General features: G+C 51.1%; 13 protein-coding genes across 32 annotated transcripts in view; 5 read left to right on the forward strand and 8 right to left on the reverse strand.

Annotated features, from left to right (window-relative positions):
- The window catches only part of LOC101827717 (testis-specific serine kinase substrate), a 28,064-nt gene extending 18,321 nt beyond the window's left edge, over window positions 1–9,743 (forward strand). For 3 of the 6 annotated variants that reach the window (XM_040736203.1, XM_040736202.1, XM_040736198.1), the window contains exons 3-11: window positions 2,324–2,419; window positions 2,596–2,679; window positions 3,698–3,781; window positions 4,386–4,672; window positions 5,547–5,741; window positions 6,173–6,358; window positions 8,149–8,284; window positions 9,283–9,407; window positions 9,558–9,743. In XM_040736203.1, coding sequence (XP_040592137.1) covers window positions 2,324–2,419; window positions 2,596–2,679; window positions 3,698–3,781; window positions 4,386–4,672; window positions 5,547–5,741; window positions 6,173–6,358; window positions 8,149–8,284; window positions 9,283–9,407; window positions 9,558–9,711 — 1,347 coding nt within the window. In that variant the 3' untranslated portion in view covers window positions 9,712–9,743. Of the gene's footprint in view, window positions 1–2,323; window positions 2,420–2,595; window positions 2,680–3,697; window positions 3,782–4,385; window positions 4,673–5,546; window positions 5,742–6,172; window positions 6,359–8,148; window positions 8,285–9,239; window positions 9,408–9,557 lie in introns of all 6 variants that reach the window. The other 3 variants (XM_040736201.1, XM_040736199.1, XM_040736200.1) reach the window with 3 other exon arrangements.
- A 36,407-nt stretch (window positions 9,744–46,150) lies between these two features.
- Window positions 46,151–70,118, forward strand: LOC121136197 (testis-specific serine kinase substrate-like). Its single transcript, XM_040736099.1, is given in 12 exon segments — window positions 46,151–46,347; window positions 46,646–46,868; window positions 55,283–55,378; window positions 55,555–55,638; window positions 56,657–56,740; window positions 57,345–57,631; window positions 58,314–58,499; window positions 66,475–66,648; window positions 68,483–68,618; window positions 69,608–69,732; window positions 69,932–70,019; window positions 70,021–70,118. Coding segments are annotated over 12 exon segments (1,722 nt in total). The 5' UTR covers window positions 46,151–46,177; the 3' UTR covers window positions 70,090–70,118.
- Window positions 70,119–71,390: 1,272 nt separating this feature from the next.
- Cpt1c (carnitine palmitoyltransferase 1C) lies at window positions 71,391–84,524 on the reverse strand. Its single transcript, XM_040736098.1, is given in 21 exon segments — window positions 71,391–71,693; window positions 71,934–72,026; window positions 72,141–72,254; window positions 72,678–72,830; window positions 73,385–73,519; window positions 73,985–74,149; window positions 74,635–74,751; window positions 75,502–75,607; window positions 76,242–76,424; window positions 77,117–77,312; window positions 78,438–78,522; window positions 78,621–78,728; window positions 78,906–78,983; window positions 79,958–80,095; window positions 80,173–80,274; window positions 80,850–81,021; window positions 82,735–82,841; window positions 82,843–82,875; window positions 83,498–83,649; window positions 83,880–83,942; window positions 84,317–84,524. Coding segments are annotated over 19 exon segments (2,406 nt in total). The 5' UTR covers window positions 83,636–83,649; window positions 83,880–83,942; window positions 84,317–84,524; the 3' UTR covers window positions 71,391–71,510.
- Window positions 84,525–84,855: 331 nt separating this feature from the next.
- On the reverse strand, window positions 84,856–95,389 carry Prmt1 (protein arginine methyltransferase 1). 3 transcript variants are annotated; one of them, XM_005084744.4, is made up of 11 exons: window positions 95,246–95,340; window positions 93,109–93,162; window positions 92,536–92,637; window positions 91,027–91,182; window positions 90,862–90,925; window positions 89,258–89,400; window positions 88,784–88,871; window positions 88,578–88,693; window positions 86,819–86,969; window positions 86,288–86,409; window positions 84,856–85,864 (listed from the first exon to the last, which is right to left on the reverse strand). In XM_005084744.4, the coding sequence occupies exons 1-11, from the start codon at window positions 95,279–95,281 to the stop codon at window positions 85,781–85,783; spliced, it is 1,116 nt and encodes a 371-aa protein (XP_005084801.1). In that variant the 5' UTR covers window positions 95,282–95,340; the 3' UTR covers window positions 84,856–85,780. The 3 variants fall into 3 exon arrangements, with proteins under 3 accessions (XP_005084801.1, XP_005084802.1, XP_021091407.1); XM_005084745.4 differs by lacking the exon at window positions 93,109–93,162 and having other exon boundaries at window positions 95,246–95,389; XM_021235748.1 differs by lacking the exons at window positions 93,109–93,162; window positions 95,246–95,340 and adding an exon at window positions 92,818–92,920.
- A 3,179-nt stretch (window positions 95,390–98,568) lies between these two features.
- Bcl2l12 (BCL2 like 12) lies at window positions 98,569–104,097 on the reverse strand. Of its 2 annotated transcripts, XM_005084743.4 has the most exons (8): window positions 103,971–104,097; window positions 103,708–103,889; window positions 103,116–103,230; window positions 102,808–102,950; window positions 101,757–101,843; window positions 101,583–101,674; window positions 100,163–100,450; window positions 98,569–98,764 (listed from the first exon to the last, which is right to left on the reverse strand). In XM_005084743.4, the coding sequence occupies exons 3-8, from the start codon at window positions 103,220–103,222 to the stop codon at window positions 98,714–98,716; spliced, it is 768 nt and encodes a 255-aa protein (XP_005084800.1). In that variant the 5' UTR covers window positions 103,223–103,230; window positions 103,708–103,889; window positions 103,971–104,097; the 3' UTR covers window positions 98,569–98,713. The 2 variants fall into 2 exon arrangements, with proteins under 2 accessions (XP_005084800.1, XP_040592025.1); XM_040736091.1 differs by lacking the exon at window positions 100,163–100,450.
- Window positions 104,098–104,544: 447 nt separating this feature from the next.
- Window positions 104,545–108,416, forward strand: Irf3 (interferon regulatory factor 3). Of its 2 annotated transcripts, none has more exons than XM_013124260.3 (7): window positions 104,545–105,060; window positions 105,800–105,971; window positions 106,061–106,131; window positions 106,265–106,439; window positions 106,538–106,918; window positions 107,723–107,838; window positions 108,190–108,416. In XM_013124260.3, exons 1-7 carry the CDS (start codon window positions 104,803–104,805, stop codon window positions 108,370–108,372), a joined length of 1,356 nt encoding a protein of 451 aa, XP_012979714.2. In that variant the 5' UTR covers window positions 104,545–104,802; the 3' UTR covers window positions 108,373–108,416. The 2 variants fall into 2 exon arrangements, with proteins under 2 accessions (XP_012979714.2, XP_012979713.3); XM_013124259.3 differs by having other exon boundaries at window positions 106,064–106,131.
- A 470-nt stretch (window positions 108,417–108,886) lies between these two features.
- Window positions 108,887–120,460, reverse strand: Scaf1 (SR-related CTD associated factor 1). Of its 7 annotated transcripts, none has more exons than XM_005084740.4 (12): window positions 120,084–120,345; window positions 118,446–118,576; window positions 117,789–117,902; window positions 117,524–117,581; window positions 116,984–117,081; window positions 116,613–116,713; window positions 116,412–116,527; window positions 111,557–114,211; window positions 111,082–111,164; window positions 110,647–110,865; window positions 109,405–109,533; window positions 108,887–109,295 (listed from the first exon to the last, which is right to left on the reverse strand). In XM_005084740.4, exons 3-12 carry the CDS (start codon window positions 117,894–117,896, stop codon window positions 109,104–109,106), a joined length of 3,759 nt encoding a protein of 1,252 aa, XP_005084797.2. In that variant the 5' UTR covers window positions 117,897–117,902; window positions 118,446–118,576; window positions 120,084–120,345; the 3' UTR covers window positions 108,887–109,103. The 7 variants fall into 7 exon arrangements, with proteins under 7 accessions (XP_005084797.2, XP_012979698.2, XP_005084796.2 ...); XM_013124244.3 differs by lacking the exon at window positions 120,084–120,345 and adding an exon at window positions 119,754–120,071; XM_005084739.4 differs by lacking the exons at window positions 118,446–118,576; window positions 120,084–120,345 and adding an exon at window positions 120,371–120,460.
- A 1,783-nt stretch (window positions 120,461–122,243) lies between these two features.
- Rras (RAS related) lies at window positions 122,244–126,053 on the forward strand. Its single transcript, XM_005084738.4, has 6 exons — window positions 122,244–122,419; window positions 124,512–124,599; window positions 124,706–124,808; window positions 124,892–125,000; window positions 125,511–125,629; window positions 125,703–126,053. The coding sequence occupies exons 1-6, from the start codon at window positions 122,267–122,269 to the stop codon at window positions 125,785–125,787; spliced, it is 657 nt and encodes a 218-aa protein (XP_005084795.1). The 5' UTR covers window positions 122,244–122,266; the 3' UTR covers window positions 125,788–126,053.
- A 3,749-nt stretch (window positions 126,054–129,802) lies between these two features.
- On the reverse strand, window positions 129,803–155,382 carry Prr12 (proline rich 12). The gene is given in 17 exon segments (XM_040736213.1): window positions 129,803–130,692; window positions 130,865–130,960; window positions 131,042–131,188; window positions 133,452–133,549; window positions 133,822–133,947; window positions 136,829–137,310; window positions 137,566–137,699; window positions 137,852–137,968; window positions 145,892–146,334; window positions 147,681–147,726; window positions 147,729–148,349; window positions 149,011–151,479; window positions 151,481–151,975; window positions 151,977–152,287; window positions 152,371–152,532; window positions 153,355–153,467; window positions 154,847–155,382. Coding segments are annotated over 17 exon segments (6,093 nt in total). The 5' UTR covers window positions 154,933–155,382; the 3' UTR covers window positions 129,803–130,545.
- Window positions 155,383–155,742: 360 nt separating this feature from the next.
- Window positions 155,743–163,726, reverse strand: Prrg2 (proline rich and Gla domain 2). 3 transcript variants are annotated; one of them, XM_021235780.2, is made up of 8 exons: window positions 163,647–163,726; window positions 162,892–162,937; window positions 162,195–162,280; window positions 161,774–161,955; window positions 161,544–161,583; window positions 158,155–158,299; window positions 156,670–156,798; window positions 155,743–156,357 (listed from the first exon to the last, which is right to left on the reverse strand). In XM_021235780.2, exons 3-8 carry the CDS (start codon window positions 162,277–162,279, stop codon window positions 156,339–156,341), a joined length of 600 nt encoding a protein of 199 aa, XP_021091439.1. In that variant the 5' UTR covers window position 162,280; window positions 162,892–162,937; window positions 163,647–163,726; the 3' UTR covers window positions 155,743–156,338. The 3 variants fall into 3 exon arrangements, with proteins under 3 accessions (XP_021091439.1, XP_012979602.3, XP_005084792.1); XM_013124148.3 differs by having other exon boundaries at window positions 162,195–162,381; window positions 163,647–163,725; XM_005084735.4 differs by lacking the exon at window positions 163,647–163,726 and having other exon boundaries at window positions 162,892–163,063.
- Window positions 163,727–163,744: 18 nt separating this feature from the next.
- LOC101842775 (nitric oxide synthase interacting protein) lies at window positions 163,745–174,009 on the forward strand. Its single transcript, XM_040736214.1, has 9 exons — window positions 163,745–163,837; window positions 169,923–169,993; window positions 170,252–170,357; window positions 171,211–171,292; window positions 172,382–172,541; window positions 172,623–172,741; window positions 172,830–173,017; window positions 173,096–173,204; window positions 173,906–174,009. Exons 2-9 carry the CDS (start codon window positions 169,924–169,926, stop codon window positions 173,975–173,977), a joined length of 906 nt encoding a protein of 301 aa, XP_040592148.1. The 5' UTR covers window positions 163,745–163,837; window position 169,923; the 3' UTR covers window positions 173,978–174,009.
- A 5,596-nt stretch (window positions 174,010–179,605) lies between these two features.
- On the reverse strand, window positions 179,606–186,751 carry Rcn3 (reticulocalbin 3). 2 transcript variants are annotated; one of them, XM_005084734.4, is made up of 7 exons: window positions 186,594–186,751; window positions 185,978–186,224; window positions 184,021–184,223; window positions 183,382–183,554; window positions 181,845–181,905; window positions 180,572–180,771; window positions 179,606–180,035 (listed from the first exon to the last, which is right to left on the reverse strand). In XM_005084734.4, exons 2-7 carry the CDS (start codon window positions 186,217–186,219, stop codon window positions 179,928–179,930), a joined length of 987 nt encoding a protein of 328 aa, XP_005084791.1. In that variant the 5' UTR covers window positions 186,220–186,224; window positions 186,594–186,751; the 3' UTR covers window positions 179,606–179,927. The 2 variants fall into 2 exon arrangements, with proteins under 2 accessions (XP_005084791.1, XP_012979588.1); XM_013124134.3 differs by having other exon boundaries at window positions 186,585–186,704.
- A 587-nt stretch (window positions 186,752–187,338) lies between these two features.
- On the reverse strand, window positions 187,339–196,749 carry Fcgrt (Fc fragment of IgG receptor and transporter). 2 transcript variants are annotated; one of them, XM_013124272.3, is made up of 7 exons: window positions 196,588–196,749; window positions 195,925–196,196; window positions 195,211–195,477; window positions 194,789–195,064; window positions 188,682–188,951; window positions 187,829–187,945; window positions 187,339–187,643 (listed from the first exon to the last, which is right to left on the reverse strand). In XM_013124272.3, exons 2-7 carry the CDS (start codon window positions 195,989–195,991, stop codon window positions 187,534–187,536), a joined length of 1,107 nt encoding a protein of 368 aa, XP_012979726.1. In that variant the 5' UTR covers window positions 195,992–196,196; window positions 196,588–196,749; the 3' UTR covers window positions 187,339–187,533. The 2 variants fall into 2 exon arrangements, with proteins under 2 accessions (XP_012979726.1, XP_005084790.1); XM_005084733.4 differs by having other exon boundaries at window positions 195,925–196,005; window positions 196,588–196,747.
- Window positions 196,750–217,666: the final 20,917 nt, after the last annotated feature.

A 217,666-nucleotide genomic window follows, 5' to 3' on the forward strand; every position in this document is an offset into this window, starting at 1 on the left:
CATATGACCAACCCTTCTATCATAGCAATCTATCCTTACTCCCCATTTGGTGGGAAGGGAAACTGAGGCAGGCTCCAGATGGAATCGTGCTCCACATGTACAGCACAGGGGTAGATGGGGCAGTTGCTCACCTGTCTCTCATCCTCTCTCTCCTCCAAGGATCCTGAGTACCCCTTCCCTAGTTTTCACCCATTCCATTTGAGCCAGTCATTAGTCATATCTGTATTACACAGGTAGGGAAACCGAGGCACGGCCAGCTGAGATGCCCTCCCCCCGAGATCACACAGGAAGCAAAAGGAGCTGACCATGAATGTGCTAAGTCCCAGAGCAGTACCTTGCTGAGCCTTCTGAGTCTTCAGTGCACAAAGACATTTTTCGTATTATCTAATGCTTGGGAGCAAGTTGTCTTGACACTTAGTAGAGCCCACCTGGGAGTGGCTAAGGTGGCTCAGGGATGGGGTGAGGGTCCAGGCAATCGCAGCCAGGGCTGGGGTGAGAGCATGGTTGGCGTTTCATCCATTAGATGTAGGGTGCAGTCAGCTCTTCTTTGAGGACTATAGTGGTCTGATGGGATGAAGATGCTCAAGGCCGTATTCATCTGATAGCTTGATGATAGTTGGAAGATGGCTCACCAAGATATTGCCCCCTGTGGGAGCCTCAAGCTCATTCTGACATTTAGCTGGAGGTCTATGCTCTTGTGCACACGACCTTCTCCACACAGTGACCAAAAGCAGAGTAAACACATCCCCACTTTCATGACATGGCAGCCAGCATTCCTCAGAGCATCATCTCCCAAGTGCCGGGGTAACAAGTGTGCCAGCATAAAATCCTCAATTTACAGAGTGCAGGAGAGTGACTCAAACTGTTTCTGGTTCACTTCATTCCTTTTATGGAAGTGTGGAATTTTAGAATTCATCCTCTGCCATTTTGCTGATAATCTTTATGTTCATTCATTTAATTTCTTTGAGACTTGCATCTCTCTATTTAACCATCCTGTCTGTCCTGGAACTCTCTCTGTACCAGCCTGACCTCAAACTCAGAAATACACTTGCCTCAACTACTGAGTGCTGGGATTAAAGGTGTGCATTGCCAACACTGCCCAGCTAAGATTGTCCTAAAAAAGTAAAGAGAGCTGGGCACAGTGCTCTTGGCAGTGATCCCAAAGCATAGGAAGGTGAGGCTGGAACGTCTCCAGGATTTTGAAAGAGGTAAGAATAAAAATGAGGCGAGAAAAAGAGACTGAGGAAGGGGAGGAAGAGGAAGGTAGAGGAACCCATGCCTGTCCCGGAAACATATTACTCAATGTCCACCCATCGATATTGGGTAGCTTGGCCACATGATCTCAGCCAGCAGCACGGGAGCTCTGTAAGTCTTCATCCTCAACGGAGAAGAAATAAGAATGTAAGTGGCAGTGGTCATATAACAAATTTGACTGCTGCAGGAAAAGACAAAAAAAAAAAAACAAAAAAAAAAGTTTTCACAGGGTAAAAGTTATTGCCTCACCTGGTAACAGCTGGTAAGAGCTAAGGATGGAAAGCCAGGCATGGTGACACATGCCTAATCCTAGCACTCATTAAGCATCCACAGGCCAATCTCTGTGAGTTCCAGACCAGTCATAGCTACATACTGAGACACTGTCTCAAAAACATAACAAAACTGATCATGTTGGCCAGAGGTGCTAAGTAGGTTGAAGAGGCTCTTGGGAAAGAGATCTCAGTCTCTATTTGATAATCCACAAAGATGTTGATGTTATCCTCCATAGAGTGGGAAAGCTGAAAGGAGGGGGGATTTTTTGGTTTTTCCATACAGTTTCTCTGTATTGTTTTGGAGGCTGTCCTGGAACTCACTCTGTAGACCAGGCTGGCCTTGAACTCAGAGATCCGCCTGCCTCTGCCTCCCAGTGCTGGGATTAAAGGCCTGTGCCACCACCTCCCAGCAGGAGGGCTTTTATGGATACACATTTGTGGCTGGAACCCAGGATCTTGATCATGTAGGCAAGTGCTCTACTGAGTCACACCCCAGCACTGCTCTGGGGCATTCTAGGCAGAGGCTCTACCAATGAGCTCTACCCCAAGCCCCCAACTGGGGGATTTTAGGCATTTGCCTCAAAGTTTCAAACTGTCCTCCCTACTTACTTTCCCCAGAACACCATGAAGAATACTAGTCTACATTTGGCTTTACCAAACAAGGAAACTAAATCCAAGGGTGCCAGCTTTTGTCCAAAGCCACATGCCCTTCCCGAGCAAAACCAAGCTGGAAGCAAGCCTGCTAGCTCTGGAATTTTCTTGGTGTTGAACTGTACACGTCTCCCACTCTTTTGCAGAGTGGGGTCAACAGTGGGTTGGTGCGTGCCAAAGACTCCATCACCAGCTTGAAGGAAAAGACTACGAGGGTTAATCAGCACGTTCAGACTCTGCAGGTATGACACTTGAGGCTCCCTGTGCCCCTCGACCGGCCTCTTCCTCCAGAGCTAAGTTCGCGCCTTGGAGCCTTCTTTCACCATAGTGCAAGCCCAGGGCCCCAACAGGCTAAGACCCTGCGCCCCATAAGCTTTCCCACTGCCTCTGTGTAACTCCGCCTCCCTTCCACATCCAGAGCGAGTGCTCTGTGCTGAGTGAGAACCTGGAAAGAAGGCGGCAGGAGGCAGAAGAGTTGGAGGGCTACTGCAGTCAGCTGAAGGTGAGCCGCTGTGGGAGGAGGGGCTGGGGAGGAAGTGGCCAGAGGAGCAGGAGCAGGAGGGCTTCGGGTGGCGAAGTTGGGAGAGTGCTTGCCTAGCATCAGGAGGCCCCAGGTTGAATCCTAGCATGGCACTGAGCTGAGTGTGGTAGCATCTGGACGCTGGACTCTGGGAGCTATATAACGAGTGGGAGGCCAGAGGATCGCGGTCCCGGGTGGGTGATGGACCGTGGGGAGACGGAGAGACAGAGACCTGTAGACGTGAGTCACACTGAAAGTTTTATTGAGGGGGAGGTAAGAAGATAAGGGAAAGAGACACAGAGACAGGACAGAAGAGAAGGGGTGGGGGACAGGAAAAGTCCTGTCTGCCCTCCAGAGAAACAGCAGGAGTGGTGGGCAGGGCTCTTTCTTTTAAGGGGCCCTGTGCACCTGCATGCAGACTAGCAGTCATGGAACCCTGGGCTGACCAGGGTACTGCCTGAGTGGATTCTGCCAGGTGACAGAGGAAGGCCGGCATAATGCCTGGATCCTTACAAGGGGTACACGAGAACCTCTCATGGCTACCGAAAAGAGTCACTGTCTTCTGATTCCACGGGCACTGCTTACATACATGCATACGTAACACCTTTACACATCATGGTTTTCCTTTTTGGGTTTCTGGAGACAGGGTTTCTCTGTGTAGCCCTGACTGTCCTGGAACTCACTCTGTAGACCAGGCTGGCCTCCAAACTCAGAGATCTGCCTGCCTCTGCCTCCTGAGTGCTGGAATTAACGGCGTGCACCACCATTGCCTGGCTCATAAGAAATATGTTTAAAATCTTTTAGATGTAAAAGAAAAGGAGCGCAGAGTAGTAGTGGGATGGCTGAAGGAGTAGCACGGGACGGGTATGGCGAGAGGGGAAGCCTGGCTGGGAAGCAGGAGCATCCTCCACGGGGCAGGCGCTAAGCAAACAAGCAGGCTGAAGGTGGGGGGCAGAACCGGAATGGGAAGGGGGGCCCCTGCCCTGATGGTCTGACCCAGGAGAACTGCCGCAAGGTGGCGCGCTCAGTGGAAGATGCTGAAATGAAAACCAGCGTCCTGAAGCAGAACTCCGCCTTGCTGGAGGTAAGAGAGTGAGTGTGTGTGGAGCGGTCCCGAGCTAGTGCGAGGTTTGGGTAGAGCCTAGGGATGGGGTTGGAGAAACTGTGGAGGGCAGGGACAAGTGTGTAGAGCTTGCAGAGCCTCCAGGAGCGGAGGAGGATCGGGCCTGACTGTGGAGGTTGGAGGTCGCGCTGGAGGGACCCATGGGGGAGCCACAGGGGGTTTGGTGGGAGGGACCAGAGTGGAGCCTGAGGAAGCTGAGTTTGGCAGCGTGGAGCCCAAAGCCCCTGGGTGGAGGTGAGGGGCCGTCTAGGGTGAAAACGTGCCAGCTTACTTTCCAGCGAAACGCCGAGAAAGCTTGTGGTGGTCCCTGAGATGCACGGGCTGGTTGTTGACAGGCAGAGCAAGAGAGGGGGCGGAGGCGGGTTGCAGCCTCAGGAACAGCTAGCGGGTGTAGAGTAAACGGTATCTCCTACCCTAATGACAGCTGTGAGGCTAGTTGGACGGCAAGCATGCTTCCCAGTTTCCTCTTCCCACACTACTTTGCAGTCTCGGGGATCCCCGGGGTGCAGGTGGCTGAGGGTGACAAGGTGCTGGACGCCCTGAGTCATTGCCGTCCCCTGCCCAGGAGAAGCTAAGATACCTCCAGCAGCAACTGCAGGATGAGACGCCGCGGAGGCAGGAGGCCGAGCTGCAGGAGCTGGAGCAAAAGCTGGAGGCCGGCCTCTCCCGGCACGGCCTGAGCCCTGCCACTCCCAACCAGGGCTGCTCCGGCCCACCCGGCAGCCCCGAGGAATCCCCGCGGCCACGAGGCCTGGCCTCCGGTGGCTGGGGCGCGACACTCCGCGCAGGAGAGGGTCCTTCGCTGACAGAGCAGGAGTTGCAGAAGGTCTCCACCAGCCTGGAGGAGCTGAGGTGGGCGGGGACTGGAGGAGGTGGGTGGACCGGGTCTCAGGAGGAGCAAAGGGCGGGGCCTCCGCGGAGGGTGGGTGGGCGGGGTTTGGGTGAGAGTGGGTGGGACCGGAGGCTTCGGAGGGGCTGTGGTAGGTGAGGGAGGATTAGAAGAGCTTGAGTGGGAGGGACTTGGAGGCTGAGGTGGGCGGGCCCGAGAGGAGCTCGGTGAGTGGGTACGAAGGCAGAACTTGGAAGAGGATTTGGGTGGTGGCATCGGTGCCTCGGGCTAACAAGGCACACACAAGACAAGGAAAAAGGCGGGGCAGTGTGGCACACACCTTCCATCCCAGCGCTGGCAGGCAGAGGCTGGAGGATCTCTGTGAGTTCGATGCCAGCGGGGCCTACATAGAGAGTTCCAGTACAATCAGAGACTTTTAAAATCAGAGTGCAAAGCTAGTCACAGGAGCTAGCCTTAGAGGCCAGGCAGCAGTGACTCACACCTTTAATCCCAGCACTCAGGAGACAGAGGCAGAGGGATCTCTGTTATTTCAAGGCCACCCTGAGTTACATGAAATTATTCCAGTCTAAAAGAGGAACAGGTCACACAAAGGTGATCCCAGCACTCGGGATCCCACGCCTTTAATCCCAGCTCTAGAGAGAAATGTGAGGTGGGAGCTGAGTAGGTCTGAGAAGCAGTGCAGTTGGGACCAATCAGACCTTTAGGTCTGAGCATTAGTAGAGGTGAGAACTCTCTAGTGGCTGGTTACTTTGCTTCTCTTATCTTCGGGAAAAATGTATTTGTTATATCATGAAAAAAGTATCACTACAAAATGAGGTCGACGGGGTGTGCATGGTCAAATCTCTACCCACCGTTTCTCCCTTTCTGATTCCTCAGGAGGGAGGTGTCCTCCCTGGCAGCCAGGCGGCATCAGGAGGAGGGGGCACTGCAGGAGGCCCTGAGGTTGCTAGGTGGCCTGGGTGGCCGGCTGGATGGCTTCCTGGGCCAGTGGGAGTGGGCACAGCGGGAACAGGCACAGTCTGCACGGGGCTTGCAGGAGCTGCGAGGACGGGCAGATGAGCTGTGTACAATGTAAGGGCTGAGCCGGCCTTGGAGGGGACATGGGGGTCCAGGGGAGAGTGGAATGACCCGAGGGTAGATAGTAGAGGAAAAAGATTGGCCAATCTGCTGGGGTCAAGTGACCATACCAAGAGGTAGAACTTGTCTAGAAGCCCCAGTAAGGGGTGGAGGTGTGGCTCAGTGGTAGAGCTCCTGCCTAAAATATCCCAACTACAGATTAAGGGGGTTGCCTCGGGGTAGAATCCCTGCTTGTGATCCACCAGTAAGGAGTGACCGCATGGCTCAGCAGTAGTATATTAGCCAGCAGAAGCCCTGGCTCCTGTCCCTGGTGGATACGGGGACCCCCATCAGAGCAGAGGACAGGCAGGTGTACAGCACTGGAAGGTGGACTGGCTGATGTTGGCTGTCACAAGCTACCCACATGGCTTGCTCTCGCATCTCAGGGTGGAGAGGTCAGCAGTGTCTGTGGCTTCTCTGAAGAGCGAACTGGAGGCCCTGGGCCCAGTGAAGCCGATTCTGGAGGAGCTGGGGCGGCAACTTCAGAACACTCGAAGGGGAGCTGACCACGTCTTGAATTTGGATAGGTCTGTCCAAAGCACCTGTGCCCGCTGTGCCAGGTATGGGGAGAGGTAAAGCTTGCACTGTGGGTCACAGATAGGATGGCTCATTGTCATTGTGAGAGATGTGTTTCTATGGATTGCAGACTGAGACTCATGTTGCATTGTGGGAACAACTTTTGTCCCACATGGTAAAAATTGGCTTCTTGTGGAAAGCAGGGATTGGGTGCATTGACATTTGAGACATGGTACATTGTGGGAAGTTTGGCATGTCAGGAGGGTGGGTTCTCAGTGACCTGCAACATTACACTAGGGGTACTGAGGGAGAGCTCAGGAAGGGAATGTCTGCCTTGCAAACAGTCGGGAGGAGCCCTGCAACAGCCAGTCTAGTTGAATCGAGGAGCTGCAGGTTCAGAGACCCTGTCTTTAAAAGTAAGGTAGAGAGCTAGAGTACAGTTAAGAGCATTGGCTGCTCTCCCACAGGTCCTGAGTTCAAGCCCGGCATTGACATGGGAGCTCACTACCATCTATAATTGTAGGCACGAGGGATCTGACACTGTAGACAAAACAACCATATGCATAAATAAACAAATCTTGATCCCAGCAGTCACAGGCAGAGGCAGGAGGATTGCTGTGTATTTCGGGCCAGGTTGGTCTGGTCTACACCGCAAATTCCAGGGCATCCAGGGCTCCATAGGGAGACCCTACTTTTAAAAAGAAAAAGGGAAAGACTGTGACCAGAGAGGTGACTGAGTGGATAAAAGTGTTTGTTCTGGCAGCCATACTCACCACCTGTGCATCCCACTGTGGGAGCAGAGAACCCGCTCACCATGGTTGTCCTCTATCCTCCACCCTGCGTACCCACACACACCCATACAATAATTAAGATTAACGGGAGGCGGCAGGAGAAGTGGTTCAGGGGTTAAGAGCATTGGGTACTGTTGCAAACGACCCAGGTTCCATTCCCAGCCCCACAGCATGGCTCACAAACATCCAGGAGATCCAGCACCCTCTTCTGGCCTCTGTAGCACCTGTCTGTACACATGTGGCCTGCAGGCACACCTACACAACAACAAACTCTTAAAATACGGTGCTGGAGAGATGATTCCGATGATTAAGAGCCCACACTGCTGTTTCAGAGGACCCGAGTTCAATTCTCAGCATCCACACAAGTTGACTCACAATCACCTAGAACTCTGTCTCTGGTGGGAAACCAATTCCACTGGCCTCCTTGGACACACACACACACACACACACACACACACACACACACACACACGCAAATGCAGAGGTTAAAATAGTGCAGATAAAATAAAGGAATGAGGAAGACATTCCTTGTCCATTGCCCTTTCACCCACACATGCACACACAAATATGTGAGACCCCCATTGTGCTTTGGAAAGCAGGTAGTGGGTTTCCAGTACATCTTATGGTCAGGTTAAACTTGTACACTTTAGATAATGTCTGGTAGATTGCACGAGGGTCCTAAAGAAACAAGGCCTGGCTTGGTGCTTTATGTCTTTTTTTTCCAAGACAGGGTTTCTCTATATAACAGCTCTGTAGACCAGTCTGGCCTCAGACTCACAGTGATCCACCTGCCTCTGCCTCCTCAGTGCCGGGCACTGGGATTAAAGGCCTGTGCTACCCTTGCTTGGCTGTGGTTCATGTCTTTAATCCCAGCACTCGGGAAGCAGAGGCAAGTAGATCTCTGTGAGTCCCAGGCCAGCCTGGGCTACAGAGTGAGTTCCAGGACAGCCAGGGCTATGTAGAAAGACCCTGACTCAACAAAGAAAAACTAAAAAGCCATGACCAGATGGAGCCTAGTCCAGGGCCTCCTCCATCTGGTGACTGTCCCTCCGCAGCCAGGGGCAGCAGTTGTCCACGGAGTCCCTGCAGCAGCTGCTGGAACGTGCGCTGACCCCGCTGGTGGATGAGGTGAAGCAAAAAGGCCTGGCCCCTGCCTGCCCCAGCTGCCAGAGGCTACACAAGAAGATTCTGGTACCAGGGACCATGGGTTGCCATGACCCCAGTTACTTTTGTGTTTGGCAGGGTGTGGGCAGCCCTGGCTCAGGAGTCCTGCTGGCCTGTGGCAGGGACTTCCTAGGAAGCCTGTATGTGAGCAGCAGGTCTTGTCCTCTGTGCAGGCAGGAGGACAAAGAGTTTGGTGGCTGCTGAGTTACAGCCCAGTCACTCTGCTACCTAGGGTCACAGACACTGGCCCAAAGCATATTAATGTACTGGGGCTGGATTATCATGGGATATAAGGGCTTTAATCCCATGGACGTGGGCCTGATTTTCTGTAGCCCTTCAGGGAAGTCAATGGACTCAGAGGTACCCTTGATGCCACACGGGAGGACCCACTTACACAAGTCACAGCTCTGTAGCTGTTAGAACTTGAGGGACATAGAGAGGGACTACATGTTGGCCTGTGGGATGATGGGATAAAAATTATAGTGAGCATCTGTAGGAATACATGGGAAGTCATGGCCTGGTGCATTGTGGGATACAGAGGTTAGTGCATGATGGGATACTGGCCTAAGGGATGATGGGATATGAATTGCAGTGAGCTGCAGCCCCAGTACAAAGAAAGTCACAGGGCATGGTGAATTGTGGGATATAGAAAACTATAATGCTAGGGTACTTTCCTGTGACAGAGGCTGGCATCACAAATACAGGGTCCTGGAATTAAGGGATGTAGTGGGCACCATGCACTTCTGGGATCCACACAGTACAGGTCAATTCATAGGCATCAGGGTCACAGAGCTTCAGATGTGACTCAGCTTGCTGGGATATAGTTCAGTGCATTAGGGACACTCACAGGCTTCCTGAGAGGTGCAGTTGGGGACACCAGTGAATTGTGGGATACCTGGGGTAATCCCCAAGGTCAAGGCCTGATAGGTTACTTTGGGTGGTATGTGGGCTCCATGCGACCCAGCTCCCCCTCCACCCCTAGCCCAGTCCAGCAAGCCCAGCGGCACCTACACTCCTCTCCCCAGGAGCTGGAGCGCCAGGCCTTGGCCAAACAGGTCAGGGCAGAGGCCCTGAGCTCCACCCTTCGGCTGGCCCAAGACGAAGCCGTTCGGGTCAAGAACCTACTGCTGACGGACAGGATGAAGCCGGAGTGAGGATAGAGGCAGAGGGCATGGGCCAAGGGCATGGGAGGAGGGTGAGGTCTCCAGAAGGGATCCTGGTCCTCCTGCTCTTGCCCCTCACCCATCCTGGTCCCCAGCTGGGCCCCCCAGGCCTGACCCCCAGCTGACTGTCATTGCAGGGAGAAGGTGGCCACTTTGGACTATAAGCATTTGAAGATGTGTACCCTCCATGACCAGCTCAGCCACCTGCCACTTGAGGGGTCCATGAGGGCTATGGGAGGCGGAAGCACTGGAGGGGCTCCCCCTAAACGCGGGGGCCCAGGCTCTGAATAATAAATGGCCTCTCACGCTGGCATGAATTCTGACTGAGTTGTCAGGTGTGGATGCTTTGAGAAGGGTGTTTCCATGGGATGAGGGGTAGCCTGAGCTACATAGTGACACCCGATCTCAAAACGCAACAGGGAAGGGATACAACTCAAATTGTAGAGCACTTGCTGAGTTCTCTAGATGATCTGGATCCATCTGGACCACCCAGGATGCAGGTGCACACTTGTCAACAACAGACCATCTACACAGAAAATTCCAATCCAGCCTGTGTTATAGAACACCCTATCTCAAAAGAACAAAGAAGGGGCTGGAGAGATGGCTCAGTGGTTAAGAGCACTTAACTTCTCTTGCTAAGAACCTGAGTTCATTTTCAAGTACCCTTATGGTGGTTCAGGTAAAAGAATCTATCATAATTGTTGACCATTTATCCCCAATCCTGAAAGTCACACAGCAGTTAGTTGGGGAGATATGGATATTCCTGTGGTGGCTACCTGGTCCTTATGACATCAGGGGTCCTGCTCAGCCAATGGAGGAGGGTAGAGTAATTGAGATTATATTGTGGGAGTACAATAAATTCCTATTTGCAGGTAAATGAAATTCAATGCCTTAAAATAACCTCTCAAGTGTAGGCATCCATAGTCAGGACTACCCAAGATTTATCATAACAAGTTTTATATGCTTCATGCTTCTGGCTTTAGAGGACAGGAGATTAATGCTACTAGTTCTACAAACCTACCATTCTTTGAGAAGCAGGTTACCAACAAGGGACCTGACTGGTTACATTGGCAACTCTGTAAGTGTTATTGACCTCAAGTGCTAATTAATATCTCCAAGGAGATATAATCAGTATTAGAAATAGAGAGCAAGGTGATCTTGATTGATTCCATGGTCGGTGGGGACAGACGTGCCAAGCAGACAGAGCTTACATGGAAAGGAAGTTTTATTGGGAAGGGAGTGGGGGAAGAGCAAGGGGATAAAGAAGAAAGAGGGACAGGGAAAAGCGGGGGGGGGGGACATAACAGACAGGGATCTATCTGACTCCTCAGGGAGATGGTGGGAAAAGAGACAGAGCAGGTGGGTGGAGTTTGCCTCTTAAAGGGCCAGGCTATGTACAACTGCCATGTACACAGGGCTGAGAGGCAGGGCCAGGTTCGCCTGGATTACAATAAAGTGGAGTCTTTATGGCTCCCCTCAAGGAATACATTCTCACTGAGAGTTAAGAAGAAAACAGTTTAAATGGAACTGTGGAAATAAGTGCTTCTGTTAATGAACCTATCAGCGGGCTGCCTGGACAGTCACCCAAGGTTCTTCTACAACATTGGGGCATCTATTTTGGCCTACTATGGGAGGCCACAGTGACTCCATTCCATCTTGAATTAAGGTCAGAGATTTCAATTTTATTCTTGCTTCTCAAGGCCAAATAACAGGATGTTTTTGATTTAGGGCCTGGTTACTAGATGTTTTGAAAATTAAGGAGGTAATTATGCTTGTTTATTTCTTGTATCATATAAAGAAGTCTTTTGCCCTCCCCTTTTGCTTTGGGTATAAAGGGATTATGAGAAATTTCTGAGATCTTCATCATGTATTACAGAAGTATCATTATGTTAGGTGTTAAACCACCAGAATTAACTTATGATGGAGGAAACTTACCTTGAAAGGTCTGCAAGAAATACAGACTCCAGAATATCTTTTATTTTTTCCGCCTGTAATTTTAAATGTACTAATTGCATTCTTTCTCTAGCCTGTATATGTGTGGTGTATCTCATAAATACATTCCCGGTCTCCTGGACACATACATCTGTGGGAAGTCAGGAGGATGACTTCTCATTTGGTTGTGTAATTTTGATATACAGAATATATACTAGGTGCCTTGAATTTTTGAAAAAGCCCTAGAGAAAGGAATCCCTTCTCCCTGAAAGTCTTCTCAGAAGAGTGTGTGTGTGTGTGTGTGTGTGTGTGTGTTGTGAATATAACGGAGGTAGAATTGAAATGTTTTGACCAGAGGGAGAACTGTATAATGCAACATGATAAAAATATCCTGAATTGTATCAATATACAAAATATCTTAAACATGTGTAAAAGCATGCATACATAGATATATATTATAGATATATTTGTGTACAAAACATTGTAAACAAAAAGACCTTACACAATATGAAAAATATAATATACAAATTATCTGGGAAAGGAATACAAACTTTATACATAAGTTACCTCATATGAGAATCTATAACCATTATGTAAGTTGTCTGCAGCTATGCTAATCTATCTGTATCCCATCCTAACCATACCTTTCCCATCCATGCCCTGAACTTATCTAAAAGAGATACTTGAGTCTGGGTGTCACCTTCCATACCCAATCCATAACAACTAAAACCAGCCCTATGCAGGTGAATATTATCCCTTAAAGCCAACAGTAGGGAGAGGGGGTGTTGTATTCTTAGACTTATTTCTTGATGAAATTGGACACTGATAACTTCATGGGATCCTGTAGAAAAAAATTTAGAGCAACAAAAGTCTTGAGAGGACAAGCTGTAACATTTTTAGCTAGTCTCCGTATGGCGGGAGATGCTTGACTGGAGTTCTTTTTTTTTTTTTTTTTTTTGGTTTTTTCGAGACAGGGTTTCTCTGTGGCTTTGGAGGCTGTCCTGGAACACCCTTGGTAGTCCAGGCTGGTCTCGAACTCACAGAGATCCGCCTGCCTCTGCCTCCCGAGTGCTGGGATTAAAGGTGTGCGCCACCAACGCCCGCTTTGACTGGAGTTCTTATCTGAAGCTCTGGCCAGGGTGTAATAAGAAGGTGCACAGTTTCAGCTAGCTAGTCTGGAGTAGTCTAGAACAATAGAGTCTCAAACCGGTTCTGGGGTGGTGTTTGTCAGTTCAAAGTCATCAAGTTGGATCAAGTGGAATCGATGAAATGGTGTCTCATCCTCTTTCCAGAGAGTTCAAAGATTGAGGTTAGGAAATGTTATTGTTCCTTGTGGAAAACTTAAACATTAATAATCAACACAGAAATTTCAACTTTTATAGATATGGGTACTGGGAAAGACAACAATAAGTATGAAAATAAATATGAGGGAAATTAGGCTTTTAGAGAGAGAACGGAGTTTAGACAAATGACAGTCCCTAGATTTTGTTTTCTTCTGTCTTACACCAATTGGCTTCTTGATATAAGACAGAAACTCTGAATTTTATTTTAACAATGTGCTTGGATTTAGAGGAGGAAGCCAAATCCAACTCCAAAACCAGTATTGGTTTACATGAATTGGGACTAAAAGAGTACTAGAAAGTAAAGAGAAGTAGATTTTTTGTATGGAAATAGTTTACCAGAATTAGATTTTGGTACCATAAGTCAGATTCTTCTTTGTTTGATGGTTCTTTCTGGATAGCTGTCTTTTCTTTAGGTACCTACACATTTAGTGTTTTTTTTTTTTTTGGCTTTTTGAAGATGGGTGTTTTCTGTCTTCCTGTAAAGACAAAAACAAAACACTCCCCTTACCTTTGAGAGGTCTCCATGCAACTCGTGGGAAATACCCGGTGGATGACCTATGATTTCTCCTCATCAAGAGATTTCTCCTGAGGCTGGGCGTTGGTGGCATATGCCTTTAATCAAAGCACTCGGGAGGCAGAGGCAGGCAGATCTCTGGGAGTTCAAAGCCAGCCTGGTCTACAGAGCAAGCTCCAGGACAGTAGGACAGTCTCTAAAACAATACAGAGAAACCCTGTCTCGAAAAACCAAAAAAAATTTTTTTTGAGATTTCTCCTGTTTAGATCAGATCTTGATCAACTTTGATGGCATCCAAAGATTTTCTTCTCCTGTAGAAACAACGGCAAAATCCCTACCCCAACGTAACACATATCCTGGTTTCCATATTGATGTCAATACATCCTTGAAGTGCAGCGGTTTATTTAGAAGTTTTTGTTCTATTGTCCGGTGTCTTTTTGCTGCTGTTTTTCCTTTCTCATTGGCATTAAGAAAGTTTAATGTTAGTAATATGTGTTTGGGGGGAACTTTGTTCCCCCTGCCTGTTTAATAGAACATTTCCTTTAAAGTGCAATTAGATCTCTCAACTACTATTTGTCCTGTAGGATTTTGTGGTATACCAGTTATATGCTTTATAATATTTAAAATCTGTTCCAATTTGCTGGAGACATATGCTGGAACATTGTCATTTTTTATTTGTGCAGGTATACCCATAATGGCCATTACCTCTAATAGGTGTGTGATAACAGAATCAGCCTTTTCAGAACCCATAGAAACCTTGAAAATGTGTTTATTGTATGGTGCACATATTTTAATTTTCCAAATTTTACAAAGTGAAACACAACAGGAGGTGTTACTTCCTGAATGTAACACCAGTAGCACGACACTAAGATCGACAATTAATAAATGGGACCTCCTGAAACTGAGAACCTTTTAAGGCAAAGTAAGTACATAGTCAACAAAACAAAATGGCAGCCCACAGAATGGGAAAAGATATTCACCAATGCCACATCTGACAGAGGGCTGATTTCCAAAATATACAAAGAACTCAAGAAGCAAGTCTCCAAAACACCAGATAATCCAATTAAAAAGTGGGGTACAGGACTAAATAGAGAATTCTCAATAGAGGAGTCTAAAAAGGCTGAGAGGCACATAAGAATATCCTTAGCCATCAGGGAAATGCAAATCAAAACAACTCTGAGATACCATCTTATTCCTGTCAGAATGGCTAAAATAAAAAACAATGACAGTTTATTCTGGAGAGGATGTGGAGAAAGGGGAACACTCCTCCACTGCTGGTGGGAGTGCAAACTCATACAGCCACTTTGGAAATCCGTATGACGGTTCCTCAGGAAAATGGGAATCAATCTACCACAAGATCCAGCCAAATTTCATTTTTATATATACCTTTGGGATTACTGCCTGCTGGTAATGGAGTTTGGTTTTAGAATGAACAAGTAGGACATTTCTTTACTGTATCCTTGACTTGTTGCCAAGTGATTGAAAAAATCCCTTTTTAAATCTTTGTTATTCACATGGTATTTTTATGAAAATCTGAGGCTTCTAGCATACTTCCTATTAATAAACAATCAATCTCATCATTGCCTTGTACTAAAGGACCTGGCAGACCCATATGGGATCTGATGTGTGACATATATATGGTGAGTCCTATTCCTGATTGTTTCTTGTAATTGTATAAACAATGAAGTTAATTCTGTATCAGGAACAAATTCGTCAGTCTCAATGTATAAAATGACTGTACCCCATTTTTCAATTGTATTATTTTGTAGTTTGATTTCTAGTTTCTTGAGTTCTTTGTATATTTTGGAGATTAGCCCTCTGTCAGATGTGGGGTTGGTGAAGATCTTTTCCCATTCTGTAGGGAGCCATTTTGGCTTGTTGACAGTGTTCTTAGCTTTACAGAAGCTTCTCAGTTTCAGGAGGTCCCACTTATTAATTGTTGTTCTCAGAGTCTGTGCTACTGGTGTTCTATTTAGGAAGTGGTCTCCTGTGCCTATGTGTTCAAGTGTATTTCCTATTTTCTCTTCTATGAGGTTAAGTATGGATGGGTTTATATTGAGGTGTTGATTCATTTTGACTTGAGTTTTGTGCTTGGGGATAGATATGGATCTATTTGCACTCTTCTACATGTTGACAGCCAATTATACCAGCAACATTTGTTGAACATGTTTTCTTTTTAACATTTTATATTTTTATCTTCTTTGTAAAAAATTAGGTGTTCATAGATGTGTGGGTTGATATCGGGGTCTTTGATTAAATTCCATTGGTCCTCTCATCTGTTTTTATGCCAATACCAAGCTATTTTCATTACTATAGATCTATGGAGCTTGAAGTCTGGGATGGTGATGCCCCAGATGATCCTTTATGTACAGGATAGTTTTGGCTATCCTGGGTTTTTTGTTTTTCCATATGAAGTTGAGTATTGATCTTTCAAGGTCTGTGAAAAATTGTGCAGGGATTTTGATGGGAATTGCATTTAAAATGTAGATTACTTTTGGTAGGATTGCCGTTTTTACTATGTTGATCTTACCTATCTAAGAGCATGGGAGATCTTTCCATTTTCTGATATCTTCTTTAATTTCTTTCTTTAAAAACTTGAAGTTCTTGTCATATAGGTGTTTCACTTGTTTGGTTAGAGTTACCCCAAGATATTTTATGTTATTTGTGGCTATTGTGAAGGGTGATGTTTGTCTGACTTCCTTCTCAGCCCATTTGTCATCTCTATATAGGAGGGCTACTGATTTTTTTGAATTAATCTTGTATCCTGCTATATTACTGAATGTGCTTATCCGCTTTAGAAGTTCTCTGGTAGAGTTTTGGAGGTCACTTATGTATACTATCTTTTGTATACTATCATATCATCAGCAAATAGTGACAGTTTGACTTCTTCAATTTTATCCCTTTGATCTCTTTTTGTTGTCTTATTGCTATAGCTAGAATTTCAAGCACTATATTGAATAGATATGGAGAGTGGACAGCCTTGTTTTGTTCCTGGTTTCAGTGGGACTGCTTTGAGTTTCTCTCCATTTAGTTTGGTGTTGGCTCTTGGGTTATTGCCTTTATTATGTTTCGGTATGTTCCTTGTATCCCTATCTGTCTAAGACCTTTTCATTAAGGGGTGTTGAATTTTTTTCTGGTTTGAGATGTATTTAATTAAAACTGCAATTCTACATGTTATTTCCACAGTCCAGTAATTTACTTTAAATTGGAGTATTTCAAATTCCACAAACAAAGCTGAAGAACAACAATATTTTTTTGAATTCTGTCTTCTGTACACTCAGTGATCTAAAACACCAATATCCAACATACACAAACCTCAGGGAAGGGTTAGTAATTACATACATGTGGAATCATGGTGCTCTTTGTTCCTGAATAGAGTGGTCCCACAGAAGAAGCACAGGATACAGCACAACATGAGGGCACCTGGTACACATGAAGTGAGCAAAACACACTAGCGTTTTCTATATGTGCAATGGGGAAACCTGCATAGGTTAAAGGGCCTTTGATGCTCTTTTAAAAATCAGGCAAGTTGTCTGTACGCATTTTTCAAACAGTTTGGAGAGTGCCGTGATCCAATGCAGAATATGCTGATTATTGCTGTCTTTGTTGGCAATGACAGTCTCACATGGTCACATGCCAATATTTTCACTTTAGCTTTTCTTTGAATAAAAGATTTAAAAGCATTTAGACAATACATACTGAAATCTGTTTACATGCACTAAATTTAAGAGACTCAATATTAGAGTTTCTTTAAATACTATAGGGTGCAAATCAGGTTCTTCACAATAGATTGAATAGTAAGCAGGGGGAAGAAAAAAGGGGTGGTGAATTTTGTCAAAGGCTTTTTCATCGTCTAGTGAGATGGTCATGTGGTTTTTTTTGTTCAGTTTGTTTATATGGTAGATTACTTTGATTTTTGTATGTTGAACCATCCCTGCATCTCTGGGATGAATCATACTTGGTCATGGTGGATGATTTTTCTGATTTGTTCTTTAATTCAGTTTGCCAATATTTTATTATTTTTGCATCGATGTTCATGAGGGAAATTGGTCTGTAATTCTCTTTCTTAGTTGTGTCCTTGTGGGGTTTGGGTATCAGTGTAATTGTAGCCTCATAAAAAGAGTTTGGCAATATTCCTTCTGTTTCTATTGTGTGGAATAATTTGAGGAGTATTTGTTGTAGAGAGTAGCGTTCCCCGTCATCTGCCTGGGCCCTGCCACAGTTGCAGTCCCCAAATAACACACAGGACACTATATTAATTATGAAGCTGTTGGCTGTTTGCTTGTTTCTTACTGGCTATCTCTGACTTAAGTACTTAACCCATAATTGTTCATCTAAATATTGCTCTTACTGGAGAAAAGGGTCCAGACCTCTTAATCCTGTGGCAGGCTACATTGTTGTCTGCCTGTGTCTCTCTTTCCCAGAATCCTCCTCAACTCCTAGTCCCACCTATCTTGCTTCCCTATTGGCCAACAGTGCTTTATTGACATATACACAGGATTTCCCCATCAATTGGTATTAGATCTTTGAATTTCTGGTAGAATTCTGCACTGAATTCATCTAGGTCTGGGTGTTTTTTGGTTGGGAAACCATTGATAACTGTCTCTATTTCCTTAGAGGTTATAGGTGTATTTAAGTAGTTTATCTGTTCTTGATTTAATTTTGGTATGTGGTACTTATCTAGAAAATTGTCCATCTCCTTAAAGTTTTCCAATTTTATGGAGTACAGGTTTTCAAAATATGACCTGATGATTCTCTGGATTTCCTCAGTGTCTGTTTTTATGTCCCACTTTTCATTTCTGATTTGGTTAATTTTGATATTCTCTCTCTGCCTTTTGGTTAGTTTGGATAAAGGGTTGCATACTTTGTTGAATTTCTCAAATAACCAACTCTTTGTCTCATTGATCCTTTGTTTCTATTTTATTGATTTCAGCCCTTAATTTGACTCTTCCTTGCCATCTACTCCTTCTGGTGAGCTTGCTTCTTTTTGTTCTTGTGATTTCAGTTGTTCTGTTAATTCTCTAGTGTGGGATTTTTCCAGCCTTTATGTAGGCATTTAGTGCTATGAACTTTCCTCTCAGCACTGCTTTCATTGTGCCCTATAAGTTAGGGTATGTCATGAGGTCATTTTCATTAAATTTTAGGAACTCTTTTATCTCTTTCTTGGTCCAGTGTTTCAGTTGATCATTGTTCAATTTTTATGTGTTCATGGGCTGAAATTAATGTTGCTGTTAAATTCTAATTTTAAGCTGTGGTGTGATGGGGAAAGTCCTTCTGTGTATATGTTGTCCTATTGGTTGATTAACAAAGCACTGTTGGCTAATAGGGAAGCAAGATAGGTGGGACTAGGAGTCACAGAGTGTTGGGGAAGTCCTGTGTCAATAAAGCACTTATTCAGGTTTCTGAGTTTTGTCATGATCCCCATGGCATGAACAGCGTCCCCTTCCAGCACAAAGCAGTTTGGAATGAGCGACGTCCTAATTCCCATCTTGTTTATAAATCTTTGTTTTCATTTAAATGGGTTGTTTATAATTGGTTAATGATCACAGCCGATCTCTTTTTAATGGTAAAAAGGGGAATTATGGTATGGGTATTGTTTTTCATTTATTGATACAAATTCAAGGTCAATTTTGTGATGTGTATATTTCTCCTCTTGATTAAGTATTGTGCTTATACTGATCTTTTAAAATGTAATGCCTTTAATCCCAGCACTTGGGAGGCAGAGGCAGGCAGATCTCTGTGAGTTCGAGGCCATCCTGGTCTACAAAGCAAGTTCCAAGAGAGCCTCCAAAACAATACAGAGAAACCCTGTCTTGAAAAAACCAAAAATAAATAAATAAAATAAAACGTAATGCATAATTGAATACAGACTATAATTACTTATAATAGAATTTACAGTTACGTAAGTTAGGTTTTCTAGATATACAGAAATATATTTGAGATAGATAGTCTTCAAACCTTTCAAAGACCTTCAGAAAATGACATTTAAAATGGGTTAGGGTTTTTCTTGACAATGAGAAATGTCTGCTCCTGGCAGCACCCATCGAAGAAACTTGTTATGGGGTTTGCTTTCAACATGGCAAGATTAGCCATTTGGGCAAGAAACTGCTCTTGCCTGTACTGCTTGACTGATGTTGTATAATCTGGACATGCAGGACCCACAGGAAAGTGACTGCTGAACTCAGTCTTACAGGGTTCCTGCTTCATGGAAGAGTCTAGGAGACTTTCTGCAGGACACAGAAAAATGACTAACAGACTGCCAATGCAGATGGACAGTTTGAAATTTCCTGCTTTGCTGAGAAGTGTTCCAGACACATTGTGGCCTGTTGGGATGAAGACAGATGCCCCAATGTTACAGCGGAACTTCGGGTGATTGTCCAGGCAGTAAGGTGTCTCTGTCAATCCTAGTGTTTATATATTATCCTTCTGTGGTCTTTGATGGAGTTGAAGACAGATAGTTATAATTATAGTTTTCCTTAGTTATGATAAAAGATAAGCTACATATAGAACTTTGGACTCACAAGAATGAGATAGATGATATTTTCTTTAAATCTTGCTAAATGTTGATAGACAAAATATTGTAACTATGTTCTTACTTGATAACTGTTCTTTTATATATAATTTGACTGTGTTAAAGTTAAGACCTTTCTTTTTGTTTAAACAGAAAGGAGGAGATGTTGGGGAAGTCCCATGTCAATAAAGCACTGTTGAGCCAATAGGAATCTAGATAGGTGGGACTAGGAATCCAGGAGAACTCTGGGAAGGAGAAAACACAGAGAGTCAAGATGTAACGCCATGGGGTAGGAAGCCCGGAAACCTCTCCGGTAAGAGAAATACATAGATTAACAATTATGGGGTAATTACTTAAGTCAGAGCTAGCCAGTAAGAAACAAGCAAGGCCAACAGCTTCATAATTAATATAGCCTCCTGTGTGTTTATTTGGGACTGATGCGGCTCTGGAGCCAGGCTGGCAGGAAGGCTTCTCTCAAGGAAAAAGCTTCTCTTTACAACAGAGGATTCTGGGAAATGTAGTCAAGAGTAAAGAATTGACATGTGATCCCCGGGAAGAGAGGACATGTCAGGGTGCCATCCTAGGAAAGATAAGTCTTATAGAAATATATATTAGTAGTCATGGGGTAATACTTCAGACAGAACTAGCCAATGAGAAGCCCTGGACATTGACTGACAGCATTGTAACTAATAGAGTCTCTGTGTGTTATTTTGGGGTTAAAGCGGCAATGGGACCCAGGCCAGAATCCCAAAACAGTGGTAATCTGATAGGGGAAAGGGGTTTAACAATTTTTTTTTGTATCTGTTGAAGTTTGCTTTGCTGCTGAATATGTGGTAAGTTTTTGAGAAGGTTCCATGAGGTGCTGAAAAGAAAGTATATTCTTTTGCGTTTGAGTGGAGTGTTCTATATATGTCTGTTAAGTCCATTTGAGTCATAACCTCTGTTAGTTCCCTTATTTCTCTGTTAAGCATCTGTCTGGCAGATTTTTCCAGTGGTGAGAGTGGGGTGTTGAAGTTTCCCACTATTAATGTGTGGGGCTTGATTTGGTTTTTTTTGTTTGTTTGTTTGTTTGGTTGGTTGGTTGGTTGGTTTTTCGAGACAGGGTTTCTCTGTGGCTTTGGAGGCTGTGCTGGAACTCGCTTGGTAGTCCAGGCTGGTCTCGAACTTACAGAGATCCGCCTGCCTCTGCCTCCCGAGTGCTGGGATTAAAGGCGTGCGCCACCAACACCCAGCTGTGGGGCTTGATTTGTGATTTAAGCTTTAGTAATGCTTCTTTTACAAATGTAGGACCCTTGTGTTTGGGGCATAAATGTTCAGAATTGAGATTTCCTCTTGATGGATTTTTCCTGTGATGAATATGAATGCCCTTCTTTATCTTTTTTGATTGATTTTAGATTAAAGCCTGTTTTGTAGATATTAGGATAGATACACCAGCTTGTTTCTTACGTCCATTTGATTGGAAATTTTTCCCAACCCTTTACTATGAGGTAATGTCTGTCTGTGAGCTTGAGGTGTGTTTCTTGTATGCAGCAGAAGGATGGATTCTATTTTTATATTCAATCTGTTAGCCTGTGTCTTTTTGTAGGTGAATTGAGAGCACTTACGCCAATGGATATTGAGGAGTGACTGCTCATTCCTGTTATTTTTTGTTGGTTGTGATGACATTGGGTGTTCAATTCCCTTCTCTGTGATTTGCAGCTTTAGGCTCATCTATTTCCTGTGTTCTTGTGGATAGGTGATTTCCTTGGGTTGGCATTTTCCTTCTAGTACTTTCTGTAGGGCTGGGTTTGTGGACAGGTATTGTTTAAATTTGGTTTTATCATGGAATATCTTGTTTTCTCCATCTATGGTTACTGAAAGCTTTGCTGGGTAAAGTAGTCTAGGCTGGCATCCGTGGTCCCTTAGTGTCTGCATAACCTCTGACCAGGACCTTCTGGCTTTCATTGTTTCTGCTGAGAAGTCAGGTGTAATTCTATAGGTCTGCCTTTATATGTTACCTGGTCTTTCTCCTTTGCAGCTCTTAATATTCTTTCTTTATTCTGTATGTTTATTGTTTTATTATGTAACGAGGGAACTTTTTTTTGGTTCAGTCTATTTGGTGTTCTGTAAGCCTCTTGTATTTTCACAGGCATGTCCTCCTTTAAGTTGGGGAAGTTTTCTTTCTTTCTTTTTTCTTTTTATTCTTTTTCTTTTTTCCTTTTTTTTTGGTTTTTAGAGACAGGGTTTCTCTGTATTGCTTTGGAGGCTGTCCTGGAACTTGCTCTGTAGACCAGGCTGGCCTCGAACTCACAGAGATCCTCCTGCCTTTGCCTCCCGAGTGCTGGGACTAAAGGCGTGCACCACCAATGCACGGCTTGGGGAAGTTTTCTTCTATGATTTTTTTTTGGTTTTTCGAGACAGGCTTTCTCTGTGGCTTTGGAGGCTGTTCTGGAACTAGCTCTTGTAGACCAGGATGGTCTCGAACTCAGAGATCCGACTGCCTCTGCCTCTTGAGATTAAAGGCGTGCACCACCAACACCAGTTTTTCTTCTATGGTTTTGTTGGGTATATTTTCTGTGCCTTTGAGTTGGACTTCTTGTCCTTCTTCTGTCCCTGTTATTCTTAGGTTTGGTCTTTTCATGGTGTCCCAGATTTCCTGCATGTTTTGTGTCAAAAATTTGCTGGATTTAAAATTTTCTTTGACCGATGAATCTATTTCCTCCAAGTTATCTTCAATGCCTGAAATTCTGTCTTCCATCTCTTGTATTCTGTTTATGCTTGCATTTGTGGTTTCTTATCATTTACTCAGATTTTCCTTTTCCAGAATTCCCTTGGTTTGTGTTTTCTTTATTGCCTCTATTTCAGATTCCGTATCTTGAATCATTTCCTCACTTGTTTGATTGCTTTTTCCTGGTTTTCCTTACGTGATTTGTTGATATCTTCCAACTTTTTGTTTGTCTTTTCCTCCATTTCTTTAAGATAAATTTTCATTTCCTCTTCAAGGGCCTCAAGCATCCTCCTAAAGTTATTTTTAAGTCCTTTTCTTCTGCTTCATCTGTGTTGGGATGTTCAGGCCTTGCTGTTGTAGCTCCGCTAGCTTCCAGTGGTGCTCATTGCTCTTTAGATTGTTGAGCGTGTTCTTACCTTGTGGTCTGTGCTTCTCTTCCTCTAACTGGTATACGTGGAGCTTGTGCTTTAGGGGTTCTCCCTTTCTCTTACTGGTAGAGTTGGGCACTGAGGAGCTGTTGACTGCTCTTTCAGGCACAAATAGAGCAGAGCTTCCAGTGAACGCTCCTCCTGGTGGAAGTGGGCCCAATGCTCAGGTGGTCACTCCTTGAGCTACAGGTGGGGCTACAGCTGCTGTGGACGCTCCTCCCATTGGAGGTGAGGATGGGGCTGATTTGCTGAGGTAGCAGGGTATCTCAGACCGAGAAATGGCAGTGCCTGCTGGCTGCAACACAAGTAATCTTTCCAAGAGGAACTTTTTGCAAGAGGTTCTTGAAGCTACTGCTGAAAAGTGCTGCTGCTCCTTCCCCAGGTGATCACTCCACATGCCTGGGGCTGAGGCTGGGGCCTTCCTCTGACACTGCTCCAGGCCTGAAGCTCAGGCCTTTCTCTGACACTGCTTCCAGGCTGGGATTTGGGCCTCTCACTGATGCTGCTCAGGGCCTGTAACTCGAGCCTAATTCCTGGGTCTGAGGCCGGGATCTCCCTCTGACACTGCTTCTGGTTCTGATGCTGCTCTAACACTGGGAACATCGGAAATCTTTGCACATCCCCCCCCCCCCAGCTGCTTCTCTAACACAAGCTTGCAGGGGGTTGCGTGACTGAGTGTCTGCCATGTTTCAGGAGGTCTCTGCACCATAGAAGATCCCCTTGGTGGATCTAATCGAACCACTACAGTAGGAAGAGGAGTGTGTGTGTGTGTGTGTGTGTGTGTGTGTGTGTGTGTAATATTGTTGAAATCTTGGTCCTTGCTAAATTAATTTGGGAAGCTTCAACCATTGTACAACTAGGTTCCCAAGAATTACAGATATTTTCACCCACATTTCTTATATCTGCTAGTCAGACATAGATTTTTGTTGTGCCCACTCAGAGAGGACCCCAAGGCTCCAAGCAGCTTGACGACACCGAATGCAAGTACAAGAAGGTCTGTTTATTTCCAGAAAACCAGCAAGCTGGGGCTCAACTCTGTCAGGAGAGTAGAAGCCCCGAGCTGCAAAAGCAAGGCACTTTTAAAGAAAAAAAGAATGGGAGGAGGGAGTCCCCGGTCTGCAAGTCCCAGTCTGCAGTGTTCCCATGGTTACAGAGATTACTTAGCACACCAAAGGTTATCAGAAAGAAGAGGCCTTGAGAAGAAGGGAGGAAGAGTCCTGAGGCTGCAAGTCTCAGTAGCGTTCCCATAGTTACGGAGATTACTTAGCACAGTAAGTCTTTATAAATAGTTAACAGCACACCAACTTTTCATACAAAGTGATCATAAGACAAAGGCCTTGAGAAGACAATGACTGCCTTTGGTTAGGTAGAATTAACTGGCACACCTGTGCTCTGGGATTCCATGGCCAGAGCACATCCTACGATGCTGTTACAGCTGCTTGTGGGTCTGAGCTTCTGATCATGTAACCCCTCACGTAGTTGGGGACTTTTATTCTCCTATTACGTTTCATCACTAGATTCTTCCCTAGTCTCTGGGTATTGTTTTCTCCATCCATTTTCCTCAGTGGCCCAGAACACATCCATTTTGATCTTCAAACACTTCATAGACCTGCAGAATATGGCATTTACATTTTTTAATATTAGTACCACATTGACATGAGACACAATTGCTCCTGACAACAGCAAACTATTCCCAAGAATATGTTGGGCACCTCTGTCACTCCTTCTCCTCAGCTAATGGCCTCTTGGGCAAAGAACTGCTCCCGCCTTGACCCCTGACTTTGGACATGCTGTCCTACTATGCTTCCAGGAAATAAAAACTTAAAACACTGCTGAACCTTGTCAAGTCAGGGTAAGACAGCCTTTCTACCTCCCTGCCTCTGTGTTGGTCAGTCAGATACTCCAGGCCTTAGCCAGAGCTAAGCTAAGCTAGCCACAGCTGCCCCTACGCTGCTGTAAGACTCTGGGTGACTGTCCAGGCAGCCTGCTGTCTCTGTCTTCACTGCACCTTTGGAAGTTGCTCGCCTGCACTTCCTGCCTACCCTAGTATTGTTATCTGCCTTCTCTGATGAGATTGAAGATTAGACAGTCACAATTATTGTTCTCTCTTCCTAGATTTATTAGATACAAGACTCAAACTTTCCAGCTTAGTTAACCTATAGCAATCTCTGCTGTGCCTTTACCCTGGGACTGGATATGTCGTTCTTACCATCTGTTTTGTTGCTGCACTGGTGATACGTCTTAGGTGTGTTTGTTCCTACTTTTCCTTCTCCTAGAGCACACTTGATATTTGCTGTCTTTGATATTTGTCTTTTGCATCAAGACTAAGTCTTTTTCTTTAAACTAAAAGGGGAATTGCAGTGAGAGACCTACCAGATGCTGTTGAGAGCCACCTGCCCCGCCATCCACCTGGGCCCTGCCACAGTTGCAGTCCCCAAATAATACACAAGACACTGTATTAATTATGAAGCTGTTGGCCGTTTTCTTGGTTTCTTACTGGCTATCTCTGACTTAAGTATTTACTCCATAATTGTTAATCTAAGTATTTCTCTTACCTGAGAAAGGGTCCGGACTTCTTACCCCTATGGCGGTTACATTGTAACTCCCTGTGTTTCTCCTTCCCAGAGTCTTCCTCAACTCCTAGTCCCACTTATCTTGCTTCCCTATTGGCCAACAGTGCTTTATTCAACAACCAATAAGAGACAGATTTCAGAATGACATCTCCCATTGAGATGGACCTATGGTGCTGACCATGCCTGTTTGAGCATAGTCACAGGTGCATATAGGAATGTGTAGTATGTGGTCTGGGATCCTGGACAGGTTTGCTCTCTCTTGGTTCTGGTTGAGTCATGGAGAGCAGCAGGGCATGGATCCTCGGAGCTGGAAGTTGTGGGTTATTGGTTTCTCATGTAAATGACTTCTCCCCAAATAAAATTAACCTATATCTATCTTTCGTAGTCTCATGTATCTTAATCTGTACATCCACAGATCAAAATATAGAATTCTCAACAGAACAATCTCAAATGGCAGAAAGACACTTAAGGAAATGCTCAGCATCCTTAGTCATCAGGGAAATGCAAATCAAAACCACTCTGAGATTCCATCTTACACCAATCAGAATGGCTGAAACACCAATGACAGCTCATGCTAGAAAAGATGTGGTGAAAGGGGAACACTTCTCCATTGCTGGTGGGAGTGCAAACTTGTGCAGCCATTATGTAAATCAGTATGGAGATTTCTCAGAAAATTAGGGATCAACCTACCTCAAGACCCTGCAATACCACTGTTTGGCTTATACCCAAAGGAGGTACATTCACACCACAAGGACATTTGCTCAACTATGTTCATAGCAACATTATTTGTAATAGCCAGATCTTGTAAACAGCCTAGATGCCTCTCAATTGAAGAATGGATGAAGAAAATGTGGTATATTTACACAATGGAGTACTAATCAGCAGTAAGAAACAATGACAACCTAAAATTCGCAGGCAAATAGACAGAGCTAGAAAAAAATCCTGAGTGAGGTAACCCAAAACCAGAAAGACAAATATAGTATGTACTCACTCATAAGTGGATACCAGACAGAAAACAAAAGATACCTAGCCTATACTCCATAACCCCAAAGAAGCTAGAACCCTCTTCCAGAAACAGATGGAAGCAGATGCAGAAATCCACAACTAACCAATGGGCCAAGCTCCTGGAGTACAATCAAAGTGAGGGAGGAGCAGTAATAATAGTAAAGGAGACAAGACCATGATGGCTAAACCCACAGAATCAGCTGACCCGAGCTAGTGAGAGATCACTGACTCAGGTCTGACAAATGGGAAATCTGTATAAGACCAAACAATTCCCTTAATATAGGTGACAATGGTGTGACTGGGACAATATATGAGGCCACTGGCAGTGGGTCCAAGACAACACTAATGCACAAACTGACTTAGGGGAGTTCCTTCTATATGGAGAGATACCTTGCCCAGCCTAGACATAGGGGTGTGGGGGTGGACAGGTGGCTTGGTCCTGCTTCAATTAGATGATGGGACAGACTTAGTAGACTTGAAAGACCTCGGCATCAAAGCACCGGGCACTGAACCGAACCCTCTGCCCAAGAACCTGGGCCAGACCACTGGCTACAAATGCAAGAGGTGATTTATTGAGTACACAGGCGCCTGTGGATGCTACTGCAACTCGGGTGCAGAGCATACCGGGCTTGCAGGGAGCACAATATTTATAGAGTTTTAATGGTTACATAAGTATTAGCATAGCAACAGGCATTTCATTGGCTCATCTTGGGGGCAGGGGTAGTTCCCACGGACTAAGTTTCCTGGTATTACCTCATGAAAGACCCTGGCACGCTTCAGCAATTATTATCCGGGTCCCATGACTGCTCTGGTGACCACAGATCCTGTTTGACATCCTGCCAGCTGGGTGAGGCACCTGGTCTGGGTTTTTTCATTAGGGAACGGCCTGGCCTTGCTTTTCTTTTCCTAGGGGGTCCTGGATAGGGGTCTTTCAGACTTCCTATGGGAGGCCTTACCCTATCCGTGGAGCAGATGGGAGGAGGGGAGAGAAGAAGGAGTGGGAGGAAAGGAGGTAGGGGGGCACTGGGATTGGAATGTAAAAAACAAAAAATAGAGTAGCTGGGTGTGCTAGCACACGCCTTTAATCCCAGCACTAGGAATGCAGAGGCAGGCAGATCTCTATGATTTCAAGGCCAGCCTGGTATACAGAGTGAGTTCAAGGGCAGCCAAAGTTACACAGAGAAACCCTCTCTCAAAAAATAAAAGTAAAAGGCTAATAAAAAAGCTGTGTAAAGATGGACAATACACAGAGAGTCTGGATACTGTATGTTATTGTGTTGTCTTTAAATTGATTATTGAAGAAAGAGCTACAGCTACTAAAAGACATTTGATTATAAATACTGCTGGGATAATCCAACTTATATATTTTAAAAACATCTTAAATTCTAAATTTAAGTCTAAGAACATGTTAATTTGGAAAAAAAGATTTTGTTTTTGTTTCCACAGAAAATGAAAAGCTGTGGGTTCCTTCCAAAGTAATATGGTTTGATCAAGCAAGACGCCCTGAAGCAGTAGCCCAGGTGATCCACCATCCGAAATGGCTGAAACAGTGCAGCCTCAGATTGCTACCGCCAAGATTTGGTCACGTTTCTGGGTTTTCTCAGGATCCCCATGGTATTGACAGTGCCTCTAAACAGCAGGAAGCTGTTTGGAGAGAATGATGCCCAAATTCTCAAATATTGCTTATAAATATTTGTTTTCATTTAAATGAAATGGGGTTGTTTATAATAGTTGATGATCACAGCCAATCTATTTTTAAAGCAAAAAGGGGGAATATGATGATGGGGAAGTCCTGTGTATATGTCAATAAAGCACTGTTGGCCAATAGGGAAGCAAGATAAGTGGGACTAGGAGTCCAGGAGGACTCTGGGTAGGAGAAACACAGAGAGTCATCATGTAGCCTGCCAGAGAAGTAAGATGTTCGTCCGGTAAGAGAAATACTTAGATGGGTTAAATACTTAAGTCAGAGCTAGCCAGTAAGAAACAAGCAAGGCCAGCAGTTTCATAATTAATACAGCATCTTGTGTGTTATTTGGGGACTACAACGCGGCAGAGCCCAGGCGACTGGTGGGGAAAAACCAAAGTGGCTGGCAAGGAAAAGGCTTCTCTCTACAATATGATATAGAAATGAATATTTCATATTGGTATGGATTTTGGTTTATTGATACAAATTTAAGGTTGATTTGTTATAGGTATATTTCTCATCTTGTTTAGATATTGTGTTTATACAGGTCAGTTAAAAATGTAATGTATAATTAAATACAGATAGTAACCTATTATAGTCAGAACTTTTATTTATGTTAGTTAGATTTTCTAGATATACAGAGATACATTACAAATGGATAGATATTCTTCTAACCTTTCAAAAACCTAAAGAATATGGCATTTAAAATGGTTTATTAGAGTTTTTGATGACAATGAGACACAACTGCTCCTGGCAACACCAATTACATCAGAGAGGAAGATGGGCATGGAAGAAACTAGATATGGAGTTGCTTTCATTATGGCAAGATAGCCATTTGGGCAAGAAACAGCTCTTGCCTTGACTATTTGATTTTATGCTGTCCAAACTGGACATACAGGACCCACAGGAAAGTGACTGTTGAACTTGAAAAAAACAATATGGAACAGTCCTTCAGGGTTCCTGATTCAAGTAAGAGACTGCCAGACATTCAGCAGGACACAGAGGAAAATGACTGACAAACTACCAATACAGGTGGGACAGTTTGAAATTTCCTGCTTCTCTGAGAAGTCTGACAGACACAGTGTGTCCTATGGGCTGAAGAAGGATACCCCAATGTTACAGAGGAACTTTGGATGACTGTCCAGGCAGTGAGATGTCTCTGTCAGTTCTAGAGTTTATATATTATCCTTCTGAAGTCTTTGATGGAGTTGACGACAGATAGTTATGGTTATGGATTCATTAGTTATGTTGAAAGATAAGTTACATGTAAGATTTTAGACTCACAAAGATAGGATAGAAGATAGAATATTCTCTTTAAAATTTGCCAAATGTTAATGGACTAAATATTATTAACTATAGTTCTCACTTGATAGTTTTGTTATATGTAACTTTACTGTTAAAGTTAAAACGCTTCTTTTTATTTAGACAGAAAAGAAGAGATGACGGGGTGGGGTGTTCTTCTGTATATGTTTCTTGTTGGGGAAGTCTTCTGTCAATAAAGCACTGTTGGGCCAATAGGAATCTAGATAGGTGGGACTAGGAGTCCAGGAGAATTCTGGGAAGAAGAAACACAAGAGAGTCAAGATGTAATGCAATGGGGTAGGAAGCCCGGAAACTTCTCTGGTAAGAGATATACTTAGATTAACAATTATGGGGTAATTACTTAAGTCAGAGCTATCCAGTAAGAAACAGGCAAGGCCAACAGCTTCATAATTAATATAGCCTCCTGTGTGTTTATTTGGGACTGATGCGGCTCTGGAACCAGGCTGGTGGGAAGGCTTCTCTCAAGAAAAAGCTTCTCTTTACATAATGGTGTCAGAAGTGGGATTGAATTTCCACGCAAAACAACAAAAGCTTTAAAGGAATTTTAGAAACAGAAGAACAGAGAGAAGCACAGAATTTTGGTAGCAGCATTTTCTCAGGTGGGCTCTGTTTTGCTAGGAATAAGCCAAGATTCACGCGCTCGCTTACAGGAGCCTTCCTGACTCTGCATTAAAAAAAAAACCAGCAAGGTTCTTTTAAGAGGCTCTGCTAACGATTGAAAAGTGTTTACGTACAGCTGGAAGTGGCAGTGACCACATCTCTGAGCCGGCAGCTTTTGCTGGATGTCAGACTGAGACAGTAAGCTGGAATCACGCTTACGCCCGCCATCTTGGAAACTGCAGTTTAAACAGCCGCGGTTTTAACAGATAAGACACATGGCCAGAAAAACGTAAAGATTTACAGTAAAGTCAGACTTGGATGAACAAAACCTCTGAAGGTTTACAGTGTGTTTAAAAATATACATAGGATTGAGAGAGTAAAAGAAAAACGAAAATAAAATAGAGAAGCTGGCTTTGGTGGCGCACGCCGGTAGAATTTGCTGCAGAGGCAGAGGCAGGCAGATTTCCAAAGAGAAACCCTGTCTCAGAGAAAAATAAATAAAAGTAAAAGAAATAAAGTAATAATAGATAAATAAATAAGCCATGTAAAGATGGAAAATACAAAGAGAGTCTGGATACTGTATGCTATTGTGTTTTCAGTTTTTTGATTGCTCAGGAAGGAACAACTGCTAAAGTACACTTGATTATAAATGCTGCTAATTAATTCAACTTATATCTTTTGAAAATGCCTTGACTTCAAAATTTAAGTATAAGGATATGTTACTTCGAAAAGGAGTTTTTATCTATGTTTCTACAGAAAATGAAAATCTGAGGATTCCTTCCAGGCTTCTGTGGTTTGACGAACCAAGACCCCCGGAAGCAATGGACCAGGTGTTCCAACAACTGAAACAGCTAAGATGATGCAGCTTTACAGACCCTGAAAATAAGGACTTATAGAGGTTTCTGAGTTTTGTCATGATCCCCATGGTATGAACAGTGCCCCCTTCCAGCATGAAGCAGTTTGGAATGAGCGACGTCCTAATTCCCATCTTGTTTATAAACCTTTGTTTTCATTTAAATGAGATTGTTTATAATTGGTTAATGGTCACAACCAATCTCTTTTTAATGGTAAAAAGGGGAATTATGGTATGGGTATTGTTTTTCATCTATTGATACAAATTCAAGGTCAATTTTGTGATATGTATATTTCTCTCTTGATTAAGTATTGTGCTTATACTGATCTTTTAAAATGTAATGCATAATTAAATACAGATTATAGATAGTTACTTATAATAGTCAGAACTATAGTTAGATAAGTTAGGTTTTCTAGATATATAGAGATGTATTTGAGATAGATAAACAGTCTTCAAACCTCTCAAAGACCTTCAGAAAATGGCATTTAAAACGGTTTAGGGTTTTTCTTGACAATGAGAAATGTCTGCTCCTGGCAGCACCAATTACGTCTGAGAGGAAGATGGGCATCGAAGAAACTTGTTATGGAGTTTGCTTTCAACATGGCAAGATTAGCCATTTGGGCAAGAAACTGCTCTTGCCTGTACTGCTTGACTGTTGTTGTATAATCTGGACATGCAGGATCCACAGGAAATTGACTGCTGAACTCAGTCTTACAGGGTTCCTGCTTCATTGGAAGAGTCTACGAGACTTTCTGCAGGACACAGAGAAATGACTGACAGACTGCCAATGCAGATGGACAGTTTGAAATTTCCTGCTTTGCTGAGAAGTGTTCCAGACACATTGTGGCCTATGGGCTGAAGATGGATGCCCCAGTGTTACAGAGGAACTTCGGGTGACTGTCCAGGCAGTAAGATGTCTCTGTCAATCCTAGTGTTTATATATTATCCTTCTGTGGTCTTTGATGGAGTTGAAGACAGATAGTTATAATTATAGTTTTCCTTAGTTATGATAAAAGATAAGCTACATATAGAACTTTGGACTCACAAGGATGGGATAGATGATATTTTCTCTAAATCTTGCTATAATATTGTAACTATGTTCTTATTTGATAACTGCTCTGTTATATACAATTTGACTGTGTTAAAGTTAAGACCTTTCTTTTTGTCTAAACAGAAAAGAGATGTTGGGGAAGTCTTCTGTCAATAAAGCACTGTTGGGCCAATAGGAATCTAGATAGGTGGGACTAGGAGTCCAGGAGAATTCTGGGAAGAAGAAACACAAGAGAGTCAAGATGTAATGCCATGGGGTAGGAAGCCCGGAAACTTCTCCAGTAAGAAATATACTTAGATTAACAATTATGGGGTAATTACTTAAGTCAGAGCTAGCCAGTAAGAAACAAGCAAGGCCAACAGCTTCATAATTAATATAGCCTCCTGTGTGTTTATTTGGGACTGATGCGGCTCTGGAACCAGGCTGGCGGGACGGTTTCTCTCAAGGAAAAGGTTTCTCTTTACAGTTTCTCTTATTGGTTGGTGAATAAAACACGGACTGTCGAGTAGAGGCAGGAAGATAGGTGGGGCTAGGAGATGAAGGGAATTCTGGGGAGAGGGGCAGAGAGGCCAAGAGACGCCACGCTGCCGAAGGCGTAGCATGTTGGATTACGGGTAAACCAGCCTCGAGGCTATACATAGATTAATAGAAATGGGTTAATAATTAAGACAGAGCCAGCCAATAAGAAGTCCCAGCTGTGAGCCAAGAGTTTATGAATTAATATAGCATCTGTATGTCTGTTTGGGGCTGAAGCAGCTGTGGGACCAGGCTAGAAAGAAATTTCAGCCACACAAAACCATAGGAAGTCTACGTGCTTCCTACATAACACACTCAAATAGCTGTGCTATGACAAAAATGGGCCGTTAATGTTGTTGCATCTTCCCCAGTCTGAGTGTGGAACATTTGTTTAGTACAAAAAAGGCCAAATATGTTGGTAGAAAACCAAGTGTGATCAGTGTTCCTTTTATTAAACAAGCTGATTGATTATTTCAAAATCATGATTAGTGGGTGATTGTTTTGTGCCAAAATGATAATAATTTTCCAAAGTCTCTATTGTTGCAATTTGCCCAAATACATTCCTTTATACTTCCTAAAGTTATAATGAAGGATCCAGTAAAGATGCTGTGCTCTTTCTTTCTGATGGTTCCTCCAATGAAAGGGCTGCTTGTTATTATAGTAAAGGTTATGTAGTATAAACAGCTCCAGACTCAGCTCAGATAGGAGGGTTATGAGCTATGATATAGTTCATTTCATTTGTATACTGCAGCGCCAGCTCCAGGGTATCAGGAAAAGAGAGACAAGACGTCCACTTGTTTGTTCTAAGAGAATGCATGTGTTGCCTTTATTGCCAGGAGAGTGTCTATGTGTGTGTCTTCATTGCAAGTGCTAAGAGGTCTCTCCCTTGTAGGAGGGAGGAGCTTTATATACATGTTTACAGCACAGTGGAAAAACCCCAGGTAGAAGAGAGCATGTTTTCCTCCTGCTAGATGTTGATGTCAGAGGGTCAAGGCCAGGGCAGTAAGCCAGGACTAGAAAACAGAAAGCACTTGGACTGGAAAACAAGTTGCACTTGTAGGCTGACCAGCAACTCACAGAGACCCCATGGGGTTGGGGCCCAACAGTATACTGACAGTCATTATGTTTTTAGAGACCTCCAAGCTACAGAGACTGTTCCCTGCACTGGAGCTACTAATGGTCAGGTTAGGATGCTGTTTTAGCAAATACAAGATGCCATTCATCAAAGAAAGCTGCCATGCTTTGTGTGTCATATTCGAACTCGTTCCAACCTCCCAGGCCCTCCGGCTGATAGTAATTTGTCAGCTGATAAATTAACACAAACGGTCACCTTGTCCCGGTAGAACTGGCTTAGCAGTCACGTGCCCTTCACCAGCAGAACAGCAGAGGCTTAAGACAAGAGCTTGGCCTCCCCAGCGGGGTTGCTCAGAGACTGTTAAGCACTGTGATGTTTGCCTGCAGTGTTATTCTGTGCCTTAGGGGTGAATCCTCGAAGCCTGCTTCCTAACCATTTATGGCAAATAGATGTTATTCGTATTGCAGAATTTGACAAGATAAAATATGTGCCCACGACAGTCCAAAGCTATTCAGGGTTGTCAATGGCCACTGCAAAATTGGGGAAACCACCAAACATGATAGCTCATTGCTTAAAATATTTTTCATAATTGATTCTGAAAATTTTTAAAATGAATTGGGATATATTAGTAAAGAATTTCAGTAATTTTGTTCCTAATGGAAAATGGAGCATAAAACAGGTATTCCTTATAATCCTCAAGGACAAGGTATTGCTGAAGGAGCCCATGGCCATCTCAAGATGCAGTTTAAAAAAAAAAAACTAAAAGGGGAGTGTTGGGGAAGTCCTGTTATATCCTCAGTCACTATATGATGTATTAAATCATGCCCTCTTGGTTTTAAATTTTGTGAATGTGGATGCCCATGAGCAATCTTCTGTGGATAGATTTTGGAATGATGGCACTCAAGCAACTTTTGCTCAAATGAAATGGATGGAACCGTGCACCGGATTATGGAAGGGCATCGACCCTGTTTTAATTTGGAAGACATGCTTGCGTTTTTTCACAGGAAGAAAATGAAGCTCGATCGCTGCCTGAGCACTTGGTGCAGTGTGTGGAACAGAGGAGTGCCAGCCCTGATGATATTGGGGCTGCTGGTGCTCCCCCAGAGGAGTTGGAGTGAGATTTGGTGAACCTGTGTTCCTGATCCTCTGATATTACATCTGAAGTCTGGGAAGGGAAGGAGATTATAGTGATGATTGGTGGTTCCCAGCTTCTTGATAGACCTGCTGCACAAATGTCCCAGAACTCTGTGAGTTTTCATTATTCTGGTTCCAGCTGTGGAATGCCTATTTGTTTTTCCAAAAATGAATCTGTGATTGAGAGTTTGGCTGTTTATCTGCACTATATCTTGGGATGCAGAAGTAACCTTAGCCAGGATAGGGCTCATTTGCTGTTGAAATAGAAGGCCCGGAGAGCAGGTGCCTCAAAGATCTCCACTCTGTGGGAAGAATTGAACACTCTTATGGAGGTGATGTGTGGCTAAGGAGTGGGATAAAGGTTTCACTGCTGGTATTCGGTACTCGGGAACTGGAACAACTCAAACGTATCTTTGGAAGTTTGAGTTGCATTGGATTTTAGGAGAAGGAAAGTAAAGGTTCAGAATTATAGAGTTACTCATTCCTCACCCACCACAAAAACATTTTCTTGTCCCATGATTGGATCAAGGTTATGAGAATAAGAATGTAAGCAATTATGTGTCCATTGTCAATAATCATACTAGAATTACGTAGTAACCTGTTGGTGCTTGTAACCCTCTTCTGTTCACAAGGAAAGTGTTTATGGACAGAAAAAAGATTAAAGCTCATCTGACATGAATTTGCCATGATGCTTAGGAGTCTTCAGATTCAATGATTTAAAAAAGCAGATCTGGATTTTGATGCAGCTAAAATTGCTGGAGATGTCCTGATGACGGCCATACCATCTTGGTCATCTTTTACTCCTTTATTGGGAAGTATTGCAGTCATAGGAGCACATGTGTTGCTTAGCATTATCTGCTTTCGTGTGCTTATCAAGTTTCTTCTGAACTCTCCATGGAAAGTTGGCTCGGAGGTACATGGCATCAAGCTACGCACATCCCCTTAGCCCTTTTTTTGTTTTTGTTTTTGTTTTTGTTTTTCGAGACAGGGTTTCTCTGTATTGTTTTGGAGGCTGTCCTGGAACTCGCTATGTAGATCAGGCTGGTCTCAGACTCACAGAGATCTGCCTGCCTCTGCCTCCTGAGTGCTGGGATTAAAGGCATGTGCCACCAACACCCAGCCTCCTCGACCCTTTATAAACAGAGGCTGGTAGTCAAACACAGGTAAAATGCTTTTGCCTCCAGTCAACATAAGACAAGCACGCTTGGTAGAATGTGTATGCCAATGACAGATAAGTCTGGAAGGCTGAAAAAAGAAACTAACACAGCATAGTCCTCTGTCCTGTGGCAGAAGCAAAGGCATTAATAAAATAATTTAAAAGGGGGCGATTTGTGGGAGCCCACAGTGACTCCATTCTATCTTGACTTACGGTCAGAGAGTTCAAACACATCCTTGCTCCTCAAGGCCAAATAACAGGATGTCTGAACAAAGGTGTGGCTACTTGATGTCTTGGTTTTCAAGACCAAATAATAGGATGTTTGACTTAGGTCATGGTTACTAGATGTTTTGATAAGCAAGGAGGTAGTTATGTCTGTTTGTCTCTTGAATCATGGTAAGGAAGTCTTTTGCACTCCCTTTTTGCTTTGGGTATAAAAGGAGTATGGGAAATTAATTCAAGGCATCTACCATATTCACTGAGAGCTCTACCAGCTCTATCTTCTGTCTTTTGTCTATTTCTTTTCGCCACCCTCACTCTCCGTGTCAGACACTCGACAGGTCGGCTGGTCCTGACAGCCTACAAGTCTATCATGTATCACAGACTTTTCTGTGAAGCAGTATGTTCTGAAAGGATGCCCTGCTTTGTCTTGGCAAGGTTTGGCAGTCATTTCTTTTGTGTCCTGCTTGGATAGCATACTGTCAGCAGTTGAGGCAGGGGCACTTTCTAACTTTTTTCACAAAGAAGGTAAACTCCATGTGGAGTTTCTTCCATGCCCATCATCTTCTCCGAAGTAGATTGGTGCTGCCAGGAGCAGACATGTCTCATTGACATAAAAAAAGAAAAACCAATGTTATTAAAACATCTTAAATACCATATTCTATAGATCTCTAATTTTGAAGATGACCTATCTAACTAAAATATATATGTTTGACCTTGAAAACATACCTAGTACAACTGTTCAATTTTAATAGGTGACTAATTGCTAACCTGCACATCTTTATCCTAAATAATTGGTAATAATAACTTTCAAGGGCTAAAAACTTGCATTATATTGTTAAATGAGTTGCATAGATACAATACCTTGACCATTATTAGAAATGTATCTACAGTATGTTCTAACAAAAATAATCTTAAATTTGTATCAATATACTAAAATCCATACCAATGTAAGATATTTAAGACTAATAGTTCCTTTTTTGGCTTAAAGGTAGAGTCAGTAATTTACCTTTTTATCCTATTTCTGTTGTAGCATGAGTTCTACAATAATAATAAAAACCTGGAGTCAGATATAGGGGTAAATGCTAAAAGATCAAAGAGACAAAGGAGAAAGCCAGAGACACACCTTATCTTCTCAACTTCCCAGCCAAAAAGAGGCCAAGCACCTGTCTCCTCCCAACTTCTATTCCTCTCTCCCCCCAGTCATATCACTTCCTGTCTGTCTGTACAGACCTCCAGACCTCTATGGTTAGCTAGTGTCTAGCTCCATCCTCTGATCTTCAGACAGGCTTTATTTGTTAGAGCACAAACAAAATATCACCACATTCTATATTCCCCTCTTTTTCTTTTCAGAGCATATTCAATAATCTGCCCTTATATCCTATCATATCTATATCCCCCTGAAGTGAGAATTTACAAAAAGTATATTAACCAATTTATTAACTGGCACAATAGAAAGGCAAACTTGTGAATACTGACAAAGCAGAGGCTACTACTGATCTCACCACCACTGATCCTGCATTGCCACTCTGCCAAGCACAAGTCAGAGCAAAAGAGTGAGATTACCCCCTTCTTTCCTTTAAAGACAAACAAGAATCACCACTTCTATCGGTCAGATAACCCATGGATGGAGCAATTACCCACTACACTTCCCACTTTTGTGTAAATAAGAAGGTTCTAAAACAGCTATACACAATAAGAACAATTATCCAGGAGGTGGTGGCACACGCCTTTATTCCCAGAACTCAGGAGGAAGAAAACAGCAAATCACTGTGAGTTCGATACCAACCTGGTCTACAAAGCAAGTTTCCAGGACAGCCTCCAAAGCTACAGAGAAACCCAGTCTCAAAATCTAAAACAAACAAACAAAAAACAACGCACAAGTATCAAGTATTGTCCAGGAGAAAGAGTAATAACATACACAAAAACAAAACTGCAGTCAGGCTTTGGTGGTGCACAACTTTAATCCCAACCCTTGGGAGGCAGAGGTAGGCAGATCTCCGTGAGTTCAAAGCCAGCCTGGTCTACAGGGTCAGATACAGGACAGCCATGGTAGTTACACAGAGAAACCCTGCCTTGAAAAAAAAACAAACAAAAAGGAAAAAGAGAACTACAACCAACAATAACAACATCAAGCAAGAAACGCACATTAATGTCCAGGTACAGGTAACTGGCAAATACAGATTGTTCCACCCCAAGGGGCTTTGCTTTCATAGACTTGCTTCTTGCTGTCTCTATGGGATCCTGTAAAAAAAAATAAAGCAATGGTTAAGTCTCAAGGGGACTAGCTGTAACATTCACAGCCACTCTGAGTATCAGCTGCGGCTTATCTGAGGTCCTGGCTAGCATGTTGTAAGAAGGTGGACCATCTCAGTGAGCCAATTTGGAATTGCCTAGAGCAGTTTGTGGTTCAAAGCCAATCTGAGAGTGGTGTTTATAGGCTCAATGACATCATTATGAATCAGGTAGAATGGTTGTGGGGCCCCATCTTCCTTCTGAAGACTTCCAAAATTGCTGTTAGAATTTATTGTTCACTGTGGAAAACTTAAAAATTATTATCAAAATGGAAAGTTAAAATTTTAGATACATATATATCCAAAGAAAGGTACCAAAAAGATGAAAATAATTATGAAGAGAAATAAAATTTGGGGGAGATAATAGAGTTTTGACAGCAATAGTCCCTAAAATTTTTTGCTTTTCTTCTGTTCCACACAAGGTGATTCTTCTGATGAGACAGAAACTCTGAATTTTTCTTTTAACAACTTTCTTGGATTTAGAGAAGGAGAGAGCCCTGATCCAACTCCAAAATCAGCTTTGATTTTCAATTGAGTCAGGACTACAGCTTTTCTGAGAAGTAGACATATAGATGTTTAGGCACCACAGATCAGATTTTTCTTTGCTTGTGATTTTTTTCTGCATAGTTTTTCTTTCTCCTTTAGATGTCTAGATGTCCAAGGTCTTTTGATTTATCTAATATGGGTGTTTCTATTCTCCTGTAAAGACAAAACAGAACCCTGCCCTGAACCTTATTTGATGACTTTTCCTTAGTTTGTAGGATTGTCACATTGGTAGATGAGCTATCACCTCTGCTTATGAGAGGGTTCTCCTGTTCAAATGGAATCTTAAATAATCTCGATGGTCTCTATAGCTTTTCTTCTCCTGTGGAAACAAAAGCAAAACCCCTTCCCCAGCAGAGCTCATATCCTTTGAGGTACACAGGCTGATTAACGCGGAGGTTTCTGTCTATTGTCTAATGTCCCTCTGCAGGCATTTTTCCTTTCTCATTAGCATTAAGGATATCCAAGATTAATAAGGCATTATGTAATCTGTCTCTGGGAAGGCCTTGGTTCCCCCTACCTGCTTATAAGGCTTTTCTTTTAGAGTGTGACTGGATCTTTCAATAGCTGCTTATCCTGTAGTATTGTGTGGTATACCTGTAATATGTTTTACATTATAATATGCAAAAAAACTTTCATTTTACAAGAGACACATGCTGGATCATTGCCAGTCTTAATTTTTGCAGGTATACCCATAACAGCCATTACTTCTAATAGGTGTGTAATTACAGAATCTGCCTTTTCAGAGCTCAGAGAAGTTGCCCATTGAAATCCTGAAAATGTGTCTATCGAATAGTGTACATATTTTAATTTTCCAAAATCTGCAAAATGCAACATATCCATTTGTCAAATTTCATTTCTATGCATACCTTTAGGGTTGCTTCCTGTAAGTAAAGGAGTTTGGTTATAGAAGGAACAAGTAGGACATATTTTTACAATTTCCTTGGATTGTTGCCAAGTGATGGAAATCCTTTATTTTAAGCCTCTGTTATTGACATGGTATTTTTTTTATAAAATTTTGAGGCCTCGGCTGGGCGTTGGTGGTGCACGCCTTTAATCCCAGCACTCGGGAGGCAGAGGTAGGTGGATCTCTGTGAGTTCGAGGCCAGCCTGGTCTACCGATCGAGTTCCAGGACAGCCTCCAAAACAATGCAGAGAAACCCTGTCTTGAAAAAACCAAAAAAAAATTTTTTTGAGGCCTGCAGCATTCTTCCTACTAAGAACCAATCTATTTCATCATTACCTTGTGCTAGAGGGTCTGGGAGACCCATATGGGATCTGTTGTGTGTTATATATATATGGAATGATTCCTATTTCTGATTATCTCTTGCAACTGAATAAATAAAGTAAATTCTGTATCATCTGGTATAAACTCAGCAGTTCCAATATGCAAAACAACTCTTTCTGAATATTGCAAATCTGTAACTAGGTTCTGTAAAATCCACTAATACCTTGAGAATAGTATATATTTCAGACTTCTGGATAGAAGCATAAGGACTTTCAGCCACTCTACTTAAGTTTTCTGATTTTTAACCTGTCTTTTCTGATTTATTTGCATCAGTATAGAATGTAGGAACTCCAGATATTGGTGCTTCACTTGTGAGGAAGGATCCAGTTAGTTTTTTGTTGTTGTTTTGGTTTTTTTTTCAAGACAGGGTTTCTCTGTATTGTTTTGGAGCCTGTCCTGGAACTCACTCTGTAGACCAGGCTAGCCTCGAACTCACAGAGATCCACCTGCCTCTGCCTCCCAAGTGCTGGGATTAAAATCGTGTGCCACCAACGCCTGGCTTCAGTTAGTTCTCTTTAAAATTTGAATTCTCTTGCTTTTGGGATATTTGTTCTTAATCTCGCCCAAAAAATTCACTTCAAGCTCTTTACCAGGATTCACTTTCTATCCATAATTTGTCAGTCTCATCACTAGTAAACGATACAATTTCTGATGGGTCTATTCCCGCTAATTGATGAAGTCTCAATTTTCCTTTTAGAATTAACTCAGATATCTTTTCTACATAAGTTTTTAAATTTTTTATTTGGTTTATATGGCGAAAAGATCCATTTTACCAGCCAGCCTGATCTACAGAGCGAGTTCCAGGACAGGTTCCAAAACAATACAGAGAAACCCTGTCTGGAAAAAAAAAAGATCCATTCTAAGATAATATCTTCCATCTGCATTAATACCCCTGTAGGACAATGCTTAGAGGGTAAAATAACAGAATGCAATCAAGCTTTGGATCCAAACAATCCACATGTGCATCTCTAATTTTGTTTCCACCAAAGCCAATTCTCTCCCAGCTTCAGCTGATAGTTCTCTTGGACTGTGTAGTCCTTGTCACTATATAAGGTTTTAAATTACTCAGTACATTTTTTTTGGTTTTACGAGACAGGGTTTCTCTGTATTGTTTTGGAGGCTGTCGGTCCAGCCCGGCCTTGAATTCACAGAGATCCGCCTGCCTCTGCCTCCCGAGTGCTGGGATTAAAGGCGTGCGCCACCACCGCCCAGCCTCAGTACATTTTTTTCTATTCCAATAGTGGGTTTTAGATAAGAAATGTCTACTTTCAATCTTTGAAAATCATTAAGAGTCTACAATCAATCTCTCCTAATTTACACCTCTTATGGTCTAATTTTCTGTAGACCTATTTTATGTCATTAATAATTTATAAAATCTCCTCTTTGTATTTTTTTCAGGAGCAATATGTAATCCCCAACAAGGCAAAATTTTCCTTACTTCTTCAAACATTCTTTCCAAAATACATTTGAATCAGCTAGTCCATATAATGATAAACTATAGATTGAGAAAATTATTTATGTATTATTTCCAGCAGCTGTTGTACAAAATATTGGCACAGGGTGAGGTTATTTAACATTTCCTTCCATTGATATCTCTTAGCAGTCTGAGAAGTATTGTAAGTAGGCACAGTGAAGGCAAAATTTTCTGTCTTTTTCTTGTAGAGGTATAATGAGGAAACAATCTTTTAAATAAATAACTACAATAGGCCATCTGGGTAATAGAGAAGGCAAAGGAATTCCAGACTATAGAGAGACCATTGGCTGAGTCACCTTAATAACATCCTCTTAAATCTGTAACCACTCTCTATTTTCCTCATTTTTTAAATAACAAATACTTGAGAATTCCAAGGACTGGTTGGTTCTTCAATATTCTGAGCACTTAGCTGCTCCTGTACCAGCTGTTCTAAGGCCTGCAGTTTCTCTGATGTTAAAGGTCATTGCTTAACCCATACAGTTTTGTTTGTCAACCATTTTAAAGCTAAGAGTGTTAGTGCCTTTGGAAGATCAGCAATTGTTGTGCCCTGTTCTTGTACAACCTGAATGGTTGGTGGTTGTTCTTTATAATACTTTCTAGTTTTTTCCCAACAAACATACATTAATTTATGGTTTGTTTCTAAGACTAGAGGAATGTTAATCTGAGTATTCCTTTACTGTAACATATCACTTCTCCATAAATTCATTGCTATGTTAGTTAACCACAATGGCTCTGTCCTTCTGCCCTATACATTTGACTCATCTTGAGGTGAGATAAACTTACAATACCCAAAAGCTGAACATTTACCTCCTGAAGGGGACAATTTGGATACCAAAATTCTGGTGCAATTATTGCTACATCTTCACCTGTGTCTACAAGACCTTCAATGATAATGTCTTTGTTTTTGTTTTTCTTTTTTTCTTTTTTTGTGGGGTTTGTTTTCTTTTGTTTTGTTTTTCTATTTCAATCAGGGTTTCTCTGTGTAGCAGCCCTGGCTGCCCTGGAACTCACTCTGTAGACCAGGCTGGTTTCAAACTCATAGAGATCCAACTGCCTCTGCCTCCTGAGTGCTGGGATTAAAGGTGTGTGTATCACCACCACAAGGCTTATTTGTATTTTTAATTTTTGTCTTTGTTCATTTATAGAAGTTTGACAAAATGTTTGCTTTATGGTTTCTCCTGAATTTTTTGTTGTTCCCTCTACTGTAGCTGATCTATCATCCAGAGCAGTATGGTTTCTTACAATAGGCATTAGGTTCTTTAATTGCTCTGAGAATGAGTGTCCTCCATGATGACAGGAAACAACTGAACTGAATTTGGCATGGGGGCCTCTGAGAGGCCCCTCAAGGTGTTTTCCTGATGGCAAAGGTTTACCTTAACTCTCCCTTAATGACCTACATTCATTAGTCCAGTGTTTCCCTTCCACATCTTCTGCATGATCCAGAAAGTGGGGGCATTGTTTGAATTATGCTTAGAAAAAACATTCTTTCTAGGAATGCCCTGTTTACAATTCTTCTTAAGTGACCTTGTTTGCCACAACTGAGGCACTTAACATTTCAATTTTTCTTCAGACCTCTGGAAATCACCTCTTTTACCAAAGCAGCATCATGATCAAGAGATTCAATATTGACTGTATCTCAGATCCATTCCTCCAAGGGTGCTGATCTTCTCTTTAATGGCATAATTATACTTTTGCATTTTCAAAAGCCAGAGATTCAATTATTATTTGTCTAACTTCTAAATTTGGTATCATTCTATTTACTGCTGAAGTCAATCTTTGAAAGAAATCAGTGAAGGTTTCCTTTGTGCCCTGTATAACTTTAATAAATGATTCAATTTTCTCACCTGCTTCTCCAATCCTGTCCCAGGCATTCAAAGCTGCTGCACAGCATAAAGTCAGGGTGTGGTCACCACATAGAGATTGCCTTTCTGTAGCAGCACAGAAGAAGCTGCTCCTGGGAGATTTCCACATCTCTAGCCCTGCTTCATTATCCAATGGTCTCAGCCTCATCTTCCCACCAGGTCCTCCACTGTAACTGGGGAACAGGCTAAAAATGCTATAACCAAGTCTTTTCATTCTTGAGGGATAATTCTATTACAAACAGACCACAGGTTTAACATCTGCTTCACAAAAGGTAAATGCATACCATATTAGACTATTGTTTCCTTGAAACTCCTTAATTCTAACATTTTCACAGGAGTCCATTAACTCCTGCACAACCTTGGGGATGTCCATCCCTTGGCAGTTGTTCCTGTAACATGACTGGATAAATTAAAGTTGGTTGTTTGAAAACCTTAGGCTGTTATTCTCTACACTTATGATGCAATGCTGAAATTGGTTCACCTTAAATTCCTTGGTCTGAAGCTGGGCATTGGTGGCACACACCATTAATCCCAGCACTAAGGAGGCAGAGGCAGGCAGATCTCTGTGAGTTTGAGGCCAGCCTGGTCTACAGAGCAAGCACCAAGACAGGCTCCAAAGCTACATAGAGGAACCCTGTCTCAAAACACAATGAACAACAACAAAGAATTCCCAATTGTGTCACCGAATCTGCCGACGATGAAGGTGGAGCATCAGGCTGTACAGCACATCTGACCGCGGAGCACCAGCGGTGAGCAGCCTGGCTGAGGACAGCTGCTAGTGGGTAGTCACTAGCAGAGTGGCAACCTGAGGAGAAGGGGTCTAGGGGGACCCGGCAACCCACGGGGACGAGGGAGCCAGCTGTCTGGAAAACACACACGGGATGCTGTGGAGGAAGCATGTGTGGTAGAAACTGCCCGAGCACAGAGCCCGCCTGCCTAGGGTGGGTAAGTGCTGTGGCATTTGGAGCCCAGGGCCTATGGAATTTGCTGGTAGCAGAAGAGTCCTATAGAGGCTGTGACTGGAAAATCCCAAGCTCACTCAGATGCTTGGAAAAGAAAAGAAAACCTAGCTGGCAGGACAGTGACTACAGTGGGAGCCCCCCCCCACACACACACGTGGATCAACGCTGGGTACCACAGGCAGTTTTGTGAAATTGTGCCTTAGAGTTGGACGACTATTGTTGCACATATTCTAATTGGCCTTAATAATGAAAACCCAAACTCAGATATAGGGTTAATGCTGAGAGAGCAAAGAGACAGAAGAGTGAGACACAGTCAACTCTTACCTTGGTAACTCCTCAGCCAAAAAAGGGCTGAGGTCCTGTCTCTGCCCAGTCTTCTGACTTCCTGTCTGTCTATACAGACCTCCAGACCTCTATGGTAAAGTACTGTAGCTCCACAGTCTGAGCAACAGGCAAGCCTTCTTTGTTAGAGTACAAACATGCATCACAGAGAAGAATTAAATTCATTTTTGCAGGCACTGGGTCATTCCATTCAGGAACACTGTAGTTTGCAGGCACTGGATTATGCTATCTGGGGACTGACTGTGTGGTTTAGCTACAACAAAATTCCCTTGGAAAGTAGTAAAGTACCTAATAACCTTTCCAGTAAGAATGAATTCTTTCTGGAGATGGTGGCCACACCTTTCATCCTAGTGCTCAGGAGGCAGAGGATGTGGATGGCTGAGTTTCAGGCCAGCCTTGTCTACAAAGCCAGTTCCATGACAGTCAGTGCTACTCAAAAAGAAACCCTGTATTGTGCCAGGCTGTGGGGGCAGGGACACTCCAGAGGCAGAGGCAAGTGACTCTTTGTGAGTTCAAGGCCAGAAGAGTGAATTCAAGGACTACAGAGTGAATTCTAGGACAACCAAGGCTGTTACACAGAGAAACCCTGTCTTGAAATAAAAAATGAAATAAAGTAAAGAAGAGCCAGGGCTTTTCACCGTGGAGCCATCTCTCCAGTCCCCTAGATTCTTTGTTTTTTCTAGACACGGTTTCTCACTGTAACAGGCCTGGGTGTTTTGGAACTCTCTTTGTAGACCAGGCTGGCCCCAAACTCACAGAGACCTGCCTGCCTCTGCCTACTGAGTGCTGGGATTAAAGGCGTGGGCCACCAACGCCTGGCTTGGGGTCTTCTTTAGCAGGTAAAATTCACACACAGTACGAAGCCTGTGTGTGAATCCCCAAACACATTTGAGAAGTTGTGACATTAGGCCACGACTTCTCTGGACTCTCACTGTGGCACTTTCAATGCTGGCATCTTCTTGTTTGGGTGCTTCTCTTCCCAACTCTGGGTCCAGACAGCCAAAGAACACCAAGTCCCCCAGGGAAGGATTAGAAACGATCCTGTTATGTCTCTCAGGTCTCAGGCAGGGAGGCTTGAAGCAAGATGGCTGACCTGGTCCGGATCCCAGAGCCGGCTGCGGGGTCAGGGCCCAGGCCCCTGTATGCTCTGGACTGCAAAGAGGGAGCTGTAGAAGCAGAACCAGGGCCGGGCTAGTCCACTGAGGTCTGCAGGGACCACCCGAGCCAGCAGCTGTGCTCCCTCACGCCCCTCCCCGTGACCCAGTGGTTAGGCCCTTTGTGACCCAGGCCAGCAGCTGGGGGCCCCTGAGAGCCAGGGGGCGGGCAGAGTAGATGGTGAGTCTGCCCCTGGGAGCGGCCCCCCGCGCCATGGCAAGCGTGGTGGTGAAGACAATCTGGCAGTCCAAAGAGATCCATGAGGCAGGAGACCCACCTGAGGGGGTCGAGAGCCGCGCCCAGCTGGTCCCCGAGGCTCCCGGGGGGGTGACCAGCCCTATCAAGGGGATCACGAAGAAAAAGAAGGCCGTGTCCTTCCATGGGTGGGTTTCCTGCACCCTGCTGGTCACAGGCCTAGTGCCTGTCACAACACTGCCTGCAGCAGAGCATGGAGGGCAAGGAGGGGCGAGCAAGAGGGTATGACACCAGGAGGAGAAGGCAGTGGGTTGCAGGGAGCATCGGGAGGGGCGAGGAGTGACGGGAGAAGGCAGGCGGGCACCGGGGCTGGGCAGTGAGCCAGCAGGAGGTCCGGGGGCCTCAAGAGGGTTCAGGTGCTGTGTTGAGGATATCAGGCCCAGCCCTCCGGCACCCCATCCCCACCATCTCCTGGGTCACCTGCAGGGTGGAGCCCCGGATGTCCCACCAGCCGGTGCACTGGTGCCTGAACCTCAAGCGGTCCTCAGCCTGCACCAACGTGTCCTTGCTCAACCTGGCTGCTATGGAGCCCGACTCCTCAGGCACAGACTCCACCACTGAGGACAGTGGTCCACTGGCACTGCCAGGGCCACCTGCTTCCCCTACCACACCCTGGGCTCCAGAGGACCCTGACATCACAGAACTACTGGTGAGCGGCTGGTGTGGGGAGGGCCTGGATCTCCTCCACGGAGGCAGGCAGATCCAAGGAGGGGGCTGATGTAGATTGGAACAAGAAGACAGGCCTCAACCACATCAGGAAGTCTCCTGGGGTAGGAGTACACATAGCTCAGTGGGAGAAGCCCTTGATTAGCAAGTACTAGGCCCTGGGGTTCTTCCTAAGCAACGCAAGGAATACACTGGGCCGCGCCCCCGCCCCTCACAGGGGGATTCTAGGCAGAGCTGTGCCACGGAGCCACACCCGAGCACCTGTACTTTTTGAGACAGGGTCTTACTCCTTGGTCCTATCTGGCCTTGAACCGGAATTCCTCCTGCCTTCCATGTAGCTGGGATGAGCAGCCTGAGCCCACACACACAGCTTTCAGTAAATATTCCCCTGAAAGCCCAAGATGTCAGGAGCAGGGGACAGAGACACGAGGCCAAGCTGTCACCCTCAGCTTGTCACCTCAACAACCTTTGTTATTGATACTGATTTTTGAGACAGAGTCTCACTGTAGCCCTGACTGACTGGAACTCACAGACATCCTCCTTCCTCTACCATTTGTCAGAATTAAAGACACGCAACCCCACACCCAGACTGAGGCATCATCTTACTCTCCCAGGGAGCCTGGACTCAGACCTGCAGTGGGATGGACTCGCTCCACCCAGTGCCTAACTAACTGGCTCTGGTGCAGAGCCTGGAGCGGGATGCCTCCCACCAGAACTAGCTGACCATGAATGTGCTAAGTCCCAGAGCAGCACCTTACTGAGCCTTCTGAGTCTTCAGTGCACAAAGACATTTTGTGTATTGTAGAGAGATGCCTTTTCCTTCCCCACCAGTTGCCTGGGGTCTGCCACGTTGTAGTCCCCAAATAACACACAAGACGCTGTATTAATTATGAAGCTGTTGGCCTTGCTTGTTTCTTACTGGCTAGATCTGACTTAAGTATTATCCCATAATTGTTAATCTAAGTATTTCTCTTACCAGAGAAGTTTCCGGGCTTCTTATCCCTATGGCTGTTACATCTTGACTCCCTGTGTTTATCCTACCCAGAGTCCTCCTGGGCTCCTAGTCCCACCTATCTTGCTTCCCTATTGGCCAACAGTGCTTCATTGACATATACACAGGACTTACCCAACATCTCCTCTTTTCTGTCTAAACAAAAAGAAAGGTCTTAACTTTAACATAGTCAAATTATACACAACAGAACAGCTATCAAGCAAGAACATAGTTACAACATTTTGTCTATCAACATTCAGCAAGATTTAAAGAAAATATCATCTATCCCATCTTTGTGAGTTCAAAGTTCTATATGTAGCTTATTTTTATCATAACTAAGGAAAACTATAATTATAACTATCTGCCTTCAACTCTATCAAAGACTACAGAAGAATATGTATAAACACTAGGATTGACAGAAACATCTTACTGCCTGGACAGTCACCCGAAGTTCCTCTGTAATGTTGGGGCATCCATCTTCAGCCCACAGGCCACAATGTGTCCAGAAGATTTCTCAGCAAAGCAGGAAATTTCAAACTGTCCATCTGCATTGGCAGTCTGTCAGTCATTTTTCTGTGTCCTGCAGAAAGTCTCGTAGACTCTTCTATGAATCAGTTCCTGAAGGACTGTTTATGTTCAGCAGTCACTTTCCTGTGGGTCCTGCATATCCTGTTTATACAGCAACAGTCAAGTAGTCTAGGCAAGAGCAGTTTCTTGCCCAAATGGCTAATCTTGCCATGTTGAAAGCAAACTCCATATTGAGTCTCTTCGATGCCCATCTTCCTCTCAGAGGTAATTGGTGCTGCCAGGAGCAGACATTTCTCTTTGTCAAGAAAAACCCTAAACCATTTTAAATGCCATTTTTGAAAGGTTTGAAGACTGTCTATCTATCTCAAATATATCTCTGTATATCTAGAAAACCTAACCTAACTATAAGATCTGACTATTATAAGTAACTATCTATATTCTGTATTTAATTATGCATTATGTTTTCAAAGATCAGTATAAGCACAATACTTAATCAAGAGGAGAAATATACATATCATAAAATTGACCTTGAATTTGTATCAATAAATGAAAAACCATAACAATACAAAGTACTCATTTCCATACCATAATCCCCTTTTTCCTTTAAAAAGAGATTGGTTGTGATCATTAACCAATTATAAGCAACCCCATTCAAATGAAAACAAAGATTTATAAACAATATGGGAATTTGGACATCGCTCATTCCAAACTGCTTCCTGCTGGAAGGGGGTGCTGTTTATACCATGGGGATCATGACAAAACTCAGAAACCTGTATAAGTCCTTATTTTCGGGGTCTGTAAAGCTGCATCATCTTAGCTGTTTCAGTTGTTGGAACACCTGGTCCATTGCTTCCGGGGGTCTTGGTTCATCAAACCACAGAAGCCTGGAAGGAATCCTCAGCTTTTCATTTTCTGTAGAAACATAAACAAAAACTTCTTTTCCAAGTAATATATCCTTACACTTAAATTTTGAAGTCAAGGCATTTTCAAAAGATATAAGTTGAATTAATTCAGCAGCATTTATAATCAAGTGTACTTTAGCAGTTGTTCCTTCCTGAGCAATCAAAAAACTGAACTCTCTGTGTATTTTCCATTTTTTTTTTTTTTTGGTTTTTCGAGACAGGGTTTCTCTGTGGCTTTGGAGGCTGTCCTGGAACTAGCTCTTGTAGACCAGGCTGGCCTCGAACTCACAGAGATCCACCTGCCTCTGCCTCCCAAGTGCTGGGATTAAAGGCGTGCGCCACCAACGCCCGGCTGTATTTTCCATCTTTATGTGGCTTATTTATTTATCTATTATTACTGTATTTCTTTTACTTTGATTCATTTATTTTTGTCTGAGACAGGGTTTCTCTTTGGAAATCCGACTGCCTCTGCCTCTGGAGCAATTCCTACCGGCGTGTGCCACCACAGCCAGCGTCTCTATTTATTTACCACTATGTAGTTTCTTTTTCTCTCTCAATTCTACATATATTTTTAAACACACTATAAACCTTTAGAAGTTTTTCTTCATCCAAGTCTGACTTAACTGTAAATCTTTATGTTTTTCTGGCCACGTATCTTATCTGTTAAAACTGGGGCTGTTTAAACTGAAGTTTTTCCAAGATGGCGGGCGTAAGCGTGACTCCAGCTCACTGTCTCAGTCTATGCTGAGATCCAGCAAAAGCTGTGGGCTTGGAGATGTGGTCATTGCCACTTCCAGCTGTGTGTACAACTTTTCAATTGTTAGCAGAGTCTTAAAGGAACCTTTCTGGGTTTTTGTTGTTGTTTTTGTTTTTGCTTATGCTTAGTCAGGAAGACTCCCTTAAGTGAACCTCATGAGTCTCTGCTTGTCTCTAGCAAAACAGAGCCTACCTGAGAAAAATGCTGCTACCAAGAACCCATGCTTTTCTCCATTCTTTTGTTTCTAAAATTCCTTTAAATCTTTTGTCGTTTACGTGGAAATTCAATCCGTTCTTACACCAGCGTATTATCTAGTGCTTGGGAGCAAGTTGTCTTGACACTTAATAGAGCCCACCAGGGAGTGGCTAAGGTGGAAGGTGGCTCAGGGCTGGGGTGAGAGCATGGCTGGCGTTTCATCCAGGAGTCAATCTTCCCACTGGGATGAAGGTGCTGTACACTGTAAGAGGCTGTCTCTGTCCCCCCAGCTGACATCCTGAAATGACGTGGAGACTTCTTATTGAATATGGAATCTTGGCCTTAGCTGAGACTTGTGCTCTCATAACTTAATCACAGTGACATTATCTTTACACAGTGTAATCACATATCTAGTAACATTTTCCTTTTGCTACATAAGAACAATTGTCAGATAAGAATTACATTTACAATGTCCAGTCCATTTGTGTTTGGCAACTTTGGAGAAAGTACTCTATTATCTATGGTATCTTGATGAGTTCAAAGTTTTATACCTAAGCTTTTTATTTATTTTTTTATTTTTGTTTTTTTTTTCCAGACAGGGTTTCTCTGTATTATTTTGGGGGCTGTTCTGGAACTCACTCTGTAGACCAGGCTAGCCTCAAATTCACAGAGATCTGCCTGCCTCTGCCTCCCATGTGCTGGAATTAAAGGTATGTGCCACCATGCCCAGCATAAACCACTTTTTAAATATAACTTGTATTATGAACCCAAAACTATGTTTTTAGGCCTCAAAACATTTTCTTTAGATAAGCAATTTAAGCTTTTTGGGGGGGGCGGTTTTCAAGGCAGGGTTTCTCTGTGACTTTGGAGGCTGTCCTGGAACTAGCTCTTGTAGACCAGGCTGGTCTCGAACTCTCGGAGATCTGCCTGCCTCTGCCTCCTAAATGCGGGGATTAAAGGCGTGGACCACCACAATGCAGCTGCAATTTAAGCTTTTTTGTCTCTCAACCTTATATGCTTTATACCTCTTTTCTGATGTTGTTTCCTAGATTTGACAACAAGCAAAAAATATATGGTCTTCAATTCCATCAGAGACCTGAGAAGGCTGTAATATTATCCAAGTAAACAGGAAGTGCAGAGCAAACAACTTCCAAAACTACAGGAATGACAGAAACATCTGGCTGCCTAGACAGACACCCAAGTATCTCTGCAATGTTGGGGCACCCATCTTTGGCCTACAAGCCTAGGATATCTGACAGATTTTCCCATAAAGCAGGAATTTTGAAGGACTGTCCCACCTTGTCTTGGCAAATTTCAGTAGTCACTTACTTTTGTGTCCTGCTTGTCCAATTTGGAGAGCATGCTGTCATTAGTTGAGATAAGGGCAGTTTCTTGCCCAAATGGCTAGCTTTTCCATATTGAAAGCAAACTCCATATGGATTTTCTTTGATGCCCATCATCTTTTATGAAGTATGCTGGTGCTGCCAGGAGTAGACATGTTTCACTCTTATGAAAAGCCTTATGTTATTAAAACATTATAAATGTCATATTCTGTAGATTTTTGAAGTGTTTGAAGACCATGTATCTATTTAGAATATGTTTGTTTAACCTTGAAAACATATGTAACATGACTAGAAGTTTGTCATAGATGACTCACTACTTACCTGCATTTCTTTATTATCCTAAATAACTTTCAATCACTAAAACTTTACATTTTAAATGAACTTCATAGATACAATACCTTAAATAAGAGTAAAAACATATATACAATATAACAAAATAACCTTAAATTTGTACCAATATATAAAATTTATACCAACATAAACCATTTAAGACTAGTTAGTAGTTGGTTTTTCCATTTTTCATTTTTTGATTTTATTTTACATTCCCACCACAGTTCTCCCTCCCACCCTAACCTGCTACCACTGTAGTTGTTTATTTTGAAATTAGATTCAATAATCTACCCTTTTTATCTTATATTCCCCATTTTTCTTTTTTTATGATTTATTTATTATGTATACAGTGTTCTGTCTGCACGACAGAAGAGGGCACCAGATCTCATTACAGATGGTTGTGAGCCACCATGTGGGTCCTGGGAAGTGAACTCAGGGCCTCTGGATGAGCAGCATTTTTCTTTGCCAACTGATATCTCTGAATCTAATCATCTTTGCTCAGCCTTTTTTTGACTGTTGCCAATACCAACTTGTAACCAACACCACCCGTCAATCAAATGACCAAAAACCATCCATCCCACTTCTTTTTTTTTTTTTTTTTTTTTTTTTTTTTTTGGTTTTTCGAGACAGGGTTTCTCTGTGGCTTTGGAGGCTGTCCTGGAACTCGCTCTGTAGACCAGGCTGGCCTCGAACTCACAAAGATCCTCCTGCCTCTGCCTCCCGAGTGCTGGGATTAAAGGCGTGCGCCACCAACGCCCGGCCCATCCCACTTCTTGAGTACATGGGTACCATGCTCTCTAGACTGTTTCCTGTTGTCTGGGATGAGGTCATCTCTGGGAAACACTGGGCGAGCTGGCTGTATCATTTGTTCTCCAGTCTCTGTGTGATGGGAAGTTGCAGGGCTTATCTGAAATCCTGGATGGAGTAGTGTATGTGGCTTGACCCTCTCAGCTGTGAAATTGTGCTGGATGAAGAATTTTGAGGCAGCATTTTGATAGCATGGATCATCTGGCCTCCCCCAGTCAAATCTAATCCCAACTAACTTTGAAGGAATCTGTAGTTTTCCATTTCCAGTGAAAACAAAAGCACAATCTCTTCCCCAATACAACACATTTTTCAACTTCCTTTCTGGAGCCAAGACATCTATAAAGTATTTAGGCTGCTTTTATTTTTTTTGGGGGGGGGTTTCGAGACAGGATTTCTCTGTATTGTTTTGGAGGCTGTACTGGAACTAGCTCTTGTAGACCAGGCTGGCCTCAAACTCACAGAGATCCGCCTGCCTCTGCCTCCCAAGTGCTGGGATTAAAGGCGTGCACCACCAATGCCCGGCTTTAGGCTGCTTTAATTCAGCAGTTCTTCCATAATACAATGTCTCTCATCAGCTGCCATTGCTCATCAGCATTCAAAAAATTCAAGTCAACAAAGCATCATACAGGATCCAGATGTCCTGTGTGTTTCCCATCCTTATATGGCTATTTCTTTTTATATTAACTTACTCTCTTTTCGTTTTACTATTATTTTTAAACTTTTTTTTCTATGACTGTCTATACCCATTTCTTTTTCTTCAACATCTAAGTACATTATTAAAGTATAATGTACCTTTTAAGAGGGTTTCTGTATCTGCACCTGGCTTTACTAAGCACCTACAGTTTTCTCTTATTGCATGAGACAAATCTTAAACTGCTGTGTAAGCCACCACCATGACTCCCCTTAGCACATGGTACTGGTGGCATTGCCCTGGCACACGGCACAAACAGCAACCAGCCACTGCACCTCTGTATGCCAAGCACTGGCCCTCCTGCGAGACTGCAGGACTAGGAAGCCACATCTGGCTTACCTTCCTCAGTCCCTATGGCTGGATATCCAACTCCAGGTTGGATGCCATATGGAACAAGTCTTTCTCTGTCCCATACAGCTCCCAAATCGCAACATGCAGACTTGTTATTGCTTTTGAAAGATCAGTCTTATAATTTAAATTAACCTATTTCTATTCATCTACATGCTGCCACGTGACCAGGGCTTTCACCTCTCCCCCTGCATGTCCTGCTTCCTCTATGCCTGGCTGATATCTCCACTTTCCTTCTTCTCAGAGCTCTCTCTGTCTGCAAGTCCTGCAAACCTCCTGCCTAGCTATTGGCCATTTAGCTTTTTAATTAAACCAATCACAGTGGCATTTCTTTATACAGTGTAACCAAATATCTTGCAACAGTACACATTGGATGAAGGAATGTAGGATGCAGTCAACTTTTCTTTGAGGACTATAGTGGTCTGATGGGATGAAGATGCAGTCAATACTGTGTTTAGGGCTGCATTCTTCTGATATTTTGACTATGGTTGGAAGATGACTCACCAAGACATTGCGGCCCCCCCCCCCCGCCCCCCATGGTGCCTCAAACCCATTCTGACCTTTAGCTAGAGACCTGTGCTCCTGGCCGCATGACCTACTTCTTCATACACAATGATCAAAAGCAGAGTGAACACATTCTCATGTTCACTACCTGGCATCCAGCATTCTTCAGAGCATCATCTCCCAAGTGCCGGGATAACAAGTGTGCCACCAAAACTGGGCCATAGAATCCTCATTTTACAGAGTGCAGGAGAGTGACTCAAACTGTTTCTGGGTCACTTCATTTTTTTATGGAAGTGTGGAATTTTAGAATTCATCTGCCACTTTGTTGATAATCTTTATTTTTATTTGTTTGCTTTTTTTTTTTTTACGAGACAGGGTTTCTCTGTATTGTTTTGGAGGCTATCAGTCCAGCCCGGCCTCGAACTCACAGAGATCCGCCTGCCTCTGCCTCCCGAGTGCTGGGATTAAAGGCAGGCGCCACCACCACCCCGCTTAGTTTGCTTTTTGAAACAGGGTTTCTGTATGTAACAGTCCTGACTGTCCTGAAACTCTCTCTGTAGACTAGGCTGGCTTTAGACACAGCCTGAATCTCACTACCAAGTCCTGGGATTAAAGGGGTGTGCCACCACTGCCCAGCTTAGATTGTCTTAAAGAGTAAAGAGCACTGGGGTACGTGCTCAAACACTGAGTCACACCCCAGCACTGCTCTGGGGCATTCTAGGCAGAGGCTCTACCAATGAGCTCTACCCCAAGCCCCCAACTGGGGGATTTTAGGCATTTGCCTCAAAGTTTCAAACTGTCCTCCCTACTTACTTTCCCCAGAACACCATGAAGAATACTAGTCTACATTTGGCTTTACCAAACAAGGAAACTAAATCCAAGGGTGCCAGCTTTTGTCCAAAGCCACATGCCCTTCCCGAGCAAAACCAAGCTGGAAGCAAGCCTGCTAGCTCTGGAATTTTCTTGGTGTTGAACTGTACACGTCTCCCACTCTTTTGCAGAGTGGGGTCAACAGTGGGTTGGTGCGTGCCAAAGACTCCATCACCAGCTTGAAGGAAAAGACTACGAGGGTTAATCAGCACGTTCAGACTCTGCAGGTATGACACTTGAGGCTCCCTGTGCCCCTCGACCGGCCTCTTCCTCCAGAGCTAAGTTCGCGCCTTGGAGCCTTCTTTCACCATAGTGCAAGCCCAGGGCCCCAACAGGCTAAGACCCTGCGCCCCATAAGCTTTCCCACTGCCTCTGTGTAACTCCGCCTCCCTTCCACATCCAGAGCGAGTGCTCTGTGCTGAGTGAGAACCTGGAAAGAAGGCGGCAGGAGGCAGAAGAGTTGGAGGGCTACTGCAGTCAGCTGAAGGTGAGCCGCTGTGGGAGGAGGGGCTGGGGAGGAAGTGGCCAGAGGAGCAGGAGCAGGAGGGCTTCGGGTGGCGAAGTTGGGAGAGTGCTTGCCTAGCATCAGGAGGCCCCAGGTTGAATCCTAGCATGGCACTGAGCTGAGTGTGGTAGCATCTGGACGCTGGACTCTGGGAGCTATATAACGAGTGGGAGGCCAGAGGATCGCGGTCCCGGGTGGGTGATGGACCGTGGGGAGACGGAGAGACAGAGACCTGTAGACGTGAGTCACACTGAAAGTTTTATTGAGGGGGAGGTAAGAAGATAAGGGAAAGAGACACAGAGACAGGACAGAAGAGAAGGGGTGGGGGACAGGAAAAGTCCTGTCTGCCCTCCAGAGAAACAGCAGGAGTGGTGGGCAGGGCTCTTTCTTTTAAGGGGCCCTGTGCACCTGCATGCAGACTAGCAGTCATGGAACCCTGGGCTGACCAGGGTACTGCCTGAGTGGATTCTGCCAGGTGACAGAGGAAGGCCGGCATAATGCCTGGATCCTTACAAGGGGTACACGAGAACCTCTCATGGCTACCGAAAAGAGTCACTGTCTTCTGATTCCACGGGCACTGCTTACATACATGCATACGTAACACCTTTACACATCATGGTTTTCCTTTTTGGGTTTCTGGAGACAGGGTTTCTCTGTGTAGCCCTGACTGTCCTGGAACTCACTCTGTAGACCAGGCTGGCCTCCAAACTCAGAGATCTGCCTGCCTCTGCCTCCTGAGTGCTGGAATTAACGGCGTGCACCACCATTGCCTGGCTCATAAGAAATATGTTTAAAATCTTTTAGATGTAAAAGAAAAGGAGCGCAGAGTAGTAGTGGGATGGCTGAAGGAGTAGCACGGGACGGGTATGGCGAGAGGGGAAGCCTGGCTGGGAAGCAGGAGCATCCTCCACGGGGCAGGCGCTAAGCAAACAAGCAGGCTGAAGGTGGGGGGCAGAACCGGAATGGGAAGGGGGGCCCCTGCCCTGATGGTCTGACCCAGGAGAACTGCCGCAAGGTGGCGCGCTCAGTGGAAGATGCTGAAATGAAAACCAGCGTCCTGAAGCAGAACTCCGCCTTGCTGGAGGTAAGAGAGTGAGTGTGTGTGGAGCGGTCCCGAGCTAGTGCGAGGTTTGGGTAGAGCCTAGGGATGGGGTTGGAGAAACTGTGGAGGGCAGGGACAAGTGTGTAGAGCTTGCAGAGCCTCCAGGAGCGGAGGAGGATCGGGCCTGACTGTGGAGGTTGGAGGTCGCGCTGGAGGGACCCATGGGGGAGCCACAGGGGGTTTGGTGGGAGGGACCAGAGTGGAGCCTGAGGAAGCTGAGTTTGGCAGCGTGGAGCCCAAAGCCCCTGGGTGGAGGTGAGGGGCCGTCTAGGGTGAAAACGTGCCAGCTTACTTTCCAGCGAAACGCCGAGAAAGCTTGTGGTGGTCCCTGAGATGCACGGGCTGGTTGTTGACAGGCAGAGCAAGAGAGGGGGCGGAGGCGGGTTGCAGCCTCAGGAACAGCTAGCGGGTGTAGAGTAAACGGTATCTCCTACCCTAATGACAGCTGTGAGGCTAGTTGGACGGCAAGCATGCTTCCCAGTTTCCTCTTCCCACACTACTTTGCAGTCTCGGGGATCCCCGGGGTGCAGGTGGCTGAGGGTGACAAGGTGCTGGACGCCCTGAGTCATTGCCGTCCCCTGCCCAGGAGAAGCTAAGATACCTCCAGCAGCAACTGCAGGATGAGACGCCGCGGAGGCAGGAGGCCGAGCTGCAGGAGCTGGAGCAAAAGCTGGAGGCCGGCCTCTCCCGGCACGGCCTGAGCCCTGCCACTCCCAACCAGGGCTGCTCCGGCCCACCCGGCAGCCCCGAGGAATCCCCGCGGCCACGAGGCCTGGCCTCCGGTGGCTGGGGCGCGACACTCCGCGCAGGAGAGGGTCCTTCGCTGACAGAGCAGGAGTTGCAGAAGGTCTCCACCAGCCTGGAGGAGCTGAGGTGGGCGGGGACTGGAGGAGGTGGGTGGACCGGGTCTCAGGAGGAGCAAAGGGCGGGGCCTCCGCGGAGGGTGGGTGGGCGGGGTTTGGGTGAGAGTGGGTGGGACCGGAGGCTTCGGAGGGGCTGTGGTAGGTGAGGGAGGATTAGAAGAGCTTGAGTGGGAGGGACTTGGAGGCTGAGGTGGGCGGGCCCGAGAGGAGCTCGGTGAGTGGGTACGAAGGCAGAACTTGGAAGAGGATTTGGGTGGTGGCATCGGTGCCTGGGGCTAACAAGGCACACACAAGACAAGGAAAAAGGCGGGGCAGTGTGGCACACACCTTCCATCCCAGCGCTGGCAGGCAGAGGCTGGAGGATCTCTGTGAGTTCGATGCCAGCGGGGCCTACATAGAGAGTTCCAGTACAACCGGGACTACAATGAGGGACCTTGTATCAAAAACAAAAGCAAAAGGCCGGGTGGTTGTGGCACACACCTTTGATCCCAACACTTAGGAGGCAGACCAGGTTGGTCTCTGTGAGTTCGAGGCCAGAATGGTTTACAAAACAAGTTCCAGGACAGCCAGGGCGACACAGAAAAACCCTGTCTAAAAAGAAAGAAAGGAATTTGGTGAGTCTATTTGGGGTGAGGTCGACGGGGTGTGCATGCCAAATCTCTACCCACCCTTCTCCCTTTCTGATTCCTCAGGAGGGAGGTGTCCTCCCTGGCAGCCCAGCGGCATGAGGAGGAGGGGGCACTGCAGGACGCCCTGAAGTTGCTGGGTGGCCGGCTGGATGGCTTCCTGGGCCAGTGGGAGTGGGCACAGCGAGAACAGGCACAGTCTGCACGGGGCTTGCAGGAGCTGCGAGGACGGGCAGATGAGCTGTGTACAATGTAAGGGCTGAGCCGGCCTTGGAGGGGACATGGGGGTCCAGGAGAGAGTGGAATGACCCGAGGGTAGATAGTAGAGGAAAAAGATTGGCCAATCTGCTGGGGTCAAGTGACCATACCAAGAGGTAGAACTTGTCTAGAAGCCCCAGTAAGGGGTGGAGGTGTGGCTCAGTGGTAGAGCTCCTGCCTAAAATATCCCAACTACAGATTAAGTGTCACGTCTGCTGCGCGGCCTGTGTCCGAGAACGTGCGGAGGGTGTCGGGTATTGATAACACAGAGACTCGTTCAATGATATAAAGAGAACTTTAAACAGGCTCCAAAAAGGTTCAAGAAAACCTCCTAAGAAAAGCTCCCACCAGAGAAGCTTCTGCTCTCTCCTCTCCCCTGGCTGGTTCTGCTCTGACACCAGAGGTGGATGTGTGTGGGTTTTTGAAGGTGCGGTTAGTCTCTGGACAAGGTCGAGGTCAGGGCGGTTTCCGTGGGAAGGCCTTTCCCAGGAACTTATTGTATCGTTTTTAGTAAACATGTTTTTACTAAACATTGTCTTACAGCTGCCTACTCCCAGGCAGAAGGGGAAGTGGGTCTCTGCTCAAGGTCTGGTGTTCCCACAATTCACCCCTTTTTATTTTCAAATGAGGCACTCCTGGCTTAGGTCAAGTAGGGTCACCCTCCCTTTCCCGTCTTTGGGGGACCTTGAACCCCTGTTTTAGGTGGGAGGGGTCTTCCCCACAGGTTGTCCGTCATCGGAGATACCCCAATCTTAAATCATCTGTAACCAACCTTCATGGCTATCGGGATTGCCATGGGCTAAGCTAAGCAATACTTGGTTACAGATCTCTTGCCTCTGGAACAAGGCACGTTTGAGCTCGGCATAAAGCCAGAATGCCTACCGCCACTGCCACCATTTCCAGGACCCCCATTGACATAGCGCCTCTCCATTACCATACCCATCACCAGATCTGGGCCATAACATTCTACCAGCCTTCATCTGTTACAAGGGTAACCCGCATGTGATTTACATTTACAATTTGATAAAGTTTCCAATCGTTTTAAGATCTGCTCAGGAAAGCATTTAGAAAGTGCACTTGCACAGATACATTGGGCACAATCATTGATGTTACACATGTAGCATTATGAAAAATATGAACAATAGTTGTCACATTAGGACAAGTTGCATTTCTCCAGAAAAATACACTGGCCTAGGCGCGATTTCAGAAACAGGAACCACCAAGTTTGATATTTCAAGTGACCATGTCCTGTTCAAATACTGAAAAGAGGCTTTTGCCACTCATAGTCCATACCAATGTCCAAATGCTTTAAATGGGTCCTTTTTTCTCTGTTGGCTTCACGATGAAAACTCATGGGTCTGGAAGGTTGATGCAGCAGGTCTGTTGAGAAACTGGAAATCTCAAACCAACTGTTTTCTTTCTTTCTTGGGCTGTAGATTCGATGACATCAAGGGTCAGGAACACTGATTTAGGAGATCTCACTCAAACTGGCTTAGGTAGGCTCCCATGGTCTCAGGTCCAGTTTTTCTCTGCTCCATGCATCTCACTAAATGGTCTGACAGTTGCCGAAGCTTTATTCTTTTCCTGCAAGAAAACACAAACATGCCCTCGACCCCAAATTAGGGTCTTCTTCACTGTCTAGTGTATGGATGTCTCCATTTGACCTGAGCAATGGTTGCTCAAGTTCCATCATGCCAGAATCTGTCTGAAGCTCACTGGCATTCACATTATAACATTTTTAAATGAGGAGTGTATTATTTGATGAGTCATGTGGGGACTGGGAACATTATTCCCCCTTTTTTATTTTCTAAAAAAAGGTTTTTTTGAACTGTTGAAGCTGGACCATAACAGTAGAAGGATTTGTTTACCCTCTTTGGTTGACTATCTAGGTAAATTGGGATTACTACTTAGATTATTTGTAGATGCCCATTAAAAAGGACATATCCATTAAATATTTCCCAAAAACTTCTGAAAATCACTCAAAGATTGTAAACTATACTGTGTCCAAATAACTTTTGAAAATTATTTGAAGTCTGTGAGCAGTCTTTCCCAATCTAACCTGTAGAGCTCTCACTAGCTGACAAGGCCTCGTTTGCATCTTAAATTTTTCTGTTAAAACATTAACAGACTGGCTGGATGTTCCTTTTGGCTATATTTAAAGCAATCTAGGTAGCTTCTTAACTATTTTTGAAGGGATTTAAGTATCCTTTTAATCATATTAGCAGTTCACACTCACACATTCACAATCACATTTCATACATACCGGTGTGGCCACACCATACATTCAGAACATACATGCATCTTTCAGTCATCCTTTTTCCCTAGGTCATGATTAGTCTGTTGCAATGAAGCTTCCTTAATTGAAATCTATGTAAAAGAACAACTCCAGCCAATCCTTGAACTAAAAGGGTTAAAAAGTCCTGTATGTTCTTTATCATTCCTCCATTTGAGCTACAGTCATGGGGTACAGCCGTACCTACTCCTTGTAACTCTGTAGATGCAAGGTGGAGAGGCCAGGTTTTTGGCCAAAAGTTTTTAGAGATTACTCACAAAATAGAACTTAAATGTAAACAAAATTTTCCATTCCATATACCTTTGTCTTTGTCTTTTTCTTTAATTAATACCAGTACCAATTTTTTTTTTGAGTCAGGGTTTCTCTGTATTGTTTGGAGGCTGTCCTGGGACTTGCATAAAGGTGTGTTGGGATTAAAAGCATATGCCGCTGGGAATCTCTTGGATTCCCCTACTTCCTGACCCTGGTATCAGGCTTAGGAGGGGGGAAACTCAGAATGTCTAGTTTCTGACTTTTTAATCTCATTGGCAGCAGCCGCTTCCAATGTATTATTGGTGTTATAAAATGGATGAACAGGGAGCTGGAATGACTAACTTGTATTAACGTGGGGGGGGAATCCTCACCAACGCCCATATTTCCCTTACCTGAGTGTTCAGCAATGGTTGGATCATCTTTAGCATGGTGAGCATTACTAGTATCCGGAGTAGTATTGGGGTCGACATGCCTGATGCACCGTTCGGGGACCCAAATGGGCTTCTCACTTCCTGGAGGGAAAACACAAACAGCCCCTCGGACCCTAGCTAGTAGGGGAGTGGGTGGCTGCCATTTTCCTGTAATCAAATCCTTCCATCTGACCCATCCCAAGGACTGGGAGGGTTTGTTCCAATGTCTCTCCATAGCAGACAAATTATTATGGTCTATGGTCAAAAAATTTAAAATGTAAAGTATGGTGGATAACTGAATATTGGGGGAGGTAACATACTCCCCCTTTTTTATTTTCTTAAAATACTGTTTGAGAGTGGCATGGGTGCGCTCCACAATAGCCTGTCCCGTGGGGTTGTGAGGAATACCAAAAGAATGGACAATGTGATGTTCCCTGCATAAGGCAGCAAAGCGATTGCTGGCATAGGCAGGGCCATTGTCCGTTTTTAGGGCATCTGGAACACCCATGTAGGCAAAGGCCTGCAGGCAATGAGAAATAACATCTTTAATCTTCTCTCCTGAGTGGAGAGAGGCAAAAATCAGTTTAGAATACGTATCCACCGAGACATGCATGTATTTTAATTTCCCTGCCTGTGGCAGGTGAGTGACATCCATTTGCCAGAGATGGTTGGCCCTGAGGCCCCGGGGATTTACCCCCTCATTGGGAGAATTATGATAAGGGGCACAATCAGGGCACTGAGAGGTAATCTGTATAGCTATGGATAAGGGGCACCCAGTGTGAAATTTAATGGAGCGGGCATTTAGATGATACCTCTCATGGAGCTGGTGGGCCAGCTGCTCCTGAGTAAATAAGACCCTAGGGCGGGTCAAGGAGTCAGCAATTTCATTGCCCTGGGCAAGGGGTCCTGGAAGGTTAGTATGTGCACGAATAAATCCCACATAAGCAGGGTGGATGCGCTGCCAAATAAGATGTTGGAGCTGAACTAATAAGGAACGAACCTGGGAGGTTGGAAGAACATATGGAGAAGTTTCTAAAGGTCTAACAATGTTGGCAACATAAACACTATCAGTATATAAATTAAAGGGCTCTCCCTCAAACATTTGGAAAGCCATCAAGCATGCAAACAACTCGGCGGCTTGTGCTGACATCTGTCCTGTGGGTACCCTCTTCTGCACCTGAGAAGAAACCACCACCGCGAAACCCTTGGAGGAGCCGTCTGTAAAGACTGGGCGAGCTCCAACTAGAGGGTTCTCCTTTAAAATCTTGGGAAAGATCACAGGGTGTTGTTTGAAAAAAGACATCAAGGGGCTGTTGGGATATTGGTTATCAAACTGTGCGCCTGTAGATGTAATAAACAGGGTCCACCCATCATGGAAGATCTGTAGATGTTCCACCTCCTCCTTACCATAAGGAAGGATAATTTTATCAGGACTCTTTCCAAAGGTTTGAATGCTAAACTTGTGTGCCTTCCACAACAATTGTAAAATGAGATCATAGTAAGGGGTCACTACCTTCTTAGGGGAGGCTGACAAATGTACCCAATAAATAGGACCAGTCTGCCAAAACACGGCAGTGGGCGAAAAGCTAGATGAAAGTACAACCAGAACAAGGGGCTGCCCATAATCTATACGCCGAAGGTGGGCTTGCTCTATACTTCTTAACAACAATTGTAGGGCTTCCCTGGCCTCTGGGGTAATCTGTCTAGGGGAAGTTGGAGCAGGGTCCCCAGGAAGAATATCATAAAGCGCTTTAAGAGCCCCTGTTTTAATAGAAAGAGAAGGGCGAAACCATTGCACCTCTCCCAAGAATCTCTGCCAATCATGAAGTGTTTTTAAATTTGAACAATCGATTTGGAGTCTTTGTGGCCGGAGGCCAGTTTGTTGAATTTGATGACCCAAATAAGTATAAGGGGGTCTCTTTTGGATCTTTTCAGGAGCCAAAATAAATCCTTGGGCCTCCAGAAGCTCCTGTAGCTCTGCAAAGGCTATGTAACATTGTCTTTCTTCGGCCGTGGCCAAAAGAATATCATCCATGTAGTGGATAATGTAAAGATCAGGGAACTTACGTCTGAGGGGATCTAAACAGGCAGCTACATAAATCTGGCATATAGTTGGACTATTAGCCATCCCTTGGGGGAGCACCACCCATTGGAAGCGAAGGGCAGGCTCCTTAAAGTTAATCGCAGGAAGGCTAAATGCAAACCGAGGACTATCTTGAGAATGCAAGGGAATAGAAAAGAAGCAATCCTTCAAGTCAATGACAATCAAATGCCAGTCTTTAGGAATGGCCACAGGCACGGGCAAGCCAGGCTGCAGAGCCCCCATAGGCTGCATGGTCGCATTCACGGCCCTCAAATCTTGTAGTAACCTCCATTTCCCTGAAGATTTTTTTATTACAAATATAGGGGTATTCCAAGGGGACGTGGAAGGAACCAAATGACCTGCCTCCAATTGTTCTTGAACTAGCTGGTGAGCCGCCCTTAGTTTCTCCGCTGGTAAGGGCCACTGTTCCACCCATACCGGATCATCTGATAGCCATGTGATGGGTATGGGGGCTGGCGGCGCAACAGTGACCCTCATCAAAAATGGCCAAAACCCTTCCTATCCCCTGGGGCCCTGGTCTCCAAAGGGAGGGATGCCACAGGGCAAACCTCTCCCTGTTCTAATTTACCTAGTTCCCTCCCCGGGCTCCAGCCCCTCCCTTGCATCATCTGGGGGCCCCTGCTTTTGGACTTGGGTGCCTGGGTGGTGAGGACCACTCCCATTTCTTGCATGAGGTCCCGTCCCCAAAGGTTAACAGGGAGGCCAGGCAAAACATATGGCTGGAAAAGCCCTGTGTGGCCTTCAGAGTCTTGCCACTTTAACATTCTGAGGCTTTTTTGGGGCACAGCCTGTCCTATTCCCTGGAGGGTCACTGTCCCTTCCTCTTTCGGCCAGGTGGGGGGCCAGAATTTATCTGAGAGGACAGAGAAATCTGCCCCAGAATCTAAGACGCCCCTAAAGGACTTGCCTTCTATCTTTAATGTAAGCTGGGGGCGGTTCTCCATGGTGGCTACCCAAAATGCTGCCGGGCCGGTACTTCCAAAACCTTGGTTGCCCCTTTTCTCTTTAATTTTTCTAGCCTCACAAGGAGCTGTAGGGAGAAGGAGTATCTGAGCAATCCGTTCTCCTGCAGGGATGGCAACAACCCCACTGCCCACTGATGTCATTATTTTAATCTCCCCCTCACTATCCTGGTCTATAACACCGGGGTGTACCTGGATGCCTCGAAGAATAGTACTGGACCGTCCCAAAAGTAGTCCGACCGTGCCTGGGGGCAATGGCCCATGCACCCCAGTAGGGAGGGCCTGGATCCCCATTTCCGGTGTTAGGATTGCCCGGGCAGAGGGAGCGAGGTCCAATCCTGCACTCCCCCGAGGTGGCTCTAAGGAGGTCTGAGATATGAAGGGGTTGCTCTGGGGGAGAAAATGAGTCCTGCCACTGCCCAGAGCAGGGGTCATTGCCCCGTACACATTGGTTTTGGGGCCCTGGGGCGGGGCCCTCCTCCCGTTTCCCTGATTATTATTAGCAGAAAGGAAATTTCCCTCCCTGTCAGTCTTTCCTTAATTAAAATCTTTTTTAGTTCTTTTTTAAGGGCCGCGATCTCAGCAAGTAACCGTTCCTTTTCAGACTGTGACGAGTCTGAGTCTGAGCTACTTCCATTTTCTAGGTCTGATAGAGAAGGATATAACCGATTCTGACCGGAGTCCTTCTTTTTTGGGTCGTGCCCGGAGATCTCTACCCATTTTTTTGTTGTTACTAAGAGACTCCTCCTCATCCTCACTAACAATGGAGCCTCTAGTTTCAATCACAGTCTCTTCATCATCACTCTCTGCCCCTGAACTCAAGGAGGCTTGAGTCTCAGTCTCTTGTAACTCTAAAAAAGCCTCTTTTGTGTCCTGAACTACCTGGCGGTGACAAACCTTATCTGTCAAAAGTGCTCCCCTCACTAATCTCCATAAGGAGAATGTCGTAGGGGGCAAGGACTCAGATCCCTCTTTTCGTAAAAGTCTATGAAGATCACGGCGAACCTCCTCCCAATCTGGAATATTTAAGCTTCCCCCAGTAATGAACCATGGACTGGCTCGTTCGATCGATTTTAGAAAGCCTTCTAGGGTTTTAGACTTGACTGCAGTCCCATGTTCTTTAAGTAACTTTTTTAGTTGATACTGCAATGATTCTAGCTTCCCGGAACTATTCCCCATAGTTTCTTAACCCCGTCCACTTACCTCGCTTTCACGATCTCAGTGGGACCTCCAATTGTCACGTCTGCTGCGCGGCCTGTGTCCGAGAACGTGCGGAGGGTGTCGGGTATTGATAACACAGAGACTCGTTCAATGATATAAAGAGAACTTTAAACAGGCTCCAAAAAGGTTCAAGAAAACCTCCTAAGAAAAGCTCCCACCAGAGAAGCTTCTGCTCTCTCCTCTCCCCTGGCTGGTTCTGCTCTGACACCAGAGGTGGATGTGTGTGGGTTTTTGAAGGTGCGGTTAGTCTCTGGACAAGGTCGAGGTCAGGGCGGTTTCCGTGGGAAGGCCTTTCCCAGGAACTTATTGTATCGTTTTTAGTAAACATGTTTTTACTGAACATTGTCTTACAGCTGCCTACTCCCAGGCAGAAGGGGAAGTGGCCAGGAACTTATTGTATCGTTTTTAGTAAACATGTTTTTACTAAACATTGTCTTACAGCTGCCTACTCCCAGGCAGAAGGGGAAGTGGGTCTCTGCTCAAGGTCTGGTGTTCCCACAATTAAGGGGGTTGCCTCGGGGTAGAATCCCTGCTTGTGATCCACCAGTAAGGAGTGACCGCATGGCTCAGCAGTAGTATATTAGCCAGCAGAAGCCCTGGCTCCTGTCCCTGGTGGATACGGGGACCCCCATCAGAGCAGAGGATAGGCAGGTGTACAGCACTGGAAGGTGGACTGGCTGATGTTGGCTGTCACAAGCTACCCACATGGCTTGCTCTCGCATCTCAGGGTGGAGAGGTCAGCAGTGTCTGTGGCTTCTCTGAAGAGCGAACTGGAGGCCCTGGGCCCAGTGAAGCCGATTCTGGAGGAGCTGGGGCGGCAACTTCAGAACACTCGAAGGGGAGGTGACCACGTCTTGAATTTGGATAGGTCTGCCCAAGGCACCTGTGCCCGCTGTGCCAGGTATGGGGAGAGGTAAAGCTTGCACTGTGGGTCACAGATAGGATGGCTCATTGTCATTGTGAGAGATGTGTTTCTATGGATTGCAGACTGAGACTCATGTTGCATTGTGGGAACAACTTTTGTCCCACATGGTAAAAATTGGCTTCTTGTGGAAAGCAGGGATTGGGTGCATTGACATTTGAGACATGGTACATTGTGGGAAGTTTGGCATGTCAGGAGGGTGGGTTCTCAGTGACCTGCAACATTACACTAGGGGTACTGAGGGAGAGCTCAGGAAGGGAATGTCTGCCTTGCAAACAGTCGGGAGGAGCCCTGCAACAGCTAGTCTAGTTGAATCGAGGAGCTGCAGGTTCAGAGACCCTGTCTTTAAAAGTAAGGTAGAGAGCTAGAGTACAGTTAAGAGCATTGGCTGCTCTCCCACAGGTCCTGAGTTCAAGCCCCGGCATTGACATGGGAGCTCACTACGATCTATAATTGTAGACACGTGGGATCTGACACCCTCTTCTGGTATGCAGACCTACATGTAGACAAAACAACCATATGCATAAACAAACAAATCTTGATCCTAGCAGTCACAGGCAGAGGCAGGAGGATTGCTGTGTGTTTCAGGCCAGGCTGGTATACACCGCAAATTCCAGGGCAACCAGGGCTCCATAGATAGACCCTACTTTTAAAAAGAAAAAGGGAAAGACTGTGACCAGAGAGGTGACTGAGTGGATAAAAGTGTTTGTTCTGGCAACCATACTCACCACCTGTGCATCCCACTGTGGGAGCAGAGAACCCGCTCACCATGGTTGTCCTCTATCCTCCGCCCTGCGTACCCACACACACCCATACAATAATTAAGATTAATGGGAGGCGGCAGGAGAAGTGGTTCAGGGGTTAAGAGCATTGGGTACTGTTGCAAACGACCCAGGTTCCATTCCCAGCCCCACAGCATGGCTCACAAACATCCAGGAGATCCAGCACCCTCTTCTGGCCTCTGTAGCACCTGTCTGTACACATGTGGCCTGCAGGCACACCTACACAACAATAAACTCTTAAAATACGGTGCTGAAGAGATGATTCCGATGATTAAGAGCCCACACTGCTGTTTCAGAGGACCCGAGTTCAATTCTCAGCATCCACACAAGTTGACTCACAATCACCTAGAACTCTGTCTCTGGTGGGAAACCAATTCCACTGGCCTCCTTGGACACACACACACACACACACACACACACACACACACACACACACACACACACACGAAAATGCAGAGGTTAAAATAGTGAAGATAAAATAAAGGAATGAGGAAGACATTCCTTGTCCATTGCCCTTTGACCCACACACGCACACACAAAATATGTGAGACCCCCATTGTGCTTTGGAAAACAGGTAGTGGGTTTCCAGTACATCTTATGGTCAGGTTAAACTTGTACACTTTAGATAATGTCTGGTAGATTGCACGAGGGTCCTAAAGAAACAAGGCCTGGCTTGGTGCTTTATGTCTTTTTTTTCCAAGACAGGGTTTCTCTATATAACAGCTCTGTAGACCAGTCTGGCCTCAGACTCACAGTGATCCACCTGCCTCTGCCTCCTCAGTGCCGGGCACTGGGATTAAAGGCCTGTGCTACCCTTGCTTGGCTGGTGGTTCATGTCTTTAATCCCAGCACTCGGGAAGCAGAGGCAAGTAGATCTCTGTGAGTCCCAGGCCAGCCTGGGCTACAGAGTGAGTTCCAGGACAGCCAGGGCTATGTAGAAAGACCCTGACTCAACAAAGAAAAACTAAAAAGCCATGACCAGATGGAGCCTAGTCCAGGGCCTCCTCCATCTGGTGACTGTCCCTCCGCAGCCAGGGGCAGCAGTTGTCCACGGAGTCCCTGCAGCAGCTGCTGGAACGTGCGCTGACCCCGCTGGTGGATGAGGTGAAGCAAAAAGGCTTGGCCCCTGCCTGCCCCAGCTGCCAGAGGCTACACAAGAAGATTCTGGTACCAGGGACCATGGGTTGCCATGACCCCAGTTACTTTTGTGTTTGGCAGGGTGTGGGCAGCCCTGGCTCAGGAGTCCTGCTGGCCTGTGGCAGGGACTTCCTAGGAAGCCTGTATGTGAGCAGCAGGTCTTGTCCTCTGTGCAGGCAGGAGGACAAAGAGTTTGGTGGCTGCTGAGTTACAGCCCAGTCACTCTGCTACCTAGGGTCACAGACACTGGCCCAAAGCATATTAATGTACTGGGGCTGGATTATCATGGGATATAAGGGCTTTAATCCCATGGACGTGGGCCTGATTTTCTGTAGCCCTTCAGGGAAGTCAATGGACTCAGAGGTACCCTTGATGCCACACGGGAGGACCCACTTACACAAGTCACAGCTCTGTAGCTGTTAGAACTTGAGGGACATAGAGAGGGACTACATGTTGGCCTGTGGGATGATGGGATAAAAATTATAGTGAGCATCTGTAGGAATACATGGGAAGTCATGGCCTGGTGCATTGTGGGATACAGAGGTTAGTGCATGATGGGATACTGGCCTAAGGGATGATGGGATATGAATTGCAGTGAGCTGCAGCCCCAGTACAAAGAAAGTCACAGGGCATGGTGAATTGTGGGATATAGAAAACTATAATGCTAGGGTACTTTCCTGTGACAGAGGCTGGCATCACAAATACAGGGTCCTGGAATTAAGGGATGTAGTGGGCACCATGCACTTCTGGGATCCACACAGTACAGGTCAATTCATAGGCATCAGGGTCACAGAGCTTCAGATGTGACTCAGCTTGCTGGGACATAGTTCAGTGCATTAGGGGTACTCACAGGCTTCCTGAGAGGTGCAGTTGGGGATACCAGTGAATTGTGGGATACCTGGGGTAATCCCCAAGGTCAAGGCCTGATAGGTTATTTTGGGTGGTATGTGGGCTCCATGCGACCCAGCTCCCCCTCCACCCCTAGCCCAGTCCAGCAAGCCCTACAGTCCTCTCCCCAGGAGCTGGAGCTCCAGGACTTGGCCAAACAGGTCAGTGCAGAGGCCCTGAGCTCCACCCTCCGGCTGGCCCAAGACGAAGCCGTTCGGGTCAAGAACCTACTGCTGATGGACAGGATGAAGCCGGAGTGAGGGCAGGTCAAGAACCTACTGCTGACGGACAGGATGAAGCCGGAGTGAGGATAGAGGCAGAGGGCATGGGCCAAGGGCATGGGAGGAGGGTGAGGTCTCCAGAAGGGGCCCTGGTCCTCCTGCTCTTGCCCCTCACCCATCCTGGTCCCCAGCTGGGCCTCCCCAGGCCTGACCCCCAGCTGACTGTCATTGCAGGGAGAAGGTGGCCACTTTGGACTATAAGCATTTGAAGATGTGTACCCTCCATGACCAGCTCAGCCACCTGCCACTTGAGGGGTCAATGAGGGCTATGGGGGGGAGGAAGCACTGGAGGGGCTCCCCCTAAACGAGGGGGCCCAGGCTCTGAGCAATAAATGGCCTCTCACGTTGGCATGAATTCTGACTGAGTTGTCAGGTGTGGATGCTTTGAGAAGGGTGTTTCCATGGGATGAGGGGTAGCCTGAGCTACATAGTGACACCCGATCTCAAAAGAAACAGGAAGGGATACAGCTCAAATTGTAGAGCACTTGCTGAGTTCTCTTGAAAATCTGGATCCATCTGGACCACCCAGGATGCAGGTGCACACCTGGCAACAACAGACCATCTACACAGAAAATTCCAGTGCAGCCTGTGTTACTGAACACCCTATCTCAAAAGAACAAAGAAGGGGCTGGAGAGATGGCTCAGTGGTTAAGAGCATTTAACTTCTCTTGCTAAGAACCTGAGTTCATTTTCAATCACCCGTCTCTGGTTCACAATGATCTGTAATTCCTGTTTCACAAAATCTGTTGCCCTCTTCTGGCCTCTGCTGGCACTGCATTGCACAGTGTATGTAATACTGACACAGATAAAACATTTTAAAAAGAGAGGACTGGTGCATGCCTTTAGTCCCAGCACAGCCAAGGCTATACAGAGAAACCCTGTCTCAAAACAAACAAAGCAGATAGGGAAGAAGCAAACAAAAAGAACAAACAGGAAGAGAGAAGAGGCGGAGGCGGAGGGGGCTGTATGAGAGTGCCCTGGGGTTTTGCTGGCCCTCAGTCCCTCATGTCCTAGGACAGCCTCTCACCCCATTTTTGCAACTAAGGCTGAGGCATTAGATGGAGCGTCAAGCCGAGCTACTGCTTTTGGTTTGGTTTTGCTTTGCTTTGAGACATTGTTTCTCTGTGTAGCTCTGGCTGTCCTGGAACTCACTCTGTACACCAGGATGCCCTCAGACTCGCCAGTGATCCCCTGCCTTTGCTTCCTGAGTGCTGGGATTAAAGGTGTGAGCACCCCCGGCCATGACACTGGGCCTCAATTGATTTCAGCAGTGGGACGCAGTGACACCTGCCATCTCAGCAGCAGGGGTCCAGAGTCGAAGCCCACCCTCTGCCACAGTAAGCGCCAGAGGCCCCTGCCTGGACTCCACGACACTGTCTCAAGCCCTTCTCCTCCCAGAAAGGAGCTGCTCTTCAGACCTTATGTGGAGAAGTTCTAATGCACCTTTGGGGCTGGGTGGCAGCCGCTGGACTCATGGTGTATAGAGTTGATTGAGCCGGTCTGGCCAGGGAGTTTGGCGTAGAGCCTGCTCAGGTGGTGGTGTGGTTTTGGTGAAGGTGAGCACAACTGGGAATCAAAGTTGTGGTGGAACAGGTGCCCAGCGCTCCCCACCCCTGCACAAGAGCACAGTGGATGCCGCACCCAACTCAAGTGTCTTTATTAGCAGGTGGGCGCGGGGATCCCTGGTGACCCTGTGTGCCAGCGCAGCCCTGGGAACAGAGCTTCCCGAGGGAGACCAGCTCCCTACTGAGGCTCAAAAGTTGGTGGAGGCTGTGGGGACCCTGGGGTCCACAGTCTTACTGGAGAGAGAGCCACGTCTATATCCTGAGCTTTCCCCGAGTCGCCTGAAGCGGCACTTGAGAGGCTGCCCGGCCTGGAACAGGGAGGCTACATCCAACAGCGCATCCTCAATGTGCTGCCCCAGCCGGTGTGAGTCCTGTGGAGAACCAGAGGGGAGCTAGGGAGGACTGGGAGAGCTGAAGGGGTAGCTACAACAATGGACCCCGGAGTGCTGGGGGAGAAGGCTGGGGCCTAGACCCTAGACCCCTGTACTGATGGTGGAGGCTACAGCCTTGATGTTGAGGTCTGACAGAGGAGGCTAGCCCAGGGACCCTGGGGTGTGAATGGCTCAATCCCAGATTTAGGGAGGGGTATGGAAGGCATTCATTCATCTCACTGTTTTTGTGCTGGATTTCTTGCTGGAGATGTGGAAGGTGACCATGTTTTCCCCCATGAAGATATAGGAGACGCCGTACCCATGGTCGTTAGCCTGGAGTGGGGAGAGTGAAGCCAGCCAGTAGGCCAGCCCCTCCTCCACACCCACAGGCAGGAATCCCATCCCTCTGGCCCTGGCTGCCCAGCGGCCGGACCACAGTCCACTCACAGGCCCAAATCCACCGCCAGAGGAAACGTAATCCGGATAATTGCGGACGTCAAACAGGTGCATCTGCTGCACGGGGATCTGGCTGGTGGACAGCGGCCACTGCTGCGACTGGACCTGAGGGGAACAGCGGTCACGTGAGCGGAAAAGACTCCCTTGGCTCCACTGCAAGCCAGGCCTCCTCCTATGCTGATTCCTCCAAAGTCAGTGGCTGTGCTCTGACCGCGCCCTCTTCCCCCTAAGCATGCCCCTTCTCCTGGCCCCACCCCGCCCTTTCTACTGGGCTTTCTCCTCTGTCCCTTTCTTTATCGTGCTGGGGATTGACCCCATGACCTCTAGCCGCTAGGCAGGGGCTCTACCATTGAGTCAAACTCCAGCCCCTCACTGGGGAATTCTAGGCAGGGGCTCTACCACTGATCCACACCCCAGCCCCACAGTGGGGGATTCTGGACTGGTGCTCTACTGTAGAACCCACTCGCCTCTCAGCCCCCTCCCACCCCCTCCCTTCTGCCATCCCCAATTCTCCTGAGCACCCCTAACCTGTGTCAGGAAGGGCGACTGCATGTGGAGGAGTCGAGAGGTGACGTAGAGTGCGAAGAGGTGCCGGTCAATCCCCTGCCCACACATCGCTGCCTTCAGCAGAGCCTGGTGCCTGTCCACGGCCACCCGGAACAGGGCAAGGCACTGCTGGTCCTGGGTCCCCCAGGGCAGTCACAGGTCATGGAAAGACAGGGTGTGGGCTTAGTGACCTGGATCATACTGGGCCTCAAGCCAACTTCCAAGATGCCTACAAGGCGGGGATATCTACCCCACTTTACAGAGAGGAAATGGGTTCAGAGAGTACAAGTGACTTGTCCAGGGTCACACAGCCAGGTATAACGGTATGTGCCTGACTTCAGGACCCTTAGGTCCTCCAGTGAGCCTCAGGGTCTCATGGCTGAGGGTTTGGGACAGGTGGAGAGAGGCGTGGTGAAGACAGAGGCCATGGTCACATGACTTCAGACTTCACAGAGGCTAAAGTGAGGAGAACAAGAGAGTGGAAACGGTTCTCTGCCAAGTGTTCCCCTAGTACTGTGCACCAGCCCGTTATAGCCCGAGCACACACCGTCTGTCACCATTGCCTCCGGCAGGGGTTTCTGAAGACTGACGGAGCAGATTTGTCCCTTGTTGTGGGTGCCCCTCCCACAGGCGTCCGCCATCGCCACTGTGCACACAAATTGGCGGAGGCCTGTGAGGCCCACACTCACTGTCTTCTCCTTGTCTTCCATGGCTCTCACAAAGTGGCAGGCCTCTCTAGTGCAACACCTCACTGTCTCCGTCCTGCCTTCCAGGAAGAGTCGCGTCATGGCTGACTCGTAAGTCAGGCAGAACTGACCCCTGTCCTGGGGAAAAGCAGAAGAACCTGTCAGCTGGCCTCGAAGGTCTGAACAGCTTTGACCCACCTCTGTCCTGACCTCCAGCCAACCTCCCTGTGCTTAAAACTATGTGGAGGAATCAAGATGACAGGCCTACAACAAGATGGCTGCTGACCCACACAGGATGAAGGTTCCGGAAGATGATTTACAGCGAGATGGTCAACCTACAGCAAATGGCTCACTGACCAGTCTTGGGAGCGCTTGCCTTAGTCTAGCTCGGAAGGTAGAGGCAAGTGGATCTCTGTGAGTTTGAGGTCAGCAAGGGTCACACAGTGAGACCCTGCCCCGCACCCCCTCAAAAGGTTGATCCAAAACACAATGAGTGACCCATAAGATGGATTAACAGATGACCCATAATGACAAAACCAAAGACAAGAGACAAGAGGTGGCTGGAGAGAGGGACTGGAGAAGGCACCGTGGGTCCCAACCGACCCGGAAGTGGGCCAGCTGCAGGGCCAGCTGGATGAAACTGTCTGAAGAGACATCGCAGCATTTGATGAAGCTCTTGCCGAAGCGGGAAAAGGGGAAGACGTGGCAGTCGACGTCGTCAGATAAGGCCCTGGCTCCCCTCAGCGCCAGAGAGATGGTCGGATGGATCTGCCGGGGAAGAAGGGCTGAGGGGTTTACTAGGGCTGAGATAGAGCTGGGCAAGGGTCTGCAAGGGAAGACGGAGATGTGGCCAGGTGGGGTGGGACAGAGAGAAACAAGAGGCTAAGACAGGGCGAGAGCCCCTGGGTGGAGTAGGGCACAACCGGGGTGGCGGAGGACAGAGATAGCCGAGCTTGAATAGGTTTGAGGGGACCGGGCTCGCTGTTGGGTTTGGAGTCTGAAGTTCTGGTGGCGCTATGGTTGTGGGGACAGGCCCGCTTGGGAGAGAAGGAATAGACCCAAGTAAGAGATAGGATGCGGCTGGGATTGAAGATGGGATGGGGTGGGGACAGCTGAAGCTCTGGGGTGAGGTTAGGGTTGGGGTAGGTGGACTCAAGGCAGTGGGTGTGTCTGCTGTGATATGACAGCTGAGACTGGGCATAAATTCGGGTGAAGGCTGGGGACTCACAGGGGAGATCAGAGCCCAATCTCACCTGTTCTGGAAGGTCCCACTGCAGGCGCCAGGGCCGGGGCAGAGCAGGGTCAGGCTGTCCCTTACAGTGGCCATCTGCTGCATACCCCAACCGGAAGCACTCTGTGGCCAGGGTAAACTGTGGGTAAAACTGCCAGTTATCCCCCTCTGGCCTGAGGCCACTGTGGAGAGAGGGAGCTGAAGAGGGCCCAGCGTGGGGAGGAGGGCTTCTCTAAGCCAGTGCTGTGGGATGCTTAGGTTTGCAGATGAGCATCTACCTGCTGTTCGGCCCTCTGGGTTCACATTTCTACCTCTCTCAGCTGCTTATAAAGATGGGGGACCAGCAGACCTTCTGTTTCATTCTGAAACAGCGTCTAACGTAGCCCAGGCTGGCCTGAGATTTAGTGTGGAACTGAGGATGACCCTGAGCTTCGGATCCTCCTGCCTCTACTGTTGGAAGGGCAGGCATGTACCACCACCATCTTATGTGCAGCTGGGGATGGAACCCAGGGCTGCAGGAGCGGTCGGGCAGCTGAGCCCAAAGCCAGTTTTGTTCCGTCTTGCAGCAAGACTGGCGCAGCCTAAAGAGCCTCCTGCTTTCCAAGTGATTGGATTACAAATGTGTGCTACAACACCTTGTGTGTGCATGTGTGTTTCGCTGTCTTTGCATGTGCATGGGTGAGCAGTGTCACATGTCTATGATCACACTGTCACTGTGCCTTCCTGCTGTGTGACCCTGGAAATTCACTTCCCTTCTCTGAGCACCAGTGACCCAGTCACCCCAGGCAGGACCCACTTCTTAGCTGGGTTTTTCTCTGCCCGTCTGAGCCCGGGTCTCTATTCCAAGGTCTTCAGGGTTTGTCTTTGGAACCCAGCCTTAGGAACGCACCTCCCACATATGTCCTGAGACAGGGCAATCAGCCCAGGAGTGTTCCACGCTGAGGCCCAGCTTCCCATTGGAGAAGACGATAAGGGTGAAGGATTTGTCAAACCAGCTGCAAAAAAAAAAAAAAAAAAAAAAAATTCAGATGGGTCACCAAGAGGCAGGGCAGGAGGACAATGTGGGCACCTCTGGAACTTATGTTGTGTGGGGATGTGCTTCAGGGTGCAGATGAGGCAGAGGAATCAGCAGGGTGCCGGCTCTGGGGGCCTCTAAGAGGGCTCCAGTCTCTAGAGGTGACTGCAAGTAGTCTCCACATGGATGTAAAATTCAGGGAATTTTTTTTTTTTTTGCTTTGTTGTTTTTGTTATTCTAGGAACTCAGCTCTGTTTGAGGCACTGGAGAGGCGAGGAACAGACCCATAATCTCGGATCTATTTTTATGGTTAAATAATCCTCTATCATGGGACCACACTCCATTAACTGACCACAGCTCAATGGAGAAGTTGATCTTGACCAGTAACTAGCAACAACTAGAACTGTTACACAGAGAAACCCTGTTTCAAAAAAGCAAAAGAGTCTGGGGTCTTGAGTAGATGGGTTCTCTGGGCAAGAGGTCTCCTTGTTCTACTGAACTGAGTTTGGGGTTACCAGATGTCCGTGGATCTGGATTCAGCTGCTGAGGTGTGGAGGAGGCCCGAGGTCTATACTGGAGTGGGGGTGGGGGGGGGGATTGATTGACAGACTTACCGGTCATGGCCTCGGCCAGCCAGCAGAGCATGAGCATAGGCATCCAGGGAAGCTGCAGGGTCCTCCCTGGTCAGTCCCGCGGGCTCAGAATCCAGGGACACAAAGAAGGCAGCCCCTTCCACAGCCTCCAGGGCAGTGGCAGCATGGGTCTTCACCGACTCCCGAACCTGGGCCCACATACTCCTGTCCAAGTGGGATGGGCCTGAGCCCAGCTGGCCCTCTCCCCTGCCCAGCCTGCTCCCCGGAGCCCAGCCTGCCCCCCGGAGCCCAGCCTGCCCCCCGGAGCCCAGCCTGCCCCCAGGAGTCCAGCCTGCCCCACGGAGCCCAGCCTGCCCCACGGAGCCCAGCCTGCCCCACGGAGCCCAGCCTGCTCCCAGGAGCCCAGCCTGCCCCCCGGAGCCCAGCCTGCTCCCAGGAGTCCAGCCTGCCCCCCGGAGCCCAGCCTGCCCCCCGGAGCCCAGCCTGCTCCCAGGAGTCCAGCCTGCCCCACGGAGCCCAGCCTGCCCCACGGAGCCCAGCCTGCCCCCCGGAGCCCAGCCTGCTCCCAAGAGTCCAGCCTGCCCCACGGAGCCCAGCCTGCCCCACGGAGCCCAGACTACCCCACGGAGCCCAGCCTGCCCCCCGGAGCCCAGCCTGCCCCCCGGAGCCCAGCCTGCTCCCAGGAGTCCAGCCTGCCCCACGGAGCCCAGCCTGCCCCACGGAGCCCAGCCTGCCCCACGGAGCCCAGCCTGCCCCCCGGAGCCCAGCCTGCTCCCAGGAGCCCAGACTGCCCCACGGAGCCCAGCCTGCCCCACGGAGCCCAGCCTGCCCCACGGAGCCCAGCCTGCTCCCTGGAGCTCAGTGCATCCCTGTAACCTCGGGCCACCGGCTCTCACCTTGGAGCAGCAGTCAGAGCGGCTAGATGTTCCTCAAGGGGACAGGCTGGGGAGGGGTCATCCAGGATCTCCTGGAACTGCTGCTCTAGGGCCCGTGGGGATAGCAGGCCATTGGAAGAGTGGGTCTGTAAACGGAAGAACCGGCCCCGGTGGAAGACAGCCACATGCTGGCTGTCTTGGAGGTGACGGAGATAGTCTGGAGGAGTATGGGCAGAACACAAGGAGGGAAGAGGCTACAGCATAAGACACCCACTTACTAATCATGTTCTCTGTCCCTTGGGCTATGCTCTTGTTATTTTTGACAGTTGTATAGTATTCCATAGTCCGGGTGTAACCCTGCTTAGCTTCAAATTTGATATGTAGCGGAGGATGACTTTGAATCTTGATTCTCATGCCTCTACCTTCCTGGTGCTGGGGTGACAGGCCTGCCACACCTCATTCATTTGGTGTTTGGAATGGAACCAAGGGCCTCCTGTGTGCTAGGCAAGAATTCTGCTAAGGGGCTGGAGAGACAGCTCAGTGGGTAAGGATACTTTCTGTGTTTCCAGAGGATCCAGTGATTCCCAGCACCCAGATGCTGCTCACAACCATCTGCAACTCCAGCCCCAGGTCTGACGTCATCTTTTGATCTCAACAGGCACGGCACACCCACGGCACACCCACGGCACACCCACGGCACACATGCATGCACAGCACTCATACACATAAAATAAAATGTAAAGAAGAGGAGAGCTCGGGCTGGAGAGAGGCTCAGCAGTTAAGAGGGCTGCTCTTCCAGAGGTCCTGAGTTCAATTCCCAGCAACCACAAGGTGGCTCACAGCCATCTATAATGAGATCTGGTGCCTTTTCCTGGACTGTAGGAATACATTCAGGCTGAACACTATGCATTAAATAAATAAATCTTTACCAGGCAGTGGTGGCACGCACCTTTAATCCCAGTACTCATGAGGCAGAGGCAGGTGGATCTCTGTGATTTTGAGGCCAGCCTGGTCTACAGAGTGAGTTCTAGGACAGCCAGGCTGTTACATAGAGAAACTTGTATATATATATATATATTTCTTTAAAAAAAAACTCTACAGAAAGACTTTCTTCTGCCTTGTCCCCACACTAGACTATTTTGAACTCTATACCTCCCCAGGTCAATAGGATTCCATCTTACAGCTGAAGAAACTAAGGCCTGATCAGAGAGGACAATGATTTGCCTGATGCCACACAAATCATTCCAGTCAGGACGGAGAGCCCCACAGGCTGACTAAAGCCTTGCTCTCAGCCAAAGCCACTGTCTCAGAAGGCACGAGACTGGGCGGGGCTTATCCTCACCTTTTTCCACTCCTGGAACCCGTGTGGTGTTGAATATCTTCTCGAACTGGGCAGAGCACAAGGGTCGCATTCCCATCAGCAGCGTCTGCGGGAGGCCGAGGGCTCCTGAGCCGGGCCCTGTGTGCGGCCCTGAGCCGCGGCCCCCGCCCTGAGCCGCCGCCCCCAGCCCAGGGATCGGCTTACCGGTGGGATCTCCTGCCGGTTCAGAAGGTGGCGGTACAGGAGGAGGGCGTGGACCGCATTGCCTGCACGTGCTGCCTGCAGTGGTGTGGGCGTGACATACAGGAAGTCCTGGTGGCAAAGGGAGGGACACAAATACACTGAGGCCATGCTTGTCCCTGGTAGGGGCTCTGACCAAGCAGATGGGATGGCGGCTCCAGACAGCGTTCTGGACTTTATCATATCACGCATGGGTCACCAAGGCCACAAGGCAAGCCCCTGCCGCCCACTGCCCCATCCCCTCCTCACCATCAGGTAGTAGGTGCTGTTGACCATCAGCGAGCCCCGGGAGCGCAGGTACACAAACTCTTCCCACCAGTCACTCACCTGGGAGGATAATCAGAGATGCTCAGCCAGGGTGGCTGAGACCTTGTGGGGGAGGGGTGGTGTCACCAGGGAGCCCACCACAGACTTCCCTGTGTCACACGGCAGAAGGCATCTCAGTGGAGCCATTGGTTATGCTTAGCAACAAGCAATAACCTATGTGTCCATAGATGGATTGGTTAGTTGTGGAATATTATACACCCATTAAACAGAACAAGGGAACGGGCAATAACTCAGCTGGCAAGTGCTTGTTTTCAAACAAGTCTCAGGACCCACATAAAAGCCAGGTGCAGCACTGAGATTACAGCTTCACTTGTAATCTTAGTGCGGGGGACGAAGAGACAGGAGAACTGCTGGGTACCCGCTGGCCAGACACCCTCGCCCAATCAGCAAGCCCCACGTCTCAGAAAGGGGCCCTGTTTCAAAGAACAAGATGGAGCTGGGAGCTGGATCAGCACTTAAGAGCACTGACTGCTCTTGTAGAGGACCCGGGTTTGGTTCCCAGCGCTCACAGAGTAGCTTACAACTGCATATAACTCCAGCTCTAGGGGATTAGATCTGCCACCCTTGTCTGGCCTCTGTAGATACTGGATACATGTAACACACCCAGGCATACAGACATGCACACACTCGTACACATAAAAACAGACTTAGCTGGGCATGGTGACACGTCTTTTATCCCAGCACTTAGGAGGCAGAGGCAGGCAGATCTCTGAGTTCAAGGCCGACTTATCCTAGAGAGAGTTCTAGGATAGCCAGGGCTGCACAGAGAAACCCTGTCAGAGTGGGGGAGAGGGGACTTAGAGCGTAGGCGGGGCTTAAGTGCCGTCAAAGGGGCGGGATACTGAGCAAGAGCTAGGACTTACTGGAATTTCATTATCCCACAAATCAAAAGCAGGCTGGAGCAGGCCAGTCACTTGGACAAGGCAATCGCAAGCCAATCACCACAGGGGCCGGGCTGTGCCCCCAGAACTCACGTAGTTGGAAGCACACCATGACTTGAGGTGCAAGTAGAGCTGCAGCCGTGGTGCCTGCAGCTTCAAAAAGTCGCTCGCCAGAGCCGAAGTGCGGTCGAAAGCGTCGTCTTCAAGCACCGGACGCACCGACTCCAGGTACTGCAGGCAGAGGCGGAGCAGAGCGTCAGAGCCCCGCCGCCCCCATCCCGGGACCGCCCCACCCGGGACACGCCCACCTTTCGTATGGTCTCTTGTGCTGTGGGCACCGGCTGCCGCGGGAGCGCACGTTGGAAGCTGAACAGCCTTGGGTGCCTCCCGGAGAAGATTCGAACAAGTGCCTGAGGTCAGAGGAGAGGACCAAGTCGGGGGAGAGAGCAGGAAGGACGAAGATGGTGCGGGGAGAGGGGAAGGATGAGAGAGAGGCTGTGCGGCAGAGACGACGAAGATGATGGAGAGGGGGAATGGAGAGATGGAGAAGAATGAGGGAGGATAAGATTATGGATGAGGGAGGGAAAGGGAGGATGGAGATGATGACGGGAGAGAGGTAGAGACAGTGAAGAACAGGTTGAGAGGACTGAGGCGACGGAGAGAGGGAGGGGGAGATGATGTGGATCGAGACCACAGATGATGTGCGGAGGGAGAGATGACAGAGGTGAGGGAGAGGAAACCAAGACCCACAGGGAAAGAGAGGGACAGAGAGAGGAACACAGACCCAAAGACAAGACATGGACAGAGGAGAGGCCGGGTGGAGAAAGAGAGAGACAGAGACAGAGAGACAGAGAGAGACAGAGACAGAGAGACAGAGAGAGACAGAGACAGAGACAGAGAGACAGACAGACAGAGAGAGACAGAGACAGAGACCCAGAAAGAGGGACAGCAGTGTGTATCTGGAAGTCCAGATCCTCTCACATACCAGCCAGGTCTTTGTGGGTGAAGACATAGTACCATGAGGTTCCAGAAGCCAGCCATGGTGGGACAGAAGCAGCCTTAGAGCCACATGAAGTGTGAAGACCAGGGCCCCCCACAGACACGAGGCAAACAGTGCTGCTGCCAGGAGCCCCCGGAGCTGATAGTGCTGTCCCCCCCTGAGAGAGATGAATAGAAAGTGGAGTCCCTGAGGCTGTGCAGTGGGCTGCAGCTGCAGGATGGGCTGGAAACAACCACATTTGACACACACGTTGATCTCATGAAGTGGGTGTCCTTCTGGTGCCCATGACCACCCTTATGGAAGCACCAAGGTTCTAAAATAATCACTTTCCTGGGAGCAGGTGCACACCATAGTCCAGTGCTTGTCCAGCATGCAAACACCCTGGGTTCAATTCACACATAAACTGGGTGTGGTTGTACAACGTTAAAATCCCAGCACTGGCTGGGGGGGGGCTCACACCTTTAATCCCAGTACCTGGGAGGCAGAGGCAGGCGGACCTCTGTGACTTCCAGTGCTGGGATTAAAGCAATGAGCCACCTCACCTGCCCCCTGATAAAGTTTCAGGTCTGACTATGTGATAAGAGATAGAAAGCCTTTAATCCCAACACTCGGGAGGCAGAGGCAGGTGGATCTCTGTGAGTTCGAGACCAGCCTGGTCCACAGAGTGAGTTCCAGGATAGCTTCCAAAACAATACAGAGAAACCCTGTCTTGAAAAACCAACAAAGAGAGAGAGAGAGAGAGAGAGAGAGTGAGTGAGAGAGAGAGAGAGAGAGAGAGAGAGAGAGAGAGAGAGAGAGAGAGAGAAAGCCTGATGTGGTAGTCTTGGGAGGTGGAGACAGGGAGATTGGAGGTCAGCCTACTCTATATATTGAGTTCCAGGACAGTTAGGACTATAGAGACAAACCTTGTCTCAAAAACAACAACCAAAACAAACAAACAAAATTGGACTGAAGAGACAACTCCACCGTTTAAAGCACTTGTAGGAGACACGGGTTAGATTCCCAGCTCAACAATTTGACTCTAGTTCTGGGGGATCCAATACCCTCTTTAGGCCTCCTCTGGCGCTGTACACATGTAGTGCATAGACAGACATACATGCAGTCAAAACACACATACAAGCCGGGCGTCGGTGCCGCACACCTTTAATCCCAGCACTCGGGAGGCAGAGGCAGGCGGATCTCTGTGAGTTCGAGACCAGCCTGGACTACCAAGCGAGTTCCAGGACAGCCTCCAAAGCCACAGAGAAACCCTGTCTCAAAAAACCAAAAAAAACAAAAACAAAAAAACCCCACACACATACAAATAAACTGTTTAAGATAGCTGGGAAGTGGCAGTGCACAGCTTTAATCCCAGCACCCAGGATGCAGAGACAGGTGGATTTCTGTGTGTTCAAGGGCCAGCCTGGTCTACATAGGGAATTCCAGGACAATCTCTACATAAACGTCTTTACACAGATAAACCCTGTCTCAAAAAAGAAATAGGTAAGTAAAAGTATGAAATGAAAGAGAGGGAGCCCTCCTGTTTGTTTGTTTTTATTTTTGGCTGTACCTCTATTAAAGTAAGCTCCAGCCAAGCGGTGGTGGCACATGCCTTTAATCCCAGCACTCGGGAGGCAGAGGCAGGTGGATCTCTGTGAGTTCGAGGCAGGGCTGGACCAACAGCCTCCAAAACAATACAGATAAACCCTGTCTCGTAAAACCAAAAAAAAAAAAAAAAGTAAGCTCCAGAAATTACATTTTTTGTTGTTGTTGTTGTTTTTCTAGACAAGGTTTCTCTGTAGCTTTGGAGCCTGTCCTGGAACTCACACTATAGACCATACTGTTCTTGGTGAGGTTTAGGGCGGTGACAGGTGTGGAGGAGGGTCCTTACCAGTCTGGAAGCAACTCTTTAATCTTCTCCATCAGTCCTAGAGAAGGGTCCAGCTGGAGGAAACAGGCAAGCTGGATTGCACTGAAGAGGAAAAGCCAGCTAAGGGGGGCTTGCAGGGACCATACCAGTAAGAAAGTCATTCTGTGGTGAGAAAAGGACATCGTCAGTCATATATTTCCTCTGAGGACATGCTCTATATCACTCTCAGTGGCTTATAGGGTCCCAGATGTGAGCAGAACTCAGGATCCCCTTTATTGAATGTATCAGTAAGGAGCTGGGGGAATGGTTTAGGGGTAGAGCCTTTGCCTAGAATCCCCAGGTAAGGGGGTTGGGGCTGGCTAGGATAGAGCCTATTCCTAGAATCTACCATGAGGATCTGGAGCATGGTAGGGCACTTTCCTAGAATCTACCAGTGAGGGACTGAAGGCATTATTTACTCAAGCTGGTCTAGATTGTTCAAGACCCTGGGTCCCGACCCTCAACACCAACAAATAAATAGAAAAATAAAATCAAGATAAGGAGACTTGAGTTCTAGAAGTTGTTGGGGGAGAAGTTGTGGGGGAGAAGTTGTGTGTGTTGGGGGAGAATTCTGGGGCGAGTGAAGAGCTGAGCAGGGGAGGCCAACGGGTGGGACAGAGCATCCCAGGTGAAGGCACACATAGCTAATAGTGGCCTGGGACTGGACATCCTGATCTTCAGAAGTGGGCTTCAGAAACCCCGGAAGCAGGTACTAGATCCCCAGAACGGAAGTAGCCCTTCTCACCCAGACACGCCAGAGATGCCTCTTCCAGGAGCGCAGACCAGAGAGGTAAATCTCCTGCCACACGGGGGAGGAGAGCTCTGCTGCCCCATCGGAGCTCAGTGGAGAAAGCAAGCTGGAGGCCTGCAGTGCCTCAGCCATGCTCCCTGGGGTCCCTGGGAGGGAGATGGAGTCATTCCCCCGGACCTCGGTGCCCACTCCCTCAGACCCAGGGTGCAGACTTGGGCTTCTGCTCTCAGGCCTTGGGAGGCTCCGGATGCAGGCCCTTAGGAGTCTAGACCCCCCTCTCCTTCAGACCCAGCGGTCCAACCCCCAGTGCCCTCTCTCAGATCCTACCCCTTCTTCCCCACAGCAGGCCACAGACTCCACACTCTTCCCAAAGCACCTGAGGGGTATTGCAGTTCACAGCGGGAGGGTTAGAGGGCTTGGGGCATTCAGTTGCGGACCTCTGTGGAGCGGGGTGGAGAACAAGCTGTCTCGCTGAGAATTCAGTGCTCAGTATTTGGAGTGGGGGAGGGAAACTGATCTAGGATTAGTTGTGAGGCTTCAAATAAAACATACTAGTTTTTAGACCTATAGGGAAATGAGTATCTGCCGACGACGGTGGCAATGTTCAATTCCCATTGCAAGGCGGAGGCATGGGGGATCCTTTTCACTATGGGGTCTGGAGAGGGATGGGAGAGGAAGCACCCTACTGCGCATGCTCGGCAGCGAGAGATGCTGGTGATGAGTGAACGGAGTCCAGGACAATTGATGGAGAGTCCCGCTAGCTTACCCCAATACAAGGCCCACAGCCCCTCTTGAGCCCTGCCCTGTACTTACGCTGTTCAGAGGTCAGCAACTGAGGCTCCTGGGTTCAATCGCATGGATACCTCCTTCCTCCCAGCTTCCCACACACACACATATATATATCCAGTCCCTGTGTAATGAGTCCACGACCTGATTAACCGTCTTCGGCTGTCACTTGTCACCTTAAAGCCCACATCCACCTTGCGTGCACCTAACTGGATGTTCAGGTCCCGGATTTTATCCCCGCCCCCTGATCCCTCCGCGTTGTGTTCCTGCCCCTTTCCAATCCCTCCGCGTTCTCTCCCCGCCCCCTTGAAGTTCCAGCGTCCAACCCCCCACCCCAAGCCCGGTGTTTGTTCAAAGGACCAGATCAGCCTTGGCTCTGTGCGAGCTCAGAGCCCTCTTGTAGAGGCAGCCGAATGGCCGCATATCCGCTGCAGTCCATCTTAGATGCTTGTGGCCAGGATGATCCGCGAGAACGGTCCACAGTAGGTATAGGGACTAGGAGGCATAATGGGTGCCACTAGGAGTGGACTCAACACGGCAGGCACAAGACAAGCGAGCAAACGACACACGTGTTAGTCCGGCTTTATTCCACGCTGGATGTTCGTTCATACTGTCCATAATGGATCTGGTGGGCCCTTGGGTCTACCCCAGCACAGAGACAAACCTGTCACCCAGCAAGAAAGGTGCTACCCAAGCCGCTTTGCTGCAGGTGGGGCGCTGTGGGGGTCCTAGGGAACCTTTCCCCTAGGAGAGTACCCCTTGGAGGGAGGGTCAAACCCAGAGGAGCTCCAGGGCTTGAAATAGCAGGCCTCAGGAACCTAGCGTGAGCAGTAGGCACAGGCAGGGAGCCAGACCAGACTGCTTTCCCAGGGCATCCTAGAGCCCAGGCCTGCTAAGGAGCTTTGGCTTTAGTTACCCAGCCCCATTTGGCCTTGCCACATAGGATCCAGATTCAATTCCTGCCTGTTGCCAGCCCAGGGTGACCGAGCTTCCAGAAACACTAGTGGGTCAAGATACTATCTCTATACTCCTGAGAACATGAGGGTGAACCAGCTCACTTAGAAACAGCACAGGAAGGGGAGGACAAGCTCTGGGCTGGAGAGGCAGACGTGGCTGACTGGAAGCCACGGCAAGATTCTCCTGCTGAGGGCGGCCCTGAACCTCAGCTACAGGGAGGAAGTCAGGTACCACAAGTGCAGGGAGGGAGGCTGAAGGCTGGGCCCAGGACAGTGAAAAGGAAGTTATGGGAATCCAGAGTGGGCGTAGCCAGGAATCCTAGCCCCAAGAACAATGGAAGTTCTCCAGGAAGTGACAAGCTACCCAGTTACCCCAGTCCCCAGGGCAAGAAGTGGACCGGTCAGCTGAGGATTTATTGGCGCAAACGCAACCATATAAAAACATAAGTTATGAAAAACACAGTCACGATGTACCCTCCCATCCCCAAAGCCCATCCCAAGCCCCCTTTCTGCAGGAGGCCAGCCTGGCGCCTCCTCAGCGCATCCGGTAGTCAGTGGAGCACGAGAGCTCACATAGCTGGCCCTTGAAGTCCAGGTCAATGGTGAAGTCCAAGTCGCGCTAAAAGGAAAGGTGAAGAAAGACAGGGCTCAGCTGTGGCGTCAGGCCGAGGATGAAGTTAAGTGTGCTGGCAACTTCCAGCCACTCCATACCTGCACCAGCCTTCACCCTACCATGTCTCCCAGCCAGTCTAAGGCAGTTTCTGCACCAAGTGGTAAGTGCTATTGGTTTACTCTCCCAGAGTGCCACCGCTGTCTCCAGCCCACTGCAAGCTTCCCTAAACCCCTTCCATCCATGGAACAAGGCTGGGCTGCTGTGTGTTCCCAACATCACCTTGCTTTCTGATAACCTAAGTGGCTCCATCTTTGTCAGAGGGCACTGAGGGTTATCACTGAACCCAGCAGCCATGCTGGGGCTTCCTGTACCACCCAAGATGACACCGCTCAGCACACCCCCACGTGTTTCCTCTCCTCCAAGCCTCACATTGTTTTTGGCGTTGGGCCTCATGCCAATGGTGCCAAAGATCTCCTCGCCAGTCTTCACTGTTAGGTAGTCCTCCATGTAGAACACAGTCTGCTTCCAGTGTGTGTATGGGGACTCAGGACCTGGAAGGTGGGCATGGTCAATCCCAGCCTCTGTCCGGGTGTTGCCCACACTAAACTATGACCAGCCAGTGGCCCCACAAGATCCCGCCTGTGTTTACAAAGCTACACTTGACCAGCCACTGACAGCAGAACCAGGTTGGAACCGGTTCTCAGTGCCCCATAGCCCCTCACAGGGAATTAATTCTAGGCAGGGGCTCGAACGCTCCATTTCCAACTGTCTTTTCTGAGATAGGGTATCACCGACCAGCCTGTGCAGGTTGACCTTAAACCTGACAGTTTTCTGCCCTAGTTCCCAAGTAACTCTGTAACAGCCATAAGCCCTAAAGGTTCGTCCTCTACTATTCAACACTGAGAAACTTCAATGATGTCCATTGGCCCTGGCCCTGGTCCAGCCCCACACGGCCCTCACTGGTAGAAAAGCCGGTCCTCTTGTGGCATCGGGTGAACTCAATGTTGAAGTAGGCCACCAACGCATGCACGTAGTCATTCCTCTTCACTTGCAGGCAGAAGGGGGAGGTGAAGGTCAGGTCCTCTACCTTGACTGTATAAATGTCCACCTCCTGCAAATTGGTAAGTCCAGTTCTCAGAACCCATCTCCACCTGAGAACTACTGCATGTCAGGACCCCTCCCATCACACCAAGTAAGGCGCCCAGCAAACTCCACCCATTCCCGAAAGTCTCCTTGCAGCCCAGGTTGGCCCTCAAAAAAATTATTTCTTAAAAAAAAGATTTATTTATGTGTGCTAGAGCTGGCTCAGTGGTTGAGAGTACTACTTGCTCTTCCAGAGGACCTGGGTTCAAATCCCAGCACATACTTGACAGCTCCCAATTGCCTTTAACTCCTGTTCCAGATATGATGCCCCCTTCTAACCTCCACAGGCAACAGGCACAACATACATGGGACAAAACATACACATTAAAACACATATATTAGCCGGGCGTTGGTGGCACACGCCTTTAATCCCAGCACTCGGGAGGCAGAGGCAGGCGGATCTCTCTGTGAGTTCAAGACCAGCCTGGTCTACAAAAGCTAGTTCCAGGACAGCCTCCAAAGCCACAGAGAAACACTGCCTCAAAAAAAACAAAACAACAACAACAACAAAAACATATATATAAGCTGGGTGGTGGTGGTGGCATACGTCTTTAATCCCAGCACTCAGAAGGCAGATACAAGAGGATCTCTGTGAGTTCAAGAGTCTACAGAGTTCCAGGGCAGGCTCCAAAGCTACAGAGAAAACCTGCCTCGAAAAAACAAAACAGCTGGAGAGATGGCTCAGAGGTTAAGAGCACTGACTGCTCTTCAGCGGTCCTAAGTTCAATTCCCAGCAACCACATGGTGGCTCACAGCCATTTGTAATGAGATCTGGCGCCCTCTTGTGGTTTGTAGGCATACATGCAGACAGAACACTGTATACTTAATAAATCTTTAAAAACAAACAAACGGGGCTGGAGAGATGGCTCAGAGGTTAAGAGCACTGGCTGCTCTTCTAGAGGTCCTGAGTTCAATTCTCAGCAACCACATGGCGGCTCACAACCATCTGTAGTGAGATCTGGTGCCCTCTTCTGGCCTGCAGGCATACATGGGGTGCTGTATACATAATAAATAAAATCTTTAAAAAAAGTAATAAAAACAAACAAACAAACCCACATTATTATATAGAGTTATGCGTGTGTGCCTGCCTGATTCATGGAACTATATCCATGCAGATGCCCGGAGGCTAGAGGATGTTGGACCCTGGGATTGGGAACTGCCTCTGAATGAGCAGCATGTACTTTTAACCCTGAGTCACCAATGTCTCCAGTCCCACGCTTGATCCTCAGGTCACAGGCAGGCAACAAATTAAATGAGAAAAACCCAAACAACCAAGACAAGTAGGGAGCCCCCAGCAGCTCAACCTCTAAAAGGCAGCACTCTCCAGCAGCCCTGCCTGTCTACAGCTGAGCTTTCAGGGGCTGGGCTTCAGAGATCCTTGCACTCCAAACACCAGGCAGGGCTGGCTTCCTCACATCCCAGCCAGCTTCCAGCATTTGCCTGTCTGGGGCTGGTTCTGCTTCAGTGCACTGGGCCTGCCTTGTCCTTGCTATCTATCCTGGAACTCAGCACCAGATGTGGACCAGACCATCTAATGGATAGGTGAGGAACCTGGAATGCTGACTCTGGGAGTTACCTTTATGAGGCAGGCGTTAGTGACCAGCTGCTTCGGATCCACCACATCCACCAAGGGCTCTTTGATGGCCACGTCTTTGATGCAGGACATATCAAAACCATATACATTCTCCCACCCTGGGTACAGATGGGGGTCAGATGAGCTGTGCAGCCCAGATCATGCATTCACCACCCACTCTGCCCTCCCCCTCTACAGCCCCAACTCACAGTGGATCTTGTAGTCTTTATACTGTCGGTCCTCAATGGCTGTCACATAAAGGGTGGCCCGGTCTGGGAAGATGAGGCCATCGGGTGCCTGAGGGAGGAATTAGCTGAGAGCAAGAGCCTAACACTACCTGAGCAGACCCAACTGTCCACCCCACTGTACTCCCTGGCTATCACCCACCAGAGACCCCTTAGCTTTCTGTATCTAACCCTCATCCTTGAGTCTGGCTCCTACTCAAGCCCAGGCTGTCTTACAGTTCTTAGGATCCTGGAGACAGTCCAAAGTGAAAGACACCCACCCCACATGTACAGAGTCCTCCAAGTCCTGTCATCTCCTGGCTGCTACTATACGGCAGACCCCTTTCTGACGCAAGACGTCCACACTGGCCTCCTGGAGGTCAGCTTCTCCTCAGGACCCGGTGGCACCCTGCTCTACCCTGTGAGCCTGGGGGCAGCCCTGTGGGGACCCCGCCTCACCAGCCACTTGTCACGGGCATGCAGCACGGTGTTGAGCATGGACTCGTAGAAGAGGCAGTAGCCCATCCACTCGCTGATGATGATGTCCACTTTCTCCACAGGCAGCTCCACGTCCTCCACCTTGCCCTTGACGATGGTCACCACTGCAGACACACAGCACGGTGAGCAGCGTCCCCGGCTCTCTTGAAAAATGGTCTCACTGTGTAGCTCTGGCTGCCTGAAACTCTTCTATACAGACCAGACTGGCCTCAAACCCAGAAACCTGCCTCCTCAGCCTCCCGAGCACTGGAATTAAAGGGCTATAAAACTGGACCCACATAAAACCAAAAACCCTGGACCCAGCTCAAGCCAGAGGCGCCGCAGCAGCGGCCTCATGCTGGTTTGTGGGGCTGGGAGGGGCTCTCTTAAGAGCCCAGGGTTAATATTCTCCAGGTCGGGGCTTCCGCTCCTAACAACCCTCAGAACAAGCAGTGAGTAAGTATGTCAGACCTTTCAAACGAGGGCTCAGTGCTCGCCACCAAGCGGATGACCCGAGTTCTATCCCTAGGACCCACAGGGTAGAATGAGCGAGTAGACTTCCACTAACTGTCCTTTGACCTCCACACAGACCCACACCCCAATAAATTAAATAGTGTTAGAAAAAAAAACCCAACTAACTATACAGCTAGCCGGGCCTGGTGACACAGGCCTGTCACCCCATCTTCGTAGGAAGCTAAGACTCCAGAACTGAAATTTCAAAATTCATAGAGTATACTAATGAACTTATCTTACAAGTATGTGACGACATTCCATGGAAACTTTGCTTCAGTCTCCAGGGCAAGGAGGCAGGCATGGGTGGATGCGGCCTATTGGGCTCTGGGTGACAGTGCCTACTTAAGGTAGTATGTGGCTGGTTGGCAATGGCGCACACCTTTAATCCCAGCATGTGAGAGGCAGAGGCAGGTGGATCTGTGAGTTCAAGGATAGCCTGTCTACAGAGTGAGTTCTAGGACAGCCTGGGCTACAGAGTGAGATCCTGACTCAAAGACAAAACACCAAACACACACACACCCCCATAAACACTTAACCACATCAAAAACTAGTTTGGTGTGAAATGCCGTGCCAGAGATAAATGTCTAAGTAGATTAAAGACCTCCAACAGACAGGCTTAAATAAATGTATCCATTTGTATATGAGCAAGGCCTTTAAAGGAGCCAGGTGTCCAACCCTCAGGTGGGAAAATGCGGAGCTGCAGACTTGTAGCAAGTGTCCCCTGCACACCCAACCGTGCAGTGTGGAGGAAGCTGTGGACACACTGGCACCAGGCATGGCATTCTCAGGAAGGCAGTGTCAGTCACGGCCAGAGTGGACTGCCGAGGCAGAGCTCACAGCCCCAGACGTGACAACTCAAAAGCAGGGTGGCAGAGTTCCTGCCTTGCATGCGGATCGCCTAAGTTTAATCCTGACACTCCCCAAACAGCCCCCCAAAACCCGAAAGCACCAGGGCCAACAGACCCCAAACACAAAGGAGCCACCAGCTGCCCACTGTGGCCTCTAATGCTTCACTGAGGCGTCCAAGAAGCTGGCTGCAGCGTCGTCCCCTTTGCCCTTCCCCTACTTCTCACCGTGGTCCAACTTGTTGGCTTTCACAATCTTCACGGCATAATCAGATATGCTGGAACACTCAATCTGGGGCAGAAGAAAGAAGGGCGGAATCCAATGCTTCCTCTCCCACCCTCTCCAGCCTCCATCCAGCCCACCCCCGGCAGGCCCCTTTCCGAAAGACTTACCCCAATGACCTTACGGGCCCCTGCCTTGGCTGCAAACATGCAGAGGATGCCAGTGCCTGAACCCACGTCCAGCACCACCTTGTCTTTGAAGAGGTGCCGATTGTGAAACATAGAGTTGCGGTATGTAAGGGTACGCACCTCATCCTTGAGCATCTCCTACGCATGAAGACAGAGGACCGGAATGATGAACACAGAGAAACCACCACACCCATGGTGAAGAAGGTCAGTGCTCAGACCCCTCAGTTTCCCTCCCTTCGTCAAGCTCCTATTTAGAGGACACGCATACTGGCCAGGTTTATCAGTGCCACCCAAGACCCAGAGATGAATCAGGAGGCTGAGGCAGGAAGACTCTGGCTTTAAGGCCAGCCTAGAACACCAAAAGGCATGACAGTATTGGCCTGTCAGGCAGGAGGAGCAAAAGCGAGGACAGGCTTAGACAAGTTAACACAGAGAGTAAGCAGACACAGGTGAGCAGCAAGGAGGTCGCATAGCACATGTAAGAGGTCAACTCTCGTGTCACCTTGCAGGCTCCAGCTGCCTTCTTTTTTGACATGGTGTCTGAGACCTGGTAGCTGATCAGGTTAGCTAGCCTTCCAGTGAGCCCCAGGAACAGCATGTCTCTGTCCTACCCCCAGAGCAAGCACACACTACTATGCTTGCTGTTCTAGAACTTATCGTGCACGCAGAACATGGAGGCCACAGGACAATTTTCCCCACGTATTCTGAGTTCTAAGGATCAAGTTTAGGCCGTCAGGCTTGTGTGCCAAGCACGTCTACCACAGAACCATCTTGCCAGCCTATGCCTGACTTTGGGGATTAAACTCTGCAACTCACACTTGCATGGCAAGACCTTTATAACTGAGGTTTGTCCCCAAAAGTTAATTTTGTCTTATGCATATCTTCCATTTCTTCCCTTTATGATGGTGGGGATGGAGGCCAGGTCCAGCATATGCTACACAACTGCTCTACCCTTACTGCTTAGCCACACTCCACGGGGAGGAGCTTTTTTTTGAGACAGGGTTTCTCTGTAGCTTTGGAGGCTGTCCTGGAACTCACTTTGTACCCCAGGCTGGCCTCGAACTCACAGAAATCCGCCTGCCTCTGCCTCCCGAGTGCTGGGATTAATGGCGTGCGCCACCAACGCCCGGCTTGGGGGAGGAGCTTTTTAAAAGGCCCTTGGAAAAGATGAGGATTCCTTAGAATGCCATTTCGGTTGACTGAACCCTGGGTCTCCATCAAAAGGGTGGGGGAAACCTAGTGTGGCATGAGCTGTGGGCTAATTCCCACCGCCAATCACCAGAGGGCGCCAGACACCGGCAAGGCCTGACCTCATCCTGAGGTCTGAGGCACGCAGGCGCAGCACTCCCGTCCCAGACAGAAGACTGGGCTAACCCACCTCCAAGGCGGTGGACCTGGGAAGGGTAGCAGTGCCCTCGTGGGGACAGTCACCTCCTGTCCCACCTGCCAGCCATTCAGGATGCTCTGGATTCAGGGGAAGTCTTCACTCACCTCATGGATGCCAAAGTGGGCATAGGAGTCAAAGTAGTAGTCTTTGGATGTCATGTCCTCAGCATTGGGCTTCTCACTGCTTTCTGCTTGAGCACAGGAAACCTGAGAGGAGGGAGTAGCAAAAGGGTCACAGGTGGGTCATCTGAGCCTCCTCAACCTGCAAGAAGGCCCTCCTCAGAATGGGACAACCCTCCAGCCCCTCCAGCATCTTCCTTGCCCAGGCACTGTTTCCACTTCCAGGACCCACCCGAGCACCGTCCAGGGAGCAGACGCCTCGCCTACCATCTCTCTAGGCTCTATGCCCGTCTCTAGCTCAGCCCACAGCTGGGGAGGAAGGGGAGGGAGGGCAGAGAGGGCAGACACATGGAAAGCCAGGGGAGGAGGGCTGGAGATGGAGTTAAGGAAGCAGCCATGGTTCTGGGGGAGCCAGGAAGAGGTCTGTCTATGTGTTTAGGGGCACAGAGGAATCAGCTTTGGAGCAAGAGGATGATGAGACCTCCTGGGGAGCCAGGTGTGTATCATGTGCTTATGGGAGTGGGCTGGGTGGGTGGGGTTTCACAAAAGGATATTTACTTCTTCAAGAGGCGGCTGGAGGCTCATCCCATTAGCCAAGGTGGCTACAAAATTCTAGGAGAGAGTAACAGGGAAAAAGGGTTAGCTATGGGGTGGTGGGGAGGCCTTTGGGGCAGTGAGTGTTTTGTAGGCTGGCTTTTCCTGGGCATGGGAGTGGTGTAAGCAGGAGCAAGCAATGAGGCTGCAGTTGGGTGAGAAAGGTAGAAAGGGGGGGGGGGGGAGGGGCCTCCTGTCCCAGCTGCTGGCTGAGGAGATGATGGTGGCTGGCCCCATGCTGTCCCTCTATGGTCAGACAACTGGCCACATACACCTACCCTGTCTAGGCCAGAGGACCCAACGCCTGCCAGGGCACATGGGCACTGCCAGCTGCCGCTCCCCTTCACTACCTAATCCCCTAGACTTGGTGACACTTCCTGACAGGCACACCACACTCAAGTGCCAGGCATGAGTAAACCGGAGAGGGCTGACAGGTAAGCGGTGCTGGGCACCTGTGTGCCCCATCTCAATCCTGCCTCCTGGTCAAAGAGGATTCCATTAGAAGATGTGGCGTACCACCACAGCACAGCCAGTATACCACCCCCAACGCCACCGGGGGGAGGAACACGAGGGTCAAGCCTGCCCCCTGAAGGGTGTGCCCCCAGGGCTACAACACATGCCCCTGAAGCCCCTCCTTGCACACCCCACCTGAAAACAGCCCTCTTTTTTCCCTGTCCAGAAGTGCCAGGCCCTGGGTCACTTCAGTGACACTGCAGGCTAACTGATCCCATGGCAAGTGTCCCAGCAACTGACCTTCCTCTCCAGAGAACTTGAAGAGGTACGGCCACCATCAGATGATAGCCCATCAATGACTGCTGTCTAAGGCCAGAGAGGCCATGATCTACCATGCTCTCAGCCCCCCACAGCAGTGGGGGGAGTCCCCATGACGACCTCTCTTTTTCAGTAGTACAGATACCAGCAGGTAAACAACAGACTGAAGAGGGTTAGTTCTGTTTCTGGCTTTTTTTTTTTTTTTTTTTGAGACAGGGTTTCTCTGTGTAGCTTTGAAGCCTGTCCTGGAACTCGCTCTAATAAGCCAGGCTGGCCTTGAACTCACAGAGATCCGCCTGTCTCTGCCTCCCGAGTGCTGGGATTAAAGGCGCGTACCATGGCCTGGATGACTGACTGAAGAGGGATTTGAAATCTGAGACTAGGACCTGATTTACAGGCCTAGTAGAGGACTCTTTCACAAGAGCTACTCCGGGAGGCTTAAGGAAGGATGGCAAGTTCAAGGCCAGCCTGGGCAACAGGGTGAATTCAAGGCCAGACCCACTGTGCATCAAAGGAAGTAAAAAGTGGACTGACTACACCTCAGGGGTGGAAACACTCAACTACAAACAAATAAGCCAGATGCTAGAATTAGATTCTGGGGGGGACCCTAAAAAAGGGATCGGGTGGGGGTTACGGCCGCTTGGTCCGTGTACCTATAGAGCCATCCACCCGAGGGCGCTTCCATGAGGCGGTGGGCTTTCGGCCACGCCCCATGAAAAAAGAGCCCCTTTCACAAGCCCATACTGACCACGAGGGGGTGCCCGGTGCCGGATCCGGGTCTCCTCGGTAGAGATGCCCCACCATCCTCTAACAGAGAGGTCACAGGTCTCTGCCCATCCCCCCCAACCGCACAAGGGTAACTCAGAGTGGAGGCAAGTGAGGCGCGGGGGTGATGCTCTCAGGTCAAGCCCCACGAGGCTGCACGGATGTCCACAGCCCAGCCTGGGTGAGCGGATGGCACGGCGCAGGTGGCACCCCCAGGACCCCGGGAGTGCAGCCCAGGTCATCGGGCCGGGGGCGGGGCCTTTGTCCCGCACGTGGAACCCGCGGGGCCCCTCGAGTGGCACACCCCTCCCCACGCTGCGCGACCACGTGCGGCCCGGCTGGACGCGCCCCCGGCCCGCGACCACGTGCGACGGCCCTCGACTCGACTGCGAGCTCCGAGAGCCCCATGAGCTGGGGTCACCCTCGTCACGATCGAACACGTCCCCCGATGCTGACCTACGCGAGGCCCAGCGCACCCAAGGCCCCGTCTCCACAGTCCAGGCCGTGGGTGATCCGTCGCCCGCCCCCCCTCCACCCCCCGGGCCTAAAGAGCCCAGCTACTCACCTCCATGATGCAGTTCGCGGCCTCGGCTGCCGCCATCTTCACCCGAGTCCTCCGGCCTCCGAGACCCCCCCCTTTCTTCTCTCTCCCCCCCGACCGGGGACCGCCTTTTACCAGAGGGTCTACCGCCCGGCCCCCGAGACCCCGCCATACGTTTTCATTGGCTGCTACAGACGTCAATCTAAAAGCCATTGGGTGGTATGCACGTCCGTCAAAATTCAAGTGCCCGCCCCTCCTAGCGTTCAAAGGACCATCCCCTCCTGTCGGCTAGGAAGGGAACAACTGTCTGTCTATCTTAGCCAGCTCATATGATGATTGGATAATATCCCACCAAGTCTTCCCGCCTCCTTCCGGCCAGCTCCGCCTCGAAGCTTCCCGGCGGGCTCCGCGCTAAGCGGATGTCGAGGAACTCCGCTGTCGATCATTAAGATGGTCCGCCTCTCCGTCGTCGCTATTAGCTGAGCAAAAGGTGACGTTGCATGGCTCTTATTCCATTCCCTACGAGTGACTGGTCAGGAACAACAGGGGCCATTGGCCCACAAGGAGGCAGGCCGGCTTTGCACAGCAGCGATTGGCTCCCGGGAATGTCAGTCATCAACGTTGGGGGGGGTCTCGGGACTGGAAAGCCTTCAGGAGGAACTCGGGCGCGTGGGCGCGCTGTGGGGAAATCCGAGTCGCCGGGAGCAGATGTGGTCGCGTTCTGGTCTGGGGTCCTGAAACTTGTCAGGAGTCGTGGTGAGCGTCAGTGCGATGAGCCCTACCCCTGCACTGGACTGTGCCAAGTTCTGAAGCCCTGTGGCCTCCTAGTCCTTTGCAGAAACACCCGACTATCTACCTTTGTTTGGCCAACTCCTACCGGCAGTCACCGGCAATTTGGACGCCATCTCTCTCCTCCAGGAAGTTTCCCTGGACCTGCAGAAAGTTACTTACTCCTTGCCTGAGGATAGATGCCCATTGCTGGGTTTATGCGCCTTTTGTCCCACCAGTACTTGGCCCAAGCACAGGATCCTTTAAATTCCCAAATGTGCCTCCAATCCAGGCCTCCTCAAAAAGTATCCATGCGTGCACATCTGCCATGCTTCCTCCCGACTCCTGACACTTGTTTAGTGTGTATGTGCATGCGTGTGTGTCAAGCACCGTGTGCTTCAGACCCTTAACACTTAAGATATCTGATGTGACCTGTTTTTTTTAGGCAGAGTCTCACGGTGTAGCCTTAGGCCTGCAACTGTCACGTAGATGAGCCTGCCTTTGTCTCCCAAGTGCAGGGATTTAAGGCGTGCGTAAAATTCTCCCAGCCAATATGATTTTTCTTTTCTTTTCTTTTTTTTCTTTTTTCGAGACAGAGTTTCTCTGTGTAGCCCTGGCTGTCCTGGAACTCGGGGATCCTCCTGCCTCTGCCTCCCTAGCGCTGAGGTTAAAAGCGTGCGCCACCATCGCCCGGTTCAGTATGTTTTCTTGACTCCGGCCGGCCTATCCTACTTCGTCCCCCATCTCAACATCCCCAGGACCTTTCCCTCTGTCTTGTCAATCCCCGAGCCTTCTCTCCAGCCCTGGGGCTCCTACCTGCCAGTCCCTACACTCACCTCTGCCTATGGCCTTTTGGGGCTCCCAGCACCCCCAGGACAGTACCTCAACCCCGCAACCACCTCCATTCACAGTTCCCTCCTAGTTACCTGGGCTCTGGCCGCCCTCAAGCTTCCATGCCTTTTCACATGCTGCCCCCTCTTTGGGGATTGAACTTGCTTTTCTATCAGGACGAGAGATTTTATCTACAGCTAGTGAATGCAGGGCATTCTGACTTCTACCCAGCCACTCTGACAAGAGCTTTTAATAACCTAACACAGGGAATCTCTGCAACCCATTCAGATGGCTGCTATTATAGATTTTTTTGTTTGTTTTTCGAGACAGGGTTTCTCTATAGTTTTGGATGCTGTCCTGGAGCTAGCTCTGCAGAACAGACTGAACTTGAACTCACAAGAGACCCACCTACCTCTGCCTTCTGAGTGCTGGGATTAAAGGAGTGCATCGTAGTTTTTTTGTTTTGTTTTTTGGGTTTTTTGTTTTGTTTTGTTTTGTTTTTTGGTTTTTCGAGACAGGGTTTCTCTGTATTGTTTTTTGGACCATGTCCTGCAACTCGCTCGAACTCACAGAGATCCACCTGCCTCTGCCTCCCAAGTGCTGGGATCAAAGGCGTGCGCCACCACCGCCCGGCTGCATCGTAGTATTTTTAAAGTTTATTTAATTTGGATTTTGTTTTTATGCGCACAAGTATTGTAGAGATCAGAGGTTGTAGTAAAAATGCCTTCCTAGATTGCTCTGTACTTTGAATTTTTCATTGTTTTTTGAGACAGGGCTTCTCTGTGGTCCTGGCTGTCGTGGAACTCACTCTGTAGACCAGGCTGGCCTTGAACTCAGGTCCACCTGACTCTGTCTCATGAATGCTGGGCTTTGTACTTTGAATTTTCAGACCTGGCCTGGAACTCATAGAGATCCCCTTGCCTCTGCATGTCAAGTGCTAGGATTAAAGAAGCTGCTATACCAGGTACCACCTTATTATTTTTGGTATTTTTAATCACCTTATTTTTTGGGAAAAGGCCTCAGTAAATCTGGAGCCTACCAATCAGCAAGCTGCAGAGATCCTGTTTCTGACCTTTGAGTGCTGGGATGACTGATGTCTTTGTGTCTAGCTTTTCATTGGGGGCTGGGAATTGAGAGCAGGCCTTTATGCATAGGCAGCAAACATACTATACTGATAGATCCATTGCTTTAGCCCCAATTTTGGGTTTTGTTTTTTGCGGGTTTTTTTGTTTGGTGGTTTTTTTTGGGGGGGTTCCAAGACAGGGTTTCTCTATGTTTCTCTATGTAGTTTTGGAGCATGTCCTGGAACTTGCTCTGTAGACTCTGGCCTCAAACTCAGAGATCTGCCTGCTTCTGCCTCCCGAGTGCTGGGATTAAAGGCGTGGGCCACCACTGCCCGACTCACCAACTTTTTTTTTTTAAGACAGGATTTTTCGATGTAGCCCCAGCTGTCCTGGAACTCACTCTGTAGACCAGGTCTGCCTGCAACTCAGAGATCTGCCTGCCTCTGCCTCCTGAGTGCTAACACTAAAGGAGTGAGTCACCACACAGGGTATAAATCCCAGCACTCAGGAATCACGAGTTACAGAAAAACCAGGGCCAGAGAGACCCTGTCTTAAAAAAAAAAAAAAAAAAGGTAGACTGTAATAAAGGCCCCAACCGTGACCTCTCATCTCCAGGAGTACTCCATCCAGTCTACTCAAATGCACATGTACACACAAGTCAACTCACACTCAAACACTTTACTCTTTTAGTAAACAACAAAGCTTTTAATATGGAGACATTTCTAAACAACCTTTTTGGCAAAAAAAGTGGCGTGGCAGCCACCATCCCAGAGCCCTGAGAGGAAGTATGTGTCAGCAGAACCTGCGTTTGTGGGTTCAGAGGAGGCAGTCAGTCCAAGGGTAAGTTCAGGTCCACAGGTGAGATGGCCAGGATGCCTGCCTGCGGGGGACAAAGAGCCCATGACACCGCTGCTGTGACACAAAGACAGGGGCCGAAAGACAGTGACCCCGTGGGAAGGACAGAGCCCTGCACTTAGGCAACTCAGTGGCTGGACGTTCTGAGCTGGGCTTATTCTCTGCAAGACCTGTCCTTTAACTCCATGACATCGCTGTCCAGCCTCTGGTGCCCCATGTGCTCCCGTCACCTGTGGTAACAGAAGCAGGTATGCCAGCTTCTTGGATGAGTCCACACGTACATCCTTCTCCACATTCTGCTCCAGCTGTAGTCTGGATCCTCCCATCACTCCCTTCCTCCCTATCCCAGGGAATGAGGAAGAGCCCTACAAATGCTCACAACAGCATCTTTGGCCTGGTGCCCACATTCAGCCTTGAGGGAACCTCCAGCCTCATCAACCAATGAAATCCAGAGTCCTTCCTGCTGAGACTGGCACCCATCTCCAGGACTCTCCAGGTCCATCCACAAGGCTAGATGGAGCTATGCACAGACAATCCATATCCACAGCGTGATCAAGGCCCTCCCACGGCTGTGTATCTAGACCACACTTTTTCTCTCCTTCTGATGTGCTTTTTGTTGTTGTTGTTGTTGTTTTTTGTTTTTTAAGACAGGGTTTCTCTGTGCCTTTGGAGCCTGCCCTGGAACTAGCTCTTGTAGACCAGGCTGGTCTGGAACTCACAGAGATCCACCTGCCTCTGCCTCCCGAGTGCTGGGATCAAAGGTGTGCGCCACCACCGCCCGGCTGATGTGTTTTATCCTAACTCTCACTTGTTAATACTTTGAGACAAGATCTCATTAAGTTGCCTAGGCTAACCTTGAACCTACTCTGTAGATGTCTTTAAACCTGAATGTTCTTGCCTCAGCCTCTTTGGTGCCTGTACCACCAGGTACCATCACTGTTCCCTTACTCCCCTACCTACAGGGGTCACCATAGAGCACTAGCAGGTCTGCAATTCCCCGTGTACCTTAGGCTGCTCTTGACCTCATAGAAATCTACCTGCCTCTGAGTCCTGGGATTAAAAGTATGGTGTCTTGCCAAGTAGATTTGTTTCTGTTTTGTGTATAAAATAGTAAAAAGTCCAGGGAAGACCTCACCGGGCTGATAACCAACATAGGAAGCAGAGGTCCGTGGGATCAGGGTCAGTAGATAAGCACCACACGCATCCATCCTCCACTACACAATCACCCTAAAAAGATGAGGGGCCTGGGGAGCTGTGGGAGCTATTCTCACAACTGCTGGATCAAGCACGGTGGGCACACAGCACGTGCTCAGTAGGCACGTGGGAGGAATGGAAGAGCTGGGAGTTCTGGAAGGAAACCTAAGCTGTCCCCCATCAGATGGCAGTGGGGTAAACTGAAGCCTGACAGGTGTGTGCAACTTACCCAGCCCCCATGGGCCTGGATCCAGGGCGCAAAGCTGTGTACATGCTCCACACTGAGGCCGGCCAAGGTACCCCCCAGCCCAGCCACACGCCGGCTCAGCTCCATGGCCAGAGCCAGGCGGGCCAGTGGTTCCGGGGATGGTGGTGGGGGTGCTGGGCATGGCAGCGAGGGGCTTGCACAGTTTGGGGAGGAGCTGACTTCCCGGCTGGAGAAGAGTTCCACGAGGCGGGCAAAAGAGCCTGCGGACAGTCGAGCCAGTCTACGGTGCAGAGCCGGGTCAGAAGCTAGCTGAGGGGTGGAGGGGCGGTGTCAGTTACTGCCCCCCCTCAGCAACCACCCCGAGGGGCACAGCTTCCAAGCATCAAGTCTTGCCCACCCAACTAGCCTCTATGGCCTTAGTCAATGGGCTCCCAGGAATGGGGTCTAGACTCTGAGCCAAGTATAATTCTGAGTTCTAAACAGTAAATTCTCCTGTAATTAGGATTAATAACAGTCCCTGAAGCCAAGCCAGGAGTGGTGGCACACACCTTTGATCCCAGCACTCGGGAGGCAGAGTCAGGCAGATCTCTGAGTTCAAGGCCAGCCTGGTCTACTGAGAGTTCTACGACAGCCAGTGCTACACAGAGAAACCCTGTATGGAGAAAGAAAAAAAAAAGTCACTGAAGCCATTTATTGAAACCTTGTTTTCTACCCAGATAATGGCTGTTATAGTTTGTCCAGATTTCAGGAAACTCAGAAGCTATACCCACCTCTAGTGGCATTTTCTCCATATTCTAAGATGTGTCCTTTGTAGTCAATCGGGGTTCTTTTGTTTGTGAGACAGTACTTCATTATGTAGCCCTAGGTGGCCTGAAGCTACAGACCAATCTTGAATTCACAGAGATCCACCTGCCTCTGCCTCCCAACTGCTGAGATTAAAGGTATGCATTCATGTCCCATCTTGTCACCCAGGTAGCTGGGCTGCCCCGCTAACTTTGGACTAGTGGCAATCCTCCTGCCTCACATTCCCAGAGTGCTGGGCGGAAAGCTGTGTGTCACCATGTTGACTGTAATCAAAGTTTACACACCTGCTCAGTCAGTCTCTTACCTGCCTCATGCGTCTGTTTGTTTGCTGTTCTGTGCTTTTGAGTGTGTTACTAGGGGAGGGTAATGGAGAACAGAGTTAAGGACCTCAGCTTGCTAGGCAAGGGCTCCACACTGAGCAATCGCTAAAGCCTCTGTGGGTTTTGTTAACTAGATCCCCTTGCATGCTGATGGTCCATGAAGGGCACTGGTTTCAAGTCTTACTGTGGAGAAGCTCCAAAGCTCCTGTAAAGATGATGCGGTGTTCACTGGAGCACCTCACTGTCCACCAATTCCTGTTTCTGCACTACCCCACAACTGTCCTCTCCAAGGTGTGGCGCACAGGCCCATCGGTCACCTTTTGGTTGATGACTTCTGCCTCCTCCTCCAGCAAGGCTACCAGCCTCCTTAGCAGGGCTTCCTTTTCATTGGATGGGGGACCCTGGAACTCTGGGGGCAGAAAAGAACTGACTAAGGAAGGGCCCGGCTTCACTCCCATCTCCGCAGTCTCCAGGGCTTCTCTGCTACCTACCTGGGCTGGGCGGAGACCTCAGCTGCTCTTGGACCAACTGTTCCAGACGCTGGGCAACCAGGGCGTAGAAGTCTGAAGGAGCTGGGCCTGTAGTGCCAACAGAACAGGGCACTATAGATTCTCCTCCAAGCATCTTACAGACAGGAACAACTTCCATTTCACACAGGGGTAAACCGAGGTCATGACAGAATTTGTAAAAAAATGTCAAAATCCTCAGCCTTTCTACTTCATTTCGCCCTCAAATTAAACTGAGAATATTCAACCTGAACTTTGGAGATTATTTCATCCAATAAGGGCAAACACGGAGCACCCCTGCCATGACCGCCTTCCGCAGTCCAGGTCACAGCAACTGACCAGGCTCAGCCCTGCAGCGCACTTTCTCCTGAGGTGAGCCTTCTAACCAGGTGTGCTCCTCCAAAACTATTTCTTAATTTGAAGGGCATGGTTGTCCCGCCTGCATGTGTGTGTGTGCCACGTGGGTGTGAGCAGCCCATGAAGGCTAGAAAAGCCCATCAGAGGCTGAACGACCCAGCAGTTAAGAGCCCTGGCTGTCCTTCCAGCAGACCTGGTTCAATTCCCACCACCTACATGGTGGCCCCAAGTTTCTGTAACTCCAGATCCATGGAATTCAACACTCTTCGTGGTGGCGCAGGCCTTTAATCCCAGCACTCAGGAGACAGAGGCAGGTGGATCTCTGTAAATTCGAGGCCACCCTGGTCTACAGAGTGAGTTCCAGGACAACCAAACCTACAGAGAAACCCTGTCTCAGGAACAAACAAACAAACAAGAAACAAAAACAAAAATGAGATCTAAGCTGGGGCTCTAATGATGCATGCCTGTGATTCCAGTATGAGGTAGGCTGATGAGGGGGGCTCCACAAGTGTGACATGTCTCAACACTGCCTAGAAAGAAATCTAACAGAGGAGGGGCAATAGTTATGGCTTGTGCTAAAACGGAGCGGTGTTCACCTTGTAACAGGTACTGTCTGGATTTTTCTAACCAAAGCTCCTAGCCGTTTAAGTTTCACAGGTGACCTGGCTAAATCTCTTACCAGGCTGCGAGCCATAGCAGGGGCGTAGGGGAAGGAAGCTGGGCCGAGAGGACTCCAGGGGAGGGGCTCCTCTCCCCAGGGGACAAGGGAGGCATCTTCGGAGGCGGCTCAGGAAATCTGTTGGCTCCTCTTGGGCAGGGCTCCTGGGGACAAGAACCTCGGAGTGACCCCATGGAAGATCACTCTTGAAACTCGAGATAGGAATATGGGGTCAGATCTGAAAGGAGGAGACAGGCCGGGGCCAGTACCAAGACTCGGGAAGACCTTCCAGTCACAAGCTGGCCCTGGGCGAGTGGCAACTCACTCACCTGGGTGGAGTTGGGACAGGGGACCCAGCAGCTTCACCGCGCCTAAGGAAGGCAGCCAGAACCCTCAGTGTGTCCTCACGGAGCCCCAGCTCTTCAGAGCCGGCCATGGAGGCACCTGAGGGAGAAAACAGAGGATGAACCCAAGTGTGGAGATAAGCTCAAACTTCCGAGTCTGAACGAAGAGCAGGACACGGGAGACAGAAGGTTGGTCAGTGGGACACTTGATTCCGTCGAGGAAAAGGGGGCTGGAAAGAGAAGGGTTTTAAGACAGGAGGCAGCTGAGTGCTTAAACTTCTACATTCAGGAGAAGGAATGGGGTTTGGAACTCCCAGCCCTGAATGCCGAAAGACGCACTCCTCCAGGTATTTAAGTCCTTAGAGAACTACCGATCCTAGTACGCTCTGCGGTACACATTGGCCCGATTTCCCCGCTTTTTCGCCGAGCAGTCTGCTGGGAGATGTAGTTCCAACTACCTCCGGCGGGCGCCAGAGACCCGGGTGCTCGGACGTCAGAGAGGCAGGACTGACTGCGGCCGCTCACGCAACTGTTCCCTTCCCTTTCTGTTCTAGTCCCTTCCTGGCACCCCGCTCACCTGGTTCGGGATTCTGCTCTAGTCGCGCCGGCGCCGGCTTTCACGCTTTCACTCAATTTCGACAAACTTTTCTTCGGAAATTCAACTTTCCCGCGCCTGCGCACTGGGCCGCCCTGGTAACCGCCCCAACGTTGAAGGGGCGTGGAATGCAGTCTCATTTGCATATGGCGTTCCCAGCATGCCTGTGGGCGGAAGGCCAAAAAAGGGCATTGAGAGAGTTGGGTGGCGCCCAGAAGTACCCTTTCGGCTTTTGCGTTTCTTACCCAAATTATGAGAAAATTATTTCTGTCGCAAAATATCATCAGAAAAGAAAGTCCCAGCGCCCGGAGGCTTAGCTGACAGAAGGGGAAGGGCGCGTGGCTGCGAGACTCACAACTACCGGCGCCCCACGAGCGCGCGATTCCTCCCCGGTAGGTAACGCGGAAGAGTCGGGAGGGTGGCGGCCTCGGGGCGCAGGATGGGGCAGCCCTGACGCGCAGGAGCTCGGCTACCGAAAACCAGAAGGGCCGCGCGTTGAAGGCCTCAGTCTCAGCACTTGCTGCAAGTTCGAGGCCAGTCGGTGCTCCCGAGTGAGTGCCAGGCCAAGCTGGACCACGGGATGAGCTCCATACCAGCCTGGGATACGTGAGTTGAAGACCACCCGGCTCCTGAATAAGTTTGAGGCTACCTTTGTTTACAGTGAAATTCGAGGCCAGCTTGAGCCACACAGTGATTCCCAGGCCAACCTGAGTTGCATAGTATAGTGAGTTGAAGACCAGCCTATGCTACATACTAAGAACCTGTCTCAAAACATCCATAAAAAAGAGGCGACTGCACTTGGGGACACTTGAGAGAATACTCTGGAAATAAGCCAGGGGTTTCAGTGCAAGGGAACTGTGGGTAAGGGAGCACTCCCGGTCTTGGAAAGACTAGGGAAAGAGGGCTCCCCTAGAAGCGGGGTTCCTGCGTTGGATAATAGAAGGGGTTTACATTTATAAAAGAGAAGGAAATGACGGGTAGGTGTAGAGCTTCTAGCGAAGACGCTAGGGTAGGAAGGGCGGTCACATTGGGTATGAAAGGGTGGGAAGCAGCTTCCCGTTTGTACCCCACGAAAGCATGGGTGAAAGATTTGCGCTGTGGCGGGTCAGGGAGTGCGTTTGCCCCTTGACACGCAGACTTAGGAACTTCCCTGTGTGCGCAGGCCCGAGCATGGGAACCCCGAAACCGCGGATCTTGCCCTGGCTGGTGTCGCAGCTCGACCTGGGGCAGCTGAAAGGCGTGGCCTGGCTGGATGAGACCCGCACTCGGTTCCGGATCCCTTGGAAGCATGGCCTGCGGCAGGATGCTCAGATGGCTGACTTTGGCATCTTCCAGGTGCTGGGGGCCAAAGGCTTTGGAAGACTTTGGAGAGGCGTTCCTGGGCGTGGCTAGGCAGGGGCGGGGTCTTGCTAATGAAGGTGGATGGGACTGGAGGGATAGACAGGAACTGATTGACAGATTCCAAGACTAGAACCCGGAAATTAAGTTTGGGTTGCTTAAGGACAGTCTATAGCAGTGGTTCTCAACCTGTGGGCGACCCTTCCACAGGGTCACTGTCAGCTATTTGCATTACGACTCCTAAGAGTAGCAAGCTAGTTATTATTTTATGGCTGGGGTCAGCACAGCATGAACTGTATTAACAGGTGGCAGTGTTAAGAAAGGTGAGAATGACTGCTGCCGAGGATGGGAGATCGTTGGGGGTGGGCTATCGATTTTAGAACCCTTAACCCTTAAGGTCTGAGAATGCTTTATGGATGGGGTCATTAACTTAGCGTGGACTAGGCAGTATTAGAGGTGAGACTGGTCCCCAGAGGGTGTCCTGGGGAAGGCGTGAAGGCTGACATGGTGGCCTGTAATCTCAGCACTCTGGAGGCATCAGCAGGAGCCCAACTTTGGTGCAGTGTGTGAGAAACCCTGTTTCAAAACCAAAAGGATGAGAATGGAAGGCCTAGGGACCAGTGAATGTGAGACCTTGGGTCTGAAACCACACGATGCACCGTGGTGGGAGGTGTCAGGACCTCAGGGCAGAGTCTAAGTCATCTCCCTTCCTATCCTGGAATCACTGGTGTGTCAGGCCTGGGCCGAAGCCAGTGGTGCCTACACCCCCGGGAAGGATAAGCCAGACCTGTCAACCTGGAAGAGGAACTTCCGGTCAGCCCTGAACCGGAAAGAAGTGTTGCGATTAGCTGATGACAGGAGCAAGGACCCTTTTGACCCTCATAAAGTGTATGAGTTTGTGACTCCAGGTGCGTGCGCCAGGCTGGCTTGGGGTCACAAAGACCTTGGGATCAGGAGGGTCTCTGGCCTTCATTCTTCTCACCCTTTCTCTGGACAGCAGCAAGAGACTTTGTACATCTGGACACCTCTCCTGATACCAATGGCAAAAGCAGTCTATCTGATCCCCAGGTGAGGAGGGGCTGGTCCTGTGCCCCGTCCGTCCTCCCCACCCCCACCCTGGGCCTCACTCATCACCAGTCTGCTGCCCTCTTGAGCCGGCTGAGGCTGTTAACCAGGCTCTAGCTGCTCTTACTTCCTCCAGGAAGACCTCTTGGATTTACTGGATGACTTGGTCTTGGGACCCCTCCCAGATGAGGGGTCCTCAGGCCAGGCTATTGCTCCTGATCACTCTCAACTACTGCTAAGCGCCAGTTTGGACAGCGTTCCAAGGCCGGCTCTCCAGGACAACCCGCTGAGGCAGCTGCTAGCTGAGGAACGTGAGTGCTGGCTGTGGGGTAGGAAGGGCTGCGGCAGGGGCAGCAGTGCAGCCCTCAGCCTGGTCCTCGTCGTCTCTCCCCTTTCATGCCCCTCTCAGAATGGGAGTTCGAAGTGACCGCTTTCTATCGAGGCCGCCAGGTCTTCCAGCAGACACTCTTTTGCCCAGGGGGCCTGCGGCTGGTGGGCACCGCAGCCGATAACAGGACTCTGCCCGGGCAGCCAGTCACCCTGCCAGACCCTGAGGAGTTTCTGGCAGACAGGCTCGCGAGGGAGTATGTGAGGCATGTACTCAAGGGCCTGGGCAAGGGGCTGGCACTGTGGAGGTCAGGGCAGTGTCTCTGGGCCCAGCGTCTGGGCCACTCCCATTCCTTCTGGGCTCTGGGTGAGGAGCTGCTTCCAGACAGTGGGCGAGGGCCTGATGGAGAGGTCCCCAAGGACAAGGATGGAGAAGTGTTCGACCTTGGGCCCTTTGTGGCAGGTGAGTACCCTAGGGGAATTGATAGACCATGGTGGTTGATTGAACTCAAAGTCTTGATACTCTGCTCTGTGACAGGGGACAGGCCTGTACCACCAGGGGCACAGGCTGCTGTAACTGTTGAACCTAATGTAGTACAGGCACCGTAAGATGCCGTGGCAACCATATTGTAGTAAATACAGAAATGGTGATGGGGCTGAGGACTTGGCTCAGTGGTAGTGCCCCTGGAAAACTACAGGAAAAGTAAGTCTCTAGCAGTTTTGTGGAATGATGAGTCAGCATCTGCCATGGGACAAGCCCATGTTGAGAGTCCATAAAAGCCAAGTGCTGATGGAGAATTTCAAAGCTATGTTGGGAAAGCGTCTCCCTCTGTATGTAGTCCAGGCCTCCTTAGTGTTGGGATGCCAGTTGTGAGCAGGTACCCAGTGTGACGTTGCACTTACATTAAATACTTCAGTTTTCTGAGGCACAGTCTCATTGTGGCTTCTGCTGGCCTTGAACACATCCCTCCTGCCACATGCTCAAAGGCTGGCATGACTGTCAATTTAGAGAACCACAGCAAGGCCTGAGGAATTGAAGTCACCCTGACAGCCTCACTTCCCTGGGCTCCTAGGAACACCTTCCTCCTCACTGCTGAGCCTCTGGGTGGAGTGGGCTGCTGAAGGAAGGAGGGGATATGGCAGGGACTTGTCCACATAGGCAGTGCCCGTGGTGGTGGAGAACATCGCCAGGGAAGACAGTAAGTTGAGTGTACGGAAAGGGTAGAGGGTCATCCCTTCTTCTCTGACCTGACTCCTGGGTTCCCAGATCTGATTGCCTTCATGGAAGGAAGTGGACACTCCCCACGCTACACTCTGTGGTTCTGTGTGGGGGAGTCGTGGCCCCAGGACCAGCCGTGGGTCAAGAGGCTTGTGATGGTCAAGGTGCCAGCTGTCTTGTGCTTCTGGGGCTGGGAGGGTCCATTTGTGGAGGAACCTGCAGCAGCCAGGGGCTAAAACTCCCAGAAACCCCCTACCCACCACCAAGAAACAGCAGCCCCAAGAGGACTCTTAGAGCCACTGTTCCCCATCCTCCACAGGGCCTGTCTGACACTAGCCCCTGTAGCTGCAAGTCTTTGCAGCCTTTAAAGTGTACAGCTCCCAGGAGCCCCATTGGTTATGGTGAGGGGTGGGGGAAACAAAAGCTCCTAGCAGCCCTAGGCCAAGTGAAGGTCCACCCTGTGCCATGCTGGGGGCTCGCAGCTGATTGGAGATTTACCCTTCCTGCCCCGGTAGGTTGTTCCCACATGTCTTAAGGAGCTGTTAGAGATGGCCCGGGAAGGGGGAGCCTCCTCCCTGAGAACTGTGGACTTGCACATCTCCAACAGCCAGCCTGTCTCCCTCACTTCTGACCAGTACAAGGCCTACCTCCAGGACTTGGTGGAGGACATGGACTTCCAGGCCACTGGAGACACCTAAGCCCTGCTTAGCTGCCATCAATAAAGCAGTTTATGCCACCACCACATGTCTGTCTGGTGTTACACTGTGTCCAAGCTGGTGACGATGGCACAGGGGTCTGTTTGCCGTGTGCAGATGAGTTTAGGTGCTGGGTGAGTGAGGTACAGCATGGCTGCCAGCTCTTGACCTCTCTCCAAGGTCCTGGAGAGGGCATCACAAAGGAAGCAAGAGACAGGACAGGACCAGGCTGCACGTCATCCCTTCATGGGTGGCAGCTAAAAGCCACTGTGGGGTGACTGGGTGGCCTCAGTTTCCTTTTAGGGTCATGGGCTGTCACTGCAGCCTCACAGAGCTGCTGACTAGAGGCACTCAATGCGGTCAGCTCCAATGTACATTAGACAGCCCTGGGTCATGTTGCCCCCCACAACCTTTTCCTCCTGAAAGGAAACGAGCATCTTATGAAGACAGACTCTCTGTAGCCCTGGCTGTCCTTGAACTGAGATCGGGCTGCTTAAGTGTGCACCACTACACCACCTACATCTCATGAAATCTTTAATGAAGTTGGAGGACATGACAGAAGGGCTGAGGCCTTGGGCGTAGGCTAAGGGGCCAGGATAACGGGTAGGACGGGGCTGGGTGGGGGCTCTCCTCTTCCTCACAACGACCCCATCATCCCACTGGGGGGGGTAGTGGGGAAGCGGAGCCATAAATATGTCCAGAGTCTCAGAGGCGCAGGAACAGGGTATGAAGTGTCAGAGAGGGGGCAGGGGAAGGCCTGGGCCACCCTTGTCTGGGGGCCCTGGCTCCTTGGGTGGCCGAGGGGGTCCTGGGGGTTCCCCCGGCTTGCGCCCATGCTTGCGGAAGTAGCGGTAGCGCTGGACGTAGGCCCTCACCAGGTTGCCCACCTTGACAGGGTTGATCTCCCCGCTTTTGCTGTGGCAGATCTGTGGAGCCAGGGACAGCTGAGTTCCTGCCAGCCCAGGGCACCCTCCACCCTGACTCTGACTGGGCCTACCCTGGACCCCTCTCCTGGACCCAGGTCCCCATCCCCACCTTGTGGACAGCCTTCCTCAGGATGTCCTTGTACTCCTCCTTGGTGATGTCTTTCTTCTGGTAGTATGGCTTGATGGCCAACTTCACCTCTTCCACTGCCCGCTCCTGTGTGTGCAGCTTCTTCAGATACTGGTGGGGCGAGACAAGGACAGTGAAGGCCAGGCAAGCGAGGGGAACCTGCAGTGCCCTCAGCCGGCCTGCCCTGTGCTTCCCTTCCTGCAGTTACCCTAGGCCACGTTCTGGGCCACCCTGGCCTAGCCAGGCCCAGCAGCCTGCTGGGAGACAAAGCCAGTCAAACAATACTGCTCCTTTCAGGCGGTGCTGGGACTGAACAGGGCTTGGGAAGGCTGGTGTTTTACCACCCCGCCCCAGCTTGCTTTCTAGGTAGTGTCTCTAGGCTGCCCACCCGTGCCTCAGCCTCAGGCAGTGTGCCCACACACAGCTGGTCACAGTTCTTCCTAAGCAGACCTTACAGGCCTATTCTGATTGTAGACCTGAAGTGGCAGGGATGCCCACCGTGGCTGTGTGGTCAAGCCCAGGTGTGTCTGGCTGCTAAGGTAGACAGCATGGGGGGTGGGGGGGCACGAGATTCTCACGTAACACAGAAGAGGGGCTGCTTGCTACACTATACCACACACTTGCCAAGAGACGATACAACAGCACAAAACAGTCCTAGAGGCCTGGCTGGCGTGGCATGGGCAAGTTCACAAGCCAGGGGCTAGGTGAGCTGAGGCCCTGTTTCCACAGCCTGCTCCACAGCCAGTGTTAGGCCCAGCAGTGGGCAGCGCCCGCAGTGGTGTCAGGGCCGTGGCCAGGTAGACCACCTAGATAGGATGTAAAGGACGCAGCCTGAAACCATTCCTCCTCTGTGCCTGCAGAGTCCTCATGAGCCAGGGGTGGCTCGTCACCATCCCCCGTGCCTCGCAGTCGTCACAAACACTAGGGCTGCAGGCCTGATACCTATGACCAGCTCGACCCTCACTGCTTGATTTTTCTTCAAAAATCCGACGTCTCCCAGTTACGTAACAGTGGGGAGCAACATTAAAGGTGGTTTTATAGGCACATACATACATCTACAAACTACATGCTTCTCACTCTATACATGTCAGTTCCTTTCATCTGAGCTGAGGATGCAGCCCAGTGCTTCCTGCAGCCCAGGCAGGCTCTCCTGCTGGGCGGCATCTCTACTCTGGTCTGTTGTGACTGCCCAGCATCCTGCCCCATGCACCTGGCCCATCTCACCTTGTCGGTGTCCCCGCGCCCCTCTGAGCTGCTGCTGCCCTCTCTCTTGTCAGACGCAGGGGCCAGCCCAGTGGGAGTGGGAGGGGTAGAGCCGCAGCCCCCCATGGGGAGGCTGCCAGGAAGCAGGTAGCTGGAAGGGCCTGGGGGAAGGCCCAGAGAAGTGGGCACAGGAGCTGGGGTCACCCCCAGAGCGGAGGGTGGCTTCCGATGGCTGAGGATCTGTGAGGAGAGAGTATGATGAGCCAAGGAAGGCGGAAGGGAAGAGGGGACTTTGTACCCCTCTGTTCCCTCAAATTTCCCAATGTTAGAGAGTAATAGTCTCCTCTTCTGGCCAATACCTTGCCCTAAGGCCTGCTGGGAGTTGTAGTTCCTCTCCTACCCCGAGGCAATGGACAAAAGAAGGGGCTGTGGGGACTCTTCCCCATGGGAGCCCACCTGGTTGGTGGCCTGGATCAGCTCCTGGGCCTTTGCTCGGCTGGCCAGGTTGGCCTCTTCCATCTTGAACAGCAGTGCAGTCACTGCAATGGACAGAGGTGTCACAATCAGTGCAGGCATCAACATGGGTAGCAAACCTCACCTAACCCCAATGCTGCCAGGTCCCTCACTTGATCCCAGGACTATAAAACCTCAGCTCCAAACAGAAAAAAGTGCCTTCTCTACCGAGAATCACCGCAGACCCCCAGTGTTCTTATGACTCATCAGGGACAAGGACTAAAATGTGATGCGGAGTAACATCTGCTTCCTAACCCCCCCAAGTCCCAGCCCCCACCTAGGAGGAAGGCAGCACTGCTCACCCTCCGTCCTGTGCTTCCCACATGTCCAAGACTGACTCTGCCCTACATCTACCCAACCCCATCTACCCCTCCCTCCCTTCCCTGCCATCTCCCTCTCCCCACTCCAGAAGACTCACAGGCCAGGACACCACTGGTAGTGCAGTCCACACCAGCAGGCAGGTTCCAGGGCATGGGTGGGGGTAGCGTGGGCAGCTGGGAGACCCTAGCAGCTGGCCCGTCCTCGGCGCCAGAGTCTCCAGCTGTAGACCCTGCACTGGGAGCAGTACTTGGGGCAGCTGCGGCGGTGCTGGTGGCTGTGGTAGTAGCAGGCTGCTGCTCCTCCTCCTCTTCCTCCTCCTCCTCCTCCTCCTCCTCTGCCCCGACCCGGACCCCAGTGTCCTCAGCGGCTTCCTCTGGCAGGAAGGAGACCTCAGGAGTCTTGCAGCTGCTGTCCACAGTCTGGGAGTCCGGGGTGAGCGCGGGTGGCGGTGGCGCCACCTTAGGTGGTGGAGTACTGGGGGCCTTGGTGGTCCGCTCCTCCCCAGACCATGATGTTTCCTCTGTCCCCTTGGCGCTGGCTGCCTGGCTGCAGCTGTCAGCCTTGGACTTCTTCAGAGAACCAGGCCCAGCGCTGGCCGTGCTACTGCCTCCACTGCGGATCTTCTTCCGGGTCTTCGACGGCTTGGTCTTTCCCTTGGTCCCCTTGGCTTTCTTGGCCCCGGCCTTGGCCTTGGCCTTGGTCTTTTTGGGCTTGGCGCTGCCCGGGGCCACCTTAGCCACCTCTGCAGGAGCCCGCTCATCTGGCTTGAGGAATGGCGAGCGGCTCTCACGGTCTCGGCTGAATTTGACCCCGATGGAGCCCAGGCCTGAAGACGAGGAATCCTTGGCAGGGGTGGTACTGCTGACACCCTCTCGGATGAGCACTGCCACCTTGGACTGCAGTTTCACTTTGCGGGAGGAGCAGGACGACGATGAGGACGAGGAGCCGCTGCTTAGCGGGGCCTTGGGCAGTGACCCCGAGCCAGGTGCCGAGTCCTTAGGTGGCCGCGTCTTCTTGGATGACCGATCCCTGTCTCGGCCCCGGTCCCCCCCTTCAAGGGCCTTCCGTCGAGACCCTTTCTCCCTTGAAGACGAGGATGAGGATGCAGCCCCTGAGCGCCTCCGGTCCTTGTCGCTCTTGCCACCCCGCTCATCTGCACTCAGACCCTCAGAGTCATACAGAACCTCCCGCTTAGGGGACACGGCCGGTGCTGGTGAAGGTGCTCGCGGCTCTGCCTTGTCTGGCCGGCCCACCGTGATGGTCCGCTTGATGGCAAACAGGTCATGGTCCGTGAGGTCCTGGATAGAGGGCGGCACGGCCCCGCGGCGCCGGCTGTCGCGGTCAGACCCTGAGGGTGGCACAGCTACGGGCAACTTCTCCACATCCCCAGCGCGCTTCTCGGCCCGCGAGCGCGATCGCTTCTTCTTCTTCTTGCCACCCTCGCGGCGCTTGCCTCGGTGCCGCTCACGCCGCGAGGATGATGAGGACGATGCGGCCGGGGGTGGTGAGGCTGAGCGCCGCCGTCGCCTGCGCTTCTCCCGGGAGCGGGAGCGGTGGCCCCCACGTCTGCGATCAGCGCTGCGGGAGCGAGACCGGCGACGGGAGCGGGAGCGGGAGCGACGGCGGGCAGCACTGTGTGAACTAAGCTTGCGCTCACGCGAGCGGTGCTTCTTGGCATCCCAGGAGGGCGAGTCGGGTGGAGCCGGGTCCCCGCTGCGCTGCCGTTCTCGTCGTGCCTTCTTGCGTGCAGGCGGTGGGCCGGGAGAAGCAGAGCGCTGGCGGTAGCGCTCACGTCGCTGCGTTAGGATTTTGCGGCGCAGGTCCAGGCCGCCCCAGCGTGCATCTGCAGCCGGAGGTGCGGGTGGCTCACCCAGGTCCACCTGCAGTGCGCCCTCACCATCAGAGTCAGCATGCAGGGACAAGAAGTCGTCGCCCTCGGGGGCACGAGGCGCAGAGGCTGCGGGCGCAGCAGGAGTGGCCACTGAAGCAAGGGTGGCTACTGAGGCTGGAGGCTGACGAGGGCGCCCAGCCCGGAACAGTGACACTGCAACCCTGGGTTCCTCCTCGGGCTGCACAATCTCGCCCTCCTCGATCTCGGGATCAGTCGGGGGCAGTGGTGGCAGCGGCAGCGCTGGTCTACCAGCTGTCACTACTTCCACCGACACCTTGCCCTCAAGACAAGCCTCAACCTCAGGTCCCACCACAAACACCCTGCGGCGTGGAGCCCCTTCGACCCTCGTGGAATCTGCCTGCGGTGGTGTCCCAGGGGCTCCCAGCGTCTGCGGGGGTGGGGGCTCCGGGCGGGGGCTGTCATCACCTGGGAAGTCCTGGCTCAAGCTATTGTCATCGTAGATGCCCGCCAGGGTCTCTGAGATGCGGCTGATGCTCTGTGACAGGCCCTCCTCCTCTTCCTCCTCCTCTTCCTCCTCCTCTGGTGAGGGGCTCCCCGCAGATGAGCTAGGGTTGGAGCCTGTGGGCTCGAAGGGGTCATATTTTTGCTCAGGGGCTGGCGGCGGGGAGTAGGCCTCATCGGTGGGGTGGAAGGGGTCATAGATGTCGAATCGCGGGGCAGGCAGGGCTGGAGGGGGTGGAGGAGGAGGAGGGGGAGATGGGGAAGAAGAGGATGGGGAAGGGGAAGGCGAGGATGAGGCAGAGGAAGGAGCAGGGGGAGGGGCAGGCCCTCCATCCCCTGTGCCCAAGGTGAGGAGGTGACGGGCACAGGCAGGTCGAGAAGCGTGAGACTGTGGAGAAACTGCAAAGAACAGGGTAGACAGTCAGTCAGTACCACCCTGCCGCTCTCTTCCGGTGGAGAGGCCTGTAGACAGGCCAGTGCAACTGCTGCCCTCCCCCACCCTGACCCTCCTCCACCCTTGAGCACACCAGAAAACAATGGAAGTAGAACGGGCTGGGGTGGTAAAGGGGTTACATGTATTTATACCATACATTAAGGAGTTGGGGTGCTATTCAGTGAAGTTAGGGACTGGGGTACGCAGTGGCAGAGCCCTGGCCTAGCATTTGTGAGGTCACCTGACACAGGAGAAAAATGATCCTAGAATCCACACCTGAGCCCCGAAGGTGCAACGGCTTAATCTCCCATACCACAAGTTGGCCCTAAAGCCCAAAATCTGCCTTGACCAATAGCAGTGATGTCCCCACGGGACAGAAGAGCTAATGGCCTCCTACATGAGGTGAACCTGCTAGACCATGAAACAGCAGACCAGAGCCCTGGCAAGACAAGAGTCCTTCCAAGCTTTTGCCTCCAACCTGCACCCAAGGGCTAAGAAACAAGAGCCACCAACCCACAGGGACATCAGGGAGTGCTTGCCCCCTCTCACAGGACAGGCTCTGCATGTCTCCTTAGTTTGCCCCTAACACCCACTGCACCAAGGAACGCAGCCTAGACTCAGACGATGTATCTAAGCATGGGAACAGCGAAGATAGTACTACTTCCTCATAGAGACCCAGGTCACAACACTCTAGCCACATGACCACAGGCCCCCTAACTCAACCTGTCTTTGGATTCCTTCTGCGCATACAGAGTCTGGCCAGGTGGTGGTGGCGGCGGCACATGCCTTTAGTCCCAGCACTTAGGAAGCAGAGGCAGATGGATCTCCATGAATTTGAGGCCAGTCTGGTCTACAGAGTGAGCTCCAAGACAGACTCCAAAGCTACAGAGAGAAACCCTGTCTGAAAAACCAAAAAACTAAACTAAAAAGAACCACAAGCAGTGCAAAGCCACAGCCCTAAACCCAGAAGCTGAAGCAGGAGTGCCTGAACTCAGAGTCTGTGGGCAGCTGAACAACATAAAAGGCCCCATTTCCAAGTTTTAAGTGACAATGGTGGTGCAATCCCAGCACCAAGGTAAGACAAGCGCCAGGCCAGCCTGACCGACAGTCAAAGACCCCATCTCAAAAGATTCCAGTCCCCATGAGAACAACTGGCCCACAGATAGCCCAGGCAGGGGCCACCTGTCTGTGTCAACAGGTTGTGTTGGCAAGCTCAGCCTCTGGAGTTGTCACACAGGTTAGCCCCGCGCTCTGGGCTCCAATATTCTCTTCTCTCCGCCTACCAACTATGGAGTTGCAGATGAGGCCACACTCACAGCTCCACACCCCCAGGCTCTAGAGTAGACTTAAAGCCCTTCTGTTGGCCTCTATGGGGGCTATGGGAACACACACTCCTGTGCCCAATGGGTAAGTGGACTCACAACTGAAAAGGGACAAAGGGACTGTGACCTGCCTCAGTGGGGTCACAAGCCGTACTCTTTAAGGCACTGGGACTGACGGCTGCCAAAGACCCAACCTGAGCACAGCCTTTCTCTCTGCTGTACTTTTAAAAGCACACAGAGGGAGGTTAGCCTGCTGGTGCTGATATCACCAGCAAACAAAAACAAAGGCCACGGTGGAGCCTGAGTCAGGACCCAAGCTCAGGTGCTTAGGGAACGCCAGTACCACAGGCGCTGATGGACTCTGAGGTCGCTGGGCACCTACCAGGAGCACAATGGGAGGCAGACTCTGTCCTACACAACCACAGCACAGAGACAAAATGTCTGCTCTTCCACTCAGACTCAAGCCAGACCCACCAAGGAGCTAACGAGGATCCCCTTCCTAGGAGATGAATCCCCAACTCAAAGGCACTCCCAGTCAGCTCATCATCCGGTCCCAGCATGCTCGATGCTCCTGCACGACTCCACTACGCTTTCTTTCCACGGGTATATATATGCACTAGCTCGTATCTATTCTTCTTCACTAGCTCAGATCTAACATCTCACCCATCCTTACCATCTTCCCTACAAATTGCTTAAGTGAGCCTAGGGCTTATCTTGGTGGCAGATTGCCTGCTGAGCATGTGTAAGACCCCAAAGTCCAGTACCTAGCACCATTAACAGACATAAAACTAGTTGATTTCCACACTTCAAGACCACCTACCCGGCACAGTGCAGCCCCACGTACCCGTTTTTCCTGTCCTCCAGGCCCTGAGGCGGGGCAGAAGGCTGGGCACAGGTAGAGGCATGGGGTCCCTGTCACCGATTCGGACCTCAGCCACCAGCTCAAGCATGTCCTCACTTCTGCAAAGCAGAGAAAATGGTAAACCCCAGCAGTGCCACAGCCCAAGGTTAGAGTGAGCCCCACCTTTAGCGGCCAGATTCTTACTCGCCAGGTCGCAGGTCCAGGCGGCTGGGGACCCAGGTATCCGGTGGATCCAGTATGTTCACCAGCCCCACAAGAAGGCTGTCTGCAGCTGTGTCCAATACCTGGAAGGGGCCGTGTTGGGCTCTGTTCTGTTAACAGTCACACTGAAACCTTCCCAGTTCTAGCCTCTCAGGAACCCACCAACTTCCCCCAAGGACATTTAGGGATCCAACCAACTGAACCTTTAATGGTCTCTGGCAGCAGTTTAGTCTGGGATCTGGTCCCCAGATTCCCATTACTGCCCACTAGGTTTCCCCCAGACCCAGGGATATAGATCCCCAGTTCCTTTGTCCTGCAGGCCCTAGGATGAGGTCCACAGACACCTTACTCACCGTGGCTGTATCAGCACCCCCTGACTCCTGTGAGCGAGGTTCTGATCGTGGGCTCCGGCAGCAGCGCCTCCATCGAAGACCACGACACCGAGAGCCATCTGGAAAGACATTGAAGTAAGGCGAGACTCACTGTGAGGCTGTGCAGAGCACAAGGCCAGAACTGGGCCTAGTATTTGCTGCAGTGTATCTACCTCCTCCCAATTAGGGCGGGACCCTGAGCTCCCCGGCCCAATCTAGGGTGAGCCTGCACCCATTGGATTGCTCCAAGAGATGTCTCAGCTTGACCTTTGAGTCCTAGCTAGCCCAAGGTCTAGATGTCTCATCTCCCACAAGAGTCCTACCACCCTGCTCCCAACCTTTCATCAGTCCTGAAGCCACACTGGGTCTCATGGCACCATTCCCTTATGCGGCAGGTCTGCTGGTCCCCTGCCAACGAGGCCTTCCTCTAGCCAAACCCAGTCCCTGGACACTCCTGACCCTGACTCAGAAAGAAGGAAGATACCAAACCCGGAGGAGTAAGAGCCTGAAAGGACCTCGTACCTTTTTCATTTGGCAGGTCCCCCTGCAAGGAGCTTCCCACAGCCTGCTGAATGGCCCGCTGGGAAAGGAGGGAAAAATTAAGAATCAGGGGTATCAGATAAGAGACTTCTGTAACCTGTTTGGAAGGTATGTCCCAGGCACCCCACAGCCAGACCACAGGCTGAGGCCACATAGTGCCCCACTTCTTCCAGGTTCCAGACCCTCAGTCCCTACACCAAGAAATGGGAATCTAGGTCCCCAGGCCCCGCTGCCCCAGCTGTCTTACCAGGATAAAGGCAGAAGGAGAAAGGGCTGAATCTCTGTCAGGTGGACCATCTCCCCGGTCCTCTCCCGACTCCTCCGCTTTACCTCGAGACTCATCTTCCTCCTCCATGGTCACCTGGGTTGAGGGCGACAGTTTGGAGTGGAGGCTGAGGGAGAGGGTGCAGAGGTGAACAAGCCTCAAGGTGCGCTGCCTCCACCAACCCTGATGACCCTGTACTTGGCCCCACGCGGACCTGCAGGGACTAAAGTCATTCTCATCCTTCTGAATTTCAGCTGCCTCCCCTGTCAATGGGAGGACTCTCTGCCCCCTGCTCTGACATGTGGCCCTCCACTGCCCAGTACCTAGTCAAAACTCATTCCCCAACCCAATCAGGTAGCTGCAAACTCAACCATGACTTTGGGTCTCATGATTTTAGGAGTGTGCTTCAGACCTTCCTCACAGTGAGGAATACGCCAACCTGCTCAGTGGTGCTCTGTAACAGGTGCTATAGCTTCACACAGCATCCATCACCCTCCACAGTGAGGAACAAAGAGTCTTATTTATAGGCATGAATACAACCTTGACAGTATGCTCTACACAGCCACCACACTGCTTTTAAACAGAAATGCCAAGTTTCAGAAAGACATGCTGTCCTCCCAGCCCCATTGGGACACTTGCCTATCACCCAGCTGCCTGTCCTGTGGAAGCATGGCCAAAGCCTCGGTGATGTCACGGGACTTTTGAGCTTTGAGTGCCCAGTCAGATGGTTCAAAGAGCATCCTTCAGACTGGTGGATGTCTTGATTGAGGCTTCAGAAAATATGAACATCACAGCTGTAAGCCTCCCCACAGCTGTCAAACCTGCAACTCTGAACACACCTAATCTTGGGAATTCCTAGAAGCTCTGGGCTCCCTAAACCAGTGTGCTTATCTGAAAATGGCAAAATAGTAGCATCTATCACATTCATTTGCACATACAAATGGCTGGATACACAATACACAAGCAATAATTGTATCATTAGCCCTCAGACCAGGTTTCCCCTTTTGTCTCAGTCGGCTTCCCTGGCTGTGCATCTGCAAGGAAAAGGCCTAAGACCTGGTCCCAGTCCTACTTGGAAACTATGCCCAGGCCTCCACATTCAGCCAGCCTCTCAGCTGCAGCTGCCCAAATCTTCAGCTTCTTCCCTAATTCCCACAGTCTCACCCTACTCTGACAGCCCCTCTATCATATCCAAGGATCTCTAAGCTAAATCAGGACCCTTGTACCGGGTAACAACAGTTCCCAGCTCTGGCACTGCTCCCCAGAGTTGTCTAGGACACAAATGCTATCCAGAGCAGTGACTGTCACAAGAAACTGTATCAAAAGCACCTGGTTGCAGACTTGGAGATTCCCAAAACCACAGACATTATAAGGCTCTGCAAACCATGGGAGATCCCTCAATTACAGGGCTCTGGGAGCAATTTTGTGATTCACAAATAGCTCATTACACAAAGTACATAAAACATAGTGGAAAATATTTCCCAAGTTTTAAAAGGAAACATCAGTTTACAGGACTGGAGTAATACTAGTACAATGCCTATGTTGGCATGTACTGAATCTCATCCAACAATGTATTTCCTCCTGTCTATCAAGGTCAAGTTGCAGAGCACTGCACTAGGTGAGTCCAGACAGGTCTACAGACCCTCAGGCCTCCAGGGACTGATTCCAACTCCTCAGCACTAGGACAACACCGGTTCTTTTTGTTGTTTTTTAAAGCCGTTTTTAAAAATTACTTTCTGAAAGGCAAGTACATTTGAGCTGGGTAAAATACCCAGCACTTTCTGTTGTATTTTTATTCTCCACACGTTTATCTAGCCCCCAAATCACTTGAATTTGCTACAAGACACAATCACATCAAAATCACCTGGATGATTCCAGTGCCTTCTAAGTGCCCCACCCCATCCCACCCTGGTCTCCGAGTCACTCCATATCAAACACTCTCCAGACCTTGGAGACCCATTTATGCCTCTGGGTACATCACAACGCTTGCCTCCCTCTCCCTGGGTGGGAAAACATCTCTTTCTTCCAGGTGGCCCTCAGCACTTCCTAGTCCTTGAAGAGAGCTTCCAGGCCTCATAAATTGTCCCAGATCCACGTAGATGAGCCAAATGCAGAGACCAGGACAGGCAGACGCTTCCCAGGCCTATAAGGCATACCCCAGCGATCTAGGCGGCTCTGCAGACCCCTTCACTCTTGGGACACTCATCAAGAGCTCAAAATGGCCCCAAAAGCCTCTCAACAGCCCCCAGCCTATAGTCGCACGTAAAAACCATCTACCACGCCTGCAGACACGTCCGGGCTCAGCAATGCGATGGAAGGCTGACATAGGCGCGGTCCAGACCCTATGGACGTCCCCTGGCACCCACGGGCGCGTCCCGGGCCCTAAGAAGGCCCCACACTCCGCGACTGCCTTGGCCGCCGCTCCCGGATCCGAGGCTGCCACGTTATGATCTCCAGGCCCTGTGGCGTACGGGCGACACTCGGAGACGACTAGCGACCCGACACCGCCCCGCCCACCCCGCTAGGCCCGAGCCCCGCGGCCCGGACCGCCGCCGCCATCTTACCCCGCCGCTCGGGCTGCGGCTCCGGCCCCGGCGCGGGGCGGGGCGGACTGGGGCGGGGCTCGCGATCTGAGCCGCGGGGGCGGGGCCAAATTGCCGCCGAGCTTGCTGGGATTTCAAGTACCCAGCTGGGTTTCCTGAAGGCCGGCAGGACGGAGGGCGGACTCGGTTTCCCAGAAATCAACGCGTCGCATGGTGGCGGGGTGCGCGCGCCGTATGCCGGGAGACGTAGTCCGCGAGTCCCCTCCGTCACGCGGGGACAGTGTCGGGGTGAAAGGTGAAGTGGGCGGGGCTGCTGGAGCGCGCGGTAAGGCCCTCCACAGTGCCCTGCGTGCGCGGGGAAAGGGCGGCGGATCAGGAAGTGATGTAAAAAAGGCGCTCCGCTGTTGAGATCCATGGGAATTGAAGTTCAATTGAGTGGAACTAGAAGCTACCCGGCCCATTTTCTGAATGAGACCCTTCTCTCTTTTTTTTCCCCCCCTCGAAATCCTAAGGAGGCTTCTTGAGACTGGCCAGGAACTTGCTGCAGACTGTCAGCCTGCCTGTGCTTCCCCAGTGCTGGGGCTACCGGCGTCCGTCACCGTGCCCAGTTTAAATTACTCATCTTAGGGATGCTGGAGATTGAATTTAGACCCTCACTCATGCTGGGCAGCGCTCGATTACTGAGCATTACCTACAACTCTCTTTTTCTTTTTTATTCTGAGACAGCTCATTCTAAGATGTCCAAGACAGCCTTGAATTTACATTAATCTCCACTACACCAGACCAGAGCGTCCTTACTCAGGCAGTAAGGTCCGAAATCTGAGTCCTCTGACTCAGAACAGAAAAGTGAAGACTCCCGTCCCTCCTCCCTGAGACCCGTTCCTGAGGTCCCTCCTGCAAGCGCATCAGTAGCGTGCCTTGTATTACACAAACTCCTCCGCAAACCTTCCCTCGCGCACTCATGCCCTCGAGCCCAGAATTCTGAGTCCCCAGACTCTATCCTCTGGCCCCAAGAGTTCAGGCTCTCAGCTTCCCCAATACCTAATCTAATAGTAAGGAGCCCCTCCCGAAGCCCTGTTCTCCCTAGGACCCCGTAATCAAAGTCACCAACTCAGTGCACTCGTAGGAACCAGGTGCCTGAGTCATCAGCTGCCTCCTCCAAACCCCACAGGTCCTGGCTGCAGAGCCTTCTGGCCCCGGACTTCCCGAGTAGGATGCGCTGGCTCATGGATGAGGAATGTGGTGATCTCACAGCCCGTCCCTGCCCCGTTACCCTGCTGCCCCCTCCGGGGCCCCAGCTTCCCTCCCAGACTATCTTCCGTTTGGCTGGGACATGGGGAACCGGAAGCCTGGGTCCCCTGTCGAGGCAAGACTCCAGCTTCGAGACCAACGCCGGGGCAGAGAGCTGGCGGCCATCCCAGGAAGGAGGCGGGGCTTCTTTCCGAGACCTGTGCTTCCTAAAAGCGCCCTATATATGGCACTGAACCCACGAACCCCACCTACCAGAAATACCCAGGGGTGGTCCTTAGGATAACTACTGCCTCTTGTGTCTTCATTTGCATATACCCGCCCTGAGAGAACTTTTCTCCCTAAGTTGGGACTTTATTAACATAGCTCCTCCCAAAGGTGGGCTGTCTGAAAGGAGCGCGTGGCTGGGCTACGGGTGGGCACGGATCCATATTAGCATATCCCCGCCCCTCTCGGAATTCCCCTCTTTGCAAACTTGTTTCCCCTACTCTTATTATTAGTACAGCTCCTCCCTTTCCCTGGCCTCGCCTCCTCCTCAAGCATCCGCAGACGCGCGTCCCACAGTCCGGAGCTCATGTTTATGCAGTCTTTATTAGCATAACTCACCCCTTGGTTTCTCTTGACTCCCCCCCCCCAGGCGGTAGCGGCGGCGGCGGCAGCGGTGGCGACATGAGCAGCGGGGCGGCGTCCGGGACTGGGCGGGGGCGGCCCAGGGGCGGGGGGCCGGGACCCAGGGACCCCCCGCCCGGCGAGACTCACAAGCTGGTGGTCGTGGGCGGCGGCGGCGTGGGCAAGAGCGCGCTGACCATCCAGTTCATCCAGGTAGTGGGCCCTCACCGGGGAGGGTGTCCCCAAGATCCAGATTGGAGCCCTTTGGGGGTTCCTTGAAACTTTTACTTCTCCCAGAGCCATCACTGAGACTCTTTTAAGAGGGTCTCTAATCCTAAAATATCTCTGCAGACTTCGACTCAAAATGCCCAGGGCCTCCACCCCCTTCGTGCGGTGGAGCCTTCTCCTAATACGTCCCCAGGCAGATCACCCTCCCTGAGGTACCTGAGAGTCCTTGTCCCAGCGGTACCTCCTGGGAGTACCCTAAATTCTAAATAATTGCTCCATTCAAATCCTAAGCGCGAGGCCCCGACACCTGAACCTGGTCTGCCAGACGTGCCAGCGCGTTCACCTCTTACCACCCAAGAGCCCCGCTGGCCCAAGCAGCTGTGCTCTGTACTTTTGACAGTAGCTGGAGCCCTCGTCCCTCTATTCAGGGACCATTCCCCAGACTTTGGAGATTTTTGTCCAGACCTTGGTTCTAGATAGGACCCTGTAATCCCTACTTGAAGATGATTTCCCCTCAGACTTTAGGAAGATTCTGCCATTCTAGGAAACAACCTTATTCTGCTAAATGCAGACCCTCACCCTCCCACCCTACCCCCAAGGAAAATCTACCATTTCTCCACTCTAAGCTCTTCACTCCAACTCCCTGCCCTCACCTCTGGAACCCTGGGTAGCTCCCAGGTCATCTCCAGATTAAAAAAGAAAGAAACCTGAGGTTTTCCACAACCTCCAAAGCTACCTGGAAGATTCTAGGACCCATAAATGCACTGCTACATCATACCCTCCAAAAATGCGACAGGCTGTGTTCACCTTAGAGCATGTAATGCTTGGTATAGTCTCCCCCACGTAAACCAAGCCTCATCCCGCCAGGCTCTGCTGCTTCACCCCTCCCAGCCCTCAGCAAACACCCTCTAGAGAGGAAGCCACCAAGTTCTGAAAATCCAGCCCAGCCCCGGAAACCTCCACCCAGTTCCCACGGGGAGCACGCCCCCCCCCCAACACCATCCCCACACTGGTCAGGGCAGCACTAGGAAGGTGAGACCCACTTGCCGCAGGAGAGGCTCCTGGGTGACAGACACACACACACACACACACACACACACACACACACACACACACACACAGGGAGCCTCCAGCAATGCCTGTGAGAAGCCTGCAGCGGGAAGGAGAGCCCAAATTTGAGCCCTTGGCACCCAGGGCCAAACTGGGAGCTGGCCAGAGGTCTGGCTGGAGGCAGTAGGACCCAGGCAGGAAGGGAGGGGCAGGTTGAGGGTGGGGCAGCCTCTCCTAAGCAGGATTGGAACCTAGACCTTCCCCAGGGAGGAGACACTGGCTGCTCACACAGAAGGGAGTGAGGAGGGAAGAAAGATGGGGGAGGAAGGGAAGAAAGAGAGAGAGGCAGACAGGCAGCTGCTTCGGTCAACAAGAGCTCCCAGAAGCTGATCAGTGACTGTCACCAGGCCAAGCGTTAAGTGTTGAGAAGAGAATTCCTGCAAATCAAACACTGTCATCCTTCCTCCAGATGGGGAAACTGAGACTCAGGGACGGTGATTTGCTTGGAGTGACTTTGCAGCTGGGAGTAATCATGCCAAAGGAGGGTGCTTTATACTGAAGAAAGCAGAAACTCTGAGAGAGAACAGGGGGATTGGTGACAGACCCCAGGACCTGGGGACAGTCAGTCCGAAAGATGGACTCAGAGCAGCCAGAGAGGCAGGGCAGAGACTCAGAGAGATGGAGAGCGAAGGAGATGGGGCAGACAGACCGAGATAGAGACAGAACACGGACAGCAGTGGGGGGGAGACAGGTACATTGAGACAAGGGAGGGGTGGACCCAGAGAAAGGAGGAGGAGAAGAGTTCAAGAAAGAAAGATATAGACGCAGGAGGAGACAGGGAGAGAGATTCTGAGACCCAGAAAAGGAAAGAGACCCAGAGAGAGGGGGGGGGGCAGGACAGAGACTGGGGGGATGATCTAGAGGCAGGGCTCTCTCTCTCTCTCTCTCTCTCTCTCACACACACACACACACACACACAACACACAGAAAAATGCTTTGGTGACAGTGACCTCTCTCTGTCCCCCAGTCCTACTTCGTGTCTGACTACGACCCTACCATTGAGGATTCCTACACAAAGATCTGCACTGTGGATGGCATCCCTGCACGGCTGGACAGTGAGAATGGCTGGGCTTGGATGGGAGGCGGATAGCCGGGCTGAGAGGACCTGTGAGCATCGGCAGGACAGCCTAGGACCCACGTATTCCTCTCCCTGTCTCACAGTCCTGGACACTGCCGGTCAAGAGGAATTTGGTGCCATGCGGGAGCAGTACATGCGTGCTGGCAACGGCTTCCTGCTGGTGTTTGCGATTAATGACAGGCAGAGGTGAGGGGAGCGCTGGTGGACTTGGCTGAGCACACCACAGGCTCCTCCCAGAGGCTGCCTCACACCACTGGCTTCTCTTGCAGTTTCAATGAGGTAGGCAAGCTCTTCACTCAGATCCTCAGAGTCAAGGACCGCGACGATTTCCCCATTGTGCTGGTTGGGAACAAGGCAGATCTGGAGACACAGCGCCAGGTTTGAGATGCCCCCTTCCCCGAGGACCCGTTTGGACCTGGGAGGCTCCTGCGGGGAAATCTCTCCTACTCTGGGCCCCTCCACAGCCACAGCTTTCACATAGATGCCACTCACGGGTGGAATCATCTGAGCCACGCCCCCAGCCACTCACTGGGAGATTCTAGGCAGGGGCTCTACCCCAAGTTACTCCCTTAGCACTCACTGGGAGATTCTAGGTGGAGGTTCCGCGGTCGCCCTTGCGATAATCCTTTGCTACTGTTCCATAGCTGATGTGCGCTTCCCTTCCCCGATCAAGAAAGCCCTTACTTCTTGCCTGCCCGCCTCTTAGCGACCAAAAACCTCTTCATCATCTTCCCGATGTCTCGCTTAGAAAGCTTCAACCCTCCAGTCTCCTCTTCTTGGGTCTTTCTAGAACGTTCCACCGTGAGCCTGCCCAGGTTCTGCACTAGAGCACGCCTTGCTTCTGTCAGCCTCCCCTCCCCAACTCCTCCCTTCCCCGGCTTCTTCCAGGTTCTCCGATCCGAAGCGTCCTCCTTCAGCGCTTCCCACCACATGGCTTACTTTGAGGCCTCGGCCAAATTGCGTCTGAATGTGGACGAGGTGTTCGAGCAGCTGGTCCGGACTGTCCGGTAAGCACAGGGCCCCTTCTTGCCCCCCTGGTCCGCAGCCCCCCATCCCATACTTACACACTGCTTCCCACAGGAAATTCCAGGAGCAAGAACTCCCTCCTAGCCCACCCAGTGCTCCCAGGCAGAAGGGCAGGGGCTGCCCCTGCGTCCTGCTGTAGCCAGATAGCTCCAAGCGACCAGCACCAGCTCTCTTGGGACCAGCTGCCCACGTTTGTGCGGACTGAGGCTTAGCTGGGCCTCAGTCTCCTCTGGATTCCTGCAGGACACACTACACCCCTGCCTTCTCTTTCCGGCCGCCCGGGGCTACCACCGAGTGCCTTCTTCAATACTGCCTTTCCCACCCAAGCCCCTGGTGGAATCAGGAGGTCCTTGTCACTGCTGTATATAAGTCCGTCTTTCAGAAAAATAAATATCACTGCCTACATCTGGAGATGCCTTTTTTTTTTTTTCCGAGACAGGGTTTCTCTGTGGCTTTGGAGGCTGTCCTGGAACTCGCTTGGTAGTCCAGGCTGGTCTCGAACTCACAGAGATCCGCCTGCCTCTGCCTCCCAAGTGCTGGGATTAAAGGCGTGCGCCACCAACGCCCGGCTGGAGATGCCTTTTACTGAGTGTGTGGGGTAGTTGCTGGAGATGGACCTGGAGTCTCATGTCTGCCAAGCAAGGGCCCAACCTCTGAGCTCCATCTACAGCCCAGATTTGTTTTATGAGACAAGGTTTCTCTGTGTAGCCCTGGCTGTCCTGGAACTCACTCTGTAGACCAGGCTGGCCTCCAACTCAGAGATCCACCTGCCTCTGCTTCCTGAGTGCTGGGATTAAAGGCGTGCACCACCATGCCCTGCTCTATTTATTTTCTAAATGACAGTAGTAATCTGGCTAGATGACCAAGCATGACTTCCTGAGTTCAAATCCCAGAACCCATAAGGTAGGGGAAAAAAAGAATGAACCAGCTCCCGTGACTGCTCCAGGTCTCTACATGAATGAGTGTGCACCGGACGGTTTTATATCGACTTGGCACAGCCAAAGTCACCGAAAGAAATCCCAACTGAGAAAAGCCTCCCAAAGACTCTGCTGTAGGCAAGCCTGCACTGCATTTTCTTAATTAATGATTGATGGAGTGGTCAACTGTCACCCTCCATGGCCTCTGCATCAGCTCCTGCCTCCAGGTTCCTGCCCTGCCTAAGTTCCTGTCCTTCAGTGATGAACAGCGGTGTCTAAAAAAGAAAAAACTTCAAGAGCTCAACAGTCACTCATGACTAGCACTGAAATCTAACAGGCAAAGCAAATATACGATCCCTATGGCTGCAGGGAAACGCTATTCTAGAAAGCTCCAAGGCTTTAGAGACACACTACCACAACCCATCAGGCTCCCACCTCACTATCCATGCCAACACAGTTTGCTTAGAAGGGGAAAGGACAGATGACCAGAGTGGCATCTGGGTCCAGGAAACATCATCTTTGTATACATAGACCCATGCCGGGACCTGTCAATCCTGCCACACCTTGTGACATCCTGGAAGGTACCAGATACAAACTTTCCAACTCCATCTGCTTTTTTCAGCTTTATTGAGACAAGGTCTCACTTAGCCCAGGCTGGCCCTAAACTCCTCATCCTACCTCCACTCCCCGACTGCTGGGGCTACAGGTGTGAGCCAGCATGTCTGGCTTGATTATCCATCTTTGAACCCCAGCGTCTGCCTCCCGTGCTGAACACAGGCTTTCACCCAACCCCATCGCCAAACACATTGGCTCTGAGCATCTCTGGGCCTAATTCTAGAACACCTCTCACACCCACTGCAGGCTCCGCCTCCTGATCCCGGGTAGACTGTGGCCTTGCCTCGCCCCTGGCAAATCCCATCCAGAACAGCAATCTAGCATTCGTGTGCAAGTTGTCTGCTCTGTAGTGCTGCTTCTCTGAGAGGATGCAGGCTACGGAAGGCCCTCACATAACCATGTGTAGTCCAGGCTGGCTATTCAGTATCAACAGCCATGACCACTGTTCTCTGTCCTGCCCCAGACAGCTGGTTAGCAGTGTCCCTTTGCGCTTTCCCTGACGGAGAGCCCTTGGCCTGTGTGCAGCCTTCTGCCCTGGGATTGGGCAAGGCTACGAACACGCAGCAGCATGTTCACTTCCCAGCCCAAGAAGGGGTTGCCCCTTTTGAGAGGAAGAACCCCTAGTGGGGGGGGGCAGCCTTTTCGTCCTTTCCCAAAGTTTCCAAGTCTTTGGAGCCCCACTGGGGGCGCACTGCTCTTGCCAGCAAAGGGTCTGTGTCCCAGCAGACATTTCCCATAACAGAGTTGGTCAGGAATTAGTTCCACCTTAAGGTAGGGTGGAGATCTTGGCCTGGACACACTGGCTCTTGGAAGACCAAAACGCATACTGAGGTGACAGGTTCCTGCTTGCCCCCAGAAGAAAGCTCAAGAACATACATGACAACTGGCAGGCCATTTTTGGAAGGCTCCAGACCACTGCCATTCTGAAGCCTCTGAGAGTCAGAAGCTGGCACAGGCTGGCTGGCTTATTTCCAGGCACGTGTTTGTGCCTGTGGTAGGGTTCCTGCCCTTCCAGGCTCTGGCAATGATCTTGTTTTGGGTTTTTGCCCTCAATCTCCAAATCTTCCTCCCTCAGGCACCCCAGCACACCAGGCTAGTCTCCCAGTTTCGATGTGTGTGCACATACTGACTGGCCTGCCTCAATTAGAGGCAGCTGAGGCTCGCTTAGGACGCTAGGTTTTACCCAAAAGGCAACGCAACCCTTCTACTCTGGAGGGACAGTCTTTTTAGGTCAAACTTTTGTTCTAGAACTCAGAGCTGGACAGTGGCTCTGACCATGGGTATATCCAGCTTCTGTGTGCAGAGACAATTCATAATCTAGAACAGGCCACAGTTCATGGACCACTCTCAAACCTCACCAGAAAGCTAACTCTATTGTTAGCATTCCAATTTCAGCGCCCTTCCCCCACACCAGTGTGGGGCAGGGGAAATCCAGATCCTCCTACACTCTACCACTGAAACACAGCCTAGCTCCTCACTGGGGGATTCTAGGCAGTAGCTCTACCAGAAAGACCTGACCCCATCCCTTTCAGTCTGCCCTTGGGTTTCCATGGTAACTCCTCTAGGGATTACATATGTAAGCCATCATGCCCAGCATCTATGTAACTTGATTTGCCTCACCAACATGAGACAATTCCTGCAAGCTCTTGGAAGGCTGCAGAGACACTTTGGACAGTGAACAACTCAGTGTCATAGGAGCTGACATTCATTATGGTTCAGACTCCCCATCAACTGGGAGCTCCACACCAACTCGGCCATCTCAAGTACTTCCAGGTCACTTATCCCCAGAATCTGACAATTGTGGAGACCCTCAACTCTGTAATAAAAATTGCTACCCAGTTCCTGACACCTGTTCTCCATGAATCAACCTGAAGAATCCATTTATTCTTTAAAGAGAAATTTAAGCAGCTGGGGTGGCACAGGGCTGTAATACTGGCACTTGGCATTAGGACCAGCACTGGAAGTTTACTGTCAGTCACAGCTACTTGGTGAGTTTCAGGAGACCAGAGAGTGGGGTCAACTGTCTTCTGGGTAAGTCACCCACTGTGGGCTCTGGGTGGCAAACAGGTATTCTGCAAGAGCAGCAAACTCCAGCTCAAGGCTTTCGAGGAAGTCTGAGACAATGACAATGGCAGATGGCTTCCTCTTTGTCAGCCACCATAAGAATGCTCAATGAGTTCCATGGAAACATCACATGGTGAGTAACTGAGGCCTCCGGCCCATGGCCTAGGGGATCCCGCAGCCATAATCCCCAGGGCAGCTTGGCAGAGGACATCTGCAGTGGCCCCTTAGGGACAGACCCCTGTCCACACACCTGCCCCCATCTTTGATCTAGACAAAGCATAACAAAATTCATGCTTGCATGAGATCATTAAATTTCAGGGTCACCCAGCCTAGACTACCAAGCGAGTTCCAGGACAGCCTCCAAAGCCACAGAGAAACCCTGTCTTGAAAAACCAAAAAACCAAAAAAAAAAAAATAATAATAATAAATTTCAGGGTCACACACACACTAACCCTAGGCTGTCTACCTGACTGGCTTCATTAAAGTCTCTTGGCCAACCCTTGCTCCCACTGCCCAGGCCCACCCCACCGCCGCAGACAGAGCACTCCAACCTGCTGGTAAAGTGTTGCTGTTGGGTTTCGTTTGGCTGGTTCTGTGTACACAGTGTATACAAGGTGAGTTGTACAGCGCCCAAGAGCAAGAGGTCAGGGAGAGGCGGGGACAGGGCAGAAAGGAGCAGGGATGGGACAGGGAAGGCATTAAAAAATAGAACCACATTGAGAAGACAAAGGGAGGCGGGGCTGGGGGGGACAGAAGCTGTAGAAAAGGAACGGGAGGGGCAGGGCAAGGGGACGTCTCACCCTCCCTCTCCACTCCTCCCCCACCTTAGGTATGTACAATAAATAAGATTAAAAATAATTAACAAGATGTTTGGCCCCTCCCACCCAACACCACACGCCCTTGGGGAGCAGCCTTTAGCAAAGATGTTGGCCTGGAGGAGGAAGCTTGGGAGGGGAGGGTCTCCCATTCTCTCAAGTTGCCCCCCCAACCATACATAGAATTTTCCTATACATTATGTACACGGTGGAGGGGCAGGAGTGATGGCTGTGTCGGGAGGGCTGGGCCAGGGGCCAGGGCAAGTGTTACTAAATAGACATTTATACATATATATAAATAATTTCTCTGTACACGAATGGGGGTGGGTGTAAGAGGGGCGGAGGGGAGGGCTGTGTGGTTACACCCTGGCTGAGGACGACCCCTTCCCTCCTGGCAGCGAGGGAGCACAGGAGTCGGCTCCGGAGGACAGTTCTGTCAGCCGTCAGTTCTTGGAGGAGGCGTCCTCCTCGCCAGGTAGGGTGCGGTCACCCGCAGCGGCTGTGGGCCTGTGCTTGGGCCAGCAGGTCACTGAATGCGTCGAACAGCTGCTCCAGCCACGGCTGGTTCCGCATACACTGCTGGACCACTTCCTCCTGTCCCAGGTCCTCGGCGCCACCCTCGATGGCTAGGGTCTGTGGGGGCAAAGGTGAAGAAACAGCTAGGGAGGGGACGGGAGAGGAAGCCAGAGAGGATGGGACCAGGGCCTGAGACGGAGGGGGACCAGGGCCTGAGACGGAGGGGGCACCACTGGCGTCTAGACCACCAGTCCAGGGGAGGAGGGCCAGGGACCGGGCCAGCGCTCACCTGGTCTCGGCAGCGCAGGAAGGTGTGGTACTTATAATGGTGCAGAGAGTGATAGAGGGTGTAGTACCCTGACTTCTCCAGCTCCACCTTGAATTCCTGCAGACAGATGAGCAGACACTCAGATTCTCTGGCCGGCACCGCCCCACACAGGGTCACCCTTCCTGGGTCAAGTCCTACCTGGGCCCGCACGACACTTCTCTTGAGCTTGCTGAGTGTCTTGCGGTTATAGGGCTCCCCTGCAGGCCGCAGCCGCACGGCCCCCTCCTCGGGGGAACCTTCTCCGGTCTGCTCCACCTGCAGCTGTGGGAACGTGTGCAGGGCATCCTATGGAAAGCCAAAGGGTCAGTGGCCACCTCCCGGGACTCACACACCACCCAACTCAGCACTCAGATCCGTGGACCACGAGGGAGGGGCCTCGCTGGCACCCACACGTCTATTTTGTCTCCTAAGCCTGGCTGTCCTGCCCTTACGGTTCTAGCGTGACCTCAAACCTCACAAGTACCACTACCCACCACTCCGTAAGACCCCAAATTATGTACTCTATTGCAGACAACCCAGGTTCAGTTCCCAACACTCAGATGGAATGGCACAAATACAGGGGATCTTTTACTCTCCAGGGAATCAAAGAATCAAACACACACACACACACCAATAAATAAGATTTAAAAAACAAATTGGGAGCCGGGCGGTGGTGGTGCACGCCTTTAATCCCAGCACTCGGGAGGCAGAGGCAGGTAGATCTCTGTGAGTTCGAGGCCAGGCTAGACCGACAGCCTCAAAAACAATACAGAGAAACCCTCTCTCGTAAAACCAAAAACAAAACAAACAAACAAACAAAAAAAAAAAACCAAATTGGTGGCTGGAGAGATGCGTCAAAGGTGGCAGGTTTGGTTCCCAGCATCTACAGGGTGACTTACAACCACCTGTAATTTCAGTTCCAAGTGATCTGCTACCCTCTTCTGGCCTCCTCAAGGGCACTGCACACACCTGGTGCACATACACACATGGAGGTGAAACACTCATATACACAAAACCTATCTAAAATTGTACACTATAATTCAGTGCCAGCCTGACCTGTCCCAGAACTGTGCAAACCAGCTGAACATCCGATCCAGGAGTAGTGGAGGCAGACTCCTACCAATTCTAGAGTTTTCAGTATATAGCCCCAGCTGGCCTTGAACACAAAGAGATTCACTGGCCTCTTCCTTATGAGTACTGGGATTGCAGGACTGTGACACTACACAGTTAATTTTTTTTTTTTTTTTTTTTTTTTGGTTTTTCGAGACAGGGTTTCTCTGTGGCTTTGGAGGCTGTCCTGGAACTAGCTCTTGTAGACCAGGCTGGCCTCGAACTCACAGAGATCCGCCTGCCTCTTCCATCCCGAGTGCTGGGATTAAAGGCGTGCGCCACCAACGCCCGGCCACAGTTACTTTTTTTTTTTCTTTTTTTTCTTTTTTTCTTTTCCATTTTAAATTTAGATAAGAAACAAGGTTGCTTCACAAGTCAGTACGAGGTCCCTCTCCCTTTCCCTCCCCTCCTCCCGTGCCCTCTCCCCCACAGTTACTTTTTATCTTGTAACATGACCCCATTAAGTTGCCCAACATGGCTTCCAGTTTCGATTCTCCTGCCTCAGCCTACAAAATAGCTGGGTGACAGGTATGTGCAGGTGGATCTCTATGAGTTCAAGGCCAGCCTGGTCTGTCTCATAAAAACCAAAGCAAGCCAAGCCACAAAAGAATGTATTAACCAGAATCCTTAAGCTCAGACTAAATTTTTAAAAATACATTAGTATTTTTCCTGCATGTATGTCTGTGTGAGAGTGTTGACTTCCCTGGAACGGGAGTTACAGACAGTTTGATTTGCCATGTGGGTGCTGGGAATTGAACCCAGGTCCTCTGGAAGAGCAGTCAGTGCTCTTAATTGCTGAGCCATCTTGCCAGCCCCCAGACTAAAATTTTTACTCTACCTTTTCCAAGTTTGACTAACATTTTGTCAGGCATCTCCAACACAAACCTAATATTCTATCCCAGAATTCTCAATGACAATCTAAAAGCCATCCCAAATAATCCAAATAGGACTAATCTCTTCCAGACCCCAACTAGCCTCGTATGTCTACAGCCTGAATAGTGTCAGGCGTGCGCCTTGTATGGGTAAAGCAGTTTTGGGGACGGAACACAAGGCCTCATGCATGCTACCAGCAGAGCCCCAGCCCCGGCCCCAGCGGGGAGGACTAGAATCCTGAGCACCATGTCAGCAGTGTACCTCAGGATTCTCAAGGTGGCCCTGGGATGTTCCTTCCAGCATGAGGGCCACTCCAGAGGGGAATGACAGGCAGGAATGAGCACTGGGACTCCAGAGTCCAGGCTCATGTGGACAGGAGCCAGGCGATAGGCCACCAGACACAAGCGTCAGTCACAGCCCTGCTCTTCCCTCTGGGCAGCCCGAGAAGCCCGAGACCTTTCATCTCCCAGCCAAGCCCAGGACAGCAATGACCCTCCCCGTCAAGGGAAGGTAACGAAGGAACTCAAGTGGCTGACACCCACACCTGATCTGGGCCCTGTGCTAGCCCACTCAGGCCCCCAAGCACCTGCAGCGCCGGGCTCAGTGACAGCCGCTTCAGGACTTTTTTCTTGTGCTCATTGAGGAGGCCATCAATCTTCCGCATGGGTGGAAGGTACAGTTCATCTGTAAGGGCAGGAGTGTCAGAAGATAGCCCAATCACAGGGGAAAAGAGGTGATGGTCCCCAGATGCCCTTCTCCCTGAGACTACTGAGTCCCAACTTACCTCTGCAAGGATTAAGTGCCCAGGGTTTAACCCCAGACCCAACCATAGGCCTAGCCTTCCTCCCCAGGCCCCAGACATTCTCCCAGGCCCATCCCTCAGCTTCAGGAAACAGTACCCACCCACAACTCCATCCCTCCTCTGAGGTCCAGCCTTCCTCCCTGGTGCAGCTCACCATGCGTGTCTTCCAGGGCCTGGATCATGTCTGGGTCCAGGGCTGTGCTCACTAGCATCTCCACATAGCTTCGGTACATCTCCCGCATGGCCCGTGTCTTCAGCAAACGTCCTGGAACTGCCCGCTCTGGGGAAAGATGGGGCAGACTTATCCCTAAGGCTACTGTGCAACACACACTGCTTTCAATGGCAAGGACCCATCGTGCAGACCCCAGTTGAAAGGGTACTGGCAAGACCCTGTTACAGATGCCTTCATGACTGAGCTCGGGGAAAAAGTGCCTTGGCCTGTCCAATCTGGAATGGCACAAGAACACGGAGTGACAAGAACAATCATTTGGGGCCAGTAAACTGGGCCTAATTCAGTGTGGCTCCATCGAAACCCACAGAAACAAAGTTGGTTACCAAAACGCCGAGTAAGGACAGAGATCAGCTGAGGGTGGCGGCACACATCTTTATTTCCACCCAGGAAGCAGAGGCAGGTGGATCGCTGAGTTCGAGGCCAGCCTGGTCTACAGCGTGAGACCAGGAAAAAAGCACGGAGACGAGGACTGGGTGGGATGGAGCTGAGCTGGTAGATAGAATGCCTGTGTAGTGTACAAAGCCCTGGGCTCCGTCTCCAGCACCAAGTAAACTGGGCATGATGATGTGACGCCAGCTCTGAAACGCTAAGGTGGAGGCAGGAGGATCAAAAACTCAGGGGCCAGCCAGCCGGTCGTTGGTGGCGAATGTCTTTAATCCCAGCACTCGGGAGGCAGAGGCAGGTGGATCTCTGTGAGTTCCAGGCCAGCCTGGTCCACAGAGTGAGTTCCAGGATAGCTTCCAAAACAATACAGAGAAACCCTGTTTTGAAAAAACAATAAATAAATAAATAATTTACACTGGTAGCCGGGCATTGAGGCACACGCCTTTAATCCCAGCACTCGGGAGGCAGAGGCAGGCGGATCTCTGTCAGTTTGAATTCCAAGAGAGCCTGGGATGCTACAGAAAGAAACCCTGTCTCAAAAAAGAAAAACCAAAACCAAAAGCAAAACCCTAACCCTACACTGAGGCCCGAGATGGCTCAGCGGTTAGAAGGGCCAACTGTTCTCCACAAGTCCCCCCACCCGCATGGCCAGAGCTTCTGGCCTCCACCACACCAGGTCTACCCATGGCGCACGCTGTGGGATAATCTTTTTTTTTTTTTAAGATTTATTTATTTAGAATACAACGTCCTGCCTCCATGTACACATCAGAAGAGGGTACCAGATCTCATTACAGATGGTTGTGAGCCACCATGTGGTTGGTGGGAATTGAACTCATGACCTCTGGAAGAGCAGTCAGTGCTCTTAACCTCTGAGCCATCTCTCCAGCCCCAAGGGATAATCTTTTTGTCCACTGTGAAGATGTGTCAGTGTTACTGATTTAAATAAAAGCTAAACGGCCAATAGCTAGGCAGGATTGTCGTGGCAGAGAGAATGCTGGGAAGAAGGACAGAGACGCCAGGGTAGCCAGCCAGAGGTGAAACATATCAGACACACAAAACCGGATAGAGGTGGTACCTAGACCACAGATTGAAAGATAACATACGGGCTAATTTAAGTTACAGGACTAGTTAAAAACAAGCCTAAACTACCTATCTACAGAGCTGCTTGGTGGGACAGGAAAATATCCCTACAGGTACATGACATACATGTAAAACACAAACACACACAATAAATGTACGTTTCCTAGCACCTTTGCAAGTGGATGTGGTATGTGAGCCATTTCCAACCAAACAGGATATGAAACACAGCGTGTGTCTCATCCAAACCCAGCGGGCAAGGGCTATTGTTGTTCTAGAGACTAGAAGACTCGGTGTGGACAGCCGACAACCGTCCTGTCCCTTATGGGTGTCACCATGCTGAGCATCAGGGACACAGTAGTGTGTCCAGCCAGCACAGAGCCCTTGTGGTGCCAATTCCCTGGAAGATTCTTTTTCAAGCTGTTCCCATTATGGGACCAATTCCAAATGTGAGGTCATGGGGAAACAAAAGGTCAGGCCTTTCTCGGGGTCACCCAAGGAGTCAGAAGAAATACTATCATCCCTGGGCCCCAGGATGGAGGCTGGTCCCTCACCTGTCCCAGGCCTAAGGAAGGGGCCTGTGGTGAACCCAAACACCCATCGCTCAACATACATTGGCTATGTTGGCTTTGCTGGGCCGAGTGAGCACCAGGACAGGTGCCTGCCCCCCATCTGTATGTGGTGTTTTACGTTTTGTTTATTGACGCATTCTGTAACTCATTTATTCTGCAGCACAGAAGATCCAAATAGTGAGTTACACCTCAGCCTTATTTTTATTTTGGAAATGTCCTGATGGTTTTTTGTTCTGTTTTGTTATTGTCGTCCCCCCTCCCTGAGACAGGGTTTCTCTGTGTAGCCCTGGCTGTCCTGGAACTCGCTCTATACACCAGGCTGGCCTTGACCTCAGAGAGATCCTGCCTCTGCCTCTGAGTACTGGGATTAAAGGTGTGGGCCACCACAGACCAGCTTGATACAGTATTCTTTTTTTTTGTTTTGTTTTGTTTTTTTTGTTTTTCCGAGACAGGGTTTCTCTGTGGCTTTGGAACCTGTCCTGGAACTCGATCTGTAGACCAGGCTGGTCTTGAACTTACAGAGATCCGCCTGCCTCTGCCTCCCGAGTACTGGGATTAAAGGCGTGCGCCACCAACGCCCGGCTTGATACAGTATTCTTATGTAGCCCTGGGTGGCTGGCCTGTGCAGCAGACCTGGCTTCTAGAGAGTTAGTGTCTCTCTTAGGAATACCCTGAAAATTAAGCAATTATGTACCAAGGTCTTAGCAGGCAGATGCCATTACATAGGAAAGTGACTGTGACTGTTAACTGTTAGCTTCTGTCACTACCGGGGAGCTCCCTTTGTCCTCATTTTGTGGAGTCTAGTCACAGGCCACAGACTGACACTCACCCTGCCCCCTCCTGAAGGCCAGTGTTCCCTTCCTAGGTGACCCCCTACCTGCAGCTGCCGAACTTACCGTCCTCGCTGGGAGCACCAGGGGAGGACTCTGAGTCTGATGAGCTTCCCCCGGGCCCGCCGCCTGCTGAGGTGTTACTCGCAGCCTCTTTCAGCCACTTCTTCCTCTTCTTGGGAGGGGGCTCTGCCTTCACCTTCGTGGGTCTAGCTTTGGGCAGCCGGGAGGTGGTGGACTGTCCTGTGGCCAGGCTCCGGTCAGTCCTCATCTGCCGCCCACTGGTGGCCCGTTCACTCCGTAAAGGCCGATCACCACCACGGGTTACCCTCTCCTTCTCCTTCTCCTTCTCCTTCTCCACAGGCCGGGGTGGGGATGGCTTCTCTGGGGCAGGGGTCTCCAGCACGGCAGGCTCAGGTGTCAGTTCTGGAGGTTTCTCTGACGTCACCTTCTCAGGGGTCTCAGGCTTAGGAGGTGGGGCTGGGGCCTTAGATGGGGGAGCGGAGCTGCCTCCCGCAGAGCTAGGGCCCTTGGTCTGCCCAGACCGTCTGGGAAAGGACAGAAGAGACTGCTGTCAGCAGGTTAATGATTCTCACTCTTGGGCCCCTGAGATGTATCCCATAATGCTCACAGATGCTGTTCACGCTTTCCTCTCTGAGTCTCTCTGGGCCTCCCTCTGGGTCTCTGCTGCCTGCCTCTCTGGGTTTGTCACCTCCCACTATGGGTCTCTCTCCTCCCAGCTTGGCTCCTGGCTCTAGTCCCTTCACTGAAAAGCTCCATCTTCTGTGCGTCCCTGTCCGTACCTGACTGGCAACGGGGGCCGGTGCCAGGGTTTCCGAGCGCACACCCTCACATAGTCCTTCTTGTTGACATTCTCCAAGAACTTCACATAGAGGCGCTGGTACCGGTGTTTCGCGTCCCCAAAATAACCCAAATACTGTGGAGAGACCAAAGCCTGTGAGAACCAGCCTGCTTTTCCAACCCACCTCTGTACACGGGGGTTTCCACCCTGGCCTGGGCCACTCCAGAGAGGGAACCCAGTACTGAACACTCCACCCCCAAAGTCTGCACCCCAACCCAAAGGCTTACGTTACTGGTGGCACAGAACTGCCTCTGGCCGTCCTTGATCTCTGGAGTGAACTTCTGCAGAAGGGCCTTCTGGACGCGCCAGATGGGTGGAGGCTCGCGGCCAGTCTGTAGTGCCAGCTGAGGAGGAGGAGCACAGGGAGGCCTACAAGGTTACCCTCATCCCTGCCCTGCTGGCCTGTCTCCACAGAGAAAAACGCAAAGTGGGAGAGGCATGGTCGCTCACACCTCTAATCCCAGCACTCAAGAAACTGAGGCAGGAGGATTGCCACAAGTGTAAGCGAGCCTAAGCTATATCGCCAGGCTGCCGCCACAACAACAAAACCAAGACCCATCTGCAAGCATTGCTCTCGTGACGGTCTCGTTATGGCCTCAGCCCAGGATGACGTCTGATCCCACGTATTCCTAGTGACTGGTTAACATGGTCCTGGGGCTGAACCCAGAACCTTGTGTGTGCTGAGGCACCGCTGATCCCCCCCAGGCTCTCACTGATGAGGGCTACACTTCCAGCCATCTAAGACATGGTCTCGCCGGGCGTTGGTGGCGCACGCCTTTAATCCCAACACTTGGGAGGCAGAGGCAGGTGGATCTCTGTGAGTTCGAGGCCAGCCTGGTCTACAAGAGCTAGTTCCAGGACAGCCTCCAAAGCCACAGAGAAACCCTGTCTCAAAAAACCAAAAAAAAAAAAAAAAAAAAAAAAGACATGGTCTCGTTAACTTGACATCCTCCTGGTCCCCTCCACAGTATCTTGGAGGGGCTGCACAACCTGGCCCAGCCACCTGCTGACTCTTGAGCAGGCTTAATTTGCTTAAGCCACCGTGTTGTGTTTTAACTTACTGTTATTTACGTAAGGTAAGATCTGAACACCCAGCCACCATTAGTGATACATGAATACTTGCTAGTCCCAGGAGCACAGCCGCAGAGACTCACAACCATGGTCGTCTCCTACACCAGCACCCCTGCCTCACATCCGTCTGTGCCTCCTACTCAGCACACTGTTACAACACCTTCTCTGCACTCACAAGCCTGAGCTAAGAGTCATAAAAAAATGGAGTGTGTGTAAGCAAACTGCACAGGCATTATCTAGCATGCAGGCCTCAATATTGGAACTGGTACTCACAGCAGACATCACTAGTAGACCCCAGATCTCACTACTTCTGAATACAAAGCTAAAAGGTAAACATGACTAATCAGTAACTTGTGACAATATAAACAGAAAATCTATGGGACTAGGTTAAGAGACAAAAGTTGGGGTTGGAGAGGTTCATTGGTTAAGAGAGCACACTGTTCTTCTAGAGACCCAGGTTAAGTTCCCAGCACACAGCAGATGTGTCGCAAGTCCTGAACTAACTTGAGCTGGCATTCGAGGACCCACACACAGACAATGTACACACTTACAAACACATACACACAAATAAGAATAAGGTAAAACGAATCTTTAAAGAGGCCCCTTCTTTTGGCGGCATGGCCTGAAGGAGCCATCTAGAAGCAGGAAGAAGCCTTTACCAGAAACCAAATCTGCTGACCTTGGACTCCCAGTCTCCAGAGCTGTGAGCAAGACATTTGTCCATAAGCCACCCAATTTAGTACAGCAGTCTGAGGAGACAGTGACAACCACAAGGTATTCAAAACACAGGTAGCAAGACAGACACACAAACAGACAGAATGGGGTATGGGCATGATGGTGTGGGCCAATCTCCCCTGCTCATTAGGAGACTGAGCAGGAGGACAGCGATCAGAGCCAGGCAGACACTATCTCAAGGAGCAAAGAGTTCCGGGGAAACAGCTGAATGGCGGGGCCCCCGCCTAGCACCCCCGTAAGGGGATGGGATAAGGCTCAGCAACAGGGCACCTCCCTACCGCATTTTCTTCCCTGGGTTCCATCCCTAGGCTCAGGAAACAACAACAAAAAGGAGTCTGGCTCATGCCAAGACCATATAGGTATGAGCCATGTCCTCAAGCTGCCAGATGAAGGCCTCTGACACCCTCCACCCCCAGGGTTATAGCACTGGGATCCCACTGCACGGGCTTTACGCCTGGCATCACATGCAGGGGACCACAGAGGACATAAATTCAGGCACAAACACTCAATGGTCCAGAGAAGCCATGTGTGGTACTGCATGCTGGCAAGCCCAGCATTTTGGGAGTCTGAGGCAGAAGACTGCTCTGAGGTAGAGGCCAGCCTGGGTTACAGATTGAGACCCAGAAGTGCTTCCTCAAAGAGATGACATCTAAATGGGTACCGGGAGAGTGCATGACGGGGCAAGCCAGCCATGGTGAAATATGAACATAGAGATGTGGCTATTGCATTCAAAGACTACAGATGAGGTTATCAAAAAGAATTCAGACGATAACTGCAATTGATTAGTCGTGTCTGCCTTTTAACTTTGTACTCAGAAGTAGCAAGATCTGGGATCTATTGGTAATGTCTACTTTGAGTACCAGCACAACATGGGTATTGGCATGCCAAGTGATGACTATGCAGCCTTAGCCTGGTGAAATCTGGTTCCACACACTCATTTTCTTGATTCTTGAATCACCCCTGCGCATGTAAAGAAGGGGTTCTAACAACTTGCGGAATTGAAAGCAGAGAGGGTCTTGACTAAAGTGCCACACAGAGATAAAGCAGGGGTCAGGTACCCTGAACCCCAGTCTTTTCTTCCAAGCTCCCACTCCTCCTTCTCTGTGACGCCACAGGCTACGTCAGAGGCCCCCAACAGATAAGTCTATTTCAGACCACATTCTGCTCAGCTCCAAAATACTCCCTGGAGCACAAACACATTTTTCTTTTATTTACTTATTTTTATTACATATACAGTGTTCTGTCTGCATATTTGCCTGCAGGCCTGAAGAGGGCACCAAATCTCATTACAGATGGTTGTGAGCCACCATGTGGCTGCTGGGAATTGAACTCAGGACCTCTGGAAGAGCAGTCAGTGCTCTTAACCTCTGAGCCATCTCTCCAGCCCCCAAAAAGACATTTAGCCTGACAGGGAACCAATAACCTTGTCCTCTCCCTTAGCCCAAACCTCGCCCTACAGGCGTCAAACCTCTCAAAGTCTGCAGCCGTGTCACAGACTTTCCAAGTCTGTGGGTTTTCTTGCCTAACCAGTGTGAACACAAAACTCACTGTTCTGGTTCTGAAGAGACCTCCAGGAAGTCCTGCTGGGGCTCCTCATCGGGCACCAATACTCTTTGTATCTGCCCCTCTGCTCTTTTCCCAACTGGGCATTTGGTGTCCCTCCAAAACACCTTTCCTACTCTTCATTATTGATTTTTATTACTAAGCGTCTGTCTGTGGGTATGTGAACTCAAGTGTAGTACCTGCGACGGCCAGAAGAGGGCACGACATCTGGGAGGGGGGCAGAAGTATCCATGGTTTTAAGGAATACAACGTGGGTGTGGGGACCTGAACTCAGGTCCTCTCCAAGAGCAGTAAGCGCTCGCTCTAAACCACTAAGCCATCTCTGCAGCTTCCTATTTTCGTTCTTCAGGGATAAACCCAGACATCACACCCTTGCATCCCCCACTCTATCTGTAAGGTCGTAATTCCAGGCTCTCTTCTTGTCAACTGTTCACCAGCCACGCCTAGTGACTGACTGGGCAGCTGCCCATCTCATGGACCCCATACTGAGGACAATCACTAGCTTCCGTCTTGCAGCAAAGGACGACTGGGACCAAGATCATCTCTCCTAAGAATGTGACCTGTGATAGACTAAGCCATGTGCTACCATTAGTGGCAGGAATTTGAGCAGGTGAGCTACCCACACCCATGTATGCTATTTAACAAAAAGGTTAGCTGGGCCCAGTGGTCTGGAACCCTCTACATAGACCAGTCCAGTCTTCAACTTGTGGTAATCTTGCCTCAGGCTCCCAAGGGCAGGGATTATAGGATGAGCCACCATGCCTGGATAGGTAGGAAAATCTCTTGTGTGCCAGAGTTCAAGGCCCCTCAGAGCAACAGAGCAAAATCGTACGACAAAACAAAATCAAACAGGAAGCAGCCATGGACAGCAGCAACAAGCACTCGGCTCTGCAGGCCTGAAATTTACCCCTGAAACTACGTCTTCAAGAGCAGCCTTGAAGCCCAAAGCCTCCAGGCTGGCCTCCGTCCCAGCCTGCACTCCTGGTCCACTCCAGCATTTCCTCAAACTTGTCACACTTCTCACAAGGGGCCTTGCATTGGCCATTCCTCGAGGATGACTCTCAACCTCCCACAGAACTGAGTAAGATGGCATCATTTCCCTTTTACAAACAAAGACACTGCAGCAGCCAATGACCAATCCTCCACCATCCACTTTGGAAGCCAGCTATACACATAGCTTCACTTTGTAGACCAGGCTGGCCTCAAACTCAGAGAGCTGCTTGCCTCTGCCTCCTCAGTGCTGAAATTAAAGGCACACGCCACCATGCCTGGCTTTGACTTAAATAAAATACATTCAAATGGCTAATTTCACCTGAATCTCCCCCTACCCAACCCCCCAAGACAAAGGTTTTCTCTTTGTAGCCCTGGCTGTTCTGGAACTTGCTCTGTAGACCAGGCTGACCTCAAACTCACAGAGATCCACTTGCCTCTGCCTTCCCAGTGCTAGGAATAAAGATGTGTGCCACCACCACCCAGCTCATCTGAATTTTTTGTTTGTTTGTTTTTTTGTTTTTCGAGACAGGGTTTCTCTGTGTTGTTTTGGAGCCTGTCCTGGAACTCACTCGGTAGACCAGGCTGGTCTCGAACTCACAGTGATCCGCCTGTCTCTGCCTCCCGAGTGCTGGGATTAAAGGCGTGCGCCACCAACGCCCGGATTCATCTGAATTTTTATACTTGTGGAGATGAGAAAGTTTAAAATGTCATACATAGGCATCTGGGATGCAGCTCAGCAGTAGAGTTCCTGCTTAGAATCATCATGAAGGTCCCAGAAATGGAGCTCAAGCCATCAGATTTTGGGACAGGTGCCTTTAACTAACGAACCATCTCACTGGGTCTAATTTATAAAATTAACTAATAAATATAAATCCATTTGTGTGTATACACATACATGCACCATGGTATAAGTATGGAGGTTGGAAGACAACTCCTGGGAATCTATTTTCTCCTTCTACCTTTTGAGTCCTAGGGATCAAACTCTGGTCCTCAACTGCCTGGCCAGCAAGCCCCCAGGGATGCACCTGTCTCTACCTGCTTACCTCTTAAACACTGGGATTACAAGCAGGTACCACCAGGGAGCTTGTGGATGGAGCTCAATAAAGTCCCCATGTTTACATGGAACTTAACAAATGACCATTTCCATAGCTTTTCTTTTATTTGAGATAAAATCTCATGGAGCCCCTGCTGGCCTCAAATCTGTTTGTTATATAGTTGAGGATGACCTCGACCTCTGACCTCACTGGCTCCACTTCCCAAGTGCTGGGATTACAGGCTCACACCACCATGCATGGCCCACCTCTGCCTCCCGAGTGCTGGGATTAAAGGCATGCACCACCACCACCCGGCCTGTATTTTACTGAGTATTTACTCAGCCTTGTAGTAAAAGTCAGCCCAAGATCCCAGCAACAGTGCCAACATTCCCAGCACCTTTTGTGTGTGGGTTGCAGAGACCAGGATAGGCCAGGTCACGTGAGCATTAACACACTACATCAGCTGTGACTGAGAATATTGAGGCTAAGGGTGACAACGTGACAGCCTAGCTCCTAGGCAGGTACAATGAAGTCTAGCAAACGGGGTGCAGGAGAAACCCTGTGTGCTCCCCTCCAGGAGGCCCTGACACCAACAAGAGGTGTTCCTCTGGGCTCTGTGCCCCCTGCCATCGCTCATACTTGCGAATTATTTTAAGCATCTGAGTCCTCACCTGGCCTCTCCCTGTCCCACACCAGCTGGGAAACAGTATCGGATGGATGGTCCTGGCTCCTGTCCCAGCCCCAGTCAGTGGATGGGCCCACTGGCTTTCTTGGTCTGTAAGATGGGGCTACTGAAGACACTGCCTGCAGCCCTGTTCACCAGGATCAGGAAACGCACAACAGGAGAACTGTGGAAAGCTTGCAAAATCTGCCCAGATCACTCCCAAGTGTAACCGGTGAGACCTTACCTGTAGCAAGTGCCCTTATAAAATGACCCATTGCCCCAGCCCCAACTCCTAGTACAAAAACAAAACAAAAACTAAAATTGTTAGATCACAGAGATTCTTATAACAGTTTCTGCCTTTGTCATGAATTCAACCCAATACCCATGTGAACTGCAGAAAGAACCAGCCGAGATTTGATGCAATCCAATGTGCACAACAGTAACGCGTAATCCCACCAACACAGAACAGCTTCTCCATGCCAACAACAGAGACGGCAGCCAGCTGAGCACCAGCTCTGCTTCCTGGGAACAGCCGACATGCCCTACCATGCCCAGACCCAGACAGATGCTTGACCAACACGTTACCACTGAACCGCACCCTTAGCCCCTCACTGGGGGATTCTAGGCAAGCATTCTATTGCTGGACCGTGCCTTCAGGATCTGCTTACTCCTGATTCAGCCAGATATGCCTATGAGCCAAACATCCTAGAGGCCACCCAATCTTTTTGGAAGCAGGCTGGGCCAGAGTTGGTTAATATTATTTTCTGTTTCCAGTTTCACTCTGCCACTGGATGTGAAAAACACCCACAGATGATATGCTGCTGATAAATCTTTATTTACAAAACTGGAAGTTGGGCATTGTTGCGCATGCAGAAGCAGGTGGATAACCAGGGCTCTGTAGAGTCCCTGCCATAAAGAAAACCAAACAAAAAGACAAAACTGAACTGTGGCCAAGCATGCTGGTATACACCCCCAGTACTGTAGTCATGAAGCTGGAACAGTTTGAGGTCAGCCTGACCTATCCAGTGAGCTATAGACCAGGCAGAGCTCAAAGCGAGACCCTGTCTCTGGGATGGTTTCTATCCATAGACAGCTATACTTCCACTGAGCTATAGTCCCAGCCTTTTTGTATTTAATTCTTCACTATGTTTTCCAGCTGTAGACAGGAAGGTCTTGGACCCCCAGAGAAGCTGGGATGGCAGTTCTACATCAAGAATTTAAAACTCAACACTGGACAGGCATGGTGTCATAGGCCTTTAATCCCAGCACTCGGGAGGCAGAGGCAGGCGGATCTCTGTGAGTTCGAGGTCAGCCTGGTCTACATAGTGAGTTCCAGGACAGCCAGGACTATTATACAGATAAACCCTGTCTCGGAAGGAAAAAAGTTTAACTCAGCCTGACACACGGAGCATCCCTAGGGAAATTGCTGTTATACTACCTGTAAGCTACACATGCCTGCCTTAGGTTGATGTCAAATATGTAAATGGAAAAGAAAATGCTCTGGTTGAAAATCCCCAAGAATAGAAGTACCAAGTGATGAATTTTGAATCCTAAATTCCACAATACTGACCTGTCAGGCCCACTGCTATATTAGTGGCATGAAGGTTCATAGGAGGAAATAAATGACTGGCCCTATAAATCTGGTCAAGAGCCCATGGCTTGAGAAGTCATATGGTCCTGGGGCCTGGGGAGGCAGACACCACTGTCATTCTGCTTTGTCACACAGACTTCTAAATATGTATGAATAACCAGTTTGTTGCTTCTCTCAACCTTGGCCAGAGAACCCTCTTTCTGCAGTGGGCAGAAGCCAATGCAGAGACTCAGACCCAGTCAAAGCCCTGAGAAGTGACTAAGAACACAGCCTTAAACACTACATCCATGTCAACCCCACAGAGGCTCAGAGAGCGTGATCGGGGCAGAATACATCCATGCCAACCCCACAGAGGCTCAGAGAGCGTGATCGGGGCAGAATACATCCATGTCAACCCCACAGAGGCTCAGAGAGCGTCATCCGGGGCAGATTGAATGAAAGCAAGTGTCCTAACCCATCACTTCCATTAGCCAAGTCAGACTACGGACCCAGAAGCATCCTAGCAAGCCCACCCACGACACTGGCGCCTGCACTCTCATCCAGACTGGCCTGTCACTCATCAGCGGCTCAATCAGCGATGTCAGACACTTAGGCTGTGAACGATGCTGAGACTCACCTTGAGGGAGGGGATGTCCTCCGCGCGAATGACAAACTCATCCCGCTCCCGGAAGATGCCCTCACCGCCGCTCTCCCCTGCCTCCTCATCTGTCTCCCCACACACAGCTGCTGTCTCCTGCTTCTTGGCAAGGTGCAGAGGCCGGGCATCCGGAGGTTCGGGGTCCTCTGGGGATGGGGCAGCAGGTTCCTCTGGAGGGGCAACTGGTGGAACAGCTGTGGGTGCTGGGGGGGGTGGTGGAGGTGGCGAGGGCAACGCTGGTGGAGGCGGTGGCTGTGGTGGAGGAGGTGAGCTAGCCACAGGAGTCACCAGCGGGGTAGGCGAGGGCAAGGCCGGGACTGAGGGTGGGGGTGGGGGTGGGGGTGGGGGCGGGGGCGGGGCAGGCTGAGGTGTTGGGGCAGGAGGCGGGGTGGGTGGGGGCTTCTCCTCCAGCAGAGGGGGCTCTGAGAATGAGAGAGAAAGAGAGAGAGAGATCAGATATGTGCTCTGCTCTGCTCTGGGTTTCCCCTGTATAGCCCAGGCTGGTCTTCACCTCAAATGCTAGTTAGAATGACAGTCATGTTCCACTGTGCCCGGCTCTAATACATGTCCTTGTGCCCCTAACTGCCACTTAACCCCCAGCACATCAACAAGCATCCTTAGATGTCACTAAAGGCCGACAGCAGAGGCAGGAGACGCTTCATGAAACCACCACTGACTGTAGCTTTAGCAACTTCACAGAGTTCCTACAGCCCTTGTCAATCCTGGGCCGTCTCTCCAAGCCCTTGAAGCCCTTGTCTGACTCTTAATTCTATATCCTGATGTCTCCTATCTCTGAATTATCCCTTCTGTGACTCTCGAGTCCTCGTTCCCTCCAAGAACATTCCCCACCTTAAACAAGCCCCTCCCATGCCTCCCCTAACTGCTGTCACAGATTTCTAATGCCATCCACATCTGCCTAATTCCTGTGTGTATGGATGCGTTCAGGTGTACCAGATCCTCTGGAGCTGGATTACAGGCTGTTGGATGTGGATGCTGGGAATCAAACCTGGGTCCTCCAGAAGAGCAGTCAGCATTCTCATCCACCAAGCCACCCCTGCAAGCCCCCGATTACTTTCTCATAGTGCTAAGGACAGAACCCAGGGTTTTCACTCATTAGGAAAACACATGTGTCCCTTCCCTGGTGGATTCTTGGCAGGAGCTCTACCCCTGACCACACCCAGGCCTCACTGTTGACTACTCAGAGAACTTCTGAGGCTCATATTCCTTAACAGTTCCCACATTACCTGTTCCGATCACACACTTATACCCTATTCTATCTCCAGTATCTTGGGGTCCAATACCAGGCCCTGGGATTCTTGTAGCACTTCTGAGCTCACTGAGAAAAGGTGTGGTGGCGCACGCCTGTAATCCAAGTACTTCGGAGGCAGAGGCAGGCGGATCTCTGTGAGTTCAAGGCCAGCCTGGGCTACACAGAGAAGCCCTGTCTCGAAAAATCAAGAAAAAAAAGTTCCAGCCAGGAGAAGGTGGTGCACACATTTAATCCCAGCACTCTAGAGGCAGAGACAGGTCAGCCTCGTCTACAGAGTGAGTTCCAGGACAGCCAAGGATACACAGAGAAACCCTGTCACAAAAAAAAAAAAAAAAAAAAGGAAAAAGAAAGAACTAAAAAGATGTTCCTTCTCAGAAAGATTTTTGGTTTTTTGTTTTGTTTTTTTTGTCCCTCAGGAAATCACCTTCGCCATGTGTGAGAAACCCTTGTAACGTGAAACCTCGCTGTCTGCGATCACTTCATCCCCTGAGAACTCACCAGGCGTGCCATTGCTGTTGGTGCTGGGCAGGCTTGGGAGGGGGGGGGTGGACCTGAGACCGGAGGTCCAGCCCCTAAGGGTGGCTCCTCCGGGGCAGAAGTGTCCTTAGGCCCCGAGAGCGGTGGGTCATCCAGGGCGGAGATGGCCGAGGAGATGCTCTCCTGCAGGTCTCGGTTCTTGGCCACAGAGTCCTCCTCGTCGGAGGAGAAAGAGGGCAGCGTCTCCAGGTTGCGCTTCAGCTCTTCATCGAGCCGCTTGCAGGGCGAGGGGCAGCCCAGCCCCAGCCCCTCGCTCTCCGCAGCCTCCAACGCGCCCCCCAGGCCGAAAGGGCCAGAAGATGCAGCGTGCGGCACGCTGGGTGCGGTGGGTGGAGGGGGCTGCAGGCCTCGGGTGGGCACGGAGGCTGGCACGCTTTTAGGGGGGCTTAGCGGAGGTGTCAGGCCGGCTTGGTAGAGTGGTGGGTGCCGCTTGCCCGACTTGAGAAAGTCGAGGAAAGAGGCCATGAAGCCTGACTTCATCTCCGGCTGCTTCTCCTCTACCTCCTTGATCTTGGCCTCAATTTTCTCCCGGGTCAGGTTGGAATCCAGGTTATTGTGGTCTGCACCTGAGACTGCATCGTTGGAAGGCGCTCCCAGACCCTCACCAGCCTTGGGCACAGACAGCTTGATCTAGACATGGGGATAGCAAAGAATCAAGGTCCAGGGGCCCAAGCCCCAGGCCTCCGCCCTCTGATCCAGGGTCCACATTTTACCCTGCAAGTCTCTGACACCCCGGAGTTCCATAGCCCACCTCACTTTAGACCAAGTCCAACTCCTTCAACCAGGCTGTGGAGACCTGGAGTTCAATCCAATTGACCTTAGTTAAACGGTAGGAGGCCAGGCCAACACTTCCTTCCAGTACCCAGACCTTCCATAATATTCAGGCACACAGAATCTGAATGCCCAGCCCATCCTTCCATGGACAAGACTTTAGAACCTGGGTCCAGTCGGATGGTGGTGGGGCACACCTTCAATCCCAGCACTCAGGAGGCAGAGGTAGCCAGATCTCTGTGATTTCAAGCCAGCCTGGTCTACAGAGTGACTTCCAGGACAGCCAGAGCTACACAGAGACCCTCTCTCAAACCCTACCCCAAAGGGGGGAAAAGGAGCTCTAACACACTGTCTTCCTATGAGATGACAATATTCTATCTCCTGGAGACACCAGAATTCCATCCAGGTAACTGTCTAGTGCTTTTTAATGAGGTAACCACAACTCCAAGGCCTAGAGCACCCTGCCACCTTCAATCTCAGACGGTCCAGCCCAACCCTTCCAAGACCCAGTCCCCCTCACCTTAAGTGGTTTCAGGGGCTCCAACCGAGTACTTCCCATTTCCTCAGCCTTCCTGCCTCTGCCCCTTCCCCGGCCCCGAGGTTTCTTGGCCCCATCAGTGGTTATAGAGGCCGAGGCTGGACCTGCAATGGCAGGACCCTCCAATGGACGAATCCGGGGTCTCCCCCGGGGTCGGGGAGGACCGTCACGCTTTGCCTTGGTGGGCTTGCGGCCTCGGCGCCGAGGGCCATCAGGTCCAGGGTTGGGTGGGCAAAAGTCGATATCACCCAGCGGCGAAAGGGCTGGTCGGGAGCGGCAACTAGACACCAGATCGGGCAGGCGTCTCGGATTTAGGCGGATGTCAGCGGGCACGTCGGCTTTGTCCTCATCCGCCTCAAACTCGTACTCCTGCGCGTACAGCTTCTTGGGTGTCTGGAAGGGAGGGTCTCGACGCCGTAGCAGGTGGAATGAGGACGTCTTCAGCAGCTTCTTTGGCTTGGTTGAGCAGAAGATGGGTGAGGTGAGGCCACCCTTGGGCTCGGAGACAGGGGGTGGTGGCGGCGGTGGCGGCGGCGGGGGCGGCGGCGCTGACTGGTGAGGCCCACTCTGGATCAGGCCCAGTGGCTCTGCATTGACTGTGGAGGGGAGCTCGGGGGGTTTGTTGGGATCCAGACCCAGGCCTGGAGTCTCTGGCCCAGCTCCAGATGCCCGGGCTCCACAGTAGGGTCCATAAGGGTCGTACGCAGTGGGGCCGGGGGGTGGGCCGGCCCCCGCCTTGGGGTCTCCATCATCTTCAGTCTGCCCAGCCTTGCCATAGTCATCAGCTGCCCCCCCACCAAACATCTCCTCCATGGTGGGGAAAAAGCTCCGCTCTTCATCTTGGAGCAACGAGTCAGGGAAGCAGATAGACGTGAGGGGCACAAACCGTGGCGCCTTGGTCCCTTGAGGGCTGGGGCTTCGGTAGGCACCTGCAGGATCCTTGCCCTCCGAGTTAGGTGGCCCCACACCAGTGTCCCCAGGCCCAGGGGGCAATGGTTCCAGAGCCCCGAGCAGTTCTTGCATGGCTCCAGGAGGCTCTAGGCTCTCCTCCGGTCGTAAACGCGGACTTGGGGCTGTGGGTTCCAGGCGAAGGTGGGCTTCGAGCTGCAGAGGCATGGGCGGCGGCGGCGGCTGGGGAGCCCCATCCCGGGTGGCCGGCTCAAGGAGGTGGACACCAACTTTGGGGGCGCTGGGTGAGGGGCTGGGGGCGTGGCTGAGCACGGAAGGAAGCAGCTGAGGGGGAGGCGGAGGCAGCACCATCGGCAGGTCGGGACCTCCAGCCTCCAAGAGGAGGCCATGGGGTGTGGGCGGCGCTGGCTGGGCGGCGGGCGGTGGCGGGGGTGGGCTCTTCTGCAGGAAGGCTCCCAGCTCCTTGGCGCCTGCTCCGTAGTGAACAACCGAGGTGGCTAGTCCCTCAGGGGTTTCGCCACCCCGCTCTTGCCCCTTCTTCTTCTCCTTCATCCGCCCCAGGCCCAGCTGCAGTGCAGCCGTGGCACCCTCATCCAGACTGGCGCTGGTCCGGATGACACTTTGCAGGTGGTACCTCTGGGGATCTTCCTTGGCCAGTTCATACGGTGTACCCGGCGGTCCTCCAGCTCCACCACTGCCCCCAAGTCCCTTAGAGGCATCAGCCGGCCCGTCCTCGCCCACCAAGCCACCTGCCCCTGAGGTCCGAGGTGGGCTGGGTTCCTGAAGCAGGTGCTGAATCAGAAACTCTTCATCTTCTGTGCGCTCGGTGGTAGCACCGCCAGGGCCAGCAAGCAGCTCCGAGCCGTCTCCTTTCCCCTTGTAGCCACCGGCTCCAGCTGCATAGCTGTTGGCTCCAGGGGGGGCCAGGAATGGAGCTGAAGCTAAGACCGAGCTTAAGTATTTGCCAGGGGCTCCTGGAGAGCCAACACCAGGAGGGCGGCCAGTAGCAGGCGGTGACTGGAGGGGTCGGATGATATGAGACGGGCTAGCCTCTCCACCGCCTCCCAGAGAACTGGGTCCCCAGCCACCTCCATGGCCTGAGAGAGCTGGAGAGTGCCCAGTGCTGTAGCTGAGGGAGGGGCTGGCTGTGGGGAGTCCCTGCGAATGGGCAGCTGGCCCAGGGTAAGGCTCACCCTGTACTCCATAGAGCTGGCCCTGAAGCTGGTCTGGGGAGTAACTCTGACAGGTAGCTAGGCCAGGAGGTGGGGGGCCGCTGGGGGGCTGCGGGGGCCCACCAGAATAGCCAGGGCCTTTGCTTAAGTCCTGAGCTTGACCCCCTCCAAACCCTTGCCCATAGGCCTGGGGTCCCAGAAGCCCTTGGGGCTGACCAGGAGAATAGGCCTGGCCCCCAGCCCCTCCAGCCCCAGAGGCTTTTCCAGCAGCATAAGCAGCCGGTCCACCCAGGCTCTGACATTTGGGTGTGGCAGTAGATCTCGGTGGTGGAGGCCTGGTGGCACCCCCTGTGGCTGGCCCGTAACCCCCCCTTACTTGTCTTGTAACCAGGGGACTGGATGATAGGGCGGTAGCCACCACCCCCCGCCCCACCTCCCCCAGCAGTCTCCGGACCTGTGGCCCGGCCAGCTGCTCCAGCTGTGGCTCCACTGGGCCCCCCCTTGCTAGGCTCCCCAGCACCTGGAGAAGGCTCCCCACCTCCCAGAGGGCTGCAAGCCAAGCTGGCCCGGTGGCCCATGGAGGGATAACTACCTCCGCAGCTCAGGTAATGCTGCAGGGAATGGGCTGGGGGTGGGGGGGGTGGGGGCTGGGCACTGGCCGGCCGCTGGTAATGTTTGATGACCGTGTCCTGTCGGGGCAGGGCCCGCTCAGGTGGCGGACCCGGGGCAGCACCCGAGAAGTTGTAGAGCTGAGGGGAGGATGGTTCAGCAGCGGTGGCAGCAGAAGAAGAAGCCAGCAAATTGAACTGAGTTGGGAGGTGGCGGGGAGGCGGAGGTGGATCTGGGGGACCAGGACGGTAAGGGGGGAGTCTGAGCAGGGCCGAGGCCGGCAGGCCCCAAGACACCACCCCCTGCCAGGCGCTCAAAACCCAACGAAGAGGGCACTGTGGGAGCCTGTGAGGGCTTCAGGTGGAGCACATCGTGGGGAGACAGGAGCCCGTTGGCAGGAGGACTGAATGGTGGATCCTGGAGGCTGAGAGATGAGGGCACTGGGAAGGGGCGGCTGCCAAAGGAAGCCGGGTGCTGGTAGGCAGACAGGGCAGAGGAAGACGGGAAGGTGCTGGAGCCCGGGAGAGCACCAGAGATGAAGAGCTCCGTGGGGCCTGGCGTGTGCATGGCTGGGGTGAAGAACACCACAGTCAGGGTGGGTGGGCCACAGACAGCCCTTCTCCAACCCTCCGGGGACTAGCGCTGGACTTACCTGTTTGCCAGGAAGGGCTTCGGAACTGGGAGAGGAGAGAGGAGGCGGAGGGGCCGGGCTGGGGGCCCCGGGACTCCAGGGCCGAGATGAGGTTCATGACGGAGGCGTCAGGCCCTGCTGAGCCAGCGTGGTGGAGGCCAGTGTCAAAAAGTCCAGAGAGGCCTGGCAAGACACAGGAGGCCAGGTCAGCCAGGCCGGGTAGGGGCTGGGGTCAGAGGGGAAGGGCAAGCCCCAAGCCAAGTGCAGTACTAAGAACGGCTGAAGAGCAGACAAGCCAATGGGCACTGCGTTCAATTCAGTCCCCAAAGAGGCTGAGGCAGGAGGATCAGACCTTCAAAGGCAACCTGAGTAACTTAGTGAGGCCCTGTCTCAAAATTAAAACGGAAGGGAGGAACGGAGGGAGGGAAGGACGGAGGGTTCGATTCCCAGCACCACAGAAGTAGCCACAAAAAGCCAAGAGGTAGAAAACAGGGAAACAGCCAACCAGGAGAGCCAGGGGCCAAACAGGACTGGTTTAAAAAAAATCGGAGAGACGGGAGCCAATCAAAGGTGTGGGCGGTAAGGCCACAGTGATGGTGGACGAGGTTACGCTAAGGAAAAAGGGGGCGGGCCAAAGAATTGGAGCCAATAGGGAGGGGAAAAGGAGCCAGGGGCCAAGGGAATCAGACAAACTCCCAGGGAAAGAAAGGCCGGGGATGAGCTGCAAAGAGGAGGAAAGGCCTGGAAGAGAAGGTGGGATTTGGGGGCCCCGGTGGGTGGCAGCCAATAGGAGTGGAAGGGGCGGACCCAAAAGGGGCCTGACGAATCCGGTATAAAACGAAGCACGGACCAGCAGCTTCAGAGGTAACCAATCAGAGGAGAAGTGGCCAAAAAAGAGGGCCAGGACCAAGGGCAAGGCCAATTAGCAGGGGCGGAACTTTCAGCAACCAATCAGGTGTCTTGGAGGGCGGACCGCCCCAGCCCTCCAGGATGGGGGCCCCGTACCTGCCGGATGGTGGTTGGTGGCATAGCTTTGTAGTGGGTGGGGGGCCGCGTAGGCCTGGCGGTGCAAGATGTCGGTTTCTGGGTGCGAGGTCCGGGAGCTGCCGTAAACCAAGCTGAGAGCAAGGGAGAGATGTCAGAATCGCCTCTCAAGCTGTCCTCGGAGAAGAGGGCTGGGGGGCCCTTGAATGGAGGTGTTCCTCCAAGGACCCCTGAGATAGCACACCAGGGAATCCAGCTGCTCCATGGGGGAGCACAAAAACGCCCCTACTCTGGAACTCTTGGGAGTCCCACACACAGGCACGCAGGGACAGAGGAAGTCGGGGAAGAGTCCTGTCCTGGAACCCTCCCCCCGAACCCTGCAGGGACACATGGCCACCCCAGGCCCCGCTGGAACAGCACAGACCCTGTCTTAGGGAAAGGGTTCAACCAAGCCAGAAGCAGGAGGCAGCTTGCGTCCCAAATGGCAAGGGGAGAAGGTGGCGAGGGGACAGGACCCAGGGAAAGTCCCAGGTACAAGTACTGACATGAATTCGGTACATCCCCAGGGGGCGGAGGCAGAGCCAGGTGCGTGTGCATGCAGGAGTTTAATTCACAAGTGGAGAAGAAAAGGTCCTGAGTTGTTAAGTCCCACTCGAAAAATTTGTCCACGCTGGGGAAACCCAAGTGTTGAGGGGGAGGGGCTGAAGGGCAGGTGAGGCGTGAGGACCAGCAACACAAATTAGACTGCGAGAGGCAGGTTCACAAGTGAACGTGCCGCTAGCCACGCGTGAAAAGGCCCACGCTCGCTCGCACACGCAAACACAAACGAGGAAAAGATCCTACTGTACCCCTACGAGGGTCCAAATCCGCGGCCCCGGACCAGAGGGCAAACAGTGCACCATCAACCAGGATCCTCAGCTTTGAGGAATGTGGGGAGCAAAAGGGGGCGTGTCCCCAATCCCAGGACCCCCCCAACACAAGAAACCAGTTTAAGAAGGGGGCGGGGCCCCGTGCCCACTCTGCGCGCGGAATTTCTTGGAGGGGGGAGGGCTCGAGTGGCCCAGCCTCACGCAGCCCCGGAACAATAGGACCTGGGAGGGGGTGTGCGCCCCCCAGGTCTGCAAGCTAATTCTCCTTTCCTCCCACCTTCGCAGTTGCACAGCCAGGGGCGCCCAGGGGGAGGGGTCAGCAAGCCGGGAATCCAAAAATGGGGGGCAAGTGCAGGCCTTCCACTGCCAGTCCTTCCCATCTTCCCAAGGCCTTCCAAGGTTCGAATTTGTTTTTGCGCCTTGCCTGCCTCGTTTCTCTTTTGCAAGCCGGAGCTGGCTTTGGCGGAGTTTGCAATTTGCAAACTGGGGCGGCGGCGTTGTTACAAACCCAAAGAAGGCCGCTCCCTTGCAAAAGCCGGAGGGGGAGTTGGCGGTGCACGCGTCGCCGGGCGGGCCCCAGGCCCAGGCCCGACAGGAACCCCCCATCTCTTGGCCCGTTTCTCCAGGTCCCCTCAGCTTCTTACCTAGCTTTCGCTGACCTCTCGTAACTCCATCCCGCCCCGGCGCCGAGCGGGTCCCCGAAGCCGGCGCTGGGGTAGTTCCTGTCCATGAATTGGCCGCGGTGGAAATTGGGGGGAGGGGGAGGGAGGGGGAAGGAGGGGCGCGCGCGCGCTCTCCTCCGCCGCCGCTCCCTCCGCTGCTTTTTTCCTCCCTTTCTCTCTTTTTTTTTTCTTTGCGGCCACCGAAGGCCCGGGAAGGCCCCGGGCGGGGGAGGGAGGGGACAGGGACGGAGGGGCGGGCAAAGGAGGGGTGCAGCCGCTGAGCCAAGGAGGGGGGTTCCCCCTGGAGGAGGGAAAGGGGGGAGGAGGGACCCCGCTGTCTCCGCCTTTGCCCCGACGCTTGCAAGAGAGAAGGGGGACGCGCGCTCGAGAGGGGGCGTCCCGGACGGCCCCGGAGTGGGTGCAGGCGTTGGGTGCTCGCTCTTTCGCCGCCGCCGCCGCCGCCTCCTCCTCCTCTGCGCTCACGGTGCAGCCATCTTTGCACAAGGCGGCTGGGGGAGGGGGGAGGGGAAGGGGGGCGGGCGGCGGGGTGTCTGGCTGCGCTCCGCTTCCTCCCACAATCCCGTGCAAATGCAAAAAGAGAGAGAGAGAGAGAGAGAGAGAGAGAGAGAGAGAGAGAGAGAGAGAGAGAGAGAGAGAGAGAGAGAGAGAGAACGAGGAGAACACTAGCGGAGCCCGAGAGAGAGAGAGAGAGAGAGAGAGAGAGAGAGAGAGAGAGAGAGAGAGAGAGAGAGAGAGAGAGAGAGAGAGAGAGAATAAGAGCGGGCGAGCGCAGGAGAGAGCTCACTAGCGGAGCCTGGGGGTGTAGGGCACAGCGCCTGTACCAGCTCCACCGCGCGCAGATGCGCCCAGGAACGGGATTCAGTTCGTTTTCATTTTTATTTTTCATGAATTGTTTCAATTCTTGTGTGGGGGGCTTTCTTTCTTTTTAAATTTCTTCCTTTTCCAAAGGTTTTTTTTTTTAGGTAGATAGCAGCTCAACTCCATTTCCCGGGGTGCAACACAAGCGTGACACCCCTTTTCCAGGACACAGCAAAAGTGCCTTCCACCTTTATGCTGGATCACGAACCGCCCATGTGCAGACTGGGGAAATACTCGAGGGCGGGCGTGTGCACGGGCCTGGCTCCCTCCGTGTACGCTCCCCGCGACACGGTGGGGCGACAGTCGAGTCACGTCTTGTCCGAGTTTCCAAAGGAGCCTGCCCACTCCGAGGAAGGGCCGCGGCTCTGGAGAGGTGGGGAAGAGACAGGGGCACGGACTCGGCAGCAGGATTGTCAGGGGCATGCGTGTATCCGTGCGCGGCGGAAACACGTGTGTCATGGTAGACCGCGGGTCCGACGACCCTGACTCCCCCGTGCACACATTGAAGCCGGGCAGTCGAAGAGGCCCAGCGACTTCCGGAATCCGCCGTGTATCGGGGGCACAGTTCGGGCAGCCCGCGCTCTGGAGCAGGTCTTCAGTGAGGCCTCCGGAGGCTACCGGGGTGGGGGTGGGGAGTGCACAGTGCAGAGTCAAACAAGCCCCCTCCACAAAGACCACACCGACCCGCCCTTGGTGCCTCAGCCAATCCTGAATCCTGTATGCACAAGCCCCACCTTCCTGAAAAGCTGCACTCTTGCAAGGCTGGTCCACGCCCCTACAGACAATTGCGTAGGGCCCGCCCTGCCCTGCAAGACCCGCCCCTTTTAGACATCCCAAAACACCAAGACCCGCCCTTGGGGACACGCCCCTCCCATGGGTAGCCTTCCTCCGCACCGCATTCCCCAGGCAGAAGCCCCACCCAGTACCTGGAGTAAGGGGGCGGAGGGGCATCATGCACCCCAGAGGCTGCTAGCGCCTGCTCGTAGGTGGGGAGGCCTGGAGGTAAGGGTGGAGACAAGGGCGTCGGGGGGCTCAGGGGACTGATGAGTCCGGTCCTAGAGACAGAAAGAGGGGTTAGTATAAAACGTCCATTGGAGTTAAAATCTCTGACTGCTCTTGTTGAGGACCCACATGGCTACTCACAACCATCTGTAAGTCCCAGGGGATCCGACGCCCTGTTGTGACCTCGCATTGCTCCAGGTATATATATGGTGTGTGTATATATATATATGATATATATATATCATATATATATATACATATATATGAATGTATATACATGCATGCAAAACACCCATACACATAAAATACATCTTTACAAGAAATAAATAAAAAGAAACTTCATTGACCAAGGGCTGACTGAGGGTGAGAGGGGACAGGAAAGTGCTTCGAAGGACATGAAAATGAGCCCCGAATGTACACTCTCATCCACAGAAACACTGGGTGGGCAGACACAGGAACAGACAAGACAAAGTTCAGCAGGTCCACACACACAGCAACATTTAGTTCCTAAGTTTCCCGAATCCACTCTTTTAGGCATGGTCTCCCACAACTTAACAATCCTGCCTAGCATCCCAAGCATTGGGACTGCATGTGTGAGCCACTATGCCCAAATCCATTAAACCTTATTTTTATATTTAAAATACAGTTATGTGTTCTCTGAGTGTGTGTGTGTACACACACAAATGATGGTCAGAGGACAATTGGGGAGTGTTTTCTCCTTACACCATGTGGGTCCTTGGACTAGGACTCAGGTGCTCACATTGGGGGACACCCAGGACCCAGGGTATCCTGTGTCCCAGCCCAGGGAGAGAGAGAGAGACAGAGAGAGAGAGAGAGAATAAGAGAATAATGGATCCCACTGCTGATCTACACCTTCACTTCTCTTTTTACATTTTATTTGGGAAAGGTTCTCCTTAAGTTACCCAGGCTAGCTTTGAACTCACACTGCAGTGAAGAGATCTTCAGGATTTTGAGATCCTCCTGCCACTACCCCCTGGGTGCTGGGACGACAGGATGAAGCACCATGACACCCAGACGCCCTGTGAGACTCTGCCGATGTGAAAGACACACCCAGACAACTCACAGATCACACACACGCGGGCTGTGACCTGTACCCACGGAAAAGACTGTACCCCAGACAGCTATAGAGCACAGGCTACACGGTGACAGTGATGATGTCACTGAACCTGGCACTCAAAAGACTGAGAGGTATCAACTTCACAAAGAACTAGCTCACGCTGAACAGACAGGCGGGAATGACCACCACTCACTCTCCACAGGCCTGTGCTCCAGACTCTTCAGCACTGCTCTCTCGCCTCAGACTTGAGCCCTTCTCAGGTCCAGCCTCTTCCCGCCCAGTTTCCTGACAATTCATCTCGCACATCCCCTCCTCCGGGAAGACCCCTTACTCTTGCTGACAGGACTCCTGGACTCTGAGGCGGCGCCGTCGTCGGTAATGCAGATACCAAAAGGCTCCCAAGCCAGCCAAAACGATGATCAGGATCCCAGAGGTCAGTCCTACCGCCAGGCCTGCCACATCTACTCGTCCACGACCTGTGGGTAGAGGGTACCAGCCATCCAGGGGCTACCACCTCCTCCAACATCTCAATTGCTTTCCCTGAGGGCGTGTGCTAAGGAGCAAGGCAGATGTGGTGAGGAGAGCGCTGCAGCCCACACCTCTAAACCCAGCGCTCGGGAGGCAGAGGCAGGCGGGTCTCTGTGAGTTCAAGGCCAGCCTGGCCTACAGAGCGAGTTCCAGGACAGCCAAGGCTACACAGTGAAACCCTGTCTCAAAGACAAAATAAAATAAATAAATAAAGCAAGGCAGATAGATCTGAGACTCCCTCCCTTTCTGCTCCTGTGGCCTCAAGCAACAAACACTATGGCTTTCTCAGAGTCTCTGTTTCCTGCTATGCAGAATGGGGACCTGAGCCCTACCAGGAGCTCATGAAAACTCACTCATTAAGAGCTGAGCAGGGGGTGATGGCCCTGTCATCTCAGCTACTTGGGCGTCTGAGACTGAGGGACAGCATGTTGGAAGTCTGACAGTGAATTCAAGGTCAGCCTGGACAAGTTCCTGAGACACTGTCACAAAACAAATAAAAAGAGAATTGCATTTGGGACATAGCACACTGTAGGGCAGCTGGGAAGTGTACTTAAGGCCCTGGTTCATCCCCACCACTGGAGAGCGGAGGAAGATAGTTCCCTGCAAACACACTGATGTGTCCCTTCTACTTAAACTGAATCGTGTTAGTGTAGCACAAGAGGAAGGGCCATTCCATAGAAGAGCTTCAGCATTTACAAGGACAGCAATGAAATATGGAGGTGTTGACTAGCATGAACATGAGCCTAAGGTGCAGACCCCTTCAACAAACTAAGGGAGCTAAAGGAGACTTCGGCATCCCTGCCCTCAATGTGATTGTTTGCTTTAGGCTCTTTTTATTTTTAAATAATTTTATGTATATTTTTAAATATTTTTTTGTCCTGCTAGAGATTGAACACCTAGGGTTTTTGCTTTGCTTGGTTTGTTTGGTTTGTTTTTTTTGAGACAAGGTTTCTGTGTGTAACAGCCCTGCTGTCCTGTAGACCAGGTGGCCTTGAGCTCACAGAGCTCCGCCTGCCTCTGCCTCCCTGAGTGCTGGGATTAAAGGCGTGTGCCCCCACCGCCTGGTTGGACTTGTAGCTTTTTTAAAAAGGTTCATTTTACATTATGTACATGTGCAACACATTCATGTCTCGTGCTATGAGAGGTCACAAGAGGGTGATGGGTCCCTGGAACTGGAGTTGATGACCATTATGTAGGTGCTGGAACCTGAACAATCTCTCCAGCCTCCTACCGATTTCCTAAATAACCCATTTTATTTGCATTTGTGTGTATGTGTGGGGAAGGTAGGTGCACAGAGGTCAAAGGAAGACACTGGACCCTCCGGGTCTGCTAGAGTTCATCACCGGTAGTGACAGCATCTAACTAGGGTCCTAGGAACCAAACTCCAGTACTCTGCAAAAGCAACAAGAACTCTTAAGTGCTGGGCCATCTCTGTAGCCCTTACCACTGATTAAATAGGTGGGTGATTGCGTGCGCGCGCGTGTGTGTGTGTGTGTGTGTGTGTGTGTGTGTGTGTGTGTGTGTGTGTGTGTGTGGTGGCCACAGTTCAACCTTGGATATTTTCCCCCAAAAGTCATACTTTGTTTTTTTTGGGGGGGGGGGTTGGTTTTTTTTTTTTGGTTTTTCGAGACAGGGTTTCTCTGTGGCTTTGGAGGCTGTCCTGGAACTAGCTCTTGTAGACCAGGCTGGCCTCGAACTCACAGAGATCCGCCTGCCTCTGCCTCCCAAGTGCTGGGCTTAAAGGCGTGAGCCACCAACACCCAGCCCTTTGTTATTTTTTTTAAATGTAATTATCTACATGCGTGAGTCTGTGTGCACGTAGGTGTTGTCAGAGGACAACTCCCATAAGTCACTTCTGTCACTCTACCCTGTGGTATCCAGAGACTGAACTCAGAACTGGGCTTGGTGATAAGCACACTCACCTGCTGAGCAGTCTCACTGCGGTGCCTTGTTTTTTTTGTTTGTTTTTTTTTTTTTTTTTGAGAAAGGTTCTCTCACTAGGTGGGGGCTCAGAGACGTAGACAGGCTGGTTGTCCAGGCAGCCCCATGGACCCTCCTGTGTCTCTTCTCACACAGTGGGATTACAGAGGTACACCAGCAAGCCCAGCTTCCTCTAGATCCTGGGGATCAAACTGGCAATCAGTTTACCAACTGGTCCACCTCTCCAGCCATTGATTTTATTTTATTGAGACAGATTTTGAGGCTGGCCTCAAACTTGATATGTAACAGAGGCTGGCCTTGTACTCACAATCTGCTTCAACCTCTGAAGTAGCTGGGATTACAAGTCCAAGGCCAGGTCAAGGGCCATCAAATCTGGCTACCACCCATCTCCACCTCCAGCCTTGTTTTTTAGCTTGCAGTGAGAAGATGGTGCTCCAAAGTCTGGCAGATTTCAGGTGATCCAAGGAGCCACTAGGCCTTGCTAGGATTGTAGAAAAGCAGCTATTTCCCCTAGCAACTGGTTCCACTGTGAGTACTCCAGTACAGACCTAGGAGCCTGTTGCTAAGGTGCATCCACCCCTAGCAACCAGGCCACGAGGGGGTGGGGCAGCTGGTGCCCAGAGGGGGGTCCTCCAGCTGGGCAGGAGGCCCTGGTCCTCCAGCTAGGTACGGTTGCTAGGGAGAAGGCCTCCTTAGCAACCAGGCAGGCTGTGGCGGCATGGGGCTTTGGGGGAGGGGAAGGCAGCCAGGTAATGCTTGTGGCTTCCTCTGTCTGGCCTGGCCAGGGCCCTGTTGCTAAGGAGCAGCCCCCCTTAGCAACAAGGCTCAAGCCAAGATGAGGGTTTCAGAACTCAGAGGAGGGGGCTGGTGTAGGCAAACTGGACAGGTGAGAATGGCCAGACTTCAGGCCCTAGCTCTGTTGCTAGGGTACAGCCCCACTAGTAACCAAGATGCTTGCAGGGGGCTGGGGCTCTGGGTCTACAGGAGGTCCCAGGTGAGTTTGTCCCCATGACAATAACCTTTCCTTCCATCTGCCCACCCACATGCCCCCTGCTGGGGACTTGGGCCCTCCTATGGATGTGAATGCAGTTGTCACCTGTGCTGGATTCCTCAGACAAGGGTCATAATGAAACAGGGCAGCATGGGATTTGAGGGGAGGTGGTCCCCGTATGTGTGGAGGGGCTTTGGGTGAAACTCTAGGGTTAAGGGCTGATTCCCCACCGTGGAGCAAGAGGGCTGAGTACCACTCACCTCCCTTGCCATTGTAGGCATAGTTTTCCCAGAAGCGCTCCTAGAAGGATTGGAGAGGAAGGGAAGAGAAGCAACTAAACATGGAACACCCCCCACCCCCACCCCCAGTCCACCCTGATAACTGAACCCCCAGGGAGGTAAGAGGGAGGCCAAGGTCCGATGCCGACTCTCCTTAACACCTGGAGAAGGCAGGGGGGAGCCCTAATGTCAGGGTCCTCTGAGGCCCTTACCGTCATTGTGTTGTCCTCAAAGTACTCCCGGGCCTCCTCCCAGGAGCACCTCTCCTCCAGACACTCCCGCTCCAGGTTCCCAGGAGTCACCAACTCCAGGTCCCAGTGGTTAGCCCGAGGAACCCGCCTGTGGCCAACTAGAAAACTCTGGGCCTCCAGGGGATCCAGGAAGATGTCAGGAACTAAGGGCATCAGGGTCAAAACAGAGAGTCCTTAGAACTGAAGACAAAGAAGATAAAGAGCTGTGCAGTTCTGTGGTGTGAGTAAGGAGGATTGGGAACGAGGGAGGAAAATCAGAGTATGAAAATCTATTTCTGAGCAAGGAGGGTCGGGCCTGGGCTTGTGGGTCTGAGGGAGAAGGGCTGGGGCCCGGGGAAGGCAGAAATTAAACCTCTGCCAGGCTCTTCCCCCAAACACTCACCTTGGTTTTGCTCTCCATGAGGTAAGGTGTCCAGGCAGGTGGCCAGTCCCATGTAGACTAAGAGCAGAGAAGGATGGCCCCTCATACTGTGTGCAGATGACAAATGCCTCAGCAGCAGAGGTGGCAGGCAAGGACCCCCTGCCTGGACTCTGCAGTCAGCGAACAAGACGAAAGCCCGCGCTGGACACTGTGGGTCCGGATCAACTCATGTTAATTTTCAAAACCATCTGATTACCCCTGCCATTCTATGGATGAGGAAACTGCGTCACTGGGTGGTAAAGTCACTTGCCAGTTGTACCCGGAGCTCAGCGATGACAGGGCCCTCCCAATGATGAGCACAAAGTTGGTGTGCTCTCATTTATACCTCTGCTGTTTCCGCAGCACCCATCCCAGGTCTAACACGACAGTAAGCATTTAGACAGGTTCATCTTCAGTCCTGATCCCTTCCAACCCGGCAGATTCCATTCCAAGTCAACCTCCCTCTGCCCATTGCCTCACCCACCCTCAGAGATAAGAGATTACAGGGCAGACCAGATCCTAAGTTTCGAGGTTCGAAGGCTTGAGGGGACAGGGGGTCCTGGACGCCAGGGCCTAGGGGTTTAGACTTCCAAGTTTCTAGATCCCAATGGTGTGGCGAGTCAGGACACCAAAGCGTGCCCCACCCCCCCAAGTTTCTTTGAGAGCATTACTCACTTACCTGCCCAGACCTGGGAGTCCTGCCTCTCTTCTTTAATGAAGACCCCCTAGGTCAACAGGAACCAGTTGTGAAAAGGGGTAAGGGAGAGGGGAGGGGGGGGGAGGAGGAGGGGTGCTTCAATTCAGTAACTAGGCCGGATCCCGGCTTCTGACAGGGGGCGGGGCTACTGATTACCTACTCTGGGAGGGACTCAGGTAAGGGACAAAGTATTTAAAGGAACCAACCTTAGGACCAAGGGCTTGGGGACACAGCCTCACATAGAGGCAAGACTTCCTTTCCTACGCTATAGAGGGATCTAGGGGGCTTTATCAGAGCCTCCTCCTCGCTCCTTTCCCAACCCGGGTCTCTGCCTACAAACAGTTTGCTTGGCGGCCAGGAAAATAAATCTTGGGTCTCTAGAGATCTACAAACTGGTGGGAACCGAATGATTTGGATCCTAGAATAACTGGGCGGTTCCACAGTAAATCCGTTTTCTGAAAGTGACTTGAACAGCTTGGCCTCGTTACCTTTTGACTATTGCTCTTTCTACAATATGTGCAAAGAAGAGTTCTCACTTAATCTTCTCTTAAGATGCAAGGGAAATTTTTGGTATATATTTGGGAAAGTGGGTATCAGAATCTCTGGGCGAGGGAGTTAGTTCTTAAACTCAGACTGAAGAGGCTCAAAGCAACTGACCCACTCTGCCTAGTACGGGCTAAGCGGTCTCCTATATTTAAGCCACTTTCGCTTTGCGGAACCTTCGAGTTGTTACTCACGTTTCCGGGGGGCTGGAAGAGAAGAAGAAAGGATTTACCAAGCCAGGCAAAGCGCCTCCGCAACTAGGGGCAGTATTATTTCCGGTTTCTACTACCAGCGGAAGTGGGAGGAGTGGAGTGGAAAAAAACAGTAGTCTTTTCCGGTTCAGGGCACAGACGACGCAACGACCGGTCGGATAACCGTTTCTGAGGTGAGCTGCAGGCGGTGTGGGCCGCGTCGCCAAGATCCCTTGTTGTGGGTGGGATATTTGTAGTTCCGAGGGACACAGGATAAGGTTTCGCACCCCGACTTTCTGCCAGTCATTAACAGCGTTCTGGACTCTCTGAGTTGGAAGCTGAACTACATCTCCCAGCATGCCCTGCAATGTGTCGCCCTCATCCTGGCCGCTCTTAGAAAATGTAGTTCCTCAGTGGAAAAGGGGTCGGTCCCAGTGCAGGGAGGAACGTGGGACTCCCTGGATTAGTGAGAGTTAAGACAGGATTCCTCAATCCGCTTCAGTTTTCCAGACAATGGTGAGGACGGCGACGAGCAGTAGTGGATTAGGCCCCAGAAGGATCCTTGAAACAAGTGAATTATTTTACTTGAGACAGAATCTCACTTCGTAGCCCTGGCTGTCCCAGAACTCACTCTGTAGACCAGGCTGGCCTCAAACTCAGAGATCCGCCTGCCTCTGCCTCCCGAGTGCTGGGATTAAAGGCGTGCGCAACCAACGCCCGGCTCGATTGTTTCATTTTTTTGAGACAGGGTTGCATGCAGTCCAGGATGGCATCAAATTTCACTATATACCTCTGTAGGGAGATTAAGATTCATTTAAAATGGGCATGGTGTGTGAGAGTGAGTGTGTGTGAGAGAGTGTGTGTGTGAGTGTGTGTGTTAGGTATCAAACCCAGCTCCTTTGGAAGAGCAGCCAGTCCTCTCAGCCACCGCACCATCTTCTTGTGCCTCTTGACTTGTTTGTTTTGAGATGGGATAGCCCTGTACTGAAATTACAAGCAATCAGTCACCACTCCTAGCTCATGTTCTTATTTTCAGTGAGCTTTATTGGGCTATAATTTCACATAATACATACTTTGCCCACTTAAACAATTTAGTGGTTTGTAGTATGTTCACAGAGTTGTACAGACATCACCACTAACAATTTTAGAGTGTGCTCTCTGGGCGTGGTAGCACACACCTGTAATCCCTCCGGTTCCAGGGCATCTAATTCCCTCTTCTGGCCTCCGAGGATGCCAGGCAGGAACCTGCTACAGAGGCATACTCACTCTGGCGGAGGCAGCAGTGTCAGAGGTTCAAGGGCATCTTCAGGCTGCATAGAGCGCCAGAGGCCAAGCTGGGCCAAATGAGATCCCAAAGACCCTGCCCCACATTCGTGGCCCCTTCCTCTGTTTTCACCACCCCCAGCCCTTGGCAGCCTCTACACTGAATTTGCCTAATCTGCACATTTCTTCTGAATGCAGTCATACAGTGTGTGGGCTTTTGTGGCTGGCTTCTCTCACTCAGCATGTGTTTCTAGGTCCCTCCATGTTATATCTGGATACCCTGTTTGCAGATGGATAGTATTTTATGTTTTTGTTTTTGTTGTTGTTTTTTTTTTTTTTTTCCGATACAGAGTTTCTCTGTATTGTTTTGGAGGTTGTCCTGAAACTCGATCTGTAGACCAGGCTGGCCTCGAACTCACAGGGATCCGCCTGCCTCTGCCTCCCAAGTCCTGGGATTCTATGTTGATTTTTTTAATGATTGATTGATTTTTGCCTACTTGTATGTCTGTGTGAGGGTGCCAGGTCCCCTGGAACTGGAGTTACAAACAGTTATAAGCTGCTGTGTGGGTGCTGGGAATTGAACCCAGGTCCTCTGGAATAGCAGCCAGTGCTCTTAACCTCTGAGCCATCTCTGCAGACCACTACTCTCACTTCCTAAGTGTTGAGTGGTTACACATGGTTGTGAACTGCTTCTTCATTATGATTTTTATTTTAAGTGTGTGTGTTTGTGTGTGTGTGTGTAGTGTGTAGTGCTGAGGATGAAATCCAGATGTGTGTACTTTGGTGCTCACAGAGGTCAGAAGAAAGCATTGGATTCCTGGAGCTGGGGTTACAGTGCTGGGATTAAAGGTGTGTGCCACCAACGCCTGGCTGTTTGGTTTTGTTTTTTAGCTTTCACACTTCTGGGGGCTGGAGAGATGTCTCAATTTTAAGGGTATTTGTTGCTTTTGCAGGGAACTCAGGTTTGGTTCCCAACATCCACCTAGCAGTTTGCAATCATCTGTAACTCGAATCCCCCAGGGGATCAGATACCTCCAAAGACACCAGACACACACAAGTAATGCACAGACACATATGCCGGCTAAGTTTTTAGCTGTGTGGTGGTAACACACACCTTTAATCCCAGCACTTAGGAGGCAGAGACAGGTAGATCTCTGAGGCCAGCCTGATGTACAGAGAGAGTTCCAGGACAGCTAGGGCTACACAGAGAAACTGTCTCAAACCCCCCCCATCCCCAAAAGAAGAAAGAAAAATGCCCCTTGGGCCTGGAGAGATGGCTCAGCGGTAAGAGGGCCAAGATTTGGTTCCCAGTGCTCCCCTCCCCCATGTCAGGCAGCTGTAATTTCAGCTGCAGGGGACTGGCATCCTCTTCTAGTCCCTGGGCACCTTAAAATGTGTGGCAGAACATACACACAGACATACACAGAAAGAAAACTAAAATCTTTAGAAGGGATGCCCCCCTTTATAGCTGTTCTCCTATTTAAAGAGGGAGTGTTTCACCAACCTAGCAGAATCCTCTGCTCATGGCCAAGAAATGCCAGGCAGCCAGTGCCAAATACTGCTCAGGGCCAAGGCAGTCGGCGGCTAAGAATAAAGCAGGGATTTGCCCAGAAGGTCGACAGGAGCAGAAGCCGAGGGCACTGGGAAGTGGGTGTGGGCGAGTAGGCCGCAGGTGCTAGCGATGGGGGCTGGGAAGACAGAGGAGGCCTGGCCGGTGGTCCCAGGGCCAGGATGCTCGCCCGTCTTCAGAGCAGGCCTGCTTGTTTGCAGTGCCCTGAGTGCAGGCCTTCATGCTGGCTGGACTAACGTTCTTAACCATGAGCTGCATTCATAGCATCTTCCCAGTAGCCTAAGCTGTCCTCTTTAGCCCAGGCTGGCCTTGTTGTTGATAAACTTTTTATTGTGTTTTATTATTTATGTGTGTGCACACGCATGCTTGCATGCAGTGCAGCTGCCAGAGGACAGGTTTTGGGAGTCTCTTCTCTGCTTCTACTGGGATATTGGGAAGAAACTCAGGTCATAAGGCATTTTTACCATTGAACCACCCCATGGCCTACGCTTGCACACTCTTGACTAAGCTTGCCCTTGGAACACGCTGAATGCAGAGATTCAAGACATCTTTCTAGCCGGGCGGCTGTGGCGCACGCCTTTAATCCCAGCACTCAGGAGACAGAGGCAGGCAGATCTCTGAGTTCGAGGCCAGCCTGGTCTACAAAGAGAATTCCAGGACAGCCAGGGCTACACAGAGGAACCCTGTCTCAGAAAAAATGAAAAGCAATAAATAAATAAAATAAAGAAGACACCTTTCTAGAACGAGGGAAATGCGGTGGATCCCAACTAGGATGGCCTTGGGGCTGAATAGGTGGCTGATGGGTTAAGGGCACTCCTGTTCTTCTAGGCGACCCTCATTCGGTTCCCAGCACGGAAGTCAGGCAGCTCACAGTAGCCGGTAACTGTAGGACTCTTCTGAGGGATCACCCTCTTCTGCCCTGTTGGCATCTTCATGGACGTGTTTACACACACATAAGTCTCCCACGCCTGCTTGCCAGGCTGGTTTCTTGTAACTGACACTGTCTGTGGAGGCATGACACACCCACTCTCCACAGGCCCGCCATTGCCTCCAGGAGACTTTTTCATATTGCCATGATGTCAGGCAACACAAATGCTTAGAATTTCAGAATTAGGCCAGCACTCAGGAGGCAGAGGCAGGGATCTCTGTGAGTTCCAGGCCAGCCTGGTCTAACAGTGAGTTCCAGGCTAGCCTGGTCTAACAGTGAGTTCCAGGACAGCCAGAACTACATAGTGAGACCTTGCTTCAAAGGGGAAAGAAAAACAAGAGTTTGGAATTAACCTCTCTTACACCTTTTGTTTTCATCTCCAGCTCTTGTTTTAGGGTTTGTTGTTGATTCTGGATTTATTTGTTGGTTGGTCGGTTCTTGTGTGTGACCGGTGCATGCCATTCAGGTCATGAGGTTATGTCCAGGTGGTCAGAGAACAACTTTCACAAATCTGTTCTCAGACGGTGGTGGTAGTGCTCACCCTTTAATTGTAGCTATTGGGAGGCAGCAGGAAATATCTGTTGTCAAGGCCAGCCTGGTCTACAGAGCGAGTTCTGGGGCAGCCCAGGCTACACAGAGAAACCCTGTCTCAACCCTCCCCCACTAATACAAAGAAAAAAAGGCATCTGTTCTCTCCTCCACCATGTGGGTCCCTGGTCTGGAACTTGGTATTAGGCTTTGTGGTGAGCCTCTACTCCCTGAGCCACTTCCCGCCATTGTGTCTGTTTTGAGACAGTTTCACAGCACAGTCCTGGCTGGCCAAAAACTCTAGGTAAACATTTATGTTATGTGTATGAGTGTTTTTTGTGTTTGTTTTGGCTTGGTTTTTTTGAGACAGGGTTTCTCTGTATTGCTTTGGAGCCTGTCCTGGAACTCGCTCTGTAGACCAGCCTGGCCTCAAAATCACAGAGATCCGCCTGCCTCTGCCTCCCGAGTGCTGGGGTTAAAGGCGTACACCACCAACACACGTCGAGTATGAGTTTTGCTGGCACAAATATGTGTTCTTGATGTCTCTGGAGGTCAGAAGAGGTCATTGGATCCTATGGAATTAAAGTTACAGACGGTTGTGAACCACCATGTTGGTGCTGGGAGCTGAATCCAGCTCTTCTGAAAAAGCAACACGTGTGGGGTTGAAGAGATGGCTCCGTGCTTATGAGCACTGGCTCTTTTCAGAGGATCCAGGTCAGTTCCCAACAGGGGAATCCGCGTGGCAGGGGATCTGACCCCCCTCTTCTGGCTTCCTCGGGCACACATCACGGACATACATGCAGGCAAAGCTGTAGCCCCAGCTGGTCTTGAACCCACCATGCAGGCCCATGTGGAGCTGTAGTCTTTTATTGGACTGTCTTCTCTATAGGGACAGCATTTCTCAGCTGGAGGTGGCTGGCTCAGTTGGGTCTTTCTTGGTGACAGGTGCAGGAAACTGCGGTGAAGGTATGAGGAGAAACTCTAACTAGTTCCAAGGGATCTTACCCCTCCTCTGGCCTCTGCAGGCACCAGGCACACGTGTGGCACACAGATATACACATAGCAAGTCACTCACATACATAAAAAGTAAGTCTGTAATACAAAAGATTTTCTCTTGAAAGAAATTTATTCTCGGGCTGGAGAGATGGCTCAGAGGTTAAGAGCACTGGCTGCTCTTCCAGAGGTCCTGAGTTCAATTCCCAGCAGCCACATGGTGGCTCACAACCATCTGTAATGAGATCTGGTGCCCTCTTGTGGCTGCAGTCATACATGGAGGCAGGATGTTGTATTCATAATAAATAAAAAAATTAAAGAAAAGAAATTTATTCTCCCAGCACTCGGGAAGCAGAGGCAGGCGGATCTCTGTGAGTTCCAGACCAGCCTGGTCTACAGAGGGCGAGTTCCAGGACAGGCTCCAAAATAATACAGAGAAACCCTGCCTCGGTGAAAAGAAAAATTTATTCAAGAGCTAGGCTTGAGCTGGGCGGTGGTGGCGCACGCCTTTAATCCCAGCACTTGGGAGGCAGAAGCAGGCGGATCTCTGTGAGTTGGAGGCCAGCCTGGTCTACAAAGTGAGTTCTAGGACAACCAAGACTATTACGCAGAGAAACCTTGTTTCAAAAATAAAACAACCCTCCCCCCAAAAAAGTCAAAGTTTCAGTTGTATCAGAAGTGTATCTTTTTCTGTTTTGTTTTTCAAGATGAGGTTCTCCAATGGGTGGTGGTGGTGCACACCTTTAATCCCAGCACTCAGAGAGCAGAGGCAGGTGGAGTTTGAGGCCAGCCTGGTGTGGAGTGAGGTACTATCTCAAACATAAAAGGAAGTGGCCGGTGGGTGCTGCCTGGTTTTCCCTCCTCCCTGCACCAGACAGGAGTACTACTGCGGCTGAAGACTGACTTAGGCTACTTGAACAGGCTCCTGGGGCCAGCTGCTGTTGTCCCCCCTTTCTGAGTCCTGGGGTCACCTCAGCTCCGCCCCTTTGTTGTGCAGGATGACTCGGCACGGCAAGAACTGCACGGCAGGGGCTGTCTACACCTACCACGAGAAGAAGAAGGACACAGGTGCCGTCTTGGGGAGCCGCTGCCACCTCTGGTTCCCCTGTGTACTAAGGATGGTACCATAGGCGGTTCCTTGTCCTCTCAGCCATTCCCAGACACCACCTTTGAGTGGTTCCCACCCCAGCAGAGGGGGGCCCGCCATGAGCCTCTTCACCCTGCCCATCTGGCCATGTCTTTCCAGCTTCCACTCAGCCCCCACGCTTCCTTGGGCATTTGGTGAAAGGCGTGTCCCCAAACGTCACCACCTTTCTCTGTCCCCAGCGGCCTCGGGCTATGGCACCCAGAACATTCGGCTGAGCCGGGACGCTGTGAAGGACTTCGACTGCTGCTGTCTCTCGCTGCAGCCCTGTCACGACCCCGTGGTGACGTGAGTGGGAGGGCGGCGGGGCAGCTGGTGTGTGTGCGCGCGTGTGAGTGTGAGAGTGTTGTGAGAGAGTGTTTGCGTGAGTGTGAGAGTGTGTGTGCGTGTATGTGAGAGTGTGTGCACACGTGTGTATGAGTGTGAGTGTGAGAGAGTGTGTGAGTGTGAGAGAGTGTTTGCGTGTGCGTGTGTGTGTGTGTGTGTGTGTGTGTGTGTGTGTGTGTGTAGCAGTCACTCAGCCTCTCAGAGCACAGCTCTGCGGGGACAGGCAGCTGCTTCTCCGCCATAGGTGGGAGTGCCTGGCCCCCAGCTGGGGCTGGGTTTAGCAGGTAGAGCGCTTTCCTAGTCTGCAGCAAGCTCTGGGTTCACTGCCAGCGTCACAGAAAACCAGGCATGGTGCACACCCGTTACCCCAGCACTCAGGCAATGCAGACAGGAGGACCAGGCTTCAAGGCAAGCTCAGCTACATAGCAGTATGAAGCTAACTTGAGCTGCAGAACACCATGTCCCAAAATCAGATTAGGAGAAATGCAGCCAGGCGGTGGTGGGGCACGCCTTTAATCCCAGCACTCGGGAGGTAGAGGCAGGTGGATCTCTGTGAGTTCGAGGCCAGCCTGGTCTACAGAGTGAGTTCCAGGATAGCCTCCAAAGCCACAGAGAAACCCTGTCTCGAAAAACCAAAAAAAAAAAAAAATCAGATTAGAAATGGACTGAAGTGAGTCCTGTGGAAGCGGTCACTAAGGATGCTTAGCGGTACCCAGGGTGGGGAGTGAACGGATAGAGAAGTGAGGAGATGGGATGAAGCCCTGCCCTGCCCTGCGCTGAGCCCAGGTCCATGCTCTCCTCATCCCGTCTGCAGCCCCGATGGCTACCTGTATGAACGGGAGGCGATCCTGGAGTACATCCTGCACCAGAAGAAAGAGATTGCCCGGCAGATGAAGGTGATGAGAGCCGAGGAGAAGGGGGGTCAGTGGGGCGGTTTTTGATCCCAGCTCCTTTCTCCAGGGGCCTTCACTGATGCCGGCTTCTGGGGTCCACCCTGCTGGTCTGCTCCAGGAGCCTATGCGCCCAGTGGGCCCCACACCTGCTGTGTCTGTAAAGCTGTGTGTGTGTGTGTGTGTGTGTGACGTCAGAGGGCACCGTGGAGACACACATAAGCTTTCTCTAGGTGCTTACTGTCACCATCCCTCCAAGGGCAGCATCCTAGGTGTCCTTTATTCCTGTGTGGGGTGCACTGTCTGCCCCCTTCCTTCGCAGCTTGGCTGTCTGGTGCTCAGGACACACTGAGGGGTTGTTTTGGTTTCTTTTGGGGCTAGGGATGGAGCCCGGGGCCTCACAGGCCAAGCGTTTGCAGTCCTACCCTGCTTGCCCTCTCTGGCCTCAGCACGTCCTCCCCAGCCTCCATGCCCTCCCCACAGCCCAGCGACTAGCAGCCTCTCCCTCATCATGGTGCCCCTGTTGGAGGCCTTCATGGACTCAAGCATGGTTACTGTTGACACCTTACCTATTCTGGTCACACAGGACAAAGCACACTGTTCTGCTTGTGGACTTCTAGTCAAGCCCCTTGTGGCAGGACAGGGCCTTCCCTGGCCATCTGGCATGCTTTATTGAGCACTTAGTGTGTGCCTATCCGATTCTAAGCACTTTAGAAACATCTCCGTGTGACTGCAGTTGTGACTCTTGGCTGTAGAGTGCTTGCTTAGTGTGCTTGAACCCTAGGTCCCACCCCCAACGGGTGTACCCAGATGTGGTACATGACTTGATTGGTGGAAGATCAGGAGTTCAAGGTCACCCTTAGTTCCGAGCCAGCCTGGGCTACATGAGCCCCTGTCTCCCCTTGAGTAGGCCCTTTCAGCAGAAGGACTGTGAGCCCCACACTGTGTGAGTAAGAAACCAGGGATGCAGAAATAAATTCCAGGGCCACCTTAGCAGGTGCGCACAAAAGCGTCCGTTGTGGCCAGCACTGCCGGCACAGCTCAGCACCTCATCCACCTGCTGCTCGGTGCTGAGCCAGGCATCTCTCCCGCCAGGCCTACGAGAAGCAGCGAGGAGCCCGGAGGGAAGAGCAGAAGCAACTTCAAAGAGCTGCAGCACAGGACCAAGTTCGAGGCTTCCTGGAGAAGGAGGCAGCCATCGTGAGCCGGCCCCTCAACCCCTTCATGCCTAAGGCCACCCCCTTGCCCAGCACAGGTGACATGGGGCCACCTGCCCTTGGCCAGGGATCTGGGGGAGTCTTCCCGAGTCGTGTACCCCAGCTTCTCCCTCCCACAGATGGTGAGCAGCCAGGGCCCAGTTCGGGTCCCCCTGGCAAGGACAAGGACAAAGCACTGCCCAGCTTCTGGATTCCCTCACTGACACCTGAGGCAAAGGCCACCAAGCTGGAAAAACCAGTGAGCTCCCAGTGTCCCAGCCTACTGCCCTTACGCCCCTTACATGGTGACCCTGCCCCTCCCTTACTGACCCTGCCTCTGCCCGCAGTCCCGCACCGTGACCTGCCCAATGTCTGGGAAGCCACTACGCATGTCAGACCTGACGCCAGTACGCTTCACGCAGCTGGACGACTCCGTGGACCGAGTGGGGCTCATCACTCGCAGCGAGCGCTATGTGTGTGCGGTGACCCGAGACAGCCTGAGCAATGCCACACCGTGTGCAGTGCTGAGACCCTCGTGAGTAGGGTTGGGGAGAAGAGCCGGGAGGGACCCTGAGGTGCCACAGGGCCGACCTCTGTGCTGTCTCCACCCCAGCGGGGCTGTGGTCACTCTGGAGTGCGTCGAGAAACTGATCCGGAAGGACATGGTAGACCCCGTGAATGGCGATACACTGACAGAGCGAGACATCATCGTGCTACAGCGGGTGAGCTACCAGTGCCCCATCCCAGCCTGCACTGCAGATTGCACCGCCCCACCCCGACAGCGACCCCCCACACCCTTGGTTCCCTCCTCACACACCCTTGGTTCCTCACACACTCTTGGTTCCCTCCTCACACACTCTTGGTTCCTCACACACCCTTGGTTCCCTCCTCACACACTCTTGGTTCCCTCCTCACACACTCTTGGTTCCCTCCTCACACACTCTTGGTTCCTCACACACCCTTGGTTCCCTCCTCACACACTCTTGGTTCCCTCCTCACACACTCTTGGTTCCCTCCTCACACACTCTTGGTTCCTCACACACCCTTGGTTCCCTCCTCACACACTCTTGGTTCCTCACACACCCTTGGTTCCTCACACACCCTTGGTTCCCTCCTCACACACTCTTGGCTCCTCACACACTCTTGGTTCCTCACACACTCTGGGTTCCTCACACACTCTTGGTTCCCCGCAGCACCTTGTGGTTTTCTTTCTACTGCTCCACCACTTCTCCTGGTCATTCTCCCATCCTGGGACTCCTCCCCTTTTGTCAAAGACCCCCCCCAGCAGTCTCTCCCGTGCCACGGGTCCCCTCCATCCCCTGCCCTGTGACTTACACTTCCCTACCCCACATAGCAACCACTACTGTGTCCTGAGGCCCAGCCCCTCAGACTCCTTCAGCTTGCTCTTCTCCCTCCTCTCTAGGGCGGCACAGGCTTTGCAGGCTCAGGAGTGAAGCTACAGGCAGAAATGTCCCGGCCAGTGATGCAGGCCTGAGCCATGACCTAATAAACCTCCCTGTGAATGGACTGTGTCTGGAGCCTCACTGTAGGCAGGAGCTTGGAAAAGAGTGCACTCCTGGAAGCTGACTCAGTCACTTTTGACTATGCAGGAGCCCTGGCGACAGGAGCCTGGCAAGCTAGTCTCCTCCAGCCTCAGTCAGGATCTGGGAGAGGGCACTCTGCCCAGAAAGTGCGGGGTTCAGGGCATAACACACTCCCAGGCTACTACCCAAAGAAACCCCTAGACATGGACCTGCCCGCCATGTGCCCTTAGGGATTCTCTGTAGACCGGGCACACTGGCGCACAGTGTCATATACAGTCCCGCCCTCACCTCTTCCCCTGGAGAACATCTCTCAAGAACTCCAATTTCGGGGCTGGAGAGATGGCTCAGAGGTTAAGAGCACTGGCTGCTCTTCCAAAGGTCCTGAGTTCAATTCCCAGCAACCACATGGTGGCTCACAACCATCTGTAATGAGACCTGGTGCCCTCTTTGGGCCTGCAGACATAAATGCAGGCAGAATATGTTAAATAAATAAATCTTTAAAAAAAAAAAAAGAACTCCAATTTCTAGCTGCGGGGTGGTGGCACACACCTTTAATCCCAGCACTCAGGAAGCAGAGGCAGGCGGATCTCTGAGTTAAAGGCCAGGCTGGTCTATAGAGCGAGTTCCAGGACATCTGGGACTACACAGAAAAACCCTGTCTCGAAAAACCAAAAAGAAGAATCCCAACTCCCCCGAGTATGTGCAGCTTACCTGCACCTCCCTCAACCCCCTAAACTTGTTCAAAAGTGACACAGACCACCCACACCTCCAGCTCCAAGCAAAACTTAAGGCTTCCTTTTTCCTGTTCTTTCTGTATTGGGAAGGGCACACACTAGGCAAGTATTCAAGAGTTCCTCTCTTTTCATTAAAAAACAAAATTTGGTTATGTGTATCTGTGGGAATTTGTACATGTGAGTACAATGCCTACACAAGCAAGACCCCCTGGGCTGGAGTGACAGGCGGTTTTACACAGTCTAGTTTAGACTGGAACCAAACTCTGGTCCTCTGCAAAGAACAGTGAGTGCCCTTAGCTACTGAGCCATGTGCAGCCCCAAGTGTGTCATCCCATGGAAAGCAGCATTCCATGCTTTCACCCCAACACTCGGGTGCTACATAAGACTGGCTCATGGGAGGCAGAGGCAGGCCTGGTCTACAGAGCTAGCTCAAGAAAGGCCACACAGAGAACCCTTGTCTGGGAAAAAACAAAAGACCAGCTCAAAGTAAGAAAACATACATATTTGAATCCTTAAATCTGGGCATTGGTGGCACACGCCTTTAATCCCAGCTCTCGGGAGGCAGAGGCAGGCGGATCTCTGTGAGTTCGAGGCCAGACTGGTCTACAGAGCGAGTGCCAGGACAGCCTCCAAAGCTACAGCGAGAAACCCAGTCTCGAAAAACCAAAAAACATCTGGGTGAAGTCTTGGTGGGAAAAACACTGGCTGTGCAGTGTTGATGAATGCAGTAAGAGGTTTTTCAGTATGTGGCATCTTGTATACTTAAACATAAAATATTCCCGGCATGTTGTATGTGCCTGTAATCTTGATCCTTCTGCCTTCACTGCCAGCATCCCACATTACCAGAGTGCACCAGGACACCTGGATCTTCTCTGTGAGCAGAATCACTGCTTTGTGTGTTATTTTGATAGGATACGGTCAACAAAACAACCTTCCAAAAATCTGGAGGGCCTGTTGGCCAGTAAATCTGTGTCTAAGTGTAACCACTAGAGGGCAGAATGCCACCACTATTCTGAAAATGGGATTTGCATTCCAGCCTGCCTGGAAACGAGGCAAAGATAAACTGGATAGAAACAGAGTGGCTGGACTAGGAAAATGGCTCAGGCGTTAAGAGGCACTCGGGAGGCAGAGGCAGGCGGATCTCTGTGAGTTCGAGGTCTACAGAGAGAGTTCCAGGACAGCCTCCAAAATAATACAGAGAAACCCTGTCTCGAGTGCAGAGGTCTGAGTTTGGATCCCTGGGGCTTGCTGGTCAGCTACACTGTCCTGTCCCATGTTCAGCGAAAGACCTCTTACAAGTAGTGCACACCGCGTCCAACATGACACCCAGCATTGTCCTCTGGCCCTCACATACAATATAGACAAAGCAACCGGGGAGTTTCCCATATACTGCTTTTAGCTTGGGTCAGGGTCAAGCCTTGCCAAGAGAGACTGCCAAATGCCAATGGAGATCCAAGCCAGGCTGTGTACCCTCGTCCCAGAGTTCAGATTCAAGGCCAGCGCATGGAGTTTATTCCAAGAAGCCCACCAGGGCCGTAAAGCCTCAGCTAAGACCTGGGAGGAAGAACTGACTGCAGGTTGAGTTGCATCAAGTCCGTTAGCATAGAGAAAAGCAATGCGGGCTGGGGAGAAGAGCATCGCTGCTCTCCGGCGACCCACAGCGTCACAGCCATCTTTAACTCCACGCCCACTTCCGGCTCCGGAGGATACTGCACGCCTGCGGTGCATGGACATATGCAGGCCAAACATGTACACATAATTCTGTAAATTTAAAGAAAAATAGTTTTCTTCTGAAAACAGACTTCTGAAGAATTAAATTGACAGCTACTCCTGTCTATCTAAGATGGAGTAATCTCCCAGTGAAGAACTGGGGTGTCCTTAGAGGGCAGAGAACCTGGGTGCTAACCCTGGTACCCCCGACTCAATGCTATAATAAAACCCACTACATTGTTTGATAACTTTAAAAGTTAACAAGGACAGCAACAACAAAACCTCTGAAACCCCTATGGTGAAGAGCGGGCGCAGGAGGTCTGTGCTTCCGTGCACACGCAAAAGGTTTAATAAACGAGATAAACTGCTTTTGAGTTATACTTTGCATAAGCGGACAAAAGTTCTGCGGGCAGCTGGGTTTTATTTATTTATTTTTATTATTCATTTTACATACCAACGGCAGTTCCCCCTCTCCCTTCCCCCAGCCCATCCCACATCTACTCCTCAGGAAGGGTAGGAGTTCAGGACCAAGCCCCTCCTCCCAGCATCGTGGCTGAGCAAGGCATCCCACCATATGGACTGGACTCCAAAAAGCCCAGCTGGTCTCTTTTCCCCCCACAGGCTGAACCCCACTGAGAAGCAGCCACCCAGGCCAAGAGCACGTGACTTTCCCAGCCCTTGGGTGCGTCTGGCTCATTGCCAGTACTGGCCAGCAGGGGGCGCGCAAGCCATTCAGTTCTTGCTAAGTAATTGTTCTGGAATACACAGCCTGAGGCAAAGCCAATGAGATTTCCACCATGCACTTGGGCACTCTGAGGTCCCTTAATTCGGGCTGTGCATCGAAGCCCTTGTGATGCCACTACTTTTTCTGCAGATGAGTGCTGTAGATGTTTTACAGTTTGGAGCCTTTAAGGAAGGCACTGGTAAAGCCGGGCGTTGGTGGCGCACGCCTTTAATCCCAGCACTCGGGAGGCAGAGGCAGACGGATCTCTGTGAGTTCGAGGCCAGCCTGGTCTACAGATCGAGTGCCAGGACAGCCTCCAAAACAATGCAGAGAAACCCTGTCTCGAAAAACCAAAAAAAAAAAAAAAAAGGAAGGCACTGGTAGCCGAGCAGTGGCGGCGTGTGCCTTTAATCCCAGCACTTGGGAGGCAGAGGCAGACAGATCTCTGTGAGTTCGAGGTCATCCTGGAACTGGATTTACATAAACAGAACTAAGGTGCCCTGTAGTTGCCGGGAATTGAACCCTGGTTCTTTGGGAATACTCTTAACCCCCTGCCATCTCTCCAGGAAGAAAAATTGTAAATGAGAAACAGCCTCCATCATAGCACTGGTCTATGGACAAGTATGTGAAGCATTTTCTTGTTTAATGTGGAGGACTCAACCCATTGTGGCATATGGCCTGGGTGCTGTAAGTAGACAGGCAGAGCAAGCCAGGGGAGCTAGTGAGGAGTGCTCCTCAAGCCAGTGAGTGGTGCTCCTCCACCACTTCTGCCCCCATTCCTGCCTTGGTTTCCTACCCCGACTTAATGATGAGCTGTGATCTGAAATAAACACTTTCTTCCACAAGTTTTTGTTTCTTCTTTCTGAGACAGGGTTTCTCTGTGTTGTCCTGACTGTCCTGGAACTCACTCTGTAGACCAGGCTGGTCTCTGCCTCCCAACTGCTGGGATTAAAGGCTTGCATCACCATGATGGGGTTCCCAAGTTTCTTTTGCTCATTAATACTTGTTTATTTAGCTTTTTCAAGATTAGGTTTCTCTGTGTAGCCCTGGCTGTCCTGGAACTCGCTCTGTAGACCAGGCTGGCCTCAGACTCACAGAGATCCGCCTGCCTCTGCCTCCCGAGTGCTGGGGTTAAAGGTGTGTGCCACCACTGCCTGACCCCCTTTAAATTAAAATGTACTATGTTAGAAGCACTTCAGGTACCTTGATCTTTTAAAGCCAAACCTGTACTTTCTAAAATCTAAAGATTTACGGAATTGGCCTGTGTCCCTAACAAGGGAACCTTCTGGGGTTCTCAGAAGAGAAACCACAAAGGTAGAATATAGGAACTCCATGACCCAGAAAGCTTGTCCAAGCTCAGCCAACCCTAACCATCACCTAGACAATGGCCGTTAGCCCACCCATTCCTCTCCCTCCTGAACTTTTTACCTTGCCAGTATCCTGCTCTGTGTGCTTAAACCATACCCTACTACGTGCACACCTGGTGCGCAACGCCACCCCCTCACCCCCTCCCGTTCTCCTGCTCTACCAAGTACATTAACTGCTGAGGAAAATAAAAATTGCCACTTGATCAGATCCTTGTCTTGTGGCCCTTCTTTCGTGTCTCTTGTCCCCATCCCCGGTCTTAGGTCTCTTGCTCCAGGTTGACGTCCTGTGGGTTGGGACAATACTACATATTCCCATTCCCCCTCCAACCCTATGTATGTATGTATGCATGTATGTATGTATTTTCCAATGGGATCTTATTCTGTAGCCCAGGCTGGGCATGACCTCCCAGGAATCCTGCTGCCCCCGACTTTGGGGTGCTGGCATTACAAGCATGCGTCACTCTCTGTGTAGCTCACTGTAACTGACACCAGGCCCTCTCCACCTTTGGCCCCTTCCTGACGATTCCATTATCAGAGCACGGCTAGCTCTTCACCTCCTCAGGGTGTCTGAGGACTGAGGCTGTTTCTCTCACTGTGGTTTTGAGTTTCCCCACCACTCTGCAGCACTTAAAGGGCAGGACTTCCTGCCTGGCTTTCCTCTGTGGCCTCCAGGCTGCTGGCTTTATTCTCAGCTCTGGGAACGCCCTCAAATTTCCACTAACACCCATATCACATGTCCCAATGCCCTAGACCAGTGGGTCTCCTAATGCCGCAACTGTTTAGTACAGTGCGTGTTGGAGGGGCCCCCAACCGTAAAGTTATTTTGTTTGTACTTCATAACTGTAATTTTGCTAGTGTATCATGCTGTAAATAGGATATGCAGGATATCTGATATTTGACCCCCGTGAGAGGGTGACTTGATCCCAAAGGGGTTGAGACCCCTTTACCTTCCTGCAGGCCTCAGCAGCCAGTTCCCAGCATGCTCCTCCGTGAGGGGCACAGCATCATCTGCCCCGGCCCCACAGAAACAGTCACACCAGAGAACCCCAGCAATGGCTTTTATGGTTCCCAGGCGGTGGGCAGTACAGGCCAGCCTTGTGACTGAGGCTGGGGTTGGGGTTGGGCCAGGGTGAGGCCCAGGTCTGTGCTGGGAGATGGTACCGGTGGCTGTCACTCCAGTGCCTGAGTGTCCTGGGCAGGTTGGAGGCCCCAGGGTGAGGGCAGGGGTCTCAGGGAGAGGTGACTGAGTGTGTCCCCTGAGAGCCCAAGAACTGGGGACACCAGAGCTGAGTCTGTGCCCTGGGGGGAGGGAGGGGCTGTCTGAAGTGGCTCCTCAGTTGCCCCCGTGGAGTCATGGGGTCACAGGTCAGAGTTCATCATGGTGCCTTGTCAGATCTTCACCGTAATTGGTGGCCTGGCTACCCACAAACATATTCCAGTTGCTTAGGATCTCATCTTTGCTCAGACGGCCATCCTGGGGGCAAAAGGTCAGCAGGAGGCAGGGTCAGCAGGAGGCAGGGTCAGCAGGAGGCAGGTTCCCCAGGGGCCAGGGTCAGCAGGAGGCAGGGTCAGCAGGGGGCAGGGTCCCCAGGAGGCAGGGTCCCCAGGGGCCAGGGTCAGCAGGAGGCAGGGTCCGCAGGGGGCAGGGTCCCCAGGAGGCAGGGGCAGGGTCAGCAGGAGGCAGGGTCCCCAGGAGGCAGGGTCCCCAGGGGGCAGGGTCCCCAGGGGCCAGGGTCAGCAGGAGGCAGGGTCCCCAGGGGGCAGGGTCCCCAGGGGGCAGGGTCCCCAGGGGGCAGGGTCCCCAGGGGGCAGGGTCCGCAGGGGGCAGGGTCCCCAGGAGGCAGGGGCAGGGTCAGCAGGAGGCAGGGTCCCCAGGGGGCAGGGTCAGCAGGAGGCAGGGTCCCCAGGAGGCAGGGTCCCCAGGGGGCAGGGTCCCCAGGGGGCAGGGTCCGCACGGGGCAACACCCGGTCCTGGCTCCCCTTCTGAGTTCCCGCAGGGGCCAAGCTCACCTTGTCTGTGTCACTCTCGTGCAGCAGGTGGTTGGCCTCCACCAGGGGCTGGTCCTGGGATGGGGGCAGCACCCAGTAACCGACTTCACTACTGTCCAGCCGCCCATCCTTGTTCAGATCCCGGAAGTCCCGGAACTGCTGTCGCTCTGTCTGTACCCAGGCAGGCTCCTCCTCCCCAGGCTCCTCAGAGTACAGGTCCGCTGCCGGGATGGGAAAAGAGTAGGCAGGTAAGGTTGGGGCAGCCCTGGAGACTGGGAGACCTTCATCCTGCATCCCAGCCGCCGTATTCCTTGATATCTCCCCTCTATCCCACCCCCACCCGCACCTTCTACCTGTCAAATTTGTTTAGGAGGTAAAACACATGATTTACGAAGATTTAGAAAGAAAAACAGAAAATAAAGCATCCATTCCTTACAAATGACATGATATTTAAGTAAAAAACGTCTTCTTGCATATTTGTTGCTTAAAACACTTCCCATGTAAACCTTTGAAACGCAGACCTCCATGTAAGGGGTCTGAAGACGAGGCTCAGTTGGCAGAGTGCCAGTTTAGCAGCTCAGCATCCGGGGTTCCGTGCCTAGCACTGGACACATGGGGCAGGGCTCTGCATGCCTGTGACCCCAGCGCTGTGAAGGCGGGGACACACGGACAGGGGTCTTCGCTTCACCGCAAGTTCAAGGCCAGTCAGAGTCACAGAAGACCCTAGCTCAAAACAGACAGACAGACAGATAGACACAGACAGACTGACAGACAGACACAGACAGACAGATAGACACAGACAGACAGACAGACACAGATAGACAGACCGACAGACAGACACAGACAGACAGACCGACAGACAGACAGACACAAGTAGACTGACAGACAGACAGACAGACACAGATAGACAGATAGACCGACCGACAGACAGACAGACTGACTGACTGATAGATTAAGTAACACTATCTGGAATGAAACAGCTTGATGCCTAGGACATTACTGCAGCAGAGGGCATAGTAAAGTGTTCGGGTTGAAACACTTAAAGGGCTCCAAACAGGACAACTGCAGACACGATGTTTTTTTTTACAGAGACAAGACAAATCTTGAGGCTTTGTGAAAACCCTTGGTTGTCCCCAAAAGGGCCTTAGTCACTGGTGCCCAAAGAATACTTCCCGGGCCAGCCATGCAGTAGTTCTGCATACAAAGAGAATTTGATGCAAGCCCCATAAGGCATGTGGGCCATTGCTCTCCTTGGTGCCAGATGACAGGAACCAGGCGGGAACAGGCTGCTCACCGATGTACTCCTCCACCTGGACGTAGCCATCTTTGTTTTTGTCAAGGTCCTCCAGGGTCTCCTGGGGAGAGGCATTGGGATGGAGGGTCAGTGTGCCTGCATCTGAGCAGCCCCCACAGGGAGAATCTGAAGGTGACAGGAACGCACATGTGTCCAGTGGAAGGCAGCCAGGGAGCCTTTGTGTCCAACCTTGCTGGCTTTGTTTCTCTTGTTTTATGAGCTAGGCTCTCACTGTGTAGCTCTGGCTGGCCAAACTTGCTTTGTAGACCAGGCTGGCTTTGAACTCTGCCTCCGGAGGGCTGGGATTAAAGACATGCACCACCATGCCTGACTCATGAATTATGCATTTTTAAAGATTTAAAATGTTTTATATGTATGGATGTTTTGCCCGCATGTCTGTGTACCATGTGCATGCAGTACCCCCAAGGCCAAAAAGGACATGAGGCCCTTGCAGAGCTGGGGTTACAGACACTGGTGCTGAAGATGAACCCCAATGTTCTACACGAACAGCAAGCGCTCTTAGCCACTTCTTCATGGATCAGGGCTGTTTTGTTTTGTTTTTTGGTTTTATCGAGATAGGGTTTCTTTGTGTTGCTTTGGAGGCTGTCCTGGAATTCCCTCTGTAGAACAGTCTGGCCTCGAACTCATAGAGATCCGCCTGCCTCTGCCTCCTGAGCTCTGGGATTAAAGGCGTGCGCCACCAACGCCCGTCCTGTTTCCCACTTTTACATTCAAACGCATCCAGTAGAAGATGAAGCACCTAAACACTGCGGGTGTGGCTCAGCTGTAAAGCCCCTACCCAGAATCCCCCAGTGAAGGCCTGGGGGTGTGGCTCAGAAGTACAGGGCTTGATATTCATGACCCTGGGTTCTATCAACTGCACTACAAAACAACTTCAGGACCTAGGAAGACAGTGTAGTTGGTAAACTATAACGCCACACATGAGCTGGATTACTCAAAAAACACATGTGATGGGCCTGGTGATACACACTTATAAACGCAGGGCTAACAAGGCGTGACGTCACTTGCCTTTAATCCCAGCATACAGGAGGCCAGCCTGGTCTACAGAGCGAGTTCCAGGACAGCCAGGGCAACACAGAGAAACCCTGTCTCAAAACAAAACAAAACAAAAGTACTGGCTGGTCCTACAGAGGGCCTGGGTTCAGTTGCCAGCACCCACAGTGGGCCGCTTACAACCAACCATCTGTAACTCCAGGTCCAGGTGGTCCAGCGCCCTCTTCTGGCCTCCACAGCACCTGAATGCAAAATGTTCCTTCCTGGCATCTGAGACTTACTTAAATTACAGGGTGTTGTAAGTGCATGTCAAATAAACTATGTTGTCCCGGGGCCCTGACACAATTGGGGTTCACCTGAGGCTCAGGCCAGGGAGAGCACAAGGTCTGATAAGGGGGTGCCAGGCACTGGATGCAGAGGAGACGGGGAGAGGCTGCTGTCCCCACATCTGTGTTGGCGGCCGTGTGGAAGATGAGGGGACGTAGGACAGGGTTAGGAAGCAGGCTGTCTGCAGTCTACTCACAGCGACCACGATGTCCCGCATGTGAGGGAACTCCTCGGGGTGCAGATAGGCCGTCAGCTCTTCCCGGGTAGCCATGGAGTCCCCATCCTGGTCGGCCACCCGGAATCGCCGCTCATCCCGAGCCAGCATCTTCTTATAGGTCTCAGCATCCTCTACGTCGTGAAATTCCTCCCCTGGGAAGGACAGAGGTGGGGAGACACATGGTCACAGAGGTCAGGCCTGTCTGGAAAAACAAAGCAAACAAACAAGAAAGAAAAAAGAAAGCGGGCTGAACAAGCTACGGAGCAGCTCCCTCCATGGCGACCGCATCAGCTCCTGCCTCAGGTCCCTACCCTCCCCCCCAGGGAGGGACTGCGCTGTGGAAGCCGAGGCCAAGTGACCCCTCTCCTCCCCAGCTTGATGTTCCATCATTGCAACAGTAACACTAAGACGCCAGAGCTGCATGGAGAGACTGTCTCAAAAAGAAACGGAGATGCGGGTCAGGACAACATCGCACAGACGGTCGGTGTTTCTCATCAGGGATGTGTCTGTCACACAGGAGGGGTCTCAGAAGGAAGAGCAAGCGAGATCAGAAATGGAGAAGTGTCAGAGATAAAGTCCTAAGAGAGAGGTCAAAGGACAAACGTGAGGTGGGCATACCGGGCTCGTAGTGGCCATAGGTGGCATTGCGCAGCTCCTCCCAGCCCACGCGCCCGTCGCCGTCCGTGTCGTAGGTGAACCAGGCAGCGCTCACCGAGTCACGGATGTGCCGCTGTTGCGTGTGAGCGATCCATGAACGGAGCTCAGCCAAGGACACCCAGCCGTCGCTGTCTCCAGCAAGATCCATGCGGTCCACGATCCGCCTGCGAGGGGGACAAGGGTCATTCCCTGGCCCTGCCCAAGGAGGCCCCCAACCCTAAAGCAGAGATGCAGTCAATCTCAATCCTGACCCCGCCCACCTAGGCCCCTTCCTTTCTGGCAGAGACACTCTTGTGTCTACATAAGCACAAAACGTGGGGACTTAGGTGATGGCTCGGTTGGTTAGAGCTATGGCTGCTCTTGTTGACCTGGGATTTGAGTCCCTTGAACCTCACAGGGCAGGTCACAAGCATCGGTAACTCAGGGTCCAGGGGCTCCATCGCCCTCTTCTGGCCTCTGTGAGCACCAGACGTGTTCATGGTGCACGTACACGCAGGAAAAACACCCAGTCACACACTAATATGAGTAAATCTTTTTTAAATTTTAAAAAAGGGTAGGGTGTGGTAATGCACACCTTTAATCCCGGCAGGAGAATCTCTGTGAGTTCGAGGTCAGCCTAGTCTCCAGGACAGCCAGGACTATGTAAGAGAGACTCGGTCTCAAAAGAAAACAAAAACAACAACAAAAACAAAAAAAAAAAAAAAGAAAGAAAGAAAAGAAATTTTGTTTTTGTTTTTCTGTTTCTCAGGACAGGATTTCTCTGTGTAGCTCTGGCTGTCCGGGCACTCGCTCTGTAGACCAGGCTGGTCCTGAACTCGCTGAGATGCACCTGCCTCTGCCTCCCGAGTGCTGCGATTAAAACTGTGCTCCAGCCAGGATCAGGAGGCTGTCACTGACAGATCTCCGAACCCCAGGTCTTTGCCCGCCCTGACTCCATTCCTCAGAGACCCGGCCATGCACAACTGGAAAGGCGACCAGATGAACTGAGAGACACATTTAATCTCGGCACCCAGCCCATCCAAACGCCCCCCTTTGTTTAGCCCTTCCCCTATAGGAAGTGCTCGAGATGTGGATTAGCACCTGGCTCAAACCAAAGGCACACCCTCTACTCTAGCCCCGCCCCCAAACTCTGCACAGACACCAACCCTAAGTGGATTGCGTTGAAGTGGGAACAGTGAGTCTGGCATCTTAACTGCACCCGGGTCTCTGTTAACCTTGAAGCTCCGCCTCTTGCCACCTCAGGGCCGCCCCTCTGTCAGGCTCGGCCTGACAGCTCTGCCGTTTCCCTGAATGGGCAGATCAATTTTGGGTCCTCCCTCTCCAGCTCAGCCCTGCAACCCAGATTAAAACTACAACCTGTTAGCCCGGCGTGGTGGCGCACGCCTTTAAGGCCAGCTCTTGGGATGCAGAAGCAGGCCAATCTCTGCATTCTAGACCAGTCTGGTCCACAAAATGAGTTCCAGGCCAGCTGGTGTTACACAGTGAGTTTCTATCTCAAAGCAGTAAAAACAAGAATGGTAATTTTAAAGCACACGTGCAGGCAGTGGCCTGCTTGTCTCCAGGGCCGTGCTACAAGTGTCCTCCACATAGAAATGGCCAGTCTCCTCCGCAGGGAGTCTCGGACTCCGTCCCTCTCAGTTGAATCTGAATTCTGAGCTTGGGATCCTTCTCAAATTTCATTTCTTCAGTCTCTATGGAGAGTTTTTGGTGACCGGTTTGGAGGAAAGTCCAGACAGAGGCATAGAGTGGGCTGGAGGCACAGGGGTGCTGGCGACTCAGGTCCCCCTCAGCCTCAGGGTTAACTCTGCCTTTTCCCAGGGGGCGAGTACCACAGTTCTGTCCAGTCTCCTGCCTCGACCTCTCCAGTGAGTTCAGTTCTGTCCCACCGCCCACCTCTGCCCGGCTCCCGGCATCCTACCCGAGTCGGGCCTGGCTTTCCTCCGGGCTGAGTTGGTCAAATTCCTTGGCCACGTCTCGTCCCAGGAACGCCTCGTGGTCGTACTGGAAATTCCCGTGGGCGTCATCGTGCGGGGCCTCGCTCAGGGGGGCTCCCTGATGCACCCTACCATGGCCATGGGGTCCGGCGTCGGGGGATGGCTTCCCCAGGGCCCACCACCTCAGCAGCAGGAGAAGCAACGGAAGCGACCACCGCCACATCATCGGTCCTTGGGGAGAGGACCAGGGGTCAGAGGATCTCACGGGGAAAGAACCGGACCAGAAACAACGTGGAGAGAACCTCAAAGCGAGGGGTTGCCTAAGGCATGGCACCTACAAGCAGGCTACAAAGTCTGGGGCTCAGGAAAAGGCGGCAGAAAGCATAGGGAGTCTGGAGGTAAAGCCGACTAGGGGGTAGAACCCGAGCCCCAGCGGGGAAGGGGGTGTTTCAGTTGCAGACGTGGCACGCTCCGCGCGCAGTTCAGGGAATGGTGGTGGCTGAGAGCATCATGCAGGGTCCTGTGTGTGGCTCCCAGCCTTGCCCGGACCCCCACCAGAAACCCCCTCCCTGGCTAGCTCCCCACCCTTACTCCCGTTACCAGGCCTGGGTTCGCGCCCCGCGATGAACTCGCTTTCACGCAAAGATGCCCAGGCTGGCGCGGCGCCAGTCAAGCTCCGCCCCTGGCAGCCCAGAAGCCCCCGCCCTCTAACCAATAGCGGCGCAGGAGGGACTCAGGGGCGGCGTCAATGAGCGCCCAGAGCGTCCCGGGAGCCCCTCGCCACGTCCACAAGGCCGAGCGCCAGCCTGGAAGGCGTGGTAGGCGATAAGGCAGTTTTGAACTACAACTCCCAGCAGGCTTATGGGCAACCTTCTCTGCTACCTCCAGAGGCTCTGGCCCCAGAGGATTAGGGGAAATGTATTACTTTAACCAATTTTTTTCTATTTCTCAGATTGGTTTAAGGAGGAGGCAGGGGTTGGTGGTTCATGCCTTTTTATTCCAATACTTGGAAGGCAGAAGCAGGCGGATCTCTATGAGTTCGTTGCTAGCCTGGTATGCCATAGCGAGTTCCAGGGACAGCTAGATTGGACAGAGATGCTATCTCACAAAAAAAAAAAAAGAAAGAAAGAAAAAAAAAAAGAGGAGAAAGAACAAGAGTTGAATTCCTTGAAATGCCTGGCACAGTGCAGGTATGAATCATATACATTTATGACTAAAAACACACAACTCAGCTTATAAAATGGGCAGGCTCTACCACGGCAACCGAGAGGAGTCTAAGATCTTTCCCAGTCTCCTTCCGTTGTTCCCGCTGCCTGAAACTTGACAATAACAGTGCACACACAGATTTGGGCCCAAATTTATGTGGAGATGGAAAAGAGCCATGTACATTAGGAAGGGAAACTGAGGCAGTACACAAAAGGGGGTGTCCACAGGGAGGACATCCGGCCCAGGGCTCCCTCAGGAGGCTCAGAGACGCCAGGAGTTCAGGAGGTCACACAGCACCAAATGCTGCAATGGGTATTGGCGGCCTGAGTTGGCATCAGGAAGTGGCTGGAATGGTGTTTGCACCCTGAGGGTCAGCCTCAGGGGGCAAGTTGCCACCGGGTAGCAGGTCACCTGAGTCATCGCCGCTGAGGGAGAGCCATGGGGCTAAGAGAGAGGAACAGAGGTCAGCATCTGTAGCCAAGGTCTCACCGCCCCACACACCATGGGGGCCGCTCTGGTCTCTGTCCCCAGCTCTTTCTCCAAGGTGGCCAGGGCCTCTCTGTCGCCTCCCTCCCCTCTTTCTCTCTGGGTCTCTGCGCCCCCACCGCCCCTCCCCGTCTGGCACACACCTGGCAGTCCGCTGCGCATCCTGTGCCACAGCAGCACGCCCCCTGCAGCAGCCACTAAGACCACCAAGAAGCCAAGAATGATTCCGACCACAGGCACCGAAGATCTGGCTGGAGCATCTGCACGGGGAAGAAAGCAGCTGAGGAGCCCCACTGGGAGGGTGGCGTGTGCAGACACTGGACACAGGAACTAGCCACACTGGTGCTTGGAGAAGCAGCTCAGCTGGTAAGAGCGCTTGCTGCTCTTCCAGGAGACCAGAGTGCGATCCCAGTACCATATCCAGGGCCAGGAGACCCGACCCTGACCCTCTAAAACACATCTTAGTGTGCTAAGATGGCTCAGTGAGTACAGGCATTCGTCTTTGCTACAAAGACTAACGACCCGAGCTTGATCCCTGTGACAGACATGGCGGAAGGGGAAAACTAACTCCCATGAGTTGTCCTGTAATCTCCACAAGTATGCCACGGCGAGCACACCTCTACTTTCCCCTCCCATATAGAGAATGTGGGGAAATTAAATATATATGCCCGGGCTGGAATTACATGGGTCTGCCACCGCCGCCACCGCCACCGCCGCCCAGATATATATATATATATATTAAAGAACAATAGCCATACTGCAAGGACATAGCTATGAGCAGGCTGTGTGAGAACCCGACTGAGGAAGGAGAGGCACCAAGCAAATGGGGTTCAGCCGAAGCAAGGACTCTCAGAGGCAAAGTGAGCGGTCAGAAGCTATGGACACCAGCAACAGCAAGACAGAAGATGGTTGCATCAGGAGGACTGGCCACAGGGGTTAACAGGGTCAGCAGCCAGGAGCCGCAAGAAGACACGGAGGCTGGAGGAGCAGCCTCACCTAGGTCCACAGTGAGAGGCTGTTGTAGCCCCTTGTGCTCCACCTGGCACTGGTAATGGTGTTCATCTCCTCTTCTGACCTCCAACAATGACGAGGCGTAGAAAGAGCCGTCACCGTTGGGACCAAAGCTGCTGTTCCCAGAGCCTGCGGCCAGCCCACTCCGCAGGAACCGAAGCTTCAGCTCAGGGGGGTAGAAGGAGAAAGCAGCACAGGTCAGCAGGGAGGAGCCAGAGTTGCCAGGACGGGCCTTCAAGCGCATGGAGGGTGGCTCTGTGGGGACACGGGGGGGGCAGTTAAGCCTGGCTGTGACCCCCTCCCAAGGCTCAGTGTGAAACTGGCGATGGACAGACACCGCTTCCCCATATCAGCACTGTGCTGACCCAGGGGCTTCCCAGAGTGACAGACACCCAACCCTGCTACCCTAGAAGGTCCCCTGCTGAGCCCACCAAAACAGCTCCTTTACCCCCACCCCTGATTCTGGCGTGTGTGCGTGTGCACGTGTGCACATGTGTCACGGCTGAGGTCCACAGCAGGTGTCTTCCTCTACAGTTCTTTGCCTTTTTCCATTCATGCGTCACTCTGTGTAAGGGTGTTTTGGGCATGTGTGTCTCTGCACCATCTGCATGCAGTGCCCACAGAGGCCAGAATCGAACATTAGGTCCCCTAGACCTGGAGTTACAGATGGCTGTGAGCTGCCCTGTGGGTGCTGGGGACCAAATTCAGGTATGCTGTAAGAATAGCAAGTGGCCAGGCGTTGGTGGCGCACGCCTTTAATCCCAGCACTCGGGAGGCAGAGGCAGGCGGATCTCTGTGAGTTCGAGGCCAGCCTGGTCTACAAAGTGAGTTCCAGGACAGCCTCCAAAATAATACAGAGAAACCCTGTCTCGAAAAAAAACAAAAACAAAAACAACAACAAAAAAAGAATAGCAAGTGATCTTGACCACTTAGCCATCTTCCCCCCATTTACTCTCTGTCTCTCTCTGTCTCTCTGTCTCTCTCTCTCTCTCTCTCTCTCTCACACACACACACACACACACTAAACCTGGGGTTCCCCCTTTGGCTACACTAGCTGCAGGTGAGACCCTGTGATCCTGTCTCCACCAGACCCCTCTCAGCAGGTACAGACTTGCAGTAGTAAATCCAGCCTCTGCAAGTGTGCCGGGGCTCAGAACCCAGGTCTTCATGCACACCAAGCATCTCCCCAGGCACATTTGTCTGTGTGAGACTGAATTTCACTGTAGCCCAGACTGACCTTGACCTCACTGTGCAGATGAGGGTGACTTCAAATTCCTGATCTTCCTTCTGCCACTTCCTTAGTGCTAAGAGATGGCAGGCACGTGCCACCACGCCTGGTTTATGGGGTGCTGGGGATGAAGCCCAGGGCTTCACACATGTCAGGCAAGCCCTGAACCAACTGAGCCCCACCCCCATCTGCACATTCCTAAATGGAAAAAAGCTGCACACTCTCTAGTGCTATGCCTGTTCTAGGCCCTGGGAGCACATTGACGATGTGCCTGTCCTTGCATGCCACGCCAGCAATGCAAGTGCCCCAGGAACTAAGACAGGAAAACCGTGAGTTCCAAATGCGTTGGACACTGTCTCAGGCGGGTCTCTGTGGGCACCAGACCAGCCTGGTCTACATAGCAAGTACCAGGACAGTCAAGGCTACATAGAGAAACCCTGCTCAAAAAAACAAACAAAAGAGACCCATGGTGAATAAATAAATAAATTGCAGCTGGGATGTGGCCCAGTTTGCAGAGTGCTGACATTCATGAAGTTCTGGGTTCAGTCACCAGCTCACTGGCCTGGTGTGCACCTGTAATCTCAGCGCTCCATAGGTGGAGGGTGGAGGATCAGGAGTTCAGGGTTATCTTTGGCTACATAAGAAGTTTGAAGCCAGCCTGGGCTATACAAGGCCTGAATCACCAGCAATGAAACCCTAAACAAAGGACAAACCCATGGGGATCTGGGGACCCAGCAGGGCTGTGCTGGGCAGAGGCGGTTCCTCCATCCGGGGTGGAACAGTTAGGGTCCTCAGCTGCAGGTACTCAGCAGAAAATAAGCTGACAATTTCTTAGGAAGAGGAAGCCAGGCAGCTTCCCCGAAAGAGGGGCCTCGTGGCAGCTGGTAAGAGCTGGGGCACCCTGGGCTCGGCCACAGAGACCGGACCTCGGTCAGCACTTCTGTGTCCTGGCCAGTGGTTACTATTGTTTTCTATGAGGATGACTTCCTGTGGGTGGTGCTGAGGGACCTGTGTTTCTCTGGTTTTCCAGTGCTGATCCTGAGGGTTCAGCCGCTAGTGTCAGCCCAGCCGGGGCTTTTGCTTAACAGAAAAAAGGAAGCACCCTAACCGCCGTAGACACCAAGCGGCACGGCCAAGCCTGTGAGCCTGGCACCCACAGAATGAGTTCAAAGCTAGCCTGCGAAACCTAGTGTGACCCCCAATCTCAAAATAAAAAGTCAAAGCAGGACCACTGAGGGATGGCTTAGCAGCTAAGAGCATTTGCTGCTCTGTCTACAGAGCTTAGTTCAGCTCCCAGTGGGTGACTCATAACCCCCCGTAACTTCAGCTGCAGATCTGATCTCTCCTCTTCTGGCATCTGTGGTCAAATGCACAACACACACACACACACACACACACACACACACACACACACACATAAATTAGTAATGAACATCTGGTAAGTGACTCAGTGGGTAAAGGCACTTGCAAACAAGCCTGAAGACCTGAGTTCTAACCCCAGAACCTACATGGCACAAGGAGAGATCCGACCTCCAAGGTTCCCATGCTATGGGATGAGTGTGCACACCCACACCCACACACACACACACAAATAAATGTAACCACAGAAATATTTTTGAGTAAAAGGAGGCCAGAAGCATGCTCAGTGGTAGAGCCTAGATCCTCCAATGAGGATGGCTCTGTGGTAGAGCCCCTGCCTGCCTTGTAAGTATGGAAGGAAGGGAACAGTAACACAACCTTACACCTGGTAACAGAAGTCTGTTATGGAAAAACAGAATCACATACAGATAGAAAGTATCAAGTGTAGCCAGCACCTGCAGAAACTGGAACCCTCCTTGTCAAGGGACGTGTGAACAGTTCAGCTACAAGGTATCGTAGTTTCATTTAGTTGTAGCTGGCTCAGAGATAGACCTGGCCTGCCTCGGGAGTGTATGTAACCACCACACTAAGATGTCATGGAGTTTCCTGCTGGAGAAAAGACTCAGCAGGCAAAAGTAGGGGCTGCTCTTCCAGGGAACTTGGGTTCAATTCCCCTAACCCATAACCATCTCTAACTCCGATTCCAGGGATGTGATCCCCTCTTCTGGCCTATGTGAGCACTGCATGTACATGCTACACAGACATACATGGAGGCACAACACCCACACACAAAATAAAAGTAATCATTCCTTTTTTCTAAAATGAACCCAACTGTCTTGTGGGCACTTATCCAGAAATTGAAATCTAGATCCCATAAAAATGCTAGTCCCGCCGGGCAGTGGTGGCGCACGCCTTTAATCCCAGCACTCGGGAGGCAGAGGCAGGCGGATCTCTGTGAGTTCGAGGCCGGGCTGGACTGACAGCCTCCGAAACAATACAGAGAAACTCTGTCTCATAAAAACCAAAAAAAAAAAAAAAAATGCTAGTCCTTATTCTCCATTGTGGAATCTGTCAAAACAGCCAAAGTACAAAAACAACCTAACACCCAACAGCAGATGAGTGAAGACGGTAGGACCAGTCCCACAAAGGACTACAATCCAGCCGTAATTCCTCACACTGGGGCGATGGCTCAGCAGGTAAGTGTTTGCTGCACAGGCACGAGAACCCAAGTTCAAGTCCTCAGCACTCTGCAAAGACGCAGACATGCACCTGGCCCTGAGGGCAGAGGCCGGGGAAACAGGGCCCCGGGGCTGCTGGGCGCCAGTGCAGCTCCAGGTTCAGTGGTAGAGTCTATGTCAAAGAACAAGATGGAGTGTGATAGAGGACGCCCACTGTCCTGCTCTGGTCTCTGTGCATGTGGACAGGTGACACCCCCATACATGTGCACACCACACACACACAGACATAGACAAAATCATTAATAGGTAAGTATAAGTCTAAGAGATGTTTTATAAACTTAAAAGATAGCCAGGCAGTGGTGGTGCACACCTTTAATCCCAGCACTCCGGAGGCAGAGACAGGTGGATCTCTGTGAGTTCGAGACCAGCCTGGTCTACAGAGTGAGTTCCAGGACCTCCAGGGTTACATTGAGAAACCCTGTCTGGAGAAAAGCAAAACAAAACCAAAAGATGGGAGACAGGCATGGCTCAGTGGCAGAGTTCTTGCCCAGCACGAGAAAGGGTCTGACCTCAATCCCAGAAGGAGTCAATGAATCGAGGGGCAGAATAAAAAGCAAAAGGGGCTGGGGCTGGAGCCACGGCTCGGGGTCAAGAGTATTTGCTGCTCTTCCAGAGGACCCGGGTTCAGTTCCAAGCACCCACAGAGGGCACACCAGAGCTATGTGTAACTCCAGCTCCAGGGGTATAATGTCTCTCCTGGCCCTGATGAGCAGCTGTGCTCATCTGTGCACAGACACACAGGTACACAAATAAAACTATTTTATTTTTACTATGTGCACATGTATGTGTGTGTACCTCAGTGCAGGTGGCCATGGAGGCCACTGGCATCAAAGCCCCCTGGCACTGGAGTTATGGACAGCTGTGGGCTGCCTGATGTGGGTTCTGGGAACTGAACTCAGGTCCTCTGCAAGATCACTATGTGCTCTTAATTACTGAGCTGTGTCCAGCTCTAAAATTTGTCTTTCAGAAAAAGGTGGAAAGCCCTCAGAACAACACCTGAGGCTGTGTATCTGGCCTCCATGCTCAGGAGCACACACACTCAAATCCAGACACGGTAAAACTTTGGCGGAAAAACAAAACTTCACATCCAATTTGTTAGGAAGGAAAGCAAGAGAGAAGGGACCTGTATGTAGAACATAAGCTGTAAAACCCCCAAATACACTGAAAGACTATGTCATTTGAGGTTGAGAATGACCTCCAAGACATACTAACAAAAGCACAGAGCTCAAGAGAGAAAAGTGATGAATGAAAACGTTCCACTTTCCAGGGGCCGGGAGAGATGGATCAGGGTTAAGAACACCGACTGATCTTCAGAGGACCTGGGTTCAATTCCCAGCTCCTCATGGCAGCTCACAACCATCCGTAATGGGATCTCATTACGCAGACAGAGGACTCATACACAAAATATATAAACCTTTAAAAAAAGAAAAAAAGCCAGGTGGTGGTGGTGGAGCACACCTTTGATCCCAGCACTTGGGAGGCAGAGGCTGGCAGATCTCTGAGTTTGGGGCCAGTCTGGTCTACAAGAGCTAGTTTCAGGACAGCCTCCAAAAAAGGAAGGAAGAAAGAAAGAAAGAAAGAAAGAAAGAAAGAAAGAAAGAAAGAAGGAATTCCACTTTTTTTGAAGATATCTTTAAATGAATAAAAGAAAAATGGGTGAGGAAGCATGTTTGAAACACTTATTTGATAACGGGCTTGGTCCACAATATATAAAGAACTCTCAGAAGTTAACAAGAAGAAAAAGATATGGAAAACCCTAGCTTGGGAGGCTGAGATCAAAAGGATAAATTCAAGGTTACCTGGTCTAGATTATGAGATTATCTAAATATAACAACAACAACAACAACGAAAGAAAGAAGAGAAAGAGAGAGAGGGAGGAAGGGCGGGAGGGAGGGAGAGGAAGGAAGGAAGGAAGAAAGAAAGAAAGAAAGAAAGAAAGAAAGAAAGAAAGAAAGAACAGCTGGGCATGGTGGCACACTCCTTGAGTCCCAGCATTCAGGAGGTAGAGGCTGGCAGGTCATTGTGAGTTTAAGGCCAGCCAGGACTACAAACAATTAGCTGGGTGTGGCAACATGCCTCTGTCAACCCAGAACTTGGAAGGAGACAGGAGGATCAAGAATTCAAGATCATTCACCACTACATAGCGTTGGCTGGGTTAAGTGAGACCTCATCTTAAACAGGTCCACTGGACTGCGTGGGAATGTACACAGGGGAATGCTGGGAGAGTCTCAAGCATGGCTAAGAGGAGGGGCTGGAGATGGGCTCACCCTTCCACTCCAGGTACTGAAGGCCCCTCTCCAGGTGGCCTAGCAGCCGCTCAGGGCAGGAAGTCAGCAAGAACTCGCTCTCCTTCTTGGCCACCTCAGGCAGCTTCATCCACAGATTACCAACGAGCTCCGTCTCAGGCCACTCCCCACTCCAGTTGCCAATGCTTGGGTTGAACTCCATAAAGGTCTCGCCATTGAGGGCGAACACAGCCGTGGGTAATGAAGAATTGTTGGGGTTCAGTTCACAGCCCAGCAGGCCCTGTAGTGTGAAGTCACCTAGACGCCAACACACAGGGGAGCGCACTGAGGACTAGGGCAGCCTTGCTGTCTCCTCCTCCCTCAGACCTAGGGCCCCAGCCTCCTTCCCCAGCCCAGGAGTGCAGAACCACTTTCCCTCCTCAGCCCTAGGCTGCTGCACACACCTTCCTGCCCACTAATCTGGGTTTCCAGGGCTCCGAGGGCCTTCAGGAAGAGCTCCTGTTTGCTTCTGAGGTCCACGGTCTCCTTCTCCCAGTACCAGGACACTTGGTTTTCCCACACCCAAGCCCCGCAGGGCTGAGCCTCCTGGCGCAGACTATCATAACTCAGGTACTGCTGAGGGCCCAGCCAACCCGTGGCCCAGAAGGAGGGACTGCCCTTGGATGGGTTGGACACAGCCGTGAGGTGGTACAGCAGTGGGGGACGGGTATCTGTGAAGAGAAAAGGGGAGAGTCGGTGAGGCCTGGCCTGCACCCCACGGAGATGCACAGTGGAAACCTGACCTCAGGCTAAGGGGCAGTGAGACCCAGAAAGGGAGGGGCAGATATCCTGAGACCGCCAAGTGTGTTTGACTCAGAAGCTGAGAAAAATGTCCACAGTGGAATTTCCAGGAGAGCCAGGACAGCACGAAAAGCTGTTTTGTCAGATCCCCCCACCCTCTTGTTTTTCTGACACAGGGTTTCTCTTTGTAGCCCCTGGAACTCCGCTCTGTAGACCAGACTGGCCTCGAACTCACAGAGACCCGCCTGCCTCTGCCTCCCGAGTGCTGGGGTTAAAGGCGGCGCTGCCGCTGCCACCCCTGGCTTACTGTCTCTTTTCCGCTCTCTGGCTCCTTTTCCTGTCCCCTCTGCTTACTCCAGATCCAGGTGGCCTCTTACCTGCACCCCAGGTCCGAGGCAGGAGGACCAGCAAGAGGCTGAGGACCCAGGGCTGGGGCATCCCCATCCTGACTGGGCAACCTGAAGCAGGAGGGACACGTGACTCCTCTGGCCCTTGCCCTGCTGATTCTTCACAAGGTCCCTGTGAACTCCGCCTAGACCGGGACGCCGGGTGGTGGGATGGGGACCCAGTCCAAGGTGACAGGAGTGCCCTGCTCCTGTGTGAACTTTCACCTCCTCATTTGATCCACTTTAGTTAATTAATGACAGAACTAGACGGACCAAAATTTGTCTCAGACTTCTGTTATTTCCTCTTCTCCTCCCTCAGACCCAAGACTAAGCTTTACCCTCCTTCCTCATTCCCAGAGACTCAGACCTCAGCCCCCTCCCACAGACTCAGGAGTCCAGTCCCATGAATTCCTCCCTCAGACCCAAAAGTCTAGGCCCAGCCTTGCTCCCTCAGACTCGAGTGCCCAAGTTCCTGCTCTCCTCCCTCAGAGCCAGCCCATTCTCTCTCCCTCCGGAGTCCAGGCCACAACCTCCTCCCTCAAACCCAGGGGTCCAGCCTCCTCCCTCAGACCCAGGGGCCAGCCCTCCTCCCTCAGACCCAGGAGTCCAGGCACAGCCTCCTCCCTCAGACCCTGGGGTGCTGGCCCATCAAACCTAGGAACCCAGGCCTTGGCCTCCTCCTCCGACCCTCCGCCTGGGCCTGTGTTGTTCACAGGAGCCTGCTTCCCTCTTTGCCTGTAACTTGCAGATCTCTGCCTGGAGCCCCTGGTTCTTTTCTTACATCCTGTCTGTACACAGAACTGTGGAACTCTGAGGACATCCAACTCCACCCCCTAGCTGCTAGGCACGCCCCTGGGCCTCTGCCCAGCCTTTCTTGAACGTCCTGTGGTATTTGGTTGGAAGCCTCCTGGGATGATAGTCAGTTTGGCCTGCCTCCCAGAGCAGCTTCCATGTTTAGTCATCCTGAGGGTTTTCATAGACTTGCGGCCCTGAAGAGTCCTGTACCGTGCATGTTGCTTTAAGACACCCCAGGACTTGTAGGCTGGGGGTGTGGCTCAGTCACTGAGAGCTTGTCTAACACTACAGCCCTCCTCCAGCTAGCTGTAAGCCTGCTCTGATTTCTCCTATGTGACCCCAATACTCGAGTGAGGCAGCCCAACCCCGCCGCATACCCTCTCTGTGCGAACCTTCTCTAAAGCCCTGTCTCCCACCCTGCTGCCCACACAAGATCTTGTCAGGACACACACACAGAAATATGGACACTGCAGGTAGGTAGGTTGACAGGTATACAGACAGTAAAGTAGAAGGAAGATTGGTGCAGCCCATGCTCCTAATTCCAGCATTCAGGTGGGGGAGTCAGGGAGGCCAGAAGTTCAAAGCCAACCTGGGCTGCATACTAAGAGTATGGTATAGACAGGTGAGAGGGAGGCTGAGGAGCCGTGGTTGACGGTGGGTCCACAGACGGCAGGCCAAAGAGACAGGCAGAGCAGGTGTGCTGGCGAAGGCCGGGAGCCCAAGCACTGGACAGAGAGTCTGTGCAGTCGGAGAGATGACTCCCCAGTTAAAAGCACGTCCCTGCTCCTGCAGAGGACCTGAATTTGATTCCCAGCACCCACATGCCAGCTCACAACTGCCTGTAACTCCAGTTCTGGGCAATCTGACAACTTCTGATCTCCCTAAACACCAGGCCAGAATGTGGTACATTTACACACATGCAGGCATAAATAAAATAAATACATCTAAAAAAATTCTTGTTAAGGGATAATAGAAAGTCAGCCAGAGCTGAGCATGGTGGCACACACCTTACTTCCAGCACTCGGGAGGCAGAGGAGGTGGATCTCTGTGAGTTCAAGACCAGCCTGGTCTACAGAGGGAGTTCCAGGACAGCTGGGACAGGACAGAGAAACCCTGTCTCAACCCCTCCCTCAAAAAAAAACCCAGTTCCCAGCATCCACGTGGATGTTCACAACCACCTGTAATTCCAGCTACCAGGGTCTGATGCCTTCCCCCGGCCTCTGAGGTCACTGTACTCACATGCACAGACACACAAAGAATCATCCGAAAACACGTAACTAAAAAACAAAAACACAGGCATGGTGGCGCACGCCTTTAATCCCAGCACTTGAGAGGCAGAGGCAGGCGGAGCTCTGTGAGTTCCGGGCCAGCCTGGTCTACAGAGCGAGTTCCAGGACACTTCAAAAAAAAAAAAAAAGAAAAAAGAAAGAAACAAGCCAAGCTAAGGCTGGGAACTCATAACTAAGAATAAGCCTCCATGTGTGATTTACTTGGGAACTGGGTGGTGGGCCTCTTAAAAAGGCCAAAAGAGTAAAACACAAACAATACTGAGACCTTGTGTCAATTTTTTTTTTTAAAGAGGTCAACGGCAGCAACAAAAACCACATAATGTCTGGGGCTTTGGTTCACTGAATGGAGTTCTTCCCTAGCATGCAAAATTTCCTGGGCTCCATATCTAGCGTAATATAAACCAGGCCGGGTGAAGCATGCTGGAAGTGGAGGCCTGAGGATCAGGAGTTCAAGGTCATCCTCAACTACATAGTGAAGTCAGGCTGGCTAGAAAGGGTTCAGTAGGAGGGAGGGAGGGAGGGAGGGAGGGAGGGAGGGAGGGAGGGAGGGAGGGAGGGAGGGAGGGAGGGAGGGAGGGAGGGAGGGAGGGAGGGAGGGAAGATTGACAGGGAAATGCTCACGAGAAGTCAGCATCTATAGTCTCCAGACAGCAGAGAGTCAAGAGTCACGTGCAGCTAACAGCGTTGGCTGTGCTGCTGTGACAGTGGGGACAATACCCTTCTATGTAGACAGAATATTAACACAGCAACCAGCTATGCAGTGGCCACCAGCAAGCTCTGGCATTTTCTTTCCTCACATGAAAACCCAAAACTTTCAGAAAATCTTGCAAATAAGCCCAGAACCTTTGTTCACAGTGAAGAGTTGTCTCCACTCCCTTGTGCAATCTTACAGTCTCGAGTTTACCTCGTCAGCTGCCGTCCTCCCCAGAGTCCTTCCGGAAACCTCTATGATTTCACTTACTAAGAAGAAGGGGATGGCTCTTAAAAAACATAGAAACTTACTTTCAGAAACCCCCAAAACCGCCGGGCGGTGGTGGCGCACGCCTTTAATCCCAGCACTCGGGAGGCAGAGGCAGGCGGATCTCTGTGAGTTTGAGACCAGCCTGGTGTACAAGAGCAAGTTCCAGGACAGCAGGGCTACACAGAGAAACTCTGTCTGACATATCCCAAAATCCCTTTCTGTAGTGCAGTCAAGAATCTCGGCCTTGGGAGCTGGAGAGATGGCTCAGAGGTTAAGAGCCCTGGCTGCAATTCCAGAGGTCCTGAGTTCAATTCCCAGCAACTACACCGTGACTCACAATCATCTGCAGTGAGATCTGGTGCCCTCTTCTGGCCTGCAGGCATTCATGCAGGCAGAACACTGTATACATAGTAAATAAATAAGTCTAAAAAAGAATCTCCCTTCACCTGAGAGGAAGTCTCTCTGAAAAGACTCAGGCTGGGAGACTGCAGTGGTCAAGTACCCTTGTTCTGGAAGAGGACTTGGGTTCTGTTCCAAGAACCCACAGGGCAGCTCCCAACCATCTGTAACTCCAGTTCTAGAAGGTCAGATGCCCTCGTTGAGCACCAGGGATGTATGTGTTGCACACACATACACGCATGCAGTCAAATCACTCATACACAAAAATAACAGCACTTTTGTAAAAAGGGTAGCCCAGTCTGGTAGTGCACACCTTTAGTCTCACCACTCAGGAAGCAGAGGCCAGCCTGAGCTAAATAGTGAGACCAAGTCTAAAAAAGAAAAGCAAGGAAATGGGGTATGTCATTCTGAATGCTGTGAATATGTTTCTCTCTCTCTCTCTCTCTGTCTCTGTCTCTCTCTCTCTCTTTTTCCCAGACAGGGTTTATCTGTATTGTTTTGGAGGCTATCCTGGAACTAGCTCTTATAGATCTTTATAGATCAGGCTGGCCTCGAACTCACAGAGATCCGCCTGCCTCTGCCTCCCGAGTGCTGGGATTAAATGCATGTGCCACCAACGCCTGGCTGGAATATGTTTTTCTTACTGGTTGATAAATAAAGCTGTTTTGTCCAATTATCAAGCGGGATGTAGCCAGGCAGGAAGTACAGGCGGGGCTACCAGACTAGGAGAATTCTGGGAGAGGAACCCAGAGAGTGAGTTGTGAGAGAGATGCCAAGGAAGAAAGAGACTTGGGCATTCTCTGGTAAACCAACACAAGGTTTGTTACTTGTGTTTGTGCTCTGGAAAATTTATTTAATGATGCAAAGATGTAACTGATTAAATAAAATTCACCTGTGGTTAGGAGATTGAGTCAGCAACTAGCTGACAGGAAGTGGTAGGGAGGAACCAGGTGGAGAAGGGTTTAAAAGGAGGGTCAAGGAGCCGCATGAGGACTTCTAGAGAGAGTCAGGAAGGATGGAGGTGAGCTACTTGCTATTCAGCCTCTCTGAGGAGCAGAATTCCACCTCAACCTTTGAATCTTGAGTTCTTTAGAGGGACAGAGATTTAGGTAAGTTCCTTTGGTAGTCATGAAAGAGTCAGGACAAGAACGGCCAAGATTATACAGAAACTGCTTTCAAAAAACAAATAAAGTAATAATTTTAAGATGTTTTAAAGGTTTTTTGTTTTTTTAGATCACCCCTCCAGGCAGGGTGTTTCTGCTGTCCTGCTGTGGCTTCCCCTCAGTTATCTAATAAACTCTGCCACCGCCTTCTGCTGTCTTGGCAAATTCACCGCCTGTCAGTGCTGTCCCTGGAGTGGCATTTTGGTGACCTGTATGGGGACTTCTCTTTTTCTATCTCTTGGCCACTTCTTCCTAGGGTGCCTGAGGTCATTGAGTGTACAGAGTCTACTCACTCCCTAGAGTGACCCCAGGGTGGCCAGGCTGCTACCCTGGGCTGCTGTCGCCTCAGGGGTACAAGCAGGCTGAGGAGTTCTTTCAGCCCCTTGTGAAGAGCCTCACATCATAGTTGCAGCGCTGACAGACCCTCTCTGAAGGACACTGGTGATAGCTCATTGTTGTAGCCTGCAAGCGTAAGAGGACACTTTTCTTTCAACTCATCCTTGGTGTGGTGTGGCAACTCCACTAGAGAAAACTGTCTTTTTTTTTTTTTTTTTTTTTTTTTGAGGCAGGGTTTCTCTGTGGCTTTGGAGGCTGTCCTGGAACTAGCTCTTGTAGTCCAGGCTGGTCTCGAACTCACAGAGATCCACCTGCCTCTGCCTCCCAAGTGCTGGGATTAAAGGCGTGCGCCACCAACGCCCGGCTGAAAACTGTCTTTTCTCTCCTATTACTTTTTGTTGTGTTTTGATTTGAGAAAGGTTCCCATGTAGCCCAGGCTACGCCTGAACCTTTACCTCCTGAGTGCTGGTGTTATAGAGAATACCAGTTTGCTTACTATTGCTGCGATAAATGCCACTACCCAAACCCTGGGGAGGAAAGGGTTAGTCTCATCTTTCACATCCCTTCATGACGGGAAGTCAGGACAGGAACTCAAGCACGAACTTGGAGGCAGGAGCTGACGCCGAAACCAGGACAGCTGCTTACTGGCTGGCTCAGCCTACTTTCTGATGTAATTTAGCAGGTGGGCTGGGTCTCCTACATCAATCAAAACTCAAGATGTCCCCACAGACTTGCTCACAGGCAGATGCGATGGAGACATCGTCTCACTTGAGGTGCTGTCTCCCCAGATGACAGCAGCATGTGTGGAGAACTAAAGCCACAACCGCCACGCCCATTTTATGTGGCATTTGCCAGGTGAGCGATGGGCCAGCTGGTCTCGATCCCCAGATCTCCTCTCTCTTCCTGGCCCAGCACTTCCTTTCAGCCCCAGGGCACGAGGGGACAGCCATGGGCACTGTCCTGCTCTTCCCAAACAGGTCCCCCAGCACCTTTTCGTGACCTGTTTGTGGCCGGTTCTAGTTTATTAGTCTCGATTATCGATCACTGCAGCCCAAGGAACTGAGGTCATTTGGTACTTAGCTTCTCCTCCACCAGGCTGGAGGGCATCATTCTTAGGGTATGCCCAGTCTAAGGCACAGCTCAGTCAAGTCAGTGCTGCGAGCCTGGGTCTCACCCCTGGAGTCAGGGAAAGTCTATGACGTCTAGAAATACTCTTCCCTGGAGCTGCATCTTCAGTGAGGCCTGGTGAGTCTCTTCTGACTCACCCTTCAGACTTTAACACAAAGTCAGGGCCTGGTTCAGTCTCCGTGAGCCCCTATGAGCCCCGTTAGTTGTTTCTGTGGGTTTTCTAATGATGTCCTTGACCTCCCTTTCTTCAGCAGGATTCCCTGAGCTCGTTCTAATGTTTGGCTGTGGGTCTGCATCTGTTTCCATCAGTTGCTGGATGAAGCCTCTCTGATGACAACCTGTAATTCATATTAAACCTCGGAGTCGGTTATTTGGGACCAGGTGGTCGGGACAGAAAACGTCTGTTTACATATGGCGCCCGATGCTGTGGAATAACCCTCTTGTACACTGCTAAGATTTGTCACTCAAACTGGTTTAATAAAACGCTGGTTGACTTGTAGCCCGGCAGAAAGAAGAGGCGGGACAACCAAATCAAGGATGATGGGAAGGAGGAGGGCTGAGTCGGGAGTCACCAGCCAGATGCAGAGAGAGCAGGAGATGAACATGCCGTACTAATAAGGGTACTACGACTGCCGCACAGTGGTGGTGCATGCCTTGGAACCCAGCACTCGGGAGGCAGAGGCAGGCAGATCTTTGTGAGTTCGAGGCCAGCCCGGTCTACAAGAGCTCCAGGACAGCCTCCAAAACAATACAGAGAAACCCGGCCTTGAAAAACCAAAAAATATAAATAAAATAAAATAAAGGTACCACCACATGGCAGAGTGTAAATAAGGAATATTGGTTAACTTAAAATGTAAGAGCTAGCCGGGCAGTGGTGGCGCACACAGAGGCAGGCAGATCACTGTGAGTTTGAGGCCAGTCTGGTCTACAAAGGGAGTTCCAGCACAGCCAATGCTGCACAGAGAAACCCTGTCCTATAAAAAGAAAAAAGAAAAAGCTAGTTAATAACAAGCCTCAGCTATTGGCTGAGCATTTGAAAGGTCAGAACCCCAGACCCTCTAGCCTCCTGGAGCCTAGGGCCAAAACTGAACACAAAGGAACTCCAGACCCTACCATTCCTGGAAACTCTGTTTTGCCACAAAGAAACTTCAGGGAAGACCAAAAACTTCCCCTGTAGTCTCCAGAAAACTATTGGTATCTATGTACAACAGGCCACCTGCAAGTAACAGATAAAAGCCATAGAAACCACAGAATGTTCCCTCCTAGTATCAACCAATGAAAATAATTGGTACACGGATATTACATGCCAATAAGATTTTGAAAATTTTCCCTAATTGTTCCCAAATGTAAGCCAATCAGGAACCGACCCATACCTCTTCCCTCCCGCTGATGTAACACTGCAGGTTTTTTTCCTTTAAAAATCCTAGCAGAGCCTGGTGTTGGTGGCGCATGCCTTTAATCCCAGCACTCGGGAGGCAGAGGCAGGCGGATCTCTGGGAGTTCGAGGCCAGCCTGGTCTACAGAGTGAGTTCCATGACAGCCTCCAAAACAATACAGAGAAACCCTGTATTGAAAAACAAAAAAACAAACAAACAAAAATCCTAGCAGTAGGGCTGGACAGATGGCTCAGCAGTTAAGAGCACTGGCTGCTCTTCCAGAGGACCTGGGTTCAGTTCCCAGCACCCACATGGCAGCTCACAACTGTCTGAAACTCTAGTTCCAGGGGATCTGATACCTTCACACCAATGCACATAAAATAAAGTTTAATGAATTTAAAAAAATCCTAGTGGTAGACAAGGAACTCACCTGCTCTGGAGGCGATAAACCTTGTGCATTTGCATCGGTGAGTCTGTCTCTGATGGTGGTTTTTGGGGATCTTCAGGACTTGGGCACGACACATTTATAAATAGTACTAAGTCTCTGTGTGGTGATTTGGAAGCAGCTGCCAGGTTGGGGAGCAGGAGGTCAGGACAGAAACACTTGCCTTTACACACTGTTGTTGTCTGCTTTGGGGACACGTTCCTCCTACTGGATCGCCTTGTCCAGTCTTACTAGAAGAGGAGGTGCCTGGTCTCAGTGCAACTTGATGCACCATGGCTGGATGATATCATGGGAGGCCCACCTGTATCTGAAGAGAAACTGAGGAAGAGGAATGGATGGGAGAGGCAGGGAGAGGGGAGATGTGGTGGGAGGGACTAGGGGAAGAGGAGGTTGTATTTTAATTTTTGTGTATTGGTGTTTTGCCTGCATGTATGTCTGTGTGAGGATGACAGGTCCCCTGGAACTGGAGTTACAGACAGTTGTGAGCTGCCATGTGGGTGCTGGGAATTGAACCCAGGTTCTCTGGAAGAGCAGGCAGTTTTCTTAACTGCTGAATCATCTCTCCATTTCAAAATGAATAAATACTAAAAAAAAAATCAGGGTGTGGAAATAGCCATTAAAGAATAAGGTTCATAACCAGAGAGTCAAGAGTTTGACTCACAGAACCCAAAGTTCATCTCCCCAGTCTAAAAGGAAAATGAGATAACAGTCATGACAGTACACACATTTAACACCAGGACTCAGGGGGCAGAAGCAGTCACCATCTTTGTTAGTTTGAGGTCAACATGGTCTGTAGAAAGAGCTGTAGGCTGTCCTGGGCTACAAAGTGAGACCCTATCTCCTGGAAATTGTTCTCTGCCCTACACACACACACACACACACACGCACACGCACACGCACACGCACACACACACACACGCAATTTCCAGGAGTAAGGTGTCTTCTGCTGGCTCCAGGACTGAACTGAGGCCATAGGGTTTATGCTGCCTCCAGTTTTACTCACTAGGCCATTTCCTTGACCTCCAAGAGCTTACTTGCTCATTTATTAAATTTTTCTTTGTAATTGTTAGTGTGTTTGTGAAACGTGTGTACAAGGACACGTGTCACGGCAAATGTGTGACCATCAGAGGACAGCTTCACGGAATTGCTTCTTTCTTCCCTCAGCGTCCCAGGGATGAACTCAGCTCAGGGGCCATGAGAAGAAACTTCACCTGTTCCCTTTACTCTACTAATATCTATTACCTACCTACCATCTGTCCATCTAGCTATCATTTTTGAGGAGGTATCACCGTGCAGCCTGGATGGCTTGGAGCTCTCAATGTAGGCCAGTCTGGCCTGACAATTCTCAGCGAGTGGCCTGATTCTGCCTCTTGCACTGGGATTGAAGGAGTGCACTGTCACACCTGGCCAGATCTCACTCTTTCAGAGAGTATCTTTCCACTACACAAGGTGGCCGGGGAGGAATCTTCCAATGGGTCCCCTTCTATACAGGCTTTCTTGGACCACCAGCCCCCATGATATGGAGACTTAATATTATGAATGCTCAGCCTTATGCTTGGTCCACTGGTTCTTTTCTGTTTGTTTTGTTTTGAGATAGGGTCTCTGTGTATTTTTGGAGGCTGTCCTGGCACTTTTTCTGTAGACCAGGTTGGCCTCAAACTCAGAAAGAGATCTGCCTGTCTCTGCCTCCAAAATGCTGGGATTAAAGGCGTGTGCCGCTGCCACCGCCTGGCTTCCCACTAGCTCTTTTTTTTTTTTTTTTTTTTTTTTTGGTTTTTACGAGACAGGGTTTCTCTGTATTGTTTTGGAGGCTGTCGGTCCAGCCTGGCCTCGAACTCACAGAGATCCTCCTGCCTCTGCCTCCCGAGTGCTGGGATTAAAGGTGTGCGCCACCACCGCCCAGCCCCACTAGCTCTTATAACTTCCTTTAACCTGTTTCTCTTCATCTACTTTTCTCCTTGGGGATGTTTGCCTTTCTTTCCTGCTGAGTGTTCTACTTTCCTGCTTCTCCGGTGTCTAGCTGGTTGGTGCCTCCCTCTATTTCTCCCTAAACCTAGATTCACCCTCCCGCTGCTTCTCTCTGCCAGCCCCACCCATCCCTTCCCTGCCTAACTATTGACTGTTCAGCTTTTTTTTTTTTTTTTTTTTTTTTTTTTTGGTTTTTCGAGACAGGGTTTCTCTGTGGCTTTGGAGGCTGTCCTGGAACTCGCTCGGTAGACCAGGCTAGTCTCGAACTCACAGAGATCCGCCTGCCTCTGCCTCCCGAGTGCTGGGATTAAAGGCGTGTGCCACCAACGCCCGGCTGACTGTTCAGCTTTTTATTAGAGCAACCGGATGCCTTAGGCAGGCAAGGTGGAACAAATGTAACATACCCAAATGTAACATAAACAAATGTAACACACCTTTACATAGTTGAATATTCCAAAACACCCTTCTTTGTGGCTGTCCTGATTCAAACACCAACTCAATATGCAGCTAGCCAACCCTGGTCCCTAGAGTCCCCTGTGCAGCCTACAGCACTGAGCACAGTTCTCCGGTTCAGTCTCTGTCTTGCTCTCTCTCCTCCCTCTTTTTAATTATGTTTAATTATGGGGGAGGCATGCCAGCCATGCACATGTGTAGAGACTGGAAGACAACAGCAGAAGCTGGTTTTGGCTTCAGCTCAGCAGAATTGGCAACAAGCACTCTTACCCACTGAAGCCTCTGCCCCCTTTCCTAATCCCCTTTAAGAACAGCTTGTGGGGGCTAGAGAAATGGCTCAGCGGTTAAGAGCACTGACTGCTCTTCCAGAGGTCTTGAGTTCAGTTCCCGGCAACCACATGGTGGCTCACAACCATCTGTAACTAGATCTGCTGCCCTCTTCTGGCAGGCGGAACACTAGGCAAAGTAAGTAAGTAAAAAAACAAAACAAAACAGTTTGTAGGAGCTGGGTGATGGTGGCCACACCTTTAATCCCAGCACTCAGGCAGAGGCAGGAAGATCTCTGTGGAGGCCAGCCTGGTCTACAGAGCGAGTTCCAGGACAGGCTCCAAAGCCACAGAGACAGCCTGTCTCGAAAAACCAGGAAAAAATCTTTTTAAACCCAAGGAGCAATACGTTCTGCCCAGGACACACAGAGGACATCGCTGCTGGAGTCAGGGAGGATATGGATGGGACAACGGACTTAGCACTCTGGGTGGAAGCGGAGTCGACCTCCTGGTGATTTTTTTTTCCGAAGCAGGGTTTCTCTGTATTGTTTTGGAGCCTGTCCTGGAACTCACTCTGTAGACCAGCCTGGCCTTGAACTCTTTTATTCACCTGCCTCTGCCTCCTGAGTGCTGGGATTAAAAGCGTGGGCCACCAACGCCCGGTTTTAAATGTGTAGCTCAAGCTGGCCTCGAACTCGTGATCCTCCTGCCTCTGCCCCCTTCAGCAAATCCTAGCAGCCTGTGCCACCACAACCGGCCATTCGCTTATATTGCTTTTGTTTACTACGGAAAGATGTGTTGCTCTGCCTGCCTGAGGTGCCTGGTTGGTCTAATAAAAAGCTGAAAGGCCACAGCTAGGCAGTAGAGGGACAGGCAGGGAGAGGAAGGAGGAGGAGGAACCTAGGCTCATGAGGGCAGAAGAGAATGAAGGAGAAAGACATTCAGAATGAAAGAAAGATAAAAAAACCTCGAGGCAAAACGTAGATGATGAGGAATGAGTTAAACTAAGTTATAAGAGCTAGTGGTTCGAGCATAAGATAATCCAAGCATTCATAGCTAATATTAAGTCTCCGTGTCATGATTGAGAGCTGGTTGGTGGCCCAAAAGAAAGTCTGTTGCAGATCTCTGTGAGTTCAAGGCCAGCCTGGTCTACTTAGATAGTATCAGTCCAGCCAGCACTAACGTTCATTATTTCTTCAAGACTGGGCAACCTGTCCACCGGTGTTTAAAAGAACTTAGAGACCTCAGCAAGTCAGTATGGCAAGACAGAGGCCAGTCGATATTTTGACCCTTGTCCTCTGAAGTCATCCAGGATTCAGAGGCAGCGGGTCCCCATGAAAGGGCTCTGCTGCTGTGATAAGTCACCTGTCCGCTAGACTAGAGACAGAAGTTAGACTTTCATCACTGCCCATGTTACATGTCCCTTGTGACTCCAACGGAAGCCATGCAGTCAACAAGACCCTGAGCTACCCCAGCAGGTGCCACGCTGGCAGAGGAAGAGCTGAGGAGGCAAGGGCTCCTCTGTCTCCTACAGAACTGCCTGCCCCTAAGAGGTCGCAGCTGATCTTCACAGTGACAACACATGTGGCCCGGAGGGTGGTCAGTTCACAAAGTGCTTGCAGTGCAAGCATGAATCTGGGAGTTTGACACCCAGGGGAAAAGGTGAGCATGAGCACACCTACAGTCCCAGCAGTCGGGAGGCAGAGGCAGGCGAGTCTCTGTGAGTTCGAGGCCAGCCTGGTCTACAGAGCGAGTTCCAAGACACCCTCCAAAACTGCAGAGAAACCCTGTCTCAAAAAAACCAAAAATAAATAAATAAATAAAATAAAACAACAGACACAAAAGTGTTGTGTGACTAGTATTTAATTCTTAATGCTCCTTATATTTCTGCCCCTCCAATTATAGTGATTAAGTAAAATCTTACATTTTCATATAAATAAATAAATAAAATAACAACAAAGTCCAAAATAAATGAATAGGTCCAGAAGGATTGTTCAGTGGATAGAGGTGCTCTGAATGGCCCGAGTTGGATTCCTGGGGCCCACATGGTACAAAGAAAGAACTGAAACCAGAGTGCTGCCCTCTGGGTTCCAAACCTATGCTGTGGTTCTCCCACCTACACCGTCAGGCTCTTCTCCACTGTCCCCTCCCCCACTGTCCCCTCCCCCACTGTCCCCTCCTCCACTGTCCCCTCTCCTCCACTGTCCTCTCCTCCACTGTCCCCCCCTCCTCCACTGTCCCCCCTCTCCTCCACTGTCCCCCCCTCCTCCACTGTCCCCCCTCTCCTCCACTGTCCCCCCCTCCCCCACTGTCCCCTCCCCCACTGTCCCCTCCCCCACTGTCCTCTCCTCCACTGTCCCCTCCCCCACTGTCCTCTCTCCTCCATTGTCCCCTCTCCTCCACTGTCCCCTCCTCCACTGTCCCCTCTCCTCCACTGTCCTCTCCCCCACTGTCCCCTCTCCCCCACTGTCCCCTCTCCTCCACTGTCCTCTCCTCCACTGTCCTCTCCTCCACTGTCCTCTCTCCTCCACTGTCCCCTCCCCCACTGTCCTCTCTCCTCCACTGTCCTCTCCTCCACTGTCCCCTCTCCTCCACTGTCCCCTCCCCCACTGTCCTCTCTCCTCCACTGTCCCCTCTCCTCCACTGTCCCCTCTCCTCCACTGTCCTCTCTCCCCCACTGTCCCCTCCCCCACTGTCCTCTCTCCTCCACTGTCCCCTCTCCCCCACTGTCCCCTCTCCTCCACTGTCCTCTCTCCCCCACTGTCCCCTCTCCTCCACTGTCCCCTCTCCTCCACTGTCCTCTCTCCCCCACTGTCCCCTCTCCTCCACTGTCCTCTCTCCTCCACTGTCCCCTCTCCTCCACTGTCCCCTCTCCTCCACTGTCCCCTCCCCCACTGTCCTCTCTCCTCCACTGTCCCCTCTCCTCCACTGTCCCCTCTCCTCCACTGTCCCCTCTCCTCCACTGTCCCCTCTCCCCCACTGTCCCCTCCCCCACTGTCCTCTCTCCTCCACTGTCCTCTCTCCCCCACTGTCCCCTCTCCTCCACTGTCCTCTCTCCCCCACTGTCCCCTCTCCTCCACTGTCCTCTCTCCCCCACTGTCCCCTCTCCTCCACTGTCCTCTCTCCCCCACTGTCCCCTCTCCTCCACTGTCCTCTCTCCCCCACTGTCCCCTCTCCTCCACTGTCCTCTCTCCCCCACTGTCCCCTCTCCTCCACTGTCCTCTCTCCTCCACTGTCCCCTCTCCTCCACTGTCCTCTCCTCCACTGTGCCCTCCCCCACTGTCCCCTCTCCCCCACTGTCCCCCCTCTCCTCCACTGTCCTCTCCTCCACTGTCCCCTCTCCTCCACTGTCCCCTCCCCCACTGTCCCCTCTCCTCCACTGTCCCCTCCTCCACTGTCCTCTCTCCTCCACTGTCCTCTCCTCCACTGTCCCCTCCCCCACTGTCCTCTCTCCTCCACTGTCCTCTCTCCCCCACTGTCCTCTCTCCTCCACTGTCCTCTCTCCTCCACTGTCCCCTCTCCTCCACTGTCCCCTCTCCTCCACTGTCCTCTCTCCTCCACTGTCCCCTCTCCTCCACTGTCCTCTCTCCTCCACTGTCCCCTCCTCCACTGTCCCCTCCCCCACTGTCCTCTCTCCTCCACTGTCCCCTCTCCTCCACTGTCCCCTCTCCTCCACTGTCCCCTCTCCTCCACTGTCCTCTCCCCCACTGTCCTCTCTCCTCCACTGTCCTCTCTCCCGCACTGTCCCCTCTCCTCCACTGTCCCCTCTCCCCCACTGTCCCCTCTCCTCCACTGTCCCCTCTCCTCCACTGTCCTCTCTCCCCCACTGTCCCCTCTCCTCCACTGTCCTCTCTCCTCCACTGTCCCCTCTCCTCCACTGTCCCCTCTCCTCCACTGTCCTCTCTCCTCCACTGTCCTCTCCTCCACTGTCCCCTCTCCTCCACTGTCCCCTCTCCTCCACTGTCCTCTCTCCTCCACTGTCCTCTCCCCCACTGTCCCCTCCCCCACTGTCCCCCTCTCCTCCACTGTCCTCTCTCCTCCACTGTCCTCTCTCCCCCACTGTCCCCTCTCCTCCACTGTCCCCTCTCCTCCACTGTCCTCTCTCCCCCACTGTCCCCTCTCCTCCACTGTCCCCTCTCCTCCACTGTCCCCTCTCCTCCACTGTCCCCTCCCCCACTGTCCCCTCTCCTCCACTGTCCCCTCTCCTCCACTGTCCTCTCCTCCACTGTCCCCTCCCCCACTGTCCCCTCTCCTCCACTGTCCTCTCTCCTCCACTGTCCCCTCTCCTCCACTGTCCCCTCTCCTCCACTGTCCTCTCTCCTCCACTGTCCTCTCCTCCACTGTCCCCTCTCCTCCACTGTCCCCCTCCTCCACTGTCCCCCTCTCCTCCACTGTCCCCCCTCCTCCACTGTCCCCCTCTCCTCCACTGTCCCCCCTCCCCCACTGTCCCCTCCCCCACTGTCCCCTCCCCCACTGTCCTCTCCTCCACTGTCCCCTCCCCCACTGTCCTCTCTCCTCCACTGTCCCCTCCTCCACTGTCCCCTCTCCTCCACTGTCCCCTCTCCTCCACTGTCCTCTCCCCCACTGTCCCCTCTCCCCCACTGTCCCCTCTCCTCCACTGTCCTCTCCTCCACTGTCCTCTCCTCCACTGTCCTCTCTCCTCCACTGTCCCCTCCCCCACTGTCCTCTCTCCTCCACTGTCCTCTCCTCCACTGTCCCCTCTCCTCCACTGTCCCCTCTCCTCCACTGTCCCCTCTCCTCCACTGTCCTCTCTCCCCCACTGTCCCCTCCCCCACTGTCCTCTCTCCTCCACTGTCCCCTCTCCCCCACTGTCCCCTCTCCTCCACTGTCCCCTCTCCTCCACTGTCCTCTCTCCCCCACTGTCCCCTCTCCTCCACTGTCCTCTCTCCTCCACTGTCCCCTCTCCTCCACTGTCCCCTCTCCTCCACTGTCCTCTCTCCTCCACTGTCCTCTCCTCCACTGTCCCCTCTCCTCCACTGTCCCCTCCCCCACTGTCCTCTCTCCTCCACTGTCCCCTCTCCTCCACTGTCCCCTCTCCTCCACTGTCCCCTCTCCTCCACTGTCCTCTCTCCCCCACTGTCCCCTCCCCCACTGTCCTCTCTCCTCCACTGTCCTCTCTCCCCCACTGTCCCCTCTCCTCCACTGTCCTCTCTCCCCCACTGTCCCCTCTCCTCCACTGTCCTCTCTCCCCCACTGTCCCCTCTCCTCCACTGTCCTCTCTCCCCCACTGTCCCCTCTCCTCCACTGTCCTCTCTCCCCCACTGTCCCCTCTCCTCCACTGTCCTCTCTCCCCCACTGTCCCCTCTCCTCCACTGTCCTCTCTCCCCCACTGTCCCCTCTCCTCCACTGTCCTCTCTCCCCCACTGTCCCCTCTCCTCCACTGTCCCCTCTCCTCCACTGTCCTCTCTCCCCCACTGTCCCCTCTCCTCCACTGTCCCCTCTCCTCCACTGTCCCCTCTCCTCCACTGTCCCCTCTCCCCCACTGTCCCCTCTCCTCCACTGTCCTCTCCTCCACTGTGCCCTCCCCCACTGTCCCCTCTCCCCACTGTCCCCCTCTCCTCCACTGTCCTCTCCTCCACTGTCCCCTCTCCTCCACTGTCCCCTCTCCTCCACTGTCCCTCTCTCCTCCACTGTCCTCTCTCCCACTGTCCCTCCCCACTGTCCCCTCTCCTCCACTGTCCCCTCTCCTCCACTGTCCCCTCTCCTCCACTGTCCTCTCTCCCCCACTGTCCCCTCCCCCACTGTCCCCTCTCCTCCACTGTCCCCTCCCCCACTGTCCTCTCTCCCCCACTGTCCCCTCTCCTCCACTGTCCCCTCTCCTCCACTGTCCTCTCCTCCACTGTGCCCTCCCCCACTGTCCCCTCTCCCCCACTGTCCCCCCTCTCCTCCACTGTCCTCTCCTCCACTGTCCCCTCTCCTCCACTGTCCCCTCCCCCACTGTCCCCTCTCCTCCACTGTCCCCTCCTCCACTGTCCTCTCTCCTCCACTGTCCTCTCCTCCACTGTCCCCTCCCCCACTGTCCTCTCTCCTCCACTGTCCTCTCTCCCCCACTGTCCCCTCTCCTCCACTGTCCCCTCTCCTCCACTGTCCTCTCTCCTCCACTGTCCCCTCTCCTCCACTGTCCTCTCTCCTCCACTGTCCCCTCCTCCACTGTCCCCTCCCCCACTGTCCTCTCTCCTCCACTGTCCCCTCTCCTCCACTGTCCCCTCTCCTCCACTGTCCCCTCTCCTCCACTGTCCCCTCTCCTCCACTGTCCCCTCTCCCCCACTGTCCCCTCTCCTCCACTGTCCCCTCTCCTCCACTGTCCTCTCTCCCCCACTGTCCCTCTCCTCCACTGTCCTCTCTCCTCCACTGTCCCCTCTCCTCCACTGTCCCCTCTCCTCCACTGTCCTCTCTCCTCCACTGTCCTCTCCTCCACTGTCCCCTCTCCTCCACTGTCCCCTCTCCTCCACTGTCCTCTCTCCTCCACTGTCCTCTCCCCCACTGTCCCCTCCCCCACTGTCCCCCCTCTCCTCCACTGTCCTCTCTCCTCCACTGTCCTCTCTCCCCCACTGTCCCCTCTCCTCCACTGTCCCCTCTCCTCCACTGTCCTCTCTCCCCCACTGTCCCCTCTCCTCCACTGTCCCCTCTCCTCCACTGTCCCCTCTCCTCCACTGTCCTCTCTCCTCCACTGTCCTCTCCTCCACTGTCCCCTCTCCCCCACTGTCCCCTCTCCTCCACTGTCCCCCTCTCCTCCACTGTCCCCCCCTCCCCCACTGTCCCCTCCCCCACTGTCCCCCCTCTCCTCCACTGTCCTCTCCTCCACTGTCCTCTCCTCCACTGTCCCCTCCCCCACTGTCCTCTCTCCTCCACTGTCCCCTCTCCTCCACTGTCCCCTCTCCTCCACTGTCCCCTCTCCTCCACTGTCCCCTCCCCCACTGTCCCCTCTCCTCCACTGTCCCCTCTCCTCCACTGTCCTCTCCTCCACTGTCCCCTCCCCACTGTCCCCTCTCCTCCACTGTCCCCTCTCCTCCACTGTCCCCTCCCCCACTGTCCCCCTCTCCTCCACTGTCCCCTCTCCTCCACTGTCCCCTCCTCCACTGTCCTCTCTCCTCCACTGTCCCCTCTCCTCCACTGTCCTCTCCTCCACTGTCCCCCTCTCCTCCACTGTCCCCTCTCCTCCACTGTCCCCTCCCCCACTGTCCTCTCTCCTCCACTGTCCCCCTCTCCTCCACTGTCCCCTCTCCTCCACTGTCCTCTCTCCCCCACTGTCCTCTCTCCTCCACTGTCCTCTCTCCTCCACTGTCCCCTCCCCCACTGTCCCCTCTCCTCCACTGTCCCCCCTCTCCTCCACTGTCCCCTCTCCTCCACTGTCCCCTCCCCACTGTCCCCTCTCCTCCACTGTCCCCTCTCCTCCACTGTCCCCTCTCCTCCACTGTCCCCCCTCTACTCCACTGTCCCCTCTCCTCCACTGTCCCCTCTCCTCCACTGTCCCCTCCCCCACTGTCCCCTCCCCCACTGTCCCCTCCTCCACTGTCCCCCCCTCCTCCACTGCCCCTGGGCTCTCCTCTTCTGCCCCCTCTACAACACATGGACCTTTGCAGCTTCTGCAGCCTAGAGAACTACTCCAGGGCAAGACTGACAAATCATCATTTGTCACCATACTAGGACCTAAACCTCTACTGCTTCTAGAGGATTCAGTCAGCAGGTGGACAGAAGCATCCCCGTTAAAACAGGGTATCTAAGGTCACCAAGGTACCCTTAGAACTCACCGCCCTGGCTTTGGGCTACACCCATCGCCACAGCTTTCATTCTCTATAGCCCTCATGGAGAGAGGGAAGCTCTGCACAGTCTGTCACCCTCCGTTTTCTGGAAGGATCTAGAGCCACGGTTCTCAACCTTCCTAAAGCTTCCACTCTTTAGTAAAGTTCCTCATGTTGTGGTGACCCAACCATAAAATTATTTTCGTTGCTACTCCATAACTGTAATTTTGCTACTGTTATGAATTGTAATGTAGGGTATCTGATATGTGGCCCTGTGAAAGAGGTCATGTCCTACAAGGTGAGAATGCCGCTCTAGAGGGCCAATGGAAGTCTTGAAAGGCCCCCCCACTCACACATAGTCTTGTACGTCTGTGTGTTTGCATGTGTGCATTCACATTTGTTGGGGGCGCACATGCTGACACACAACTGTGGAGGCCCAGAGCTGATGTCAGCTGTCATCTTCGATGGCTTGCCATTCAACTGAGGTAGGGACTCTTACTGAATCCAGAGCTCACCAGTTCTGGCCACTCTGGCTGGCCAACTTACTCATTATCCCCTCTCTGAAGCCTCCAGTGCTGGGGATACAGGAAGGCCACCAAGTCTGCCCATTTTTCATGTGGGTCCTGGGGATCCAAACTCTGGTCTTCATCTTTTCTTGGCAGTCTTCATCCACTGAGCCATTTCTCCATCCCCAACAGGGCTCTTTTTGCTGTTTTCTTAGCTTTGTTTGGTTTTGGTTTTTTGAGACAGGGTTTCTCTGTGTAGCCCTAGCTGTCCTGGAACTCCCTCTGTAGACCAAGCTGGCCTTGAACTCAAGAGATCAACACTTGTCTCTGCCTCCCAAGCGCTAGGATTTAAGGTGTGTGCCACCACACCTGGCCTCCCAATAATGCTGTTGAGGTCCTATATTAAGGGCTGGAGAAATGGCTTAGTGGTTAAAAGCCCTGGCTAGTCTTCCTGAGAACCTCGGTTCAGTTCCTAGCTGGCATCTACATGGTACCTCACAAACATCTGTAACTCCAGTTCCGGGGTAGTCAGCTCCCTCTGTAGCCTTACTTGACACCAGGCATGCACGTGGTCTGCAGACACATGTGGAAGCATGTCACCCACACAAAATAAAAAGAAATAATATATTACTTTTAAGAAATTCTGGCTGGATGGTGGCGCACGCCTTTAGTGCCAACACTTGGCAGGCAGAGGCAGGCAGATCTCTTAAGTTTGAGGCCAGCTTGGTCTACAGAGCTGGTTCCAGGACAGTCAGAGCTACACAGAGAAACCCTGTCTCAATAAAATAATAATAATAATAAATAAGTATGTAAATTCTGTATTACTGTGGAGTGCATAGCCCCATTTAGACTCGTAAGTCCTTTCCAGCACACGTTTACCCCATACAGATCTCTCTGAACCCCAGACATCTTATCTCCGTGTGTCATATCTTAGGAACACCCGTCAAGTCCCTGAGGCCCAGAGTAATGACTGACTTCAGCCTCTCTGGAGTGCCCCTCGCATTAAGTGGGGAGACTGGGTTTATCTGAAACCTTCCTCTAGGATAAGACATGTCTGGACTTGAGCTTATCCAAGCTTGCCAACGTAGTCAAGGTACAAGCTAGTCCTGGGACTGTGGTTAACTGGCCCCAGTTAAACTGTTCCACCGTGGAAGGTCAGACCACAGCTTCCTCCTGAGGGCCTGGTGGACACCACTGTCTGTCTTTGATGACACCTGGGTGACACTCACCCATAGACACTGCCAGACTCGTTAGAGTAGCCAAGGTTTTGTTTGTTTGGCTGTTTTGTTTTGAGACACGGTCTCTCACTGAACCCGGAACTCAAAGCTCGTCTGGACCAGCCAGCCAATAAGCTCGGGCCTCCATGTGTCTCACTTTCCCCACTCAGTACCGAATGTAAAAATGTGCTCAGGCCACAGCAGCCCTTTCAAAGACAGCTACGGGTGCCCTGCTGGATGGACTCAGTCTGTGAGTCACTGACTCACCGTCATCCAGGAAGGGGAGCCGGGCGGGACCTCTCACCTGGGAAGTCATTTTACATACGAGTGGGTATAGATGACCACACAGGCTTCTCTCCTCCCCTCCCCTGCCTCCTGCTTGGGAACCAGAGAGCCTAGCTTCAGGGTCTCACTGTGAAACCTTTCTCACTCTCAGAAAGGTGCAAAAAAGATCCCAGCCGGGCGTTGGTGGCGCATGTCTTTAATCCCAGCACTCAGAAGGCAGAGGCAGGCGGATCTCTGTGAGTTCGAGGCCAGCCTGGTCTACAGAGCGAGTTCCAGGACAGTCTCCAAAGCCACAGAGAAACCCTGTCTTGAAAAACCAAAAAAAAAAAAAAAAAAAAAAAAAAAAGATCCCACTTCTGCCACTTGGGCTCTGTTTCTCTCCTCAGAGCCCAGCTATGCTGTTGCCTCTCTGTCTGTCTGTCTGTCTGTCTGTGGCATTAATAATTCCAGTAATAAATAAATTACTCCCCAATAATCCCCCTTAGTGTCCCTCTGAAGCCCTCACTGGGATCCTCACAAGGTGGGATGCTGTGGCAGGCTGTTACACAGGTGCTGGGGATTTGAACTCAGGTCCTCGTGCTTGTACAGCAATCCCTACCAAGGGAGCCTTCTCCCCAGATACTTCCTGGTCAAACTGTGCTTTGTGTCTTTAGCTCCTGCTCCCTCAACCACCAGGCTGATGGGTCACTTCCCAATGACAGGCCTTAGTCTCCAGAGGGCGCTGTCTCAGGTGTATTGGCCACGCCCCGCAGCATCAGCGTGGCCTTGCAGCAAGCCCCTCCATCTCCTGAGACAGACCCTCTCTCCCGTCTCCCAGGCTCCTCTGCAAGCTTTTATGTCCTGAGGGCCTATGACGGGGGTGGGGGGTGGGGTGGACAGGACACTGCCCAGGCCTCACGATGATCTCAGCAGTTAGCAGTTTCAGGAGATGACCCTTAGACCCCACCTTGGGACGTGCAGATCTGTGGTGTGGGTGGGGGGTAAGTACTGTAGGAATTTAGCAGAGTCACGGAATCTGGGCAGACTTTAAAATAAATAGTTTTCACTGTATCCAGGGTAACCATGAGTGTTTTCTAGAAGTACTGTAACTTTGAAGAGTCATTGTGAAAGCTAAGCTGTGGTGGTGGTGGTGGTGCACACCTTTGGTCCTAAGACTCAAGAGGCAGAGGCTGTGAGTTCGAGACCAGCCTGGTCTACAGAGCGAGTTCCAGGACAGCCTCCAAAGCCACAGAGAAACCCTGTCTCCAAACAAACAAACAAACAAACAGTAGGTATGCCTTTGTATGGTGGCTAGAGGTTCAGGTCAGTGTATCTAGGCTGGACCTTTCCGCTGCCACACAGGCCTTAAAATCTCATCTCTGAGTGACCGCTTTCTTCAACCGG

Source organism: Mesocricetus auratus, unplaced genomic scaffold (genome assembly GCF_017639785.1).
Source record: "Mesocricetus auratus isolate SY011 unplaced genomic scaffold, BCM_Maur_2.0 Super-Scaffold_100054, whole genome shotgun sequence".
NCBI classification, from domain to species: domain Eukaryota; kingdom Metazoa; phylum Chordata; class Mammalia; order Rodentia; family Cricetidae; genus Mesocricetus; species Mesocricetus auratus.

Excerpts from the sequence above, each read along its gene's own strand:
- Rcn3 (XM_005084734.4), bottom strand. The coding sequence starts at position 186,219 with ATGATGTGGCGGTGGTCGCTTCCGTTGCTTCTCCTGCTGCTGAGGTGG. Across the intron at positions 183,555-184,020 it reads CTATGGCCACTACGAGCCCG|GGGAGGAATTTCACGACGTA; the intron begins GTATGCCCACCT and ends TGTCCTTCCCAG. Across the intron at positions 181,906-183,381 it reads TGCGGGACATCGTGGTCGCT|GAGACCCTGGAGGACCTTGA; the intron begins GTGAGTAGACTG and ends GCCTCTCCCCAG.
- LOC101842775 (XM_040736214.1), top strand. The coding sequence starts at position 169,924 with ATGACTCGGCACGGCAAGAACTGCACGGCAGGGGCTGTCTACACCTAC. Across the intron at positions 169,994-170,251 it reads CGAGAAGAAGAAGGACACAG|CGGCCTCGGGCTATGGCACC; the intron begins GTGCCGTCTTGG and ends CTCTGTCCCCAG. Across the intron at positions 171,293-172,381 it reads AGATTGCCCGGCAGATGAAG|GCCTACGAGAAGCAGCGAGG; the intron begins GTGATGAGAGCC and ends CTCTCCCGCCAG.
- Fcgrt (XM_013124272.3), bottom strand. The coding sequence starts at position 195,991 with ATGGGGATGCCCCAGCCCTGGGTCCTCAGCCTCTTGCTGGTCCTCCTG. Across the intron at positions 195,478-195,924 it reads GCCTCGGACCTGGGGTGCAG|ATACCCGTCCCCCACTGCTG; the intron begins GTAAGAGGCCAC and ends TTCTCTTCACAG. Across the intron at positions 195,065-195,210 it reads CCAGATTAGTGGGCAGGAAG|GTGACTTCACACTACAGGGC; the intron begins GTGTGTGCAGCA and ends GTTGGCGTCTAG.
- Bcl2l12 (XM_005084743.4), bottom strand. The coding sequence starts at position 103,222 with ATGGCCGGCTCTGAAGAGCTGGGGCTCCGTGAGGACACACTGAGGGTT. Across the intron at positions 101,844-102,807 it reads CTGCTATGGCTCGCAGCCTG|GCCCAGCTCCTTCAGACTTC; the intron begins GTAAGAGATTTA and ends TTGGCACTACAG. Across the intron at positions 98,765-100,162 it reads TCCAGGCCCATGGGGGCTGG|GCAGGCATCCTGGCCATCTC; the intron begins GTAAGTTGCACA and ends TGTCCCCCGCAG.
- Scaf1 (XM_005084739.4), bottom strand. The coding sequence starts at position 117,896 with ATGGAGGAGGAAGATGAGTCTCGAGGTAAAGCGGAGGAGTCGGGAGAG. Across the intron at positions 116,714-116,983 it reads GGGGTGCTGATACAGCCACG|GTATTGGACACAGCTGCAGA; the intron begins GTGAGTAAGGTG and ends GGCCCCTTCCAG. Across the intron at positions 110,866-111,081 it reads TGATCCAGGCCACCAACCAG|ATCCTCAGCCATCGGAAGCC; the intron begins GTGGGCTCCCAT and ends CTCTCCTCACAG.
- Prmt1 (XM_005084744.4), bottom strand. The coding sequence starts at position 95,281 with ATGGCGGCAGCCGAGGCCGCGAACTGCATCATGGAG. Across the intron at positions 92,638-93,108 it reads TCCAGCCGCCTCTTGAAGAA|GTTTCCTGTGCTCAAGCAGA; the intron begins GTAAATATCCTT and ends CCCTCCTCTCAG. Across the intron at positions 90,926-91,026 it reads GGGCCCGTAAGGTCATTGGG|ATTGAGTGTTCCAGCATATC; the intron begins GTAAGTCTTTCG and ends CTTCTGCCCCAG.
- Rras (XM_005084738.4), top strand. The coding sequence starts at position 122,267 with ATGAGCAGCGGGGCGGCGTCCGGGACTGGGCGGGGGCGGCCCAGGGGC. Across the intron at positions 122,420-124,511 it reads TGACCATCCAGTTCATCCAG|TCCTACTTCGTGTCTGACTA; the intron begins GTAGTGGGCCCT and ends TCTGTCCCCCAG. Across the intron at positions 125,630-125,702 it reads CAGCTGGTCCGGACTGTCCG|GAAATTCCAGGAGCAAGAAC; the intron begins GTAAGCACAGGG and ends TGCTTCCCACAG.
- Prrg2 (XM_021235780.2), bottom strand. The coding sequence starts at position 162,279 with ATGAGGGGCCATCCTTCTCTGCTCTTAGTCTACATGGGACTGGCCACC. Across the intron at positions 161,956-162,194 it reads TCATGGAGAGCAAAACCAAG|TTCCTGACATCTTCCTGGAT; the intron begins GTGAGTGTTTGG and ends TGATGCCCTTAG. Across the intron at positions 158,300-161,543 it reads TGCCTACAATGGCAAGGGAG|GTCGTGGACGAGTAGATGTG; the intron begins GTGAGTGGTACT and ends CTCTACCCACAG.
- Irf3 (XM_013124260.3), top strand. The coding sequence starts at position 104,803 with ATGGGTGAAAGATTTGCGCTGTGGCGGGTCAGGGAGTGCGTTTGCCCC. Across the intron at positions 105,061-105,799 it reads CTGACTTTGGCATCTTCCAG|GCCTGGGCCGAAGCCAGTGG; the intron begins GTGCTGGGGGCC and ends CTGGTGTGTCAG. Across the intron at positions 106,132-106,264 it reads GCAGTCTATCTGATCCCCAG|GAAGACCTCTTGGATTTACT; the intron begins GTGAGGAGGGGC and ends TACTTCCTCCAG.